The sequence below is a fragment of the Anser cygnoides genome, chromosome 23, assembly GCF_040182565.1.
Source record: "Anser cygnoides isolate HZ-2024a breed goose chromosome 23, Taihu_goose_T2T_genome, whole genome shotgun sequence".
NCBI classification, from domain to species: domain Eukaryota; kingdom Metazoa; phylum Chordata; class Aves; order Anseriformes; family Anatidae; genus Anser; species Anser cygnoides.
The window spans coordinates 331617-605564 of record NC_089895.1 but is presented as its reverse complement, the minus strand read 5'-3'; the positions used below and the strand labels follow the sequence as shown (position 1 = coordinate 605564).

At 57.6% G+C, this 273948-nt stretch overlaps 12 protein-coding genes and 1 long non-coding RNA gene across 68 annotated transcripts in view; 4 read left to right on the top strand and 9 right to left on the bottom strand.

Moving 5' to 3' along the window:
• Positions 1-93685, bottom strand: part of EIF4G3 (eukaryotic translation initiation factor 4 gamma 3) — a 154878-nt gene extending 61193 nt beyond the window's left edge. For 2 of the 19 annotated variants that reach the window (XM_066981960.1, XM_066981956.1), the window contains exons 1-11: positions 93350-93673; positions 48719-48794; positions 41534-41677; positions 21962-22057; positions 20502-20615; positions 16853-16885; positions 9277-9297; positions 8249-8428; positions 7673-7787; positions 3597-3697; positions 795-917 (exon numbers count right to left, since the gene is read on the bottom strand). In XM_066981960.1, coding sequence (XP_066838061.1) covers positions 795-917; positions 3597-3697; positions 7673-7787; positions 8249-8428; positions 9277-9297; positions 16853-16885; positions 20502-20615; positions 21962-22057; positions 41534-41677; positions 48719-48794; positions 93350-93552 — 1206 coding nt within the window. In that variant the 5' untranslated portion in view covers positions 93553-93673. Of the gene's footprint in view, positions 1-794; positions 918-3596; positions 3698-7672; positions 7788-8248; positions 8429-9276; positions 9298-16852; positions 16886-20501; positions 20616-21961; positions 22058-39688; positions 39708-41533; positions 41678-48718; positions 48795-93349 lie in introns of those variants that run through there. The other 17 variants (XM_066981958.1, XM_066981959.1, XR_010826314.1 and 14 more) reach the window with 16 other exon arrangements.
• A 6174-nt stretch (positions 93686-99859) lies between these two features.
• ECE1 (endothelin converting enzyme 1) lies at positions 99860-112962 on the bottom strand. 4 transcript variants are annotated; one of them, XM_066981981.1, is made up of 18 exons: positions 112826-112962; positions 109518-109604; positions 108282-108423; positions 107394-107606; positions 105992-106116; positions 105508-105720; positions 105246-105437; positions 104542-104684; positions 104346-104460; positions 104001-104111; positions 103622-103720; positions 103459-103536; positions 102950-103053; positions 102594-102704; positions 102398-102465; positions 102130-102320; positions 101942-102037; positions 99860-101627 (listed from the first exon to the last, which is right to left on the bottom strand). In XM_066981981.1, exons 1-18 carry the CDS (start codon positions 112826-112828, stop codon positions 101451-101453), a joined length of 2268 nt encoding a protein of 755 aa, XP_066838082.1. In that variant the 5' UTR covers positions 112829-112962; the 3' UTR covers positions 99860-101450. The 4 variants fall into 4 exon arrangements, with proteins under 4 accessions (XP_066838082.1, XP_066838083.1, XP_047904685.2 ...); XM_066981982.1 differs by lacking the exon at positions 112826-112962 and adding an exon at positions 111006-111787; XM_048048728.2 differs by lacking the exon at positions 112826-112962 and adding an exon at positions 110131-110939.
• Positions 112963-114722: 1760 nt separating this feature from the next.
• Positions 114723-121944, top strand: ALPL (alkaline phosphatase, biomineralization associated). 2 transcript variants are annotated; one of them, XM_066982249.1, is made up of 12 exons: positions 114723-114880; positions 115973-116087; positions 116174-116293; positions 116818-116933; positions 117510-117684; positions 117771-117946; positions 119256-119399; positions 119582-119651; positions 119988-120122; positions 120509-120700; positions 120788-120907; positions 121015-121944. In XM_066982249.1, exons 2-12 carry the CDS (start codon positions 116030-116032, stop codon positions 121278-121280), a joined length of 1572 nt encoding a protein of 523 aa, XP_066838350.1. In that variant the 5' UTR covers positions 114723-114880; positions 115973-116029; the 3' UTR covers positions 121281-121944. The 2 variants fall into 2 exon arrangements, with proteins under 2 accessions (XP_066838350.1, XP_066838351.1); XM_066982250.1 differs by having other exon boundaries at positions 114724-114880; positions 115988-116087.
• Positions 121945-123905: 1961 nt separating this feature from the next.
• Positions 123906-132229, bottom strand: RAP1GAP (RAP1 GTPase activating protein). Its single transcript, XM_066982251.1, has 21 exons — positions 132097-132229; positions 130786-130874; positions 130619-130666; positions 130498-130536; positions 130195-130380; positions 129365-129459; positions 129206-129284; positions 129060-129113; positions 128886-128969; positions 128676-128776; positions 128447-128576; positions 127599-127826; positions 127428-127514; positions 126647-126784; positions 126129-126197; positions 125937-126046; positions 125789-125863; positions 124474-124585; positions 124274-124361; positions 124104-124177; positions 123906-124020 (listed from the first exon to the last, which is right to left on the bottom strand). Exons 3-21 carry the CDS (start codon positions 130655-130657, stop codon positions 124012-124014), a joined length of 1797 nt encoding a protein of 598 aa, XP_066838352.1. The 5' UTR covers positions 130658-130666; positions 130786-130874; positions 132097-132229; the 3' UTR covers positions 123906-124011.
• A 1389-nt stretch (positions 132230-133618) lies between these two features.
• On the bottom strand, positions 133619-166168 carry USP48 (ubiquitin specific peptidase 48). Of its 4 annotated transcripts, none has more exons than XM_066982001.1 (27): positions 165982-166168; positions 165614-165734; positions 165274-165430; positions 164320-164447; positions 162699-162823; positions 162019-162127; positions 160567-160700; positions 160249-160331; positions 159761-159940; positions 157272-157397; positions 154954-155103; positions 151826-152026; positions 150157-150271; positions 149874-150004; positions 148012-148083; positions 144655-144779; positions 144384-144506; positions 142379-142440; positions 141706-141816; positions 140890-141020; positions 140526-140632; positions 137874-137978; positions 136900-137055; positions 136552-136677; positions 136069-136117; positions 135760-135786; positions 133619-135642 (listed from the first exon to the last, which is right to left on the bottom strand). In XM_066982001.1, exons 1-27 carry the CDS (start codon positions 166113-166115, stop codon positions 135620-135622), a joined length of 3111 nt encoding a protein of 1036 aa, XP_066838102.1. In that variant the 5' UTR covers positions 166116-166168; the 3' UTR covers positions 133619-135619. The 4 variants fall into 4 exon arrangements, 3 of the variants coding, with proteins under 3 accessions (XP_066838102.1, XP_066838103.1, XP_066838104.1); XM_066982002.1 differs by having other exon boundaries at positions 165274-165370; XM_066982003.1 differs by lacking the exon at positions 137874-137978.
• A 1058-nt stretch (positions 166169-167226) lies between these two features.
• On the bottom strand, positions 167227-204201 carry HSPG2 (heparan sulfate proteoglycan 2). 8 transcript variants are annotated; one of them, XM_066981947.1, is made up of 94 exons: positions 204047-204201; positions 199026-199167; positions 198845-198928; positions 198657-198716; positions 198377-198486; positions 198225-198283; positions 197626-197786; positions 197066-197422; positions 196875-196994; positions 196673-196804; positions 196029-196173; positions 194843-194994; positions 194613-194759; positions 194378-194541; positions 194131-194307; positions 193848-194044; positions 193577-193724; positions 193362-193489; positions 193199-193285; positions 193052-193110; positions 192915-192982; positions 192481-192621; positions 191711-191887; positions 191463-191642; positions 191268-191386; positions 191077-191188; positions 190893-191006; positions 190676-190803; positions 190512-190589; positions 190379-190428; positions 190200-190288; positions 189971-190111; positions 189707-189898; positions 188394-188486; positions 188234-188314; positions 187893-188123; positions 187681-187794; positions 187448-187575; positions 187286-187372; positions 186356-186582; positions 186169-186279; positions 185989-186089; positions 185392-185572; positions 185132-185191; positions 184835-184957; positions 184614-184754; positions 184401-184543; positions 184181-184316; positions 183930-184075; positions 183713-183851; positions 183465-183625; positions 182867-183005; positions 182582-182733; positions 182056-182194; positions 181544-181695; positions 181189-181327; positions 180950-181101; positions 180714-180852; positions 180485-180636; positions 180247-180385; positions 180015-180166; positions 179783-179921; positions 179544-179695; positions 179328-179466; positions 179095-179238; positions 178886-179020; positions 178151-178332; positions 177882-178074; positions 177616-177795; positions 176264-176524; positions 176002-176188; positions 175824-175921; positions 174801-175067; positions 174606-174718; positions 174376-174523; positions 174165-174281; positions 174026-174043; positions 173843-173927; positions 173610-173754; positions 173439-173538; positions 173248-173357; positions 173057-173165; positions 172857-172955; positions 172133-172354; positions 171232-171464; positions 170973-171150; positions 170008-170130; positions 169867-169920; positions 169683-169758; positions 168976-169054; positions 168827-168888; positions 168667-168750; positions 168495-168598; positions 167227-167706 (listed from the first exon to the last, which is right to left on the bottom strand). In XM_066981947.1, exons 1-94 carry the CDS (start codon positions 204101-204103, stop codon positions 167543-167545), a joined length of 12633 nt encoding a protein of 4210 aa, XP_066838048.1. In that variant the 5' UTR covers positions 204104-204201; the 3' UTR covers positions 167227-167542. The 8 variants fall into 8 exon arrangements, with proteins under 8 accessions (XP_066838048.1, XP_066838051.1, XP_066838047.1 ...); XM_066981950.1 differs by lacking the exon at positions 174026-174043; XM_066981946.1 differs by lacking the exon at positions 174026-174043 and having other exon boundaries at positions 176002-176524.
• A 1024-nt stretch (positions 204202-205225) lies between these two features.
• On the top strand, positions 205226-208887 carry CELA3B (chymotrypsin like elastase 3B). The gene is made up of 8 exons (XM_048048627.2): positions 205226-206273; positions 206354-206439; positions 206535-206632; positions 207142-207276; positions 207357-207493; positions 207946-208091; positions 208171-208323; positions 208745-208887. Exons 1-8 carry the CDS (start codon positions 206231-206233, stop codon positions 208760-208762), a joined length of 816 nt encoding a protein of 271 aa, XP_047904584.2. The 5' UTR covers positions 205226-206230; the 3' UTR covers positions 208763-208887.
• Positions 208888-211363: 2476 nt separating this feature from the next.
• Positions 211364-215191, top strand: TMEM269 (transmembrane protein 269). 9 transcript variants are annotated; one of them, XM_048048631.2, is made up of 8 exons: positions 211526-212254; positions 212777-212841; positions 213340-213487; positions 213573-213670; positions 213759-213902; positions 213990-214042; positions 214127-214190; positions 214316-215191. In XM_048048631.2, exons 2-8 carry the CDS (start codon positions 212784-212786, stop codon positions 214423-214425), a joined length of 675 nt encoding a protein of 224 aa, XP_047904588.1. In that variant the 5' UTR covers positions 211526-212254; positions 212777-212783; the 3' UTR covers positions 214426-215191. The 9 variants fall into 9 exon arrangements, with proteins under 9 accessions (XP_047904587.1, XP_047904590.1, XP_047904586.1 ...); XM_048048633.2 differs by lacking the exon at positions 211526-212254 and adding an exon at positions 211418-211507 and having other exon boundaries at positions 212777-212886; positions 213990-214190; XM_048048629.2 differs by lacking the exon at positions 211526-212254 and adding an exon at positions 211441-211507 and having other exon boundaries at positions 213990-214190.
• Positions 215192-215872: 681 nt separating this feature from the next.
• Positions 215873-216317, bottom strand: SVBP (small vasohibin binding protein). The gene is made up of 2 exons (XM_066982113.1): positions 216186-216317; positions 215873-216090 (listed from the first exon to the last, which is right to left on the bottom strand). The coding sequence occupies exons 1-2, from the start codon at positions 216300-216302 to the stop codon at positions 216004-216006; spliced, it is 204 nt and encodes a 67-aa protein (XP_066838214.1). The 5' UTR covers positions 216303-216317; the 3' UTR covers positions 215873-216003.
• Positions 216318-216372: 55 nt separating this feature from the next.
• Positions 216373-221759, bottom strand: LOC106048611 (E3 ubiquitin-protein ligase TRIM62). Of its 2 annotated transcripts, XM_013200650.3 has the most exons (5): positions 221250-221759; positions 220435-220530; positions 219509-219765; positions 219321-219436; positions 216375-219111 (listed from the first exon to the last, which is right to left on the bottom strand). In XM_013200650.3, the coding sequence occupies exons 1-5, from the start codon at positions 221655-221657 to the stop codon at positions 218561-218563; spliced, it is 1428 nt and encodes a 475-aa protein (XP_013056104.1). In that variant the 5' UTR covers positions 221658-221759; the 3' UTR covers positions 216375-218560. The 2 variants fall into 2 exon arrangements, with proteins under 2 accessions (XP_013056105.1, XP_013056104.1); XM_013200651.3 differs by lacking the exon at positions 220435-220530 and having other exon boundaries at positions 216373-219111; positions 221250-221751.
• Positions 221760-224450: 2691 nt separating this feature from the next.
• Positions 224451-233485, bottom strand: LOC125180145 (uncharacterized). Of its 2 annotated transcripts, none has more exons than XR_010826312.1 (3): positions 233396-233485; positions 225036-230896; positions 224451-224563 (listed from the first exon to the last, which is right to left on the bottom strand). It is a non-coding gene; the product is annotated as an uncharacterized lncRNA (long non-coding RNA). The 2 variants fall into 2 exon arrangements; XR_010826313.1 differs by lacking the exon at positions 224451-224563 and having other exon boundaries at positions 229573-229939; positions 230046-230896.
• ZNF362 (zinc finger protein 362) lies at positions 232384-247585 on the top strand. 12 transcript variants are annotated; one of them, XM_066981945.1, is made up of 10 exons: positions 232561-232607; positions 234497-234581; positions 237525-237739; positions 243565-243628; positions 243787-244033; positions 244215-244536; positions 244658-244882; positions 245352-245430; positions 245621-245779; positions 245869-247585. In XM_066981945.1, the coding sequence occupies exons 4-10, from the start codon at positions 243566-243568 to the stop codon at positions 245983-245985; spliced, it is 1212 nt and encodes a 403-aa protein (XP_066838046.1). In that variant the 5' UTR covers positions 232561-232607; positions 234497-234581; positions 237525-237739; position 243565; the 3' UTR covers positions 245986-247585. The 12 variants fall into 12 exon arrangements, with proteins under 12 accessions (XP_066838035.1, XP_066838039.1, XP_066838046.1 ...); XM_066981936.1 differs by lacking the exon at positions 237525-237739 and adding an exon at positions 234356-234382 and having other exon boundaries at positions 232583-232607; XM_066981934.1 differs by lacking the exon at positions 237525-237739 and having other exon boundaries at positions 232384-232612.
• Positions 247586-249159: 1574 nt separating this feature from the next.
• Positions 249160-259661, bottom strand: PHC2 (polyhomeotic homolog 2). 3 transcript variants are annotated; one of them, XM_066981933.1, is made up of 15 exons: positions 259556-259661; positions 256069-256262; positions 255658-255816; positions 255479-255556; positions 255209-255370; positions 254192-254296; positions 253887-254097; positions 252887-253215; positions 252239-252398; positions 251161-251363; positions 250892-251020; positions 250644-250780; positions 250427-250562; positions 250024-250273; positions 249160-249941 (listed from the first exon to the last, which is right to left on the bottom strand). In XM_066981933.1, the coding sequence occupies exons 2-15, from the start codon at positions 256216-256218 to the stop codon at positions 249787-249789; spliced, it is 2364 nt and encodes a 787-aa protein (XP_066838034.1). In that variant the 5' UTR covers positions 256219-256262; positions 259556-259661; the 3' UTR covers positions 249160-249786. The 3 variants fall into 3 exon arrangements, with proteins under 3 accessions (XP_066838034.1, XP_066838033.1, XP_066838032.1); XM_066981932.1 differs by having other exon boundaries at positions 250024-250330; positions 250644-250758; positions 250891-251020; positions 259556-259660; XM_066981931.1 differs by having other exon boundaries at positions 250024-250330; positions 259556-259660.
• Between the last annotated feature and the right edge of the window lie 14287 nt (positions 259662-273948).

Genomic DNA, 273948 nt, shown 5'->3' with positions numbered 1-273948 from the left:
TATGTTCATGTCAGGACTGCTTGCCCGCAAGTCTGAGAGTGCTCTTTTGGACCTGAGTCAAAAAGGACTAGAACAGACCTGGATTTCCACTCAGTTTAATTGTCAGACATCACATGTGGACTTCTCGGGTGAAGCAGGATACAGAGGCTTAGAAGAGGTCAGAAACTCAAAGGTGTGTGACAAGAATTTTTGAAGAGAGTTATGAACTATGGAAAATATCAGTTTGGGATATTTATGCTTTTTCTTAAGTCAGAAAAAATGCCTTTTATTTTCTCTTTATCTTTCCCTTTTTAAAGCTGAACACAGAGAGCCCAAATCTGGAAGTTCTCTGATAAATGTCCTGAGCTACAGTAATTCTGGTTACTCTAAAACAAGACTACTAAAGCAGAAAGACGGTAGTATGGACAGCAATGCCATTTAAAATATATAATCAATCACATGCATGATATGGATGCTCCTCTGGTGCACAAGACACTAATGGAAACACCACATTTCTCACAGACATACTGACTCCTCCAGAAAGCCTTCACCAGCTTTAAAAACTACTGCTGATACAAAAGCAGGGGAGGGGAACTCGTAGCAGCATCGCAGCTCTACATTTTACAAGCTACAGGCTGATACAAATGACCAAACTTAGAAAACAAAATCATTGAAGAACATGGACAACTAAAGAAAAGACCATCCAGGTGAGTGAGGCAGTTGGTGGTGTGGATGGAAGACTCAGGAATTGGCTCTAACAAACAGCAAAGCAAAGCAGACATCACTGGGAGAGGGCTACTTGGCCACTTTGTTACCTGAGGTGGAGTAGGTGTGGAAGTGGGTCTCATGATGGGGGGCGTTGGGTTCCTGCTGCCCCCTCCGGACATTATTTCTTCTGTTATATCTTTGCCCCCCTGGTTTGGATCCCGGATCCGGATCTATGGGATTGAATGTAGAAATATTTCAGACAAGTCCTCCCATTACACGTTGTCCTTGGGGCTTATGGAGGGGAAGCATGGACAGAACATATTTCCATTACACTCAGTATGAGATGCCCTGGACTGAGCTGATGCTCTGCAGGAACACTGCAATGTGGTTTGTTTCAGCAACTTGAAATGCATGGTATGTCATCCCTTAATCTTAAAACCTAATTTAATCAAAATGCTCATCAACTATACCAGTCAGTTCTAAATATGTGCACCTCTTCAAATTCTCTCAGATCTAAAGCAACTGTGGAACAATTTTAAATATGTGCCTTGCAGTACGTGACCCTTTCATTCAGAATGTGGTCTCCACTTTTGGAAAATAAGTCTAGTGAAACTTGTTAAATTTAGTGGACGGTTTAGCTATAGAAGTAAGCTTGCCAGTTAGTGGAAAGTGCAGGATAAAAACAAAAAGCAAAACAAAAACATACTGCCCTGATACGAAATTCAGTGACCTTGCCAACCCAGCTGCTGGTATACAGAGAAAGCAAATCAGTTCTTTGTTTTCACCTTCCACGCTGAGAAAAATCACGCCAGCCAAACAGAAAACAAACAAACAGAACTACAGAGCCAAAGAAAGGAAAGTGCAAGAACAAACGGAAGTCCTATGAAACGCATCAACGTTTAGGAAACAAGTTTATTATCGGAGCATCTTCATAGTCCCAAAAAGGGAAGGAAAAATATCATCCCGAATAAAACATTTGAGAACATGCTCATTCGAACCCTCAACAAACACTTGAACCACTATGTCCCCGAGCATGGGAACCAGTCAACCTGTGTGGGTTAATTTATTTGGAACAGAGTTTTAGTGGAAGTCATCTTCAATATAAAAACTGCGGATTTCCACAAACTTGAAGACAGCGCTATCATTCGCGTCTGTTAACCTCAGAACCTCTTGGTTGAGTGCTCTGTAAAACGCAGGCAGAAGTCCCTGTTGTACCAAGCAGCACACACTAACCACAAGTAAACCTGGAGGCATAATCCTTCTGAGAGCAGGAATGTCAGGAAACTGTGGTGGCTTTATTCCATTGGCAACTGACACAGTTGCTAGCTGCAGGAGGGCTTTGTGATTTATCAACTTCAGTATTGTGCGATGTATTCTCGACTCTTTGGGTTGGGAAGACAAATGAGTACACACACAGTACTTCGGGTGTTGACAAGATGTGGTCACCTCCTACTTTTGATAGAGTAAAAAGAGACTTGTGTTCTTCCACTAAAACATCTAGGTGATCACAGCAATGAGGACTTAAGAGCTGGCAGGAATTCCTACCCTCTTCTCCTCTTGTCAATGTCATTAAAACATGTTTTCCCTCCCTGAAAGTTTGTAGTACTCAGCTAACAGTGCATGCAGATGTGTGTACAGCTACATGCTTCATTTTTCTTTAATTTCTCTCTTATTTTTTCAGTTGTAACATATTAGCAAACTGAAAAAGTACATCCAGACAAAAGCATTTTTAAAGGCATTTTTAAAAGCCTTTGCTTTTCTGCTTCAAAGAACTTAGCTTTCTGGGCATTAAACTGTCTTAACCACAGCTGAGTGTTTCTGAACATCTCTGCACTTCAAATGGTATCAATGATCTGGCCATGTCATGTCTTGGATGCTGAAAAGAGACTCCTCAGGACTGAAGAGGACGGTGAAGAGGTAGCAAAAGAGTTGCATCACCCTTTGATGACAGCAGCTACAAGAAAGGCTTTTCTTGAAAGCCCAGCTAACACGTTGTTCAGCTTTTCCAGCTTTCCAGATCAAGCATCATCTCAGCTCATCTTCAAAAATCAAGATACAAGAGATACAAGTAATCTGTTTTTTGAAACATGTACAAATTCTCCCCACTTTTTTTTTTTTTTTTGGCCAGGAAACAGTTCTTTAGATGTTTTCAATCCACTGTAACACACACACTGACGTAAAATTAATAAATTATTTCCCTTTCACTCATTCAGAATCAACTATTCATTCGCAAGTTTAAGTCCTCCCCTATTTTTTTTTTCAGTTTAAACATTACATTTACCCACTATGTCTTTACTATTCCCTACCATCATCCACCTACAAAAAGGTTTACATTCCATCAGTCTGTCTCATGAATTCTGACCAGTGAACTAGGAAGAGAGGAAATGTGGTCTCCAAATCTCTGCCCACTTTCATAGCATCACACGTTCAGGTTCCTTCAAGCTCTGTAAATCCGTCCCCAGCTTGCTAGTGCTGCTTTTCTACATTTTCCAATGGCACAATATTGAACAGTTTCTTTTTTGTCAATTTGAACCAATTTCCAACAGTCTCGCAAACTGATCTGAGTTTGTTCTTTCCCACTTGGCTCTTTGGTAAAACAGCAGCACAAGCAGATGAGGACCCTCTGGCTTACGGAGATGCTGCTGCTTTCATTTGTGTTTGTTACAAAACCAGCAAAAGTATTTTCATTTCTGACTGGCTGAGACATTTCAAAACACAGAGCAGCAAGTTCCCATAGAAAACTGAAAGTAAGACATCATTGCAGCATTGTGCAATGTTTAATAAAACTTAGGAGTGAAAGGTAAGAGCCTCTCTGTGAAGATAAAGCCCACTTTTAAGCTAAAATTTTCATTAATTACAACTGGGACAATTCTCAAGAGAGGACTTATCATTCAATGAAGATCCCTTACCGTTTTTTTCTCTCTTTTAGCTGGTGGAGGCTGCTGCTGCTGTGTAGGCACTATGATGGGTGCTGACTGATAAACTGGCTGACTTGGGTAGAAAGGTGTTCCTGGGAAAGAACAACACAGAAACAAGAGAAATCCAGTTAGTCTGTTAATGAAAGAAAACCAAGCATGACAGTAAAACTGTCCACGAACTCCTCCCTCCCTTCTTCTGAAAAAACAGAACTTCTACCATCCAACTGGAACCCAGTCTGTCTTGCTCTTCCTCACTTCCACTTAAACAGAGCTGTTGCTCCAGCAAGACAAGTGATTAAGTTACTACTTCATTTTTTCCTCATCACGTGCATCAGTTTCTGAGAGTCTGTTGAAATCACAAAGACATGAAAAAAGAAGTTGTCCATCCTTGGACTCCTTGGACTGTAAAACAGGTAAGGTTTTTTTTTCCCCCCTTTGTAGAGAAATTCAGTCGAACCATTACAAAGAATTTGCAAGGTCAACGGTAACTTATTTTAAAGCATAGCGAGAAAATGTAATTACAAGCAATGTTCTTCTCATGCTGCAACACAAAAAAGCATGACCATGGTTATTATTGCAAAATTACACTGCATTGTTGATTACATTCATAATATCCAACAGTTTCATTTTCTTTTCTTTATGGAGAAAGACAGGCTCAAAATGACTGAGTTCTTTCAAGATGTGCCAGACATAAATAGAAGTGGCACAGCAGAGCTGTCTCTTGTCTACGTACTACTAGATATAGGCAAACTTGTAGTGCCTTTTTTTTTTCCTAAGCATGGATGCTAGATGGACTGCCTGCTTTCACTCACCTCTCAAGTAATCTGATTTATTCTTCAGCTGAACTAACCTTTAAATGGGAATGAAAATCTGTATTGTGCTGACATCTTTGGGAACATTATAACCAAAAGAGGTTACTACTATCTCAAGCAAATGGTGAAATCCAAGAAAGCAAACAAACCCAGCGCAGCACAATCTGACTTGCAACTTCAAAGGATGCACTCCTCAAGCTGTCAGCGAGAAAGCAAAAGCTCAGAGCAGGCTTCCTCCCTCCCTGCCCAGAACAAGAACTTTTCTCCCCTGAAATAGCAGGCACGTAGTTGAAAGCAGAAAGCATTGGAAGGCACTGACACTGCACTGCTAAAAGCTCAGCCCGCCGCATTACTTCACTCCCAGACACTGCAATCACGGTAGTCTAAATGACTCGATCATCTTTTCATTTTGAACTTCGTGGCAAGCAGCGTGACTTCAGATCTGCCTTGGCCTCAGGGTGCAAAACCTCCATCAGCATCCCTGTTCTCTCCTGAAGCTGCGCAGCCTCAAACTCTTCCGACTAATGCTTTGGCCAAGCTGGCCAGGTGTACAACACGAGTTTGGGTAACATGAGAGGACACGAGCAAGCCTGGGAGCCCTGCAGTATGTTAATTTTCCTCATTTCTAGTTTCCTAGAAACCAGATCTAATAAGACAGCTGTAACACGATCCATGTGAGAGAGAGACCAACAGTGTAACTCAAGGCAGAACTCTTCGTTTATGAAAAGTACTTTGAAAAAGCAAACCCCAAAAAGGAAGAGTAACTTCTGGGAAGAAACACAGCTTCTGTGGCAACAAGTCGAGCATTTTTCAGTGCAACATTCTTTGCTCTCTGCCCCACATATTGATCCTTTTCAGGTCGGTGTTCATTTCACACAATCATTTCATTCATCATTTCAAGGTCTTCCCAATGTATCAGAAGCTGACTGATACATGAGAGAACAATAAATTACAAAACTGAGATATAGTTTAGGAAAAATAAGTACTTTTCATCTTAGTATGTTTTGTCTTCTGCAGTATTTTTCCTTATCACTTCCTTTACAGCCTGTCACACTGCAGTGAGTTTGATGCCCAGCAGCCACGCTGTACCATGCTATACTACACACTTGCTGCAAAGTCCCGAGGTTTAAGGGAAAGGCCGCTGCCAGCAGCACCATCCACGCCAGTACTCTGCATTTAGTTATCTCCCAGTGCTGTGAGCAGCACCACGCTTAGACACCTGGTGAGAGACAGAATATTTTCAGCCCTATATAAATAGCAAGGGAGCAACAGGAGGAAAAGGTGGATGAGTGCAAGCAAACCTGCAATCACCCTCTCTTCCTTGGCTAAACCTTCCCTGCCTGGAAAACGCTCTGCGTGAGGCAGGGCTGCAATCCAGACATCAAACCCAGCCTCCAGCTTCGCCCACTGACGCTCTGCAGACACAGCAACCTGAAAGCAAGCTGGGGCTAAAAGATTACAAGCTGCTGTGCAAGAAACCAGGCAGTTCCAGGAGTGGAAAGGAACCAGAAGGGAACCTTTTCCAAATTACAGAAGTGAAGACAGACAAACTGCACTAAGTGAGCAGAAAGTAAGAAAGCAGACCTGGAACGGAAGAAGAACTTTAAATGATGAATATGTAGGCAATTTCCTCATTTAGTGGATCAGATTTAAGCAGCCATTGCAATATTTCTTCTCTTTATCTGTCTAGGTAAGCAAACAGGAACTAACTGCCTCATAATTGCTGTCTCTCCACTCGTTCAGAAACTGAAATCTTTGAAGACTTCATGAATATCTTTTGAAGTAGTCCCACTAGCTCTATATATTCCAAATTAAAAAAAAATAAATAAAAAGACTCATGACCTTTCAAAATGCTAAGTAGGGAGGCAACTGGAGCTCTTCTCCCCTTTAAAATAAATCTGAATTTGTGAAGAGCAAACATGCAATTCTGCCAAACTGTACACGGTCGTCATTGTTCAGCCGGCAATCATTCACTTCTAATGCTCAGAAATGCCAACAGCTAAAGCTGCAAGGAAAGTTGGTAACATGTCGACCCCAACAGGCTACAGAATTTGTGTGGGCAGCTAGCAATCAGACTGAACCAAATACCTCAAGTTTGATACTGAGAAGTGAAAACCCTTTAAAAAAAAGCACACGGGGGTGATTACTAGAATCATCCTGGGGATTTTTCAAATGTTCCCACACATAAGCAAGGCAAGACAAATTAAAAAAAAAAGTGATACACATTACTGCAAGATACCTGTTTCTGCAGCTCATTGAAACAGAGGTTACAGGAGCTGATTTATCTTAAACGACAACTGAAAGACAGATCCTACAGAAAACCTTACAGGGGACTGTGATGTAAGTATGATATGCATCGTACACGGCAGCACAAGGGAAGTAACTAAGGGCTTAATTACTTCTACATAAAAGACGTCTGCCAAGAGAAGAGGTGTCACAGGACACCTAAGGAGAGTCTCCCACTGACGCATGGGGTCTACTCAATGGAACCCAAATGAGAGGCAGTTGTGAGGTCCCGCAGGAGGCAAGGACCACCGGCAAGATGCAGATGGAAGGGATGCTCAACACTGGACAGATCACCCCTCAATTTTTAGGGGTGGCTTTGAACCTGATTACCTGAGGAAGGGAGTCAAATATATTGAATATAGCATAACGAACAACCACAGCACACAGCTACTGTGGGCAACCACTGTCAGTAGAGCTCTTTGCTTGAGAAGAGGTGAAACTAGGAACCGTGTCTTGAAAGGGCAAACATCAGCCTGCGTATGGGTTACAAAGTCTTTCACTGGACTAACTTGTTCTTTGCAGCATGAGACCAGTGAATTAAGCCAGATGGTTTGTTCTTTTCCCTTTCTAAATGCCAAACAGGGAACACAGGAACAAGAAATGTTAAATGCTCTGTTGCCGTGCACATATTGAGGGAAACCAGTGGTAACCAGGGCTGCCAGTTGTATTCACGATACCTTAATAAATAATAATGATTTATCAGGGAATAATAAATAGCCACTATTCTTATTCACATGTGATTATGGGTAGCTCTACAAGTTACAGCCTTTCCTTGAGCATTCATACAAACGAAACTCCGTTACTGTGAATTTTTCAGGATTGAATAATAAGGGCTGTGACACAACCAAATCAAGCAGCTATATGAAGTTCAAACAAATGCTAATCCAGTTTGGTATTATAAATCTTGAACTTGACAAGAGAAAACCATGCCCAGGAAATACTTACAGGAAATCTCCAACCAGAACTTACCGTAGGCATTGGGAAATTCTCCAGGACCTGGTCCTGGATAAAAGGGGCCTGGCCCTGGTGGCTGAACAGGATACTGCTGTGGGGGCCCAACATATGGAGGGCCACTGTGTCGATACTAGGAAGAAAAAAATAACCATCAGTTTTCAAAGAGTTGAGCAATGACATGCTGTTACATACAAAAACTGTAATTGAGCCCTCAAAAATCAATAAAGATCAGATTATCAAACTCCTTAACAATGACAAGTCATCCTCCTGCTTTCAGTAATATCATGTTTTTATAAGGTCCAAGGTTTTAGAGTAACTGTGGAGCTATTAAGTCAATTTAAATACATTCATAGCATTTTCCAGGAGCTTAGTTTCACACTGTTTCTGAGAAAATGCCAAGCCTAAAAAGAATTTATTCTTACTGCCTCCATGCTCAGACCAACAGATAATTCATAAAGAAGCACAGAATTGAAATATGCAACTACCAGTTTTATCTCCCCCTCTCCCAATGCTGCAGCAGGTCTTGAGAAAATCCAGATGAAGCACAGGTTGCTTTTCAGTTTCTTAAGCGCCTGGAGAATGTGTTTTTACCTGTGGTATACAGTACTGGGGGCCCTGAGGCATAGGATACGGCATTGGCAGATGATTAACCATCATGATGTGTTGGTTGGTTTGATACACTGCAGTCGGTGTTTGTGCACCAGGACGGATGGAAGGGCTGCTGTTCTGGATGGTAGCTCTCGGAGGCTGTATCTGAGGCCTCTGAAAAAACTAGGGCAGGAAAGGGACATAGGAAGGAGAGAGGAGAGAAAACAAAGAATCGGTCAAACTTCCTGGAGAAAAATTACAGTCTCATTACAAAGGCAGACAATATGTTGTAGTTACAGTACTACTTCCAAAGGGTTGCCACACATTCAGAAAACTGCAGGACAATTGCTGTCTATCTGTAAATACTAAATTCATGCTATAACCTTCAATTTTTTCCAGGTTGTAAAAGGTAAGAGCAAATGTGAAACTTTGAGGTCTATCTATTAGTTTGTATCTACTGAATTATACACCCCAACTTTCAGAGCAATCGTCAGAAAAATTATTTCTGTCAAATATGCTTTTATAAGGTGGGTTGCCTGCCAAAAAGCCACCTTTATTAATATGCCAGGGAAATAAAACATCAAGGCAACTGTTTCGGTGTAACTTCAGAACAGCTAAATCCAGGTTTTACGAAGAGATGCCTCATGCCCGCTCTTTGTACAAATGGAGACATGTGACTTCTCTTGTGCTCTGTTTCCAAAAGGGTGGCAACCTCTTCCAGGGTGGCACCAAAATCTTCTACCACGTTTGCATGAAGTGATGCCCCACGCAAGTGGACCAGCTCCAGGAAACCAAGCAACCCAGTGGTACGTGGTCAGGTCTCAGCTTGTAAGCGCTGGGAAAGGCATCAGCATCCACGGTATGGAGCGCTCGTGGCACTGGAGCCCTTGCTCTAGTTACCAGAGTCTTGGCAATAATCTTTAAACTCAGTTGGTAAGGTGTGCATCAGACATTAACGCATTCACTAACAGAATAATGATACAAGTGATAAAGAGACACTTATGCCATGCAGAACCAGGAGTTAAAATTACCTGTATAGGTCTGAATCCTCCCTTCAATAACGAAGCAAGAAAGCAGCAGGAAACAGAAAGAAAGCCAATGGAACAGCTTACAGATCAATAGGAAGGAATAGGATATAACATGCACCCTAACTGCACACAATTCCACTCATCTTTCTACCCTGCTTTGACTAATCTCTTACAGAACCAGCAAGACAGACACTGAACTGGTGCGAGGACTCTTCTACCAGAATCCCAGGTCAGGGGTCAGAAACTCTTCTAGAAAAGTCTGATATGGAAATATAAAAGTTTAAAAAAAAAATCTGTCATTAACTGTAGAAAACATGATACTACAGAAAGACTTTATGCTTACTCTGTTCCTAAATCATACACTTTTCCTTTCTGGTCTCTTTCAGTAACACAAAGATAGCAGATAAAGCAGTAACTCATGCTCAAATCATGGATTTGGTCTCCACTTCTGCACCCAGACTGGAAGGATAAGAAATGCCATGTATTTAATTGCTAAGCAAAAAATAAAAATAAAAAAATTAGGTCATCATACATCATACTGAAGACTGCTGAGTGATGAAGTGCATCAATGCAAGTAGTCTGTGAGTAACCACATCGTGAGCGGTGAGAGGAGAAAAGGAGGGCAATCACTGAACAATGAAGGAAGGAGCTGGGCTTATCTGTCTTGGCATTTGGAAAGAATGAGGTAGGGCAGAAGGAAGCTGTGATGCCTCTACACCTGATGTGACAATGAAATTAAAACGGTCATTCCGGTGTTCCTGAAGACCACGATACCTACGTTGTTCCCATACCAAACGATTTCTCCAGAAAAGCCAAGGATGACTCCCTGGCGCAGAAATCCAGACACAATTACAATGACCATAACGCTTTGACGTCCAACCCTGTTAATCCGGACGAAGAACTGTCACTGGCACACTGCACAATGTAACCTGAATTAGGAGAAGGCCACTGTTTTGGGGGGAAAAATCTGCAAGCGAGGATGCAGAAAGAAAACCAGAAGAGCAACATGCTGCCATATTCCTGCGCCTATAAAAAACGTGTGGCTGCCTAGATGCAGGGGAACTACATGAGTGTTACATGGAATAAGGATAGATGCTGAATTTATGGTGAGATTAACTACACCTTGCAATTCTTCAATACCCAGAGACACCAAAAAGAAATCTAAAATATTTTCTCTCCTTACTGCTTCTCTTCATTACTTCCAGAGTCACTTATAAAACTACAGAATCAGCAGCAAGTCTGCCATGAAAGGGACTGGACCCAAGGTTTGGGAGTGAATGAAATCAGGTCCTTCCTTCTTTCACCACTAACTGCTGAATAATGACCACTTCTGATCTGTTACTGGGTTACAGCAGCTCTGGGAGACCCAAAGTGCGATAGGGAAAGAAAAAGAAAACACTCAATAGCCACCACAGTTCTGTATCTGTCCGGAGCGAAGAGGGGCTGCAGACTGCCCCGAGAGCAGCCCCTACAGCGGCAGGAACTCCTTCGGCAGGGTGGCACAGAAGAGCCTTGGCCGCAGAGGATGGGAGTCCTCCAGCAGCGCGAGCCAGACGAGAAGCCTGCCCTCCTCCAGCCGAGCTGCACAGCTGCACCTAGGGAACCTGCTGAGTAACACGCCCCCGGAAACGACTGAGGAAAATCTTACAGCAATGGAAACTCCTGGTTTACAGACAGCCTTTTGCTTCTGTCACTGGGAACCGCTGCATAAAAGATCGTGAAACATGATGTGTGGGGGTGACATGCCGAAGAAACTCCATTTCATGAAGCGCGTGCCAGCTCTCCTTCCAGCTGCAGCAGAAGGAATGAAAGCGTGCTCTGTACACCAACACGGGTGGTGTTACACAGGCTGGTTCTTACATCAAGTAAGAAATAACACCGGGGTAGCGCTAAGCTGTTCTACAGCAGAAAGAGAACCTCCAACGAGGAAACTCGGGGTTAAAAAACAAACCAACAAACACACACAGCCCGCCACCTCTCCAAAACCACTCTGTACTGCCCAGGCCATTGCAGAGGCAGCTCAAATCCAGAGATGAAGACAAAAAAAAGAAAAAGAACAAAGACGATCTCATGGCTTCTAGGAAGGACACAGCAAGAAGAAAAGCAGATCCATCATTCCAAGTGACAAGACATCCAAAGCTTTTGGAAAGGCCAAGCAGAGGGGTCTCCAGCGAAGTTTGAATTACTTTTAGTTATTCCAGTTCCTGTAAGTAAAATTACAATTCTCAAGAAAATCAGGTATCAGAGCACTGTGCCTCTGATTTATATACGGGTTTTATGATTCAAAACAAACATCATCTAATTGTCAGACTTTTTTATGCTATATCCCTGATCCTGTCCCTCCAAAACTAAGCTAACAATGTTCAAAGTCATTCGTAGAAATGTTTCACTGCTCTGACTTGATTTGCTAAAAGATTCATCTTGCAAGGTCAAACGGATGCCTGCACAGCCAACATTTTCACGTAAAGCTAATGATGCCCACAGGAGAATACCAGGAGATTGAAAACAGATATTTTGCCTCTATTTCTTCCACAAAGTGCAGGATTCAGCATGGAGCATAGACAGTTCCCACGCAGGGCCATAGCAAGGCTTCTGATAGAAAACTGCAATACTTGACTACTTCCTTCAAAGATTAAGTCCTGCTATATAGCCAGGATGGTCAAATTAGTGCAAAATATGCTAAAAAGATTCCAAAAATCGTTTCGGAAAAATAACCATAAAAAAACAATTGCACACATGCTCCAGACAGGGTTTTGCCAGTAGCTGTTAACACAGCAGTAATAACTCCCCATCTCAGCTGGAAATAACTGTTCTTGTTCATCTAAAGATTGCATTGCACAGGTGGTCCCAGCTGATGATACCTGATTTAACAAAACCTTTTCCTTGGCACTGAAGTGTAAGGGCTTGTGCTCTGCACAGCTGAATTACGCCTTGCTTCCATCACGCTTGTCCTCCTTGTCCAGCTTCCTTTTGCTAACCCCATTTTCTAGCTTCCCACTCGTTAAGTGTGTTGCAGACACATACCTGCTATTTGTGCCAGGGTAATTAACAGAATTATTAAGGAAACACACTACTAACTTCCTGCCTACCCTCTCAGCACTGCCCTGCCACTTACTTTTTAATCAGTCCTTATACGCATCCCAATATCCTCTTATTAAGCATCTTCTCCCACTTAATTTTCTTCCCTTACAACCCTGTGTCAAAAGGCTGCTGAAGGCCGGCCACTAAGAGGCATCATGCTTGTCATCTAGAAAAATCAATGATCAAAGAGAGTGCCAACCTCCTGATAAACCTCCGCTGCATTTTAATTGATTTTCTATTTACTCTAGATTTTTAAGTCATCACTTCCAGGGAAATGCCTGTGAAGCACTCACTGTGCACTCTAAAGGCTGCACGGAGCAATGACGTTCTCTGCTAAGAGCACCGGAGACAGACCTACGCTTACCCTAGCCCCTCACCCAGAGCGTGCGCGGGGCGCTGGGCTCCTTATTTCTAGGCCAGATCAAGGCTGGCGACTGCGATGGGTCCACAAAGCCCTGCCAAAAGTTAGAAACAAGGACGGCAAACGGGAAGTTCAACCAGATGTCATCAGCGCGATCGAATCAAATGGCACAGCCAAGTGCTCTGCTTCGGGCCAGCCTGCGGCACCCCAAGACAGCTCTGCTGTTCACGTGCAGACGTGTCGGGCCCAAACCTGGCCTGGGAGAGGGAGGAGGAGGCGTTGGCACAGGCAGCGCAGCAGGAGTGACGTCTATTTGCAGACGGAAGGAGCAGTGCCCGGGTTAGTTTGAAGGATCGGATATACTTCCCTTTTCCCTGCGGCAGAGCTCGGCCAAGGAGCTGCAGCCCCAAGCCAGAAGCAGGTGCCAGGAGCAGGAGCCGCAGCAGGAAGCCCGCTGCGCATCTCGGCTTCCCGGCAGCTCAGCAGCAGCCCTTGGGGCACAAAGCAAGACTTGGTTCTTCCCCTACCTCAGGTTTTCCCAGTCTTCTTATTTACTGAACGATAAATAAAAAACGGGGGAAGAAAACACCTTTTTTGTGTCAACCATGGGATTTAAACTGGTAGTTCCTTTCCATATTTGCGGATGAAGACAGAGAAGTGATTACGGCAACCTTTTCCGACTGCTTTTTATGCGAGATATTTCAAGAAGCTACAAAATGGTTAGACTTGAGTAACCAAATGTACTCAGGGAGTAAATTTCTGACCTCTCCAAATCGTGAGGCTTTTTAACAACAGTGCATGGGCGAACCCAGCCTGCTGTTATATAAGCTACACTCAAAAGAACTCAAGTAACCCGAAGCTAAAACTGGAATAAACTGCAACTGCAACCTCAGACTAAATTAGTCTGCCATAGCTAGTAAACTAATCTCAAATACAATTATAAGTCAGAAAGAGAAAAACGACATTTGAGTTTCTATTTGTTCTTATTTCTGTTTTTAATTACACTGGCCTCTTCTGAGCATCCATTTTAAAATCTCTCTCATACTCCTGAAGTCGCTTCTTCAACTAAAGGTTATTCTACGCTTCGGACTTCAGCTTAAAAGAAAACTGCTATTTTCATTTGTGTTTCAGGAGGATCAGAAGCAACAAAGTGACTCAAGAACTTTGCTTAAAAAGAAATAAAGAAGAGACGGGGATGCTCCATGAACAAAATGGGAAATGGAACGCCAAACCCAGACAGGACGGTAGCTAAGTCTTGTAGCTAAACCCGTGGGTTGTGCATAAAGCCTGGCATTTAAAGAAAAACAGAAGCTGACAGTATATTTAAATATACTGCTGCAAACACTGTGACACCCATTTGCTTTCTCCTAGAAAGTGAGACTGCCCAGTGGTTTCTGCGATAGCTGCTTTACTGGAATCAAGGATTAGTTATGCACATTTAACTTTTAATCAGAACCACTACAGCTATTTTCATTAGACTTCAGCCACTATTTACTTAGCACAGCATCCTAAATCTCATCTTAATATTTTCTTAGCATCCTAAATCTCATTTTCATATTTTCTATCGCACAGACTTTGATTACGCCTTCTACAGCATCTACTGGCTTGAAACCGTCAGGGCAAGCATTTCCATCCAAAAATAAATTGCTTATGAAGTTGCCAGTCAACTTCAGGTGCTTAAATCATGCTAATCTGAGTACTTTAGAGATCTAATAATTACAGGAAATAACATTAAAGAATAATCCATTAGTTGACTGAGAAAGACACAGAATCAATAAGAAGCCTATGTTAATAGCATCACACAGAAATCGTTGCAAACCTCATCTTGCTGCTGCTTTCCTAGAAGAACTCGTTATGTCACTGTAACAAATACCAGTATCGCTACGGTCGATGTACTTACTTTGGATTTTTTAGGTTACAAAACCTCAGCCTGGAAGCCTGCTGCTTGCGTTACACAACCTTTTGCTATTCCAGCATGTTAAAGCTGCCCGGTTCATGTGAACAATCATTTACGTCAGACTCGCGAATTCTCCACGTGCTGGGTCTGCGATGAATTCGCTTCAACAGCCACGACCCTTCCGCAGGGGTGGGTGGCAAAAACCCCCTTCTCCATCCCCCGTCGGAACGACGGGCACAGACTGAGTTTCAGATGCAAAGAACCAAGGAGCTCATCCGAAGCCCAGGTTTTGCTGTGCCTGTCCCGTTCCGCTGCACGGCAGATATATCTCTGGGATAAAGCCTGAAGTGTTTTTCTAACAGTGACAGCTTCTCTCCGATAATTATAAGCAGACCTCAAACGTCACGGAGTCCAAATCTAACTGCAACGCAGTTAAATATGTGGTGTTACATTCAGGAAAACAAACTGGGAAATCACAAATTTTAACCTCCGGGAGGGCCATAACTGGGTCCAAAAGAAAGTGTTAAACCGAGCCGTGACAGATGGGTGGCAGAGCCCTACCAGTAAGGCCACCAGTCACTGAAATCATTTCTTACAAGGCTGAGCTGCCTCCAGATTCGAGCCTCTTGTTCCAAATTCTGCTTGCAGTGAATTTGGTAATTTTTATGAGACTATTAAACAGTTCACACTGAATACATACTTTGTCTTGGAAACAACCTATGAAAGAGCTAATGAGTTTCTGAACAGCAATGCATCTTCAGTATCACGTAATATAAACACAGACCTCAAGTTAAGGTCAAGAACAAAAGTATCTAAACAAGATACTAATTCTGTCACCCTGCACACTGCGCAGTAATCCTGCAAACATTCCTCCACCACCGCCTGTCAATGCAATCCCTTGCTGGGCACAAAAATCAGTTCTCTCTCTCTCACGTGATGTTTGCCTGCGAGCAAACAAGTGCAGCAAATGCCTTGTTCTACTTTTTTAAGACTTTTGTTGTTTTTTTCTGCCCTGCTCTGGAAGGATGCCTGCCTGCACGCTGCTCTCTGAGGCGGAAAGCTGGGGGGCGGCGGCAGCGTGTGCCCACCAACACACTTACCTGCTGTCCTAGGGCAGGACCTTCCCGAAGGCACACACCTCTACAGCATCGAACAGCTCAGACTAACAGGAACGATGTGAGAACAACGCGGTTCTCCTGGAACAAGCCTTCCAGGACTTAAGCCCCTGTCCCAACATCACTGGAGTTAAGGGGATTATTTTCCCTCCCATTAACTTGGTGAAAACAGACTCTCTCTTTCCAAGCGAAGAGAAAGAAGAACGACACGGAAACATACAAATCTGGAAGACCTTTCCTGCCCTTGCCATGCCTCTCGTCCGCTTTCCCGCATATCCACGCTCAGGCAACCTCTGCCCCCTCCAAAGCTACAAGAGGAAGCAAAACCAGTCCCCAGATGAACTCTGAAAAAGGGCCTTGGCAAAGATGAATGTCAGAGGTGATGGAAAGACAGCTTTGGGCACCATGAATAGGCCAGAACGGACCTGTGCATCCATCCTGCTGCACAGCAGATCCTTTTGGTATTTCAGCCTCCCTAATAACAAGCGCTGTCCCTGGGTTTCCCGAGCCAGAGCTATTCCTTATTTTTGTTCTTCTGAGTTATGTGATTCCTTACAATGTCCAAGTCGTGTGGCAGGAATACTATGAAGATTCCTAATGTCTGGCTTTCATACAGTGAGTAAAAGAAAACATTAAGCAATGTAATGACAACAGATAACCAGGCATATCACACAAGAAATGTACGAATTGGAAAATCATTTGCCTTGCTCTGCGTTTGAAAAGTAGGATTTTCTCAGGGACCTGAGCACCCAGTTCTTGTCAAAGTCTTCAGCTCAGGCAACATAATGTGCTGGCTGCTTTGGGAAATATTAGGCAAAGTTTCTTGCGACTTGAACAGACAAGCAAATCTCACACATACCTGGAAATAATTTCTACATGTTCTCCTTTCCTACAGAAATAGCGGAAGTGAGGTGGTTAATGAGTGCAGTGACACCGACCAGGAATTAAGTGTTACTCTGCGTTGCAGGCAGCTTGTTAGCAAGGTTACGCAGGTGCTAGTATCTACTAACGAGGCTGGTTTCCAAAGCGAGCCTTCGTTCTGAGTTAGTGGGTGAACAACCTCCGACCACCCGCCTCCCCCAGCAAATTAGTTTAGGATGGTAATGAAGGGGCAGGGTACTGTACCTGGTGATGGGCAGGTCGAGGCCCCGCTGCAAACTGAGGAAAGGCGGGAGAAACAAACACAAAAGGAAAGGCACAAAGAGTCAGAAACACCACAACGAAACCAAAATGTCACACTCTATGCAAAATAAACCCACAAGAAAAACCACAAACAGTCAAAGCTTTGCTGCAGGACAGTGACAGACAGGTACTGAGATATAACGAGTGAACACCGCTACGGGGAAGTGTGCTGCTCGAGAGCTGGCGGATAAACAGCCAAAGCTGCCGCTCATTTTAAAGGCACTCTAGGCATGAATGCGGGCATTCTTTACCCTGCCTGGGAAAAAAAATAAAACAAGCAGCGGTGAAGATTTTAAACTGTTTAAGGGGGAGGTAAATGGTTGAAGCAGCCGGACTCAGAGCCGTTCCAAAAATTTGGTGGGAGCAGAGAATGGAGGCTGGTGCCTGGCTGGCAGGTAAGAGCCAGGCGGGCGCTGCTAACAGCCTGCGGGCTGGGGGCTGCGGGCTCTCTGCAAGGCAAACCGGCAGTTCTTTCCATGTACACCGTGTGGTTTGTCTTTTTTTCTTTTTTTCTTTTTTTTTTTCCCACAAAGGATCACGATAGAATCCTCCAACCCCTCTCCTTAAGGAGTCGGATTTGTCACCCCCCTCTGAAACTGAAGGCAACAGGTTAACCCGCGATGCCCCTGGGAGCCCGATGCAGCAGGGCAGGGCTTGCCTGGAGAACAGGAGGTCCTGGTTCCCAGCCCTGAGCTCAGGCCACTAAATCACCTCCCACCCACCTGGGTTACATATGGAGGAAAGTATTCAGAATTTAACATGCTCGGTAAACATTAAAAGCATTTTCCAATAAGTAACTGATTGTTAAAATAGAAATAAAAATGAATGCAAGAAATGGAAAATAGAAATAAAGATGACAAGGTATCCTCGTTCAGAAGCCAAGTTAGGTATTTAAACTCTTAATTCTCAGTGTACTCAGCACAGCTCCAAGATGAGAGCAGATAAACCTATCGGTAACAGCTCCAATAATTAAACGGAGCAAGCAAAACTAGATCCCGCTGTGACTTCCCACACGCCGCAGCAGCACACGGCGTGCCTCTACCTGCCGCTGCTGGGGACTGCTCGGGACCGCAGGGCACGTGCCGCAGCACGCGATGCCAGCCCACCTCTGCTCATGCATATACGTGCTGGGACTCAGTACGCTGTACTTGCTGCCTGAGGGCTACCGTACATTCTAATGTAGGAAAGTACTAATGAGAAGGGTGATCAAAACTGCCTACTAATTATTGATTTTCTTAATAAGAGATCTTTTTTCAGGAAGAAAATGTGGAGTGGGGTTTACTCACAGCCCTACTTCCCAGCTATTTTAATCCCTTCAAATATGAGAAGCAACGTATAAATATTCACTGGTCCGGTTGATTTTCTCCCTTATAAACATTTTAATCACCTATATTCGACATTTCCAAGTAGTCTACTAACAGCAGTGGTGCTCATATATTCCCTCTACCTTCACCTCATTGTGACATTTGGACGAAAAGTCATAAAAACCTTCAGAAACAGGAAAATATGCGCACAGACTATTACTAACGTAGGAGTTTAGTCACCTGCACTGATTGAACAAGCAGTTTCCCCACCCCTAGCAAACACCCTTGAAAACTTTCCCTCAGCCTTCCATTTAAGAAAAAATGCAAAGGATTATCAACTCTTAAGACTAAAGACCTAAAATTTCCAATTTAGTAGCAACCACAGGACAGAAGCACTCAAAGACTCCTGGCCTTCTCCCAAACCTCCTGGTGAGAAGAGGACAGAGGCTCTGCTGATCAGTCTGCTGCGATGAGAAATGGTAACCTGGAGGAGGAGCCTAAGGAGGGGGATGCACTTCGAGTCCTTTTTTTCCTCAGGAAGAACTCCTCAAAAACACTTTCAGTGTCATGCGTTTGAGAAAAAGGAATAACGCTTACCCTGGAAGGGTTGGCAAAAGCCTTTCTGGTGGGGCCACACACCATGTTATACGCCGATGAAAAATAAAGCACTGAAAAGAATCATGGGGTGCAAAAACCTTGTCTTGCTTAATTTGAAGGCCAAGGAACCTCTCTTATCACTGTTCTGCACAGAAGATTAATTCTCCCTGTGTTTAAAACAAGAGCTGGAAGCTTACATCTTAAGAAGCTGAAGTATATTCCATTGTGGACAAAAAGTAATGTGTTAAAGAAAAAATAAAAACAAAACCTCAAAGTTAGTGAAAAATACCCTAATCTGTTTTGTACTGGTCACCATTGGCTATTGATTTTTTCTCTTTTAATTTTTCTTTTTTTTTTTTTTTTTAAATCAGGTTGACAGGATTTTTTCCTATTAGTAGCTGTAAGCAACAGAACAAACTGTAGTCACTGCTGGCTCGGATTAAAATAGACACTTTGTTCTTCTGTCAGATGAAGGTGGTAGATAAAAGGAAAACTTTATGAAGACTGGGTCCAACATTTCTGCCACCCACACTCCTTATGGTCCTGCTCACTGCTCCGTGCACAGCTGGAGACAGGGCACGGTCTCTACCTGCTGGTGTTGGTCTGGCACACGTATGCCTAGCAGAAAACCACCACTTCTAGGTCAACTCCCTTGCCAACCGTGGTTTTTGGTAGGCCTCCTAACAACTGGGGGGTTGGTGTTAAAATCACCTAGCGGGGAATTTGGAGTAGGGCTGAACAATTCTGTTTCCTCACCCACTGCTGGAGCTGCACTTCGACGTTCCTGGTATCGGAGCGGCACTAGGAAGCTAACAGGGACAACCCATGGAGCCAGCTGGATTGCAAAGGCAGCTGCCCAGGGAGGAACAGAAAAGCCCGAACCGTGCAATTGCCACTAGCCCTTTGGTGCAGACACTGCACGGAGCAAGCTCTGGCTGCTCTACAAGTGCCACAGCCCCTACACCCAGCTGCACCGGCGGCGTGACGGATGGGACCACGCTACGGAGCCTACGCATGGCAAAGGTCTCCTGCTGCCTTCCTCAGCCTCTCTTCACCCTCCCCTTGCCACCAAAAAAGAAGGGTAAAAATAAATTTAAAAAATTAAAAATAAAAGAGGTAAATCGAGCCCAGAACAAAATGCAAGAGTAGTTCAGGAGCAGCTCGTCTTGCATTTGTTTTGGGGTGGGGAGGTGGAATGAAATGTTATGTGTGCGCCTTTTAGTAATGGGGGTGGAAATGGTCACTAGCAGAGCAGATGGCAAAAACTGCACACAGGAGAGTTTAAAAAAAATAAAAAGTAGTTCATGACCACAGAAAAATGGCTGACAACTGCAGACAAATCCTTCCTCAATACCTCCTCAATAACAGGGCGAAATCCCTACAATTTGACACATTTTCAGCCAAATCTCCTGAAAACAATCTGTTGAGTGGAAAACCCAAAGTCATCCTGGTCTCTGTCCTACCAGGTCAGACCCTCCCGACTGCCAGTCAACTTCGGACGTTCTGTTGCCACTTAACCTGGCAGAAACTGCCATGGTAGCTCATGCTTTTAGCAAAGAAGCAAATCAGTGCATTTCTGTAGATCAGCCAACAAAAAGATGTGGTAAAAAAAAATAAAGAAATAAAGAAATAAAATAGTGCCATCGGCACAATTGCCTGCAAGAAGGAGTACAGTTTGTTATATTGCTTACAATGCAGTATTTTATCCAGCCTCTTCCAGCCAGGGACCTGTAAACCGGACTCTGTTCCAAAACCTTCCTCCTCTTCCAGTTGTCTGTGCAATGTATTGGCACTGTTCTGCTGGGCTGTCAAAAAAACTGGTTTAGAGATGCAGCTCTTCAGTCAGGTTTTGCTCCAGTTCTAACCATATAAATTTATTTTTGCTTTTCAACAATAAAAGATACAGAAGCTGAATATACTTACTGAGAAAAGATTTTTACCGTCAGTATCCCACATTACTGATTAGAACAGGGGACTAAAGAAGTGGTGGGATCCAGTTACAAATTCACAGCTGTCCACATCACAGAAACATCATCAAAACTGGCATTAATTGGCTTGCTCATCAGCGCTGAGGTCAACAGGCCTCAGAACTAACCCTCCTGCAAATCCCCTGGAGGTGAGATCTCCAGAAGCAGGGCAAGCACATCGGTGCAGCTGCCCGTAGGGGAAGCTTGCCCTGTACTATACCTGTTAAGTGGACAAACAGAAGACTTCTGTCTCGGAGGCTTTCAGTTGCCATGCTTCAGCAGCATTCATCTTACTCTAAAAAGAGAAGAGTGCTGGGAATGGTGCGGTGGTTTTATACGTAACCTGAAGCGTTACGACGCAGATGCGGATTCACAAGAGACGCAGGGACTGCTGCTCCCTTGGCTAACTGAGGCTTCAGACATCATGACGGCACGCTACCGTGCCTGCAGAAGCAGGGCTAAGCTCGCGATGCCATAGGAGCATCTCCTAGCACCATGTGGAACTGCGCTACGAGCAGAGATTTCCCAACAAGAGCCTGGTTTGGGGAACCAAAGGCCTACGGTAGCAGAGCAGTATTACAACACACACAAAAAGATCGTGGAGGACAACCAAACCTCAACTTGGATGAAAAAGGGCTTACCACAAAAAGATCTGGGTGCACAGAAGCTCTGCTTTAAATGTGTGAGCACCTACACAGTGCTAGACAGCAAGTGGTTAGAGCTGATCCAGTGGCACTGACTCAGAAGTGAAGCCCACAGGCCACTGGAGACTGAGTGCTGCTGCAGAGAGTCGCTTTCATTTACTGATCTTTGTTCTACCGCTTTACCAAATACTTCCTTTAAGAAAAAAAATGAAGCAAAGAGAAAGATTCTGGTAACGAATCTAAATTCTAACGTGAAGTGAACCTGAAAGCAACTATTCTAAAAATAAATCACGTTATTTGAACACAGATGAGAATCCCTCCGTTGCTTCTTTTCTGATAAGCCACTTTAAAATGAAAATTCTCCTACCATGATAACATTCAAAAATGCAACCAAGATTTGCCATTTGGAAGGTGCTTCCAGTTCAGTAAAACAGACTTTTCAGAGAATTGGCCAAGTGTTATAGACACACACATAAACACAGAGAAACAGGCAAACGAGGAGGAAAGAATGTAAGATGATGCAAACATGGGCTCCCTTACCGGCGAGCGGGTCTGAGTCTGGGTGTTCATTGTTTGAGGGGCTTGAGGGTACACCAACGTGGTTGGAGCTGCATTCTGTCCTGAGGGGTACGGAGCCTGCCAGGGAACAAAAAAAAGTGAATAAAAAATGAGTGTTTCAAATGATTCATCCCAAAAGATGGAAAGCGAACACATTATCAGACTGACTTTTGATTACCATTAAGATAAAGAACACACAAAGAGATCGGGCGATTACAAGGGAGAAAGCCTTCTCTGTTGGGGACCCAACCATTTATCAACACCACCCTAAACTCCAGAAGCACCACAGTGGAAAACATGAGAGCAAGCACACATCAACGCAGCTCTGCGTCACTGAAGCCCTGTTGCCTGACCCTGCTCTAAACATGTGCCCAAGGAGAGCTGGAACCATAGGTATTGGTGGCAGATCCTCTAAAATACGACAAATGACAAGCAATAAGCTTGAATGCATTTAATACAAGCTACTGCTGCTTTAAAGCATTTGCAACACAATGAAACTGCCTGAAATTGTTACAGATGGAAGACAGACCATTGGTTGTGTAAATGTTCATAGTTCCATTGATTTCAATGGGCTATAACAATTTATACTCCCAGATGCTCTCTCCCATGTTATTTGCCCAAAGTAACAATAAACTGGAGCTGTAGTTACGCCGATTACACATTTTAACAAGACATTCCTCCTTTCAGAGGACTTCCCCCCCCCCCTTTTTTTTTTATTTTTAACCATAAAAAGCTTACCTTTTCTTTAAATTTATTATTGTATTGGCCCAAAAACCAGCCTCTAGTCTGTGACAGCCTTCACTTCCAAGAAGAATTCCCCCAGGCTCTACGTGCTGCCCTGTGGCTCCTGCACGACTCCACAAACCACTTCTCCTGCTCCTCGGCTCCTGCCCCATCCGGCACGGCTGATGCCTCGCTGTGCCAGCTCTGGATGTCGGCGTTCCCAAGGGTAGCCGCAGTCGCTACTAACCCTCTGGCTGCGTATCATCAGATTTACCTTACGATTAAAGGAGCTCATCAGGTCTTGGGTCTCCTCTGGGGGAAGGTCTTTGGGCTCACTTTACAGATTATGGGAGAGGATATGCTTAAAAACATTGCCAAACCTCCCTGTACACAGAACTACTATATATTCCCACTGCAAGCCACAGCCTTGCTGAACCTTCTCATCTTCGAATTTTATGGCCCTTGCATTAAAATTCAAAAGCAAGTATAAGGAAAAAAGGAAACTTTTTCAATCCATAAAGTGGTATCGAGAGAATAGGTTTCACTGCACCAGCCCTCAGGCACATTTCAAGGTGTCTTTGATTTGAACTGTGCTGTGCTTGATGTGAATAATTAGATTTTAAACAATGAAGCTAAGCTATAGGTGGTAGGCCAAATCTGTTTGTATTCAAGAAAGAAGAAAGAAACTTAAGCAACTGTAGTTTCATAGCTATCAAGACAGGATTCACACGGTGTGGTGATCCAGCAGAAAGCCTGAGGCTCTGTTTCAAGCAAATAGCACAAGGAATGGTTTAGAAATGACACAAAGAACCAAAATTTGGTGCTGCAGCCTGTAAAACTTCTGAGTCTGAATTAGCAAACCACGCCAAGTACACGCAGGCCTATTCTGGCTTTCAAGGGTGTGCCAACCAGCTCCTACAAGGTGGAAGTAGCATCTGATGTCAGGTTCTAAGGAAAGCAAGCATCCCCACTAAGAGGAGTTACTGACGGCTGATCGTGGATGACTGCAGGAGGGGAAGAAGCCTCCCCGAGAGCAGGAACTCACTTCTCACCTCCCAGGCTCGATGTGCGTCACGTTCCCGGCCCCACGCCGCCTCCTGTCCCACTGGCTGTTCTGAGAGCAATGTCTGCATATCCCCTTTGTCTACTCTTTTCCTCCTCTCTTTCAGCTAAGCCTGCTCCGCTGTGCTGATGTTCATCAAGTCTCTCAGCCCTCAGAGAGAAATACTTTCCAGCTATCCCATGCATTAGGAAGGAAGGAATAAGTTAACCAAAGAAAAACATAGAAGAAGCGAAGCTCAGCTGAATCCGAGTCCTACAGCGAAGTCACAGACCCTACTACAGCTCAGACTCCTCAGCCCTTCCAAAATCAGCTTCTGTCAAAGGAAATATGGATGGGTTTTGGAGCAAGAGTATGCCTTGTATTGGAAGAGCATCTTGGCACATCTGACCACTGAAAGACGTTACCTCAGCATGTCCCAGCACACACCGTAACTGCCCTGTGCCACGCGGACAGCCTAACAGAGACCTCGGGGGTCTTGGCGTTACTCTTTTTCTGTTCTGATTCATTCCTGGACATAAAATCCCCAATTAATTTCCTGCTGATCAACACGTAATGCAAGGTAAACGTAAACACAGAGACAATCTGACCAAGGAATTTTCCAGTTTGGGATAAAGAACTGAAGCACGACGTGCAGAGGGTGAGGGGACTGAGCGTGCCCTGCCGTAGTGTCTCACCCCAAACACCAACCGCCGCAGCACCTCCTGACTGCTGCCTGGGGAGCCACGCCGATCACTGCAGAGCAAACCTCGAGCACCAACACAGCCACTTACGAGAGCGTTCCTACTACACAAGCTAACTCAAACGGATGTTCTGTTATTTCCTCCCTGATTTTCAACATTGCTTTTTGGGTCAAAGAGATGATAAAAATCTCTGTCTCCAAGTACATCATTAGATCTTTGCTGTGATTTAGGATACCAAAACACGTTTGGTAGAATATTTAGCTGAAGAGTGTTACTCCGCAGCAGTTTGTATCAACACAGCAGAAGAAGAGACTGGTTCAAGAGCAATTCAATGTTTTCATCAGCTACTGCTATGGAAGCAGCAACCTCTAGCAGGCGAGCAGGGCAGGTTTTCTGCTGCCCCTCCTCTTCAGGAGCTTCTGTGGTCCAATCCTCTTGTCTTACCGCTGGCAAAATCTCTAATTCATGTTAACAACTAATTTGCAAGAAGCCTTCTAGTTTTTGAGATGTCAGATGCAGCATCAAATATTTTCCCCTTTTATTTGACAAGTGTGATTCTGCTTGAGCTGTTCATGTCAATGCTGTATCATAAACAGTATGTACCACATCTCGCAGCGGCAACGGCACCACAGCAACGAGATCTCACCACGGCGTAGCATAATCAAGCACTAACGAGACGTGGGGAAACGCTGCTGTCTTTCTGTCCGTGAGGTTCTTCTGCTTTTCTGTTACCTTGCTCCTGACTTTCTGCCCAAGCTGACATTCGGGTGGCTTCTCCCCTCGGAGGATCGGTGGCTCGGGGTCAGTCCACGCGCTGCTGGAGCTCCCCTCCACGGAGGACAGAAGGCTCGCAGGGCAGGCGGTGCTGGGGGACACCGGCACACACACGGACTGGCTGACCGCAGCTCCTCGCGCCTCCTGCTCCGTACCTCGAGAGCAGAGACCTTACCCCAGACGGTTCGAGCTGCTCCTCCCCTCAACAAGAAGGGAGGAGGATATCAGCTATCCCTCCCCTTCTTCAGGCCCAGGATAAACAGGTTTTCTTGAGGCTTAACTTGCACGCAACAGGATAGAGCCCAAGTTAGATACAACTTCAATGCTACTACCGACATCCCTACCCACCTCCAAAACGCAGCTTTCTTTTCATCAACCAAGCAGAGAAATGCATAAGAAAGGAAGCGCGGCTGTCACTAAGCCATAAAAAAAATGAGCTTTATCAGAATGACTGTAAAGCAGGCATTTTTAAATACAGTGCCAAATTTAAGTACAGCCACCTCACTGATAACAGATGTCATTTCTGACACTTGCAGGGCTGAGAGGCAAATGCAAGATGACGCAGCAGAGTATTCAATTTGTTTAAGTATTTAAACCCCATCGGAGTCAGTATAGCACGGAGTCATACAAAAAAAAAACCACAACAACATCACATGATGGCTTAAATAGCAGGCACTGAAGGGTTTCTCCTGCTATTATTGTCATCAAAAAAAGGGAATGTTTTGGGCAGCCAGTGCTGTTCCTAGCCCAGACGACAGCTCTGAGTGCAAGGTTCGCAACTGCAGCCTTGAGAAGTGAGTGCAAGACAAATCTCGCTGAAGACAACAAACATCATCTAAATAAACATGTTTCACAATTCTTAAACAACAACAACAAATGCTTCTGCCTGGCACGCTTCAAACCAGCTGGAGGTGTGCCTTCCCTGGTATTTGTGTCAAACACCATAACAGGGAAAGAAAAAAAGTGCTTTGTAGATATCTGCAGTACCCGGTAGCCTACAAAAACCCCACCAAAACGACCAACAGAATAAATCACAGCAACCCACTGCTTTTCAGACAAGTAGGCTGCTTTAAAGTATCGCACGTATTTATCTGTCAAAAGGACTTTTTCTGTGCCAAGCACCTAAATAGGTACGCGAGGTGATTATAATCATGTTCAGTCATGCTGGAAATGCGCGGCTTTTATGCACCGTGGCTGAAACACTGAGGATGAGGATGAACAAATGAAGAGATCGGCAAGGAAACGCTCCCAAAATTCCCTAAATAAACTACCACAGAGGGGAATGCAGGGAAGCAAATATTGCTCAGTATACAAATTGTGGTCCAGAAGCATCTAAACACTGACACTGAAATCCCTCAAGTTCAATAATTGCAGCACCCTGAGCTGGAACAGAATGGACGGCTGCTGAGCTGCTCCACTTTTGAGGCAGAGCAATTTGCTTTCCTTAAGCTTTCATCTTAGTGATTTTATGTTTCAGACGTGGCTATCCACGGGGGGAAGGCAATAATGTTTGTGTTTATGGATTCCTGCAACTTGCTGGGGAAAACCCTTTCTATCTGTTTTCTGTGCAGAGCTCCCACCTTGGGCTGCTAGCTGCACTAAGCCAAAAAAAAAAAAAAAGAAAAAATCACTACCAACAAAACAAATGAAAAAAGTTATTCTTAGATCAGTTCCCGAGCTGGTTAATAAACACTGTGCCTGCTGCGTAACATGACTCCCTCAGTACTGACTGTACTGGGAATAAACAGGCAAAGTACACACACCAGGTTCAGAAAAAGCTGAGTCACGCAGCTCTCTGCCTCCCGCAGCCAGTGGAAATTTTTCCTGTTGGAACAAAACTCTTAAATCCCCAGGCAGAAAGGTGCTGCTCCTGAGCCTCCTGCCTTCAGCAGCCTGGCGAGATTTGGCACGGGCAGGGGTTAAGCCCCGTGGCTGCTTCTCGAGTCCTCCCTTGACTCACGGAAGAAGTTTGATGGGTCTATATTTACTGAAGTTACATAGCAGGAGGAGAAATGGTCTTGCGATTTCAACGCATGACCCTGACTCAGGAGCCTGCCGCTCTATCGCTGATCCCTGGTGTGACCTTGGGTGCGAAAGCCTTTGGACTTCCAGTTACTCACCAGTAACAAAGGCAGCAACCGCGCTCCTATCCACAGCGAGCTGAAACTCAGCTGAATGCCAGCAAAATGCTTTAATCTCTTTGGGAGGAACATGACAGCGTAAGCAAAACATTTTATAGCAATACGAAGCACGCTGGGCCAAAGGCAGCTATCCCAGAGCAACCCCAAAGGCCATTCTTCCTGCATGGACACAAGAGAGAGGAATGCGATTCTCTGCGCTGAGACAAACGATACCTGCTGTAGTGGTTTGTATCTCGGGTGAGATTCTGTCGCTGCGCCCACGGACGGAGGGCACCCAGCTAAAGGCGTACTGGAAGTGTCACCGCACGGACTTTCAAAACGATTTTGAATCGCTTTTTGCCAACATCAAGTATAGGAAGCACGCATCAGCTGGAAACTGAGGATAAAACTGTTGCAAGATCCATCCCTGGCCCCAGGAGACCCCCGAACAAAACCCCACGCACGCTTACACCTCTGATGTACCGGTGTCTCTGCAGGACAGCAGTCTCGTAACCAGGGTGCTCCCCGACCCAGCTACACACCAAACGTTGATTAAAGCCACTCCAGGTGGGCATGCAGAGTTACACTCCCTCGGGGTTCCTCACCCTGAGGGCTCCTGCCCCAAAATTACAAGTTCTTGTAATTTTGTAATACAGTTCTTTGTAATCTTGTAATACAGGCTACCTGACACAAAGCACAACTGCTCCTGGAGCTAGGCACAAGACAACACACTGCAACAGAGTCAACGGCAAGATCACTCACTGCATGGTTTTCCCTTTCTTGCCCTACTTTTAACAATCAGACTCGCTTCTCCCTCCAAATGCTGAACTATTTTCCTCGTGGAAAACCACAACAGGGAATGTGGGCCCGGCTGCGTTGATGCAGCAGCCCTTGAGGAGGTTTCTCAGCACAGAAAAGCCTCTTAGAAAGCTTTCCCCTGGGTCACTGGCCTGGACGGCAGCAGTTTGGCCGGGGATGCAGGTGAAGAAATCCCTGCAGCAGCATAAACCATTCCTTGGTTCGCAAGCGCAGAAGGAAAAGACGTGGCTTGTAATCCTGAACCACCATGTATTTGGTGAGTTGGTTTTACTCTGCCCACCTACAGCTCAAATCGTTTTTACCACCTGAAAGACTGCAAGCGAACAGCACCCAATAACCGGCAACTTCTCCGCATTTAGCTCTTAAAAATAAGAGGGTAATTTAAAACCCCTAGCTTCATTTCTGCCCAATAAATTCACCCACAGGCAGCCACATGCCAGAAGCATTCCTTCAGACCGCCCCTCCTACAGAGCCGGCATCTTCCTTTTTCCTCAAGCTTCACTCTCTGAGTGGCCTCAGTTCTGGGAGCGGTGTAAGTTGGTGTGACCTCAGTTACCAGAAGCCCCGTTCGGTCTTTCCCCAAACCCAAACCAGTTGCTCCTGTGGTCTTCCAGCATTGGTGCTGCCTTCAAGTGACTACAAAACTGTTTAAAACTTCTAAAGACTGAATGTTACAGCAGGATTATTTTTTTTAATCTGATGTTATTGCAAGGCAGAAATAACAGCTAGGGCCAGAGCATCCGAGTACAGCCCCAAATTACTACCACTACAACCCACAAGAGGCACACAACACGCACATTTTCCCATCCGGGGTGCTGACTTACGAACTCCAGCAGCTTCAAGCAAAGGGCTGAAGGGCTCCTGGTCCTGGCAGCGTCCCCGGCTGTTCTCCCAGGGACGGGGATGACCAAAGGAGAAATGAAGCAACTGTTGACCTAACTGGTGCATTGGCAACAGCCAAAGTAAAACCACTTCTTAACTCTGAGTTCCCGAGCTCCCAACCTACCCAGGGAATTAGCAACCTACAGGACAAGTTCAGGTAGCAAAGACTCAGACGTTCTAACCCACATGCACTCAGAAATCAACATCATAAGAAGCCACAACAGCCACATGAGACCATCTCAGTGTCCTTCTTCCCCTCTGGTTTCGGCACTGCTCTTGGCTATGTATCAACCACGTTAACGAGCTAGAAATGCCCCCTCGGTGACAAACACACAACAAAACCAAAGCACCTCAGTTCTTTCAGTAGCCCTCCCAATGAGCACGTGCAGGAATAAAGTCCTGTGAAGAAGGGAACCAAGTGCCCAAACAGCTGAGAGGCATCCCGCAGGAGCGAGCTGTGTTAGTGCTTGACACGTTCCCTCGGACGGGTACCAATGTCACTACAACACCTCGAAACCTGCGCTGCAGCCACGGCAAGTTAGGTCCTGTGCCTGAGCACAGACCATGTGGCTCCTGCCCAATGTTTCTTTTGAACATCACCCATTTTTATTACTATTTTGTAACTAGATAATCCCAATCCCATCGCTTTTTTCCTGGTGTGCCCTGCAGTCAGCCAAGCAGGATCACGACAAGCGAGTATGAAGCTGATGGCTGCAGTGACTTAGTTAGGAAAAGGTCTGCAGTGCCTGTTATGACCGTACGTAATATGCAGAACCAGCTCATCTGCAAACGTTGCAGTGATGGAGAAGCCTGAACTATTTAATTTAGTCATTTCCCAGGCTTTTCTACACGCTGCCCTCTCAAAGAATGCGTAAAAACATATTCTCACACTACTCCCGTAAACTATCTCAGCATTAAAAGGCAGCTGAACCATCCCAAATTTAAAAACAGCACAACGATTAAAGCAATAAACACGGGCAATTCCCCTCTAAATGCTAGTGGTTTGACTTTCGTTATTTCCAGCGATACTTCAACTGCAGGTAATCAGACACCTTCGGGTTATTCTGTTCAAATAGAACCCCCCTCACAGCTACGTGTTCAAATATGCAATTCTTTGGCATATATCACATCAAGACTTTCAATTTTTATTGAAATTTTAATCAGCTCATTTGCAAATTATCCAGCATCACTGAAATCAGCTTGTCCTCATCATAGCACCTCTGTAAAATAAAACTAATGCATGCAGTTCTACTCTGCCAACTCTCTACCAGGCAGTGCTCCTACCCTCTAGGATGCACCAGTAACTTGAAAACACTCTTTTTCTGCGTATGTTACACTCTGTCACTTGGAATATTCAAAGTCCCATTAAAACCAACGGGGCAAGTACGGCAGCTCTTCTGTGACACTGAACAGGTTATGCAGATTAGAGGTTTCCACTTTCAAACAGGATTTAACACTAGATCTACAGAACTGAGCTGGCAGCACAAATACCCTGCTTCTGATGAAGGGGCTGAGCTCGTTACATGGGTGCAAAGCCTTTGCAAATTTACTAGGGGAAGGTCACGGCTATGATTTGGAGGGAAGCAAAGAGTAAAAGGAACCGTGACTGTTTGGGGAGTTGAAGTATTTCGGCTTTTTCAAAAACTTTTCCTCAAAACACCAGGGACTCAGTTCCAGGTGTCTCTATAAAAGTGTTTTGGCCTCTAGGGGTGGATTTTAGGGATTCACCAAACTGCAGACCAGGAAGAGCCTGTGCTGCTTGCGGCAGTCCCTGTCCTCAGCTGTCCTCATGGCAAGCACACCGGTGTCCTCGCTGGCCACTCGCTCCCTCCTCCCTTTGTTCAGAGCCCAGCCTTCAGGAGAATTCCCCGCATTGGGAAATATAAAACTCAGCCTTTAGAAGGATGAGAATATCCTGACCCAGGAAGAATTACTTCTCTGACAAACGTGGCTCAACCTTTGTTATCTTTACTCCTCTGCAGCAGTTTATCTCAGGGTCTCTCATCTGTGTCATTACCACCCCTGCTAAATTTTTAACAACCTTTTTATGGCTTCACATGATTTAGCATCACACTTTCAAGCAGGCAAATGCAGCAAGCTGAGCAGGGAAACAGGGCCTTAAGTAGCAGCCACAGAACTACAGGCATTTTTCCTACTCTTACATCAAAAATCGCATTCCCACCGAGGGAAGAAGGCAAAGGAAATGTGGTTTCCTGTTCCCTGGACAAAGACGGTTTGTGCAGAGGGCACACAGACACAAGATACACACTCTTTTCCTTCCTGCTTAAGACACTGCGGTTACTATTCTTGTAGGGACGTTACAAAGGAGGAGGGTGAAAGGGAAAAGCAAGACAAAGTGTCCCTGTTTGACGCGCTGCCTCCCAGAAGTTCAGGCTCACCCCGTGTTTTTAACCCCGGTGCTGCACAATCCTCGGGGTTCTGTTAGCAGCAGCCGCACCGCTGGACGCAAGCATCCCTCGGCACAGTGCTTCGAGCTAAGGTAAGCACAACCCAGCTTTGGGAAGGAAAAACAATCACTGGGCTTTTTATTTATTTATTTATTTATTTTTAATAGCAGAAGGCCAAGACATTCAAGCTGATAACCAGAAAACTAATTTCAGACCCCAGTGCTGTGGACACCTGAAGATGCAGAGTGAAATATTTAAAGCAGGGTAATTTTGTGACATCGGGGTGGACAGACGTCCTGCAGGCGGCTGTCATCCTCCCAGGCAGCCATTTATTGTGGCCATCACAACCCATCACACAGAATATTACCTGCCTAAGTTCAAACTGTTGCTAACGAAGGCACGAGGGCAAGGATAAAGCCACAGCAGATTATCATTTCATAACATCTGCAAATACTAGTATGGATTTAGTTGGCGTCTTAGAGGGACTGAAATGCCAGTCCCCGCCTAGACTGCAGCACGTGGCTCGGAGCCCGGGGGTGGTCTGGTAACGACCATTGCATAATTAAGGGAACCGGTATTTTCCGTAACAAAGGTACTTAAAAATACTGCCTGCGTGTGCATGCGTGTTGGGGGCAGAAGTTCCAACACCTACCTCCACTGCTAGAAGCAGACCTCTGAATCTCAGCAGAAACCCCTGACTTACAAAGTGCTCTTCACTTGTCCTGTAAAATTTTGCCCTAGTTTAACTGGAACATGAACTTTGAGGATGAACGCTTCTGCTTGGGAAGACAACCTGCAGTCCACTGCGAGCCCTACTCCACACCTTTCCTCCTAGTTTTCTCCAAGACCCAACAAAAACCTAGAGCTGATCTTACGAGCGCTATGTGGCGTAGGGACGTCACCTGAGACTAGGACAGAAGGGACATGAGCCATAAATTCAGCATCAGTGCCTCTGGTTAACCAGTGCAACCAGTTCTGGAAGCCGCATCTGCACCTGTCTGTGCTGCAGCGTTACTGGTTCCTTGGGAAAAGCACTGCCAGCAGGTCGAGGGAAAGATCCTTTCTCTGCTCAGCGCTGGTGAGACCCCGCTGGAGCCAGGTCTGAGCTCCCCTGTACAAAAGAGACTTGGACATGAGAGCCCAGCGATGGGCCATGACCATCTTTAAGGTTGTGGAGCATCTGGCATACACGGAGAAGCTGGGACAGCCAGGACTAACTTCAAGATGAGAAGGCTCAGGGGACACCTGACGGGACAGTGCACAGAAGACAGTCAGACTCTCCCGAGTCATACCTAGTGAAACAACAAGAGGAGATGGCCACGAGTTGAACTACAAGAAATTCCGTTTACATATAACGAAACGAGGCTACTTGGGTTGTGGAGTCTCCATCCTTGGAGATACCCAGACTAGGTGGCCATGGCCCGGAGCGACCTGCTCTAGCTGACCCTGCTTTCGGCAGCCACTTGGACTGGATTTTATGAGTCTATGGAATAAATCAGACTAAACGTTCAAAATTTGCTGCCTTACACTGAAGCACGGAAATACCAGAATAAAATGTTGTGCACATTTGGCCAATTTAAAGCAACCAAACTGTCTAACGGCACTATACGGAGCAGTCTACGGAGAACATGGACGCAGCTCTTTCGAGCCACAAGGAGCTAAAAGTGGAATTCCTGCTCCATAATCATCGAATACTTTTGTGCTCCTTGCCACGGGGAGCAGCTCACCGAGAATCCTGCTCGCAGGAGAACCTGTTTATCGATCCCAAACCTTCACCCCGTGGGGCAATCCTCCTTACCCACGCTGCAAATGGCTCTAGAGGTTACAGCTCAGCACTTCCCTCGGCTGGCACCACGCTAACTGTGGACGCCAGTCATTCAAGGGCTCCGACTCTGAAAGGCTTTTTATGGAAGAGTGACAAAGTCACTTGCTGGGTTTTCATGAATTCCAAGAATACGGTTTTGTTAGAGAGTCTTTGTACTGTCTAACCACTTGAAAAGCTTCTCTAGCTAGCAAACAAACTTGTTTCTCCCCAGTTTTATCAATTCACAGGGATTTTTTTTTCCCTTTTTGTTTACAAATGCAAACTGCGTAAAGCTCTGACTTTTGTGCTGACTTCAGTGTTTATTAGGACATACTGCCTTCTGCAACACTGTGTTTGTTTATAACCATGTATTTTTCTGAAGGATGCAAGAAATTGCATGGAACAGAAGGTATTATTACAGAAGGAATATGAGAATAGAAATTACTAAATGTAAGGAAATTGGCAAGTTGCTTCACATTATTTTCTTGTTTTCTATTATGCATAAAAATGTGTTTCAACGAGTAGTAAAGTCTGAAAAGCATCAATACAAAACTCAATCCGCATGACTGTGATAACAGAAAACATGCACAGAAATCTCCTGAAGAAAGGGATCAGTGACGTTTTAAAATCACTACAGAAGAGTTTAATGTTCTTTTAAAAATGCTACTTACAACACCACCACCAAAAGCTAATGGTAACATTTAAACTGCTTTTGATTCACCATCACATCACAAGCCAATCATGCATCCTGGATGTATTGTGGGGCCAAGGCACCTACTGCAAGCTTTCTTATTCAAATAACTACATTTACACCAGGGTGGACGGGCCAGGGAAGACACAAAGCCGGGCCAGGTTACACCTGAAAGAAAGCAAGCTCAAGCAGGAGCAGAAAAACACAAATCTTCACCTGCTGGGCACACGAGACCACACAGAAAAGCATTAAATTCTGTTCTCACTGAACACCCTCAAAGCAGTAAAAAGCACTAGCAGCAGCAAGAGGTGGGTCCGGAAACAAGCGTAGTCCTAACCAGGCTCAGCTTTTGTGCTGTGCTCTTCGCTTTGCACATGTACGTGATAAAATCATAACAGATTTTCCTCCTTCCTTATTAAAAAAAGGAAAGGCTGTTTCCAGTTCTTCCCAAGTGCACAAATACTAAAGCCAATTCATCCCACCTACGTCGTGACTTTGAAATGTTAACTATTTCCAAGGTTAAATAATTATTGAAATTCATAGCATCAATTTGCACTTAAAGCTGTATTAGGCCTTTCCCACTATCCCAGATCACCCTTCCCCAAAAGCCTGCAGCTCTTCTTCCACACAGCTGCATTCCCCAAATTAGAAGACAGCTACAAAGTTGAGCTTTCATACCCAAAAGCATCCTGAAGCCCAAAAGATGCTGACGGCAGGTGCCGAGACACAGACATGCTTTAAGTTTCCAGCACAGGTTTAAACTAAGGAAGCAAAAGGCACAGCGATGAATCAAAAACACTGAAAGACGTTACATGAGCAAATTTTCCGAGCATTATTAACCCGATCAAAAAACTGCTAATCCTATTACAAAACACAGAGTTCAGCTGTACTTCCAGCAGGTCTTTAACAGAAGAAGATTACACTTCTCCTGGATTTATCAGCTATTAAATAACTCGTATTTTCAAATCTCCACCTGAAGTCATGTATTCCTCACAAGCTCCAAATTAGCGAGCTGCATTACTAATGTTCACCGTGAAGGAGCTCGAGCCAGATGTACAGAGGCATGCACAAGGAAAGAAGGGAGAAGTACGAGAGGTGGAATTACTGGCTGCTCAGGAAAATACATCACACTGCGTATGTGTGGAGGGCAGGTTTCTTGCACACAAAGCACCGCCCCAGGTCCTGCTGTTTACGCTTTCTGTACCCTATATCTGGTACAGACAGAAGACCCAAGACACTGAAATCTGCTGTTCAGAGGCAGAAGAGGGGCAGCACGCAGATGCAGGCTTCTCTCTTGACCAGGTCCAGCCTCGACTGCTTCTTTTACGCAAGGAGAGCTTGATCTCTCATTCTATGTCCACATCATTGTGGCTGCAAAGACAATTGCTAATTAGTATGTGGCAACCGTACCTGCTCCACAAGTTACGGGACCCTGTGCATTTTTAATTGGCATGAAATCTGCTACAACGCCACCTTACGCAAAACGAGGAGCTTCCTGTACAGAAAAGCTCTCTGGGGCAAAGAGTTCAGCGGTGAGCTTGGAGAACCAACTCTGACAAAGGTGTCCAGGAAGATGTTCTCCAAACAGAAAAATGAAGGACAGGGTGTTTGCACAAACGAGACGATAAAATTAGAGAGCCCCTTGTGCTTCAGGGACCGTGGAAGTTTATTATCTGACCTTACAGCAATTGCTTTTTCGTGGCAAAGTACACATGGACGCAGATAACAGGGAACGGTTGCGTTTGGGGGAAGAGGAGCGTCAGGCACGGGCTGCAGGCTACGAGATGCAGAGGGTCGCCGCCTCCAGCACGAGGAGCAAACAGCTCGTCCCAGGGCACCTGACTTAGCCCGGGGTGCAATGGGGTGGGATCGGGATTAAGTTACATTCCTTCTTCCATTCCAATTCATAAATAAATGTAACTTTATTAAAAGCACCTAAAATCTAAATTGGGCAATGAATGATGGGAGGGAATAGTGAATAAACATTATGGTTACGACAGAATTCCAGCTCCTGTAGAAAGGATCCAAGGTAATAAAAAAGGGGCTTGGGGATTGCCTATAAACATGCCACAGATGGCATACAGACATGCTTCCTGGCACAGATTCCCAGACCTTAAGGTACTAAGGAATGTCTCACTGCTATTACAAACGCTAATTTAGCTATGGTGACATTTTTGAGGACCAGAATGAGACCACAAAACTCTTTTCACTTAAGGCAAAGAACCAGATGGTAACAAGTTTCAGCTAGTACAATCTGTTTTGGATTTAAATCAGCCACCTAAAAGTCAAGGTCTCTGTATACCAGCATCCTGAGAATTCAGCTCTCTTGCACTTTCGTTTTCTATGGGTTATCTTGGCATTGTTAGAAACGGATAAGGGATTATTAAACACAGCTGTCAATAGCTACAACAGCTTCAGAGGAAGGTCTCATTAGATGCCACAGGGTCTTCTGCTACTGGTTGCTCCATCATTTCAGCCTAACAGGTAGCCGTGGGCACAAAGCACTGATCTGCTCAGCGCACAGCGTGATCACAACAAGACCTAGAGCTCTCACTGATTACAGAGGAAATTCCTGGTGATTTGTTCCAAGAGTTGCCGGTCAGTGCTTACAAACTGTAGTCCCAGACTAAAGGAATCAGTCAGCACACGCATCAAAGCCCACACTTTTTAAAGCTAAGGCAGAGAAAGCCAAGAGTCTTTTGGAACAGCATTTCTGAACCATTCTCCTCTTGTGTTACTTCATCTCACGTGCCAGAATCCACTACACTTGTTCCCCAGGATCCTTCAAAACACTCCCAGGTCTTGGGGAGGAAGACGAAATCGTCTTCTCCTGATGCCCTGAGCTTTGCACGCTGCCTCCTGCCCTCTCCTCCTGCTCACACTACGACTGGAAGAGCTCCTCTTCCTCTTTTGATCACTTGGTGGACAGAGGGAAGCATTTTTCTGTGGTCTCCTTCCAAGTCGCAGTCTGGTTGCGTTGGAAGAGCTCTACTTTATCGTTACTCCCTTCTTAAGGCACGACTACACAATAAATTACTGTAACGTAAAGCCGGAGCGGGCGCCGGATTTACAGCTTCCCAGCTGCTTTGTGTTAACTGCCCGTGTGAATGCTCTTTGCCTGCACTACTCGCACTGGACTACCTCACATCCAGCACAGGATGAGAGAGCTCGGGCAAGCAGCAACCCCGCAGTGCCCTGCGTTCTGCAACCCCACGATCTCCCCTACCTGATCTCATCATAACTCGCCCCGGTAGCCATGCCCAGGGAGAAACGTATCTGCTCCTTTGTACCGATTCCTCCTTTTCTCTGCATGCTGAGAAAGTGAATTGTCTCCAGTCCCTCCTGAAGTCTGCAGGCCCAGAGAGGAGGCAGAGGAGATGTGCCGCTCCTCTCCCAGTCTGCACGGGGGGCCCTCTGCGCAAAGAACAGAAATATGAAGTTCTGCGTACGTGGGGCCACATCTGGCCATAACATCACTGCGGCAACATGTGCTGTGCATTCCCAAACGCTAGCGGAGTTCAACACATTCCAGAGAGCAGCATGATTTCAAGGCCCTGGAATCTGGGAAGGCCGAGGGAAGCAGAAACGCTGCCTCTTGCTGCGGAGACAGGGGGTGTGGGACTGTGTCTCATCGCCGACAAGCTCGTCTAGTTTTGCTACAGAAACTAATTCTGAAGGGCAGCAAAGTGCCAGAGGCTGATCATTATGAGAGTCTTCAGAGGAAGCCTAACAGCAAGCCTCTCTCCTGCTTTGGGTATGTTAAATGGAAAAGGTAGAAGAATGAGTGAGAAAAACACCAAAGCACAAAGCACTGCGCAAGACATCTGTTTCTGTTTGTTTAAATAAAGTTAAAGGAAAGCCAGCTACAAAGGTACAACATACATTTGCACCTGACTTTTCTTCCCACAAGACACTAAATACCCCGTACATCCTCCTGACCTGTCTCATCCTAGCCGTGCTTCCCAAAGGCTCCCACAGAACGCCCAGTACCACGCTGGAACCTCGTCACAGCCCTGTGGAGCGGTCCCGCTGCCTCACCGCCTGGATCTTTTTGTACAGAACAGCAGCTCCTTGTATCACTCACCAGCATTTTAAGGCATTACCTATCTCCCACCACCCAGACTTACTGGAACAGCTTTACAGCCGTCAGAACAGCAAGGGGACCGCTCCTTACGCCTCACGTCTAGATGGCTGGAACAGAAGATACCCCCGCTCTGCTGCCTGTGGCCATCCCTCAATCCCAGTCACCTGCCTAGTATTTCAAGCCACAAAGCCGAAGGGAGGAAGGAGGTTCAGACGTATGCCACGGGTAGAAATTTGCGGAAATGCAGCATTTATTAACCTTCTGCTCCCCTCCACATTACTGCTTCTGGAAGATCCCCACTTGAAGAACGTAGCAGCAGCTCCAAGCCCCAAAGGAGGGATGCTGAGATACCAGACACGAGTGAGGGGCCGATCTCTTTGCAGAGCACTGCACTGACAGTCAGCAATCAGAGCGATTTGGGGCCACACAAGTAACACGTGTGCTATCACTCTGCCAAAAAGGTTTTTAGACCGTAGTAATGTCTGAAGCCCAAAACCATGTGTATATATTTTCATTCACTGCTGACTAAACACCAGTCCCTACCCTGAAAAGACTCGGTTTTAAGAATGTTCATTGAGTCATGGTTCTGGGGAGAATACAACGACCCCTTAATCGGATTCTAACTCAAATGGAGCGGTCTCTTCCTTATCTTTTTAGTTACTCTCTCAAATCAAGAACACGCACGTTAGGCACAACTGGACAAACGCAGACGACCTTTGCTCAGTGCTCCATCATGAACACAGCATGGGTTGTTACGATACGCAGTGCTTTGAAATGCCACATTGCTGTTACAGAAATCAGTAATAAACCATTCATCAGAGCACCACGTCAGCTCTGGTCCCTTTATATCAAAAGGGAAATAGCAGGATTCAAGGGGGCCAAACAGATGAAAAGAACAATTACGGCATGGAAAAAACTCACATGTGATGAGAAATTTAAAGGACTTTGTTTATCCAAATGAAAACAAATAAATGAAGTCATTGTAGAATTTCCCCCAAAAAGCGGTTTGGAAACAGGAGACTTCCACTCACCTCATTTCTTAATGCAAGCACAAGAGGGCATTCAATGAAACCCACAGGAGAAAAATGATAGATGCAATAAAAAGCTAACACTTGCATCTAACACCCTGCTAAACTGGAGAATTTGTTACCATAATATAATATTGATACTCAGCATTTGACAGGGGTCAAAGTGAGGTAAGGTATAGGTAAGAATATTCAGAATTCTAGGGTTAAAAGCAAAACAAAAAGAAACGAAGAGAACCCACCCAACAACAACAAAACTAACACCACAACCTTAAGTTAACCCAAACCTCTAAGAGTTCAAGGGTACAGAAAACTTTCTCTGGGAACAGGTTACACTTTAACTGCTTATTTCAAGAGACTCAAACCCCCTTTAAGCCTTACTGGTGGAACTGCCCCAGGTACAGGGCCTTCCATTTTCATTCTTTACCATCACTTCCAGTGCAAATGTGAGGGTTAACTGATGGGAACCCACAACAGTGAAAGCACCTGGTCAGAGGCAATCCCATTCTGCAAGCGAACAGAAACCACTATTTTTCCTATTTTGCTACCGAATCCCAGCTTTGTAGCTGTAGATAGTTTTCCCCTGTCACTTAGGGAAAAAAATTGTCCAGACCTCAGGCAACTGAATCAAAATACCTCGTTCCTCCGGAGTCCCTGCAGAACGCAATGACTGGTGCTTCACTCACAGCCAGGGCCTGGATTATAACTTTGATTTTGCTTTTGCTTCCTCTCACTCAGCACGCATGGGCCTGCCCCATACTGTCAGAGGACAAATAACCCCCTACAGCCCTCGAGGATCCTCAGCTGACACGGAGGACGTAAGGTCAAACTGCTCCTACCAGCAACACCGGAGTGACACAATCTGACGCTCATTTCCAAGACGATAAGAGCCAGCAGAACAGGAAACGAGCATTTTCCCGGCTGCCTGGACTGGTGATTTGGCACAGAGCCCGCTGTCTACGTACACACTGACTCAACAGGAAAATATTAAGGGAAGAAAAAAACCTTGATTAGAATTTTCTTTTTAAGAGGCTGCCTGGAACGTTCTCTTTCTTCCCCTCTTATCTACCACATGATTAGCTTCCCTTTGTTGACAAGGTCTACCAGGAATGAATTTCTTGATACATGACACAAGCCAGACAACAGATTAGGGTTTGCTCTGCAACGCTGCTGCATCCTCCCTCTTTGCTAGGTGAGCCTCAGTCCTCAAAACAGAAATTTTATTACCAACAGCCATGCAGCGAGAGCGCAAGGAACTGCTCAGAGACCACTGACTGGTGCCTGCAAGCTACTTGTGACCCGGAATAGATACTTCTATCTCTAATTTCTCACTTCATAAAGGATGAGCATTTGCACGTTTTCAAACACGACCACAGGTTTCCAGTTTTCCCACCGAGCGCCGTCAAACACGCATCGCCAAGCTTTATCTACAATGCGTGGCATTAAGGTGAAGTGCTCCTTACGTGACCTCATTTGTTTTCACACATCTCACGGCCAAAAAGGTCAGGTAGAGTTTAATATTTCATCCAAATTAAAGAGGCTGGCAGGAAGAACAGAAAGCTTGCTTTCTCCCAGTGCTGCAGGATGCCTGAAGCCGTTACCACCACCTTGCTGTGGCCCCTGCTGACACCTTGCTCCGAACACAGCTGCATTTCTGAGCAACCGACCTGCTCCCGTCTGCTGCCTTTGCTCCATTTACTCAAAGAGGTATAAATTAAATGAGCACAAGTGAAACATAGGGCTTTCCTCCACCTCAAACGTTAATACTTTTACACATCCCACTTTCCACAATCCCTTATCTTTCATCTCCCCTCTCTTTCCGTGTCCCCATTGCCTGTTTTACCCCTTCCTTTTAAAGTAAGCTTTTCCACTCTCGCGTCAACCCTATAGAATATTCATCTAATAAAGACTACAAAGAGACCAATTTATTTCACATATCTTACTAAACGCTATTTCTCCCTTTTTTATTGTAATTTCTATTTATCTCTTCCTCCGTGCATTTTGTAATCAGTCCTTTGTCTCATTTCTTTTATTAGCATTCATCTTTGCAATTCATTTTACTGTCCCACTTCCTAGAAGAATTACAAAATTGTGGCAACCTGTACAGAACGTTTGAAATGGAAACCCCTAACAGAGAAGGCATCTGGGACTGCTATGGAGTTCAAGATGTAAGTCAGGCCGTGCCTCAAAGCAGCCAAACCCTACAGTGATGCACATTCCTCATCAATGATTATTTCCTGTAATTTTTCAAGTCGCTTCTAGTTTCTGTTAAAGAATCAACAATGAACTGATGGCTAATAAACTGGAGTGCTACCTGAGTCACTGTGAGGTTTGAGCCACATAAAGATGTCGTTCATCAATTGAGTTTTATGTATTGGTTACAGACAGGACAGATTTGTCGAATTTGAGCAGCAAAGCTGAGAATCAGACAAGAGGAAAAGAGGGCGGCTGGGAACGTTCTGCTCCAATGCCAGCTCTTACCTGTGAAAGCCCTGGGGACGATGCATGTCCCGGTGGCGTTGCAGCAAGATTTGGGTGTCCCTTATTTATTTCATGTGCAGTGTAAGGGGATGGGGCAGGAGGACCCGGCTGTCTTGCTACTTGTGTTACCTGTGTGGAGATAAACTGTTAGTAAAAACATAACATTAGTAATCCAATCTTTGATACTGTAATCTTTTTAAGAAAGCAGCTAGCAGCATATTATTATTTTATTATTGTTATTAAGTGAAATTCTGTACAAGTTAGTTAACTCTATATGTGATTCAGGAAGGATCAAAAACCAAGAGCACCAGCTAGAGTCACTGGGGAAGATGCGTAGGAACTGCATGAGCTTCACTGCTGTGGCCTTGCTTTGCAACATCCCTTCGACTCCAGGCCTGCAATTTTCTGATCTTCCATTATCGCCATATCGAACAATACTGTGCTTTTGCAAAGGGATACACATTACCAGTGACCCAAAAGACAAAATAAGGGAAAAATCCACATGCTTCCCTCCAAAAGGTTCTGAAGGACTGCCCCCAGAGGCCTCGTCATCTGAAGGGTGTGCCGCCAGCAAAGAATGAAATACCAATGTAATTCTTGTATACACTTATCTGCTATCTCGATCAAAACTACTAACTGAAACACACTAAGCAAGATGTTGGAGAATACGTTCGTGGCACATGTACTTGCTCCACTGTGCTATCTCCCTGATGGAAATATTTAATACGTAGGTTATACAGTCACTACAGCAAGAAAGGGAGAATCAAAGCAAAAGAAAGAACCACATAGCCATTGGGCGTCATACTCGCAGCGGTTCAACGCAAGTTTCTGTGGATTTGGTTAATGTTCACGGTGTGGAAGTCCCTGACTCGCTCATCCACCGGCTTCTCACACCTGTGCTTTGCTTGTTGAAAAGCACTCGTTTAGTTCCAGGCACGTAAAAGCACGCCACAGGCAATGCTCAGGAGGGGACGTTGACGCTGCGTGGGTAATTGTGTGCGCACCTCTCACACGCATGCACGCTGCCCAGCCTCAGCTAGCAGCAGATGTACCAGGAAAGGCAGAAAAGTGCTGCCTCCATCTCTGCTGAGCGTTAGCACCAAGCTCCAAGACAGCACAGCACGAGAGCAGAAGTCACAGAGTTCAACCGAACGCTTTTCCAAGCCATGTTATTATATTCCAAATATCAATGCCTTTTTTTTTTTTTTAACAGTACCTAAAACACTAAAACAGCTGCACCATCAACAAGAATGATAATGTGCAATTTCTCGAGGCTTGGAAGCAGCCCAGAAGCATTCAGTGGGGGAGATTTACAGCAGCCCTGCGCCCATCAGAGAAAAGGGCGGGTCGAGGAAGAGCACCTCGTCCTCCGTCCCCAGCTGGATCCTTCCCTTCCCCGGAGAGGAATCATCTCAGTTTTGGCTGACACAGACAGGCAGGTGCATGAGCAACAGCCTCCGTCAGCTGAATCAAAACCAGCGCTACAGAGAGCATCACAAAACCATCCACGTTCTGTCCCCAGGAAAACCAAAATCCCTTACGTGACACCTAAGACAGCCTTGAAGGACTCGTCATGTCAACAGAGCACAAGTCAGTGCTTAAAAGTGACTACGTAACAAGACGGATATTGGAAAAATGCAGTTAAGGGTGGGATATGGAAGCAAAGGCAACACAGACCGTAAGGAAATCATTCACACAAGCAGCCCCACCGGCAGCTCGAGCCCATCCCCAAGATGTCTCCTTGAACGCCGCTGTGCACTTGTGAAGAAGCAGAGCTTACTTTGCGACAGCTGTGGTGCTTCAAACGCCGTCAGCTCTCATCTCCCTGCGCTTACAAGTGCTCACACTACTGCACCTAAGGCCAGAGCCACCCGAAATCCTCTGATCTCCAACAGCACGCGTACCTGGCCCTTCGTCACAAAGCAGCCAGTGCAAATCCTCACGGATGTCTGATGAGGGGGACGGGGGCACCGGTAAGTAAACATCCCGGGACAGCGTGAGCATTCAACAGCCCTCCTCGGATATTAAAGCAGCTGCATGCAAATAACCGAGGTTGGAGGTTAATTAAAGTCTGCAGGAATGCTCTTCTGAACTGAGCATGAGACTTGGAAGCCAAACCAAAAAGAAAGCTGTGCGGCTGCTTGAGCGATGGGCCGCGAAACACCCTCGTGGAATCAAACAGCAGACAAGTAGCAGATACGCTACAGGCACGGGTCTGGACCTATAAAGATCGCTTGAAAGCCTAATTACGGTAACAAAACGATCAAAAACCATGCCATTATGATACCTGGGCAGCAACACCCTGGGACAGTGTCTGATGGGAGGCTACCACTGACCTGCGAGCACTTCCTACCGCTAAGCTCACCGGGCCTGGCGTCGTGCACGCACAGAGGTGGTGGGCTGCGCTTCCAGCACGGGCAGGAGCAGCGTCCTCCCGGCCAGCTGCAGCAAGGGAGCTGTAGGAAACGCGAAATGTAGTAAAAAGATGAACTTGCTGAATTTCTGTGTTCATTCACTAACTAAAGGGGGGGCGAATGGAGAGTGTATGAGTGCATTCCTTCTGTTCTGGGGTGCCTGACACCACAGTGCCTGGGGTTTAGTTTTCTGTTTATCAAGTGGGATTCTGCAAAACAAACTCGGTCTGAGATTATTGCGGAAGCAAATATCCTTCTTAAATCCAGAGATGAAGTTATTTTCCTAAAGGTGGATACACAAAATTGCATATTCATTTGCTGGGGCATCACTTCCTGTTTTCCTTTACTGAGTAATATGAGGCTATCTATAACTTTAATTTTTCAGAAGCCTTAATCCTATGTTTTAAAAGAAATAAAAATGAAACGAAGTAAAGCTCAGGCTGGGACTCTCTCTTTTCCTTTTGGGTTTAAATCTTTTGTTTTCAGCACAAATTTTCACCAGTTTGGGATTATTCTTCTCTCTCTACGTACATAATTTCAGGTACATTGTCACATCCAGGAAACCCTCAGGTAAGACCAGAATGGATGGGGCACACTACAAACACCCCTAGATTACAGGGACTGCCTTGCCACGATACAACGATCGTTTATCATTAACTACCGCTCTTTTCCCCAAATTTAAAAAAAAAAAAAAGTTCAGACTCAGACAAACTCTTTGCTTCCAGCATCCAACCTATTTGCTTGAGCCGGTGCAACCAGCCCCCAAGAAGTGCTGTCGGCACCCAAGGAACTGAGCATCCCTCCTCCGCGGCCGGGCACGGAACGGGGCGGCCTCCTGGCCCAGGTCGGCACACGGAGGCTGGAGCAGTTAATCCTCTGTAATCTCTTTTCTATGGGATTCTCTCCTGCGCAGGAATATCCCTTTAAAGGACACGGGGCGAACCACAGCACCTCTGCGGGGTGTGAAATTAGCAGCGGGCTCCCGGGGCAGACAAGCAACCAAAGGAGCACCCAAGCGAGGGAGACAAGCCTTACCTAGCACCTGAATTCAGCCTCCTTCACAGTGCTGGATTTTTCTCCCTTCCTGAACAACTGCAGGTGTTCACATCAGCACCAGGCATGAATAACCCACCTGGAAACTCAGCCTGGGCTTCTCAAGGAAGCAGCACTCCCCTCGCAGCGTGCTCCCTGAGCACGGCAGCATTCAGGGCTTTTCTGTCTGCAGAGACAGGCTGCTGTACAGCTGGCTGCCACCGACAGAAGATGATACCATTCTCATACTGTAGTGGAAAGTTTGGGGCAAGTCGGTTCCTTGACACCTTGGGCAATGACACGATGCTGCTCCAAAGAGGCTGCAGTTAATACAGAAAACTTAAGCCAACGTTGGATCTAGCAACGCTGCAGAAGCTGCTCAAGCCTACAGCCAAGCAACGGACAGGCGCTCCTCTCCAAAGCCACAGGTACATCGAACTAACACTTCCAATCAGCTCACATCCAGGAGTCAGCTTACAGAAGTTTATCCCGAAGTACTTTTGGACCGAGCTTCAGCGTGTTACCGAGGCAGGGACCAACCTCCGCCGTCGTCTGCCCCAGCAGCTTGTTGGTGGGAGCGCTGGGTGCCCACTAACTCAGCTGTTTTCTCAGCTCATCCCCAGCTCGTGCCTCATGCTGAATTTGAAGAGCACGTCTGCTTCTAATCGTTAGTCCATATTCATTTCGTTTCCAACAGAAATCAGTCCCCAGGACCCCGGGTGCAGCCATGCAGGGTGGCCTATGACATTTAAGATCACCGTTGCTACAAGTTCCCTTTCTGTTATACAGCAATGTGTTTCCCCCCAAACTCCAAGCCAAAACAGCCAGATTTAGCCAGGGAAACGTTTTACGACAGAAAGAAAATTTCAGTCTTCTGCCATTCCGCTTTCTGGAGTCCACAGGTTTGGGACCTTAGAGCAGAGGTAGGAGTAAGTGCCATAACTCCCTGCAGCATACGGGGTTTGGAAGCACCAGGAAGGAAGCTGCTTAGAGGAAGAAACCCAAATCTTTAGGTTCAAAAGTAGCTCTTATGATGCAGCATTCTCCATTATTGATGAGGGGAACTTACTACTATGAGCTTAATTCACTGAGACAAGTATTTCTGAGGATGATCTGCTTTAAAACAATTCTACTGCTGGATTTCAAGAAAAAAAAAACAACACAAAAAACCCTGCCCAGTACCAGGATTTTCTACATTATACTATAAAAAATAAATGAAGATAACAGCTCGCAAGATAAGGTGTTTTTCTTTCTAGCATCAGTACAATTTCATTGGAAAAGAGGTGCTACCAACATTTTGTTGAGAGTTTTGAGCATCTCCGAGTTCTCCGACACTGCACCTGACAAACCTCGCCTGGCCTGCTCCTCCCCGCTGCCCTCTGCCCTCCAGGAAAACGTGCTCCTCTGGTAGTATTTCGGGGGATATTACTGGGGCATATAGTGAAAGCCTTGAGATCTTCCATTCCCATTTTTTGGCAAGCAGCACAGTTTTGGAAAAAAGAGCTCACGAACGGGAGTGAGGTCCTGGTACTACACGCGCGTGGAAGGGAAATCTACACAGGCACGGAAGGGATAGCTGAATTACTTCTCATTTTTATCTGCCTAAAAATAGCAGTTTCGTCTGTGGGCTGCCCTTATCTTCAATGACTCGTCCTCCCATCCCACGCACGATGCACAGAACGGGCCAGAAGAGCACCGGGTCAGCCCAGAGCCACCGCGTGGCATCAGGCACCAGACGGGCTCCGAAGGCAGCGGTGCGCCGCCAAATCCCCGCGCCGAGAACTGCGCAGAAACCACATACGGTGGCCGAGCCGCAAAACGTGGAAGTTAAAAAGCGTTTCTGGGTATAAAAGGTGCTGCCCGTGCATACCTCTGTGTTACAGGACTTTTGTAACATGCCATGTATATACATAAATTCAACTGAAAATAACCGATGTTGCAAACCCAGACCTGAAATTCATGACAGCGTTACTCATGAAATCAAGTGCAGAGAGCTGTGATGAATGAATTTCTTGAATACCTCTGACCATGTGCCTCCTCCAGCCTAATTCAGCTTTTCTAGGACTTACTTGAGATTTGCAACCTGCCAAGGGCTGCAAATAAAAGCTCAAACGGAACATAGCTGCGAAATTTCTCTCCTTTCCCTAAAACAGGGAATTTTCTTTCAAACTCGTGTTTTCTTGAAGCATAAACCAAGATATTCCCAGCCGTGGCTTCTATTCTTGTAACATATAAGGAGTGATATTTTTCCACGCCGAAAAGCTATTTTAGGTCATTCTTCACAGTTACTTTTATATTTTACATCAATTTAAATTTTTACAGTCATATTTTCCCACAGGCAACTGAATTATATCTTCACAGAGGAAAGAACTGAAAAAATAAATCTTTTTTCCCCAAAATGGGATTCAGATATTTTTAAAGTGGTTTTTAAGTGTTGTGCGGGGCATATAAAGGATAATACGGAGCGATTTATTACCGGCGTTTGCACGTTTATGGCCTGCGCTTTCGGCCGGTTCACACGCGTTACGCACACGCACAGGCACGCGGGTTTGGTTCCGGTATCGAGCACAGAGCGCCCGCGAGGCGCTAGCGAAGGCCAAAAAGCAGTCGGCAGCTCGAGCCTGCTGGAGAGGGCACGGGCCTCGGAGCCGGGAACCCTCCTCCGAGCCGCACCCGGCCTCTCCTGCTCACCTGCGGGGGTCTGTCCCCAGGCCCTGCGGGGCTCGGCCTGGCCCCGGGCAGACGGGTGGCAGAGGCCGGCACCGAGCTCGTCCCCGCAGCCCGAAGAGGACAGGGCCAAAGGTCCTCGCGGAGGACCCGGAGCCGAGAACCCCTCGCTGGTCACTGAGGAGAACGAGGGGAAGGAGAAAGCCTTGTGCGGCAGCTTCTGTTTTCCTGTAAGCAGCTTATGTTAACCGCACGAAACACAGTGAGTTTCTCGCATCTACAGCTTTTCTTCCTGTTTTCCAAATAATTAAAAGAGCAGCTTAAAAGTGGTTTTTGGCATTAAAAATATTTGCAGTATCCCACCAGAAAAGCAAAACACTGCTTTCCCATGGCTGTGCTGATTTAGCAAAGCTTATAAATAACACCGGGCTTCCAGATATTACCATTTGAAAAAAAAAGAAATGAATAAAAGGAAAATGGTATCATATGCTCACAAATAAACATCACTACATTTCTAAGCTAAATTTCCTCGATAATCAAGCTTTATAAACAAACACGTAGGACAGTGAGCCAAAAGCACCTATCCCAGATATTCAGTCTACTCTCAAAACATTCCTTTCTCTGTGTAACTTTAAATGGAACATTTAATGTGAAAAACAAATCTCTTCTTGATTGTTTTTCTGATAAGATACTCGTAGAAACGCGCAGCCGCTACCACACTCCAACAGGACAGTCTTCAAGAAGCAGAAGGCAGAGAAGATGGAGCCAACAGGCTGAAAACGCATCCAGTAACATTTTCATTCAAGTGCAACTCAGTTTAGGCAACCTCACCCTTACATCTGCTAAATACAACTAGACACTTAACAGAAGAGGAATGGACCCCAAAATCCTAAAGACATTTTGCCTTCCTACTGACATGCACGAAAAATGGTCCTTGTCCACCGTCATTTATTTTAGGAGGTGAAAAAACGTGGACTTTTTTTTTTTAAATACATATAATTCCCTTGCGTTCGGAAAGCACGCTGCCTACCAAAGCGACAGGAGGCGGACAGGGCCCCGCGCAGATACTCACAGTGCTGTACACAGCGGAGACGGTCGGAGTGAAGATCCGATCCTCGAGGGGCTGCTGAACAGGACCTCGGGGGATTCTGCAACACAGCAGGTTAAGGAAAGCAACAGCAATGGAGGGGGCATGTTTCGGGAGACACACACAGGGAACCCGCCGTTGGTCACGGCGGCCGGGCAGACACCCAAACCCCCCCGGCACTCACACGCAGCCAGGCAGCCACAAGCCCTCAGCCCTGCCCGGAGAGGACGGGCGTCCGCAGGACAGATGTCACCGACAACCAGAGCGAGAGCCGCCCGCAAGCAAACGAATCGTCGAACAATCTACAAAGCCTTGGTCCTGTCAAGAGAATCCCCCACCTCCAGTTGGTTGGGGTTTGTTTTTTTGGCTTGGTTTTTGTTGTGTGTTTTTTTTTTCTTTCTTTTTTGAAAGAGTAAGGGAAAAAAACCCAAACCCGCAAACCCTCCACATTCAGCGAGACAAACCCTGCTGACCAGCACGGCATTTTCTGACAAAGGCACAGCCTGTTTTGCTAACCGTGCTGGAATTGTGTTATAATTGTTTCCTTGTTTGCCTCTCTTCAACCAGCAACTCCTTTCCTCATCCACCCACCAAAACTGCTTCTAAAAGGGGTTTGCAAGTAGATTTTGAGTTTTGATGTTATGTAAAGGCAAATTGCCGTTGTTTTCTCAAATTGGAAAGGTATTGCGGGAATCCAGGAAGAAAATAAGGGAAAACAACTATTTAACCAACAAAAAAGCTAGAATCCACTTCAATTGTGGAATAAAGCAAATAAGGGGATGCAAGTATATAAAAAAAAGCCTCCTAACCTAGCTAACACCTTGATGCCTTAGGTCCAGCAGACGTCTACTCAATACCAGTCACTCACTGTCACAAGAAAGCCACGCTCAACTCTCCAACAAGTGTTCCAGTAAAAGCCATATCAGATTTCACTTTTTTTCCTGTTTACATTTTATACATCAAGCCTCCTGGAAAATGCCAACAGCCTGATTGAATAAACTTCTTGCACACAAGCCAGAAATCACATGTCAATATAACGGCGGATGCTCAAGCGTTACAGCCCTTAGGTTTCCCATTTCTTTCTTTCTCAAAGAGGGAAGAAAAAAAACAAAAACACCACCATTGTTGAGTTTAGATAAAATGAGAAAAAATGCAAATTAGTTAGATTTTCAAGCTAACCTTCCAGGTTGTCTTGCAAGAGTCCTCCCCGCGTGCTACAAGCTTGAGCTCCGCACAAACACTGCTGCCCAAACCTCTGCAGGGACCAACACCGCAGCAGCGACACCGCCAGTGCTGACGAGGCTCGATGGTGAGCGAGGCATCGAAATCCCACCTGCTTGCCTCCTTAAAACACACGAAATGTTAAGGCTGAAGGCTGGACCGTTCGGATGTGACCTGCTCTGCAGTTGTCGGCCATTTGCAGCACTCCCCAGCCAAGTCTCCTCCTCTTAGACCAGAGCTCAGGCAGCGCAGGAACAGCTACCACGACTCGCTATTTCTCTGCTGAACGCAGCTCGATAAAGGCCAGCCCTCACCAAGCAGGCTGAAAAGTTTTGTTTTAAAGACGTCCTAATTTTGTTACATGGCAGTTTAACGTTCCAGTGACAGGTGAGATGAAAAGCCTGCGTTATAGGATTACGCACAGAAAAGGCAGCCTTCTGACCTCCACAGCCCCTTCGCACGTTAGGTAATGTCCCCGTTAAAGCCTGGCAGATGTAAAACAGCACGCCCACGGCCAGCACCGGATTGAGAGAACAAGAGAGAAGAATCTGGCACCGCTGGTTCCCAAGGCAGTGCTCAGCCTACATCTCTTTTTTTTTTTAATGAGTGCAAGAATTTATTTGCAGTGTCTGAGGCTTCTCTTCAATTTGCAGACTTGCCAACTCACGCATAAATGGTATCATTTGATGAAATAAAGAGGTTTTATCAAGTATATTCAGCGTCTGTCTCCTGGCTTTACATCCCAGATGCTCTGACTTTGTGAAAACCATGAACCACAGCCATCCCGAGAGAAAACCGTAATTCTTCCTCCCTGCAGCTCCTGGACATTTGGGGTACGGGAGGGCAAGAGCAGCGAGGAGGCTGCTCACGTTTCTCCGCTGGCCTCTCCAGAAGGAAGGTTACCAACGCGGGAGTGAAACCTGCCCTTGAACGGGCAGGGCTTGGGGGCACTCACGTGGGCAACGCGTGCTGCTCCCTTCTGCCGAGATGCGACCGCTGGCCGCAGCTGGGGGAACGCGGCTTCGCGGCTGCCGTCACTGCAGAGCGCCACGGCTCTTCGCTGCCTCTGGGCCCGGACACGTCGGATCCGATTATCCGCCCCTGCAGACACAAACGGCTCCCACCGATTTCCGTGGGAGCTGCTCTCGCATCACAGGACCGAACGAGCAGGCGCTGCTTAGAATTTAAGCTTCTCGAGCGGAGGATGAATAATACTTTGAGTTACTATTTACACGGAGAACTACACAGTGCTTCATGAACATTAACAAAATTACATGCAAAAACCTGACTCTGGTGAAAAGACGGAAGGGTTTGTCGCAGGCTTAAATGGAGACGATGCGCCACTTCTAGCCTGCGCCCCAAAGACCTTACACTCATTGCTGATTCAAGGAAAACTTTGGGAGCGGAAGGCTAGAAACCCACCGCAAGACACGCCAAGCCGAAGCAACAAAGGAACATCTACAATCAGAGCCCCAGTCCGTGACCCAGGAACTTGCTGGCCCCTGCGTGAGCCTGAGCAGCCCCAGCCAGGCTCTCCCCAGGGCCGGGACGCCCAACGGGCGATGTGAAAGCACGAAGGGAGGGCACTGGGGACAACCATCGTTAGAAAAAGATACTAGCTTGCACCACGCTATGCCTAGGAAAAGCTATTAAAGTAGCAATTAAAAATACAAATACTGTTTGTTATCTATAGAAGTGTCCTGTCTGCCAGGCTGAGCTTCTTTCTACATTGACACTGGACAAGGAGGAAGAGCCACGGGGCTCGTGCTGAAAGGTCCACGTGTCCCACTGCGGGGTGCAGAACAAAAACCCACAACTTCTCCGCGCACCAGCTGTCGCCATACCCAGCGTAACTGCGAGCCACCTTCTGATAAAGGCAGAGGCACGGCCTTAAACCGCTGCCCTTTTGTCACAGCTGAGATTTCCCATCTGGAGGCAGTTCTGACAACTAACTGAGCAATGTCTACTTCAAAAGGGATCGTTCCCGAGTTTGGAAAACCTGTTTCATCCTCAAGAAGGCTGGGATTTATTTTCTTATTTTAGAACTTATATAAGCCAGGGGAAAATAATCTTCTTTGAGCAGAGTAACCTCGCTTTTTGCACCCAGGAAGAGAGCTGCCCTGTGGAGTGAGCAAGTTAGATGAATTTTCATAGTTTGGGGAGCCATTTAAGATCACTTCTGGAAGGTGCTGATTCCCAACAGACTGAAAAAAGACCTCTAAGTCCTGTTGGTAAAGAACTCGACCTGGACACAAGACCGACAGAGACAAAAATGCCTTAAGTTCCACTAAGCCTTAATGAGACACCACGGATGGAGAAAGCGATTATTTGCAGCACCTAACTTCTGGCACCTACAGACACACACTCTGCCAACAGCTGGGCCAGACCAAAAGGTTGCAGCTTCCCTCCAAGCCTCCAGAACCACGCTTCGGCCCCTGGGCAGCCGTGGTCACCTTCCCTCCCCTTACGGGGCTGCACCCTGGGGCACACACTAACAGTTACTGTCCTGGAGCCTTTTCAGGAGAAACGAGCCAGAGGAGCCAGAGGAGCTGCACCGATCATGAGCAGATTTGTGCTAATGAGGCTGGGTTTTGGTTGTGTTTTTTTTTTTTCCTTCCCAGAGAAGTGGGTGAAGAAGGACAGCATGGGAGCCTCCGCCACGGGATGTGAATGGGTCGCAGCAGGCAGGTGGGAAGTGAAGCCTCATCCAGCAGCAGTCACATCCATGCCTACGTGCAGCTTCGGAGGCAGGGAATCACGCTCTGGAGACACCCATCTTCTTTCACTACCTGGAGAACTCGGCCCCCTTCGCCACAGCTGAGAGCCCCCCAACCTGCTATGCAGCGTGACCCACGTGGACGCTGTCCCCCTGCTGCCCTCATCAACTGCGGTCAAGTCGAGGCGTTAAGGTATCATCCAGCCTGGCTGGCTACTGCAGAGCTTAAATAACCGCGGCACAAATAAAACAGGGATATGTTGAATAATTCAGGCAGCTCTTTCATGTTACTATTCTGGCACGGTCAGAACCAATTCAGGAGGATCCTGCGCGTTCCCTCCTCCTCTTCCCCCCCAGATCCTTGCCACCCACGTCACCCTCTTCAGCTGCTCCGATTCAACTATTTGTGCAGCCGTGCTCTACGCCGCATCTCCGAAACGATCTGCTTCACACCAGGAGGGTGGGACGGGGGTGGCGGAACAGCAAAGCTAAACCCAAACCTCACGCCGTCCTCACGGATCCTTCCGTTACTGCACGGAGCAAAGACGAGGCTGGCGACAAAGCAGGCGAGCAGGAGTGCTGAAAAGCAGGCGGATGAGCAGGGGGAACCTCTTCAGCCACATCTGCAACGGGCAGGTTAGTGCAGCAGAACTACAGCCTCTGCTTCTCGTGCTTTCGCTGGGATGAGCGACCCTCGACAGCTCTCCCTCCTCCGTCAGCATCGCGCCAGAAACCAGGGGAGTCAGAAGGGCGCCAGGCAGCAGTTAGCTCCGACTCTGCAACCTCTTCGTTGCTGGATAGGGCTCGCTACCTCATGAAATACATACATACATGAAAATCCACGCAAATCAGATACTTCTGGCAGATTAACGAAGGCAGGCGCAGATGCAGTGGGAGTTCCACCCAGTCCCCATCTGGCTGCAGCAGCGATTACAAGCTGGGGAATTTCAGGAGCTATTAAAGACCCAGTGGGAGAAGGCAGGCAAAAGATTGTAATGCCATTTGGAAACGAAGCGGAATTTTTCTCGAAACCAAAAGTCTCCGTAAAAGGAGGATGGTATCTTTTAATTAGGCAGCCAGAACCACACGCTGAGGACAGTGAGAACGTGCGGCTCCTCTGTAAGGCGATTAAAAACCCACAGCAGAAGCGCCTGTCAGCTGGAGCATTCAGAGACACCGACAAATGCACAGCACTTCAACAAGAGTCAGCAGGAATTTCTTGCAGAAATCTCCCCCTTGTATAACACTTGTCTTCTCGCTCTAATAACGCCACAAAACCGAAACACTGCAAGATCTTGTGCACTTCTACACTCAGGCAATGAACAGCCTGAAAACAGGTAACAAGGCACAGAACAGGCGTTCACGAGTTTCTCTGCTCCGCTGGTCTTCCCAAGACCAAAAAGGGGGGTGGGGGGGGGAACAACACCATTCTGTTTTTTCTCCAAAATAGATTCATTTTCCCTCAAACGGCGCTTCTCACCTAACCTCATTTTCAGCAGCTAAGAGCCATTTTATCCTTAGCATTCACTGACGGCCTCTTCCCTCGCTTCCAGCTTACTGTTAGAAGCACGCATCTTCTCACACGAATAAAAATATCTGCAAGGACCCAAGGGCACGTATGCAAACACGTACACAAAAACATTCCAGAACTAATGACTTTTATCCTCGCGTAGAAACGGGGCAAGTCTTCCACCCGCTACCCCCGGGGTTACACAACCCCGATGCGTGTTCCCGCCTGCACCAGAACCGTGCGTTAAGCGATTGAAAAAGCCAAGATAAAGCTTTCGAGCGAGATTACGGAAGGGCAAGAAACCACATCAAATTCAAGCCTTCAGCACTTCTTTCAGCATTTTGGTACAAGGAATTTGTAAAAAAAAAAAAAATCCTTCACCCAGGGAGATATTCGGACAGCACGGAGCTGGTAAAGGGGCGCAGCTCTCTCCCGTCGCCCCTTCTCTATTTAAGGTTCAGTTAAAAGGCTGGAGGGGAACGTGCCAGCGGCAGAGGCACCCAGTTCCGCGGGTTCAGAAACCGCGTGCCTAACTTAAAAGGTGAAAAGGGAAAGCAGCAGCTGGCTGGCACATCCTCGGCACCCCCTCCTTGGCTCCCTGCCTCCCCCCGGCACAGGGTGAGAGGCCTTTTGGGGGGCGCGCTCCCCCTTACCTGCTGCGAGCTGGGCTCGGGGCTGCCTCTGCCAGGCGCACTGCCTCCCGCCGGCACGGCCCCGCTGCAGGGGTCCCTCTGCTCCGGCACCGCACGCTCCGGAGACGAGCAGGAGCCAGCCTCACGCTCTGCTCAGCGAGCTCCCACAGCGCAAAATCAAAGCGGGCTGGCGTCCTGAGAAAGCGAGCGTAAGCTAAAGAGAGAAATTCACCTACCGCTCGCTGCGTACAGAAATCCCGCGGCCCTGCAATGTTCTGGGATTGCAGAGCTGGGAACCCTTCGATGCTCCCTGTCGGAAGGAGAATTAAAGCACAGCACAAGCTCCGCAGTTAAGAAATTCTGCAAATCATTTCTCTCCACTTTCTGCTCCAAAGTAACCGCTTGCTACACCCAAACGCAGCAACAGGCACCACCACAAACACGTTTGTTTCGCGTGTACTTCATGAATCAATTTTCCCTTCAAAATAAATTCCTCTCCTGACAGGCTGCCTTTCAGAAGCCAAGGAAAGGAAACCCAGTAAGAGCCACTACAGCCTTTGAAAACAACAAGCCCTACCAAGTGACGTGTCACATGTTAAGCACAGAGCAAAAAATGCTGATCAAAACAGTGCCACCCGCCCTCTCTGCGACGAAACACTTATTACAATCGAACAAACTTCATCCAAGGAAAAGTCAAGTTGCAACACAAATGATTCTAAACTTTGGAAAAGCCAGGATCACTGCTGCCCGTGCAACCACAACTCAATCCCCTGTGTATATGCAGGATCAAGCCCTTAAGTCCCCGAGCTCACGCTGGTTTTCCCCTGCTGTCCCTGCCTTCCTCACTCCTCCGACTGTCCTACAGAAATCTAGCACCTTATACACATCATAGCCACGCAGCCTTACCAATAAGAAACGTCAGACAATTAATATCACAAAAATCAAAGCCAGCCACGGTTCAGCTACCCTGGGAAATGTTTAAAGGCTTAGGAAGAACCCGATGAGTGCTCAGCCTCTCGTAACCCTTCCGCTGCTTGCATCCCGTGGCACTTCCAGCCCTGAGAAACGCACGCTGCCGGGCATGCAACAGCCCCTGCCTTGCACAGAATTTGTTCTGGGGTGGATGTGGGCTTTGTTCGTCTGGCTGGGAGTTTTTTGTTAGCACATTCCTGCTGGGGGGACCATGCTTATCAGTCAAACGCCAGAAGAACAGTCTTCGTGTTAAAGCAGTGGTTGTATTCTGGTTTTCTTAGATGGCTTCAGCTTGTCTCGCGCAATGAGATTAGATGTCAAAATAAAGTACAATGCAGAGCACTGAGTGTATCACAGGTCACAAAGGATCGCAGGGTCGCTGTTTCAGTATTTTGTGTTTACTGTTATTTTAGTGGGAAAAAACATAAATAACTTTTTTTCTGGCATGAGCACCCAGAAATATGGTCAGAAGTTAAGAGACGCAGGTGAAGAATTCCTTAAAAAGCCTTGTCATCTTTACACCAATCCTTAATTCCAACATTAAGAACATACTACTGACTAGTTAAATGCTTTAAAAAAATAAAAGAACACGTTAAAAGATATTTGTAAAATGGCAGCAGCAGGGTTTATGGTGAGGACACTGCCTAAAATTACTGAGCTCTGTAATGGAACATCATCACGGCCCTATTCTTGTAAATAGATGCAAACCATACTGCAGGATTCGCCGCCTTCTGTAATTACTTATAGCCAGAAGGATTTTAAGGCAAAAGCCATTATTAAGCTTGTTTCAACATTTTATGGCCTAATATAAAGATCCTTCCTGCAACATGTGGAGTCGATGTTCACAACTGAATTGCCATTTGTCAAACATATAAATTTTAAGTGGATCAATGAAGTGTTTGTGTAAACCACCTTTTTAATCCATCATGTTATTTTGTGTATTAAACAGTAATACCAACATCTCTTTAAGTTTTCATTTATGAACTATTTTATACTTGCAATAAATGCCTTAAATAAGCGTGTCTTTTGCTTTTGTATCAGAAACGTACTTACATAAATATTGTTTATGCTTCGCACAGTCTCACTGGTTCCTTTATGAGCTGCAATTGCCTCCTCTGAAATGACTGACTGCAGGACTCCCCTCGTTCCCCGGCCGCTCTATCTGACGATAATGGGAAGCGATAAGGCTCCTCCGTCCCTCTTCAAAGCATCATCTCCCCAGCTGTGTCCAGAACAAAGCTCTGCAAGCATCGAGGCCGTCGTTCCTTACCCCACATTACGCCATATGCTCAGCGAATACTCTCCCTTTTAGCAGAACTTTTCTTGAAATTCATCTTAAGCTATTTACTTAATTACATATCATTAATCTGGGTACTCGCTTTCAAATAATCCCAAACTCTTCCTCTCCCTTCTGCCTGCCACATGTCACCTGATCTGGGCTTACACCGAACTGAACAGAACAGGGCAGCAGCGAGGGGGTTCAAAAGGAAAGGGGCACGCGGATCCCCAGGAACCGCGCCGGCCGTCGGAAGACGAGCTTCCCGAGGCTCCTCGGAAAATTACAGCTTGAAAAGAAAACGCGACCTTCAAAGGCCTCCTGAGAGGCGCGACCTCCCTTTCCTTCTCCTGGCGTTGCCACTGCTCCTCAAGCTATTCGGATTCCTCCTCTGCTTCCTCGGCGGGTTAACGCCGAGCGCTGCCCCGACTGGCAGGTGCTGGCAGCCCCGGCCACGGAAGGACCGCACGCGAGGGTGGCACGCGATGCCCGGCTCCGGAGGCAGCGCTTCCTGCTGCCGACCCGTGCTGCAGCTGCACCGCAGCGGCCCCGTTAGAGCGCACGGTCTATTTATACCCGGGCACATCTCCGCGTCCTCCAATTTACGCACTCTTTTAAATACCCATTCCACAAAACCTCTCTTCCTGAATTCTTTCTTCCCACGCACACCCATGCCGCACCGTGCCTCTCACTCACCTCCCTACCACTTGCAGGCGATACGTCGCGCTGCGCTGCGTTTTTTTGCGCTAGCAATGCCTTTGCAACCCTTTCAATACCAAGGCAGGAATCTGAGATCCTACCTCCCATCTGGCTAATCATTAATGATGATGAATTACATCAAGCCTTTCGTCAATCTACGATGCAGCCCAGGCAACACCGCCCGTGTAACACAGCACTTGGCTGCTGAGCACCACCCTTCCTTTCAGCCTTCGGTCCACGCGGGATGCGTCTCACAGCCAAGCCCAACAGGAACGCCCGAGTGAGGCTGGGGGTGAGATAACAACAACAACAAAAAAAACCTTTGTTGCAAATTAACTGTGTTTCCAGGATCTCATTCACTCCACAATGCTTTCAAATAAAAATTGGCAATATTAAGAGCACCAGCTGTAGGCAGCTGCAATAGTTACACCTGCAGACAAGCACCTAATTATCCGGAGCTCATTACTTTCAGGCTCAGTTTTGCATCTCTAAATTAAAAAGAAATGGAGACAGCTCACCAGCACGTAAATCATCCGCAGACCTCACCTCACCCTGATGCATTTCATTCAGCCTGCAAGCCGTCAGGAGGGAGTTATCAGGGGAGCTGTCAGCCAATGTACCAGATCAGTGCAAACGCCACAAAAACCCCATCAATTACTTTGTCTAATACAAGTGCGTTTCTAAGGGCAACTTGATTTTGTTACTTAATCTCCGTCTTTTTCAACTGCAACCCAAGTGCTGAAGTAAATCGCTTATTTTTGACCTGGACAGCGTGTTTGGGGTGGAAAAAAACACCTCTAAGCCCTGTTAATCCTGCTGGGGCTTCCTTTAAGTGTGGTGTTTTTGGGGACGGGGCTGGAAGCGGTGGCTGACGCGAGCAGCGTGCCTGAGTGTTTGTGTAACCACGAACTTTGTCCTGTGCCCGTTCTCACTGAAGCATCTGCAAAATTTTTAAAGCACACCCCAAATAAGGCTGCATCCAGGTTTGGACCAAACCACAAAACACTGGTTTAAAAGCAGTGCCACAAAGCCACCCCGCATCACATCTGCGCCAGGTCAGGCGACACACGGTGAGCAGAGGGCCAGAAAGCAGCTCGTGCTCACGCGTGGAAACCTTCACTAGCTGACTTGCTCTAAAGCATTTGTGTAACGGTACACTTTCCTCCATAAAACAGCAGCCGCTGCCATTTTTTTCTTAATTCATATTTTATTCTTACAACATATGGACCCTTCTAAGAGATGGAAAAGTCAATAGATTTCATCAGCTCCTTTCAGCTGGAAAGTCATGGTATTGCCTCTCCAGGGAGGCAACGGCATCGTGGGGAATGTGCCGATGCAGCCTTAAAATTCCATTTCATTTTAGGAGTGTTATTTATGATTGTGCATGTCCACGTTAATTATAACTCTCATTATGCTGCAGAAAACAGGCTACGGTCAGGAACACGGCACAGCCCCATTAGTCTTAGCAGTCCTACCCCGCTTGGCCCGCGCCCCTGTGGCTCACAGCGACTGCTCCCGGTCCTCCAGCTGCAATCCAAGCCAAGTCTCACAGAGAAACCAAAATATTACGGCGGGAGAAATGCTCGACAGGGAGCTCGGTGACAAGCATGAAACTGGTTGAGCTCCGGAGGCTCTTCCGTACGGTACAGAGGACAACCAAGGGCCGCTATCCCAAGGAGAGAGGCCTGGTGGAGCCTGTACTCCAAAATACACCCACAGAAACCAGAAGCAGAGATGCATTACGCCCAGGCAGCTCTGAACAGCAGAGCATCAAAACCCAGGCCCAACCATCCCAATGCCAGGAAGCCCGCGCCTTGCAAACTGGGCGCTGCCACTTAATATTACATGAAATTGCTACAGAGCTTATTTGCCAAGCGTGCGGGGCTGTGCGACTCCACGCAATTATTATGAAGCTTTCTGGTGCTTCTTGCTCAGTTACGGACATGGCTCTTCACTTCTGCATACTGAAGGCAAACCTGGATTTTTGCTCGTCATCTAAAGAGGACGTACGCTAAGACATCACTTCCTTATTTCTTACACCGTTTACGAACCGATAGATCCACGCAGTCATAACAGCGGGTACATTTATGAGCATCCTACAGCGTGACTGTGCACCTTTACAGATGGTTCGTATGGATATGAAACTGGGAGGAGCACCCACATCTCCCCAGCGCGGGTTTGGCAGGAATGGCACACCACCAGCTACCAACCACGTGGCTGGTGGAAAATCACATCAAATCTGACGAGGATCACAGGACCCAGGGCAAACGTGCATCTCCCTACTACCAGAAATGGGGTGACATGCTCAGGGAACCCATTCCCAGCTGGCTGTGAGGCCAGCCAACTGCAAAAAGTCAGGTCGAGACACCAGAGAGAAAATGTTCAAAGAAAACCTCTGAGGTTAGCAGAAGACAACGAAGGTAAGGAAATCCCAGCTTTTAGTTGTCCTCTGCATGACACAGCAACTCCGTATCTGAACTCTCAATACTCACTTTCTAACACTCTCAGACTTTTTGTCTTTTGAAATCCAAATGCAGCCCTAGGTTCCTTTCAGGGAAGGAATTGATTCCGAAAAACAGCAACTCAGGTGGCTGGATGCAGTCAGAGCTATTTCAAGCAAGCTGCTAACCTGAAAGAGAGGACAGACAAGACTCTGCTCGAGGCTCCTTGGGGGAAAGGAAGTCGCAGATAGCATCTACCAGAAGTCAGGTGGCATCAAAGGAAACGAGCACGCAATCTAAATAGCAGGCGCCTGCAGGCAGAAGGACACCAGGCCAGAGAGGTAGCACTAAGCTGCCAGCCGGCAGCAGCGCTGCCCCAAGAGGTGCTCCTGGCCTCCGTCCTGGCCTCGCTGCCGCTTGCCCGGTGCCAGCGTGAGCACGTTCGCAATAAAGTGACCCTTTTCTTCCCAACCTCATGCACCGCCTGGCCACGCTGAGTGCCAGCATAAACGGATGAGCTACCAGATGGGACCAGGCAGGAAGACAGAGACAGGGAGGTTGCACCACAAAACGCTTCTGCTGCAGCTTCCCTCGGTGCATCCCTAGCATATGATGCAAGCCGCGGGGACGTGTCCGCTCCGGAGGTAGCTGCTGGAGCTAACTGAAACACACCACAGTGCCCCTAAATGTTATTACGACTCTAAGCCTCTGTATAAAACGTTTTCTCCAGATGCTTTTTTCCCCTTCACTCCCAAATGAGAATGCAAGCGGATCCCCTGAAAGAAATCATTTTCCTATAAAAATGGTAATAGTTTAAGCTTTCAGTAACCAAATTCACAGCACGACAGAGTTTTGCAAATCATAAAAGCCTTGGAAGATTTATTCAAACAATGGAGGTTCAGGGGGCTGGAAAAGAAAGAGAAACAAGGTGAAGTATTGCTGAGTTACACCACGTGTAACACTCTGACTTTAGGTCACGAGAGAGCTTCATTGAGACATCAGCCAGAGAAAATGAAGATGCTCCAGGCATTGCGAACGCAGCTCACGCCGCGCAGCTCGGGAGACGGGGCGCTGAGCTGGGAGGTGTTAGCTCTGGCTCCCGCTGAGCTGCGAGGTGACTGCAGGTAAGACAGCCAAGACAATCGTGTGGGTTGTCAAGTGGATGCTCAGGGCTGAAGCCGCTGTAGCGTCAGCTCACTCGGTTTGGAGCGCTAGGAGTGAAGAGATCGCAGTAACCTAACGGTAATAACGAAGAGCTTTATGATTTTCCTGCTCCACTACAGAAAAGCCATCTTTCATCTGCACTCATCACCTTAGGAGGCCGTCCGTGCTAACTGGCAGCACTGACCACATCAACTAACAACCTGGAAGCTATGAATAGAGATATAAAACAACAAAAAAATCACCAAAATTAGGTAAGTAATAGGCATTTTGTTGATCAGGGGCAGTCATCTTTCTCCCAAAATTCTTCTTTCAGTTTGGCAGCATCTACTACACCACCTCCTGTGCTCCAAGATGGTCCAAACATCTGCACATTCTCACGAAGACAGCCAGTTTCCTACCCCCACTGCTGCAGGGTCAGCAGTTTATGGATTAGCTACTCTGAATCTACTTCTCGGGACGTGTTAGTGTCCAAACAGGAGAAGCCTCAAAGATTTCTGATCAAGAGGCTCTTCCAGACGTCCTCACACTGAAGTAATTAGCATTTTAGTGGCAGTTCACAAGTCAAAATAACTCAGCTGCTTCTTCTAATGAGAAGATTTTATGCAGCTATTACACCCCTGCTATTCTCAGAAATGAGGCACAGCTCTGAGGTTTCTGTCACCCAAACACTCATTTCGGTGGCCCTGACACAAACAAAACTGCTGTTGGTGTCAGCCTGCAGGCTGCCTGCCACTCACCTCTGGAAACGCTCCAGAACAAGACCACTTAATGCAGCCCTTCTCGTTATTACAACAAAACAGAAAACAAAACAAAAACAAAGCCAAGCTCAAGTAAAACATCAGCTTCTGCTGACGGTAATGAAGCTCAGGGTAGCAAGAAGATTTACTGCACAAGCGACTGAAGTTCGTGGCTCTCGCTGTTCCACGTGGCTCTTGCAGCGCACATCCTGCACCTCCACCACGTCGCTGGGTGGGGACCTGCCGCCAGCCCGACACGAAGTCCTGGTCCTACAGCCAGCAGTTTCTCCACCAGCTCTTGTGGGGTGCACAGGCAGGGGAGAAAAGAAGAAAAAAAGACTTCAAAGAGCCTCGAGATTATAGTTTAAAAGGCGATTTACCCCTGCCTCTCCACCTCCACTGGAGCGTCACTTGGAAACCTTCTGGCAGCACTGTTAATTGGAGGGGCAAAAGGAAACAACTCCAGGTCACGAAGTACACGCAGTGTCCCTAGGAGAAACGAGGGCACCTGCCACCACGAGGACGGGGCCTTGTGCTGCAGGATCCCCTGCCCAGCCCAGCCGCACCTCTGCCACCTCCCTTCCACAAGGGCCAACGATCACGTCGCTGCCTGGTGACCCAGCTCTGCCCACTAGTTCTACAGAAAGCTTTTTTTTTTTTTTTGTCTGTCTGTCTGGAATAATTGGTCAATTTAAATTGTGAGCCGATTTAAACCGCCAGATATTCGCAGGCCCATTACACCCAGCCCGGGGCAGCAAGCGGGAAGGCAGCCCCGTGAAGGCAGAAAGCAGAGCCCCCCTCAGCCGCAGCTCACGGGCGCTTCTGCCTCATCCCACCGTGGAACTGCAGCCTCTGGACGAAGGGAGCAGAGCCGGGCAGCAAGGCACGGAGGCTGAATTCAGTGTTTGTAAGTTCCGCGTTTTCGTCTACAAAACGTGAAGCAAAGCGCGGCGTTAAGAATACCACAAAACCTCCCCAACAATTACTAAGAGATAAGAGAAACCACCACAGCCAACGAAGCACTTGCCTTCACCTACGACATCCAAAAATTGATGTTTTGAAAGAGACGCCTGCGCCTGCCTCAGCTGAAGCAGAACACTCTGCCTTGCCCAGTGGCTCTTCCTCTTCTGCGTTCGAGTAGAGGAACCAGGTACGGCACGAAGTTCGGCTGTGTACGTACCACCCTCCTCAATGCTTCCTCCTCTGTACCCGCACCTCTGCCAAACTGCTGCAGCCTGCGTCAGGTCCAGGCAAAATGGCCCTGAGGGGCCAAAATAAATTTTGCAAGCTGTGAGACAGAAAGAGAAAGGAAAGCAACGGGCATGTTCACACCAGCTGAAGTAACAAGAAGCTCTGTGACCCTCTAAGATTATTTTTGTCCGTTCACTCAAGCCAGCAGGGCGGTAAATCTCCAGAAGGAAGCGTAGTAGGACAACACGGCTTAGTCCTGAGAGGGACGGAGTCTGCTAGGTGACAGAAATTCCGCAGTCAACAAAACCCAGGCAAGTCAGAAGACAGGTTTATTGGGCCTGAAGGAGAAGAGGTCCTGCATAAACAATGATCAGGAGCCCTGGGAGATGCGAGTCTGTCGTGCCAACAAAGTGGACTACAAATTATTTCAGAGCGCTCATTTACGGACCAAACAGGCAAGAATGAATGGCAGAAGCCACGCAGACCGCGTGAGCTTCACAGCAATGTGAGCAAGCAAGCTCCAGGATGGACTTGCAAATTTTGTCATGTATTTGCCACAGAAAAACTAAAAGGAAACAGGTGGGAAGAGCGACATTTGACCTGAGAACAGGTCTCCCATGACTTCTCTTACCCACCACGAGAGTTGTTTCTTTGGTACTCTCTGATTCGACGCCTTACAGCTCCTTAGTTAGCGATTCATCTCGGTGCCACCAGCTCCACAACACAGCGAATCCCTCAGGAGATGTTTCACATACCAGCCCGAGCACGCCAGCTCTTGCCCACCTGCTGGAAACACGCTTTGGCGAGGGCGCCCCGCCGCCACCAGCAGCGCCCTTGGCTCACGGGATGCCCTGCGGCCGCGATCCCAACCCAAACCCCGTGAGTGCCTCCTGACGAAGGCTCCCCTTGCCTCTTCCCGAGCCTCGCCGCCCACAGGCGGGCCGAGCACCGATGCGTGCTCAGGGTCAGGCTGCTCCTCCCCAGCCCCCTGACCAAAGGTGTGTCTATCGACACCACGTGCACTAAAACCCAGGCGCTGGCGTGCAGCTGCTTCAACGCGGCCGCACAGGATGCGTTTGGAGGCCAGCTCGGGAGCTCCAACGTGAGCCAAGGTTACCCACGGGCAGGTTGCACTCACAGCTTATCTGCCGAGCTGCAGGCGGCCGTGCCTAGGAATGTGAAATTGTCCATTTTCTGGCGGGAGGATTAAGCGCGCCGGGAAAGGAGACCACAATCACCTGTATTAGCTTTGGGCAAGGGAGCAAAGACAGACCACAGACAAGGTTTAGCTTGGTGCTGATGAATTAACGTAGCTCTCCCCACTCTGTTTAGTGCAGTGGTGGGTAAAGCATTTATAGGAACGTGATACCGACGCAGCACTGAGCCCTGATTTATATACAGGGCACACTTCTAACGGACAGGACAACTAAACAGTCAAAGGAGAAAAAAAAAATAAAATCAAGGTATCTACTACTGAAATCTAGGGGACTGGTTTTCAAACAACACATCCGCCATTCCCAGCTGGCGCAAGGAGCCACGGGGCACAGGGCTCTACGTAGGCTGTTGCCTCCAGTCATCGGAGGACTTCAAAGCAGAAGGGAGGGGAGAGGAGGAGACGGCCACCTGCGCCCGGCTGAATCAAGTTCGGCAACAAAAATTCCCAGAGATTTTAACGTAGCGGACTTGGCGACAGAAGGCTGAAGTCCTCGCGCTCTCTCATCCCTGCAGAGGTAAAGCAGGAGGTAACTGTCAGTAAGCCATCCTCCACACGAGACTCCTGCCCAGCAGCTGCTGTGCACAGCACCCACGGCCCCTCGCCCGCTAACAACAAGCTCGTCTCCACCACAGCCACGGGGAACCCACACCATCACAAGGGGGGAGCACGGGACAGGACTTCCCAACACCACCCCTAATGCTGGCTGCTACCCAGCTGCCTCCCTCTCACCGTACAGGTGATTTCACACCGCGGTCCTCGCAGAAGGAAGCGGTGCTGGGACCGGAGGATGTCTCTGTAGGTCTCCACCAGCTATTCTAAAACTCCTTGCTCTGGAAGCTCCAGCGTGTGCTACTTCGGTGCGTGAAGTTATCTGGCACAGCTTGAGAAAGAATAATTTAGCAGCAGCTCGTGAAATTGGCTGCACTCTGTTCTAAATTTATGCAAGATACGGTGTATTATCTCGGATACCGGGCCCAAGTCTTCATTAGCTGAAAAGGTCCCTCGAGGCAGGAACCAGTTTTCGGGCCAGGAGCTGCGGCACCAGTGGGCAGCGCACCCGTGCCCAGCACCGCGCGGCCCCAGGGAGACCGTGCCAGGGGCGTCCCCGTCACACCGCAGGCAGCGGGGACAAGCAGCGCCGGCTTGGCGCGTGCCAGCAGGGGAAGTGTTTTCAGGCACATGTCGTCCTCGTAGCAAGGAACCTCAGCGGCTGCACACGTGGCTATTTGACACAGCGTTACGGCTCCAGTGTGTGGGTTCAATCTGATTTTTGGGGAAATATTGAAGCCTCTTTAATTCAGGAACAATTAAAGCATCCCTAAGTCGCAACGCAAAAATACAGAGAAACGTAGATTTTTAAGCAGATTTAACTTGAAACAATTTTCCATGGACGCCCAAAGCACTGTGTGAGGCTTTCAGTTCTCACATCCCTATCCGTATGAAGAGCTCTTATTCCATAATCTTCCATAATACTTTAAGATGAAAGGTATCCCACCCTTCCTGTTCCTCCCCGGTCATTTCACTCTCCGTCCTTCCCCACGCTTGAAGCAAATAGAGAGATTACAATGCACTAAGATTTTTCTCGGCAACTAATGTCATTCGATGGCACAAGAACTGAGAGCTGCAACAACCACTTATGTTCAAACCACTCCGTTGCATAAGCCAAGCATTTCCGAGGTCAGCCCGTACCTGCACGGACAAATAGAGCCCTTAGTTTTCAAGTGAGGAAAAGCTACGCTGAATCAGAAAGCAACATAAAGAAGATACATTTCAAGTGCATTTATGCTGCCTGCTACCAGCAAATTAACTTTTAATTTCCCCAGATACTTCTGAAATATATTCCTTAAATACCGTAACAGAAACAGCATTCGGGAGCGTCCATAAGTTTTGCACCCCTTTGAACCAAGTCCTTCCTAGACATATGCAACACCCAGAGTAAATGGATGAGTTTATGACTTCTCCAAAAATCATAATTTTTCTTCTAAAACACACACACACACAGAAATACCACCACCACCTGTGGCACTTTGGTACCAAATCTGCCAGCAGTTTTGCTAACCATACCCTTGGTTTAACATGCAATCCTGCCCCTGTTTAACATCAGCTGTGCTTCTCTGCAATGGCTGCAGAGGATGGGCAGAGCCACAACCACAGCCCCACACTTCCCAGTCCAAATTCATCGCCTCATCATTAGCAACACATGATCAGGGGGGGAAAAAAGCTGCCTTGAAGCTAGGTAAATCTTGCATTTAATCTAAAACACTCTGGTTAATCCCATGTTTCCAAAAATAACTTCTAAGGATCAGCAGACCAGAGTGTAGCAAATTTTAAGGTTTTGCAGAGAAAACTGAGTTTTCCCTATGAAAAAGAAAAAAAGAAGTATATTTTGTAGGATGGAAAAGCATCCAGGTACAGCATAACTAACAAACCTCTTCAGAGACCATTTCAGCTAATTAAAACTTACAGATGTCCAAGCTGAGCTAAGCTATTCACAACTTTTCACACACAGTCACTAAATGGATTAATTGAAAATACAGATACCCTAGAGTAGGAATAATTTGTAGGAAAAAAAAAAATACTATTTCAAGATTTATTTAATTATTTCTACCTCTGAATGCTTCTACAACGAGCCCGCTACCTGTTGATTTGGTACAAGGATCCGTAGGCACCCAGCATTGGGCCAGTTTGTTGGAGAGGCTGCTTCTCCAATTAAGTGAAATATTAAGTGTGATCTCTCTTCACATTTTAAATAGAATCAGAAGTGATTGTATATACATCCTGTGACGTTTTCCTCCACATTTTAAGAGCGTATCGCCAAGATAAAGTATTTAGCATGGTCAGCTATTTCATCAGTTACCTCTTCTTTTTTCTAACGTAGGCTTTCTTCCATTTCATACCACGTATTATTAATCTTTGCCCACATACCAATCACAGCCAACAGCTCTCTTTAAGGGGAAACCCGGCTGGAAATCCCCAACAGGATCTGCGGACCTTGAATTCTGATTCATTTAATCAAACTTGCTATAGCCTGAAGTACTTGGCCTTGTCTACATAAAAAGGCTTTTTGTTGTTGTTTAAATGGACACTTACATTTAGCTGCCTTATACCAAACGTGCTCAGAGATACTTCTTAATACATCCAGATGAACCGATAGGAGGCCTTTTAATCAACTGCAACAGAAAGCATCCAAAGAGAAGCCTGTACCACTAGAACTAAATCACATTTTAAAAACTATCAAGACAAAAAAAACAAAAACCTTTTGCGAGGACAAGTGAGGATCTGTGCAGAGACGAACAGAGAAGGCTGTTTTCCAAGAAAAGTGGTTACTCAACTGGGTGGGTATCATGCAATATTTATAGATTTGCTGGAGCAGCCTCCTCTAGCGAGCCAGTGGAGCTGCGTGTTATCTGGTGCTCGCAGAGCCCTGCGGTGGCAGGCGAAGGCTCCCCTCACCGCCTCCAGGACCGCCCGGGGCCACGGGCCGGGGCAGCTGCCGCACCTTAGGAAAGACAACAGGTATAACCACCGGCTGGCATCTACAAGCGCAAATCCTCGAGGCTGCCATTTCACACTGATCCGTGATGGGAGGCTGTTTCTTTCCCATTTCGCTAGCCAGTAAGTCCTAGTTATTGCACAGAAAGCAGCCCTGGGAAGAAAAATCCTTTAGGACTTCTCTTCTTTGTTGAAGAGAGCGGTGCAGTCAAGCTTTGTTTCTCCTTGGGAAGGGCAAACACAAACAACAACAGACAAGAAAGTCGCTCTGCACCTGAGGAAAGCCCCCTCCTGCTCAAACAGCCCGCGGGGCCCCCCTGCCTTACGCCTCCAGAACTGAAGAGCCCACGAGTGAAAGAAAGAAGTCAGCAAAGCTCTTCAGGCCATCCAGGGAGGCAGGCGCTCTTGAACGGAAAAATATGAGCACTCTTTAGGACCCTCCAAGCAGCGACGGGAATTTGAGATGTGCTGAGATATGGAAACATGCACAGCAAGGCCATTTACTTCACGACAGGCACAGAGCAGGGCCATCAGCCAAGAGGAAAAAGAAACATTAAGACCACAGAGCAGAGCTCAAGCAAAAGAAGTTAACGTTTCACCATACAGCCTCTATTAAAAATTACTGCAAGGCATTAGTTTTATTATGGATGCAGTCTGGTTCCCACTTAGACTGCTTTAATTTCACGTTATTTTGCCTTGCATTTACCTGATCTGCTACATTTTAAAAGTTACCAAAATACATACTGAATGACCAGCTTTGGCAAGTTTTTACCACTACCGGCTATATCATCATCTTCCTGCAGAAGGAGAGGCTTTTATATTCATTGAAGTTCAAAGTAATAATCACATTTTTTCCTTCTGTGGCATGAGTCCCCTCCGCTGTGGACAACATCGGAACAGCGCTTTATTCTAGAACAGCTTCTGTTTCATGACGCCTTAAGAACACAGAAACGGGTGCAGGTGCTCGGGGCAGCAGGCCCGGCACTCGGTTATCGTGTTTGCCTGCGCTGGCCCAGATGATTCACACGAGAGCTGAGGTCTCACCTGGGGCTTCAGCCGGAGGAAATCACCTTCTCTGCTTCCAGCCAGACCTGGAGCGTGGTGGCTGCCAGAATCCCCCAGCCTCGCTTTTTCAAGAGCAGCTGAGCTGTGGGCACATCTCCGTAACCTCCAGGAGATGAGGCGGGAGGAAGAAGGCGTTTCTCAACTTCCTAAAACCGTCACAGCAAGAGCCATGAGAGGAGGTTAGAGCGACGTGCTGAGCGAGCACTGAAGTTTGTTCCGTTTAGGTTTCAGCTTTCTCTCTCCTCCTTTGCCCTGCACCGAGCAGGGCACGTTTGATGGACTGCACTGGGCAAGTCGCCGCTTCGTTCAGCTTGCTCCGGTCCTCCCAATGGAAGAGAGCGTCCTCGGGCCAGTCCGCGCATCCCACCTGAAGAAATGCTGCCTGCTTTTGAAGCCCAGGGGCTTCTAACACCGCTCGCCTCTAAGGGCAAAGCACACACAAGGACCTGAGCGGAGCAGGAACGCAGAGCCTGGTGCTCGCGCACCTCCGGATTCACCGCAGCGAGCGGGGCGAACGATGTTGCCGCTCAACACGCTGAGCTTGCAGCCACACCAGCTGACGGGGACAGCTCAGAAAAGCTGTCTGCGCTCGGGCCTGCCTGCCCGAGTGTGTGGTGCCTCCCAAATCGCTGAATTAACCGGCTCACGACACAGCCCGTGACTGCTTCCAGGACTCACGCGCTTCAGTAACTCCTTTGAGCAGGAACAGCTGACTTGCTCTTTATTTTGAGAGATGTGGATGATGGTGGAGCATGAGAAATGGGCAGCTATGACATCTGTCAAGAGAAAGAGCAATTTGGGGTTCTGATCCTTGGAAAAACTTTTTAGATCCAATGGCTACTTAGCAAAGGGAATAACAGAGCCTCCGGAATCTGATCCGCGAAGCCTGAATTTTGGTGTGGGGCCATGCCAAGCTGGCCTACAACCCTACACAAAGCATCTATTTCCAAGAAGGTTCGCATTTTCAAAGGGGATTAAAAAAAACAATGTAAACAGACCTCAAGAAGACAGACATCTAAAACGGAAGAGTTTGCATGAAAAGCAGTACTATGCGAATTAGTAAGAGGATGTGAGAAAGCAAGTCCAGATTTACTTCTCAGCAGAAGAGCTGGAGCTGAAAACACAGAGATAGGAGGGGAAATTAAGGAAGAGGATGTGAGGACCTAAAAAAGGAGAGTCAATCAAATTATTTTGAATCTACGAAAACCCATGGGGCTACCCCAGCAGTGGTGTGCAAACCTGGCATCTCGCAGTACAAGACCCCTGATAAAACAAAAGGAGCGGTTCGTTTTGTCATGTTCTGACTCATCTCCTGCATTTTGTACTCGAGCCACGTCGGGAAACAGAAAAGCTTTCTCCGATATCAGCCCAAATAGGAAGACAACTATTGACCAAGCTTTAGCAGCTGCAGGCATTTTTTTTTTTTTTAATCACCGCATAAGTCGAATACACACATTTAATACACTGGATTCCTCTACTCAAGAGGCGCTCCACGGCTGCTTTTGCCAGTTGAGTGGAGCCAGCGTTAACATCCACGCGCTTGGATTTTGGTTGTCTGGAGTAGGGAAGGCTTAAAGGAACAAAACCACGGATTGTCCCCTTCCTTGTCTGAAGGAGCTGTCCCTGGTATAATTTAGAGGGTCAAGACACCGGGCGATTCCGGTGAAGCTCCTTCCCAACTTGTCTACACGACGAAAGCATCGATGCCCCTCGGTCCATCGAAGAGCTGCTCCCCACCTCCAGGCTCCTGGTAATTAATGGGCCCCTTCGACAGTCCCGGGCCGATGGCGATGCTTTAAAATCCTCCCTGGCCTCCAACTAATCAAAACCGAGTCCGAGCGCTGGCGTTTTAAGGCCGGAAGCGCAGTCGCGTCTGTCTGAACACAGCACATGCCTGTGGAAACCACCACAAATATGCAGCGCTCAGACATCAAAGACAGGAAAAAGGAGCAGTAAAAGGGGCACCCAAGGTCAAAACGTACGCGAGGGCTTCTAAGCCCAAGATTTTTATTACAACAGCCTTCCAGAAAGGCTCGCGGAGGAAGATGGCAGATTTTCCCCCCACAAACAAAAGAAAACCAAGCTAGCCGACTCAAACGGGGCTTTGTTTCCGCGGCTCGGACGAAGCGACCCGGTGGATTTTCACAGCGAGTGACTCTCAGCAACCGCCCCGGCACCCCAGGCACACTGCGGTTTCGATAGCTTTTGGGGCAGAGAGGCTCAGAACAACTTGCCTCACGTGGATTGGGGGCAAGTGGGCAAAAATCCACCCAACCGGGCCGATCCCAAGGTGCGAACCCTCTCCCACCAAGTTACACTCCGTGAAACTCATTTCTACTTCGTCGGGCAAGTTTGGGCATGAATTAAAAAAAAAAACAAAAACAAAAACAAGTAGAAAGGACAATTTTAGTGCTGTCTCACAATCACATTCCATACTTTTAAGTACAGCAAAGGTCTCTAGGCCTTCAAATTCATTTCCCCTTTGATCCGCAAGAGCCTAAATTTATTAGCCTCCTAGACACGCGGCAAGGCTCATCTCTTTGTACCGGAAATTGGAAGGAATTCAGACAAGGCTTTATTTAACGTTCAGACTCCCCCTATTGGGCTTCACTGCCACACAGTGATTTTACCCCAGGCATTTTCTTACAAAAGCTTAAAAAAAAAAAAAAAAAGAAACTAGAACCAGACCCTCTGACAAGAATAACAGAATTAAAGACAACATTTACCAGGGCACACAGAGCACTTGCATTGTGTGGCGGACCACTTGTGAAGCTTTCCCTGGCTAGAGGAACCCTTTTCGAGCAATTAATGAAATATTGGATTTATTCATTTTTTTTTTGGTCACATGGTTAAGGAAGCCTTCCAAATGAGAAACTAAATTTGAGATGACTGAGAACTTCCTCCCCACGAGCAATGACTTTAACCAGACCTACGTTTTACTGGATGGTCGCAGAGTATTTCAAAATCCATTTCTTCCCCATTTCATAGAGTGGTGTCGAGGTGTCCACATGCAGGGGTACACACTGATGTAGAAAACACTACTAAAATGTTGTAGCAGTGCACCACTGAAAAATAGGTGCTCTCAATGCTCAAACACACTGCGATGGGGCAGCGATGTGCCCCCCAAGATAGGTGGCAAAGAGATGCCGACCTAGGCACATTCTCATACCTTACATCCCTGTACCAGTGCATCTATCTGAAGTTGGTTTGATTAATGAAGAGACTATGGATTTTAAAGCCTTCGAAGCCTTAAATAAAGGAGTGCACACCCACGTGCACTTTCCCATAGGGCAGAGTTAGGCAGCTGCTCGTTCCCAACTAGGGAGGCTCGAGCTGGCTGCAGGGGTGATGAACGGCCGCGTCCAGGGCTCCCCTTCCCAGCCAGTTCGAAACTGTGTGCTCAGCATCCATCTATAAGAAGTTAGAGTCACCCTCCATTAGGAACAAAATAAGTCTTGCTCTCGTGACAAGTATTTCTTCTGCCACTTGCTCGAGCCCCTCCACAGCTCCGAAAGCCATTTTTCTTCCTGCCTGTCACACATTCACTACAGGGTGTTACATTACATTATCCTTTAAGAGGTGCAGAAATATAGTCTTGCTTATTTCTCTGAGCTCCAGAATTTATGCTCTAGTGGAGGAGATGCTAGCTGAAGACGATGCAGCTTGTCATGCCATTAAACACTGCTTTAGAGTACCAAAAACCCAACTATTTCTAGAAAAAGAGGTGCACTGAGATGCTCCAAAGCCTAAGTCAGCCTTTGTGGTCATCTCTTGATTGCGACAGTACTGCTGACAGCAGCTCATTTGCACAATCAAATCCATCACTGTCCCATTCTCCCAGTTAGTCTCATCCAACAAAACACTTGGTTTTGGGGCACACTCCCCCCAAACAATCATCTGTGCTTCACGATAACAACCCTCCTACCTTGATCCGTACTCTTGGCAGCATTTACATTTATTTTTGCGTGCCTCCTTTACATCAGCCCTTTCAATCAGCTGCTTCCTAACATTTTATTTCCAGGAATTAATTCCCCTGCTGATGTTTCGTAACGATTAGAGAGCACCTACCAGTAGCTTTCAGATTTATTAACACAGAAATGGAAAAGTAGCTTTCCTTTCGCTTGCCTCAACCTCTTGGTAGGAGGGAGCGCACCCCCTTCCACTGGGAAAATAAGCGGCACATGAAGTCAGTTTCGGATGATGCTGAATGAATTTACAACTGTTGAACAATACTCTCCAACTGCATAACTGCCACTTAGCAAAAACAGCTGTTTTAATAAGAGCTTGCATCTTTAGCTGGCTAACGCAAGAACAAAATTAAACAGGACAACATGGAGACGGATCCAGCCAGGGGGGAAAGCCATTTAGTATTGCCGAGCACTGAACAAGCCATTCAGTCTCTGCATGCACGCAGCCTGCACAGGCGTTAACGCTCTACAACCACGTCCTGCTCAGGCAAGGATTTGCCAGGATCTGTTTACACCATCCACTTTTCTTTGCGAAAGGCAGGGAAGAAAATGCTCCACGGAGAGCTACGAGATAGCGTATTCTCTCCCGGCTTTCTGCAACTTTTCCTGCAAACTGAGCAAACAAAACGAATGCAGAAATATCATTGCTGCTCCTGAAATGTATTAACAATGAGAGCGAGGGCTGCTGAAAGAGAAAGGGGGGACTGAAAGTATTAACAAAAGCCCACAGCACACTGGCTGTGGCTAAAGCTAGAGCCTGAAAGACTTCTTTGTCTTTCTGGTCAATGCAAGCCTATTCAACAGCCCAATATATAGCAGAAAGAAGTGAGGGTGGGAGGAAGAAGAGTACTGTCTCTTTAGGGGACGTCTCCTCAGCTGCCAAGCTGCAAGGGGGAGAGAGAGGACTCGCATGAACACAGCGAGCTTTCCAAGCAGCCCGTAACCCGGGCATTGTCTATTAACAAACGTGAACTGAAAGAACACGCTCTGCTCGCACCGAACCTTCCTCGACTAAGGGACTCACATTCCAGGAACTGGACATCTAGTTCCCGAAGAGCCTCGAAGCGCAATATAAATAGTAAGCTATAGAAAATAAACCCTGATTTCTACAAGTCTGCTTGCTTTTCTGCAATCCCTTCCTCCCAACAATGAGCTATTGTTCCACTCCTGGTACTGAGGAAATGTTTGCGTTCCTTCTCCGCGTCCTTTACATTTAGAGACCTGCTCCTCATTTCAAGATAATTACCCAACACGCTACAAAGCATGCAAGCCTTTCACAGTTAGAAAGAAACTAAATTTAATACTGATTTCACCAAACAAACCCAACAGCTTGCTCCTCGTTTTTTTTAGCGTGACATAAACGCTCTGCAGCTAGCCAAAATCCCTCGCAAACACCGAAGAAGGGTCCAAGCCAGTACCAGCACACCATTTAACACACGGCCACCAGTTGGGAGCACAGAGCGATGAAGGCGAGCGTTATCATGAGGGGACTGATGCTTGCTGGGGGGGGTTCTTCCCCCCAGTGTTGAGGCACAGGCACCCCCGGGCTCCTCGCCTTGGCTGCATGGCCACAGGAGCCAGGAGCCCGTTCCCATTTGACCACAAGGCTGGGCCCCTCCGCTTGGCTTACGATGTGGCCGCCACGTACCTTCGGTGCTGCTGGTGAACGGCGTGCCCCGAGGAGCAGGAATACTCTGCTGCAAAAACCACCAGCGGTGAACACACGCGTGTAGGCTCGCTCCTTTTCCCTCCCGCGCCGGGCGCTCGCCGCGTGCTGGTCCCGGCGGAGGAAAGAGTGCAGTCTGAACTCTCCCTGCTGCTAAAGCCCTGAACATTGCAAAGCCAAGATTTTGCTGCTGGCAGAACCGTGGCAAAGTTTCTTCCGTGGGCTTCATGCGTAACCATACAAAGGAAACAGGCAAGCAAACAACAAAGTTTGTGTTTCCACCCCTCCACCATTTCTGCACCTAGCCGCAGCAAGCAAGGGGACAGCAGGGCGGCCGCTGCACGAACCCGCTCCAGGAGGAGCTCCTGCAGCCCCGCGGGCCTCAAGCGTGAGCACAGGACGCAGAGGCTCAAAGGAAACCTGAGCACGGGCTCCATTTTCCTACAGCAGGCTGACGTGAGGGAACTACACGAAAGACAAAGTTGGCAGAATCCTGCCCTTCCGCAGCACGAAGCGCGCTGACCGATACTGCTGCTTCTAGGCGCGCACGCTTCGCTTCTGGGGACTCCACTGCTATTTCTGGAGTTGGCCAAGGGGCAAGAAATTTCTTTATAAAAAAAAGCAAACTAATTTCTTTGCCTTAAAGACAAGGGCTTAATTGCAATCACAGCACTAGCTTCTGCAAGAGCAGCTTGTAAAGATAAAACTTTTTTCCCCGTGTCGTAGCTGAACTAAAAGGGAGTAAAACTCTGCAGTTACCACAGTTTTAATTAAATTTGATTGATAGCCCATTACCTAAGTATGCACAAAGCCACAGTTCGCACAGGGTGCTATTTCCTTTCAGGGTTTTCAATACAGCAAGGACTCCCGTTTTTAACCGTTAAGATAAAGATCTTTTTGGAAGAGCTGATCTGCCGGTTCACTGGCAAATGCTGGAAGGTCTCAGCAGAAATAGCCCCCTGGGCAAGAAGTCACGGCCCTTCGGGCATCCCGCGTGCGAGCGGGGCGCGGATGCCTCCGGAGGGAGGGTCCACGGCATGAACCGGACCCACAGCTGAGATTTCTGCCTCCTTTCTTTCTTCACAGGTGGAGAAGAACAACATTGTGAAGCGGGGAAGAGGAACCTAAAAGCAAAACGCTGCAAGCTGGAGAGTACCTGTGGCTGCTACAGAAGTGGGATTTTATAGCATGTGCTTTTATCTTTTTTTTTCCCCCCTTCTTTTTTTAATGCCAGGGTGCTACAGGCTCTGAACTCCAGCTGTCCAATTACTGAACACCCACAAAGAAGGCAATGAGAACAGAAAAGCAGAAAAAGCAACAAAAGAAAGTCACCCAACCTAAATCCAGGTAATTCTGGGCTTGCTAGAAACTCTAGAAAAGGCAGTAACTGCTACAATATGCAAGCTTGAAACCAAAGTTTAAAGAAACACAGAAATTGAGAAGAAACAAAGAATCACAGTGCATTAAAACAAAACAACAGAAAAAACACCCTATTTCTGATTAGCAGTGACTTGGGTTTCAATTTGAACGTCTGGCACTATGGGCAGAGATGCCATATTGACGGGCCTTCTCTTCTACCACCCCAAGTGAAGGACTGCTGCACTGATGATTAAGAACAAAATGCAGCGGGGTACGTTTTATTTATTTATATTCCTAAACACAGCATGCATCAGGCAGCAACTTAAATAAAGCCTCTTTACTCCAAAGCTTTAACGTTACCACCATAGACACAAGAACATCAATAACGTCTGCATGAAAGTACACTCTGTCTTCAGGTAAATCAAGATGTAAATATTTGTTCCACTTAATTCAGCTTTGTACAGTCCAGAAGCCCTGATCAAAGATAACGTGCTTTTTGAGACGCAATAATGAAATGCCAGCATCTAGAAATCAAACAATCTATAAGAAAAGTTACTCAATAAAGCAACTAAGAAAAAAAGCAGAAGATGTACTCCATTACACAGCACAGAAGAGCTATGCGATGCCGTTTATACTTGAATATTTATGTGGAAAAAAAGATGAAGACCTAAGAAAAAGGAGACAAAGCCTCATTAAGTTTATTAAGGCCAGTAAAAGAGCTACAAGTGCGGCTGCCACAGACCAGGTAGGTTTGGGCCCCGATCTCGAGGCTCTTTGCTGCTTTCAGTAGGAGCGCTCCGGCTGCGAGACGGCGTGTTCTGCATACGGCCTAGCCAAACCCCACATAAACAGGCTTCAAGGGACAAACACCACGGCTGAAAGAGGTGTCAACCAAACGAGTCTCTTCAAAGCACTGTCGGTAGAGGTTTCCTGTTTTTACGTTCCTTGCTTTTACTGAGCCGTAAGCTGTAAGGGAGACAATGCACACTTCTGGTATAGAGATTTTAATCAGTTCATTCATTTAGATTCATTCGTCTTTTGCAGCTGCCCGGGTCTGCTCTGAGATTGGGATGTTCTTTTAGAATAACGCACTGTCCCCTGGCCCCACGCAGGAATACCCACCCAGAAACCTTGCAAACACTCCTCCCCACGGCGGGGAAAACAAGAGGCTGCCCTCGGCTCCAGGGGCTCGCGCCGCCTCAGCCTGCCGTGCCGGGGGCCCCGTGGGAGCTGCGTTCAGTGGGGTCACAGCCACCCGACAGCCCAGGAAACAAAAGCAAAGCCAACCAACCAGTGGACACGGCAAGGAGAAGCCCAGCCTGGGAAGGTGGTGAATAACGCACGGAAAGTCACAGTTCCAGGTTGGGGTTAAAAAGCTCTTGGCTTTAAAGCACCATGCTATGAACCCCATGCAAACTTCGCCCTTTTTCTGCCCACATCGGCACAAAAGGTTTCTAAGGGGAAGTTGTTATTACTACCAGACACCACCAGTGATGTTACCGCTGAGCACTTGCCAGGCACACGTGCTGCTGACTTTTATTTGTAGGGCAACCACTTTTGAGTCCGTGGAAAGACCATTTTGTTGTGGTTTCCCTGTTCTTACGGGGAATTTAGCGAATCAGGTGTCCTGGTTCTCTCTGCAGAATCCAAGCACGTCAATGAAGTAAGGAAGCTCCTTTAAGGCACTCCAGACTCATTCACCTCCCATGCAGACAACCCCATTCCCTCCACGTGATCCTCTGCAACCAGGTTTTTCGCGAGCCATGGTGAGCAGCAAACAGCCTCAGCAATTCCTCTGTACTGCTTCCCCAGGGCGACCTCGGAGCAAGCAGCGAGCTGGTGAAAGCCCTCAGGTCGCTGGTCCTGGAGCACCTCGGAACAGACTCCTCGGCAATTCACCGGAAGACTCCTTCAAAAGCTGCCTGGAACCTGGGCTCTCAAATTAAGCATTTCTTCTGCATCTTTAATTCCTCCATCGCTCCTGCTTCACAGCTATCACTTAGGCCTTAATGCAGATAAAACCTCCTGTTTTCCTAAGCTGGTAATGTAAAGCTACAGCAAATAGTTCTGTTCTCACGTTTCGGAAAGAGAAAACATACAGCTAAACCCCAGCTACAACACCCACCCCTTGCGAGATACCAAGGGATGGCTTTCCAGCAGGGAGAGCTGGGATCTCGTTTCACAAATGCCGCTCCCGAGGCACTCAGCTGGAGCCAGCGCATGTAACGAGCTCAGGATCCGGCGACTCACGCTGCAACAAACACTTGCCATCGCGTTTGGAGAGGAGGCAGGCCTGAGCAGCGTGCTGTCCGAGGGAGATCTTGGGAGAAGTTGTCCGCAGTTTCCTGTGCTTCAAGAGAGGTCTGACGGTATTTCAGACCTGCGCTTTTCTTCTTTGAAGATATCCAAGAGCTAAAATTGCACGTGTGGTGACTCACCGAGCTCCTCCCCAACATGACTCCAAATGTTTTTTGAACACAAAAAGACCTCAAGCCCCGCCATCGATACAGGCACGTTGTTTCGACTTACATATCTGAGCTGCATTGTGGGCAACAACCCTCAGTGCTCTGCTGTGAATTCCTTTGCTCCAGATCGCCACGTTTTGGCGCAATGCATTTAACGATGCATGTGGTAAGGGGATGAAGCTGCACGTACACAACCGGGGAAGCTCCACGCTGTCGCACGGCATTTTGATCAGTCCGCCTTCAGAGCAGTGCTACAGACAACTTGGGGAGTGGCACATACCGATCCCAATCTAAAAATAACTGGATTACAGGAGTGACAGTCAATTGTAACTCCATTATTCAAATCTTGATTTAATCTAACATTGAGTATATTTCTTAATCAACCTGCCTCAAGTGACTACTTGAAGGCTAATCTCTCAAAGCCTTTATTCAGGGTAGAGAAGATTCTTCTGTAGCTTTAACACACCAAGGAGCAGGTAGAACATGAAAACGATTATCCACAAAGCTTGTTCTTTCCGAAAATATTTGGCAAAGCACTGGATTTTTTTTTGTCTGTTTCATATAAACATGATGTGAAATGAACTTATAACAGAGTCTCAGAATGCCCTTCAGCATCTAAAAACGAACCAAGCTTGGGGGGAAGGAAGCATCACGAACAAGGCATTTCTCAGCATGGTGCAGCAAGAAAAAGTCTTTTGGATACTGTTAACTGCATTTATTTTTGCAATTAACTACAACAGAAGGAGAAAAAAAAAACATTACCTGAAAGAGAGAGATATCCTAACATTGCTTTTCCCAACAAGGCTCTTCTAGACCAGCCTCTGGCTACCAAGCATTTGGGAAGTGTTAAAAAACATATTTACATGAGAAACAGTTTAGCAGGGAAATGGTATGCTAGCTCCCAGGACCCCCAGGCATGCACAATAGAGGCGACTGCACACAGCAAACTCCCCTCCAGAGACGAGGGACGTGAAGAGGCTGCCAAAATAATGCTCCAGCTGCCGCTCGCTGAAGACGTTTCTGCCCCAGCTGCTAACAACCACCCCAGTCAGAGCTAACCGCACCCCCGTTTTGCCAGTTTAAAAACCATCAGATTCCTCCCTAAGCAGCTTCGGAGAAGCGACCCCTGTCTCAAACATTTAAAGATGGAAGCGAACGGAAGGGTTCAGTGGAGAAAATAAGGGCAGAGAAAGTTTCCTGGGTCGCTGCACCAAGCGGGGCCGCAGATCGCCCCGGCTGCAGCCATCCCCAGGAAGATCTCACCCCAGAGAAACCTCACGCCCAGCCAAGTCCTGAGCTGTGGCCGAGGCGGGGAGGCAGGGGGCGGTTTGACCCAAAGCAATGCTCTGGAGCCAGAGCATGTGACGAATGCCGTGTTTTCCTTCATCACGCGCCGATTTTGAGAGAGGAAAAGAAAATAATAGTAGCAGCCTTACGCCGAGAGGCAGCTATACAAGCGTTAGACTAAGTGAATGTCTTGGTAAATGCTGTAAAAACATACAAAGCAAGGCTGCGGCGAGCTGGCTCGGCTAAGATCACACAGGAGCAACTGCGAGGAGCCAGCCATGGAAGAAAAAGGTTTGGATCTCCTGTTTGGCCTTAGGACACGTACAGCCCTCTCCTTTCTAGAGTTACTTTAGCTTTTGGTGTATTCCCGAACTAACCGGTGCAGTTCTCCAGCTGTCCTCTAGACCTCTGGCTGCAGCAGAAGCCTGCATCCATCTAGTTCGGCAGGAAAACAAATGTATTTCACTGAAACGCCCCATGCATGGCAGCAGAGCTGAAGCCATACCCATCACCTACCTCTCACGTTCCGTACCACAACTGCTGATATAACGTTAGGGCTAGTTATTGTGAAGTACTTCTGTATTTCAATCTTAAATCATTGGGGTTAAAACAATTCACACCATATGCAAAACACACAGTATCTCATGCAAACCGAAGCACACTTCAAAAAAAAAAAAATCCCCAATTTAGCATACTTCTGTCCCCCGATCAGCAGCTGAAACAGCAGTTTCTGGCCCGATACCAGCTGCACACACGCTGGCAAAGAGGCTCTGACCTGCACAGACGCCGTTTGTGAGCTGCTGTGAGGTAGCTTCGTAAAAAGGCTCCGTGTGCTGGGCCGGGCAGCCTGGACCCGCTGGCGGCGCACTGGGGAGGACGGCTTCCACCGGGCTGGCAGAGCGGTGCCGCTGTTCCCAGCAGCCTCGCCAGCAAGAGAAGATTGGGATTGTTTGCTTTGTGTTGTGCTTTTTCTTTTTTTTTTTTTCCGCTCCTTCAGAACAGTTACTTAACACACAGTTATTTCTAAACTGAGTTTGTACTGCAAACACATACCTAGTTAAGAACGCCGGAGTCCAAACAGAGAAAGGGAAGAGGGCCAGGTGCCACGGCTGTACGACCGGCCGAGGAGGACAGACCAGGAGGCAACCTGCCTGGTCCCAACCGAAACGGAGCAGCGGTTCTGCTAGTAAGGGCAGTATCAAGCTGTAGAGAGAGATACCAAATTTTCCCTTTCCAAGGGGAGATTATTAGATACCCTTGGAGAAAGAAGAAAATTAAAACCAGTAATAACCGGAAAAACGCCTCTCTGGTTTTCTAGAGAGTCCAGAGAAAAGCCTTCCTCTGACCAAGCTGCTTCTCGGCCTTTATTCAGCTTGCAGCCTGCAACAAACTTCAGCATTGGTATTGCAGTCACTGAATTCATGATGTAAAACCTTATGTCTCCAGCTTCCCTTTAGCACAGCAATTATCTGCATCTGGGGGCATGTTGTTACAGGAGCAGAAGGGGGAAAAAAAGTTCCAGACACAAGAACCACAGCGCTCACTCATGGCAATTTTCACCTGAGAATCTAAATTTCAACCGAGTCTTTCAACACCGTTTTCTGTAATGTACTGAAACACCGCTTACTCAGTTGTATCCCCCTATGCACTGCATGAGCACAGAACTGCCCCCAGCCCACTCACCTCCAACCTCGTACCCTAAAAACACAAACAAGCCACTCCAGCTGACGAGGCTACCACCCATGCTCGTCCTTTTTCTCTACAGGGAAGGCCGCTGCTTGCACCCCTGGGGGCTCGGGGACACTCCAAGAGCCACCCTGCATCCCCAGCCCCGCGTTCCATCTGCGTGACGAGCAGGAATACCAAGCAGCCTCGTGGTGTAGTCTCATTCACTAGGCTGCGTTTCCTACCGTGCCTCTAATACTTCACGCTGTGACTTCATGGGAAAATTTAATGCTCTGCTGGTCAATCTGTCAGGAAGCATCGCGGTGACAGTGGTGTTGTCACCCAGACTGATTGTCCTTCCGTGATCTGAGCAACGGAGTCAAAAAGCGTGCTCCTTGAGAGCAGTAACGCTCATTTCAACTCCCAATTTTGTAACGCCTTGCGATTTCCCCCCCATAATCTTTATTTCAGCGGTTTATCAAAATGAAATGAAATCATAAGCGCCCTCTTGCCACATGCAGAGCTTATGACTTCTCCCGAGTTAAAATCCCATGTCACACAAAATGAAGTCCTGCAAACACAGGCATCTAGGGAAGACAGAGTGATGCATCTTACCCTGCTGCACAAAAGCCATAGTTCAAAGAGTGATACAGGGTGGGCAGGAGCTCTGTGTCTCTTTGGTCCAATGCTTCACTCGTTCAATTTTTCCACATAAGGACTCTCAGCTGCATACTTTACGCACACCTCGATAGGGTGCTTAACGAAAAAGAGCAATAGCAACAATATATTTATCCCAGCTGAATCTGAAGACGAGCAGTGAATTCGTTTCGGAGCATTTTTCATTTTAAAAGCTACTTTTACTGCCCGTAGCTCTGGCTGTTGACTTCGGGCCACAGATGCGGAGGGAAGGCTGCCTCCGCCACACGTGGCTACCAAGGAAGACTTCCAAGCACACACCTCTGCTGGTCGCGCCAAGCAGCCCCCGAAGTGTCGCTGTGAACCACGCACAGAAGGCAGCACAGACGTACGTCCCTGATGTGCTACCCCCTGGGCGTCAGGAAGGAAACGGCACTTTCAGGACCCGTCCCTGCCTTCTGGTCGCTCGGGACCCTTTGCACAGACCTCTCCGCTGGCAGGGTTGCTCCTTTTTTGACTGGTGTAAAAGTCCAGCTTTGCTGATTTCAGACCGCACAGGAACTACAGCACTGTATTTGCAGCGGGTCTCCAAAGGTAACAAACTTCTGAACAAGCACCTAGGAGCAGCCCCCAGCCACTTGGCTCTCCTTGTCACCGCGGCATCACCTGGCAGAACACCAACAGGGATGCACCCAGGACCACGCTGGTACTACTGCGACTTTAGCAGCCTTTTATCAGGTTAACCCTAATCAATTCAAACATCCAGGCACGGTGAGGGGAGGAAGAGAAGACTAAGAAAAGGACGTCCTCCTGTTTGATAGCACTGCGTTTGGTGTTAAACGTTGATGTTTCACTATGATCAGAACAAGAAGGGACCGAATCAAACGCTTCAAGTTGTCCCTAGTGCAGAGCATCTCTGATGTCCTGAGACGCAGGGGCTCGAGCAACACGGAGCGCCGCGAGTTAGAGACGTGCCCAGAGCAGCCGTGGATGCCCCCTGCCTGGAAGTGTTTGGCTGGATGGGGCCTCGGCCAACTTCATCTGGCGGGTGGCATCCCTGCCCACGGCAGGGGGGTGGAACTGGGTGAGCTTTGAGGTCCCCGCCAACCCAAGCCGTTCCGTGGTTCTATGATCAGATGAAGGAAAAGCATCAGCCGAACAGAACAAGGAACTGCCCACACCAGCCACACGCCTGTGACAACCGCAAGAAAGCACAAAGAGCTGCGGCACAGCGCCCCTCCGTCCCAGCAGTGATCCCCAAAGGCTCTGCAGCACCTACTGCCCAGGCTCCGCCGCACGCACAAAGTACACGCAAGCAAAGGATGGACAGAGAAACACGGAAATAACTCGTAGGTCCAACAGAGAACTATCAAAATACATACTGTATGCGTGTGTATAGCCAGACACGCTGGTAAAAGGGATCCAACTCAGGCACACAAGCAGCTCCGTGAGCAGTTTCCTACAGGCAAACACTGCCGTTAGTCTTCAGAATCGCCCCTCAAATTTGTGTTAAACTCGTCGTAATGTGAGGCTCGCCAGCCCAGCAAGAATTGAAGCTTGTAACATTCCTCCTGCTACAGCAAAAGGACACGCTAAGAGCCACGAGCAGCCCTGCCGTCTCAGAGCCCACGGGGAGCACCGCTCAGAGCACCGCATGTCATCGGCCGCGGCTCCCACGGGGCCACCAGGACCAAGCCTTTTGTCCAGGCGAAGCCACTCAGCTGCGGTGAGCAGCCACCCCTGCTCCCGGAGGCATCTCACGCAGCACCCCACGCTGTTCTGGCCCGCCAGCTGTGGATTTTAGGAGATCCCGAACCCAGAAGACACTTTGGGACTGCAGTACCAGCAGGATGCAGATACGTTCAGCCCACCCCACTTGCACTTCTTCCTGTGCAATCCAGGGACATTTTTGACCTACCTGCAACAGGCAGGGAAGTTACAGGTCTTTTATGTCCCCTACTCCTAAGCAAAAACACTGTCTTAAGTCCAAAATCATGAAACCAGGGATGGAGCTAGACCATAAAGAACAACCCAAGCCTGGCATGCGAGCTCTTCTCCCCTAAGGAAGTATTTTCAGCTTTCTCCTCCTGCAGGGGGAAGCTCAGCAGCCTGCTCGGAGACCTTCAGATCCTGAGCAACCTTTGAGCGCTTCAGTGAGACCAGAGAGCCCTCCAGCTCCCCGGAGGCTGGCAGTTACCTCTGCTTCCACCGCTTCTCCCTAACAAATCGGAGACAGATCCGCACCGCCTGCAGAGAAACAGCTCCCTGCCCGCCTCGGTTCTCCTGCGCTCGCTTGTTTTACTGCGGTGCTCCGGTTTCTTTTTACACGCACTTCACAGGCTGATTAATACTCGTCTTGGATGATCAGATGTCTAGTAAATTCAGGCTTTTACACCACTCACCACCATAATTCTCATTACGGCATACCCATTTTACTAGAAAGCACTTGCTGACTATTCCCACTACTGACATCCAGGCCATTCAATAAGACATTCTGGACAGAGGTCCGGGCTATAAAATTCACATGTTCTTAGTCTGCCAGGATCGGAATTTGGTGACAGCACAATTCATTCATTTATTTAATGATCTTAACGTCAGCCTGAGTGGATAAAGTGTGCTTTGGCTTCAGCAAGAAGAGATGGGGACCGTGCCAAGCACCAGCAACAATTGTTCCGGTGAACGCCTGCAATGCCAGGTACAGCACAACCAAAAGTTCCATTTTGGGGGGCTGAATGGGAATCACCTCAAGCTAAACTTGGTACGCAAGCCCAGAACCAAATATTTAAACGTTAAGGAGTTTATTTGTGCAGACAGACTTTTTAATTAAGAAAAGGTTTATGGAAATGTAATCAATACAATTAAGCTGAGCAGCTTAAGCTCACAGAACACCCCAAAAATTTAGTTTGCAATATTTGCATCTCAACAACAATTACATCTTTTTCTTTTGAAGAGCCAGACATAAAAGCACTTTGAAATTGACTTTAAAACACCTTTACTGGAGGAAAACATAAAGGCTAAGTTACAAACAGGTTGACAGCTGAATTATTTGCGTTTTACAGATCCAGAACAAAAAATGCAGAGCCCAGCAGAGCAGAGTATTTGAAGAAAGACCATCCAGTAACTAGTATCTATATTTGCATAAGCACTGGGAAGACAGGATGCCACAAACTGAAGCTAACCATATATTCTAGAGCAAGCTGAACTCCTAAGATGTCTCAGCAGCTCACAAAATAGTACGTCCAAAAGAACCTTCTACATGAGCCTCACCATGCTAAAATTGGGCATGAATCACCAGCTCCTGAAATCGCTGTCCCCGCACACTCCAGAGCTTACGAAGCACCATGAATTTCACATTAAAAGTCACAACAAACATGCTTTAAGTGCTTTTTGATTTTGGTCCTTGACTTCCGCCCAGATAAATTGTATAGATTATCCACCCTCAGCTACAGTACCCTGCCAAGTTCCCTTTCAAATATAACATACGTATCGGGCTTGCCCAATTTACCAGCTGAACGCTGCAAGACAAGGTGCCCAGTGTCAAGCCTGGAGCACGATGTGCATCACAAACAAGAATAAAGACTCTCAGAAAGTTTTCAGATGAGATTTCAACCTGAATTTCAGTTCAGGCTTGACAATTCTGTAGAAGAGCTTACCATAGTCCAAGGTCAGAAGGGCGCGGTCTCACTGCCTAGGTGGAATACACATTTTTAGACATTTCCTTTCCCAAGGAAGTTAGGAGCCTTTCAAAACCAGTGACTGACTAAGAAAACAAAGCTGTAAGTAGTATCACTAAAAAAAAAAAAAAAACCCTCTCTCATTCTTATAGGCAGTCTCCCCTGCTTAGTCTGAACAGACTGAAGACTTCTGTCATGTTTGCTTTTCAGTGAAAGAACAAAATAAGCTCAGAAAAACACCAGTTTCAAGACGCAGCAACTTCTACGACTCCTTAATAACGCATAGGAGAGGGAAATCTCTTTTTCAGACCACCACTGGTGCAGCCATAGCATTAGTTCAAATGGATTTTTCAAAAGCCACTAGCAACACGGGCATTTAAACCTTAGGAATTCAGTAACTCGCACAGAGTCACTCTCACGTGTAAATCAAACCGAAACACAAACAAATGCACAATCATTATTTGGCAACCTGACAGAGAGCCGGTGCAATGTTTATTAGTTTCCAACTGGCAAAGGCTTCCCAAACTCAGGAAAACCTGCATTATTGAATTAAGATCTTTAACTGCATTAACTCTTTCTTTCTTCAGTGCTTTCACAGCATCAGGGACACCCAAGGAGCAGCAGCAAGGCGCCTTTTCCTACCCCACGGCCCGGAGCGGGTACCACGTGAAGCCCACTCACCCGCTGAGCGCGGCGGCGGTCCCCATGGTGGCTCTCGCCCAGCTCTTCCCACGAGGACGCTCCTTCTCCAGAGCAAGTCTCATTCCTGCCGTGTCCAACTGCTGGGAGAGGAGCAGCTGCACCTAGGCAAGTCCTAACCCATTTCAACACATCCCTCACAGTTTTGGAGAACGCTACTGGTATCGGTCGAGGATCAAACACGTGGCTTTCTTTCAAGACGTGCAGTTCATAAGCCACTCTTCCTTTTGTCAGGCATGCTCTAAACTCTAGAAATATTTCAGATCTCATCCAGGTAAAGGATACTCAAAGGCGTTACAACCGACAGCAGAAAGGTGTTATTTTTGGTAGCAGAGTTGATTTAAACACGATACAGTCCAGGGAAGCCTTAGAGCTTTCCTCTGTGTAGGAAACTAGCCTGCTTCTGCCCGTCTCGGGTGACTACACAGCAAACAGGCAAAAACAATTCTTAAGGTACCGTAAGAATAGAGAACGTGTAATTTTCCTTTCAGGAAAAGGAAAAAATACTGTCCCATTAACCTAGTTATGTGCCCAGCAGCAATTTGACTCAAGTCCCATCAGCAACAACATGCCATCACCTTCTGTGAAGAGAGAGCATGCTCTGGGACATCTTCCAAATGTATATAATAAAACATAAGAATACCACGTACTAGAAAATTTTGCTAGCCTAAAAGCTTATTCTGCTCTCCTCCCTTTGATCCTTTTCTTTTTTAAGAATCCATTCTATTTTCTTCTTCCAGCTGTTCCACATCACCCTTCCCTATTTGGGAGGCAAAACAAAGTCCGCAGCCTGGAAAGGAAAGCCGTGTGTGCGAGAAGTTCCTGGAACTACCGCAAAGTGCACAACACAGAACTACGGAAACTCACACCAACTGCGCTCCCCTAAAAACAGAAACACCGGCCCCTCCAGAGCGGGGGCCGCACCACTCCTCCACCTGCGCCTCGTGCCCCAGAACAAACACCCGTTTTTCTCCTCCCCGTTCATTCCAGGAAAGCCTTTGCAATTGCAAACAGACGTGAAGTCACGGATGAAGGTTCCCACTGAAGAAATGCCTGTAAAACAATGGTAGGACCCATCTCTAATTCCCCGGAGTGAAAATTCCAGCAACTTTAGTCATATTAGACGATTCACACACAGCTGAACTTGACAGTTGACTAGCCCTGAAATTGCTGCATTAGGGAGAAAAAGAAAATACAGGTTACCCACAACTTCCAAAGGGAGACCTTCACTGCTAACTCTTCCTGTGACACACCAGTGGAGCAAACGCACTAGCTCGGCACAGCCCACGTTAGCTAGCGACGTGAAAGAGCCTTTCAGCCCTAACACGGTGACGGACAAAACCCATGCACACAGATGAGAATCCTTCTACTTCCCGACACCGAAAAGGGAGGTTAGTTGTTCTAAGGCTCCTAGTACTTACTCAACTTCATCAAGTTACTACCACGGATAAAAATACAAACGGTGTTCCAAGATCAGTACTGCACCTTAAAATATAGATCTGTAAATGACTAAAGTAACCTCCTGCAGACTTCTGCCAGAGAACATATACAATCATGGCTCCAAACGTGAGAGGAAAAGAAGTTGTTTCAAATCACGCTGTTGGAAGAATGGTTTTCTCCAAGACATTTCACCGTAAAATCTTACAAAGCCAGTAAAGTGACATATCTGCACTATAACATGATTAGCTTTTGTCATTAAATAAATTAAAGCTATTTCTGCTCAAAAGAATGCTAAGACGTGCCAAGGCTGGGGATCATCAGCAAGGGAGATGGCAGAGAAGTCTAAAAGCACTTACTTTTTGGCAATACGCTCACAACCTCGTGCCCGTTCCTCCTCTGCAGGACAGCCACTATCACGGCAGGGAAAGAAGCGCTTCTGAAGCTTCTCTCCTGCTGCATCCCCTCCCGAGATACAAGGTCTCCACGGAGTCGCACATTTTTAAAACAGCAACATTTCTCAGGCAACAGGAATCCCTTGTGTCCCTTCACCCAGCTGAGATTTCAGAAAGCTCGCCCCTGAACTCAGGGCTTGTACCTGAAGCAGAAAGCAGGGAACATCTCTGATCCCAGCCTGGTTCCTTCAGCCTCTCACCACTCCTTCCTTTTCAGGACTGCAGTGCTCCCAACACCGTTCTTCAAAACCATCTGTGACTGGCATTTGGAAGGGCACTTCTGATCCTGCTCTCATTTCAGCTCCAGTTCAGCACAGAAGCAGCGCAGGAGCCGGAGCTGATCCGCCGGAGGCGCGGGGAGGCACGGCGCTTCGCACACAGTCACGACCTTCATCAACAACCGGTGTGCCCAAGCAGCTCCCACCGCCTGCCTAATCCCCGCGCCTTGATCTTCGAAGTCCTCAACAGATAAACCCCAGAGAGCGCCCGAAGACATTGCATCACACACCTGGAAAAAAGCCACTCGGGACAGAAGCACGCGGCGAGCGAAGGCGGCGCCGAGCTCCCAGGGGCAGCCAGCGCCCAGCGCCCGCTCTCTCGCAGGGCACGCCGACGATGCTCTCCCCGGGGAAGTTCCCAGGCCGCTTCTCCTCCCACCCTACGGCACCTCCTCAACTCCCTGCTCACTAAGCTACGAGCACGGAAGAGAGAAAAGCCAACGCAGCCAAGCCCTCGTTAGCAGCCTTAATTTAACTAGAAGATTACCAGCGCAGGCCTACTGCAACGGCACAACCTGGCACGCGTCCGAACACCAGGTAAGCGTTGCCAGAACCTCACCCCGACTTCACACAGATCTCTGACGTTCCTGAAAGCGATCCTGTATTTCTTGCTGTTCTCCCAGGCTTTTGGGAAGCCGCCGCAATCCTCCGCTCCCATGCAGAGCGATGCCACGTACTGCCTGCGTGCCGCTTTCCGCGAGGGACTACAGCACAGTCAGCTAAAGCACCTTGCAAAACCAAAAGCAGACGTTCGAACACCGAGGAAACATCAGCAAAACCCAAGTGTCCGTGCACGGCAACGTTGAACTTCACACACATACACAAAAATGCTGACCCTTCCTCTCCACTTCTCAGAAACAGAAGCAAAGGGAAGGGACGGAGGGCTGTAAGGGAAGAGAAAGAAATTTTTAAACAACTGTTGCTTAAAAACCCACCCCGAAGCTGCCGCGACGCCCTGCTGCAATAACGTGAAAAATACCTGGGCTGAGAGAGAGCCAGTCCCACACCCCACCAGCTACAGCGCTATATTAAGGTCAAGCTTACAGGTGCCTGCATGGAGAGCATCAAAAACCAGGCAGCTGAACTCCCTCCGAATGCAAGGAAGTTTGGGAAAGAAAACCAAAACCTACAGATACCAGCACGGAGGCCAAGATGGCTCTAATTTGGCTCCAAGGTACGCTGCTAAATTAACCCTGAAGGGCCAGCAGGCACGCAACGCTACCCGAGTTCAGCCTAAATCAATCTGTTTGTCCTTTAGAGCGCAGTGTTTGCTGATGTCTAGGCTAGGAAGACACCGGTGACCTAATTATATTGATCCACAAAAATTTATTCACAGCATGGGGACTTTTTAAAGAACAGCTTATTATAACACGCACAAAAAATACCTCGGGACACTTGGAAGTGGGAGCAGGAAGGAGAGCAGGGAAGCACCGCGTGACTTAACGCGCAGAAGTAGCATCAAGTTAAAACCACCAAGGCCCACAGAAAGCCAGCGGCCTGCAGCGCACCTTCAGCATTCTCCGTTTTGATGGGAGAAGCCCTGCTACACAACAATCGCCTGCGTACGGAACTCACTGCTCGGAGGCAGCCTGGAAGGGGGCAGGCCTGGCTTCAGCCTCCATCACAGCCCGGGCACGGCACCGCGCCGTGGCACGCGGACACCCTCGCTGTCCCCCCCCGTAGGCAGGGTCAGAACGGAGCTGGGAGTTCTGCTCACACCAACAACGTTGAGCACAACTTCTGCCCGAAATCAGGTTTGACTGCCTACTCACCACCGCCGAAGCCACAAAGGTATCCCAACTCACTTTTACATAGAAAGTTTAATTTCTCGAAGCCGCTGCGATACGGAAATTATTCCAAGCTCTCTTGTCCTACAGCAGCTCCAGTAACTTCCCAGTCAGCACGTAACAGAATGAAACTCCCGTCAAAACATTCCTGTTACTCATGTCCATCACCCTCCAGCTTTGCTTTCCTTCAGAAAATTGATTTTAAGTCTCTTCCCCTGAATTTTTCTTTTCCCTCATTAATCCCTTTCTACAAACGCACTTCACGTAAGCAGTCCTCGTTCCTGCCCAGTTCTCTCTTACCCAATTCTTCTTTTTCAATCGTACATTTAATTTCGTGATGTACCACATCCTGGAACCCCGTGTGTCTCCACAGACACAGAGTTCACCATGTGGAAGCAGCTGTAGTTTAAAAAGCCCAAGTCCGAGCCCCAGTCTACCCACTAACATGCGACGATCATTTGGACAGACATTACTTGCACTGCTGCGAGGAGGAGACCCGGGGACCTTGCCGTGCACTCCCAGTTGCCAGGAGAAACCTGCAGCTACAGTTTAGCTGCTGTAGGGTAACGCTGTCTCAACAGTCCTACCAAAACAGAAAAAAAAACAAACAGAGCTAAAAATAAGGCTGAACTCAGATGACCCTCTGCACTTCAGTAAAGCGCAGATGAACTACGCTCCCGAGGCCTCACTTCTGCAGCACTGCTGACAAAAGGTAACAGCTTTTGTTTGCTACCTGGAAGCACGCACAGCTTTCGGCGGAGGAAAAACCAGCCAGGACACCTGAACACAGCTCACCAAAAAGGCACCAAGAACACAGCACTTGTATACACTGCACGGACGGATTATTTAAAAGTTCAGGAGCGGTATCAGTCAAACACAGCCAAACACGCCTTCCGAAACAGGCACGGCTACAAGGAAAAACAGCCCCACCACGCTGACCTGCCCGCATCCCTACCTCTGACTTGTCCTCGCTACCCAGCGCTTGGTTCCTCTCCCCCTCCTGCTCTGGGCGCCCAGGTGGCTCCAGGCGAGGCGACACGCTGCCACGCCGCCACCGCTCCTTTAGGGAACGCACGTTCCCCCCACGCCTCTTCCTTCAGGGCTGCTCTCAGAGGTCAGCCAAGGCTTCTTCCCTCGTGCGCACGAGGCGCGTAGTGACAAGACTCACCAAAAGCAACAGCTCTCCTGCCTTAGCTGTGACCGTGCTGCCCCTCCGGCAAACCACCACCAAGCTCGCCCTCGGTGATGTCGGAGAAGTATTCCGATCCCTCCATGGTTCTTTTAACGATGACTTGAAAATGAAGTGCTGCACAAAGCCTAGCGCGCTCCCGGTCCCAGACCCAGGCAAAGTTCGGCCATTTAACTGTCAAGGCAACCAGCGTTGCGTCCCGCACGGACGAGGCTCTTCCCAGACAAACCAGCACCTTGCTGGAAGGACTGGCTGAGCACCGACTCCCCGTGTGCACGCTGGCCAGCGCTCCCCCTGTAACTCTTGGCACAACGCTTCGAAGTGAGCAAATTCCCCCTGAGCAACAGTTTTACTCACCACCACCCTGCTGACTCGGTAATGACAGCACCTTCGTGCTGTTTTCCTAAATAAAGCACATGCTGGAATTACAGAGTATCACAAGCTAGCCAGAAACACCCAGCGGAGGGTATGTCCCTCCGCAGCACTCTTCATTCTTCAGAGGTTTCACTTGACCCAAACAAATCTGTAACGTCAACAGTCCCATGATTTAAGCAATATTATTTGCGGTCAGGGAAAGAATGATTCTTGCCGGAAGCTCAAGAAAACAATGGACCTAAACTGATCATAAAAGGGCTCGGTTTTCCCACCTCAAAACTGAAAGCGAGAGCAGCAAAACGCTTATACACAGGGAACGCGTTTCTTAAAGAACACACACATCACACAGCTGAAACTGCTCTTAACCAATAAATAAATAAATAAATAAACCCTACGCTTCCATGTTAAAATATAAGTCGTTACCACCAACACACAGCGACGCGCACTCCTGACCGTCCCCTGCACAGCAGGCGACACCATTCCAGGACAGCCCCGTATTTCGCCAAGCATGTCTTTTCGCTCCACACCCCCCCCACACCCCCCCAAAAAAAAAACTTCAGGGGGAGGAAAGCCAATTCGCCGGGGGATGCTGTCCAACGCTGGAAACAAAACCCAGGCAGGCACGCACGCTCGCCACCCCACTTTCCTGCTGATCCCTGCAGTATTTACCTCCTGACTCGGGGCCTAGTCGCAGAGAACCGGAGACCTTTAGAAACATTCCCCGAGCGCCGGCCTCTCTTTGTAGCGGGGCCGTTCTGGCGGGGGGGTTTCGAGCGGAAAGCTTCTCGTGCCCGTCACACACGGCCTCGCGGGGCAAGCTGCTCAGCGCCACATCCCACCTCCGCTTGATTTCCACGAGCAAAGCGAAACCCCAGGAAAATCGGCCCCGGCTGCCGAGCCGGGCTTTAAACTCGCCTTCAAAACAACAAAAACCCGGCACTTACCTGGGCAGGACCGGAGGCGAAAGTGCCAAAGTGACAAGCGATTTCACATTAAAAGTTCACCCGCGGGGGGGGGGAGGGGGGGGTTGGGGCTGAAGCCCCCACGCAGGAAGCACCCCACGGGGGGCGACAGGGACAGGGGGGGGGAAAACGGGGGGGAACGGGGGGGGACGGGGGCCCCTTCCCCGCGCTGCCCCAGCAGGTGCAGCCCCCTCCGCACGGGGGGGGGGCCGCGGGCCCGCCCCCTCCCCACACACACACACACACACAAAAGGGGGCCCCAAAGGGCTGCGCCCCAACCGCCTCCCCCTCCCCCCCTCCCTCCCCGCCCCCCCCCCCCCCGGGGTGCCCCCTCCCGTCCCCCCACCGGCCGGGGGGGCCCGAGCCCCCGGGGAAAGGATACTGCTGGGGCGGCTGGGGCGGCAAGGCCCTGATGGTGGGGTGAGGCGCGGGCGCCGCCGCCGCCGGGTGAGGGGGAGCCGGGGGGGGAGGCGGCCCCGCCGCCGCCGCCGCCGCCGCCCCGCTGCCGGGGCCGGTCCCCGCCGCCGCCGCCGCCGCCGCCGCCGCCGCGCCGGGTTTCAAAGCCGCCTTCTGCGGTAAACTCATCGCCAAGCGGAGCCACCACCCCCCGGCGGGGAGCGGGGCCGGGAGCCGGGCCGCGGGCGCGGGGGGGAGCGGGCCGGGGGCCGGGGCGGCGGCCGGGGCAGCGCGGCGGGCCGGCACCGGCGCCGGTCTCCGTGACAACGCGCCTCCCGGAGGGCTCGCGGCGGGGAGGGCACGGCGGAGCGGGGGGGGGGCGGCTCAGGCCGCGCTGCTCATGAGCCGCCGGCGGCGGGGGGTCTCGGCGCCCCTCCCCGGGGGCAGCGGCGCCCTTCGCGGCGGCGGCTCTCGGGCGATGCCGGCGGATTTTCCTCACTGGAGCAGCGGAGCATCAAACATGGCGCCGCGGCCGCCTCCAGCAGTCCGGCAGGACGGACGCTCGGGCGCCTTCGGGCCGCTCCGGAGCCGCTCGGCCCGGCGGCGCTCGGCAAGCTTCGGCTCTTTCCGGAGGCGCCCGCTGGCGAGGCGCGCTCGGGAAACCTCGGCTCCTTCCGGAGGCCTTCGCGGGGCGCACGCGTCCTCCGGCCCGGCCCGCCCCCCGCCCCGCCCCGCTCGGCCCGGCGCCTCCCGTGACCCCCGCGCTCGGGAAACTTCGGCTCGCTCCGGAGGCCGAGGACGTGCGGGAGTTCGGGAAGCTTCGGGCGGGCTCGGAGGAGGGATCCCCGCCCAGGAGGGAGGCGCTCGGAGCTCTTCGGAGCCTCTCGGGGCGGGCCGAGGCGGCAGCTTCGGGCGCTTTCGGCTCGGCGGCCGAGCGGCTCCGGAGGGCTTCGGCAGCGCCCGGCTGCGGGGCCGCGGCTGTGAGGGGCCGCGGGGCTGCCCCGAGCCGCAGAGCCGCCGCCCGGCCCCGCTGCCGTCGCCACGCGGGCCCCTGGGGGCAGGGGGGCAGCCGCGGGGCCCTCACCGAGGGGCGTCAGGGTGAAGGTGGCACCTGTGGGGGCGGACACAGCGGCCTGCGAGGGCAGCCCACCCGCGGCCGTGGGGTCCAGTGCAGTCCCGGTATATTTAATTAAAAGCCCTGTTTGTGGTTTCCGACTCCGTGTGCTTGTTGGCGGGGCACGCGCCGGGCACCAGCCCACAGACGACACCAGCACGGGGACGGAGAGGTGGGCGGCAGGCCTCCTTGCGCCGCCGCCTTCGCGCCCCGCCATGGGTTGCCTTCACCGCTTCACGGCCCTGTGGCCGCCGCCGGGCTGAGCGCTTCCCCGGCCTGGAAGCTAAAAAGGACCTCCGAGCAGCTCCCGGCAGCCGCAGGATTGTCCTGACTTGTCCTCCCCCGGCCGCCGCCTCCCCAGGGCTCATTCCTGCGCGTTGGCACCCGTCGATGTTCCTGCCGCGCCGCACGCCCCGGGGAAACGCTCCCGAAGGCACCCACCGCTGCCTTTCGTGGCTGGTTGCTGCTTTCTGCCAGCGGAGCTCCCCCGATGCCCCGCTTCGCTGAACCCGCACAGGCACCCGGGCTTAGGAGAGGGGCTTCTCGCTCCTCGGGGTATCTGCCATGGCCAACCTTTTAGGCCAGGTTAAAAATCTAATCACGAAAGATCTTCAGGAAAAGTTTTCCGTGGTTTATTTGCATCCCGTCTGCTGGGTCTTTGGTGTAGCTGTGAGTTTAGGAGGAAGATAATACTTAAAAGCAATCACAAATAAACTCTTAGAAGTGAAAAGCTTCTTTTATTAAAGTAAACAGCTCTCTTGGTGGTATATTCAGGCTCTTAGCAAGTAACTGGTGCTGCAGCTGAAAGCCAGCTGTGCAACAAGAAAGGTCAGGGGGGTCCTGGTCACTGCAGAAAAGCTACCCAGTAAGTCACACACATCTATCCACTTGTCTGCAACTGCCCAATATGTAAGCAGAATAAGCAGAAATGTCTTTGTATTGTTATTTATTAATCTGAATCTTAAGGGAGAGAGGCTGGACTCTGTTACTCGCACAAGCACCAGCATCATGTTGACCCATGGCCTGTAAGGGTTAAAACCCTGCCTAGCACCCAAGGGGCTTGCCTACGTGGTTTTTTTTTGGGGGGGGTCAGATCCCACCCAGACTCTGAATTATAAAACGCTGTGGTTTGTGCATGTCAACTGTGGGACGTGAAACCCATCTGTGCCCCCGCGAGAGGACTGCAGCGTACCGCGAGGCTCCACCGGGGCCAGTGCTCCAAGGTGGGGTCAGAAGAAAAGCCCCTGCTAGCTGCCGCGCTGCTGGAGCTGCCGCGCAGGCCTCCAGGAGGAGTAGCTCTGCGATCGGAATAGTTTCTTACTTACTAAGGTGCTATCTACGGAGCACAGCCACGCCAAACAAGCGTGCTGCGTGGCACCAGAAGTTATTACTGGAGCTGGTGGCAGGGGGAGGATGACGAGCACGCTATTTATTTTCCCTCCCCAGCCCAGTGCTTTCCATTGCACCAGATACCTCTGCACAGGGGTAAAAGGGCCGGTGAGAGAAAAATGCCCGCGATGAGCTGAGCTCACATCTACCTCAAACTGCTTTGCAGGGAATGGGATGAAATGGAGACTGATCAAATTTTTTTAAGCAAAAAACACAAACCAAAACAGCTTGTAAAGAAGTCCTGAACAGGGAAACTTGCAGTCCTGTCTGTTTCCATATGCAGCAAGGAACAAATATTTATTTACAAGAGGGGGCTCTGGGTATTTTTATCAGACCAAGCTTGCCTCTGCAGCTTACTGCCTGCTGGAATGGCTGCTGATCACAGCCCAGGTCCCAAACCCAAATCTCACACAGAGCTAAAGGTTCTGTCACTTCACCATTTCCGTGGTTAACGTGTTTTTTTGTTTGTTTGTTTATTTGTTTTGTTTTTTGAATCCACACACAGATTTTTATCATGGTTGCCCAAGAACTGATAGATCTCCAGACATCTTGGGGAGCTGTCCCCCTCACAGCACTTCCCTCCTGTCTGCAGGGAGCTGGAAAGACAGATCCCCCTCTGCACCTTTTCGAAGGTTCGCAAAGAGTTTGCTGTGATAATTTTCAGGGTGTAAGCAAAGCCATGTGGTCCGTGGGGGTTGGTGCCCAGCACTGCTCCATCGACCGCCTCCCAGCATGGCCCAGCTCCTGGTACAGCCCTTCATGCGGAAGGAAATTCACACCAGGAGCAAATTGACATCTATGGCTCCCTCTGTTCTACAGAAATAGCTGCCTGTAAACACAGCTGTGAACGAGCCTTCTAGCTCAAGTATCTTGAGATATATCACTCCTTTTTGCCCGTTTAGAATGAAAAAAAAAACAACAACAAAAAACCATAATTTTCACCATATTGTCTTCCAAAGTGTGCTAGCCATGCAAAGGAGCCAGGTTCCTGGCTCTGCCTTAGAGCTCCTACAGAACTGATGCCTCCCCAGGACATCTCTTTGCCACTTCCATTTGTTTGTTTGTTTGTCTGTTGTTTTGCTTTGTTTTGTTTTCCTAACAGCAAAAAGCGGACACTTTGTCTCTCTTTCATACTACCCCGCACAGGACAATTTGGCCAACTAAACCTGCAGTTTTGGCGAGCCTGAGCAAGTGCTGGCTGCATCCATGCCCTTCCTCCTGCCTCTAGTTCCTCTCCACTGAATTTTTCCTCCTATTTTTCGTGCTGCTTTATTAGCGCCTGGGAGCTGATGTAGCATCACGGGCAGCTTGAATTTACAGCGCTCAGCACTAGCCCCAGAGCATCACCGACACTTTTTTCAGTCCCACCAATCTTTTACATACCTCTTTGCTGAAATCAATAAGCCAGAGGCAGATGTGCTCACACCCATGTGGCAAAGTGTGTAAGAGCTGCAGCGTGAGCTTGGGAAAAGAGAGTGTAGGGCTTGGGGTATCACTGGAAAAAAGGGCTGGTTTTCTGCAGAGGTCCTGCTGGAGGGAAGAGCATAATGAACAAAGCGATGGCCCCCGGGGCAAGCAAAGTTAAGCAGCTTCTTTATTGCTTGGCTCTGAGTAAGAACCACCACCATGGTGACCTGCGTGATCAGGTCCCAGGTCTGCTCCAAGCTGCGTGGTAGGACTTAGAAACCTGCTCTGGAAACCTGCTCACCACCTCCCGCTTGCTCTCCTCCTTCCTTCAGCAGCGCAGGGAGGAGAAGCTCCCGGCCCATTCGCTGCCCCAAAACCTGATGGTCCCAGCAGGTGACCCCAGCACTGTCACGATGTGCTGGGGTTTGGATCCTGCTTGGAGAGGGCAGGCAGGGAAGGAGACGAGCAGTTCAGGCAGCCGGGTTCAGCATCTTGGGCCTTGGCCGTGCCGAAGCCGGCACTTGCCCTGCTGCAGGCCGCCCTTCCCAGCTTGCTCCGGAGGCTCCCGCACGCCCTGGGCACCCGCTCTCACCCGGCGTGGCACAACAGCGCCTCTCCTTCCGGGCTTCTCCTGCTTTCCCCGCAATGATCCCTTTCCAACATCCTCCAGGTTAAAAAAAAATAAATAAAAAATGTGCAAAAACACTTGGAGCCTCCCCTCCTTCCTCGGGAATGGCCAGGCCCACGTGCCAGTTCCTTCTCCTGCCTGGGCTCAGCCCTCGGCCAACGTCTCAGCCCTCCAGGGTACGGCTGAGCGTGAAATAAGGCAAATACCACCCAGGATCGGGCAAGCCCACGCCGGGCACCGGCACGTGAGCGGGATGAGTCACCTCCTGCCGGCTGCGCCTACCCCGGCGGCCTCCCAGATGGGCAGGCCTCTGCCGCCGGGCCCAGGAGCCCTGACCGCAGCATCCCCCCAGCCAGGCCCTCACCCTGCGAGGGTGCAAGCTGATGCTCGCCCTTCAAATCCTTCCGGCGCTGGGGCTGTCCCCTCTGCAGAGGCCAAGACAGCAGATATAACCAGGCTGGGGACTGGGAAATAATTTCCTGCGATGAGTTTAGGGGCGCACAAGGGAGATTGCGCACCCGCGAGCTGCTGTGCCCAGCGCCGGGCTGGCAGGGACCAACTAGCTGCTACAACTCCTGGATAAATGGGAAGAGCCCCAGAGAGCACGGACATTCCTCGGAGGCCAATTATTTCCCTTTCAGACGGCTAAACCGCCTCTGACAGCATCCTCCCTGCGACATGCTGGGTGGGAAAGGCAGCGGTGCGCGGCTGGGCTCTCCTCTGTGCTTCTTGCAGCTGGACAATGGCCCCTTCGCCCAGCCCTGCTCTCCCCGCTTAAACCCTCTTTGCCTTACACCCACGCCGCTCCCGCTCCTCTCTTTTCCGACATTTCACCGCATTTTAAAACACACAGCAGCTGGGGCCAGAGCCAGGCCAAAAATTTTCATCCGCACCCCGGTGTCGCTCCTGGCCTCGCTGACTCCTTGCAGCCCGGCCGCAGCGCGCAGGCAGCGATTTTCTCGGCTCCACCGCCCTCTGCGGGTTTGTGCCACCATTTCCAGCGAGGTCTCAGCTGGTCTCGCAGCTCTGCAGGAAATCAAGGGCCTCGCACCAAGTCCCGCGAGCTGAAAGCAAGCTCGCTTATTACGTTCTTATTTAATCCGGGACAGGCAACACAGTAAAAACAGCAAAAGCAAACTTTCACTGCCTTACCACAGGGGTGACGATTGCAAGGACGCGCAGTGAGCAGTGCCAGGAGCCAGAGCAGCACCCATGTCCCCCACCGGGCTGTCCTGCCCATCCTGCCTCCACACCTGCCTGCAGCAAAAACACCCTGCGAGCATTTCCACGAGCTCTTGGCTTCCGCTACGTCCCGATGGGGCACAACCAGGTGGCCACAGCCCGAGTCCAGCCCCAGATAACAAGCCAGGGCTAAATGGCAAACAAGTGCTCAGCCAGTTGCTTGCTTTATGGCTCCGCTGGCCCCTCTCCATGGCCAGGGTCTTTATTTTCATTTTTGGGAGAGCCCGGTGAAGCCACCGAGCACGCGCTCAAGCTGCCTGGGAGCTAGTGCTGGCCTGCACTATGGAGCTGGCAGCATCCAGCTGGCATCGCGGAGCTATAAATAAGGCTGCTTGGAGAGCAACCTGTGCAGGGCAGCTCTGCTGGATCCCAGCACAGCTCGGCTGGCCAGAATCTCACCCAGGAGGAAGGAAAAGCATCCGGGAAAGGCTTCCCTGCTGGGGAGATGTGTGGGGCTGTGCCATTGAGGTAGAACGCACATAGCCACCCACAGCGAGAGTGAGTTTTTTGGGCACAAAACCCTGGCTTTAGCCTCCGAGAGAGGTGGAAGACACAAGCAGAGGCTGGGAAAAGTCTGCTCAGCTTGGTCTTTTGTCAGCACGGGGGGGGCCCATCTGTGCAGATCCCACAGCAGGGATGGAAAGAAAAAGGCACAGTGGGGACACAAGACATTCCCTGCTATAAGAAAAAAAAAAAAAGTCATGAGCAACTCCAGACCCAGTAAAAAGTATTTATTTCAATTATGATAAGCTCCACATGTAGGGTGAAAAAATAGTTACAAAAAAAATCCCCGCATATCCCTCCTTTTACATATAAATATTAAAAATCCCTCTACATCTTTGCTTTCTGTCTAGAGCAAGAAGGTGCCCCATGAGACAACACGCAGCACCTGAGCTACTGTCAGTGGTTTCTTTTCTAAACCGCAAAGAAGAATATTAAAAGCCCCCGAGGAGGTCCCTCGCCCCCATCCCCACCAGCTTCTGCACTGGCACCAAACCAGCGCTGCAGGAATGGAGGTTTGGGGCCCCGCGGTGATTTCGGGGCTTGCAGTTCCTGGGCGTAGGGGCTGGGCACAGCAGTGAGCAAAGCAGCAGCAAGAACTGCCTGTGCTTGGCTGGAGAAGCTTCTGGGCCAGGAGGCTGGGGCCAACCTCCCTTTACGAGGATGGGAGGGATGCAGGGACTTTCCTGCTGCTGCTCTTGCCACGCTCCTGCTTTCTGGGCTCCCCTTTCCTTCCCCTCTGGCCGAGATGCAGCCACAGCCCTTGGGAAAGGCGCTGGCAGGACGCAGGATCAGTGCAGTCCTTGTGTGCTGCCGCGCACCCAGCCTTGGGCTCTGTGAACCTGGGGATGGCCAGAACCAGTCCATGCCCATGGCCAGAGGCCGTCATCCCTGCCATCACCACCTCAGTTACATCTTTGGCACGTCAACTTTTCCCTTTGCACTCAGAAATTAAAGCTAATCCCAGGAGCTGCAGCATCCCAGCAGAGCCCTTCTGCGACCTGACAGGAGTCCCTAAGGGGGCTCCACCAATCCTGTCCCCAGACCCTGTCCCCCCTTTCCCCATCAGCATCCTCTGGGGACGGTCCCTCCCGGAGGAACCCGGGCTCCAGGGCCGGCCGGTTCCATCCACAGCCTGGGCAGCCACATCTGGCTCCCCCGGCTGAGGAACCATCCCCACAGGGTGCTGTGCCCTGCAGCTGCATTAAGTAAAAAAGATCATTAATAAATATTCTAATCCTTTGCTAAAAACAAAAGAAAAAAAAAGCTTTTAAATGCATTTTCCCTGAAATTTTCCAGTGTATTCCAAAATGCATGAAAAATATATATATATTTCCCCCCAAAATATATCTTAAACTACTTTCCATCCTTGTGTGCGCATCTTTGGAGAGAGGAAGGTATGCCAGGTGTATTATGCCAGGTGTATTTAGACACACAGCCAAACCTGCTGGCACCGTGGCGTTCCCTTTATCGCCTCGGAAGAGGGATTTCCTGGGGCAGCAGATCAGGATTGAGCACTGCGTGTGTAAATACAGGCAGTGCCCGCGGACACGTGCCTCGGCACACGGCCTGGTCACGGTGGGAAAGAAAAACCCTCAAATCGAAGTCATTTCACCAACGAGCGAGGGGAAGAGAAGTTTTCACAGTGGATCGAACCTCGGACAACACCGGGGACGCGGGGCGCCGCTCCAGCGGGGAGCTGGGCAGTTCGCTGCACAGAGAAGTGGTTTCAGCCTCTTGAAAGGACCAGGGAAATTCAGCCGCCGGCAGAGGACGAAGCAGCTGGTTCCCTCGGGCATTCGCCCATCACCACACTTCGCACTTCTTGGGGGGGTTCATGGGGGAGCCCAGGGGGCAGCCGAAATGCTCCGCGAACTCCCGGGAGTTGGAGACGGTGCCAATGACACGGAAGCGCGAGGGGCTGTGAGGGTCGGTGATGAGCCCTTCGTGCGAGCTCTCCGGCGTGCGAACTGAGCACCACACCTGCAGATGGGGGGCGAGAGGCACAGGCGCTGATGTCTGCAACTGCAGGACCCCGCTCGGTGCCAAAGCAGACCTCCCCACTGGCAGGACAGGGGCCAACACAGCTCCAGCTCCAGCTTTGTCTTGCTTTTTAACCAGCACCACCCTGACTTGGTTCTCCACCCACCACACAGCATCTCCGGAGACCTCAGCTTTGCTGTCGTGCTCTCCCAACAGCGTCTGGAAGCACGCTTCCACAGATGGAAGGAACCCCTAAGATGGAAGGAACCTGAAAAACCTGCATCATCCTCACTGCCTGTGGCTGAGAGACCTACCTGCGCGAAGCCAACGAAGAAGAGCTGGTGGTTGGTGAGGCCGAGGGTCGGGAGGGTTTCCTCATCCCCATTCTTTTTCAGCCAGTTCTGATACGCCTGGAAGGCGAGGAGCACAGTGGGTTCAGGGGACGGCACAGCCCCAGCCACCCCATGCCCCCCGCCACCTGGCCCTGGCCCCCCAGCCCTACCCGGTAGGCAGCTTTGAGGCCCCCGTTGTCGGCAATATTCTCCCCGAGGGTGTGCTTGCCGTTGACAGCCTCGCCGTTGATGGTGTAGTTGCTGTACTGCTCCACCATGCACGCTGTCTGCCGCTTGAAGGCCTCCACCGAGGAGTTCTTCCACCAGGGACGCAGGTTGCCGTCCTTGTCGTACTCCCGGCCTGCCAAAAACACGTCGTGTCCTTTGCCTTTCCAACAGTCCCCCTGCCACCAGCTCGCCCACCCGGCCTGCCCATACCTTGGTCATCGAAGGCATGTGTCAGCTCGTGGCCCACCACCACACCAATACCACCGAAATTCAGCGACCTGTGGGAGGGCGATGCTGAGATTCAGAGAGCGGCCGCTGCTCCCCTCAGCTGTGAAATTCAGCATCAAGTTTGGGGACAGGAGGAAATTTGGGAATCCTGCCCTCCTTGTTTTCCCTAGGCTCTCACTTGGGAGATGCGCGGGTGTAAAAAGGGGCCTGGAGGATCCCAGCGGGGAAGACGATCTCGTTCTTGGTGGGAGAGTAGTACGCGTTGACCGTCGGAGGCGTCATGCTCCACCTGTGGGGACAAGGACATCGCCAACACAAACCCAGCGCTGAGGTTTGCTCCAGCTCCATCCATTTACAACAGCGCAAAGCTGTCAGCCCAAATTAATTCCCCACAGCCAGCATGGTCTAACGGGCACGTTTCCAGCAAAACCGAACCCCAGCGCTCCACACAGTGGACAGGGGATGTCACGATATTCCCGCTGAGCGCAACAGAGCAGCGGGGTCTGGCTGTGCCAAGTGGGGAAGAGGACTTACTGGTCCCGGTTTGGTGGTTTCCGGAGCTGGTCAGCGGTGACCCTGGCCGAGAAGTTGTAAAACTGCATGACGTTCTCGAAGTAGAGGTCGGACACAGCCTCATACTGTGGAAGAGCAAGGTGTGAGTGGCACACGGTGGTTGCCCGGCCCCGCTCCTCCCGGCACGTTCGCGTCTGAGCCTCCAGAGCCAGCAGTAGGCCGAGTTATGGCTGCTCTCATTTCTCCTCCTCTCCGACATCTGCGGAGCCTCAGGAGGACAATGAATCACTGTTACGGAACTCCATGTCCGGGCAGGGATCCCAAGGGCCCTGGCCACCCCATGACTGGCTGCAGCTCTCTGGGAAGTCCCCAGAGAGGGGCCAAGGACAGTAGCGAGACCCTTCCGGAGGAGACGAGGGGCTCAAGGCCGCCCTGGGGCCATGGTCATAGGCACGCACGTCCCGCACATCCTGGTGGAGGTGGGGGAAAGAGAAAAAGGAGACCCAGGGGACATCATCCGCCCGACTCACGTCATTAAAGACTTTATCCAGCTCCTTGGGGTCCATGATGAACTTTGGGTAGCCGATCATGTTGTAGATGGCATCCGCCTGGGGGTGACAAGGACTGAGGTGCTTTTGGTGCCAGGGGTGGGAGGACAGGCTCGCCTCCCCGCTGCTGCTCCCAGCGCCTCACCTTCTCCTTGGCAGATTTCCTCGTCTCTTCGTCCATCCACTGCAGGGTCTCCAGGCTTTCCTCGAAGGCTGTTTTAATCTCTGCGATCATTTCCTCCGCCTAGGGGAAACAAGGCGGTGCCTTTTGGCCTGGAGAGCCGGCTTCCCACCCGAGCGAGTTCAAGGACCGACGCAAAACCCTTCGCACCAGAGGGGAGGAAGAGGCTGGGATGCCAAGACGGCACAGGGCAGGGACCGGTGAAAAACCCGGCAAACAGCAGCACACAGCAAACACAGTAATGTGGACACAGAAACATCGGCTTGCCCCGACAGGTCCACCGCCGCAGCAGCTTTCCCGGCACCAGGGCTCGCGTGCTGCTGGTGGGGCAGTGGGGACGTACCACCTGCTTGCTGTCCTCGGCGAAGGTGGCCTTGACGAACATGGCCCCCAGGGCAAAGCCCAGGTTGTTGTCTGTGTCGCTGATGCAGAACTTCCAGCGGGGGAGGCAGGTCTGCACAGGGCGAGAGGTGGCTGTCAGCGGTGGCACGGCACAGCCAGCATCCTCCCTGCTTCCCACCGCATCACCCTGCCTCGGGATCGGGCTTGCACAGTGCTCTGCACCAGAGATGCAAGCCCCAAACCTGCCCTACATCTGGTTTTGGATGCAAGGTGATTGCTAAAAACTGCCAATGCTGCACTGATGTAGGAGTCTGGGTATTTGGAAGCATCGGGGCTCCCCCCTCACCTTCTTCGTCCCATACATCACTTCCATGAATTTCTCCTCAGCATCCTGGAAGCGCTGGTCGAGGAAGGGGCTGGTTTTCCGCACCAGGTTCCAGATCATGTAGTTGTTGAGGAGGCTGCGGCGAGAGGCAGTGAGCGGGCAGTGAGGCGCATCGGCCCCCCCCCGGGCACCCTCCAGGTGGGCTGGGGGCTCTCACCATTTATCCGTGGCCAGGATGAGGTCGGAGACCTGCTCCAGGTACTCCTTGGCATAGACCACGATGGGCTCCGACTCGTTTAGCTCCACGGGGTGGAAGACCATGGAGAGGAAGGGCATCCAGTCCACAGCCGGTGCTAGCTCCTGCAAAAGCCATGCCACGGTTACAAGCTCAAAAAGGGACCCAAGAGCCATTGGGGGTGGCAGCCGCCTCCCAAGCCGGTGGCTGTCACATCGGCCCCGGTTTGATGGATTTGGCTGATTTTGAAGAGGCCACTTCCCATAGCAGCAACATCCTCCAAAGGTCGGAGGGGACTAAACAATTTCCTCCCACAAAGGAAAAGAAAGCCGGGCGGGTGTCAAAACGCTGACAACGGGGCGGGGGGGAGGCACATTATGGCCCCTTTGGGGACACGGGGAGGTGGCCAGGCTGACGTCTGCAGCTGGACAGAGGGCAGCAGAGCCAGGAGGGCGTCAGCGCCTCGGTAGGATGGCTGCCAGCCCCGGTCTGGAGGCTGGGAGGAGCAGGTCGGGGTGGGATGTCCCCGCCGGGGACCCGGCTGCTGAGAACAGGCCAAGCTATTGCACAAGCACTTCCCAGATGGTTTCGGCCAGCGTTAGGACTTCCCTGGAGGAGCTGCATCACCCCCTCCACTAGCCCTGCTTCCCAACCCCAGGTGCCCGGCAGTCCCGTCCCGCTCCTACCTTCAGGTCTCCAGCCGTCATTTTGTGGTAGATGACCTCCTCGTCCCGGTGCTTCTCCTGCGGGATGGTGATGTTGGCCAGCGCGGTCTCAAAATCCAAGATCTGCTGCATCTGCTGCCGCGTCGACTCCTCGTCGGTGCCGCCCAGGAACATGCCCAGCTGCACCATGTAGTTCAGGTACCCGGCGAGCACCTACAGGGGGACGGGAGCGTCACCCACCCACGGCAGCTCTCCGACAACCCCAACCCTCCGCCACCCTTACCTTCTCGTTCTCCGTCTTGTTCAGGTAGTAATCCCGCGACGGCAGGCCTAGCCCCGACTGATCCACCTGGATGACGTTGCTGTTGGAGTTTTTGGAGTCGGCACTGACATAGACGGAGAAGAAGGGCGAGGTGCGGTAGTGCGCCGTCACCTTCTGCAGTGTCGCGTTGAAGTTGTCCCCGGCCCAGGGGCCCGTGATGTTCCAGCCACCCAGCTGGGGAAGAGAGGGCTCGTGTAAGGAATGACTGCGTGCCCTTGTTCAAATATCCCCCCGCTGCCCATCCAGGCAGGAAAAATCTTGCGATGAGGCTAAAAAGCCCAGGAGAGGCAAGACCTGCCCATCAATCTGATAAATCACTGCCTCCCTTGGGAGAGCCAGCCCTGGGGGACGCTCTGCCCCGGAAAGAACAGAGGCTGGAACTGCCCATAAATGAGCTTTTCCCCCCATTTTGCAGAGGACTCAACTGACCGGGGAAGGGCCGAACCTTTTGGATGAGCTCCATGAGGGGGGCAGCTCGCAGCTCCTCGATCTTGCTCTCGTTCATGCAGGCCTGGTAGTAGCGCTGCGCTTTGCGCTCCGCCTCGCTCGACACGTTGGCCGTGGTGTTTTCTGCGGGAGGCGCACAGGGTGGCTCGCGGGGGGCTCACGGAAACCGTAGGGGATGCCAGAGTCCCCAGCCTTCCACCAGAGAAACACTCAGCCCCGTTTTGGGTAACAGCTCCAAAGAGGCACCGAAGGATCACCCCGCCGGTCCCCCTGGCCCCGTCTGGCCTCCTGCCCCCATCTCCCCTCCCTCCAGCAGCAGCTGCTCCAGCTCTTTGGAGGAGAGAGATGAAGAAAGAAAAACAAAAAGCACTTTTCCAGCAGCTCTGCCATTCCCAGCATCACCCAGCCCCCTGTGCTGCCCTTGCCCCTGTGCTGGCACTCCCGGCTCACTCCCCAGGCCTGTATTATTTATTTCTACAAGAAAGAACAATAAACCCATTTTTCTCCTCCGCCTCCAAAACCATCCTTTCTTCCCACCCCCCCCCCCAGCCCTGCTTCCCTGGAGTTTTTTTTTCTTTCCTCATGACACAGCTTGCACCTTTGGCTTCCCAGCTGCATGGTTTTATTAACCGGGTCCCTCGGCTACGAGGAATTCAAGGAAATGCCGAGTGCGACCGCCTGGCTGGAGGCCCGGTCCCTTCTCCCGGCGCAGCGAGCGCCAGATTTCTGCGGGAAGAGCTGGGGACGAAGCCGTTCCTGCGCCGCCCCCCTCCCGAAAGACAACGCTCTTCCCAAGCCTTCTCTTTCAGATAATCAGCCCCAGTGCCCAGCACAGTGGAAAGTGCTGATAAGGAGCCAGTTGTTTGCTCAGAGCTTGAACAAACCGTTCCTGCCGGCTGCTCGGATAAGCTGCCCCACTTTGGTGTTTGCGTGCGGAGGCTGAGCCCGGGGGTCCCTCCCTCTGCTGGGGGGCTTCAGCCCCCAAAATGGCCAGACCGAGAGCCAGCTCCACCCAAAAAAAGCTCCACCAGCAGGGAAAGCTCCTCCGCTTGGGGTGATATCAGGGTGCTATGGCCTCCGTGTGCAGTCTGAGCTGCAAACCCTGCATTTCAACGCTCCCAAGGGCACCAGCACAGGTTCTGCAGAGCCAACACCCTTCCCCTGCTTGGCTCCCTGCACCAAAGAGCTGCAACACCACGTTCAAAAATCCCAAGGGCATCCAGGAGAGCAAACATCACCGGGACCTGCTTTCCAACGTCCTTGCAGTGCGTGCCTCACAGACTGGTTTGATGCTGGCCTTTAAATCCAACCTTACATCCCTGCAGGCGTATTTTTGGCACCCCCAGACCTAGCGGGGCTCCTCGGCACCTGCGCTGCTGCTGCTGCTGCTGCGTGCTCACCCAGCAGATGCTTCATGATGGCCTGGTTGTGCTCCCAGAGGTTGTTGAAGGTGCCCCAGCGCGAGTGGCCGTCGGGGAGAGGGTTGGCCTTGATCCAGCCTCCGCAGGCGTAGCCGAAAAAGTCCTCGCAGGGGTTCACCGCCCGGTCCAGCGAGCTGAGGATGGAGCTGGTGACGGAGATGCAGGCCTCCGACAGGCACACGGCGGGCGGCCCTGGGGGTGGGCACGACGGGCTCAGCTCCGCCGCTGCAGCACGACAAGGGAGCATCCTGCCCCTCGCCCGAGCATCCCACGCCATGGCGAGGGGTGTGGGCACACATCCTGCCCTGGAGCAAGGGGCATGGGCAAGGATCCCAGCCTGTGCCCAAGCATCCCACCCCAGCGTGATGGATGTGGGAGAGCATCCTGTCCCACCAGCGTCCTGCCCGGTACCCAGTCATCCTCCCCCAGAGCAAAGGATGGGGCCAAGAATCTCCCCCTATGCCCCCGCATCCTGCCCTGTGCCCAGACATCCCACCCCGGTGAGAGGGATGCAGACGAGCATCCTACCCAGCGCTCAAGCACCTCACCCTGGGGGAAGGGAGCCAGGCGAGCGCTGTCTCGTGCCCGAGCATCCCACGTGGTGCTCGAGCATCACGCCCTGGGCTGAGGGCTGCAGGCGAGCGTCCCCTCCCATGCCCCAGAACCCTGCCCGGGGGCAAGAGATGCAGGTAAGCATCCTGTCCCATGCCCGAGCATCCCATCCCATGTCTGGGCATCCCATAGGCTCCCCGCCCGGTACCCAAGCCTCCCACCTTAGGGCGAGGGATGCAGGCGAGTGTCCCGACCCCCACCTGAGCACCCTGCCCTGTCCAAGGGGCTTGGTCCCTGCGCGGCGCGGGGACTTACGGGCTCTGTACTGGAAGATGAGGCCCAGCAGGCACGCCGCCAGCACAGCCGCCAGCACGGCCACCAGGACCATGAGCTGTTTCTCGGGCCGCGTGCGCTGAGCCCAGCACCCCAGGCTGCTCCTCGGGCCGCAGAAATTCACCTGCGGGAAAAGCAGCGCCGTTTCCCCATCGACGGCACGTGGGGAAAAACCCACCGGCACACCCCCCGTCCTCCCCCTTAACAAATCCATTTGCTTCCTACAGCCCGTGGCATGGATCGGGCCCGCTGAAACGCGCCGTTTTCGGCTGGGAAAAGCCGCAGCTGCCTTCCAGAAACCCGCCAGGAAGGGCGGCACAATGGCAGGAAAGGGAGCGGGGCGAGCGCTTCGGCCGGCCAGCGGGATCACCTGCTAGCCCGTGCCACCCAAATCCCCAGCCCCCCGCCACCTCGGGTGGTCCCCGTCCCTGTCCCCCCCCTGAGCTGGGACAGGGTGGGGGACAAGACGTCGGGAAGTGCCGTAACAGGATACTCCTGCTCGGCTGAAAAACATCCCCAGGAAGCACGAGCCGACGCGATGGCAAGCGGAGCTCCCTGCGGTGGCACGGCCGTGCTGGGGACAGCAAAACAGCAGCAGAGCCCTGATTCTGGGGTGGAAAACCCTGTTCTGGGCAAAGATTATGGGGCTGCCAGCAGGGTGAGCACCAAGAGCATCGCTCCAGCCCCAAATCTTTCCCCGCGAGGGCGGTTTAACCAGCGAGGCCGGACGCTGGCGGCCACGGGCTCTTTTCCTGCCACCCGCGGCCCTTTTTAAGCCGCTTTCCCGCTGCTCGGTGAGGAATTAGCCTAATCCCCTTTGTGCGGGGACAAAGCTCCCGTCCTGTGCTAATTGCTCAGCCCAGCCCGAGTCGAGTCGAGCCAGGACAGGGTTCGGCCAGCAGAAAAGCTGAGCGCCCCAGCGCTGAACAGCAGAGGGGTCTGGCCCCGCGGGATCCCCCGCAATCACCGCCGCTCGCTCTGGGTTGCGGGGACAGCCCCGGTGCCCCAAGGCACAGCCCCGATGGGTGCCAGGGGCGAGAGGAGCAAAGGGCAGCGGCCGGCAGCCAGCACAGCTCTGCCCACGCCGGACTTTGCCCCAAGGGAAGGCGCCCAGCCCGGTGAAAACAACCCATCCCAGGCAACCCTCTGCTGCTTGCCAGGACCTACATTCTCCCCTTCCCCCTCCCCCCCCCCCCCGTACACACACACAGCCCCTACCTGGAAGCCGTTGGGGTACCCATCGCCTTCACCGATGGAGTCCAGGGGGTCTTCGTCATCCAGCGTTGCCCGCTTGTAGGTCGACATCTGCGAGGGCGGTGAGGAAATGGAGGGGCTGAGCGGCAGGGGGCCGGCACCCCGGCCGCGCCGAGGAGGAGGAAGGACGGCGGCAGGGGAACACGCACCCTAAGAGCCTCCTCCTTCTCCTCCGGGGAGCTGGAGCCTGAATGGCTCCGGGCTAGCAAAGCGCCGAACAGCAGCCGCCGGAGGAACGTTATGGAAAGCAGCGCGGCCGGAGCCAAAAGCTGAGCGAACCCGAACCCGCCTCGCTTCCCCCGGGGACGGGTTGTGCAACCTCCCCTTCGCCAGGAATAACGCTGGTTCCTCCTCCATCAGCTCCCGGCCCCGGGACTGGGAGAGGGTCCCCGTGCCGGGTTCACCAGGGACTCGGGCAGTGCTGGCAGCGGGGAACCAGCCTGTCACCCCGAGACTACCAGCTCACTCGCACCCTCCTGCCTGCACCGCAAACCACATGCCCCCTGCCCCACGGCATCCCCCAAAACACCCCGTGGGGTCCCTCTGAGCACCCAAAGCTGTGCAGAGGTGACGGCACCTTGGGTTTGGGCTGCGCACAGGCTTGGCAGACGGGCAAAGCACCGCTTCCCTCTCGGCTCAGCGTCCCCCGGGCGTTACCTCGTGCCGAGGCAGGGGGGGGCCCAGCTCTTATCTCAGCCCCCGGCAGAAAAACAAGGGGAAACCTCACAGGCTGGCAGACAGCCCTTATCGCGCCGCCGCCGCTTCCTTCCCCCCTGGCACGGCCCTGCCACCAAGCACTGAGCCGCATTGTCCCCACGGGGACAACAGCAGGCGCCCCGAAACCTTCCCTGGCCCCCGCGGCGCCGCTCGCGTCCCATCACTCCCCGACATCAAACCCTGTGTGGTGGGGGGGGGGTGGGAGCAGGGGTCTGCACCCGTTTGGGGGGAGGTAGGCACATTGCCATCCCGTTGCCACCGCGTCCAAAGGGACACGGAGTCGGTTTGAATCTGGCAGCACCCAAGCGCACTGCCATGCCTCAGTTTCCCCGTTGCTCAGAGAGCGGCGAAAGCAGCCAGAACTGGGGAGAGCCAAGGTGCTAAGGCCACTCTGGACAGGAATGGTACAAAACCACCCAAAAATCAGCATTTTGGGGGTTGCCCAGACGGGGAGCGTGCTTTGCGGCAAGGCGAGTGCAACGAAAGCGTCAGTCCTCAGCCATCCAGGGGGCCGAACAGCCCCGGGGGTGGAAACGTGCCCCGGCCCCAATAACGCCCGATGACGACAACGTCGCCGTGAGGCTTCCCAGCCCACCCGTTGCACAACCAGTAATTGAGCCCAGGGCTCTGCCCGGATCCCAAATCGCAGCCTGGGTTTGATTAGCCGCAGGCACGAGGGTGAGCGCGTGCACCGGGGCGGCCGACAGCAGCACCCCGCCACCCTGCAGCACCCACCTGGGGATGGGAAAGGGCTGAAGGGAAAAGGCCCTTTCCCCTCCTGGCTTGTGCAAAAAGCTCCGTTTCCAGACCCAAAATCTCCTCTGAGCGCTTGCCTCGAGCCCGCGCTTCTGCCTGAGAACCGTGCAGGGAGGAAAAGCTTCAACTGCAGGATTTTATCGCTGGCAAAATCTGTTTTCTTTCTCTCTTTCTTTTTTTTTTTTTTAATTCCTCCCCTCTCCCTTTCCCTCCTTGTTTTTGCACTTTGCACATGGCTGGAATTCACAGCTCCGGGCTTGAGTCCCTGCTCATGCAGGGGGGGTCCGGTCACAGGGGTCTGCAAATCCCCTGTGGGGCTCCAAAGCACCGGCGCGGGCCAATTCCTGGAGTCCGAGCCTTCAGCCAATGCTTTCACTCCGTTTCCTGAGGAAATGAGGCTTTTCGGAGATCCCCCATCCCGCCTGCCTGCCCCTGCGGCCCCCTGAGCAGCTCCAGCCCAGCCCGGTCTGAAAACAGCAGGAAAAAGGGCAAAATGCATCCGCCCCCCCCTGCATCGCTCCCCGTGCCGTGCTGCCTCAGCCCCGTATCAGCCATCAGAGAATCCACGCCGAGCTTCAGCCCCCCAGAGCCCCCCCGGGGCTGCCACAGCGCATCCTCAGGGGGTGGCCAGAACCCCCCCGCCTCAATTTGGGGAGAATCGGGTTTGTAGGTATTTACCGCACCCATGTTACCCGCCCCAGTGTCAAGCAGCACCCACAGGCGCTCCCACCCCTTGCTTGCAGAGAGGGGGGAACGCCCTTTTTTTTTGGTCAAAAAGGGGTGTTTTTGGTTTTTTGTCTGTTTTTTTTTTTTTTTTTGGGGGGGGGGGGGGGGGGCGGGTGTCCCAGCTCTAAAGTTTGCTAAAATCGCATTACAAACCCACATGGGCTGGGGGGGGGGGGGGGGGGGGGGGGGGGGTGGCACCCAAGGGTGCGTGCAGGGGGACGGGGCGGGGGGGGGGGGAACCAAGCTTTAACCCCACGCCCTCAAAACTCCCCGCAAGGCCTCAAAAAAGCCTCAACCCCCCCCCCCCCCCAGAATTCGCTTTTACAACCCCCGCCCCCCCCCCAAAAAAAAAAAAACCCGTGCTCGGGGCCGGGGGGCCCCTCACCGCGGCCTCGGGGCGCCGCCGCCGCCTCCCGGGCGCCATTTCGGAGCGAGCGCTGCCCCCGCCGGCCCCGGCGCCTCCGCTCCGCGCCGCCCCCGCCCCGCTCCCGGCCCCGCTCCCCGCTCCCCGGCCCGGGCCCGGTCCCCCCCGGCCCCCCCCAGGCTCCCTCCGCCGCCCCCCCCCCCCCCCCCGCGGGCGGCCCCGCCCCCGCCCCGCACCCCGGGGTGCCCCCGGCGCCGCCGCGGCCTGCGGCCGGCCCGGCCCCGTTACCGGGGATGCCCGAAGGGGATGGGAGGGGAGGGGGGGGGGATAATTAGCAGCTGCTTGCGTTAATGAGGGGGGGGCGCGGGGGAGTCGGGGAGGGGGGGGGGGGGCAGCCGGGTTTGGCTGGGGCCGGGGGGTGCAGGGCAGAAAATGTTGAAAAGCTTTCAAAAGGAGCAAAAAGGGGCTTAAAGCGGGAAAATATCACTACCATCATCATCGTCGCCGCGGGGGGGGCGCCCCCACCCGCCCCGATTCACGCTGTGCCCCCCCCCCCCAGCTGCTGGAGGGGGGGGGGGGGGGCACCTCCCTGCGCCCCCTCCCTCAGAGCCAAGGCTTGGGGGGGCACCCACAGAGCCCAAGGGCGAAGCGGGGGGGGTCTGGGGGGGGGTGGGGGAGGCTTTGGGGCGGGGGGGGGGCCCGCACTCACCATGGCTCCGAGCCCCGGCGCTGCGCGCTGCGGCCCCGGGGCGGCGCGGGGCGAGGATGCACCTGGGCCGGCAGCGCCAATGGGGCGGCGGGGCCGCGCCTCCGCGCCGCCGTTAACTCCTTCGGGGGCCGGGGGGGCGCCGGGGGGGCGCCGGGCGAGGAGCACCCGGCGAGGAGCACCCTCCCGGGCGAACGCGGTCCCCGCTGCGCAGTGGGTGCTCTCAGCTCGGGGATGGGGAGAGGGGGGAACTGGGGGCTGGGGGAGGAACTGGGAACTTGGGAGGGGGGAACTGGGAACTGGGAACTGGGGGGGGGGGCTCGAAATTGAGGGGGGAACTCGAAATTGGGGGGGGAACTGGGAATTAAAATAAACGAGTGTGCAAGCGCGCAAAGCTGCGAGTGCGTGGGCATGCAGCTGTTCGAGCAGCCGCGTGTGCAAGCAGCCGTTGCACAAGGGTGCAAGGATGCAGTCGTGCAAGGAAGGCTGCGGGCATGCGTCTGTGCAAAGCGGTTTTTGCAAACAGCCAAGCGTTGCTTGCGGTTGTGCAAGGTGGTGAGCGTGCAATTGGTCAGGCATGTGCACACACGACTGTGCAAGCACACGAGCACACGATCGTATGCAAGCTGGCAGTTGTGCAAGCATCCAAGCGCATGATGGTGCAAGGATGCGAGCCTGCAATTTTGTGTGCATGCAAGCGTGCAGCCTTACAGGCGTGCAAGCGTTCGATTTTGCACACACGCGAGCACGGTCCCCCAGGCACTCCCGCAGCCCCTGGCTGCAGCCTGGTCCTCCCATGGGTTTAGCAGCCCCTCAAAGGGTTTGGGTTTTTTTTCCCACCCACGCTCTGAGCCTGGTTTTGTGCTCGCCGCAAGGAGTTCCCCATCGCGCGGCTTTCTGTGCGCAGGGCTAACGAGCTCTCCACCGTGCTGCCCTCATTAGCTGTCCCACACGGCTTCCCACGGGACGGCGGGGACGGGGCCACGCTGCCGCCCCCAGCCCCTGCCCCAGCCGGGGGGCTGAGCACCCACACGCTCAGCGCACGCATGGGGCCCGGCCCGGCGGCACCCCGAAGCCTTCAGGGAGCGGATTTTTGGGCTGAGGCCGCCACCTTCTGGGAAACCACCGAGAGCTCCACGGCCACCCACGGGTCCCCCCAAGACGTGGCCGCCTCCGTCCCCACCAGAGGGAAACTGAGGCCGGGGAGGCCGGCAGCCTCCCGAGGCCGAAAGCAGGGCCCCGGGCCTCGACCCTGAGCCGTGTCCCGGCACGCCGGGGCGCGTGGCCAGGCCTTGGCACGCCGTCCTCGTGCGCCGTTTGCACGAGGAGCCACGAGCCGGGACGTGTCGGGCTGCAAACAGCCTCCTGTTTATTGTAGGACCTACCGCAAAACCCCGCGGGGGTGCAGGCGGCCGGTGGGGGCACGGAGGTGAGAGCGGGCCCCGAGTCCCTCACCCCGACCCCAAAACGGGAGAGGGTCTGCATGGGTGAGCGGGGACAGAGCGGGGCAGCTGGGGGGGGGCTGCTCAAAAGGGGAGGGGGGCGAGGGGAGGGGGAGCCGAGCACAACCCCAAAGCAGACACCAGAGACTCCACAGCTGGGGGGGGGGGGGGCACCCCAAACTGTTGCAACACGTCCGCCCTCGCTGGCTGGTTTTTGGGGGGGGGGGGAAATTAGGCACCCCCCAGGACACATCTGCCCCCCCCCGCACCCCTGTATCCCCCAACGCCCCCCCGCGCACAAGGGGCTCAGCACCCCCAGCGGCGCTTGTCCCCCCCGAGTCCCCCCAGTCCTCCCAGTCCTCCCAGTAAAACCCGGCAGAGGGCACCAGTAAGCCCAGTTTGCTGCCTCCCCCCCCCCTCCACGCGTCTCCCCCCCCCCCTTTCCCCGTGCTGGCAGCGGGTGGAGGGTGGAGGAAGGGGAGGAGGAGGAGGAGGCGAAGGCCGGGGCCGGGGGGGATTTAAGGGCTCGCTGTCCCCCGCCCGCCTCCGCTCCGCCGGCCGGGAGGGACACGGGCGACAGCGCCCAAGTTTGTGCGGGGCCGTCCCCGGGCTGGCGGTAAGGGACCCCCGCGGCCACCGGGAGAGACCCCGGGCAGGGCCGGGGGGCCGGGGGCGTGTGGCGGGGACACGGGGGCGCGGTGGGGACACGGGGGCGCAACAGGGACGCGGATACGGGCTGGGGACACGGGCGTGCGGAGGGGGCGCGGGGGCACCGGGGGGGGACGCAGGGATACGGTGGGGACGCGGGCATGTGGTGGGGACAGACTTGCAATGGGGACATGGGCGTGCAATGGGGACATGGGCGTGCAATGGGGACACGGGTGTGCAATGGGGACACAGGCGTGCAATGGGGACACGGGTGTGCAATGGGGATGTGGAGGGGCAGTGGGGACACGGGTGTGCAATGGGGACACGGGTGTGCAATGGGGACGTGGAGGGGCAGCGGGGACACGGGTACGCGGTTGGGATGCGGATGTGCAGTGGGGACACGCAATGGGGAAAAAGATGTGCCCTGGGATGCAGGCATGCAAGGGGACACGGGCACGTGCTGGGGACATGAGGTGGGGACATGGCATGCAGCGGGGGACGTGGGCGTGCGGTGGGGACACACATGCAAAGGGGGACACAGACACGGTGGGGACAGGGACATACGGTGGGGTCCCAATGTGCAGTAGGAACGGACACATGTAATGGGACAGGGAGGTGTGATGGGGACAGGGACATGCCATGGGGACACAGACTCAAGACGGGGACCCCGGTGTGCAATGGGAACACAGATGTGATGGGGGACGCAGCCACGCAACGGGGACAGGGACACGCGATGGGGACACAGCCGTGTGGAGGGGACCACGGCATGCCTCGAGCACACCACGTGCAGTGGGGCTGGGGACGTGGACATGCAGCAATGGGGCACCGGTGGTGGGAGCGAGGGGGGGGGGGCGTGCCACCGTCCCCCAACCCGGTTGGTGCCAGCGAGGTGACGTCCTGCAGGAGGGGGCTGACACGTCCCGGTGGGGGCACAGCCGTGACCGTGCAGGGAGGGGACAGTCCCCTCCGTCCTCGCTTGGCTGAGCCCGGGGGCGAAGGTCTGCGTGGGCAGAGCAGGGAAACTGAGGCACGGGGAGGGGAGGGTGCTGAGCCCCCGCAGCTTTCTCCCACCCAGCCCCTGCTGCTGGTGCAAGGAAGACAAGCGTCGAAGGGCACGATGAAGGCTTTCCTCCTCACCCTCCTGGCCCAGCTCTGCTCGGCATCGCTGGTCCCCGGTAGGTGGGGTTTGGGGGGGCTGTGCCCCGGCAGTGGGTGCGTTAGGGTGCCGCTGAGCCCCGTTGGTCTCCCTGCCCCCTGGCAGAGAAGGAGAAGGACCCCGAGTACTGGCGGCAGCAGGCACAGGAGACGCTGCGCGACGCCCTGCGGCTCCAGCGCCTCAACCAGAACGTGGCCAAAAACCTCATCCTCTTCCTGGGCGATGGTGAGAGGGGGACCCCCCAGTGGGGGGCTACGGGGTGCGGCGGGGGGCAACGGGGGGCTGCAAGGATGGGGCAGTGCAACAAAGGGGGCGCAACAAAGGGGGTGGTGCAACAAGCAGGGCATTGCGATGTGTTGGGTGCTGTGATGCGTTGGGTGCCATGGTAAACTGGGTGCCACAATGCATTGGGTGCTGCAGTGCACTGGGTGCTGCAATAAGTTGTGTGCTGCAATGATTTGGGTGCTGCGATGAACTGGGTGTTGTGATAGGTTGGGTGCTGCAATAAACTGGGTGCTGCAGTGAACTGGGTGCCGTGACAAATTGGGTCCCTCGATGAACTGGGTGCTGTGATGAACCGGGTGCCTCAACGAACCGGCTGCTGTGATGCGTCGGGCGCTGCAATAATTTGGGCACTGCACTACACCGGGTGCTGCAATACAGCGGGCGCTGCGGGGCACTGGGCGCACGCCGCCATTTGGCGCCTGGCCCGTGGTTGGCGGGGCGGTGACGGGGCGCCCACCCCGCAGGCATGGGCGTCTCCACCGTCACGGCCGCCCGCATCCTCAAGGGGCAGCTGCAGAACCGCAAGGGCGAGGAGAGCCTGCTGGAGATGGACAAGTTCCCCTACGTTGCCTTGGCCAAGGTGAGCCCCCGGGGCCGGGCCCTGGCTCCCGCGGGATGGGGGCCGCACGCCGCAAGGTCGCGGGCAGGCGGCCGTCATCGACCGGAGCCGAAATTAGGTCACGGGCGGGCGAGCGGAGCTGGCTCACGCCCCACGCCCGGCCGCCGTGCCAGGGCTCGGCCCCGTGGGAACGGGGGGGCAGGACGAGGCTGCCCGGCCGTGGGAAGCCGGGACCCCCCCCTCCCTTCTCCTGGGGCTATTTTGCTGAAGAAAAGGCTTTTTTTATTAAATTGCAAGTCCCGGTTGCCTCCTTTCACCCCATCTCTGCAGGGGATGCTTGTGAGGGTGCAAAAGTTGCTGGCTTTTCTCTCCCTGCCTAAAAATGGGCTGAAAAAGGGCTGAAACCATCAAAACACAGCGAGGGGATGGCACACACACATCAAGGGCTGGGAGGGGCAAAGGAGGGGGCGCTCGGGCAGGACGCGGCCAAGCAATGCAGGAGGGAAGCCCCAGGATGGGGCAGTGGTGAGGATGATGATGGTGAGGATGATGATAACGACAAAGGGTCACTTTATTCCCTGCCCCCCCCCCCCCCAGACCTACAACACCAACGCTCAGGTGCCCGACAGCGCGGGCACGGCCACCGCCTACCTCTGCGGCGTCAAAGCCAACGAGGGGACAGTGGGCGTCAGCGCCGGCGTCACCCGCGACCGCTGCAACACCACCAAGGGCCAGGAGGTGACCTCCATCCTCCGCTGGGCCAAGGATGAAGGTGAGCGGCCGGTGGGCAGGGGGATGGGGCAGGAACGCTGGGTTTTGGGGCCGTTCCCACCATCGCCCCGTGAACTCGTGGCGCAGGCAAGGCGGTGGGCATCGTCACCACCACGCGGGTCACCCACGCGACGCCCAGCGCCGCTTATGCCCACTCTGCCAACCGTGACTGGTACTCGGACGGAGAGATGCCCCCGGACGCGCTGGAGGGCGGCTGCAAGGACATCGCGCGGCAGCTGGTGGAGAACATCCCCGACATCGAGGTGGGCACGGGGCTGGGGCCACCCCGAGCGAAGAGGTGTGGGCCCAGCACCACCGCTGGGCGCAGGGCTGGGACCCTCGGGAGGTGGGCGAGGAGCCAGGATCCCCAGTAGACGCCGGGCTGGGACCACCGATGGGCACAGGGCTGGGGCTCCAGGGGATGAGCGGCTGGGGCCACCCATGGGTGGTGGGCTGGGAGCTGGCAGGTGCTGGGCTGGGACCACCAAAAGGTCCAGGGCCAGGACTGCGGGTGGATACGGGGCCAGGACCACCAATGGGTGCAGAGTCAGGACCCCCAGGAAGATACGGGGCCAGCATCCCCAGTAGCTGTTGGGTTGGGACCACTGAGGAGCACAAAGGCAGGACCCCCAGCAGATGTGGGGCTGGGCCCCAGCGTCCGACCCCAGCTTCCCCCAGCCCGCAGAACCCAGCTGCACCCATGGGCGCAGGGTGCCAGCACCGCAGCAGACATCCCGATCTCACGCTGAGACACAAACCCCTTTCTCATGCTTCCCGTGCCCAAAAAGCTGCATTTTCCCCTCAGTTCTGCCCCTCATTGTGGATTTGCACAGAAATTCAGCCCTGTAAATAAATACGCTTCTGTACTTCAAAATAGCCCCAAAGCAAAACATCTAAGCCTGTTATTTAGCTGTTTAATAGCCTCTTCTTCTGTTTTTTTTCCCTTTAATATAATTTTAACTCTGTCCCAGGCTGGAAATAATTATATAGTGGGGAAGAGATTTTTTTTTTTCCCTTTCTCCCTCTTCTTCCCTTAATAATTTTGGTGTTGTTGTTTTGCTGCTTTATAATTCACCTTCTGCGGGGCGGGGGGTGGGGGGGGAGAATAAAAAAAAAAAAAATCTCTGCCTAGTTATAAATAACGGAAGCCAAATAACTCGGGCTCCAAAGCAAACAGCTGGAGCCGCGGGATGGGGCTCCGTCCCGGCGGGTTCACGCGGGGACCCCGGCAGGGAGCATCCCTGCCCGCCGCCCCCGGCGCGGAGGGAAAAAAAAAAAGCCAAAGCTGCTGCTGGAAATGGTTATTTCTGTCCTCAGTGTAATTAATAGTAAGAGATTCGGAGTTATTTCTAGCGAGGTGAAATTCCTCGGGTGTTTTCTCCTGGCTTTGCGCACCGCCAGGGTTTTCCTGGACATCATGCTCCAGCAGCCTCCCGCCAGCCCAGCTCCATCTCCTCGGGGTTTGCCTCCCTTCCCTTTTTTTTTTTTTTTTATTTTGTAGGGGAAAAAAATAATTTAAAAAAAGAGACTGTAGTTGCGTTTCTAAGCCCGGCAGCGGGTTTTTCCCCGCAGGTGATCCTGGGCGGCGGGCGGAAATACATGTTCCCCAAAAACGCCAGCGACGTGGAGTACCCGCAGGAGGAGAAGCACCGGGGCACCCGCCTGGACCACCGGGACCTGGTGCAGGCGTGGCACGACACCAAGCCCCCGGGGAAGGTGACGGGGACGTGGGGGCCGCGCTGGGGTTTCCCTCCCCCCCCAAACCCGCAGAGCCGCTGCTGCTGCTCCTCAACGGGAAATATTTTGGGGAGGGGGTGAAAGGCGGCTGCGGGGCTGGGGACGGAGGCTGGTCCCCCCTGGGAGGTGACGAGCCGCGGGGCCCTGTCCCCCCCCCACAGGTCGCCAAGTACGTGTGGCACCGGCGGGACCTGCTGGCGCTCAACCTCAGCCGCGTCGACTTCCTCCTGGGTGAGTCCCGGGGTGCCCCCAGGCCCCCAGCACCCCAAGGATGTGGTGGGACCCCCAGGGATGCAGTGGGGACCCCTCAGGGATGGGATTTCCGCCCCCCCCCGGGCATGCATTTTTTGTCCCCCCTTCCTCCATGCAATTTTCCAGCCCCTTGGGGATGCAGGATTCGGCCGGGTGGGAGGAAGGAAGGGCCGGGAGCATCCCTCAGCTCCTATCTAATCGCCAGCCCGGGGAAGGGGATCCGGCGCTGGGCAAAACGCCTGAGCCAGCACAAAAAGCGCCCGGCCCGGGGTTGGGAAAGGGCGTCCCTCCCCCCCCCAGCATCGCTGTCCACAGGTCTCTTCGAGCCCGGCGACATGATGTACGAGCTGGACAGGAACAACGAGACGGACCCGTCCCTCACCGAGATGGTGGCCGTGGCCATCAGGATGCTCCAGAAAAACCCCCGGGGCTTTTTCCTGCTGGTTGAAGGTGGGGGGTAAAGGGGGGGGGGGGGGGGCAAAGCAGGGGTCCAAAGGGGAATGAGGAGGGTGAGGAGGATGCAAAGCAGGGAATAAAGAAATAAGGAGGGCAATGGGGGTGCAAGGGGCGAAAGGGAGAGCAATGGGGGTGCAAAAAGGGGGGTGAGGGAGCACAAGGGGGAGGTGCAGAAATGGGGAAAGGAAGGCGGTGGGGGATGCAAAGTGGGGGTGTAAAGGGAGAAAGGAGGCTGGGGGGGGCTGCAAAAGGGAGGCAAAGGGGGGAAGAGATGGGATGGGGGATGTGAAAAAGAATAAAGAGGAAGCTGGGGGTGCAAGGGGGGACCAAGGAGGGCAGTGGGTGCACAGGGGTGCTGAGCGGGGCCGGGCCGGGCGCAGGCGGCCGCATCGACCACGGGCACCACGAGGGCAAGGCGAAGCAGGCGCTGCACGAGGCGGTGGAGCTGGACCGCGCCATCGGGCTGGCCGTCCGCCTCACCTCGCCCCAGGACACGCTCAGCGTCGTCACCGCCGACCACTCGCACGTCTTCACCTTTGGCGGCTACACCCCCCGCGGGAACCCCATTTTTGGTGAGACACCTCCCCCCCCGCCCCCAGCCCCGGCATGGGGACACCCCGGGGACGTCCCCGCGGTGCTGACGGTGCCGCCGCTGCCAGGTCTGGCGCCGATGCAGAGCGACGTGGACCGCAAGCCCTTCACCTCCATCCTCTATGGCAACGGCCCCGGCTACAAAATCGTGGGGGGCGAGCGCGAAAACGTCTCGGCCGTGGATTTCGGTACGGGCACCGGGGGCAAAACAACCAGAAACGGCGGCGGCGGTTCAAACTGTTGCTGCTTTTTAACTTGTTGTTATTATTTTGTTTATTTATTTACCCCTGCCCAGCGCACGCCAACTACCAGGCACAGTCGGCCGTGCCGCTGCGCCAGGAGACCCACGGCGGCGAGGACGTGGCCGTCTTCGCCCACGGCCCCATGGCCCACCTCCTGCACGGGGTGCACGAGCAGAACTACATCCCCCACGCCATGGCGTACGCCGCCTGCATCGGCCCCAACCGAGCCCACTGCAACGCCGCCGGGTGCGCCGCCGCCGCCAGCCCCCTCCTCCTGCCCTTCCTCACCCTCCTCCTCCTCCTCCTCCTCCTCTGCTAGAGCATCTCTTGCAAAACATCGATGGGGGGGATTTTTTTTTTTTTAATCCTCCCTCCTCTCCCCCCCCCCCCCCCCTTTTTTTTTCTGGGGTAGCGGCGCCCGGGAAAAGGCAAAAAAGAAAGACTCAGCGGAGCAAAAGCAGCCGCCCGCGGTTTCGGCGGCCACCGCGTGCTGGGCTCTGCCCCTGTAAATACACCGTTCCTCCCTGTCATTAGCGCTGCTGCGCGCCCGGCCCTGAGCCCGCCGTGGGATTCGGGCTCGGCGCTGCGGCCGGAGCCCTCCTGAAGCAGGAGGGGGGAGAGGCAGCGGGGTCGGCCCCGAAACGCGCGGTGCCAGCACGGCTGAGACCGACCCCGGCACCCAACTCATCGCACGACTGAGTGGGCAACTGGAAAGCACTCGCGAGTGGGGAAGCGGCAACTCACTGGGCGCTCCCTGCCTCGTTTTGCCTCTTTTGTGGCTTTTTTTTTTTTTTTCCCTCTCTTTTTGGCCTGAAAAATCCTTTGATTTAAGGCCATTTGCTGCCCGGGGGCTTCTCAGCAGTTTGGGGGCTCAGCACTGCACGGAGAGCGGAGCCGACGTGGATTTAGGGGGCAGCACCCGGTGCTGCTCGTCCCTCGATAGCCTCTGGTAACTGGGGAGGGGGCCGCGTGGGGAGGGGGCGGCAAGGGGGGGGGGCTCAGGGTGCACTTTGGGGGGCGGCTGTTGAGAAGTCGGGGGGGTTGAGAAGTAGGGGGAGACCCCAGAGAGCGGCTCCGGGCATGCAAATAGTGTCCTGCGTGTGCAAGGGGGGGCTCTGAGTGTGCACATCTGACCGGTGCAGCTGCTGCCCTGGGTGAGCAAAGGGGGCCGTGCACGTGCAAGTGGAGCCTTGCATGTGCAAATGCAGCCTTGCACGTGCAAATGCCACCCTACATGTGCAAATGGAGCCTTGTATGCGCAAATGCAGCCTTGTGCATGCAAATTCCGCCCTAGGCGTGCAAACGGTGTCCGCGCGCAGATGGCACCGTGCACATGCAGGTGGTGCCCTGGCTGCACGAGCAGCACCGTGCCCGTGCAGCTGCTCGCTCAGATGTGCAACCGTGCACGTGCAAACCGCGCGCGTGGCCCTTGCACGCCCGAGCGGGGCTTTGCAGCAAGCGGCGCCGTGCAGATGCAGCCCCCGAGTGGGTTGTGGAGCTGAACCCCCCCCCCCCCCCGAGCACCCCAGGATGGGCACCCCCAGCCCCCCAAAACCACGGCGGGCGCCACGAGCCTCTTGCCAGCCTCTTTATTTATTTACCAGCCCCCCCCCCCCCCCCCCCCGACCTTTTAAATAAACCTCCGCTTCGTTTTCCTATTAACCCGGCAGCAAACTTTGGAGCGGGCAAAGGCGGTGACCCGAGCAGCATCGGCTGGGGGGGGGGACAAAGGGGGACACCCCAACTTGGCAAGGGGTTGGCGTCGCTTCGGCACGAGGTTTGGCCGAGGTTCCCCCCCCCCACCCCCCAAGCCGTGGCCACCCCTGGCGCTGGGGTTTCCCAGCAGCGGGCGGGCGCCGCGCTATGTTTAACCGGCCCTGGGGTCCGCGCGGTTTTGGGGGTTCGAGGGCCCCGGCCAAGAACCGCCGGCACCGGGGCCAGGGCCAAAGCTCTGCCTCTGCCAAGGCCCCGCCGCAGGGGCTGGAGGTGGAAAAAAAACACACAAAAAAGAAAAAACAGCAAAAAAAAATGGAAAAAAAAAAAAAAAGATTTGGGGTTTGGGGGGGCAGCAGCGAGGCGAAGGTGGGGTTTGTAGGCGCAAAAGCGCGATGGGGAGGGGAGTGGGAGGCAGGCAGTGGGCGTGGGGAAAAAAATCCCCAAATTTTGGGGGGAGTTTTTGGAAAACAATCCCCCAATTTTTTGTGCGGCTGGCCCAAAAAAAAAAAATCTCAGCTGGGCCCTGGCTGCCCCCACCCGACCCCTGGCCCCGCTCCTGCAGGAGGAGGGCTGCGGTGGGGACCCAAAAATGGGAGCATTTGGGGTTTTTTGGGTGTTTGTTGCTTTCTTTTTTGAACCTTGGGATGGCGCCGCCATGCGGAGCATCAGCCCCCGAGCCCCCCCCCCCCGGAGCATCGGCCGTAGCGATAAATAGACCTTTATTTTATACATTGATCACAGGAAACACAAACACATGGGTTTTGAAAAAAAAAAAAAGGCCCCCCCCCCCCCCCCCACTCCCCCCCCCCCCCAGTGTCCGTCCCGTTCTGGAGCTTTTTTCCTTAAATAAAATGGGGGGGGGGCGAGGTGGAGGTGGGGGGCTCGCAGCGACACGGAGCCGTGCGGCCCCAGCTCGGTTTTGCCCCAGATTTGAGCCCCCACTTTTTTTTTTTGGGGGGGGGGGGGGGGACACGGGGGGGGCGATGCTGTGTCTGACCCCACTCTGCATTTTGGGGGGGGGGGGGGGTCCCACGTTGCTTTGTGCGTTCACACCAGGTGGTGGGGGGGGGGGGGCCTTGGTGGCCCATCCCAGCGCTCATCACCCCCAAAAGAGGCATTTGGGGTGACAGAGATTGTCTGGAAGTGGGGGGGGGGCACCCAACGGGGGGGGGGGGCCCCGATCCCGCACCGGGGACGATGGCTTCGGCTCCTGGCACACGAGCGACGGGGGCGGGGGGGGGGGGGGCGAAGCGGCGGGCGGCACGGCAGGGGGGGGCACGGCGGGGACCCTCCTCCGGCGGTGGCCCCCCAGGATTTGGGGGGGGTGGGCACGGCTACGAGCCCTGCGCGAGGAACATCAGGGGGGGCGCCCGCATCGGGGTGCGCCGGGGGGGGGTAAAAAGGGGGGGGGGGGGCACAGCCTCACCGGGGTCGGGGGGGGCCGCTCCAGCTGGATTTTGATCTCGGGGCAGGGGGGCTCGGCGGGGCGGCGGGTGCTGCCTGCGGGGAACCGGGGTGGGGTGGGGGGGGGCTGTGAGCACCCATGGGTGCCCCCTCTCCCCCCCCCCCCCCCCCAACGCCCCGGGGCTGGGCTACCTGGGGGGGTGCTGAGGGGCTCCTCCGGCCAGGGGGGGTCGGTGAAGGCGTCGCGCTGGCGGGGGGTCCCCGAGGGCGAGCGGCTGTCCTGCGGGCGCAGGGTGGGTGACGGGGGTGCTGCCCCCCCCCCCCCCCCCCCCCCCCAAGCACCCAGCACCCACCAACCCCCCCCCTTCCGGCTCCCCCCGGCCCCCCCGTACCCTGCCCGGCTCGGCCTCGGGGTGCTCGTCCGGCTCCTCGGCCACGCTGCCGAAGCTGCTGGCGCTGGAGGACGAGCGGGAGAAGTCCCGCGGAGGCTCCGGCCTCTCCGCCCTGCCAAGGGACACACCTGGCCCCCTGTCACCCCGTCCCCGGGCCACCCCGTCCCCGGGCCACCCTGCCCCTGTGCCACCCCATCCCTGTGCCACCCCATCCCTGTGCCACCCCATCCCTCTGTCGCCCCGTCCCCGAGCTGCCCCATCCCCTTGCCACCCCGTCCCCACATTGTCACCGCACCGCCCTGTCCCCATGCCACCCAGCCCTGTCCTGCCCCATCCCCAGGCCACCCAAGCGCCACGCTGTCCCCACCCCACCGCATCCCCGACCTTGTCCCCGTGCCACCCTGTCCCCGTGACATCCAGTCCCTGTGCCACCAGCTGCCAGAGGGGCCCCGTCCCAGTGCCACCCCGTCCCAGTGCCACCCCGTCCCCGTGCCATCTTGTCCCCGTGCTGCCTCACCCCTGTGCCACCGGCTGCTGGTGTGACCCTGTGTTCCCATGTCCCCATAACCCCGTGTCTCCATGTTCCCACGTCGCCGTGTCCCCATGTCTCCGTGTCCCTCTGTCTCCACGTCCCCATGTCCCTACATCCCCGTGTCCTTCTGTCCCCATGTCCCAACATCTCCATGGCACTGTGTTCCCGTGTCCCCGTGTCCCCGTGTCCCCCCATCTCCCTATCCCACATCCCCATGTCCCCGTGTCCCCATGTCCACACATCCCCATGTCTGTAGGTCCCCATATCCCCATGTCCCACGTCCCTGTGTCCCCATGTCCCCGTGTCCCCATGACCCCACGTCCCCGTGTCCCCGTGTCCCCATGTTCTTGTGTTGCCATGTCCCTGTATCCCCGTGTCCCCATGTCCCCACATCCCCATGTCCCAACGTCTCCATGCACCTGTGTCCCCATGTCCCAGTATCCCCACATCCCCGTGTCCCCACATCCCCATGTCCCTGTGTCCCAATGTCCCCACATCCCCGTGTCCCAACATCCCTGTGTCCCCATCTCCTGTGCCCCAGTGTCCCCATATCCCCGTGCCCCCATGTCCCCATATTTCCATGTCCCCATGTCCCTGTGTCCCCACATCCACATGTCCGTATGTCCCCACATCCCTGTCCCCACATCCCCGTGCCCCCGTGTCCCCATGTCCCGTGTCCCCACATCCCCGTGTCCCCATATTTCCATGTCCCCGTGTCCCCGTGTCCCCACGTCCCGTGCCCCCGTGTCCCCGTGTCCCCTCTCCCGGCGCCCCGCACGGGACCTGTCCGGGTGCCGGCGGCTCTCGGGGGAGCTGTGCGCGGAGCCGGCGCCGTCGGTGCTGGCGGCGGGGCCGTCCCTGCGGGACAGCGGCGGGCGGTGAGGGGGGCACCGGGGCCGGGGGCAGCCCCGCGCCCGCTCCCGGCGCGCACCTGCCGGGCGGCGCCTCCTGGATGCTCTCGATGCCGATGGCGCTGGAGCGGCGGGAGCCGAGCGGGCCGGGCCGCCGCCGGGACGGGCTCTTCCCGGGCACCAGCAGCGCCTGCGGGAGCGCGGTCAGCGGCGGGGGCGGGTCCCGGGGCGGGGGGGGGGGGGTCCCGGTGGTCCCGGTGCCGGGCACCCACCTCTTCCACCGAGCCCAGCCCGATGGCGCTGCCGCGGCGTCCCCGGCGGCTCCCGGGCACCAGCAGCGACTGCGGGCGGCACCGCGTCACGGGGCGCCGGGAGGGGCGGGGCTACCGGGAGGGGCGGGGCTACCGGGAGGGGCGGGGCTACCGGGAGGGGCGGGGCTACCTGGGGGGCGTGGCCAGGCGGGCGGCGGGCAGGGGGCGGGGCTTACGCTGCAGCACCGGGCGTGGGCGTGGCCTGATTGGGGGCGGGGCTTGGGGAAAAGGGGGCGGGGCCACGCGCGTGGAGCGAGGGCGGCTGCCGCTGTGGGGGCGGGGCCAGCGGGAGGGGGCGGGGCCATCGCGCAGCCGGACCCCGGGGCGCCGTCGGGGGGGCGGGGGCGGCCGGGGGGGGGGGGGGGGGGGGGCAGCGGGGGGGGGGGGGGCCGTGGCGGGCCGAGACCCGCAGTGCCCGCTGCCCCCCCCCCCCCCGGTGCTCCCCCCCCCCCCCCCCCCCCCGGTGCTGCCGCCCCCACCTTGAAGGACTCGAAGAAGCCGGGGGCGGCGGAGCCGTTGTCGGGGCGCTCGTCGTCGGGGCCCAGCCCCAGCATGGCCTGGCTGCGGCCCTGCAGCTCCTCGTGCAGCGTCTCCAGCAGCGCCGCCCGCGTCCGCTCCTGCGCACCCACCCGCAGGCTTCCTTGGGTGCCCCCCCCCCCCCCCCCCCCCGCACCCACGGGTGCCCCACGCGCGGCACCCGGATGCGGTGGGCTCACCAGCATCCGCCGGCCCCCCCCCCCCCCCCCCCCCCATGTGAAACAACCCCATGCACGGCACCCACACGCACAGCACTGCTGCAGCCCCATGCGCAGCCCCCGGTGCATGCAGCACCCCCATGCTCAGCACCCCATGCACAGCACCCCATGCAGGCAGCACCCCCCACACTCAGCACCCCCACCCCATAACCCCATGCGCAGCCCCCGGTGCATGCAGCACCCCCATGCTCAGCACCCCATGCACAGCACCCCATCCATGCAGCACCCCCACGCTCAGCACCCCCACCCCAATAACCCCATGCACAGCCCCCGGTGCATGCAGCACCCCATGCGCAGCACCCCATGCACAGCACCCCATGCATGCAGCACCCCCACGCTCAGCACCCCCACCCCATAACCCCATGCGCAGCCCCCGGTGCATGCAGCACCCCATGCACAGCACCCCCATGCGCAGCATCCACAGGCATGGTCCTGCTGCTGGGCCAGCACCCCCGGCACCCATGCACACAGCACCCCCATTTAGCCCCCCCCCCCCAGCGCCCACCTCCAGCTTGGCGAACTTCTCCGCCTTGTAGCAGGCGTACTCGGCGTTGATCAGCTTGGTGAGCAGGAACTCCTGGAACTCGGGGCCCTGCCGGGGCGGGGGGCGGCCCTGCGTGGGTGCCGGCCGTGGGATCCCCCCACCCACCCCGGAGCAGCACCCGTGGGTGCTCACCTTCCTGAAGATGGCGGGGTCGGGCAGCGGCGGGCCGAAGAAGGGCACGTCGTCGCGGGCGGTGACCGAGACCTTGTAGAGGGTGCCCTGGGGGCCGCCCTGCTCCAGCTGCACCACCACGAAGGCGTGCAGGAAGTTGGAGGCGATCATGTCGGGCACGAAGGGGGTGTTCTCGTCCTGGAAGACGATGGCCACGATGTCGTTGCCAATGTGGCGCTTCCGCTGCAGCTGTGGGGACACGGGGACACGGCGGGGGTGTGGGCAGAGGTTGGGCGCTGCCACCCCCTGCGCCCCCAGGGACACCCCAAAAGACCACAGGGGTGCCCCGCCGGCCCCTGTGCCCCCTGGATGCTTCCCCAGTGCTTAGGGATGCCCCAGAAACCCTCGCACCCAATGAACACCCCCAAAACACCTACGGGTGCCCTGGCAGCTCCTGCACCCCAAAGATGACTTCCCAGCATCCGAAGGTCCCCTTGGAGTGGATGCACCCCACAGATGCCTCACAAGCACCCAGGGGTGCTCCAGGAGCCCCTGCACCCCATAGAAACCCCACAAGCACCCAGGGGTGCACCACCAGCTCTTGTGCCTCCCAGATGCTCCCCAGTACTCAGGGGTGCCCTAGGAGCCTGTGCACCCCACAGACACCCCCAAACACCCAGAGTCAGCCTGCACCCCAGAAACATCCCCCCAGCACCCACAGGTGCCCCGCCAGCCCTTGCCCATCCCCACAGGCACCTGCATCACTCGCAAACATCCCAGGAGCCCCTGCACCCTGCATTCCCCTCCAGCACCCATGGGTGCCCCCTGAGATATCACCACTGCCCCCCCAGCACCCACGGGTGCCCCACCTGCTGGGTATCACCCTCGGTGTAGGGCAGCTTGGTGGAGACGTGGAACATGATCTCCTTGTCGCGGAAGTGGCAGTACACCGACTCGCTGCCCGTCTGCCCGTGTGTCACGTCCAGCCCGCCCCGAAACCTGCACGGGGCGGGGGGGGAGATGCTGAGGGCTGGGGGGACGAAGGGCAACAGGGACGGGGACACGGGGGTGCCCGCCCCCAGCACCCCCATCACGCACCCCTTGAAGTCGCGCAGCTGCACCCGCTGGCCCAGGACGTCAAGGAACTCGGCGAAGGCCGGGCTCTCCTCCGTGGTGCCGAAGAGCTCCTCCTCGGACGTCTGCGGTGGGGCAGCCGTGGGTGCCCCCCCCCCCCCCCCGGCACTCCCCCTCCCACCCACCCCCCAGGCTCCCCTGGTCCCCCCTTCCCCCCCCCCCCCAACCCCCTACCTGCCCCAGCTTTTGGTAGATGACGCCGAATTTGAAGTGGTTGCTGAGCACGTGCTCGTCGAAGGCAAGGATGAGGCGGGACGCCTGCGGGGCCAGGAGGTGCTGGTTGGGTGCGGGGCACCCCGAGGTGCCCCCACCCATGGGTGCTCCCCCCCACCCATGCACCCCGCTCACCTTGGGGTAGAGCACGGGGTAGAAGCGATCCACGTTGACGTCCTCGCACACCAGCTGTGGGAGGGAGGGGCGGTGCGGCGGGTGCCCCTGGCTGGGGGGGGCACCCATGGGTGCTGCTGGAGGATTGGGGGGGGAGGTGCACCCACCTTGGCCATCTGCACCACGTTGGGGAACTCGGCCAGGCAGGAGATGGGCACCACATCGTGCAGGGTGCGGGTGCGGGTGCTGCGGGGTGAGGTGGGGGGGGTCAGGGTGGTGGCCCACCCCCCAGCCAGCACCCATGGGCCCCCCAGCACCCAGCTCACCGCAGCAGCAGGTGGAGGTGCTCCTGCTCGTCATACTTGAGGGAGAAGACGAGGTGGCCCAGCGCCGGGTCCAGGGAGTAGTAGTTGAAGTGCTCCTGCGAGGAGGGGCCGAGCACCCATGAAGGCACCAAGGGGCGCTCGCGTCCCACACCGTGGGGCACCCGTGTCCGGCGGTACCCAGGGGGCACCCACACATCCAAGCGTCCATGCCCATGGGTCGCCCGTACCCATGGGTACCTCTGCCTGGAGACACCCGTTCCTACAGGGCACCCAAGGAGCACCCATGCCCGCCGGGCACCCATCCTCATGAACACCCACACCTATGGGGCACCCCCACCCATGGGACACTCATACCCATGGGCACACACACAACGGGACACCCATCTCCAGCCGTCCCCGTGCCCATGAGCACCCGTGCCCATGGGGCACCCATGCCTGAAGCACCCATGCTCAGGGCCCCCCATCCCACAGACCCTCGTAGGCTCCCCATGCCCGTGGGCACCCCTCCTTCCAGGGCCCCCAAGCCCACAGACACCCCCGCCCATGAGCACCCATGCCATGGGGCACCCACACCTCAGAACACCCAACGCACGGGGCACCCACGTTCCTCAGCACCCCTACACACGGGCACTCATCCTTACGGGCTCCCCATCCCCGTGCACACCCATACCCACGGAGAACCCCGTCCGTGAGCACCACGGACACCCATGTCCATGGGCATCTCTACCCACACGCACCCATGGTTATGAGGCCTCCGTGCCCATGCACACCCATGGGGGACCCCACACACACCCCCAGCACCCTTCCCACCAGCACCCTTGGGTGCTCACCTTGCCCAGGAAGTGCTTGCGGTAGATCTTGGCCGTGTGGTTGCCCTCCAGCCTGGCCCGGGTGCCGGGTGCTGGGGTCGGGGGGGGCTCGGGTGCCCCGCTCAGCTGGTGGTTGGTGCCCTCGATCCAGTAGCCCCCGAATTGCGGCAGCAGGATGAGGGGGAACGGCCCCTCCCGGCCCAGCACCTGCACCCACAGCTGAGGTGGCTGCCCCAGCCCCCCCCACCCCCCATGTCCCCCCCCCCAGGCAGCTCACCCACCCCTGGCACCCTCCCTGGGGTGGGGTGGGGACAGCCACGCTACCTCGTGCACGCTGGGGTAGGGGATGTAATCCTCTTCTGTCTGCAAGACAAGGGGGAGGGGGGGTGAGGGGCATGCTGGCACCCATGGGTGCTGCTTGGGCACCCACCCCAGCGATGCCTACCTTGAGCGGGGGGGGCGCGGCGTGGCGCTGCTGGGCCATCCTGCTGCCCTGCGGGAGGCAGGGGCCGTGGGTGCCCCACACCCCTTCCCGGGGGTGGGGATGGGCACCCTTGGGTGCCCCCCCCGTGTCTCCCCCGTCACAGCAGGGGAGCACCTGCGGGGCCTTACCTCGGGGTGGGGTGGCCGAGGGGGTGGCGGCGCCCACTGGGGACACGTCTAGGTGGCCCGGGGGGGTCCGGGGGGGCCCATGGCGCTTCCTGGGGGAGAGGAGCCGGGGGGTGGGAGGCCGGGAGCTGCCTCCACCGCGGGGACCCAGGGGGAGGGTGGGCGAGGGAGGGGTGCTGCAGCGGGGAGGGCTGGCCAGGAGCCCGGGGGGGCACCGCCTCGCCCCCCCCAGAGCCCCCCGCCGCAGCCCCTGCCCGCTCGGCTGGCGGCGTTACCCCTGAAGCCTACTGACGGCAGCAAGCCAAGCGCTGGCTGCGGGGAGCCGGAGGGACGGGAGCGGCCGGTGCCGGCTGGGGACATGGGGGGGTGCCCGGCCGCTGGGACCCCCCCCCCCCGAACCGTAACCCCCCCCCCCCCCCCCCCAGTGCCCCCCTCCCCTAAGGGCGCCCTCTGCGGGCGGGCGGCGGCGCGGCGCGGGGCAGCACCACGGACAGCGCCGGGCGCCGCGGGGACGGCGACAGCGCGACACGGGCGGCGTGCAGGAGCGGCCCGGGGCAGAACGGGGCCCGGGGCAGAACGCCACCGGGGCAGAAGGCCACCGGGCCCCGTAGGAACGGCCCCGCGTGCAGACGCCACCCCGGTGCAGACGCGACCCCGGTGCAGACGCAGCAATGTGACCCGTCCCCGTGCAACCACGGCCCGCGTGCCAGCACCACCTTGGTGCAAACGGCCCCCTCGTGCACACCCGCCTTGTCCCCGTGCAAGCGCGCCCCCCACCCCCCGCGCCGTCCTCGTGTCCCCCCCCCCGCCGGTACCCGAGGGGGGGCAGCCCCGCGGTGGGGGGCAAGGCGGGGGGCAGATTGCAGGGACACGGATGGGGGGGGCGCAGCTTGCGGGGCCGGAATGGGCCCGGAAAGGTTGGGGGGGGGGGGGGGCAGATGCCCGGGGTGCGGGGGGGGCAGATCTGGGGAGGGGGCAGGTTGTGGGGTGGACGTGGGGGGCAGGGCGGGGAGGGGGCAATTCGGGGGGTACATTATGGGGGGGGGTGGGGGGCACACGGGGACTGATGCCACCCCCCGGCCCCCCTCCGGGCCTGCCCGCCCGCCGGGGTCCCTCCGCCCAGGCCCGGAGCATCCCCCCCCGCTGCCGGTACCGGCTGAAGGTCACGGGCGCACGGGCCCGCCCCGGCTCCCCCCCCCCAGCCTCCCCCCGGTGTCCCCGAGGCCGGCGCAGCACCGGGGGGGAGACCCCGGCATGGCGGGGGGGGGGACCCGGAGGGACCCCGGCGGCGGGGCCCCGCGGCGCGGCACTTACCGGGGGGGCGGCGGGGCCGGTACCGGAGCGGAGCCGGGGCCGGGGTCGGTACCGGAGCGGAGCGGAGCCGGTACCGGAGCGGAGCGGAGCGGGGCCCCGCTGCTCGCTGCCGCCGCGCCGCGTCACGTGCGGCGGGGCGGGGCGGGCCCGCACCGGGGGCGGCCGGCACCGGGAACCGGCACCGGAACCGGCACCGGGACCGGCACCGCCACCGGGACCCGACCCCGGCACCGGGAACCGAGATAACGGCACCGGAGCCGGCGGCAGCTCCAGGAACCGGCGCTGCGAACTGGGATCTGGCACCGGCAACCGGGATCTGGCACCGGCAACCGGCACCGGGAACCGGGCAGGGCAGCACCCCCAGGCCGGGGATCCTCCATCCCCCCCCGACCCCCCTCCATTACCACTGCCAGCACCGGCCCACCCCCCCCTCCTGCATCCCTGGCACCCGGGTCCCCCCCAGCTTCCCCCTGCACCCATCACCGGTGCCCTCGCTCCACCCTGCGGACCGGGGAAGCTCCTAAAGCTTCCCCCCCCCCGGTCCCCGGGGAGCCCTCTCCTTCCTGCTGCCCCTCACCGGTACCCAGGTGCCCCCCATCCATCACCAGCATCCCCCCATCCTCCCCAGCGACGTACCGGTGGGGCCCCCTGCATCCATCCCTGGTACCCAGCGTACCGCCACAAACCCAGCCCTGAGCACCCCGCGTACCCTCATCCGTCCGTCTGCCCGTCCATCTGTCCATCCGCCTGTCCATCCCTGGCACCCAGAGCTCTCCCCCCTCATCCACCCTCCCACCCATCCCCGGTACCCAGAGAAGCTCCATCCATCCATCCGTCCACCCATCCATCCGTCCATCCATCCATCCGTCCGTCCGTCCATCCATCCATCCATCCATCCCCCACCCACACGCCCCAGACCTTCCCCACCAGCCCCCAGCTGAGCCCCCCAGGACCCCTCCAGGGCCAGGGCTGCCCCCCCCCCCCCCCAGCACCCACCTCCCCATCGGGGCCGTGGGACGTGCACGGTGACTCGGGATGCTCGAGGAATGGCTGGCACGGGCTCCCCGCCGCCGGGTGCCAGGAGCCACAGGCTGGCACCGAGCCGCGGCCCCGGGGAGCGCTCCTGGGGCCCTGTGCCAGCGTGGGGACGAGGCGGACGTGACCCGCCGGCACGGGGATGGGGACACCGAAGCGCTCGGCCCCACAGCTGCACGGGTGCTGGCTCCCCGACAGAAACACCTCTGTGCTGCAGCACGAGGCAGCGCCAGCCGTCGCCGCTTCCGCCGAGGGACCGCTGCCAAGCGCCACAGGGCACGGCCAAGGCGCTGGGAGCCATCGAGGCTTCGCTCGGGGAAAAGGCGCCCCTTTGCCAACGCTTGCACCATTCCCACGCCAGCGCAGTCCTGCTCGTGCTTCTTCGTGCGTATCTCGAGCTCAGAGCATCTGCACCCCTGTCTGGGGGGTGCAGGGCCAGGAGACAGCCCCCAGCCCTGGCTGCGGCATTAAAACATGAACGGAGAGACACGTGTATGCGCTTTAATAAGGCTTCCACAGCTCAAATGACAACTTTAGTCCAATATGTTTGCAAATACAGACAAAACAGTAAATGCGCCTTCGATCACATCTTGTACCTGCGTCCCCCCCCACCTGGCCCTAAGAAACCGCGATGCTGAGGTACGGCTGTACATCGCCACTGGGAGCACCGCTACCGCCCAGCTCGCTGCTTCCAGTCGAGTTTAGAGACTTAATTTTGCAACATTATAAGCTCAAGGAAGAGACTCTCATAACATAAAAAAAAAAAAAAAAATTAACAGCAGGTTGAAAAAAATATGGAATTTCCAAGGAGTATGTACACAAGCGAGTGCTTCAGTCTGGGAAGAATTAAAACCTCCTGCCCGTTTCCAGAGTGGAGCCGTTTTGGGCATTGACAAGCGTGACTGAGGGCGCGCTGAATTCTTGCTGACGTCTTTACCTTGGGAAAGATCACACCGCTTCGCTGCGCCGCAATCCCATGCGGGTCCAGCCCCAACTTACACCAAAAAAATCACTCCGGGGCAGCTCTGCAGTCCCAGAGCCAGCTGCTTTGCCAACTCACCGTCCAGCCCCTCTGCTGCTGGGGACGAAGGGACAGGGAGGAGGATGCAGCATGGAGACCTAGCGCTTGGCACAGGGCAGCTGTTAATTCTTCAGATAAAAGGTACATTTATAAAAGAACGGGCTACCACGGTTGCTGGGAAGGGACACACTCTCGCACCGCTCCCCAAAGCCCAAACCCCGCCATCCGCCTGCAAAGCTCCTCCAGTCCTTTAAAAACTAAAGCTGCCACCGCCGCAACCCGGCCCTCTGCATCCCTCTGCATAAAGCGCCAGTGCACGACCTGGGGTTGCGGAAACAAGTTAAAACTCTGAGAACAGGAAATGTCTAACTTTATTATGGAGATACCTTGACAGTGCCCTTTTTTTTTTTTTTTTTTTTTTTTTTTTTTAAGTCTGGAAGTGGTACACTATTTCCTGCTATGAATACGCAATCAGGAGAGGGAGAGATCCTTTCTGGGAGCTACAGGAGATGTAAAAAAAAAAAAAATCATTAGTGCATTCCTGAAAACGAGGAGAACAGAGGGAAAACCTCTCCACATGGGAAACACACCACCCACGCGCAGCCCCTTCGCCAGCTCCGGCTCAGGTGCTCTAGATTCGAAGCTCCCCCAGTGATCGGCAGAGCGCTCTTGGCAGTAACGTACTGGAGAAAGATGTTATCAAAAGTCGTTAAAATATCCCACGTTTCTAAAAACACAGTTCACAGAGAAAGACCATGTGATTATTAAAGACCATCATGTTTGGAAGTGAAACTGCAGAAGGCGAGTGGCTGAGCAAGGGAAGCCCCGCGGGGACAGCGGGGGGGCAGCTCCCCGTCCCCTCTGCACCCCCAGGCTCCGAGTCGCTGATGGAAGGCTTTCGTAGGCAGACCACAGCTTACACTTTGGGTAAATATATGAAGTTTTGAAAGAGCTAGACATTCCTCACAATTAACAATTTCTTTACTTCCATGCTGTACTGAAAGAGTAATAGTGGATCAAAGACAGGATTATCTGTAAGCAGGTTATGCCTAAAGAGTTACTGGAGAACAGATCGAGATGTTTTTGATCTACTGAATTACAACTCCTTTTTGGACAGACGAGGGTGGTATGGGATCTGCATCAGGGAACATACGAGAATGCCACCGTCTCCCTTGCTAGAAACGTCTGCCTGTAAACATGATAACGCTGTTACTGCTGCTAATCTTTCCAACCTTACTGTTGCTTTATTAAATATAAAATTGGGAACGTTCTTTTGAAGTCGGGATGTCCTTCAGTGCAATCTGCTTTGACATAAGGCATTTTGGGGGCAGTCATTTCAGAATGTGTTTCTGCCTTCTGGAAGAGTCAAGAGTTCTGTCCTGTATCCACCTTGTCTTTTAATGCCCTACCATGTCAAAATCCTCTTCCCTTCTGGTCGCTCCTTTGCTGCCAGCGCTTATAAAACCATCAGTGTCCAAGTAAACCAGTCCCTGAGGAGCAAGAAGACAACCACCGAAAGATTACGAAGCTTGCGAGGTGGAGCTGAACTTTGCGTGGGCTTAAAATGAAAAGGGGGAGAAAAAAAAAGGAAAAAAAAAGACTCTCACCTTTAAATCCTTCTTCAGGCATACAAACTGGGGATGGAAAGAAAGAGGCATCACGTTAGAAGTCTCCTGACAGTCATTTCTAAAAGGATCTTTTGTCTGATCAGCAGCATACTGCAGCGCTCAGCTGTACCTTCAGTTGACAGTTACAGGAAAGCTTCAACATCTCTATTTTCCTCTCACGTTTCTACTGTTTCAACCCAAAGCCGACACAGCCCTACGTGGCCACCACCATTCCTGCCAGAAGCGCAGCAGCGTTCAGCTTCCCCAAATCCCTCGCCTTCCCCAGCAGCGCCCGGGGGTCCCCCTCACCTTGCATAACGTCGTCCATCGCTGCGTAATCTGCAATTGGTTCATCAGCCTGGAAAACAGAAGAGACGGGGGGTTAACGAGCACCTCGCTGGACGTTAGCAGTGTTATCAGCCGTACAGGTCAGTCCTGCTCTGGAGAGGAACGGGGAACTGTTGCCAGAACACCTTCTGGCATGGGCTGGGAATAAGAGGGGAGAACTCGTGCTGTAATTTCGCTGTCCTTTGGGCTGGTGCGCACGGTTTTGCGGCACAGGCCAGCTAAGAAATGTTCTTTAAAGAAAAAGAGACTTTTCCTTCCACAAGAAGGGCAGGAGCTCCAGGAAGAGCTCGTTAAATTAAGCTGATGGCCAGCCACAGGTGGGCACGTCCAGGGCATGGCAGTTTTCATGCGCACCATAATGTGTTTCTCTTTGACTGTACAACATTTTGTTCAATTCTCTGCTTTACTTGACTTCCTTTAGCAGCCACCTCACTCTCACATTACCTTTAATAAAATGACAGACTCGGGGATGACTCCCAGGCTGCCAAGCGTTGCGGTGTCATCACTTAGTATCTTCCCGTCGATCGACAAATTCTGGTCGAAGGGAGCAACTGAAAATGCATGCATGATCTGTGCCAACACAATGAGACATGCTGATTTTGTGCAGAGGAAAAACATCCCGCTGAACTACGCAAAAATACCGCGTTTAGAAGACAAACACATGCCTTTTGATGCCACTTGGGATTTTATCCTCTTTTCCCTCTCCATCTCCTCCCAGCTGTACTCTCTTGACTATTCATTTCATGTTTTCTTATTCATGAACAAACACTCCTTGGACCAAAACCGCCTTACCTGTATTTTCAGCTCTTTCAGCGTCTGATTAGCAGAAACAAGCAGTGCTTTTTCCCCTCGGACTTTTCGGTGTCGGGTGCTCCGCCTGATGCCTTGCTTTTGGTAAGTGATGTAGTTCTGGTGCGAGATCTTCTGGCGCTTCGCACCACCATTGGTCTGGAAACAAGTCAGAGATCAGCAGCCCGGCTCTGGCCTTTGTAGAAAATACAACCTCCCCTTCCCCCAGACTGCATTTCAGGCAGGTCAGTCATGCGAGGGAAAGCATGAAGCACTGGAACGCCCCTTGGAAAGTGAATGACGCATGCAAGTGTCACCAAGAGGTCGAGAAGACCGAAGGACTTGCCTTGAAACTTCGTCCCTGCTCCTAACACCAGCACAGTGCTTACTGTCAGCCAAGCGCACGAGTCACCGTCAGTACTTGACGCAGCAGTGACCCCTCCTCTCCAAAAAGAGAGCAAGGAAGAACTTGACGTGTCAGGAAGACGTACACTAGTGCATTGACATCAGGGGAAGGCGAGTGCTCCCAGGAGACACAGCTTCCCAGTGCCAGCCCTTGTTAGGGATTTGGTATTAGGAGTAAGAGTATTTAAGGTAGCCTGAACACCAAGTGACCGACATTCGGGAGCAGGCAGATCTCTAACACAGGTATCTAACTTACAAAGCACTGATTGGGAATGAGCGCTGGAGAATGCTTTCATGCTGCGACCGTGAAGCACACTGGCAAGGAAGCTAGAGAAAAGCCAGCACTGCTCCTACAGCTAGGTTTAAAACCAAAGAGCATGGGCGCAAAACTGGCCTTGGTAACGTAAAGTGAGACAAAACGTGGGGTATGACCATGACAGTAACACAATTTAAGACACAGTTGCTTTCTCTTTCGCCTGCTAGATGTAAACAGAGGAAAAGAACTGTTCCATCACGCTGACTCAAGAGGTTGGTGCAAAACTGAGGAACCTTGTAGTATTTTTGATCTCTACCTGGTTAAAATCTGGGTCTTGCTCCCCCTCTGGCTTGTTTTCCTCCCTTTCCTCTTCAGCTTCTGAGCTGCTCACGTTCAGCTCTGGAGCAGCGTCCTTCATTACCTGAAGTCATAAAAATCATTCTGCGTAACTAACCCAGACTGTCACATCATGGCAAACAGCTTTCGGAGACTTCTAGGATGCCACCTTGATCAAATGAGCCAAGGCAGAGCAGGAAAAACCCAGGGATCTGCTCCACATGCTCTGCAGACTTTCCCCCCACCCCGAGCTGCATCAAACCATGGGGGACTCAGCTCAGCAGAACACACGCAGCTTGTCAAGCTTCTCTGCTGAATTGCAGGTGCTGGCTAAAAATCAAAACCCCACTGCGGGGACATCCTGCTTCCTGCGGCTCAAGACCTACCCTCCTCTCCAGGCAAAGGGAAAGTCTCCAGGGGCCTGGACTGATTTCTTTCCCATTAGCTGGCTGCTTCTCTGTTCGACTAAGTGTATTACGAAAGTCCTAACACAGAGAAAGGAATATTATCTGTAAATTATATACTTATCCATCCCTGCAGCAGACCGACAAGAGGCACTCACCGCCGTTATTTATGGGTCTGGAGTTCGTAAGTAAATGAAACCTAAATAATTTACACAAACATATACAGAACTGAACATCCTTTTTATTTATAAGTCACTCCACAGGAAGCGTGGATCCGCTGGGCATGTACACACGTCTACACTTTGGCTGGGGCTGGGGTTTGCAAGGGAGCCCAGGAGGCTGGCGCACTCTCCATCCCGGATGCCTAAGAGCTCACTTCTCCATCAATGTATTTGCAATTAAAGATGCAATCACAGCTCCCAAGCATCCAGCGCCAACCACAGCGTCCCCAGAGCCCTCCGGATTCCAGCAGTGCCGCCCTTCGGAGAAGGCGCCGTCCGCAACCTCCCTGCACCGATTTTATAGGGCCGTGACTTCCCTCCTGCAGCGTCAGCCCAAGGAGGAACCCAGGGGCTGCAGAGGAGGGACGAGCAGCGGCGAGGGGGTGGAAAAACACTCCCTGACTTTGTGAGGCGAAGCTGGCAGGAAGGAAGCAGCGGCTCTGAGCGCCGCCATTCGCAGTACTTGCTGGTGAGAGCCCGGTGCCCGCGCAGCTGACGCGCTGCTTGCGGACACCGTCACCGCTTCGCCTCTCGCTGGGGCTGCCCCGCTAATGAGGGATCTCGTGTGCCAGCTCTCGCCCCCTCTCACCGTCTCCAGCTGCTCGGCAAAGAATAGCTGCCTGTTTTCAGCAGCCCTACGTGTGAGCGTGGTCCTGTCCAGCACCAAGAGGAAAACTCCTCCTCTGCGCTAGTGCCAAGATACAGCCTTGGGATTCGGCCTCCAGGCAGGCTGCAAACCTGCAGCAGGGGCTCAGCACCATGCTCTGTGCTCTGCATCTTACAGCTGAGGCAGAAACCTCCAGCACCCTGCAGTTCTCTAGGCTCCATCTCTTCCATTTAGAATAAGGCTGGGGGTGGAAAAAAAAAATCTCACTGATCTCACACTGCAAATGTGGAGGGAAGATTTTTGCCTCCCTCCAGCTTTGATTCTACAAGGAAGGCCAGGAAGCCTTTGCCTTGATGCTCCTGAATTAAGTTGATCCGACCATGCTGAGCTTTGCAGACCTGTTGTGTGCCTGAGTGCAATCACTAGAGGATGGAGGAGTTGAAGGCACGTCGGGAAGCTGCTGGCAACCAGCTACTCATGCATCTAAGTGCTCTGAAACCCTTTAAGCACCAGTTCAGATTGGAACTACTGTGACATAGCTGCGTTGCGCTTCGCCCCATCCTGGAAGCTGTCAGGGGATGTTTTTATCAGATCTACGCTGCTGTGACTGTCTTGGGTTCAGCCGCCTCCTGTCATCAGCTGGATCTTAGCATCTTTACCTGAGCATGCCCACAAGCTTTGATTTCCCTCTCAAAGCATAAAGCAAGCCCTAAGAAGGGGAACTTACTGTAACCAGCTTTCAGATACCTGTACAGCCACTTCCAGTCCAGTTCTGGACCTCACACTGATCCCATTAAGACAGCAGCAAAGCAGACACAATTCACAACTTTGTAAGGGATCTTTAAAACCACATCTGTGTTCACTGCTATTTTATCAGCTTGCAGACTGAAGAGCTTATTTCTATCTAGGAACAAACGTCACTTTAGCAACCAAGAAAGGAAATGACAAATACTGGAGGGGGAGGAGAACAGGTAGAGCCTGATAGCACGATTATGAGGACAGAGGTGGTTACAACATTGCCTAAAATAATCAGACCTGGCATACATAGAAATACCTGACAACACAAAGACCACCAAAAGGATTTGGACTGGCAAAATGAAGCCTTGAGGAAACCAAGTGTTCAGAGCAATTACATCCAGTGTTCCCATTTGCCATTTTTGCCAAAGCAATAGCTCCCACGAACCAGAGCCAGCTGCTTTCTGCCCACTGAAAGTGGCCCTGCACTGCACCGCCATTCCCACCAGCAGGCCCCACCTTGTAGGGATGCAGCAGGCTGCGATAGCTGCCTCGCCACTGTGTTCAGATGGCTGTTTATTTAGCTGTTTGGGTTCTCAGTTGGTGCAGTTTCTGTTAAATGAAATGGTGCCAGGAGGAGTGAGGACCAAGGGAGAGATCCGTACCTTTTTATTATCCACCACTTTATGGATGTAGATAGTTGCTTGGGTGTACTCACGCAAGTCCCGCTGCTGTTGGCATAACAGCCCTTCTCTGCATTCTGGACAGAGTTCTGGGGAGGCACAAAGGAAAACGCATTTAATTGCTTCAGCTCCTTGGAGACACTGAGTATACGCACCTGCCCAACGCCTCTCACCGCTAACCCAGAGCAGCTCACATAACGAGGGGCATCTGCCAAGCTCAGTGTTTACTGCGGCTGCTGCGGATCCCCTTAGATCTGACCCTTTATCCAAAAAGAGCCTTTTCCCAGGAAGTCAGCACCAATTAGCAACACAACAGAGCACAGACAGCAGTAAAAGATTCACTCACTGGGCTCAGAGGTGTAAAGTGCGCTCTCGGGGTCTGCCCCAGCAGCTTGTGTTCGGGTGATTTTGATGACATGATCCACGACAAACAGTTTTTGAATCCTCTCCCACTCGCTGGGCCATATTAGAGCTATACTGTGCAAAGAAACAAGAACGTGCTTTATGACATGGAAAAGCCAAGCCCCGAGCACGCAGTGAAAACAGTGCTGAGCTTCTGAACAGCCTCCCCTTTTCATTTTAGTCTGCGGGTGAAAGAAGGGCAGCAAAACCAATCCATAACCCCAGCTACATGAGAGGGCCTGTATGCCCAAGATAACAGGGAAGAGGAGTGTGTTATTAGTGACACTGTTATGCTCCAGTCATGCCCAGCACGCACAGCCGGAGGGAGGAAGGAGGAGGAGAGAAGTGGAAGATCTGCTACATTTTTAGTTCTGCATCACTGCAGAAGCAAGGCTATGGAGCATAAACTCCAGCCCAGCGTCCAGTGCTCCAGGGGTAAGTCTCACGGAAAGCAAATCTTAAAGGAAGCTACATGTTTCTAATGCCCCAGTCAGATTCAGGGTAGTTTATTGTTAGGAACTAGCCAAGCTTAAGTAAGCTCTTTTTTCCTGAGACAGCATCCTGTGACAATTTGGGTCTTGACCTATATGAAGATTTATACTAAGGTAGGCCTGAGAAAGCATCTGTGTTAATTTTGTTCAAGGGACGGCATTTGCTCCTCATGTTGCTGCAGCTCAGCAAGCCTCTGGGAATGCTCCCTGAGGCCCGTGAGAGACAACAGCACCCGGCAAAGGCAGATGAGTGAGCAGAAGAAACTCACAGTTTAGAGTCTTCTTTGGTCATGGAAGCATAGGTGAACATGAGGCCCCCATGGGGGCAGAGAAGAGCGCTGTTTCCTACCGAGGACACAGGGCTGCATCGCGTCGGCCTCCTGCTCAGGCAAAGAAAAGGAACAGTAAGTGGTTTGTAAGCGTGGTCAGGTTATTTCATGTGGAAGAAAAAAAATCACAAGTCTGCAGGCAGCTGAGAAGAGGAAATCACAGGTGAGTATTTACAGAAGGCATTCCAGTGGGGAATATTAAACTACCACCATCAAGGAAATCAGATCTGCGTTCCTGTGCGCTGCAAAATTACTCTCATACCTAGCGGAGATTTCCATCTCATACCACCAGCAGCCCATGGAAACGGGATTGAGTGGTGACCTTTGCCTAGGATACAGCTTCAGACAGATGAAAAAACTAATCAGGTTACTATCTAATCTGACCATCTGGTTAAGACACGGTAAACAAGGAAATTCAGTTTCTTACAATGTATTACAACTGCTATGAACACAGGGTCCAAGTCCTGCAAAATCAGCTTCCTTGTTTCCGCAAAGGCAAAACACAGGTAACTACACACACCAGGCAAACACTGATTCAAAAGGGAAATTGCTATCTGCAGCACACCCCCAAAAAAGCAGAAATTAAAAGCACCAAAAACCTCAAGCTGGTTACCTGACAAATTTCCTCCATTCTTCTACAAAGAACTGTGAAACAATATACAGCTCATCTGTCTCCTGGAAGACAAGAGAAAAAAAATAATAAAACAAATCTTCTGTTAATTAATCCAACAATAGAGAGGCAATGACTGTTCAGCTTTTTCTGCAGTGCTCATTCTTTTCGAGATCTCAGCGTTTTTACCATGACAACTCCATCCGAGCGCACTGGGAAAACCAAGTAAAATAATTTGAGATCAAGCACTAAGTACTTACATTACTAATCTCGTGTTTATTACAAAGTTAGTTTAGCTTTAGATCCAATTACCTTTAATTCATAGCAGGAAGCGGTCATTTTCCCTAGAGCAGCTAAAGCTCTCTGGCAGTGTTTCTGTCGCCGGGTACTCCTTCGTGTACTCAGCGTCTAGAGCAGACACATCTACGTACCCCCGTGGGGACGGGGTGAGAGACCATCCCATCCTGCCCTCCCTCTCCTCACCGAGCAAAATCCACGAGTGGTTGCTTTCAGCAATAGCACGCGCAGATTCAGAATCAGGGATGTGCACCCTCACAATGCAGCATTTTTGGGACAAACCATTTTTTTTTTTCCTGCCCCTAGTGATTTGCAATTATATAGTCTGCTGCTGGCAGCTCCCAGACAAGAAACCAAGGAGATCCTAAGAGCTGGGTGACAAAATGATTTCTGTGCTCACCTGTCTGCCTTCCCTAATGCAGATTTAAGGGCTCGCTCCATCTTTTCGCAGGAAAACTCCTGAGGTGCGCATGTGTAGATATAATTTTAATGTCCCTTCATATTTCCTAGATTAAACTGCTCCGATTTGGCTCTATTTTTTCTTTTTTTTTTCCTGGACCTCAACTGCTATGGGTCAGGAAACCTCACAAAGATTGTGAGCCCTGAATACTGCTGGTAGGACCTGACAGCTCTCCTTCGGAGGCTCAGCAGAGCATTGCCCATTTAGTCCCTCCTGGGTTCGGGAGCACAGATCCATGCTAATCTCAGTATTTATTCCTGGCCAGAGCTGCTGGTGGCCCCGAGAAGGGACCGGGAGCAGCAGGCTGCCCTCACACGTTGGAGCAACCGAGGCGGACACCTGCCAAAGCAGCTTGGCAGGATCTAAGAGTCAATCATTAATCAGCACTGCGAGACACCCAGGAGCCAAGGCGTGGAGCCCGGCCAGCAGCTTGTGCCATTTCTCTCAAACTGCCTCAAAGCCCCGACGGCTCTTAAGAAGGTCCTGGAGAGCCGCACGCCCGAACCAGAGAGAGGCCGGTACAACAGGTCCTGTGTGACTGCCGCTCCTATTTGCATGGCTTCAGCATTTAGGGCAGCCCCCCACACCCTCTGCCAGGCTCGAGACAGAAACGGGCAGTGGAGGAGCTGGGGCACACGTGAATTTTGTCCTACCATCAGCAAAAGCCCAGCGGGAAGGCAGACTAAGGGCGGTGGATAGCCCTCTCTCTCCACTGGCACGGCTGCACCACGTAGGTACTTCTAGGCACGGATATAACCACTGCAGAAATATTGTCCCTGCTTATCTAGCTGACTCCAGGCCAGCGACAGCTATATTGGCACACGAGCAATTCTCATGTATCTACAGCAGGGCTGTGTGCCAGCGCAGCTAATCGGGGGAAATCACACCTCGGCGCAGCGTACTTGCGAGCTCCACTGGCACAGGCAACCCCGGCACAAGCACGGTCTCACTCAGACCGAGAGAACGATCATCAGCCAGTGTCTCTCACAGTCAAAATTTCATAGGAGAGGGATAAAAACTTACAGAGTTGCTACCCATCTGCCACCACTCGTCTACAAAGAGATGGCACAGGATGCACAGGGCATGCCCAGCCTGCGCGCTCCCAGGCAGGCAGACAGGATGGCTCAGCTGGGGATGCTGCGCCCAGGGATACTGCTCCCAAAAAGCAAATTTTGGGCAAAGCAGCAGGGAATGCCAGCTTCCACCTGACAGCCTTCCCCCCAGGCCCCACTATCATTCCCCTTCCCCTACCTGAGGCCAGCTGCCCAGGCAAGGCCTGCATTTATCGTGAAACAGGTTCTGGAGGGAGGTCTTCTGCTCACTGGCCATCATCTTATGCAGAGCTTCATTTTCTTCTCCTTCACGCTCCAAAATCTGCATGAAACAGTTAGTTTGTGCTTCAGTTCCTCGCGGCTATTAAAAGGCGACATTGCTTTTCTCCGCTGCATTAGGTAGTGAAAACCAGAAACACGACCACGTATTTACAGTCAGCAAAAGGGTAACATTATTTGGGGTCAAATACCTTGCACTGGGAACAGCACTCTTTGTTATTTGGGAATTCAGGGGCCTTTGGAAAATATTGCTTGAGTTTCTTCCAGGCTTCCTTCGAAACCACCCTCCTTTCGTTTTCAGATATGCACAGGTCACCTGCACAGAGAGAGCCAAGAGAAGGGCTTTGCTCTTGACGTGCTCAGCAATGTTTTGCAGCCCTAACTAGATTTAAGAGATTACAGGGTATAAATGTGGGGGAAGATATTCATGCACTTATCAGGCAACACCATGTCAGCAGAAAGACCACAACTAATACACAAAGTCACCTTCAACTTCTTTATCGTTTCCTTGTTCAGGCAGGCAAAAATATAATATGACTTTAATTCACATAAATGTCCTTTAGGTCTCAGAGCCTGTGAACCAAGCAGCCAATCAAACACAAAGCAGGCTGAGGCAGTGACAGATGCCTGGAGAAGCAAGGACAAGCCAGAGAGGGCACCAGGCTAATGTTTTCTGATCTTGGCTATCTGGAGCTATGATTTCACAGTGACTCCACTTTTCAAACTGCAGACCAACCCTGTGTCCCACGAAACAGGAGCCAAGTGCTTTCTGTGTCCATGAAAAACAAAATTACCGCTGTATATAACCTCGGACTGCCTCACATGCTCTATTCAAGCACCTCGGAATCCTAAAAGGACGTGTTCCCCCTGCACCTGAGCGCCGCCCTTCCCAAAGCGTGGTTGCACTCGAACACCTCATTTCAGCTACACCTGTTAAGTGTGAGGAGCTCCCCAGGATGTTCAAACAGCCCAGGTTCGCAATCAGCTGCAGAGACGCCTTGCAGTAACACCCCCCACAAGAGAAACAGGCAAACAGCTGAAGGGCACCCGCAGAGCTGGGAAGAACTTCGCTGCCCGCAGCTTGGGGGGGAGTAACTGGGGTGTGAGGACAGCAAGCAAGATTCACCAGCCAGCACCCAGACTCCTCGCCTTATTTATCCAGGCGACTGATGCTCAAGGAACAAGAAAGGATGGTTTAGGGCAAGGGATCTGTGCTTGTCGTTTTAGCGACAGCAGTACCGGAGAGGTTACACTAACGCGCCTGAGCACCGCATGTACGCGTGACCAGGCGTGCTCCAGCGGCCGAGCCAGGCTTGGGAAAACCCGAGAGCACAACGGCTCGGGGATCCGACGGCCGGCCACCCGCTCGGCAGATGCCTGCCAAGGGGAAAACACAGCCGCATCTCCTCCGTGACAGCTGCTGGGAAGTCAAGGCTCGGCTACGCCGCACGCACGAGAAATGAGAGCAAACCAGGCTCGGATGCAGTACGGGAATATTCGTGCCTCAACGGGGATCTTACCAGCAAGGGGGAGGCAAAACAGCAACCGCAAAGTTGTGGTGCCGGTGCCAAGAAGGGTCCAACAAAGGAGGGGATGTCCTACTATCTGCTCTGCATGTCTATAGCCTGAGAGCTCAGCAGGCAGAAGACACGGATAAAAGGCTCCTTCCTCCCCGCCCTCTGGCAGCTCTTTAACATTACAGCAGCTCCTCAGCCCCACGGACAGGCAGCTTTCCTCCTTCTAGCTAAGCCTGGACCTCTGCCAGTCCCCGAAGGAAAAAATAGCAACGCTCCCCTCCTGCCTTTCCTCTAATAAACAAAGGTCAGGCTGGACTTCTTCGAAGCGGCGCTTGGCCCCTTGTTCTTCATCAAACACGACCAAGTGGCCCAGCTTTACCATATGAGGAGGCAGGACCAGGCTGCCTTCCAGAGCCAGCAAGGACGGGAAAATGAGCCTGTACAAATAAGGGCCCTGACACCGTGTGATTAATGAAAACAGACTAATATGCTGCGGGGTGAAAGAGGTGGAAAAATCAGATCTGAATGCGTGGGGAAGAAGTGCTTTGCCATCTGGAAGATGACCACCCTAACCGCTGATGACCCTGCTTCCCCCTCCCACAGTCTCTCTCCAGGGACACGTTTTGGGCGCAGACATTAATGAAGTCTTAACTTCTGTAAAAAAAAAAAAATTCTTTGCCAGGGTTGGGAAACTACCAGAGAGCGAAAAATCACGGCAAAGACGTAAAGGGACTTCTTAAGGGAACACCCGGATGGTATGTCTGGAGGCGAGCCAGACCTCACAGATAAAGTGCTGCCTTTTCCAGAGAGTACCAACAAGGCAGTGCCTTCCTCCACAGCAAAATTAAGGCTGAATTACTGAAACTACAGATTTGCTGATACACTCCAGAGGAAAATTGTAAGTGTGTAGAGGTGGAAAGGTTGCTTTCAATGAGTAATCGAAGGTTAGCTCAAGCTGATGAGAAGTGACCTGCCAGTTGCCCCCATACTTAATATTTATTCCAGTACGGCCCGAAGTAACAGATAAACTAGCAATTTACCAGCGTAATGTTTTTATGATGTCTGGCTGCATTAAATGTTTCACCACCGCATCGTGTTTTTATTTAAAAGCAGCAGCCTCGCGGCACTGGGAAATATGGTGCAAAGGCTCTGTGAAAAACAGGTAACACCATGACAAAGTGCTTAAACACTGCTTTACAATGAGGCTTTATCAAGCCATTACTCTACATCTTTGATTAGCCTTAATGACAGGAGATGTGTTGCTAATTTATGGCATGTTTTTCTCTTAGTAGGAACGAGACCAAGTGTCCCAGGCAGAGCTGGCAGGGAAATCAATGCTTCCAAACAGGAGCCTACAGTAGAACACAATTATGTTTGAGAGTGACGTACAAGCTAAAAAGTGAGATTCAAACAACAGCGTAGCCAAGGATGTAGCTAACCAACCATCACTTAGCAAAACAACCAACATCAGGTCAAAACCTTATGTAAACAGACACCAAAGCACAGCAGGTGGGTAAATCAATACGCTCAGGAGTCTCAGCCACTCACAGATCCGCCCGAGTTTCTCCAGTTGTTAGGTCAGTAATTCTGTACTCTGAGAGTTTAACATAAACTGAGAGAACAAACTGACGCTCTCAGCTCCAACCTTGACTGATTTACACCATCTATTTTTTCTAGAATATCCTAAGACTTTCAGAGCTTTAACGTGGCTGCAAACCTTTGGTGCCACCCCCACTCCATCACGTCACTTCGTTAGCGAGAGGAAGAGATGCCACCCTTCTGCAGCCTGGCTGTGTTTATTTACACCCTTTTCACTACTTACACGATTTGGTGGACTGCACCACAGTAGTGCCATTACATATAAAAGCTCAAAGTTTTTAAGTGTCAAGAAAGACCAGGCAAATGAGAATAAAGTACACTTCTTCAGTAACTACTTATGCTGGTCTTAGCTGCAGCGAAGGCTGCAAGGTTAATGTCTTGAGCAGTGGGCAACAACAGACATATTCAGCTCCATCCCCCGCAGAGACTTACCATGTGGGCAAACAATGTCTTCATTAAAATTTAACTCTTCTTCCTCCTCTCTCTTCTCTTCATTCGATTCATCTAATCAAAAAAAAAAAAAAAAAGATTGCACAGAGTTCCTCTCTGAAGGAAAAGCAAAATCTTTGGGGGACTGAAGCCCGGTTTCCCTTCAAATCACAGCAAAACTCTTAACCCAAGGGAGGCATGTTATTCTCAATGCATGGCCTGCTTGCCCAGAGGCCAGGCTGGATTACACGTAGGAGTGCTTTGAAGTGTGTGGAGCACAAGACCATCCTTTGTGAGATTACAAAGGATGCATTTGTTCCGGCTAAAGCACCACAGGGGTTCGCTGCTCCCAAAGATCTCAGATCAGAGCTAACCAAAACCTCTAGGTGAGAGGAGAGCGAGCAGAAACCTTCCTGGCAAAATATTAGTCAGCTCATTGCCTTGAGGATACTAATCTAAATCAGATGCTCCCTTTGTAGCTTTGGGAGGGAATCACATGAATGAGCCCAGACCTGTGTGGCTTGGAAAAGCTGGTGGGAAAACCTGGGAGCGAGCCCGAGCTTCTCCCTCACTGCACAGCGCCTGGGACCAAGCGATGCCAGCCACGAGCCGGAGCTGCACGTGCTTGATGAGACAAGGGAGAGCCAGTGCTGAGCCCCTCCATTAGCTATTCAGCAGAGAATTAAACAACCTGCACATCATTAGCTATAATTAACGATGATCCAGCTAGCAGAGCTGATTTCTACGTTTCCAACGGGGGCACTTCCAGCAGCGGGTGTGAGAGCAGAGCTCACTCCCCTGGTGTGAGCAGCGAAGGGCAGGCTGCGCCACCGAGAGCACGCTGCTGCTCCGGCACGTGAGCCGGCAACTGCAGCCAGGCTCTCAGCGATCTGCCCTGCGCTTGTGCTCCCACAGCCAGGATAAACATTTACAAATTATAGTTCAGAACTGTAGCTCCATAGGCAGAGGCACTACCCATCGAACGGGAGCGTTATCAACACAATAATGTTAGTAACAGTTTGCAACAAGCCAGCTAATGAGCAAGCTGCCTTGTGAGCAGTTCAAATGTACTTCTGCGAGGTGCGACCTGCTTTGAAACCAAGGTGACCCCCGAGGAATCACATGTGGGACAGTAACTCAGCTGCTGATGCAGAGAAGTGCCCTTTTCTCAATGGATGCCACCAGCTCCACCAGCAGCGCCGGCCTACAGATATCACGAGGGCTGTGGTATCTGGTGTTCCGAGCCTTCAAACCCAGGATCAATGCAATTAGCTGATCATCTCCACTTTCATTCAAATAAGCTTCTTGATCCCAGTTAAGAAACAAAAAGCTCAATAAAATCCATTTTCCAAAGGTTTAGAGAACAGAAGGCAAATAAAAAGCCCCATACATTCTCACAAACATACGATACAGGCATAGAAGAAAATCCAATTCATGATTTTTTTTCCTAAGCTGTGTTTTGCCAGCGCTGCTTTACCAGCTGTGCTGTTTCATCTGTAGGCCCTTGCAATAAACATCTTCATTCCTTCCCCAAGATAATTTTCCTGTTTCTTCCTTCCCTGTGTGCTCTCATTCAGATAAAAGTAGATGAAAAGATCATGTGTCTGGGGCGGTAATTTTACACAGCTCTGTAAAACTACTTATTACCTCATCTTCTTCTCTCTGTATGAAGATCACCCAGCAGTTTTGAAGCTTATCAAATAAAAAGCTCCTTAAATTAAGACTGCGTTGTATCAAAGCACCTGAAGTGCCTTCCCTCCCTATTCATACAAGGGAAGCAAAACAGCACACGCCAGAACACCTGACGTGTCTTTTGTTAGGAGGTATCAGTCAGAGCTGGTGGAGCTCTACAGCAGCAGAACTACCTTTGTTTTGTGCATTTCCATTCATTTTTCCGTTACTGTGTTCTGCGTCTTCGTCTTGCTCATTTAATTGCTCCAGAGCCAACTGACGCCAGCTCCGCAAGGATGCCTTTCCAACCCAAAACCCGTCATTCCTGCAGAGAGAGAACAGCATTGGCAACACAAATCACAACTCTGTTCTCCTTCAGAGACCAAACGGTAAAATCTTTGGGAAAAAGCTATTTAAACGTTGTTAGCACTGCTAAGAGATCTCTGACAATGTTTGAAAGCACCAGGACTTACGTACCCCTTTACTGTTATCTTCAGCAGGTTCGTAACGGTTTTGTAGTCTTCGTTTAATTGGTTCTTCAGTCGCAGGATTCGGCACCTTTCTACCACGCAGTCCTTGCAAAGTGCTTTGACTGGGGAGGGGGAAAAAAGAAATGTAATTACTCCAGCACACGCAGCTGGGCTGAGCATCTCACTGGTTCGAGCACCGCTGTTCAGAAGTGCTTAGACAGGTGTAAGGTACACACCAACTATCCTGTCTCACGACCTCAGATTTCACATGCAAATGAGGTCCCTGGGGTAACTGCCAGCTCAGGCCCCGCTGGAAGTTTAATAAGCGTAAAACGCTTCAGATGAGGTGTGATCTGTTCCACTACCTTCACAGCTCTGCAAAGCCGCTATCAACAGCTTGCAGCCACAGCTGCGAGCGAGCTCACACCAACACAGACCCAGGAGTCAAAAGACAGGACAGTTTAGGCATGTGCCAAAACCGCCGTATTGCTGCTCTTCTGTGGCAGGAAGATGCTGTACAGACATCTTCACAATGCCACTTGTGGCCATCCCGGCTTCCTGTACACTGGGATGAGAGGGGAACCCTGTCACTCAGCTTGGGGAGCTCCTGCATGTGGCCGCATGGCACTTAGCCAACTAAACCCAAAAAAAAACCTCCTGCAAAGCTACGCTGGACTAACAGGAGTGCAAGCCCTGTGGCTGGGCTTACATTTCCACGCGGGAGCAAGAGGAGCCTGAGGGATCATCCAGCGCACGATCCTTCCCTCTCAGTCGTACCCAACGAAGAAACCTGCAGGAGATCTTCCAGTTGACTGATAAAGGTTGCCCTGCTTTTACAAAGGCTGCCCGCATCGCAGTAGTTTCTGCTGGTTGCCTTTCTTCCCTATAAGGGCCTAGCAGGAGCTGAGCTAATTTGGTCTCAGTGGGAGTTATTGAGCTCCTTTATAAAAGAAAGTAAGCCTGAGGCTTGATTAAGGGATGCCCAGAGACTGCAGAGGTCAAGGGCTTACCCCAAAAATCACACGCACTGCAGATGCGTGCAACACAAACATGTTCAGTAACAGGTGTGTGCTTCTGTCAGATGAGGCAGCTTGGGACAGACAGGCTAGAGGGGAAAGAGGGTAAATGATTTCCTTGGCCTGCCCACATCCACGCTGCTCCAGAGTGCAGGCTGCTGGGAAGAGGCAGCACAGATCCGCACACTACACAAAACACTGCCCACGCAGGATCTGCAGGTGCTGCAGGCATGGAAAATTGTTTTGAGAAGTCTGGGGGGTTGCATGTGCAAGTTGTGCTATTTCATACAGCCAACTTCATAAAACCCTCCAAACACTAAGGTGGTGGTAGGTTTTGTTGTTTTTTTTTTTTGAACCTAGGTGCACCATTGCTTTCTTAGAATTACTCCATGCACAGCTCTTTCTAGACAGAGCAGAATTCAGGTCTGAAACAGAACCTGCAATCAGACTAACTGTATTTGTTTGAATGCTAATGTAATTAAGTGATTTAAATGAAACAAAGCACCCAGAGATAGCAGCGCAGCACAAAAGCTACGTGCAGAAATAAAGTTATGTTAATAAAGGATGACCCAGCAAGGGGCTGGGATCAGAACAAGGCTCTAACGTGTTCAGCACACAAGAATGTGACTCGGAGAGGCAGTTTTCTGTCTGCCACCTTACCATTCAGCCGGGGTCCTCCTCCATATCTCCTGTAGAAGAAGTCAGCCACGTACTCTGATATCCTCTTCATAATACAGATTTTGTCAGGATGGAGTTTCCCATGCGAGCACAGGCAGGCTGTGTTATCTATAGGTTTCGGAGGAGTAGACTCATCCAGCCATTTCTGCAGCCATTCAAGAGAGATGAAGTCGTATGGGGAACCTGGGAGGGAAAAACACGAAGAGAAACAAGCCCATACGCGTCAGAGAGTTTGTGATATGGCAGATGGTATTTTATAATTACTCTGATTTCAATGGTACTTTTAAAAATTAACAGGCTATCGCCGTTGATTAAATCCCCGCAATACAAGTTTTCAAACATCTGATACAGCCCCCCTGTCCAATTCTCATCCTGGCACCTCAGATTTATAGCTGGGCATCTTGTGGCAGAAGCTATGTGAAACTGGATACGTGAGAACAACCGGTCATTGGGAATTCAAACAATCAATAGCAAACAGCAGAGCACTCAGAGCAGCAAAGGGAGCATTTTCCGACTGCGAAGCCTTTAGGGGCTCGTTGCAGAGCAGTCAAGGAAAAGGCAAGGTCTTCCTATCATCCATTGAGGGGCAAGTGTAATATTTAAATTGCGATCACACATTAAAGGCTCTTTCCACAACAGAGTGAGCTCATTGGGGTAGATTTAAAAATAAAAGACAACCACAGCAAAGAGATGAGGTCAGCGTTCATCTCTTCCCCACAGTGCTCAAAATTTCAGTGTTATTCTGGGATACACTTACAACTCTGGGTGAGAGAGACTGAAGCACTGTGAAATTTACAGTGCAAATACTAACTCGCTCAAATGTTTTACTGCAAGTGTGATTTTTTTTTTTTTAATTTTTTGAAACAGAGCAGCAGGCTCGCCCTTGTTTGTTGAAGGTGAAGCACATCACACAAAGCCTGGGTTCAGAAGCAGGTCAGATCAGTACGAGCAGTGAAATGGCTTTGTATGAAATCCCCACATCCTCATACCAAGGCCCTGAAACGATGCACACATCCGAACAACAAGCACGACTACGTTTAAAGAGAGCTGTGCATTTTGAAGCTGCTTGCCGGGGATTAAATGGAAATGCAACCATGGCAAAGCGGCTCATCTCAGTGCTTTTGCCCATTTCCATTAATGGCAATCTGAGTTCCTAGATAGGTTCATAATGACACACTGAGCAACAAACAAGGGTGTGAGAACAAAGCAGCTTTCTTTTTGCACATCAAGCCCAGCCAACGCCAGCAAAACAAATGCTGCAGCTTCTGGGAGATGACTGGGAAATTAGCAGGATAGGCAGGAAATTAAACACATACTGCTGACGTGAGGAGGACAGTTCTGAAACCGAGGGGAAGAGTAATGTTAGTTACATTTATCAAATGAGCACAAAAACATGTTTCATACAAAGGAGCAACAGAGAAGCTACAGCAAAATACTTTGTCCTAAAACTTGCACTGGATCTTCACAAGGCCTGGTGTCAAACCCTCTCCTCTGCAGGATAAATCAGCAGTATTTTCATCTTACGCAACACCATCAAGAGTTCCACAGCCGTGACCTCCAGAGAATTGCAAGGCTGTCAGAAATGGTTTGCTAGTTTGGGACGAAAGCTGCCTTCCCCGGAAAGTACGCTTTTTTTTTCTGGGGCAGGCTCTACAAAGCTGGCAGAAAATGTGTCTGCACAGCTGTAGAGAGTCCCATGCTCCTGAGGGACTAGAAGTGCAGCAGCTCTGGGATAACGCTGCTTCCAAGCTGTGCTAGCAAGCTGCTATGCCCAGGACGTGCCCAGCAGCAAGAGCCCCCAGGGCAGTGCTTCAGGCCCTGCCACCTACAAACGGGGGCAGAGGAGCTAGGGTCTGTCTGCACCTGCACTTGTAAAAACATCTTTTTGAGATTTATTCCTTTATCGTGTTAGGAATGTCAAAAGCAAACTACTATGTTTCTGCTAAAGGGGATAAAAATGCACCAGGATTGTGCTCGCTGCTCCTTTTTAATGGTGACTCACGGCAGATTCATATCTCCACCACAACCATTCACCGCAGCTTTGATTTAACGGTGACATTTTAACACCCCTCAGACTTGCAGGGACTCAGCAAGCCGAGCTGTGACACCCTCCTATTCGTGAGTTAAGCGCCCGTGTTCTCAAAGCTGGGTTCATAAATTGAAGAGGCAGACATTTACGGGAGCCGAGCTCTCACGGCTCGGGAAGGCTCGTGAGATGTTTATGTTCTCAGCAATAGTCTGCTGTTCAACCACTTAAATCTTGCTGCTGGTTCTGAGCTCTGGACCCTCATTTCTGAGAAGCGAGTAAAAGATATTAAAAGCTAAATATCAAATTGTCAAACAGGCCACACAAACGTTTTAAATTCTTTACAGTTTTGGGGAGTTTTTAGGAGATGCGCAGAGTGGAGGGAGATTCCCCATGTTGGACAGACAGAGCAAGCTCCTGTATGCTTGCTCTGAGAAAGACAGGAGAGAGAGGCAGCAGGGGGATAAAAATCCTAGTGCTCAGACATGTTAAAGCAACAAGACGCAAGGAGCAGTAGGAAAGGATTAACCTCAGTCATTCATCACATGGACTGCGAAGCTTAGACATGGGGCTTCGAAGCTTCAGCAAGGATGAATCAAATCATTTTCTGCTGGAGGCCAAGCGTTCTTGTACCCTGTTACCTGCTGATTAATTTAGACCAACAGCACTGAAACTTGATGTGAGCTAGCAATTTGAGACAGGGCGGTTATTCTGCCTCGATGCTACTAAGCTCTAACGAGATGAGCTGCTCACCGGGCAGAAGAAAACAGTCACAATGCATGGAAGCACACAGGAGACTGACTGATGGGGAAGGAGCAAGAGGGAATTAGTGATGCCAGAGGCCATTAAAATGAGCAAAAAAGGAGAAAAATAGGTTAAGGCAGATAAACAAGAGAGGGAAAGCAAATCCTAAGCATGCATACAGCAACAACTGGCAGCGATTGCTTTCTTCCTCAGAGAGGGCTACAGCTAATGCCTTCCAGTGAAGTGTTCTGGCCACAGAACCACGTTGTGGGTTAGTTACAAAACATTACTAATCTTAACAATGGTCTACTACAAAATACTACCACAATATCTTACAGACCAGCTTCAGCAGGTAACCTTTGGTAGAGCTCCTTCACCTCTTCATGCTTGATTTTGCCTCTGGCCACACTTTGTTTGCGCATCTCGGCCATTTCGTTGCACCACTCCTCAAACTTGCAGTTATCGCGCTCCACCAGCTCCTGCAGGAAAGCTGTTGGGAAGGGAAAAAAGCAAAACCCACCAGTCACTTCAAGGAAAAATGCCAATTATGGTAATCATCCCTGTGATCGGTTATCTGGGGATAACAAGCAAACCTAAAAATTCCCCCCCACAGCTACCAACACGAGATCTTTCTGAAAGCCAAACGCACGGATATCGCTCTCCCCAATGTTTATGGCAGTAGATGATTAAACGCAACTGTCCCGCGGGATACAATGGCACCCAAGAAAATAATTTACTTGGGGCCGTGGGGGGGAAGCGATGCTTGCTGCATTAGAGAAATCCCCTGCTTGCTAATAAGCCTACGCCGAGTGCTGGCAGTCGTGTGAAGTGCAACGGGGCTTGGCAAGAGGCTGCAGAGCTGGAGCGCAGCAGGACGCTTTGCTGCCTGCCTCAGTCCCTCCCTGCTATTCCTCTCGCTCCAGCCACTTTTCCGCCTCCCACCGAGAGCAGCTCCTTGGGCTGCCAAGGAGCTCCGGTTCTCAGGGCAGAAACGAGAGCCTCGCACACCACGGGTACACCTGAGGCCGCCGCGCGGGTCCCAGCGCGCAGTCCCACGGCTACGCACGATCTCGACGAGAAGGACCAAGTGCGTTTTGAGCACAAGGGCACAAAGCCCTCATGAACGTCGAAATAAGCTGGGGCAGATCCTCCTGTTGACAGGAAGGTGAGGGCAATAGGAATTTTTGCTGTCACCGTCGGAAAAAAACTTAGCATGAAAAAAGATAAAACACTTCCCTTGCAGTGCTGGTGTGACAGAGGGGTATAACACTGCTGCTTATCTGAAGCCTTTTCCTATTTAACAATATTTTGAAGAGCTAAAATATTTCAGAAAGGTTAACGCCTGTGCAGCCAGAGAGCCCAGTATCCACCTTGGGAGAACATACAGTATTAAGAAAAAAACAGCCTGACCCATTCACCCTCCTGGTCATGGGCTAGGGAGCCAAGTTACATTTCTCCACCGACCTGGAAAGCTGTTTTTTAACAGCATCAAAGCAAAATGCCACAAATTTGCAGTTGCATGAAGCCTCCCCAAAACCGCTGGCTTGACTGCTGCCCTTTGCTCTGTGTACCTGGCACGCTTCCATGTGAAACAAAGGCAACCGCAGGGCTGCTCAGGAATTTGAAGCTGGGTGGAGAAGCTTTGCCGAGTATTGTTTTGGGCAGAGGGGTAGGAGGGAAGGGAGCGTAAAAGAGCTCAGCAAAGAGACTGAAAAGACAGATTCGAGGCATGAATTAGCACCATTTCCCAGAGCTGCATGGCTCAGAGGGTGGGCTTTTGAGGTGGGGGGCTGGAAAAGGTTTGATGCTGTGTTTAGGGGGTCCTTGCGCGTTGGAGAAAGCTGTACAATTCACCCCTGCCACCACCTTTTGCATCCAGATAACCTGAACGACACCCATCGCTGACAAACAGCTCAGGTCCAAAGGGTAACCAACACCTCTCGCCCCTGTTTGACAGAAAAGGGAAGAAGGTGGAAACCACCTCCGTCCCCGTCAGCACCAGAGCCCTAATTAATATTTCGAATCAAGTAGCATGCAAATGCTGAGCATCATTAGATCCACAGGCCAAACCTACAGGGATTTCTGCCACCCCCAGCAATTCTAAAGCAAGACACGAACATGCTAGTACAAAACTCTTGTTAAGGGCTTGCATCCTCTTATTTTTATGCCGTTTATTCTCGATACGGCAGAGATTAAGCACTTGTAGAAGAAACCTGACATGTGTCAGGATTATTCACCTGCAGCACAGTACGTGCACTGCCGATGACATTTAACCACGCTGTTCTCCTTCGCCCTTGGGAACCCGAGTGGCTCCGGTGGGATCCAGCAAACGCTAACATTCCCGCCCCAGCAGCGGGACATGCTGCCGATGTTAGTTCCCAGTGGGATTATCTCTTCCTATCCTACTTCCCTTCTGATCTCGCTGATCAGGTGCCCTGAAGAGGCACAGAGTCGATGTTATCAGGTTAATATTATTTCAAGTGCTGGGAAGTCCAAGGGTTTTGCTGCGCGTGACCCAGGTCGTGACACCAAGTTGCTGTACGGCACCTTTGGACCTGCCAGGCGGCACAAGGAGCTTTGAGCAGAGCCCCGATTCCTGGCCGGCTCGGAGCATCATGAGAAGAGACGGAGAGGCCAGGAGAGTCAAAGCTCCCTTACCTGGTACTTCGACTGTCAGGGACTTCTCCCGGGTCTGCAGCCTGTACACCAGCATGTAGGCGTTGCGTGAGCAGTGAGTCCCTTTCCCACACTTAGGTTTGCGAGTCTGAGATTTAGAAGGCTCCGCTGCAGTAAACGAGGGAAAACACAATAAGCACACGAGCTCCCTTACTGACTCTCCTTCAACGGGACGAGTTTGCCACCTAGCCGGCTTCCCACTCCCCACGTGCTGCGCCCTGCCAGGCCTCTCTGCAGGCGCTGGCTTGGCATCAGCCAAACTTTTATCCCACAGCCAGACCCAAATCCTTCCAGCGTTTCTGGAGGCGGGACGATTCAGAGGGACTAAATTAGGACCCTGCTGTAAACCACTCTCCATAAGAGAGCCTTTCTTCTCTCCCTAGCTTCGCCTTGCCAAGCCAAAAGTAGCTTTTGCAAAAACATCCTTTCTTCCCTCTGCCTCTTGTTAGCGTTGGTATCCTGACACCAAAGAACAAAGTCAGATCCTCAGTGAAGAGGAATCTATTTACATGTGACCATGGATGCAAAAAACATGGACCAGTTGGGCAGCTTTTAGGAAGCAAACAGCCGTGGAAATGATTTCAGAGCAGCTGGCTGTATGATGCAAACTCATGTTGCAAGAGTGACTGCCTCCAGACTGCCAGGCAAGGAAAGCACACTTAGATACAGCTGCAGTTTAATTTTTAAAAAAGGAACAATCCTCTCTAGGTCAAACTACAAACGGAATATCGTTTTTCTTTTTTAGTGTGTTTTTTTCCAGTTCTGGGAAAAAAATACGCGCATCTTCCACCACACCATCCAAGGGACTTCCTAGCCGGTCTTTATTTGCAGTTTCTCCAAATATTTTACAAATTGTTCCCATCTGCACGGCCCGGCCTCAGGACTCTCCCCACAACAGACCTCTGCTTTACATTACCAACCTTCTCCTGCTGTTGCATGTGTTTGTAACGAAGAGGACGACTCTCAAACTCCAGTTTCGCTTGGAGTAGGCAAATAACATCAGCACTTCAGAACTTTGCTTAGCATATTAAGGCTTCCAGCCTGCAGAGGCTTCTAAACATGCTTTACTTACATTCTTCGGGCAGCCTTGTGTTTCAGCAAGAATACTTTCTTGCAGTTAAGCATAAACCTTTACAGGATCGAGGCCACAGCGGTTTATTTGCATCTTATTTTTGATACTCTAGGTAACTCATGAGGTTAGAAAGAAAAAGCTGAGAACCTTTTATTTCTTCTCAGGGCTTATTTTCCTACCTCACACCACTAGATGTCTAGCCAGCTTCACAATTTGGTTGAAAGCTAGCGGTAGTCAAACATTAACAGGATGACAAAGCTGCTCCGGTGGCAGCCTGCATTTATGCATGTCGTGATGAAATGCAAGAAGGTGTTTACTAGCAAGAGAGCTGAAAATAAAGTGGCATCGTGCAGATGCGTGCATGGGAGGAAACAGGAAAGGCAGACTAACACCCCATGTCTGCTCAAGGGTGTGCTCAGGCTGACGTGGCTTTAAAACACGCTAAGGGAGCAAATAAATTTGAGGGTGTCTTTTTCATTAAGCTGTTATTTAAAGATGCTTTAAAGAAAGGCAACATGTCATAAAGTCCAATTATTGGTGCTGGAGACACAGCAAAGAACGAGTGGCGTGGTGGGTCAGTGTTTCTGGGAATGGGTTAGTTGCATTTTAAGTGAAATTTCTGGCATTAACTTCCCCATTTCCCGACACCACAAAGTGTTCTGCACTGACATGCGCTGAGGAACACTAAGCAACTGCAAAACCGAGCACTTAAGCTGTCAATTTAAAACTGATCCACTCCTATGTACTGCAGGCTGAGAAACCCACAGTCCTAGGCTCAGCTTAAGCTCTCCAGCCAGCGCAGGGACATCAAGACCCTGTACTGCCCAGGTTATCTAAACCAGAACATCAGCATGAGACAAGCTGGCAACTGTAGAACAGAAGACTGCAAAGGAAAAGTAAAAAGAGCTAACTAAAAAGGCAGTTTTGGCTTTCAAGAGATTATTTGGATCAAGATTTCTATGAAGACTCTTTACTGCCTCCTAAAGTAAAACACCTCATTGGAAATGAAAACATAACATGTTAGGGAAACTGAAAGCAACCTCGTTATCTGCTCCTAAGCCTCCTCCTGCACACTGGCCAAGGAAGCGGCAGCTCGCCTGTTTCATCCTGATAGGCATCCTGGGTTATCCGCGTGTTATCTGCCATGCGGCAGGCAAGAGAAATACTAGAGTAGAGGAAACGATCACGAGGTGTGCGTAAACACTCACACAGGGCTGAAATGAAGAAAATCTGGCTGCAATTAACAGAACTGCTGTTTCACACATTACTCCTAAGACGTGACAGCATGCGTAGGAGTGCTTTTGTTTTTTAAGAGTATCAGGGCCTCCACATATTCAGCCTCTGTGGTTTTGGTGAAAAGAGTTATTTTAAAAGGGCACTCACAACTTAAAGGTTTTACCTAGATCTTCCTCAATCCCCAACTGCAGTTTCTTCCCCTCCATCTTTTCTATGTCTTCGTCATTAAACTTGTACCACTCGCCCGTCTGCGGATCCTTCACGTGGGCGATGTAGTGCCCAGAGTACGCGCTCACACCTCTGTGTATGAGGACAGCACTGAGTTCATATACATAGACACCACCTGGAAGGGAAATTGAAGTTATTTAGCTCTCTGGATGAAACAGACACATTTTCTTTCCTAGTACTTATGTTTTTTGCATTTTTTTAGCATACGAAGACTGCACCTGAACTCCCATCTCTCCAAGACCCCTACACGGCTTTAGGTAGCTTCTACAACCTGCTCAGCTAGGTGGATACAGCTGTTACTTGAAACAAGGGCTTCATACAAGTCTTAATGTAACTATCCAGCAAAAAGTGGATTCAGACAAGACCTCCTCTTGTCTGACAAGAGGCGGTGGATACCATTAATAAACACAGCGTGCAACTCACTCTTTTGCTCCATAAAAGGTTCCATGTCAAGCAGCTCAGAGAAGCCGATGTAGGTGTTCAGCTTTTTCTTATGGCCGGTTTGCCTGCGCGAAGGCAAATGGCCAAGCTTCAGTTCAGGGGACAACAATAATAGTTCACATCTCACAGCAACTTCCCTCGAAACCCACCGAGCATCCCAAGAGAAGCTCATGCATGCACTCAATCCTCAATATCTCAAATCAATGCAGAAAGAGCAGAGCAGATGGCTTTCCAAAGAGCTTCCAGGCAACCCAAAAGCAGAAGTTGCTTTTACAGCACGCGCTCCAGTGAGAGGCTTACCTGTCAAACACGAAACGCATCAGCTGCAGGTTGAGCGTGCACGGAAGACTTAGCAGCCTGATCTTCCTTGTGGCATTCTGCTTACTCTGACAAGTTTCACAAAAATAACGATTGTCCCCTTCTAATTTTTCTTCCTGACCAGGGAGCAGAAAGAAAGATCTTGAGAACAGGTTACCTCTGAAAAGTCTACCACTCCAACCGAGCTGCCCACTGGACTGAAAAGCGTAGAAGTTATTTTAACCATTTCACTCTCTACCCAGCTGCTTTTCAAAATAATCTCCAGGTTAAAAATCCACAGTTCTCTGGGCTAACAGGAGTGCTTTACAGCACAGCCTGGCAGGCTGCTGTCACTTTAAGAAACATTTCAGCCTGCGCTAAGCCCTGCTCCCAGTTCTCAGGCTGCTTACAAGACTGTCAAGTTTGCTCTCCACTTGACTGAAGTGCCTGGAGTTGGTTTCTACCATAAGGGCTAAGGAAAAAGAAAACAAATCGCCCTTTTACGAGATCACGCGGACCGAGTTAATGTACAGCCACATTTTAACCTGGGAACTACAATCCTCTTGTGCTCGGCAAAACAAACATCACCAGGGAAAAAGAAGAGTCTACGCAGATCCAGTGGCAGGATCAGGCCAGAGAACTCCAACTGTGCTCAACAAGGTCACCCGCTGTTTCACTTGAAGGAGGACCAGACAAAGTTCACTGTGTCGGGGCAGAAGCAATGCAGCCCGTTAATGGGCATACGCAAACCTGTCTTTTTTCAGAGCAGACCTTCCAGGAGCAGAGCAACCGGTTTGCTGAGCACATCACTGAAGGCACTGCGCAGCAGCCAGATGGCACCCCAGGTACGGTCACGTTTCAGGTCAGTTCTGCCCTCAATGTTTTTAGTTGAATCCCCACCTTGAGCCTTTAACATGCCGGCAACTATAGATCTAGGCAAATTTTCAAGTCGAATTAAGAGCACTCGCAGCTGTTCCTGCAGCTATTCCGGGTCCTTGCTAGTATTTTTGAGAGCACATTTTAGAGCAGGGAATGTCTCCTGTTGCTATGCAGATGAGCACCAATATAGGAAACACAAAAAGCAGCCATTCTCCCGGTGCTATCCATGACAAAGCATGCCGGGACTTCTTGTCAGGCTTTGGGCACTTTTTCTCAACTTTCCCAGGAAAGCATTTTGACTAAATATGCGACTTCCAAGTGCTTTTTAAAGCCGTTCATGCGCATGTGCAACACTCCTGCTCAGAGCCACTCCTTGCTCCCTGACTTCTGAGTGCGTGACTCAGTCCTTATTTTCTGGGTCCACAGAAAAGCATTTCCTTTTGCATTCATCCCATTGAGAGAACTGTTTGAGCTGCCCACTTCGGTCCAATACCAACCTCAGAAGCTGTTAATTGAAGAAAGGAATTGAAACACCTTGCTAAGAATAGCAGGACTCAAAAACCAACAAGTTCATACCTTGAGAAACTCTGTTATACAGTCTGTCAGCTGCTTGTGCCCTTGGATGTTTAACTCCAGCTCATAAAATTTAGACACAAGCTTGGACTCCCTGCCACACTGGTTGCAGCTAGGATGGAAAAGAAAAAGAAAAAAGACAAAAATGCATGAGACAAGTTCACTGATTCATTAACTCCCCAACCACTAACTACTCCATGAGCTATGTAACCAGGAGAAAAACATAAGTCAGAGCTACTGTGGTACAGACATCTACAGCACGCTGTGCAAGATGGTGTGCACAGGATAACATCTACCTGGAAAAGAAGGAGCACCTGCTTACAACTCTTATATACCATTCTCCATCAGGTGATTTTTGAGGTGAAATCCGCAGCCCTGACAACTCAGGAATGAATCGGGTACAACGACACCCAAGCACTCCATTTTCTGGCTCGAGGACTTAACGTTCCATTAGCTCACTCGTGCATTTAATTAGTAAATTTTCATTAAAGGATTGAAAACATCTGGTAAACTGCAACAACACCAGGCACACAGAATCGGGAAACCTAAAAGCTGAAAAGCCCTTGCACAGCATTTCAGGAGATTACCTGCCTGCTCCAGCTGTTAGAGATCTCGTCCCCTCAAATTCTTCTAAAACGTTTAAATATTTACAGAAAAGTTCTTCCCAAAGACCACGTACTTACACTGTGACATACGCGTACTCTCCACAGAACTGCTTTTGTACGATGTTTCGAACATCTGGATTTTTTTGTTTGGATAAAGTATCTTCCAGCAGTGACATGAACAGCTTTGAAAATTCCTGGGCATCCTAGAACAGAAAGCCGAGCCGGTTAACAATACGCCACAGCACAAAGCGCAATCACGGCCTCGCTGCTAATTTACTGCAAATTACACACAGCCCTACACACAGGCTGCACGGAGACTTTGGCGTGCACTGAATAGAAAAAGACCAGTCAGGAGAACTAAAGAAAAGAGGAATTTGCCTAAAAGGAGCACAAGGCCCCCAGCGTGAGACCACAGCGTGAACGAAGCTGGCTCCCGGCCAGCAGCTCAGGGTGGTTTTGACTTCTGCCCCGCTGCTCGCAGGGTTCTGGATGGGAAACAGCGGCTTGTTAACCGCGTAAATCCCTTCACGACTCCACCTGGTGCATCGACATCGGCTTCTGCTGCCCAGACGTGACGACACGAACCATTCCTCTGCCCCATTTGATCACAGCTGTGGTCAACAGGTCTACACCACCTCAAAGAGCATGCAGAAGTAGCTTGCAGAGCATTAATCATCCTCTGCCACAGCACAGCCTGGCGGGAGAGTCAATCTCTCCAGCCTACCACTCCTGCACAGTTTTGTCCCATTAACACTCATTTTTCAAAACCTCAGCATGTCCCTGCTTGCACCACATGCGAGAAGGAAAAAATTAGACTAAAAAAAAAAAAAAAAAGAGGAGCCGCTCTGTGGCTTTGCCCCCTTCCTCCTGCAAGGCCCAGGATCTTCTCCGCACATTTCGGGGCCTCCCTCTCCTCTGAGCACCCTGTTTTCCTTGCTCCTTCTCCCGTCCGGCCTTGGCACCAAACCCCAACCTGTTCCCCTCTCACTGCCATGTCTGCCGTTGCCCTGCAGCTCCTCTCTCCAGTTCCTACCATTGTCACAGCCTGGCAGGGCACGCCGCTGTCCTGCAACGTCACCAGTCGCTAATGACCGCTTCCTTCCTAAGGAACAAGAAGCGACTTTCCCCTCGCTTATCATCCTGAGGAAGCGCGGCCAGCACTCCCGCGCTTCCTCCAGCTGCCCCCCCTTACTTCCCAAAGTGTATTTTCAAACAGCGCCCTTCTCCTGAGCCCTCTTCAGCTTCTGCGACAGCCCCACAGGAGCTGCCAGTGTCGCTCACCCTTCCCAAAACGTGCTTTCTCTGCCCCGCAGACTGCCAACAGCTTCTCCTCCTGCAGGGGCCCTCCAGGCCTCAGCCCCCACCAAAGTGCGCAGCACACAGCCCTTCCCGGCACCCCCCAGCCCTGGGAGGAGCAGCCCGTAAAGGACCTGTCGAGAGCCTTGTGGCAGCCCCAGCTCCCAGCCCGCAGCCTGATCCACGGTGCTGGAGCTGATCGGGCGCTAAGGGCGCTCATCCCCTTGCTGCCGGGCTCCTCCCGACCTCCCACCCGGGCAGGAAGGGCCCGGAGCACTGCTCCTCCCTTTGTGCTTGTACAAAGGGGCCGGGCACCAGGTCCCAGCTCAGAGGTGCTAAAACAACTAACGGGCAGTTTCACGCTTCTTTAGAGAAGGGAACTACAGGCCCAACTCAAGCCTACCTGCTGCTGGCCTGTATCCAAACCCAGCGCTTTGACGAACCCAGAGGGATCGATGTATCGCCTTTTGCTGTTCTGCAGCAAGGCGAACAAGTACTGGAGATGTTCACAAATGGTTTGAGGCTCATAGTCTATAAAAAAAAAACAAACAAAAAAAGTTGTTCAAGTTACAGCCGATTCTCGAGAGAAGAGATACCTGTTCAAAGTAATTTGCTTGTTCTTTGTACAGATAAATTTAATGTCTAGAAATTACACTTTTTTCCCGTTTTAAGTTATAATGAGATTTGAAGTGGTTAATGTCAGCGATGACAGCTAAGTCCCAGCACAGGCCAAATATCCCACAGTGCCGAACATGAGCTGCTAGTCAACAGCTTCAGCAACACGCGCCAGTTACCGCAGAGTAGCAGCTTCTTATTTTAAGCCAAACAGCAAGACATCGTTTCCGAAGTACCATAAAACAGGACCAAAAGAAATCGGGCAGCTCGGAGCACACCTCCAGCGCTGCACCACACAGAAGGTGTGGCACCAGAGCCCCTCGGGTACGCTGTGCAGGTGCCAGAAGTCTCAGTTGTACCCAGCACCTAAACCCTCGCCCTCCTGTGGGACGGAGCACGGCTCAGCCAGCCCCAGCCCGTGCGTTCCCATCCCAACACCATCACTAAGCTGGGAACCAGTCCAGCAAAGAACGAAACCAAAACAAGTTTTCAGCCAGATCAGATCACTTCGGTTTGCGAAGTAACTCAGGCAGAGGGTGGCTTAGGTTGACTTGTTCCTAAAAGCTGGGTGAAGGGCTCAAAAAGAGCAGCGCAGAGGTCGCACAGGCAGCGGTAGCACCAGCCATCGATCCGCACGGTAGCACTCTTCCAAAGCCAACACCTCCACGCAAGGTTTCAGGAGGAAAGGAGCAAATCCTCCGTTCACGGCAGGGGGAGGCCACCGCGACGAGCTCCCACTGACCTTTGTCTTTTGGGATGCCCTCTCCGGCCGTGCGCTCGCTGCAGGTGCTGGGACACAAGTAGAGGGCTTGCCGGAGCTCCAAGTTGAGAAACCACATCTGCAAGAAAGTGTTCACGTAGCACGTGGCGCCGAGGTTCGTTAAGCCCACGAACGCGTTCTAGCGTAAGAGAGAAAGCAACACTTGTCACTCGCCGCGGCTGAGGCGCGAGCGGGGGACCCGGCAGCCGCCGTACCGGGGAGACGCCGCACCCCGAGCTGCCGGGCCCCGGGGGGGTGGCGGGGGGGGACACGGGGCGTCGCCTCCCCCTCGCCCCCAGCTCGGCGCGGGGCCGCCCGTTACCTTCTTGCGGCGCTCGCAGTTGGGGTCGTCGATGTTGTGGAAGCTGTTCTCGTCGATCTCGCCCAGCCAGACGTGCTCGCCGATGCCCACCAGGCAGTTGGGGTTCCCCCGGCAGTTCCTCCTGCGGGACCGGCACCGGGACCAACCGTCAGCGGGGGGAACGGGGGACACGGGGAGCGACAACCGGGACCCCCCCCCCCCCGGCGCCACGGGGGGAGCCCCAGGGCAGGGGGCCGCTGCCACGAACCGGCGGGACGGGGCCGGGGGGGGGCTGGGGGAGGCTCGGGGCCGCGCACCGGGGGGCACCGGGACGGGGAGGGGGAGGGGGAGGGGTGCCGCCCGCCCACCCCGGGGCCCCGCGGCGGTACCGGCAGGCGCCGCGCTGGCAGGGCTCCAGCCCGACGCGGTAGGCCGCCTCGATGTGCTCCTGCGCCACCGCCTCGGGCGGCACCGTCTCCGTCCAGCGCCAGGCCGCCTTCTCCAGCTGCAGCCGCGGCGCCATCGCCGCCCCCGGCCCCGGCCCCGGCCCCGGCCCCGGCCCCGGCCCCGGCCCCGGCCCCTCCCTCCCGCCGCCGCCGCCGCCGCCGCCGTCACGGCCGGTGACGTCACGCGCGCGCCGCGCTGACGGCCGCGGGGCGCGAGGCGCTGACGCCGGCCGCGCGCCACGTGACGGGGGGCAGCGGGCGGGGCCGGCGCGGGGTCCTGCCGCGCGGCCGCCATTACGCGGCGGGGGGCGGCGGCATCCCCCGGGAACCCCCCATGTCCGTGCCCACACCGCAGCCGCCCCCGCGCACCCACCGCCCCCTGCACCCAACCCCCCCCCCAGCCCCCGTGTCCGCACCCACGCGCCCCCGCAGCCCTGTATGCAGCCCCCCGGCGCCCCCAGCCGTGCCCCACGAACCCCTCCACGCACCCCACGGCCCCCCCCGCGCCCCCACAGCACCCGGGTCCTCCCCGGACCCCCCCCCAGACCCCTGCGGCACCCCGCAGCACCTGGGTGCCCCCCCAAACGCCCACAGCCACCCGCAAAGCACCTGCCCCCGGCCCCTCTCAGAGCCTTACACGACCCCCAAAGCACCTGCCCCCCCCCCGACCCCATCACCACTCCCCGTGCACCTGCCCCCCCCATATCCGCTCCCAAAACACCTGCCCCCCCCTTCAGGCCCTCCCCAGTTCCCTACACCACCCCCAAATCACCTGGGTGTCCCCCCCCCCCACTCCCACACCCAAAGAACCTGCCCACCCCCCCCCCAAACCCCCACCCCCCCAAAGCACCCGTGCGTCCCCCCCAGACCCGCACACCATCCCCAAGGAACCTGCCCTCCCCAGACCCCGCAGATCCCCACACCAGCCCCAAAGCACATGGCCCCCACCACATCCACCCCCAAAGAACCTGCCCCCCAGACCCCTACCCCCCCCAAGCACCTGTGTGCCCCCCCAGACCCCCACACCACCCCAAAGCACCTACCCCACCCCCCAGACCCCCCAGACCCCCACACCACCCCTAAAGCACCTTCCCCCCCCCCCCCAGACCCTTACCCACCCCAAACCCCGTGCCCACCCCTCCATGCCCCCCCGTCCCCAGGCGCGGCCCCCCCAGACACACTCCGGCACTCGTTCTCTCTCCTTTAATGGGTGTCCCAGCGCGGGGGGGCCGGGGGGGACCCGGTGCCCCCTCCAGCGCCCAGGATTGTCCCTTGCGCCCCCCACCCCGGTGCCACCCCAGGAGGCACCCGGGCGGCCCGGCCGCCCCAGCACGGCTTGGGGCGAGGGGGGGGTGTAAACATTTTTGTGGGGTCCCGGCCCCCCCCGGAGCCATCCCGGGGCAGCGAAGCACCGTTTCCTCTTGGCTTTTTGGAAAATAATAATAATAATAATAATAAATCCGACAAAACTCGCTCTCCCCGAGCCTCTTGGGGGGCGGGGAGGCTATGAGGGGCAGGGGGGGGCGGCGGAGCCCCCCACCGCGCCGTGCCGCAGGTCGATGGGGTGCGGGGGGATCCCTGCGGACGCCAGCAGCAGCCCCCGCACGCACCCCGTCACTCCGGTGAGGAACTTGCCGGCCGTGAGGCTGCGGGGGTCCGGGGCGCCGCCTGCGGGACGGGGCCACGGGGGCACACGTGGGTGGGGGGACGCGAGGCGCAGCGCTGCGCTCGCACGGTGCCACATCCCCCGTTCCCTTCCCGGGCCCCATCCTGTGCCCCACGCCATGTCCCCTTCCTGCCCCGTGTCTCATCTCGTGCCACGCCGCGTGTCCTGTCCTGTATCCAGTCCGCGTCCCGTCCCGTGTCCCATCCCATGCCCCCGTTGTCCCAACAGGTGTCCCATCCTGTCCTGGGTCCCAGTGCCATGTCCCATCCCATGTCCTGTCCCACGTCCCACCGTGTGTCCCATTCCTTGTCCCACCCCGTGTCTGCCACCCACCCCATCCTGTACCCACCCCATGTCCCATTATGTCCCATCCCAAATCCTGTCCTGTGTCCTGTGCTGCCTCCCACCCCATGTCCCGTCCTATGTCTGCCCCGTGCCCTGCCCCGTGTCCTGTGTCCCACTCCATGCCCTGTCCCATCCCGTGTCCCACCCCATGCCCCATCCTGTGCCACATCATGTGCCCCAACCTGCATCCAATCTGTTCCATCTTGTGCCCCATCCCATGTCCTACTGTGTCCCATCTCGTGCTGTCCCATGTCCTGTCCCACCCTGCGTTCCACCCCATCTCCCATCCCATGCTCTGTCCCAGCTCCCACCCCATGTCCCGTCCCACGTCCCACCCCGTGCCCTGTTCCACATCCCACCCTCTGTCCTGTCCCATCTCCCGCCCCATGCCCCATCCTATGTCCCACTCCCCGTCCCCGTGTCCCCCCGTCCCGTGTCCCCGTACCGATGTAGATGCTGCCCTGGGTGTTGGCCATGACGTTGGCTCCCGGCGACTCCCCGTGCACCGGCTCCTCGCCGTCCACCTGCAGCCACCCGCGCCGGCCCTGCCTGCGGGGCGCCGTCAGCACCTGCACCCCCCCCGACCCCCCCCGCCCCCCCGAGCCCCCGGCCCCCACCTCGTTGCCGTCACCCGGTGCCACTCGCCGTCGTTGACGGGGTCCTCGGAGACGATGACGGCCTCGCCGCTGCCCAGCTGGTAGCTGCGGGGGACAGGGGCTGAGCAGGGGGACGCGCGGTGGCGCGGGGTCCCCGGGGGACGCGCGGGTCCCCGCTCACCTGAACACCAGGTGCCCGTCCTTCAAGCCGAGCCCCACGAAGTCTTTGGCTTTGCCGTTCTCCTGCGGGTACGAGGGGGCGGTGAGCGCGGTGGGGACGTCCCGGTCCCCTCCCCGGGGGGGGCGTCCCGGCCGTGTCCCCCCGCTCACCGCCCCGTGCCACAGCAGCAGCCCCTCGGCGCTGTCCGTCCGCAGCTCCAGCTCGATCGCCTCCTGCGCGTCGGGCGCGCTGCAACGAGACGGGGCCGGCCGTGGGTGCAGCGCCCGGGGAGGGCATAACGCCACGGGTGCAAGAGTGCAACAGGTGCCACGATGCAACGGGTGCGACGGTGCAATGGTTGCAACAATGCAGAGGGTACAGGAGTGCAGTGGGTGCAACGATGCAACGAGTTCAAGAGTGCAATGGGTGCGACAATGCAATGGATTCAAGAGTGCAATGGGTGCAAGAATGCAGTGGGTGCAGTGACAATGGGTACAACAATGCAACGGGTGCAACAATGCAACGGGTGCAATGATGCAATGGGTTTAAGAGTGCAATGGGTGCAACAAAGCAATAGGTAAAACAATGCGATGGGTACAATGATGTGATGGGTGCAACAATGCAATGACTGCAAGCATGCAATGATTGCAAAAGAGTACAATGGGTGAGATGATGCAATGGGTGCAATGATGCAATGGCTGCAACAATTCAATGGGTGCAACACAGCAGGAAGAGTGCTAAGTCCTGCTGGGTGCAGTGCTGCAGGAAAGCGTGCAATGCTGCAGCAGGTGCAAAATTGTGGTGGGCACAACATTGCATGGGTGCAATGCTGCGGGCAGGGTGCAGCACCCCAGGCCTTGTCCCCAGCGCCACTCACCCGCGGGGGAAGAGGTGGCCGGGCAGGGCCAGGTAGGAGCCGTCACGGAAAGCGGCGCTGAACTGCCCAGGGGCATCTGCGGGGAGATGGGGGTGAGAGGGCACCATTGAGCACCCCTGTACCAGCATCGGTTTTGGGTGCAAAAAGGGGGAAAGTGGGTGCATGGCACCCCAGGGGACCGTACCACCGCCCCCGCTGCCCTCCTGCCAGTCCCGGTCCAGCTCTGACAGCGCCGTGCCTGCGGGCGAGAGGGTGATGGGGACAGGTGGCGTGTCCCCACGTGTCCCCACGTGTCCGCCGTACCTCCCCACGTCCCCACACTCACTGTGCTGGCAGTAGGGGCCGGTGTAGCCCTCAGGGCAGATGCAGGCATTGCCCTTGCAGGTGCCGCCGTGCAGGCAGGGGTTGTGCTGCAGGCACCGGTCCTCCGCCCGCTCACAGCGTGGCCCTGGGGACACAGCAGGTGGCACAGGGTGACACAGGCACATGGGGGTGGCTGAGCGCCTCCTGCACTCGCTCACCCTCCTCTGTTCAATACCCTGGGGTGATCCCTTGCACACACAGTGCACACACACACATGTAGCAAACAAGCACATGCAGAGTGCATGTGTGCACGCATACACACAGTACACACTCATGCACACAACGCACGTAACTGCACACACACTCAGTGCAGTGCATGCATGCACAGCAGATGCACACACATGCAGTGCACCCTCATGCAAACACATGCACAGCACACGTCCATGCATATCAAATGCACATCCACACATCACATCGCACATGCAAAGAGCACACACACAGACTCAGCACATGCAGATGCTCACAGCACACACTGCACAAACATGCGTACAGATGCACACACTTGCAAACTGCACGCACAAGCACACAGTGCATACGTGCACATTACGTGCAGAGCAGATGCCCAGTGCACATGCTTGCAAAGCACACTCACAGCACACGTATGCAGCGTACACATGCATAGCACTTACAGTGCACTCATACGCAGTGCACACATGCACACAGTGCATATGCAGACACGGCACATGCCTACACAGCTCACAAACATGCACAGTGCACAAGCGCAGCACACGCAGCTTGCATGCACACGCTCCAGATGCACACAGCACACACATGCAAACTGCACACACACAAACGCAGCAGATGCATGCAGCACACACTTGCTCAGTGCACACACATGCACAGCATGGCACACACACGCATGCACTGTGCACACAGCACGCACCCCTTGAGCACCCCCAGACCTCCCAAACTCCTCCCCACGCTCACCGCTGAAGCCGGGGGGACAGAGGCAGCGGAAGGGGGGGCTGCCGTCGGGCAGGGGCAGGCAGCGGCCCCCGTGCAGGCAGGGCGCGTGCAGGCAGGGCGAGCTCTGCCCGCACTGCCCCACGCCCCGGCTCCGCAGGAAGCTGTAGGACAAATCCACCTTCTTCCCATTGATGGAGACCTGCACCGGACGGGGGGAAGGGGGGGTTAACCTGCGTTCCCCCCCCATGTCCAGGGTGTGCGGAGGGGGGCCGGGACTCACCTCGCCGATGCAGCCCTGGAAGGAGGCGTTGGTGGGGGGCTGCAGGGGGGGCTCCGTGCCGCCCAGGTAGAGCGGGGAACGCAGGTTGAGCCCCTGGCTCTTGCCGGGCGAGGAGCGCTGCACCGGGGCACCGCCGTCCACCACCAGCGTCCCGTCCTTGTGCACCCGCTCGGCCATCACCCGGTGCCAGCGTCCCAGCACCACCGGCTCGGCGCTCCGCAGCACCGCCGGGCCTGTGACACCGCACGCTGGCACCGTGGCTTGGCCCCACTGCCACCCGCTCGGGGAAGAGGGGATGGGGATGGGGACGGCAGGGGGCTCTGGGGGTGCCTGGGGACCCTGGCAGTGCTTGGGGACCCGGAGCGATGCCCTGGCTGATGCCAGGGGACCGCAGGCATGTTTGGGGACCCCAGGGGTGCTTGGGGACCCAACGGATATGCTGGGTGGTGCCAAAGGACCCTGGGTGATGCTTGGGGATCCCAGTGGTGCCAGGACACCCCGGTGACACCAGGGGACCCCACCGATGCCCAGGGATGCTGGCAGCACCTGGGGACCAAAGCGATGCCAGGGGACCCCAGCAGTGCCAGGGGCTTGCTTGGGGACACTTGCAGTGCCCGGGGACCCAGAAGATGGCAGGGAACCCTGGTGATACGATGCTAGGGGACCCCAGTGACACCAAGGGACCCCCGTGATGCTAGGGCTCCCTGGTGACATTTGGGGACCTTGGTGATGCCCCAGGGACCCTGGCAGCGCCTAGGGACCCCAGTGACACCAGGGGAACCCCAGCGATGTCCAAGGGACCGTGGCAGCACCTGGGGACCAAAGTGATGTCTGGCGACCCCAATAATGCCCAGGACCCCCCCTGGTGACACCAGGGCCCCATCGGGCCGTGCCAGCCTACCTGAGCCCAGCTCATAGCGGAACTCGAGGTGGCCGCCGACCATGGCGAGGGCGACGAAGTCCTCGACGGGGGCGGCTTTGCCGGCGCTGAAGAGCAGCAGCCCGTCGGGCGCCCGCGGCAGGAACTCGGCCTCCACCCGCAGCTCGTGGTGCACGTTGGTGAGGGGCGGGTAGGACACGAAGGCGCCCGCCCCGCCGAAGGACGGCACGCTCACCGCCTCGCCTGCGGCACCGCACCTCAGCACCCGGCCGGTGGGGCCCGAGCCCCCGGCCCCATCGTCCCCATCTCCCTTTGGTGGTCCCCAAATGCCCCATCCCCGTCACTCCCATCTCCTCAGGGCAGTCCCCAGCCCCAAGCCTGTGTCCCTGGGGTGGTCCCCAATGCTCCATCCCCATCACATCCACGATGCCCACCTCCCCAGGTGGTTCCTAGTCCCCTGTCCCCACCCTGCCTGTGTCCCCTTGTGCCCATCTCCCCATTGTGGTACCCAGCCCTGCGCCCATGTCCCCAGGGTGACCCCCATCCCCATACTTGTGGCCCCAGGGTAATCCCCACCCCGACGCCCATGTCCCCATGCCCACGTCCCCACTGTCACCCCATCCCCACGCTTGTGTCCCCAGGGTGGTCCCAACCCCGTGTCCACGTCCCTGGGGTTGTCCCCACCCCTGTGCCCCTGTCCCCGGAGGGCTCCCAGCCCCGTGCCCCCGTCCCCAGCCGTGCTCACCTTCGGTGCACCTCTCCCCAGACTTGCCCAGGTGGCAGCGGCAGCTGTAGCCCTGCCCGTCCGGCCGGTTGACGCAGGTGGCATCAGGCCCGCACGCCTCTGCCCGGGGAGGGGACAGAGATGGGCGGTGAGCGCCGGGGGGGGGCCGGCATCCAGCCAGGGAGGGCAGCGGGTGACGTCCCCGCGGGGTGGGCACCCACCTGGGTGGCAGTGCAGTGCCTGCGAGTACTCGCAATTGCTGCCGGTGAAGCCGTGGGGACAGCGGCAGACGTAGGTGCTGCTCTCGGCGTCCTCGCAGATGCCGCCGTTCTGGGGAGGGGGGGCAGGGATGAGCAGCGGGGACGGGGTGGCAGGGGGGGGGACGGTGCACATGTGCCCCCCCCAGCCTCACCTGGCAGGGCCGGTCCTGGCACGTGGGGCAGTTGGCGACGCCGTGCGCCTGCAGGTCCAGCTCCCCGAACGCCACCTCCTCGTTCTGGATGCGGAGCTGCCGCACGCAGCCTGCAGGACGTGGCGGTGTTGGGGGGGGTGGGAAACACGCTCAGGCCCCCCCAACCCCGTGCCCCCCAGCCCGCCGCTCACCCACGAAGCCTTGGCTGAGCCCCGTCTTGGCCACAGCAGCGTAATCGGGGTACCCGCCGAGGTACAGCTCCTCGTTCAGGTCCAGCCCCTGGAACTTGCCCTGCGGGCACAGGTTGGTGGGCACGGCTGCCCCCAGGCCACCCCCCCCCGGCCCCCCTGTCCCCCCCTTACCTGCGAGGTCCCGTTGACCGGGGGGAGCCCGTCCACCACCAGCGAGCCCCGGGTGAGGTTGCGGAAGAGGCGCACGGTGTGGTACTCGCCCAGGCGCAGCGGCGTCGGGTGCCGGATGGTGGCCATGCCCGAGCCGGCGTCAAAACTGTGTTTGTGGGATGACGTGGGGATGCACGGGGTGAGGATGGGGGTGCTGCCCCCCCCCCCCCACGGGTGCCCACCCGTGCACTCACCGGAACTCGGGGCGCCCGCCCACCAGCCCGAAGGAGATGAAGTCGGCGCCGCTGCTCCTGCGCTGCCCGTTGTAGAGGAGCATCCCTGTGGGGAGGCAGCGGGTCAGCCCGGCCGCAGTGCGCGGGGACCCCAAAACACCCCGGGGAGGGGGGAACGCAGAGGTCCCCGGGGTGGGTGCTCACCTGAGTACAGAATGAGAGCTAAAGGAGGGAGAGAGATGGAAGGGCGGACGGACAGACGGAGGAGGAGAGAGAAGGGGTGAGAGAAGGCCGGCGCGGCGCAGCGGGGCTGGGAGGGCCGGGGGGCCCCCGCAGCGCTCACCATCGGCGGCGTCGGGCCGGAAGGTGATCTGGATCTCGAACGTCTTGTAGGCGTCCTTGATGGTGGGCAGCGGCAGGAAGGAGCGGGGCGTCTGCGTGAAGTAGGGCACCAGGTGCTCTGCGGGGACACCGGGGGTCAGCCAGGCTGGGGACACGGCCACCCCCCTACCCTCCCCACCAGCCTGTCTGTCCGTCCGTCTGTCCACGCTCACCTCGGACCTTCAGCACGTAGAAAGCCGTCTCCTGGCCGCGGCGGTTGGTGGCGGCACAGGAGTAGACACCGGCGTCCTCGGGGCGCACGGCTGGCAGCGTGAGCGCCGTGCCCTCCACCCGCGCGCCCGCTGGCAGCTCCCCCTCCAGCTGCAGGGACACCGGGGGGGTCAGCACCCGTGGGGGTCAGCACCGACGGAGGTCGCCGCCCTGTCCCCACGTCCCCGCTCACCTTGCTCCAGCTGATCTCCGGCACGGGGAAGCCGGACGCCAAGCAGGGCAGAACGGCCACCGAGCCCGCCGAGACCTCCTTCACCTCTGGCTGCCCGGCGATGTGGGGGGCAGCTGGGGACAGGCGCAGCTGTCACCCCCCCCTGCACCAGGGTGGGGGACACCCTCCCCGCTCCGCGTCCCCGTCTGCACTCACCCTGCACGTGGAGGATGACGTGGGACTGGACGGTGCCCACGGCGTTGGTGGCGGTGCAGCGGTACTGCCCCGCGTCCGCCCGCTCCACCCGCTCGATGGTCAGGGTGCCGGCATGAGACAGCACCCCCGGCCGGATGCGGCCCCCCACTTTGCTCCAGGTGACGTGGGGCTGGGGGTCGCCCAGCCCCAGGCACTCCAGCTCCACTGCCGTGCCCGCCAGCACCGTCTGCACCGCTGTCCGGATGTTGATCAGGGCCCTGGGCAAAGCTAGGGGAGGGGCAGGGGGGTTTTGGGGTGCCCCTGGGCACAGGGAGGTACCGCGGGTGGAGAGAGAGATGGGGGGAAGCAGGGACCCCATGGATCGGGGAGATGGGGGGGTTTGGGGTGCCCATGGATATGGGGAGATGGGGAGGTAGCAGTGTGCCTGTGGGCATAGGGAGAAATGGGGGGCATCGGGGTGCCCATGGGTATGGGGAACAAGGAGAGGTCCCAAGGTGCCCATGGGTGTGGGGGGGTGTGGGGGGATGTGGGGGACTCTGGGGTGCCTGAGGGCACGGGGAGAGATTGGCGGTACTGGGGTGCTAAGGGGAATGGGAAGAAGTATGTGGGCATCAGGGTGACTGTGGGTGTGGGAAGAAATGGGGGGTACTGGGGTGCCTGTGGGCATGCAGAGATGGGGGAGCCAGGTGCTGAGGTGCACGGGGGGAGGGTGGGGGGTACCAGGGTGGCCAGGCGTACGGGTGTGACTGGGGTAGGGGGGGTGCCTGCGGGGAGAAATCAAGGGGGTACCAAGGGGCATGGGGAGAGACGGGGGGTACGGGGAGCCTGTGAGCATGGGGGGACGGGGTCAGCAGGTGCCTGTGGGTTTGGGGAGATGGGGGGGCACTGGGGTACGTGAAGGTGGGGTCAGCAGATGCCTGCAGGCAGAGCAGGCGGCTTGAGGGGAGCAGGGTGCCGGTGCTCACGGGGACAGGTCGGTGGGTGCCTGTGCAGACAGCCCTGGTGCACGGGTGCTGCTCTTACCCTGGACGGTGAGGGTGGCCCTGTCCTCCGCCTGCCCGCCTGGCGCGCTGGCCCGGCACACATACACCCCCTGCGCCCCCCGCGCCAGCTCCGGGATCCTGCAGGGACACCGGGGGGCACAGGTGTGGGACCCGCGGGGCGCAGGCAAGCGGCTGGCGCCGCCCCGTGCCCCTCTTACCGCAGCACCCCGTCCCGCACGCTGTGGCTGGGGGGCAGCTCCCCACCGTCCTTCAGCCACTCCAGGCGCGCCCGCGGGTCCCCCGAGACGGTGCAGGCGAACTCGGCCGTGCCGCCCACCCCCTTCACCAGGCTCCCTGGCGTCACCTGCACGGCCAGGGGACCGCCGCCATCAGCGCCACCGTCACCTGCGTGGGACATAGAAGTGTCACTGTGTGGCGCGGGCATCCCCGGCACGGCACGGGGCACCCCGGGGTGCTCACCGTGGACGACGACGCGGGCGAAGGTCTCGGCGGTGCCCACGCGGTTGGTGACGAGGCAGCGGTAGGTGCCGGCATCAGCGGGCAGCACGGGGATAATGCGCAGGAGGCCGGCGCGGGGCACGGCGCGGGGTGACAGGCTGCCGTTGAGCTTGTCCCAGGTGTAGAGCAGCGGCGGGGTGCCGTGGGCCAGGCACTGCAGCTGCACCGCGTCGCCGGCGTGCACCGCGCTCTCCTCCGGCAGGCTCGTGGCGTACGGCGGCGCTGCGGGGATGGACGGAGATGTCAGTGCCTGGCAGCACGCGGCGAGGCAGCGATGGGGCAAGGAGGGCGACAGCGGGGCAAGGAGGGCAGCGATGGGGCGAGGAGGGTGGCGATGGGAGGGCTTGGATGGAGGTGTGCTGGGGTGGGTGAGAGGTGGACCAGACCACGAGGAAGGGCTGGATGGAAGCGTGTGAGCAGAGACGGACGTGCGCAGGGAGGAGCGCTGGGATATAACCAAGGAGAGGGGATGGATGGAGGAACGTGAGCAGAAATAGCGATAGACGTGCACAGGAATGGGTGGATTGGCGAGGAAGGGATGGAAGGAGGGGTGTGGGTGAAGATGGACACGCACAAGGATGAGTGCTGGGACGGACGCGTGATGGACGCACCCACAGGGAAGGGATGGATGGAGTGGGAGCTGAGATGGAGAGCTGGGGTTGTGCACAAGGACGGACAGCAGACAGGGTGAAGAAAGCTGGAGAATGGATGGATGGAGGAGTGAGAGCAGCAACAGAGAGAGGGGTGTGCAGGGATGAGAGCTGGGATGGATGAGCAAGAACCAGATCCACAGACGGACGAATCGAGAAGTCTGTGAGGAGATGGAGGGAGGGATGTGAGCCAGGATGGATGAGCGGTGGATAGATGCACCAGGAAGGGATGAACGGAGTGTGAGCCGAGATGTCTGTGTGCAGGGATGAGCAACAGATGGATCCGTGAACAGGGGACGGATGGGGAGGGGAGCGAGCAGAGGTGGAGAGGTCGATGTGCAGAGAGATGAACAAGTGAATGGGCACATCTGGGAAGGACTGGATGAAGGAGTCCGCGAGGAGATGGAGAGGAGGATGAGCGCTGGGATGGATGAAGGAGGACAGATCCACGAGGGAGGGATGGGTGGGAGAGCGTGAGCAGCGATGGAGCTGGACTTGGGCAGAGGCGGGACAGAGGAGCACAAGTGATGAACAGAGCCGGAGGAAGGGACAGAGGGACGGAGAGAGGGCAGTGAGGGGGGACGGGGACCAGCAAGAGCAGGAGGCATCTGGATGGGGGACAGGGGGTGGGTTGAGGCAGAGGGAGACCCGCAGCCCCCTTACTCTCCACGTCAAGGGTGACGAAGACCTCGGCGGAGCCGGCGGGGCTGCTGGCGTTGCAGATGTACTGGCCCGAGTCCTGCTGCGCGGCGCGGGGGATGACCAGGCTGCCGTTCACCACCCGGTGCTGCCAGGGCAGCGGCGCCCGCAGCTTCGACCACTCGATCCGGGGCGCCGGCTCGCCTGCGGGTATGTCACCGTCCGTCACCCGGGGCAGGGGGGGTCCGGGCAGGTGTCCCCTTACCCCGGCCACCGTCCCCACCCCGTACCTGTGGCTGAGCAGTGCAGCGTGGCGGTCTCCCCAGCCACCACGGTGACAGCAGGTGGTGCGGTGACCTCGGGGGCCCCGGGGTGCCTCTGTGCAGTCTCCACACTGACGTCCACACGGGCTTGCGCCGAGCCCAGGGCGCTGTGTGCCGTGCAGATGTAGGTCCCGGCATGCTCCGGCTTGGCCGGCGAGAGCTGGAGAGGGGACACGATGGGTGGTGAGCACCCGGCACGTCTCAGTGCCCGCAGCACCCTGGGGTGCCCCATTCACCTGCAGCACAGCCTGGCTGTCCATGTGCAGCAGCATCTGGTGTTCCACCTTCTGCCGTGAGCCCAGACGGCTCCAGCGCACCAGCGGCCGTGGCTCGCCCCGGCCCAGGCACTCCAGGCTGAGGGATTTGCCCTCCTTCACCGTAACGGGGCCTGGGGGCATCACTGACACGGTGGGGGCACCTGGAGAACAGGGAGGGCATCAGCGCGGGGATGGGCATGGGGACACCACCACGCTGGGGGCACCTGGAGGACATCAACATGGCCATGGGGACACTGCTACTCCAGGGGCACCTGGAGGACACGGAGGGCATCAGCATGGGGATGGCGGTGGGGATACAGCCACCCCAGAGGCACCTGGAGGATATTTACACTGGGACATGGACATCACCACCCCAGGAGCACCTGAAGCTTGATGAGGACGTCAGGGACACCACCACCCCAGGAGCATCTGGAGAACATTGGCAAGGGATAGGGATGGGATCACCACCACCCTGCGGGACCTGGCCCACAGAGGGGATATGGGGATGGGGACACCACCACCCCAGGGACACCTGCAGCAAACAGAGAACATCAGCATGGAGACAGGGACATCAGCATGGGGGTGGGGACACCACAACCACCCCGGGGACAACAGAATGGAGATAAGGATAAGGACACCACCAGCACCCTAGGAGCACCTGGAGCATGGGGAGGACACAGGGACAGGGACGGGGACACCCCGGCCACCTCGCACCTTGCACCAGGAGGTTGACAACGCTGCTGGCGACGCCAAAGCGGTTGGAGGCCACGCAGTGGTAGGCGCCCTGGTTGCCTGCGTGGGCGCCGGTGATGGAGATGACGGAGCCGTTGGTGCTGATCTTCACGTTGTCTGGGCAAGGAGGAGGTGTCAGCACCGGAGCCACCGTGGGGACCACGCTGGGGCCACCCCAGGGACCACCGTACCTTGGAGATGTTGGCCGGGCCCCATCCGCCAGGTGACATTGATGGGCCGGGCACCGTCATGGATGCGGCACTTGAAGGTGGCATCCTCACCCGGGGCTACAGCCATGCTGTGCGGATCGATGGAGATGATGGGGCTCTGCAGGCCTGTGGGGTCAAGGGGACAGGGGAGCCACCGAGGTCACCCATGTCCCTCACCGCCCCGGCACCCTCCCTCACCCCGCGGCCACACTCACGGTAGCTGGAGCTGTCGTGGGAGGTGACGGTGACAGTGATGGTGGCCTCGCGGGAGGTGCTGCCCATGTCTGCCCGGCACACGTACTCGCCTGAATCGGCCACGGAGAGCTGCGACAGCCGCAGGCGGGACCCTGACATCTGGGGGGAGTGGCAGCGGGTGGCATCAGCTGGGCACGCAGGGCCACCGGCCCCTGTCCCACCACATCCACCCCTACCTGGTGCTTGGCGGGCAGGGACCCCCCGCGCTTGTACCAGGTGATGGTGGCCTGGCCCTGGCCGGCCACGATGCAGTCGAGGTCCAGGGTCTGTCCCTCGGTGACGGAGGACGCCGAGGACTCGATGCGGATGGGCGGCATGACGCCGGCGGCTGCACGGGCAAAGTTAAGGGTGAGGCGCCCCCCAGCACCAGGAACCAGCACGGTCCCCGTGTCCCCGGCCACGGCGTGGCACTCACGGTGGGAGGGGTTGGCGCCGTCATCGATGGTGACGACGAGGGACGTCTCCTGCGTGACGCCACCCGTGGTCACCCGGCACACGTACTCGCCCGAGTCCGCCGCGGACACCTGGGGGATGCGCAGGCGTGTGCCCGACACCTGTTGGGGACATGGGGGGGGACATGTTGGTACTGGAGGTCGGGGGGACAGGGCAGGATTTGGGGTGACCCCCCCCTGCTGCCTGCACTCTACCTGGTGGCCGGCGGGCAGGGAGCCACCGCGCTTGTACCAGGTGACGGTGGTGGGGCCGGATCCTGCCACCACGCAGTTGAGGTCCAGGGTCTGTCCCTCGGCGATGGCGGAGGACGAGGACTCGATGCGGACAGGCTGGGAGGCACCAGGGGCTGGGGACAGGGAACGGGGACATTTGGCACCGTGGTGGCACATGCCTGTCCCCAAGCACTGCCCTCTCACTCGCACTCACAGTAGTAGGTGCCAGCGCTGCTGGGAACGGTGACGATGACAGATGCCTCCTGCGTGGTGCTCCCCAGGGTGACCCGGCACACGTACTCGCCCGAATCAGCCACTGACACCTGGACGAGGCGCAGGTGGGTGCCCGACACCTGCAACGGGACACATGGGGACACATCAGCACCGAGAGCGGGGACTGGACAGGGTCCGGGGCTGAGCCCTGCACGGTGACACCAGCTCCTTGCACCTACCTGGCTGTTGGGGGGCAGAGCCCCCCCCCGCCGGTACCAGGTGACATGGGGGTGGCCCTGCCCGGCCACCATGCAGTTGAGGTCCAGGGTCTGTCCTTCGGTCACAGCAGCGGACGAGGTCTCGATCCTCACGGGTGGTGTGACACCCACAGCTGTGGGGTGGCAGGGTCAGCGTGCAGCCGCCCCCCATCGTGTCCCGGTGTCCCCCCGCTGTCCCCGTCCCCGGTACCGTAAGAGGAGCCAGCGCCGGTCTGGATGGTGACAATGAGGGACGTCTCGTGCGTGATGCCACCCGTGGTCACTCGGCACACGTACTCGCCCGAGTCGGCTGCGGACACCTGGGGGATGCGCAGGCGGGTGCCCGACACCTGTGGGGGACACACGTGGGATGGGGAACACACACCCTCTGGCACCCCAAAAACCCTTCTTTCTGTCCCCAAATGCTCCTTCCGTGTCCCCACCTACCTGGTGCCTGGCGGGCAGGGACCCCTCGCGCTTGTACCAGGTGATGGTGGCCTGGCCCTGGCCGGCCACGATGCAGTCGAGGTCCAGGGTCTGTCCCTCGGCCACAGAGGAGGAGGAGGACTCGATGCGCACCGGGGGGGTGACACCAGAGGCTGGGGACCAGGACGGCAGGGTCACCCCATGGGGACGTGGAGTGACATGGTCCCGTGGGGCCCTGTCCCTGCCCGGTCCCCACTCACGGTAGGAGCCGGCCCCGCTGGGCTGGATCGTCACCACAACGGTGGCTTCCTTGGTGGTGGCCCCGCTGCTCACCCGGCACACGTACTCGCCCGAGTCGGCCGCCGTCACCTGCAGCAGCCGCAGCCGGGAGCCGGACACCTGTGGGAGGGGACACGGGGATGTTAAAGCCTGCGTGGGGCTGATGGGGCTTGCACGGGGCCACTTGGGCTTGCTCAGGGGCACTTGGCTTGCATGGGGACATCTGGGCATGCATGGAGCCACATCAGCTTGCACGTAGCCATGTGGCCTTGCACGGGGCCATGGGTCAACCCCAACCGTCCGCACCCTGGGCACAGAGCCCCCTGTGTCCCCTACCTGGTGCCTGGCCGGCAGGGACCCTCCGCGCTTGTACCAGGTGACGGTGGCCTGCGCGGGGCTGGCGATGACACAGTTGAGGTCCAGGGTCTGTCCCTCGGCCACGGTGGAGGACGAGGACTCGATGCGCAGGGGCGTTGTTCCGCCCAGGGCTGGGGATGGAGATGGCACGGTCAGAGACCAGATCCGCCACCACCACGTGTCCCACCGTGGGACACCAGGAGCCTGGCAAGCCACCAGGAGCGGGACTTGGGCTGCGCCTTGCTCCCAGCTGCTGGGGACACTTTGGGGGTCCATCCCCTTCCCTCCCCACCGGGAGCCTGCTGCATCGCCGGATGGCAGCTCCGCACCCCTGCGGATGTGCACACAGGGCTGTCCCCAAACACAGCGCTGGGCCTGGGCACGGACCCTGGTGACAGCGGGACCAGGATGGGCACACCCATGGGTGGCTGCTCCAGGGAGCGTCACCTGCCCCTGGAGAATGTCCCCATTCCTGCCCGGTCCCCACTCACGGTAGGAGCCGGCCGCGCTGGGCTGGATCTTCACCACGATGGTGGCTTCCTTGGTGGTGGCCCCGCTGCTCACCCGGCACACGTACTCGCCCGAGTCGGCCGCCGTCACCTGCAGCAGCCTCAGCCGGGAGCCGGACACCTGCAGGAGGGGACACAGGGACGTTGAAGCCTGCATGGGGCTGATGGGGCTTGCACAGGGCCACCTGGGCTTGCATAGTGCTGCTTCGGCTTGCATGGGCTTGCACAGGACCACTCAAGCTTGCATGTGTCCACTTGAGCTTGCCTGGTTGCCATTTGGGCTTGCATGGGGCCCTGTGGCATTGCATGGGGCCACCAGAGCTTGCATGGGGCCATCAGAGGTTGCGTGGGAACACACGGGCTTGCACAGGGCTGCTTGGCATTGCACAGGGGGCACTGGGCTTGCATGGGGCCACCTCAGCTTGCATGGGACATAGGGGCACACACGGGGCCATGGGTCATTCCCAACTGTCTGCACCCTGGGCACAGAGCCCCCTGTGTCCCCTACCTGGTGCCTGGCCGGCAGGGACCCTCCGCGCTTGTACCAGGTGACGGTGGCCTGTGCAGGGCTGGCGATGACACAGTTGAGGTCCAGGGTCTGTCCCTCAGTCACGGTGGAGGACGAGGACTCGATGTGCAGTGGCATTGTGCCACCTGGGGCTGGGGACCAAGACAGGAAAGTGACACTGTGACAACAGCTGGGCCCCGCTGGCAAGAGCACGTTAGAGCCATCTCGGTGCCGCGGCACATGGGGACAGCCCACGGGTAGTGCCACCCCCCAGTCCCCACTCACGGTAGGAGCCAGCCCCGCTGGGCTGGATCGTCACCACGACGGTGGCTTCCTTGGTGGTGGCCCCGCTGCTCACCCGGCACACGTACTCGCCCGAGTCGGCCGCCGTCACCTGCAGCAGCCGCAGCCGGGAGCCGGACACCTGTGGGAGGGGACACGGGGATGTTAAAGCCTGCGTGGGGCTGATGGGGCTTGCACGGGGCCACCGGGGCTTGCACGGGGCCACTCTGGCTTGCCCAGGGGCACTTGGCTTGCATGGGGACATCTGGGCTTGCATGGAGCCACGTTAGCTTGCATGGGGACATCTGGGTTTGCACAAGCACTGTTTGGGCTTGCCCAGGACAACTCGAATTTGCACGTGGCTACTCAAGCTTGCCTGGACGCCATCTGGCCTTGCACAGGGACACTTGAGCTTGCATGGGACCATTTTGGCTTGCCCAAATGCCATCTGTGCTTGTCCAGGACCACTCAAACTTGCACAGGGCTGTTTGGATTTGCACGGGGCCATCTGGGCTTGCACGGAGCCACGTGGCCTTGCACGGGGCCATGGGTCAACCCCAACCGTCCGCACGCTGGACACAGAGCCCCCTGCGTCCCCTACCTGGTGCCTGGCCGGCAGGGACCCGCCGCGCTTGTACCAGGTGACGGTGGCCTGCGCAGGGCTGGCGATGACACAGTTGAGGTCCAGGGTCTGTCCCTCGGCCACGGTGGAGGAGGATGCCTCGATCCTGACGGGGGCTGTGCCACCCGAGCCTGGTGGCCCTGGGAAGGAGGATGGAGCGATGGCAGGGAGATGGCACGCCACCCAGGGCCACCCGCGGCAACCCGCAGCACTGAGCCCGGCCTCACCATAGGACAGCCCGGAGCCAGACACAACGGTGACGATGACAGACGCCTCCCGGACGGTGGCTCCCGAGTTCACCCGGCACACGTACTCGCCCGAATCAGCCGCCGTGATGTGGGGGACGCGAAGACGGGACCCCGACACCTGGCGGCGACACGTCAGTGTCAGAGAGAGGGGGACAGGGCAGGATTTGGGGTGACCCCCCCGCTGCCTGTGCCCTACCTGGTGGCCGGCGGGCAGGGAGCCGCCGCGCTTGTACCAGGTGACGGTGACGTGGCCTGATCCTGCCACCACGCAGTCGAGGTCCAGGGTCTGTCCCTCAGTGACAGAGGGGGACGAGGACTCGATGCGGACGGGCGGCGCGGCCCCTGTGGGGAGTAGGGCAGGCTGCAGCTCTGGCAGGCACCCAGGGTGCCCCAAAAACCATCCCCAAACCCCAGTGGTGTCCCCAGAGCGGCGTCCCTAACCCTCACCTGGCACCACCACCACCTCGATGCTGGCACGGGCTGTGCCGGCGGCGCTGGTGCCCACGCAGAGGTAGATGCCACCATCGGCCACCGTGATGGAGGGGATGAGCAGCGTGGCGATGTCGGTGCGCTCAGAGCGGGACTGCAGCATGAGGATGGGGTGAGCGGCACCCAAGACATACCACCACCCCAGGGGAGCACCCATGGGTGCTCACGCCCAGCTCACCTGTGGTGGCAGGGAGCCCCCCTGCTTCTCCCAGGAGATGGTGGCAGTGGGTGACCCTGACACCCGGCAGTACAGCCGCACTGTGGAGCCCTCCTGCACCTCCGTCCGCTCTGGGCTCACCTGCACCTGGGGCTCACCGGCGCCTGCAGGCAGCACGGGGTCAGTGCCAGCACCGGGATGGGGACAGCGGGGACGTCGGGGGACAACGCTCACCTTGCACATGGAGGAAACCCCGCGCCGTGTGCTGGCCGGCGCTGCTGCGCGCGCGGCACATGTAGTGCCCCTGGTCGGACGGCTCGACAGCGCTGAACCGCAGCATCCCGCCGTGGGTGACTGCCCGTGGTGGCAGCGCGCCTGCGGGGACAGGGCGCCACGTCACCCCTGCCACGTCCCCCATCCTGGTCCCCGGGTCCCCGCGTGCGGCGAGCACCTACCGAGCCACTCGAGGGTGGGCGCAGGGCTGCCAGTGGCCACGCAGCGGAACTCGGCCGGCTGCCCCGGTGCCACGCTCAGCTGCGCCGGCTCCACGGTGGCGGTGGGGGCGGTGGCGGTGGCGGCTGCGGTGACACGTGGCGGGGTTCAGAGTGTGCCGGCACCACCCCCGGCGCTGTCCCCAAGGGGTGGCACGAAGCAGGGGGGTGGTGTGGCACGGGGTGCGCGGTGGAGCCCCGGCATGCAGCGGGCAGGGGTTGTGTGTGGCCCCCCCACAAGATGTCCCCCTGGTGACTTACCGGGTCTGTGCCCCTCCATAAACTCAACAGGTCCATAAAACATTTGGGTCTTCGAAGGGGCTGCAAAAGGGCGGGTCAAGTTTAAAGTTGGGGCATGCGAGCCCATCACCCCGGCGTCTGGGCTCCTCAATGGAGCCGGGTTTTCCAGAAGAAGCTTTCACCCGCGCCAACACCGAAAGAACGCTCGGGGTCCCCACGGCTCAACCCCTGCCAGTTTGGGGGTGCAGAGCACCCGGTGCCCCCCGGGCTTGGGAACGCACCCTGGACGTAGAGTGTGGCCGTGCCCTCGTCCATGTCCAGCATGTTGGAGCCAGTGCAGACGTAGACGCCGGCGTCCTCAGGCTGCACGTTGCGGATGGTCAGGATGCCGTTGAAGTCCATGGCGCGCGACGGCAGCGTCCCGTGGTTCTGGCGTGTCCACACCAGGGTGTAGGCGGGTGACTGGGGGGCGAGGGGGAAGAGGGGGGTGAGGAAGGGCCTGATGGGCACCCAGGGGTGTCCGTGGGTCCTGTGGGTCTGGGTGGGCGCCCGCATGGAGATGGGTGGGCACCTAAAGGTGTCCCAATGCCCAGGTCGGCACCCAGGGGTGTCTGGGTGCCATGCACTGCTGCATGGGCACCCAGGGGCTTCTGCATGACCTTCGTGGCCTGGTGGGCACCCAGGGGTGACCCTGCACCCTGCAGGCCCAGGTAGGCACCCAGGGGTGTCTGTGTGTCCCACGTGGGTGGCTATGGGGCCTGTGTGGTAATGTGGGCACCCAAGAGTACCCATGTGCCCTGCACGACCCAGAGAGCACCCAGGGGTGCCCAAGCGATGTAGTGAGCACCCAAGGGTGCCCGCAGGCGCCCCTGGCTCACCTTGCTCTTGGCTGTGCAGATGAAGGTGACATCGGCCCCAGGCTTCACCCGCTGCACTCTCTTCTCCTCCACGGTGACGGTGATGGGCTTGGTGGGTGTCTCTGCACCGAGACGAGAGGGCTGAGCCCCGTGCCCTGCTCTGTCCCCTGCCATCCCCCCACCGCCACCACCGTGCCCTACCGGTGACGATGACCTCGGCCCGGCTGGCGTTGCTGTGCTGCAGGTTGCGGCAGGAGCACACATAGACGCCGGCCTCGGCGGGCTGGATGCTGGCGAAGTGCAGCTCCTCGCCTGGCAGTGTGGGGTGGGTGAGACCCCGGTGTCCCAGTCCCCATCCCCATCCACGTCCCCGTCCCCAGCCCCCTACCTTGCTGCCGGCTCTGGGCGCTGCTGGGCAGGGGCCGCCCGTCCTCCCGCGACCAGTGGTAGTAGAAGGGGGGGTCCCCGCTGGCCTGGCAGCGCAGCGTCACCGGGCTGCCCTGCGGCACCGCTGTGCGCGGCGGGTGCACGCGGACCACGAGGGGGGGTGGCGAGCCCTGCGGCACGCACGTCTGGCCCCGCACGCTGGGGTCCCCCACGTAGCCGGGAGCACACCTGCAGGGGGAGCACGGGGTGAGGATGTGGGGGGGTGTTGGGGTGAGATATGGGGGTGGGAATATCGGGGTGCGGAAGTTGGAGTGGAGATAACAGGATGGAGAAGTTGGAGTGGAGATACGGAGGTGGAGATATCTGGATGGGGATATGGGGGTGATGACATTGGGGTGGGGATATAGGGGTGGAGATATCGAGATGGGGATGTTGGGGTAAGGATATCGGGGTGGAGACATCGTGGGGAGGATATGGGTAGGATATTGGGAAGGGGATGTTGAGGTGATGACACTGGAGGGGCGATATGGGGAAGACATCAAGATGGGGGTATCAGGGTGAGGATGTTGGGATGGCGATATGGGGGTGATGACATCAGAGTGAGTATATAGGGGTAGAGATATCGAGATGGGCATGTTGGGATGAGGATATTGGGGTGATGATATTGGAGTGGGAATATGGGGATGGGGATATCAGTTGAAGATACTGGGGGTGTTGTAGGGGGGAGGTCGGGGTGAGGATGTTGTGGTGGGGATATCAGGGTGGGAACGTTGGGGTGAGGATGTTGGGATGGGGACGTAAGAGTGAGGATATGGGGGTGACGATATTGCAGTGGGGATGTTGGGGCAGGGATATGGGGACGACAATGAGATGGGGATGTCAGGGCGAGGGTACTGGGGTGACAACATCAGGGTGCCCCCGCGCCACTCACCGCTCGCAGTACTGCCCGGCATAGCCCGGCGCGCAGGCGGTGCAGCGGTACCCGCCGCCTCCCAAACTCTCACAGGTCCGCGAGAACCTGGGGGGACAGGGAAGCATCGGGGACCGTCCCCTCCCTGCGCCTCCCCCCCTCTAAGCCCCTACAAACACTCACTGGTTTTCAGGGTGCACGAGGGGGCAGGCGCAGGGCTGGCAGTCCTCAGGGGTGCCGGCGGTGGCGTCCCCGTAGAAGCCGGGCGCGCACTGGTCACAGAAGTCCCCCGCCGTGTTGTGCAAGCAGCCCTGGAAGGGGGGGGGGGCAGTAGAATGGGGGTGCATGGCGCTGGGAGGTGGCCCCAGCACCCCAAAAAGCCGCAGGGCGCCATGACCCCCCCCAGGGAGACTTACGGAGCAGAGGCCGCTCTCAGGGTGGCAGGTCTCCGAGTGGCCGTTGCACTCGCAGAGCTCGCAGTGCCCCAGGTACAGCCCCCCGCCGGTGCGCGTGTAGCCGGGGGCACAGTCCTGCAAGAAGGGGCATGGATGGGGGGGCTCAGCACCATGACCCCCCCACACCTCCCCACAGACCCGGAGCACGCCGGGTGCCCCGGGGGCCGGCTCACCTGGCAGGAGAGGCCGCGGTAACCGGGGGGGCAGCGGCACTCCTCCACCTCCAGCGCCGGGGGGAGGCCGGGCCGGGGGGGCACGGCCACATCCATGCTGACGCCGGCGATGCTGGACGCGGCCATGCTGGTTGAGTAGGTGGCGCGGATCAGGATCTCGTCCAGGTCAGCCAGCGCCATCAGGAGATGCTCCCGCGTGGCCGGCTGCCCGTCCGGCCGCTGCCAGTATTGCTGCGAGCAGGGAGGTGCTGTTGGGGCAGGGGGGGCACCACCTCGGCGCCCACCCCCCAGGTGCCAGGGGTGCCAGGTGCCGGGGCCCAAAGGCAGGTGCCTGCTCCTACCTCCCGAAAAACGATCTCAAAGGCATGCGGTGTGCCGGGGGGCAGGTCGGGCTGGTATGCCACCAGCGTGATGTCGTTGCCCTGCGGATACAGGGGGGGTCAGGGGGGGCCCGCTGCTGTATCCCGTCCACAACCCCCCCCCAAACTGTCACCCCCCTACCGTGATCTGGATGTCGGCGTCGGGCAGGGGGGCCCCCCGGCCCCCTGGGGTGTAGGTGAGGGTGTAGCGGAGCCGCCCGCCGTAGGAGCCCACCTGCGGGTGGGAAAAGGGGAGGTGGGAATGGGGGGGGCCCAGTGCATGTGTGGGGACCCCCCCGGGTGCTGCCATGCAGGGACCTGAGGGTTGGCCCTGGGGAAAGGCCTCTGGGGAGCTGGGGGTCTGGGGAGGTTGGGGGGGAAGGCAGGAAGGGGATGGAAAGGAGGGAACGGGCAGGGGAAGGGAAAGGGGAAGGGGGAAGGGAAAGGAAGGAAAAAAGAAAAAAGGGAAAAAAGGGAAAAAGGGAAAAAGGGAAAAAGGGAAAAAGGGAAAAAGGGAAAAGGAAACAAGAAAAGGGAAAAGGAAAAAGGGAAAAGGAAACAGAAGAAAAGGGAAAAGGAAAAAGGGAAAAGGAAACAGAAGAAAAGGGAAAAGGAAAAAGGGAAAAAAGAAAAGGGAAAGGGAAAGGGAAATGAAAGGGAAAGGGAAAGGGAAAGGGAAAGGGAAAGGGAAAGGGAAAGGGAAAGGGAAAGGGAAAGGGAAAGGGAAAGGGAAAGAGAAAGGGAAAGGGAAAGGGAAAGGGAAAGGGAAGGGGAAGGGGAAAGGGAAAGGGAAGGGGAAAGGGAAAGGGAAAGGGAAAGGGAAAGGGAAAGGGAAAGGGAAAGGGAAAGGGAAAGGGAAAGGGAAAGGGAAAGGGAAGGGGAAAGGGAAAGGGAAGGGGAAGGGGAAGGGGAAAGGGAAAGGGAAAGGGAAAGGGAAAGGGAAAGGGAAAGGGAAAGGGAAAGGGAAAGGGAAAGGGAAAGGGAAAGGGAAAGGGAGAGGGAAAGGGAAAGGGAAAGGGAAAGGGAAAGGGAAAGGGAAAGGGAAAAGGGAAGAAGAGAGGAAATGGAAAAGAAAAAAAGAAAAGGGAAAAGAAAGGGGAAGGGGAAAGACAAAAGGGGAAGGGAAAAGGCAAGGAAAAGGAGGAAAGGAAAAGGGAAGAGGAAAAGAAAAAGGTAGAAGAGGAAGGGAAAATTTAAGAAGAAGGAAAACTAAAAGGGAAGAGAAAGGACAAGAAGAAGAAGGAGAAAAAATGAAAATAAAAGGAAAAGTGAAAAGGAAAAGGGAAGAGAGAAAGGGAGAAGAAAAAAGGAAGGCGGGAGGAAGCAGGAGGCACTGGGAGCCTGCGTCCACCTCCCCCTGCTAACCGTGCCGGGGCGAGCACCCGGGGTGCCCATGGAGCTGGGGGTCCCAAGGGGCACCCCGAGGAGGGGGCACCCCTGGGTGCCGGCCGTTACCTTGTCCCCCTGGTAGGGCTGGGGCAGCTGCCAGTAGTAGGACTCAGGGGACAGCTCCCCGAAGCGCCCGTAGGTGAGCTGGGGCCCCGCGGCGCCCATCTCCACGCTGAAGCCGGTGGCCACGCGGGTGCTGCGCTGCCGGTTCACCAGCGCGAAGCCCTGCCAGCTCCCGGGGCCAAAGGGCGTCCGGACCTGCGGGGCAAGGCAGGTGAGTGGCCTGGGGACACCGGGGGACCGCGGGAACCCATGGGGACCGGGACTCACCGTGTCGCGGGAGTAGGAGGTGCTGGCGCAGTGCTGGACGATGCCCATGCAGAAGCAGGGCAGGCAGCCCGCCGGGTTTACGGCGCTCAGGTGGAAGTGGTGGGGGCGGCAGGTGGCACAGCGGGGACCCTCCACGTTGGCCTGCAGGGGACGGGGAGGGTGACGCTGTGGTGTTGTCCCCCCCCCTCACCGATGTGGGGACACGGCACGGCACGGGGACAGGGCTCACCTTGCACTGGCACAGCCCGCTGGCGTCGCACCGCTCGCCGATGCTGCCCTGCAGGTCGCACTGGCACTGGTCACCGGTGGCACCTGGCTCTGGGGGTGTCACACGGGGGAGGCAGCAATTAGGTGGGGACCCCAACCCCAACAGAGAACACCGCGTTGTCCCCTCCCCAGGACACTCACCTCGGCACGGCTCTCCCCGCAGCGGGTCCCCCACGTAGCCAGGCGAGCACCTTTGAGGGGGCATGAAACAAGCTGATGAGGGGGGGTCCCCAAACCCCCTGCCACCCCCCCGCCACCCCAGCATCCCCAGCACCTCTCGCAGAGGCGCCCGCTGTGTCCTGGGGCGCAGGCGCTGCACGTGGGCTGCCCGTCCGTGTCCTCGAAGCAGCTCCTGGATGGGAGAGGGGAGCGCAGGGCGATGGGTGAGCCCCAGCTGGTGGCCCCTGGGGGCACGGGGAGGAGGTGGGGGGCACCTACTGGGTGTCAGTGTGGGGCCCGTGGCAGGGGCAGGGCTGGCAGTCGCCCGGGGTGCCGCGGGTGGCATCGCCGTAGTAGCCAGGCTGGCACTTGTCACACTGTGTGCCCTCCGTGTGGTCCCGGCAGCCCTGGTGTTGCGGGGAGAGGGAGATGCTGGCACGGCGAGGGGGTCCCCACCATGCTCCCCACTCTGTCCCCATGCCAGCACCGGGCTCACCTGGCACTCGCCCGTCTCAGGATGGCACTCGTCGGCGTGCCCATGGCACTGGCAGCGCTCGCAGGTGCCCAGGTAGAGCCCGCTGGTGCTGCGGGCGTAGCCCACGTCGCAGTCCTGTGGGGACAGGGACAGGTGTTGGCCACCGGCCACATCCCCAGAGCCATGGGGACAGGGGGGGGCTCACCTGGCAGGAGGGGCCGCGGTAGCCGGGGGGGCACGCACAGTCCTCCACCTCCAGCGCCGGTGGCCGGCCGGTGGCGTGGGGCACGGCCACGTCCAGGCGGACATCAGCGAGCCTGCAGGGCGAGACAGGATATCCCCACCGCCCTGCCCGCGTGTCCCCTGTCCCCAGCCAGTGTCACGCCGCCCCGGTACCTGCTCTCCATCGGTCGGTCCGTGTAGGATGCGCGGATCATGAGGACGTCGATGTCGGCCAGGGCCATCAGGAGGTGCTCCCGGGTGGCATCGCGCCCGTCCGCCCGGTGCCAAGCGTGCTGCGGGCACAGCCCCAGGGTGACCGATGTGTCCCCAGAGCCCCAGCACCCACCTCAGGGGGACGCCAGCTCTCACCTCACGGAAGGGCACAGTGACGGTGGTGGGGACACCGGGCGCAGGGGTGGCATCAGAGAAGTGCTCCAGGAAGATGCCGTTGCCTTGCAGCAGGACGTCAGGCTGGCGCTGCAGCGGCTGGGCGTCTGCTGGTGCGTGGTGCGTCACCGTGTACTGCAGCTCGCCCCCGTACGATGTCACCTGCACGGGGACAGGGCTCAGCCGGGCTCGTGGACACCCTGCTGTCCCCCCCGTCCCCACCACGGCACCTTGTCTCCGGTGAAGGACGTGGGCAGAACCCAGAAGTAGACGTCACGGGGCAGTGTGTAGAAGTCGGAGAAGACGAGCTCCCGTGGGGCAGCGAAGCGTGAGCCCTTGATCATCGTCCCCGTGCCTGCCAGGTTGGTCAGGTGCAGTGGCGACACCTCCTCAGCAGTGACACGGACCTGCAGAGGTGGGGGACAGGGGCATGGGACACGGTACGGTGCTGCTTGGCAGTGCACAACATGGCACAGCACAACATGGCAGAGCATGGTGCACCACGGCACAGCACAGCATGGCACGGCACAGCACAGCATGGCATGGCACAGCATGGCATGGTGCACCATCACACCGCATGACACAGCAAGGCACAAATGGCATGGCGTGGTGCAACACGGTGTAACACAATGTGGCAAGACACGGTGCAACATGGCATGCCATAACACAGCACAGCTTGGTATGGCACGGTGAAACATGGCACAGCACAGCATGGCACGGCACAATGCAACATTATGTGGCACAACAGGGCACAGCACAACTTGCCATGGCACGGTGAAGCATGGCACAGCACAACACAGCACGGCACAGTACAACACTGCACGGCACAGCACAGCATGGCACGGCACGGTGCAACTTTACACGGCACGGTACAGCATTACACGGCACAACATGGCACGGCACAACATGGCACGCCATGACATGGCACGGCACAGCTCAATGTGGCAAGGCACGGCACGGCACAACATGGCACAGCACAACACAGCGCGGCGCAGGGTACCTGGTCGCGGCTCCAGGAGGAGCTGGCGCACTGCCGCGAGACGCCCATGCAGAAGCACTTGAGGCAGCCGTCGGGGTTGGCGTCGCTCAGGTGGAAGGTCCCGGCCGCGCACTCATCACACTGCCGCCCCGTCACGTTGGGCTGCAAGAGGGGACAGGGACTGGGAAAACGGGTGCTGTGGGGATGGGGAAACTGGGTGCTGTGGGGATGGGGAAACTGGGTGCTGCGGGGGACTGGAAGCCCAGGTGCCAGGAGGATTGACAAACTGGGTGCGATAGGAGGACTGGAAAACCCTGGGGAATTGGACTGGGTGCCACAGGGATGCCATGGGGAACTGGGTGCTGGGGAAAACGAACTGGGTGCCACAGGGGACAGGGCTGGGTGCTGCAGGGACCAGCCCGAGTGCTGCGGGTTCGGGGCAGGCAGACACCCACCTTGCAGCGGCATGTGCCGCCCACCGCGTCCTTGCCCCCGCGTGCATCGCACTTGACGAGCTCCTGGCCTGCGGGGAGAGAGGGTGAGAAATGGGCAGAGCCCGGGGGGGCGCGGGGGGACACGGGGCAGCACTCACCGATGCGGGTGCACTTGCCACCTGGCTGGATGGGGTCTCCCTCATAGCCTGGGGCGCACCTGGGGGAGGATGGGGACAGGGGCCCGTGGGAGGGGGCCGAGGGGCCCACGCTCCCAGCCCGCGTTTCACCACCCCCTGCCCACCCACCTCTCGCAGCGGCGGCCAGCATAGCCAGGGGCGCAGGCATCGCAGGTGGCCTGGCCATCCGTGTCCAGGAAGCACGACTCAGAGAACCTGCGGGCAAGGGGACAGTGACGTGGGGCCATGACGTGCCACCAGTCCCCCGCAAGCCCCCCAGGGCAGCACCCACCTGCGGGCTGGCTCGGTGTAGGGGCAGGGGCAGGGGCGGCAGGCGGTGGCCGTGCCCTGCGTGGCGTCGCCAAAGAAGCCAGGTTTGCACTTCTCACACTGGGGACCCTCCGTGTTGTGCTGGCAGTTCTGCGGGGACAGCACAGGGATTGGTGGCACTGCCTTGTGGCTGAGCCCCTGGCCCCATGTCCCTTGTCCCCATGTCCCCGTCCTTACCAGGCAGTGCCCAAAGACCTGGTCGCAGGTGCTGGAGTGGCCGTGGCAGCTGCAGCCCGAGCAGGTCCCCAGGTAGGGTCCCTGCGGCACCCGCTCGAAATTGGCGGCGCACCGCTGGCACGACAGCCCCGTGTAGCCCACGGGGCACCTGGGGACACAGCGGTGTGACGGTGGCACCCCCACAGTGGCACCACGAAGGAGGCACCGCGCTGGTGACACCACACTGGTGGATGCGTTGCTTTGCCAGGGCCCGCAAGCCACAGCCGGTCACCTGCACTCCTCGACGTCCCCGGCAGGTGCCAAGCTGGTGTCCCCAGGACTGGTGATATCCATGGCCACGTCGCTGAGCCCCACGCTGGCCATGCGCCCGTCATACACCGCCCGCACCAAGATGCCCTCCAGCTCCTGCAGCACCATCAGCAGCAGCTCCCGGCTCACCGGGGCGCCCGTCTCGTCCTCCCAGTTGTCCTGTGGGGACGGTGAGCGCCGGCGTCACCCCAGGGTGCCACCAGCATCTGTCAGCGCCCTTCAGCGCCCGTCCCCAGCGCACCCACCTCGGTGAAGGGGATGCGGCGGCGGTTGAGGACGTCGGGCTGGGTGTCCCCAGCGCGCGCCTGGAGCTGGCGGCCCCGGCCCCGCAGCAGCACGTCAGGGCGGGGGGCTGGCTCGGGGGGCCCCCGGCCCAGCCGGTAGCGCACGCCATAGCTCAGCGCCCCACCATAAGCGTCCACCTGGCAAGGGCAGCGCGGTGTCAGCAGCTGTGCCGGGGTGTCCCCAGCCCTGCCGCTGCCCCACGGTCACCTTGTCACCCAGGAAGGGGGCCGGCAGTGCCCAGAAAGCGTCGAGAGCCAGGAAGCGCCGGGACAGGTCCAGGAGCTGGAACTCCTCTGTGGCCACGTCCACGTGCAGCTGGGTGGCCGCGAGCGCCGGCAGGGATGGAGTTGATGGCACCGTCACGTTGACACCTGTGGGGAGAGGCTCAGCCCTGTGTGTCGCCCCCCTCCCTGCGCTCTGTCCCCCTGTCCCCACGACTTACCCTTGAAGTCATCGGGGCGGTCGAAGCGCAGATGCAGGCGGTGGCGGTGGCGGGCGGTGGCACGGCAGGCGGTGGTGACGCCGAAGCAGAAGCAGGGCAGGCAGCGGGATGTGCCCGTCACCTGGAAGTGGCCCTCGGGGCAGGGACCTGCGGGGACGGGGAGGGGATCAGGTGAGGGCGCAGGGACAGGGGCACAGGATGGGGAGGTGGCGGCAGCTGGGGACGCTCACCGGGGCGGGGGGTGACGGTGAGGACGCTGTCGGGGATGCCGAAGACCATGCCGCGGGTGTTGATGGCCTCGCAGGTGTAGGCGCCCTGGTCAGCCTCCTTCACGTCCCGGATGGTCAGCGTGCCCTGCCCGCCCTCGCTCACGATGGACACCCTGCACGGCACGCTCACTGCACCGCACGCTCACGGCACCGCGCGCTCAGTGCACGGCGTGCTTGGCACATGGCGTGCTTGGCACGTGGCGTGCTCGGTGCACAGCACGCTCACTGCACTGCACGCTCGGTGCACAGCGTGCTCGGTGCACAGCATCCTTGGTGCACGGCGTGCTTGGTGCCTGGCACGCTCGGTGCCTGGCGTGCGTGGTGCATGACGCACCTGGTGCACAACACACCTGGTGCATGACACGCTCAGTGCATGACACACCTGGTGCATGACACACCTGGTGCACAACACACCTGGTGCATGACACACCTGGTGCATGACACACCTGGTGCACGACACACCTGGTGCATGACACACCTGGTGCATGACACGCTCAGTGCATGACACACCTGGTGCAGGACACACCTGGTGCATGACACACTCGGTGCACAACACACCTGGTGCACAACACACCTGGTGCATGACACGCTCGGTGCATGACACGCTCGGTGCCCGGCACGCTCAGTGCACGCCTGGCACACCACGCTGCCCAGCGCGAGGACCAGCCTTGGGCACAGCCCTGCTGCCTGCTGCAAGCCCCGCCCCCAGCAGAAGCCCCGCCCCCGGCAGAAGCCCCGCCCCCAGCATAAGCCCCGCCCCCAGCATAAGCCCCGCCCCCGGCAGAAGCCCCGCCCCCAGCATAAGCCCCGCCCCCGGCAGAAGCCCCGCCCCCGGCAGAAGCCCCGCCCCCGGCAGAAGCCCCGCCCCCGGCAGAAGCCCCGCCCCCCAGAAGCCCCGCCCCCAGAAGCCCCGCCCCCAGAAGCCCCGCCCTCACCGCTCACCTTTGCAAAGCCCCCGTCTGCGGCAGGCCCCACCCCTCGCCAAGCCCCGCCCCCACAAGCCCCTCCCACCCCACAGCCCCGCCCCTTGCGCGAGCCCCGCCCTCGCAGGCCCCGCCCCTAACCGCAAGCCCCGCCCACCATCGGCCCCGCCCCTCCCTCGGCCCCGCCCACCCGGTGGCCCCGCCCCTCCCGCGGCCCCGCCCACCTGCGGCTGGGGGGGATGTTCCCCCAGTTGAGGCGCCAGGTGATGATGGGGGTGGGCACGCCGGTGGCGGCGCAGGTGAAGCTCACCGTCTGCCCCGGCACCGCCTGCACCGACTCCCGCGGCGGCGTCACCACCTGCGGCGGCACTGCGGGGCGCGCGTCACCCCCTGCGCCCGGCACCCCCCCGGCCCCCGGCTGCGGGGACCCCGGCGTCCCGGCACGGTGCCGCGCCGCAGGGTCCCCCGCCCAGCGCAGGGGACGCGGCGTTCCATGGCACCACGCTGGGTGGCACGGCACAGGGACCGCAGCATGGCACGGCTTGGGCACGGGGTCCCCAGCCCAGGGACCCCCCGCCCCACTTGGGTGGCAGTGTCCCCAGCCCGGCACAGCTTGGGCACGGGGTCCCCAGCCCCACCTGAGGGACGCAGCGTCCCAGCACGGCACCCAGCACGGTGCCACATCAGCGTCCCCAGCCGTGCCACAGCTTGGGCGCAGCGTCCCCAGCACCGGCTCCCAGCCGTGCCCAGCAGCGCAGCGTCCCCATCACCGCGCCCCCCAGCTTGGGCGCAGCGTCCCCAACACGGTGCCACGGCACGGTGCCCCAAGCCCCTCCCCGGTGTCCCCGTGTCCCCGGGTGCCACTTACTGCAGCCAACCTCGTCGGAGCGGTCGGGGCAGTCGGGCTCCTCGTCGCAGTGGTAGCTGGCGGGGATGCAGGTCCCGCTGGCCACGCAGCTGAACTGGTCCGGCCCGCACGCCGCGCCGGGCGCCTTGGTGGCTGCAACGGACCGCAGCCATCAGCCGGAGCCATGTCACCACACGTCCCCACCGCTCCCAGCCACACTCACGGCAGTCGGTCTCATCCGAGCCGTCCCCACAGTCGTTGTCCCCATCGCAGCGCCACAGCTTCAGGGCGCAGTGCCCGTTGCGGCACTTGAACTCGTTGGGCTCGCAGGGCGACGGGGTGCCTGGGGGGGGGGGGGCAGGATGTCAGCACCCACCCCGGGGTGCCACCGCCGCCGCCCCCCCGGTAACTCACCGCAGTCCTCCTCGTCGCTGCCGTCGGCGCAGTCGCGCTCGCCGTCGCAGAGGTAGTCGCGGGGCACGCAGCGCCCGTCCGCGCAGGTGGCCTCGGCCGGCCGGCACCCGGCTTTGGGTGGCGGGGGGCGGCGGGTGGTGGCGGGGACGGTGACCAGCGGGCGGGTGGTGGCGGGCCGGGCGGTGCTGGGGGGCGCGGGGCGCGCCGAGGAGGTGACCGGGGGGGGCTCGCCGCAGCCCTGCTCGTCCGAGGCGTCGTGGCAGTCGGGGCGGCGGTCGCAGCGGTACTCGTGGGCGATGCACTCACCGCTGCCGCAGGAGAACTCCAGGGCGGTGCAGGGGCGCAGGTGAGGGGTCACTGCACGGGGGGGGGGTCACCATCAGGGGGGGGTGTCCTGCGTCCTGTCCCCCCCCGTCACCCGCCCTCAGATGTCACAACGCGAACGGCAAAAAATGGGGGGCTCAAGGCGTGCTGGCACGCAGGACCCCGTGCAGTCCCCAGTGGCCCCACAGTTGGGGTATGGGGGGGGGGGGGGGTGTTCTGTGCCCCCCGGTGCTCACCGGCCCCCAGGCGCCGGAACTGGAAGCCGACGGGCGAGGTGACGAAGGAGGCGATGGAGCCGGCAGCGACCACGTCCCGCAGCACGGCCCCGATCTGCGCCTCGTCCCCGTTGCCCTCCGAGCCCACGTCCAGCTCCACGAAGACGCTGCCCTCCAGCTCCCTGAGGGCAGGGGGTCAGCGCCCCAAAGCCCCCCACCCCAACTCCCTGCACCCCCAAAACTTCCTGCTCCCCCAAAACCTCCCCTGCACCCTGTACCTCCCTTGCACCCCAGAACTTCTCCTGCCCCCAAACCTCCTCTGCACTCCCCAAAGCATCTCATCCACAGACCTCCCTGTGACCCCAAACTTTCCTGCACCCCAAAACCTCTCCACCCACCCAAACCTCCCCTGCACCCCAAATATCCCCATGTCCCCCAACCTCCCCATATCCCACCAAACTTCCCCTGCACCTCAAACCTTCCCATCCCTCCTGAGCCTCCCCTGCATCCTGAGCCTCCCCTGCACCCCAAGCCTCCCCACCACCCCCAAATCTTCTCGTCCTCCCCAAACCTCCCCTGCACCCCCAAACCTCCCTGCTGCCCCCCGTGCCCCCACTCACTTGATGAACACCACGTTGACCATTTGGTCCCCGGGGATCTTGTAATACTCTGACTCCAGCTGATGGAGGGGAAGCACTGGGGTGAGGGCGCACCCTTGGGTGCCCCCCACCAAAACCCGGGCTGGGGGTGCCCCCTGGTGCCCCCCACTCACAGTATCCACCACGGCCTCCGAGACCTCCCGAAACTCCTCCGAGTTGGCATCCTCCAGCCGGGGACTGTAGTCAATGCTGTGGGTGAAGTTCACCAGCGCCCGAAAATAAACTGCGGGGGAGGAAGAGGGTGTTGGCGCCCCTGAAAATACCCCCCAGGTACCCCCGTCCCCAGCAGCACCCCCCCGCACCAGCCAGCCCCCCGCCACTGAAGGAAACCAGCCCACAGCACTGGGAAAGAGTCGGAAGGCGCCGGGGGGGGTCACGAGAAGTGGCACTTACTCAGTGGGGGGTCATCCTCGGGCTCGGCCACCACCATGCCCGCCGGCGGGGGCACGGGCGCTGCCCGCCGAGGAGGAGGAGGAGGAGGAAGGAGAGCAGAGAGGATGGAGAAGAGACAGAGCTTGAGCGCAGCGCGGAGGAGCGCGGTGTCCCGCGGGCGCCGGTGCCACCCAGCGGCGTCCCCTTACCGGTGGGTGCCAGCCCGACGCCGGGCGCCGGGGGGCCCCTGGCCACCAGCTGGATGTCACCGCTGCCGTACTCCCCGCTGCCATCTGCGAGAGCAACACCGTGAGCCCTCGGGGGCACGCAGGGACCACGCGGCCCCGCGTGTGTGTGTGCGTCCCCCGGTGCCACCCCGTGCCACGTTACCCCCGGACGCCTCGTCTGCCAGCAGGTCCTCGTCATCGGAGAGCTGGGCGTAGTACCGCCGCCCCCGCGCGCCCCCGACGCGGTCGGCCACCGTGTCCTCGGGGAACGTGGTCTCGGCCAGGCCCCTGGCACCGTGGGTCACCTGGAGGGGGGGGGGGGGGGGGGGGGACACGGCCGTCACCGCCGGGCCACGTCACCGGGGCTCCCCCGCCCCGGGGCTGCTGGGAGGGCCGGGGCTGCATAGCTGGGCGGTGGAGTCACGGCCGACGCGGCTGGGGGGGGCGGGGGGGGGAATGAGCTCATCTCGCCCCCCCCCCCCGCCGCCCACCCACCGCATTCCTGCGCCCAGCGTGGCCCCAGCGTGGGGACACACGCGTGTGCAGCTGCACCCGGGTGGTGCGCGGCGGGGGGACGCGTGTGCACCGCGGCGGGGGGCCGTGCACAGGCGCTTTCACCGCCGTGCGTGCGCTGACACGGGGGTGAGTGCTCCGTGCACGGCGGCGTGTGGCCGGGAACATGCATCCTCACCACTGCGTGCGCGTGCCGGCTCGTGCATGTGTGTGCACGGCAGCGTGGTGCCACGCGAGTGCATCTGCGCTGCTGCACGTGCACACTGACACAAGGACACGTGTGCATGGCGACACGGGGATGTCTGCGTGTGCATTTGCACCACCACAAGTGCAGCGACATGGGGCACGCACATGCACTTGCACTGCCACGCGTGTGCCGACACCGGGATGTGTGTGCACAGCAACACAGGGGTGTCTGCGTGTGCATTTGCGCTGACACGGGGACACGCGTGCGCAGCGACATGGTGCTATGTGCATGCCCTCACACTGCTACACGAGTGCAGGGACACAAGGACACGTGTGCACGGACACAGGGACATGTGCGCAGTGACACAGGGACACATGAGCACACCAACACAAGGACATGTGTGCGCACCGACATGGGGACACGTGTGTGCACTGCCACAGGGCTGCTTGCATGTGCATTTGCACAACCTCGTGCACGCACCGACATGGGGACACGCGTGCACAGCGACACAGCACCATGCACCCACACCCTGCAACTGCAACGCCCCTGTGTGCACACGCGCATGGGCACCAGCACCCTGCCGGCTGCCCCCTTGGGTGCCCCCAGCACCCAGCGCGGTGCCCACGGTGCCGGGGGGGGGGATGAGGGCCGCCCTCCCCCCCCCCCCACTGGCGCCCATGCAGGCTGGCGAGGAGGAATCCGTCGGGGCAGCACTTTGCTGTGCAAACAAGCGCGGGCGGATTAAGCAGGCGCTGGGGGCCGGCGCGGAGCCCAGGGGGATTTACCCACTCGCCCGCACAACGGGTGGGAATCGGAATTGTGGCGTCCCCCCCCCACCGCGCAGACAGCGGGCACCCCAAAATAACCCAGCTGCGGGAGGGGATGCCCCGCAGGTGCCACTGCTGGCCTTGGCTGCTATGGCATAGGGGGTGCAATGGGGGAAACTGAGGCACAAGGGGAGGTCCCCCAGGCATGCACTGAGCTGGTGAGCGCTCTGCTGCTGCTCCCCACCCCCCATGCACGCATGGAGTTTGGGGGTGCTCTGCTGGTGCCCCCCCTCCCCCCCCCCATGGATGCATGGAGTTTGGGGGTGCTCTCCTGGTGCCCCCCCCATGCATGCACGGTGCTTGTGGGTGCTTTGCTGGAGCCTCCATTGCATGCACTGAGTGCGGGGGTGCTCTGCTGGTGCCCCCCACGCATGCACCAAGCCTGCGGGTGCTCTGCTGCTGCTCCTCACACACGCACTGAGGGGGGGGTACACTGCTGGTGCCCCCATGCATGCACTGAGCTTGTGGGTGCTCTGCTGGTGCCCCCATTGCATGCACTGAGTGTGTGGGGGTGCTCTGCTGGTGCCCCCATGCACGCACCGAGCTTGGGGGTGCTCCACTGCCACACATGCACCGAGGGGGCGGGTGCTCTGCCATCACCCCCCCCGCACCCCCAAACACGCTGCAGGTGTCAGGGTGCTCTGCCGCTGCTCCCCACGCATGCACTGAGCTTGCGGGTGCTCTGCCACCACCGCCCCCACGCAGCGGGGCCTGGCGGGCACGGAGCCCCCCCCGGCCGCCCCAGCCCAGCTGTCCGGTGGCGGGGCCGGGCGCCAGCGGGGCGCGGGGGGTGCGGGGGGGGCCCGGGCCCATCTCGGGTTACCGGAAGCGGCCCCGGCCGCGGCACCCGGGCGCCCGGCTCACCCGGCGGGGCAGAGCGCCTGGCCGGACACCGCCGCTCACATTTTCCACTCGCTGGCCCAAATCCTGCCCCAGGCTCCGTTGGGACAGGGGAAATGGGGCGCGGGGGCCCCTGGCTCCGCAGCACCGGCTGGAGGAGGAGGAGGAGGAGGAGGAGGAGGAAGAGGAGGAAGCACCACCCCGCTGTCACGTCCGCCGGCGCCACGTGCGGCTTCGCTCGACGCCCCGAACCGCAGAGGGCCCCCCCTATAAATCCACCCCCCCACCCTATGGATGTGCCCCCCCCCTTTGCACCGCGGCGTCCGGGCGAGGAAGAGGAGGAAGCGCGGGGTGACGCACCGCCCCGGCGCGCAGGAAGCCCCGGCTGTGGAGGGGCCAGGAATAATAACCGGGGGGGTTATTAATAGCCACCCCCCCCAGCCCCATTGTTTCCCCAAGGCCAGAGCTCTCCAAGCCAAAAGGTGTTCCCCCCCCAGCTTCCTCCGCCCGCCGGCCTCCCCGGCCAAGGGCACCCGGCTGCGGTGCTGAGTGCCTGTGGGCTGGGGGGGGGGGGGGGTGGAGGGGGTGCACCCCCCCGTGCCGCCGCAGCTGGCGGGGACGCCCCCGGGGACGCCAGCAGCTGCCTGACCCCCCCTGACCCCCCCCCCCCCCCCCCCAGTGATTTGGGGGCAAAAACAGCTGCAGGGTGGGAGTGTTGGCTGGGGGGGGCCCGAACCCCGCTGGAGGAGAGGGGGAGCTAGGCGGGGGGGGGGGGGGGAAGCAGGGTGCCCCCCCCCGGGCACATTCCTCCCCGCTCCGCATTGCCTAATTTATCCCGAATGGCCGCGTTTCGGGGCAGAGGGAATGCGAGGGGACCGGGCGCGCTGGCACGCCGGGCTGGCGGCCGACCCAGGCAGGCGGGCGGCCTCCTCCTCCTCCTCCTCCTCCTCCTCCTCCCCGGCCTCCTCCTGGCCAGGCCATCTTTGGCGATGGGAGAGTTCGGCCGCGGCAGGAGCCGGTGACGGGGCAGGGGCGAAGCGCGCCCGGAGTGCGCGGGGCCACGTGCGGCGGCGGCGGCGCCTGGGGGGGTCCCCGGGGGTCCCCAGCAGGGTGGCGCGAGGCTGAAGGCCCCACACGTGCAGAGCCGTCCCTCAAAGCACGCTCAGGCTCACACTCACGCACGGGCGTGCAAGCGCACGCAGATTCCTGTGCGAGCCCAAGTGTGCGAGCGTGGCACGGCACGGGGGTGCGCGCAAGCCATGTGGGTGGGTGCCAGCCTCCCCCCCCCCCCCCCCGCCCCGTGGCACGGCGTGCACGCAGCCGGGGGGCACACGCGTGTGTCTGTGCGTGCACACGCGTGTGCGTGCCCCACCGCACCCCCCCCCGCCCGCCCCTGCCCCCAGGCCCGATGCTATCGCACATTCCTGCCCTGACCTCTCCCCGCGCCCGCCTTAACCCTTCCCGGCGCGGGACACTTTGGGGGGGGGCACCCCCAAGCCCCCAAACCCCCCCCTAACGGGGTGGGGGGGGCTGGCCCTGACGCCGTGGTGCCATAGGGCTGGTGCCCCCCCACACACCCCCACCCTGGCACATTCCTGGGTGTCCCAGGCATGCTTGGTGCCCCCCCAGTCAGGGTGCCACCGCTGTCCCCAGACCCCCCTCGCCCGCACAGTGGCAGCGGGGCTCAGGGGGTGCAAAGCCGGAATCCCCCCCCCCCCCCCCAGCCTTGTCACCCCTCTGCCCTGTGGAGGCGGGGGGGGGGGGGGCACGGCCCTGCCAGCATGGCCCAGAGCAGAAAGGCCCCTCTGTTCTCCGCCACGGGCAGCGTCCCAGCCCCAAACCACCCGGCTGCCCCCCCCCGGCACGGGTGGGGGCCCCACAGCACCCGGTGGAACCCCCCCAGCTCCACGCTTTGGGACCCCCCCCAGATTTGGGGACCAGGCCCAGCCCTATCACAGCAGCCCCAGCCTGCACCCTGAACCCCCTGGGGGTACCCAAGGGACCCCCCCCAGGTAACCCCCCCATGGCTGGTGGCCCCCCCAGCCCCCGGGGGTATTTCGGGAGCGCTATTTTTACAGGCTGCCCGGTGCTGCCTGTCACCCTTTAAATTTAGCCAGGGCGGGAGAGGGGGATGGGGGGGGCCTGGGGGGGCGCAGCACCCCAAAAGCAGGATGCGCCCCCACACGTGTCCTCCATGGGACCTACGGGGTCCCACGGGGTCATGGCCTGACCCCCTGTTTGCTTTGGGGGATGGTGGGGACCCCAAAGGCCGGGGGACCCCAATTCCCAGACGGGACGGGGCAGGGCGGTGGGGGCCCCTGTCTCCAATCCCCCCCCGTCCACGGGAGACCCCAGTTCCCTCGGGGACAAGGCACGGGGACCCCACGCGCTCCCACTCCGTGGGTGACCCCGGCTCCCTGACGGGGCCAGGGATGGGGCAGGGGGACCCCACAGCCCCCGGGGGGACCCCAACTCCCCCTGGTCCACGGGGAACCCCGGTGCCGCAGGGGTCAGGGCAGGCTGCCCCCCCCCCCCCAGCGCTGCAGCGTCTCCCCCACGTCCCCGGTTGCGCGTGGGGTGCGGGGGCGGGGGGGGCGTCCCCCAACTCCTCCGCGGGACGGGGCGGTGAGGACGGCGGCCCCAGCCGAGGGGGGCACGGCGCACGGCGGGGGGAGACGGGGGGGGAAACCGGAATTCCTCCACGGGACAGGGCACGGGGGGGACCCCCACCCCCGGACCCGGTACACGGTGTGGGGGGGGGGATCCCCACCCCCCCCGCTCCCACCCGGCCCCGCTCCCCGCCGCCCCCAGACTCACTCCGAGGGCACCGAGCAGCAGCAGGGCGCCCAGCGCGGCGGGCACCGGCGGCCCCATCGCCCCGCTCCGCTCCGTCCCGCTCCGTCCCGCTCCGTCCCGCTCCGCGCCGCCGCCCCGGTCCCGGCCCCGGCCCCGGGCCCGCCCCGCTTGCTGGGCGGGGCCGCCGGGGCACGCGCCCACGGAGGGGACCGGGGCACGCGCCCACGGGGCTCGTTGGAGGGGGGGGGGGGAACCGGGGCAGCGCCGCGCGCGCACGCGGGGGCGCGTGGGGACGTGGGGGGCACGGGGACAGCTGGGGACACCCGGGGGGCAGCACGGGGACACCGGGGGAGGGGGGGGGGAGTGGCGTGGGGCGCCTCTGTGCCTGGCCACGGGGACGTGGGGACGCGCGGGGACAGCGCGGGGACGCGGGGAGCAGGTCCCGTGCGGGCGCGTGGCAACACCTGGGGACACCCCGGGAGCACTTCGGTGCGCGGAGACACGGGGGGGGTGCGGGGACAGCGTGGGGGCACCTCCATGCATGCCCACGGGGGGGCGTGGGGACGGCGTGGGGACGGCGTGGGGACGTGGGGAGCACCTCCCGTGCAGGCGTGACAACACCTGGGGACACCTTTGGTGCACAGAGACATGGGGTGTGCGGGGACAGCTCGGGGGCACCTCCGTGCGTTGGCACAGGGACACGGGGACACGTAGGGACACCGTGGGGATACGTAGGGACACCGTGGGGACATGTGGAGCACCTCCTGTGCAGCCACACGCAGCCACACGGCAGCACCTCTGTGCGCACCCACGGGGACACGGGGGTGCGTGGGGACCGCGGGGGCACCTCTGTGCACGCCCGTGGGGACGTGTGGGGACGCTGTGAGGACGTGGGGCGCACACAGGGACACGGGGGGGCTGTGGGGACACCCAGGCACACGCTCGGGGACACACGTGCGCACGGGGCTGCTGCTGTGTGACGTGCCCACAGCGACACCCAGGTGACACAGGCAGGCCCATGGGGACACCCAGCGCCACCAGGGGACCCCACAGCCCCCAGCACAGGGTGGTGTCGCTGGGTCAGCCCCAGGCTGGGACAGGGGCACGGGCGTCTATGGGGGTTATGGGGGTGATGGGGGCCATGTGCAGGAGCAGGGGCGTTGGGCAGTATGGAGCATATTGGGGCGGGGGGGGGCTTGGGGAGCAGGGGGGCTTTGGGGCTCTAGGGGGACCAGGACATGAGGGTATGGGGGGCACAGGGGCTATGGGAGTACAGGGCATATAGAAGCTATGGGGTGCCAGGTGCATAAAGGATATGGGGACTGTAGGGGACACAGGGACTCTGGGGGACACAGTTGTTCACAGGAGCTATGGGGGGGCACCAGGTATGTGGGGGTATGGGGTTTATGATGGCATATAGGGACTATAAGGAGCACAGGGATATAGGGTGTCTGGGGGCACTAATGGTGTTGGGGATGTATGGGAGCTATGGGGGAACACCAGGGCTATGGGGAGCACAGGGGGTAACTGGGGGGCTGGGGGCACCAGGGGCACGGGGGCTATGGGGGCAGAGGAGCCCTGGGGAGCACAGGGGCTGTAGGGTCCATGGTGGATACCTGGCGGTATGGGGACATTGGAGGGGACAAGGGACCTGGGGGAGTATAGGGGTTATAAGGGGGCTGGGGGCACCAGGAGCACGAGGGGTATGGGGCTACAGGAGGCAGAGCTGCTATGGGAGGGGGGCTGTGGGGCCGGGGGGGTGTATGTGATATATATGGCACTGAGTCCATGGGGGGGCCATATGGGGACTCACAGCCCCCAGCCGCACCCACGCAGGCCTGGCTGGACAGGTGCTGGTGGCCATGTGCCCCCCCCCCCCCAGCCCCCACAGCCAAGGCCAGGCGTTAATGGTTAACCCCCGGCCCCCACACCTGCGTGGCTCCCAGGGGGGCTGGCACCCCAGGGTGCCCCACGCAGGGCGCCGGGACCCCCTCAGCCATGCCCGTGGGGTGCCCCCCACAGTGTGACCACAGGGAGGGGTCCCGGCACCCCCCCACCCCGCAGGGGAACCCCGCACCCCCTGGCAGCACCCAGCTGGGTGCCGGCTGCCCCTTCCCAGGGGTGTCCTTGGGGCGGGGGGTGCCCCGATAAGGGGGGAGATTTAAGGCTGGCGACCGCCCCGTGGGCCCTTGCCGAGCCGTGATCATGATGCTGACGCTCCTCATCCCCCTGCTGCTGGTGGCTGGCGGTAAGCTGTCCTCAAACCCCTCCGGCATCCCCAATTTGGGGGTCCCGGCACCCCGGGGTGACCGGCACCCTGCCTCTCAGGCTGCCAGGCCGCGGTGCTGCTGAAAGAGCCGCAGTCGCGGGTGGTGAACGGGGAGGACGCGGTTCCCTACAGCTGGCCCTGGCAGGTGAGCGGCACGGGGACGGGGACGGGGACGTGGCGGGGACACTCAGTGGGTGACACGGCGCCCTCCCACCCCGTGTGCCCGCGTCCCCGCCGCAGATCTCGCTGCAGTATGAGCGCGACGGCACCTTCCGCCACACCTGCGGGGGCACCCTCATCGCGCCCAACTGGGTGATGACGGCCGCGCACTGCATCTCGTGAGCGGGGCGCAGGATGGGTGCAGGGGGGGCGGGGTGGGTGCACGGAAGGGGTACGGGGTGCAGGATGGGTGCAGGGGGGCTGCATGGTGCAGGGTGGGCGCATGGAATGGGTGCAGGGTGCAGGAGGGGTGCTGGGTGGGGTAAGGATGATGCTGGATGCAGGGATAGGTGCATGGAGGGGATGTGGGGTGCAGGGTGGGAGGACGGGTGCACGGAAGAGGTGCAGGGAGCAGGATGGGTGCAGGGGGTGCGAGGTGCAGGATGGGTGCACGGAAGGGGTGCAGGAGGGGTGCAGGGTGGGTGCACACAGGAGGTCCAGGACACACGGAGGACAGGCATGGGGGTGATGGGCTATGCAGGATGGGTGCAAGGAGGGTGCCATGTGGGCGCACAGAAGGAGTGCAGGCTGCAGGGATGGGTGCAGGAGGGCTGCAGCCCCCGTCCCCTGGGGCGCCCCCGGTGCCACCCAGCGTGGCGTCCCCTGAGGGCCGTGTCCCCACGGGCAGCTCCACGCTCACCTACGAGGTGGTGCTGGGTGAGTACGACATGAGCTCCGCCGAGGGCCCCGAGCAGCGCATCCCCGTCGCCACCTCCGACATCTTCGTGCACCCTAAGTGGAGAAGCTCATGTGTGGCCTGCGGGTGAGCCGGGGCCCGGCGGCGCGGGGGGATGCTGTCCCCACGCAGAGCCCCCATGACACGTGTGTGTCCCCACGTGGCAGCAACGACATCGCCCTGATGAAGCTGCGGCACAACGCGGTGCTCAACAACCAAGTGCAGACGGGGCAGCTGCCGCCCGCGGGCACCATCCTGCCCGACGGCTACCCCTGCTACCTGAGCGGCTGGGGACGTCTGTCCAGTGCGTCCCCGCGGCGTGGGGACAGCGCCCGGCTGCTCCCCGGGGAGGGAGAGGGAGGGACGGGGGGGAGGATGCGGGATGGAGAGATGGAGGAAAGGAGGGATGGGTGGCGGAAGGAAGGGAGGCGTGGAGAGACAGGGATGGGGGAACGGAAGGAGGGATGGGGGGATGGAAGGGGGGAAGGATGGGATGGAGGGAAGGACGTGGGAGGGAGGGATGGGGGCTCGTTGGAAGGATTGATGGGTGATGGACAGATGTTTGGATGGATGGATGGATGGATGGATGGATGGATGTGGGATGGATGGAAGAATGGATAGATGGATGATGGATAGACGGATGATGGACGGGTGGTGTGTGGATGCTGGATGGACGTGGGATGGATGGGGCTGGCGGGCAGGATGCCAGGCACAGGGCTGTCCGTCTGGGTCCCTAAGCCCCCACCCCATTGGCAGCTGGGGGCCCGCTGCCAGACCGGCTGCAGGAGGCGCTGATGCCCGTGGTGGACCACGAGCACTGCACGCAGCCCGACTGGTGGGGCAGCCTGGCCATCCGCACCACCATGATCTGCGCCGGCGGAGCCGAGAAGGCCGGCTGCAACGTGAGTGCCGATCCGGGCTGCGCCGTGCTGGGGGAGCCGGGGCACCCCAACCCCAGCCTGACCCCGACCCCATCCCCAGGGCGACTCGGGCGGCCCCCTGAACTGCCAGGCTGCCGATGGGCACTGGGAGGTGCACGGCATCGCCAGCTTCGTCTCGGGACTGGGCTGCGACACCCCCAAGAAGCCCACTGTCTTCACCCGCGTCTCCGCCTTCGAGGACTGGATCGCCGAGGTGGGTGCCAGGGTGCTGGGACAATGGGGTGCTGGGGTAATGGGGTGCCAGGGTGCTGGCATGCCAGAGTGCCAGGATGCTGGGATGCTGTGGTGTTGGGGTACCAGGTTGCTGGGGTGCCATAATGCTGGGTGTTGGGGTGCCGGGGTGTTGGGGTGCCAGGGTGTTGGGGTGCCAGCGTACCATGGGGCTGGGATGTCGAGGTGCTGGGGTACCGTAGTGTTGGGGTGCTGGGGTGTCAGAATATTCAGATGTCAGGGTGCCAGGGCACCGGGGTGCTGGGACGTTGCAGTGCCAGGGTGCTGGGCTGTCGGGGTGCCCAGGTACCAGGGTGCTGGGACATTGGGGTGCGGGGATGCCGGGGTGCTGGGGTATCAGGGCACCAGGGTGTCGCACCCCCTCAGCCACTTCTCTCTTCCAGATCATGAACAACAACTGAGCAGGGCAGCAGCAACCTCCCGGCATCGCAGAGGGCAAATAAACCCGCAGAGCTGGCACCTCGCGTGTCCCGTGTGCTGAGGGGGAGCGGGTGTGCACACACGGGTGTGCAGCCGGGCACGCGCGGGCGCCTGGCAAAAGCGGCCGCCTTTGCCAGCAGATGGCACTGGCAGAGCGGGCGCGGGGAGCGCGGCTGCACCCATGGCTGTGCCCGGGTGCCGCGGGGATGGGCACCCAGAGACACGCCAGTGCCATGGGGATGGGCACCCAGAGAGATGGGCACGGGGATGGGCCCAGAGGGAGCCCGGAGACACCCAGGCACTATGGGGACAAGCACCCCGGGGTGCCCTGAAGCTATGCTGATGGGTTCCCTGAGATGCAGTGACACCCACAGGGCAAGGACCCCCTGTCCCATGGCACCCTGATGCCATGAGCACCATGAGGTGTCCCGGTGCCACGAGGATGGGCTCCATCCTCCTCCCCAAGGCACCCTGAGGCCATGGGGATGGGCCCCCCTGAGGCCTCCCTTGTGCCATGGGGAAGCTGTCCCCGTACTCCTCAAGGTGCCCTGACAGCACGATGATGGGCCCCCAAGGTGCCCTGATGCCGTGGCGATGGGCACCCAGCGACACCCTGATGCCACGGGGATGGGTGCACAGCAGGACCCTGATGTCCCAGGGACAGCCCCCCCTAAGGGGCCCTGATGCCATGTGTCATCCCCGGGCCCCCCAGGTGCCCTGGTGGGCACCCAGAGACACCCGGGTGGTACGGGGATGAGCACCCCGAGGTGCCCTGACACCACGAGAATCGGCTCCTCCCTGATGGCACCCTGAGGCCACGGTGATGGGACCCCATGGGTGCCCTGATGCCACAGTGATGGGCACCCCGAAACACCCTGAAGCTGGGGGGGAACGGACAGGCTCTCAAAGACAGCCAGGCACTATGGGCACGAGCACCCCGAGATGCCCCAGCGCCACGGGGATGGGCCCCTCTGGGTGCCCCGTCCCGGGCGTGCGGCCATGACGGAGGCCCTGGACCCGGCTCTCGCTCGCCGCCTCCTGCCCTCCCGGCCCAGCCGTCGCCTCGCAACGGCCGGCCGCGGCGCGTGACCGGGAACAAAGGGCCCTTTGACGGCGGCCCCGCCACGGCCGGCACACATGGGCCCCCCGCTTCCCCCGGCGGGGACCCCCGTGTCCCCACGGGGATGGGGCCACCCCGAGCCGGGTGGAAAATCCCCGTCCCTGTCCCGCCGCGGGGCTGTATGGTTTTATTGGCCCTTGTCGCTGTGCCTGGGGGACCTTTGGTCCCCGCGCGGGCCCTTTGCTCCGGCTGCTGAGGCCGCCCCGGCTCGTGACATCCTTGCACAACCGGTGACGCCCTCAGGAGGCCAGGGACGGTGGGGACAGGATGGGTGCTGGCTGCAGGCTGAGCCGGTGGTTCCTTACCAGAAGGGCGGGCACCATGGTGCCCCGATCCCCCCGAGGCAGGGGGACACTGCGCGGGGCAACGCGCCAGGCCCAGGTGGCAGAGGGGACACGGGGCAGGGGCTGCACCACAGTGCCAGTGCGGTGGGGCTGGTGGGGCTTGAGCCCGGAGCGGGTGCTGCGAGCCTGGCATGGGTGCTGTGAGCCTGACTTGGGTGCTGTGAGCCTGACATGGGTGCTGTAAGCCTGACATGGGTGCTGCGAGCCTGGTGTGGGTGCTGTGAGCCTGGCATGGGTGCTGTAAGCCTGGAGCGGGTGCTGTGAGCCTGGAGCGGGTGCTGCGAGCCTGGCGTGGGTGCTGCGAGCCTGGCATGGGTGCTGTGAGCCTGGTGTGGGTGCTGTGAGCCTGGCATGGGTGCTCTTAGCCTGGTGTGGGTGCTGTGAGCCTGGCATGGGTGCTCTTAGCCTGGCATGGGTGCTGTGAGCCTGGAGCGGGTGCTGCGAGCCTGGCATGGGTGCTGTGAGCCTGGCATGGGTGCTGTGAGCCTGGAGCGGGTGCTGCGAGTCTGGAATGGGTGCTGCGAGCCTGGAATGGGTGCTCTGAGCCTGGCGTGGGTGCTGCGAGCCTGGCATGGGTGCTGTGAGCCTGGTGTGGGTGGTGCGAGCCTGGCATGGGTGCTTGGAGCCTGGCATGGGTGCTGCAAGCTTGGAACAGGAGCTCTGAGCCTGGCATGGGTGCTTCAAGGCAGGTGTGAGTGCTTCAAGGCTGGCATGGGTGCTTCAAGGCCAACAAGGCTGCTTCAAGGCTGGCATGGGTGCTGCAAGGCCAACAAGGGTGCTTCAAGGCTGGCATGGGTGCTTCAAGGCCAACGAGGGTGCTTCAAGGCTGGCATGGGTGCTGCAAGGCCAACGAGGGTGCTTCAAGGCTGGCATGGGTGCTGCAAGCCTGGCAGGGGTGGTGCAAGGCTGGCACGCGCGCTGCGAGCCTCTCTTGGGAACTTTGGTCCTGGCACAGGCGCTGCGAGCCTGGCACGGCTCCTTTGAGGCTGGCGTGGACACTTTGAGCCTGGCACTGGCACGCAGCCAGCTCGGCCCCTGGGCAGCTCCTCCCTCGCCGGCGGTGCCAGCCGCCTCCGAAAACCCCCGTGTCCTCTGGCCGGACCCACCCCCCCGGTGACTCAGCCGGTTCCCGGCGAAGCCGATCCCTATATAACGCGGTGCTGCCACACGGGGCCAGCGCCGGCCCCGCCGCCCCTGCCTCAGTTTCCCTCGCTGGGGTGCCCCCGGTGCTGCGGCCATGTGGATGGTGTCACCGCCGGTCGGTAAGTCCCGCCTCGACGCCCCGACACCGCTTGCCCCCGGCACAAGGCTTCCCCCTGAAGAAGCACTGGTTTTGGTGGTTTAACACGAAACGGGGATTCGTGGTGGTCGTCGGCCGAGTGAGGCTGCTCAGGGGTCGCCGGCACTGGGTGGTTTGGGGGGGAAAAGGGGATAAGAGCAGGTTTTAAGGTGCTGGCACGGAGCTGCTCCACGCTCGCCTGCGGGGCTGGTGTCACGCTCGGCTGGGCGGGCAGCGGCGAACCGGGCCGGCAGCCAGCGGCACCGCTCGCTCGGCCCTTCAAATCGGGGCAGAAAATCGCAGAAAGAGGCAGCTTGAATAAAACAAGAAGGCGAGCCTGCACCCCCTTTGGAAAACCCTCCTTCTCGTCGCTGAGAACTCCCCGTCTGGAGCAGGCCCCCGTAACGCCGCATGGAAAGAGCCAAATCCGCCCTTTTTCCCACAGAAATCGCTGTGCAGAGCACTGCCTGCAGCACGGGGCTGGGCGGGATGTGGGGCAGATCCCCGGCCCCGCCGTCCCTCTCACCCATCCCTTTGCTTTTGGGGCCGGGAACGCCAAGAACGGGCAAGTTTGGGTGCCGTGGTGACGCCTGGGCATTGTGATGCTGGCAGAGCGCGGCGGTGCCACTAACCCTGCCCGGGGCCTGATCCTGCCCGGTGCGGGGACGGGACGGGGTTTGCACAGGAATTCACCACCTGAGGGCTTTGCTTCAGACAAGCTGTCACCTCGGTCAGAACCAAAACCGCCGCTTTTTGCCCGTTTTTGCCGCCATGAAGGGTGCTCCCCTCCCCAGGGCACGGAGACACCCCACACCCACCGGCTCAGCCCCAGCACGGGGGGACGGCACGATGCACAACCGCAGGCCCCCCGAAAACACCGTTTCTTGTGGGGAAAAAACGGGGCGGGAGGGGCGGCGAAATTTACCCCTGCAGGGCACCGTCCGATGGCTTTTTTGGGGGTGTTTTTCCATCCCCGCCCGCTCGGCTCAGCCCGAAACCCTGGTGGCGCGGCCCAGGGTGGGGTGGCCAAAGGTCGGCGGTGCGGCACCCCCGCCCCGCTCGCAGCCCAGCTCGGAGAATGGGAAATTTCCTTCCTTTCTGCAGGCAGCAGCGCCCGGTGGCCGGGGGGCTCGTCGTGCCCGGCCGCCACGAGCCGGCCTGCTCTCAGCCCCGCGGGACGGCGGGGGCTGCGGCGGCGGGGGGGCGAGCGGTTGTGGCTCTTGTTGTGCTCTGACATGCTGTTTTCTTTCAGATGAAGGATGTCACCAGCTTGCCTGGCTTTGGGACCACGGCAAAGGCAGGGTGCAAAACACACTAGTAGGACATGACCCTTAACACTTTCTCTAAAGCGTAGCCCTATAGGTATATAAGATCAATAGAGCTTAACACTGGGGTTGGCTTTTATTCTAAGCTTGGGTTTGGTCGTGGTTTTGGTTTTGTTTTGTTTTGTTGTTTTGTTATTTTGTTATCGTTTCACTTTTTTCTTTCGCCTCCTGCGGGCAGACGGAGGCAGGGGCTTCCCCCTGCGGCGCTTGCAAAAAAAAACCTGAGCTGTGCAAAAACGGTTTGGGGAGCGGTGCTTCGGTTGTGACCCGCGCCGAGCCGGGAGGAGGAGGAGGGGGAAGGCGCTCCGCGAAGGCTCCTGCCGGGGGGGAGCGCCCCAAAACCTCCGCCGGCCCCTTCCCAACGCTGGAAGGGGGCTGAGGGGCTTCAGCCCCGAGCACCGACCTGCTACCTCGGGTGCTTAAATAAGTCCCAGCCAGAAAGCTGCCACCGAGGGGCTCAGCCCTTGACCGGCGCCTCGGTGGCTTGCAGGTATCTTCCAGTACACCAAGAAGCTGTTCCTGAGCAAGCAGGTGGGACGGGTGCAGGCACTGGAGTCTGTCCGGAAAAATGCCGCCAACGCGCTCTCCATGGCGAACCTGATCATGGGGCTCTCCTCCATCCTCTGCAGCCTGAACAGGTGGGGAGCAGCCAAAAAAAAAAAGGGTAAATCCGGTTAAATCGGCACCTCCACGGGGCTCACCGCCTCCCCCCTACCTCCCCAGGCAGTACCACCACTCCTGCTGGCTGCTCCTCGGGGGCTTTCTGCTCGATTTGGCCGACGGAGCCGTCGCCCGCCAGCTCAACGCCTGCTCGGCGCTGGGTGAGTGACCGCCCCGGGGCCGGGGCTGTGCAAACGGGGGGTGCCAGGAGCTGTCTCCCCCCGGCAGCCGCCCGCTCGCTGCCTGCAGGTGCCAAGATGGATGATTTCGCCGACTTCACCTCCTTTGGGCTGGCCACGGCGCTGCTGCTGCAGACGCAGGGTGTGCTGGACGGGCTGCTGGCCATCGCCTACGTGCTGGCCGTCTTCACTCGCCTCTGCTTCTTCTCCAGCGGTGAGACGGGGGTTTTGGGGAGCGGCGGCGCTCCACGGGGCGGCTGCCCCCCGTTTGGCACCCGGCTGAGCGTGTCGCACCCCGCAGAGATCCCCTTCACCTACCGGGGGTTGCCCTGCCCCTACGCCTCCTCGCTGCTGGTGAGCATCTTCCTGCTGACGGGCGGCAACGTCACGCTGCTGCGCGTCACTGCCATCGTCATGATCCTCTTCATGGTCGACCAGGGCTTCTACCCCCACGACAAGGTGCTGGAGTCCCAGCTCTGGAAGAAGGTGATCTACGCTGGAGGTAAGGACAGGGAAGCCCGGCACCGATCCGGGCAATAAGGCCGGTTGAGGTCTGCCACCCAGCGCCGCCGCAGGAAGGCACAAACGTGCTGCTCTGCTCTGGGTGCTGATGGTTCCCCTTCACAGGCATTGTGGCTGTGCTGCTCTTGCCCACGACGGTCGCTTCCATGTACTACCTCGCCTGGTCGGCGTCCTACATCTTCTCCCCCTTTGCCATCTGGAGCTGCAAAGCCTAAGGGCGAAGCGGCGGCCGCCCTGGCGAGGACTGCTCCGGCCTTACACTCCACCGAACGCGCAGTAAAGCTCTCCTCTCCCTCCCTCTCGGGTGCCAGCACCAGGGTGTCTCGTCTCCCCACCTTCCTTAGCTCTTCCTGGGGAAAGCGGCAGCAGCGGAAGCCGAACCCAGCCCGGCAGGCGCGACGCTGCAGCCCCTGGAGAGAGAAACGCCACCACTCATCCCCTTCAAGTGTTTTCCCAGCTGCGGCAGAGCCTGTTTAGAAAAGAAAATAGCTGAGCTCCCGCAGAGGGAAGCTCTCAGCTTCAGGAGAGCCCAGGCTGGGCTCCAAGCTGCCCTGCCCGTGCCCTGCCCGCGCCCTGGTCCCTGCGGCGCTGGGCGAATCCCCGGCCACAGCCAGAACAACAACTCCACTCCAGAGGCTGCCTTCCCCCTTTCCTGGGAGATTCGACCCAAAAACCCTCCCCAGACGGCTCCCGGGCTGCCCCCAGTGCATAGCCCCGGGGCGGCAGCTGGGACGTGAATCAGGGTGATGCTCACGCAGCCGACACGTTCCCACTGTACACAGTGATTTATTGCCAGGGTGTAATTGTGGCACGTTTACGCCCCTGAGATCCCAACCATGATGAGGAAACAACCCTGGAGAGGGCAGCGGGGCCGGGCCGTCCCCTCGGGCCAGGCTGGGAGGAAGCCACCGATCAAATCTCCAGAGAGCGCAACAAAGCTGGGCCCGGTTCTCCCCAAAACCCAGCCCTGAGACACAGGGAGTGTTCTGGTATTTATTTTTTACTCATCACCACGGGGAAACAATATCTCAGCCGTGTTCTTTTTTCCTTTCTGCGCTCGCTTGATGAGGTGTGGGAGGGAGGGAGGAATGTAGAAGGGAAAAATGGAACTTGAAACCTGCCGGCCGAACTCTCTGGAAATAAAAGCTGGAGAACAACTGCCGCGTGCGAGCCTGCCCGCGGCTGGAAAGCGGAGGGCGTGTGGGTGGAGGAAGGAAGCGAAGGTCAAACCTTGCGCCGAGCAGCAGAGGAAACCAGAGCAAATCTGCGGCTCGGCTCCCTGGGGAGGCTCCTGCGGCGCGAGCAGCTGCGAGCCGGACCCGGACAGAAACGACCCCGTCCCAGTCACGACGAGCGCCTGGGGGACCCCGGCGGCTCCCCGCCGCTGTAAACAGCCGCTGCTCCCCTTGGCAGGGAGACGGCGGGTGCGGGGCCCGCGGGCCGAGGTCCCGCTCGGCGCAAGGCCGGCCGGAGCTGGCGGCTGCTGGCTGCAGCTGCTCTGGCGCGGGGCCGCTGCGCCCGTCCCCGCCGCCAGCCCCGGCCCGGCCCCGTGCTCCCGGCGGGGTTCGGCCGTGGCTGCCCCCGCGCCGTTCCCACCGCGCCTGCCAGCAGCGGGGGCAGCGCCGGCACCGCGCCGCCCAGCAGGACCAGGAGCCAGACAAGTGCGGAACGACCACTGCTTTTATTAAGAAAAAAAGGAAGAGAAAGTTGTTCTTCAAGGCGAAGTAATAAATAACGCGGCGACGCGGGGCAGGCGCCGGCAGCGGGCACCGGCGGGCCGGGGGCGCCGCCCCTCACTCGCTGGGGGCCTGCATCTGCTTGCAGAAGGAGTCGAACTGCTGCTGCTCCAGCTCCGTCATCACCCGGTTCAGGGCGTAGATCTGCGGGGACAGAGGCGGGCGGGCGGTGAGGCGCGGCCGTGCCACACGGAGGCACCGGGAGCAGCCCCCCGGCCCCACCGCCGCCCCCCGCCCACCTCCGCCCGCTGCCGCTGCTTCAGCTCCTGCTGCGCCGACTTCTGCTTCGCCTTCTCCAGGCGGGCCGCCGGCTCCCGGGGCTTCGGCCTCTCCTTCCGCCCGCCGCTCGGCTCCATGGCTGGGGCAGGGCCTCGGGGGGCGGCCCGGCCCCCCCCGGCCCCCCCGGCCCGCACCGACCCCCGCCGCCCCGCTCCCGGCAGGGCCCTGCCCGCGGCAAGATGGCGGCCGCGCCCCGCCCCGCCCCGCCCGGCCTGCGCGGGCCGCGCCCCCTCCCCCAGCGCGCATGCGCCCTCGCGGGCGGGGCCCGACAGCGCCGCCTGGCGGGCGGGCGGGGAGCGGCGGGGGCGGGTCCCGCGGCCCGGCCGGTACCGGCACCGGCACCAGTAACGGCACCAGTAACGGCACCGGCACCAGTAATGGCACCAGTAACGGCACCGGCACCAGTAACGGCACCGGTAACGGCACCGGCACCAGTAATGGCACCAGTATCGGCACCGGCACCAGTAACGGCACCGGCACCAGTAACGGCACCAGTAACGGCACCAGTAACGGCACCGGCACCAGTAATGGCACCAGTAATGGCACCGGCACCAGTAACGGCACCGGCACCAGTAATGGCACCAGTAACGGCACCGGCACCAGTAACGGCACCAGTAACGGCACCGGTACCAGTAATGGCACCGGTACCAGTAATGGCACCGGTAACGGCACCGGCACCAGTAATGGCACCAGTAACGGCACCGGCACCAGTAACGGCACCGGTATCAGTAATGGCACCAGTAACGGCACCGGCACCAGTAACAGCACCAGTACCGGCACCGGTACCGGCACCGGCACCAGTAACGGCACCGGCAGGCCTGCCCCCAGCGCCCCAGCCGCTCCCGGCCCCGTGTATTGCACCCCCCTACATCGCACCCCCATATATCACACCCTGTAAACATCATGTCCCTATACGTCATGCCCCCATATATCACACCCCCATATATCACGCCTCTATGCGTTATGTCCCCATATATCACACCCCCTATACCTCACACTCCCATATATCACACCCCCTGTACATCACACCCCTTATATATCACACCCCTTATATCACACCCCCGATACACAACGTCCCTGTACATCACATCCCCTACACCTCACGGACCCCTATACCATACCCCCATACATCACGCCCCCCGCTGTACCACGTCCCCCCATATATCACGCCCCCTCCACACCTCCCCCATACAGATATCAAGCAGCCCTATAGCACACCCGCTGTACAGCGCACCCTCTGCCCAGCACAGCCCCCCCACAGCCCCGCTGTACACCTCACGTCCCCTAACGCAGTGTGTGCCCCCCTAGCCCCCCAACCTGGTCCCCCCCAACTGGCAGCCGCCAGCTGGGGGAGGCTGGGCACAGCCTGGCCTGGCACACGGCACCGTGCGGCACGGCGCGGCACGGCGCAGCACGGCTCTGCACACCATGGCACAGCACAGTACGGTTCAGCACACCGTGGCACGGCACAGCATGGCACGGCACGGCTCAGCAACACCACTGCACAGCACAGCACGGCTCAGCACACCGTGGCGTGGCACAGCACACACCGCAGAGCCATGGCACGGTGCACAACACATGGCATGGCAGGGCACGGTGCAGCACAACGTGGCACGGCTGAGCATGGCATGGCACAGCACAGCTCAGCACACCATGGCGTGGCACAGCACAGTTCAGCTACCATGGCATGGCACAGCACAGCTCAGCACACCGTGGCACGGCACAGCACACTCCGCAGAGCCATGGCACGGTGCAGCACAGCGCGGTGCAGTACATACAGCACGGCACAGCCCGGCACAGCACCGCCTGGCACAGCGCACGTGATGCAGCAGCAGCACAGGGTGCAACATGGCACGGCACAACACGGCACAGCACAGCCCGGGATGTCACAGTGCACACCACGGCACACCGCGGTGCAGGAGGACATGACGCATTACGGACGGCGCGGGGCACTACGCACGGCGCAGCAGCACCCAACCCCGCGCCACGGGGGTGCCCCCATCCCGCACAGGGGCTGCACCACCCGGCCCCTTTGCTCCAAATCCACCTTTTATTGCAGCGGCCGGGGCAGGGACGGACCTGCAGGGCCACGTGTGGAAGCACAGGACGGGGGGGCACCGGCTGCATCCTGCCCGGTGCCCGGAGTCAGCTCGGGGTTGAGGGTGGGTGATGCCGGGCAGGATCCGGCCCCGGCGGGGCAGTGCGAGCCCTCTCCTGCCCAGGCAGCCTGGGTGAGCGCTGCTGCACCCTGCGGGCAGGGCAGCGTCCCCCGTCCTGCGGCCACCGCCCCAGGCTCGTGCCCGTCCTCAGGGGTCCTGGCAGGGCGCAGACCCTGCTAGATGCGGACGGTGTTGATGCGCAGGGGCTGGACGTTCTTGCCGTTGGCGTGGCTCTGCCCAGGGCTGAAGTAGGAGCAGAGCTTGCCAGGGAACTTCTCCCGGAAGGTGTAGAGCCAGGACATGTCATCGGCGTTGTAGAAGATGAGCAGCCCCTTGTCATAGTCCAGGAAGACTCCCACCTTCTCCAGCTTGCTCTTGACGTTGAGCCGGGTCCAGGGCTCGGTGCAGGCGCTGTACTGGTTCCCATCGTGCATGACGATGCAGTAAAAGCCCCGGCTGGGCTGGATCTGGATGCTGCCCTTGCGGGTGACGGCCTCGTGCGCCAGCCCGATCATCCACTGCGTCTTCTCGGACACCACCACCTCCCAGTAGTGCACGCCGCCGCCGAAAGCCTCCGTGCCCAGCACCGACACCTCCACGTCGAAGCGCCGAGGCGAGTCCTGCAGCGGCTGCGGGTGCAGGTTGCCGTAAGCCACGATGGTGCAGTCGTCGGAGAGGATGAGGCGCTGGTGCGCTGTGCCGGGGTCCAGCGTCAGCGCCGCCGGCACTGCAGGGAGGGGCGGCCGTCAGCACCCCTGGGACCCCCACCCAGCTGTGCACCCACCTTGGGGGCACGCAGGTGGCTTTCGGCAGCCGAAGCAGCTCTGCAGAAGCCGCTCGTCCTCCCCCACACCCCCCCACCAGCTCCCCCTGGGGACAGGAAGGTCCCCGTGGGCTCACCCTCACCCTCGCTGGGTCCCCCAACTCCATCCTCACCCGGGTGGATGTCCTGGAAGAGAGACTTCCAGATGGTGTACTGCAGCGGGCCCATGTACTTGGAGGTAGGAAAGTCCTCGTAGGTGAGGTTGGTCTCGTGGATCTTCCCCTTGAGCCTGCAGGAGAGGCGCTGGTTGGCGAGGTCCCACGCGGGGCACCCCGGCCCCCCCGGCCACCCACGCACCCACCTCTCGGACAAGGAGGCGACGCCGGCCAGGAAGGCGTGCTTGTCGGCCTCGGCCAGGCGCTCCTGCAGGATCTGGCTGCCCTCCTGCACCTTGCGCAGCTGCTGGCTGTAGCGCTGGATCTTCTGCTCGATGTCGGTCAGCGTCCGCGCCGTGTCCGCCTCCAGCTCCTCCAGCATCGCCTTCTGCCGCTCCCGCAGCAGCCGGTGCAGCCGCTCAAAGGCCTCCCCGATGGTGGCCCGCAGGCTCTTGGCTGACGACTGGGGGGCGCGGGTGTGCGTCAGCCCCACGGAAAGCCCCAGCGTGGTGGGGTCTGTAGCCCCCTGCCCGCCCAGACCAACACTGACCCACTGCAAACGCTGCCGGGGATGCCCCGCGTGTGGTTTTGAGCACCTGAGCGGGTACCCGGTGGAGGATAGAAAACCCACCCTCTGCCCCACAGCTGGTAACGGGGAGGGGACATGAAGCTGAGGGAGAAGGGAGCCCAGTGTGAAGAGCAGTCCCCTCCCCAAACAATGCCCAAGCAAGCAGAAAGAGGAAGGTGCTAAATGAAACGGGGAAATAAGCGACAGGGCACAGGGGCCAGCCTGCCACAGGGCTACGCATGGCCAGGGAAGGGAAATGGGGCACAGTCAGCAAGATTTGGGTCTTGGTGTGTCTGTAGGGAGGCTGGAGGTCCCAGAACTGGGCTGGCGAGGCTCGCTCCTGCACCCACCCAGCAAGGGAATCAAGGAGCAGGGGAACAGCACTGAGACACGGGGCTGTGCCGGGGGGTACGACCACCCCAGCAGCTACAAAGCACCCGGTGTGCAGCAGGGACAGGGCAGGGCAACGGATTTGGAGCGATTCTGTCAACAATAAAGGGCTGGAGGGGTAACGGGGTCCTGCCTCGGGACCCCTGGGGACACCGAGTGCGTCCCCGCTCCTACCTTGGTCTCTGCCAGCTGCCGCTTGAGGAGGTGCAGGGCCTCGGTGTGGCCTCGCTCGCTCTCCTGCAGGCCCTGGAGCTGCTCCTTCAGCTCCCGCTGCAACGCAGGCAGGCGCTCAGACCCAGCTCGCAGCCCAGTCTGACCAGTCTGCCCAGTTCCCCACTCCCCGTGGGGCCGCGAGCTGGGGGACCCGGCAGCATTAAGAAAAGAAAAAGACAACCCACGGGATTTGGGGGGAAAAGCAAAGCTTCTCGCAGGTCCCAGGCTCCTGCAGCCCCAGGCTGAGCTTCACCAGCACTGCCAGCAGCACGAAGCCGAGGTGCTGGGAACCCCTGGCCCCTGGGGACCACAGGGTGGCCCCACAAATGTTTACCGGGGCATCACTGGGCACTGACAGCGGTGAGGGGATGAGTCGGTGCCCGTGAAGGTCAGCGCCCGGCTGCCTCCCCGCAGGCACGGGCACAAAGCTCCCCTGAAACGGCAGCCCTGGGGGTTTGGGGACGGACGAAGGACCGTGCCCATCGGGTGCCAGTGCCTGCACAGCAGCACCGGGGTAGAGACACACTGAATGCATGGACACAAGGGGGAATTTTATGGGGAGCACCTCCTCAGACCCACGTGCGAACAGAGGGAGCTCCAGCTAAGGTGCACGTGGGCAGGCAGACAGGGCATCCCACGGACACACTGCCCTGGGGAACAGGGACAGACAGACGGACAGACGTCGGCAGAGCAGCTCAGCGCAGCCGGGCAGGGGGGACAAGAGGGACAGCGCCCGGACCCCCAAGCCAGGCAGGGCCGGACGCCCACCCACCCACCTGCAGCTCCTCGAAGGCATCGTCCACGTTGGTGACCTGGTGCTGCTCGTGCACGGCGGGCTCGTCGCAGAAGAAGCAGACAACGGCACGGTCGGTGAGGCAGAAGAGCTTGACCTTCTCGTGGTCCTTGCAGGGGAAGGGGCTGCGCTGGGCCCCCAGGATGGCGTCCAGGGGGAAGGCGCTGTAGCGCTCCACGATGTTGGCCAGCTTGAGGCTGGGCGCCAGGGTGGGCTCGGCGAAGGTGCGCCGGCACTCGGGGCAGTCGCGGGCGCCCTGGGGCTCCTGGCGCACCCAGTGCTCGGTGATGCAGCGCCGGCAGAAGTAGTGCTCGCAGCCGAAGCTCACCGGGTCCTGGTAGATGCTCAGGCAGATGGAGCACAGCAGCTCGTCCTTCAGGCTGCAAGCCATGGCCGCCCGGGGGAGGCGAGGCCGCCCGGGGGACCCGGGGCTCAGAGCGCCCGTGGGGGCTGCAATGGGGGGGAACTGGGGGGGGCGGGGGGGGGGGAGGGCTGCAGATGGGGCTGCAATGGGGGAAATTGGGGGGGGGGCTGCGAGGGGTGGGCTTGGGGGGCGGGCTGCGAGTGGGGCTGCAGTGGGGGGAACTGGGGGCTGGCTGCGAAAGGGAGAACCGGGGAGGGGCTCTGGGGGTGCAGCGGGCACGGGGGGGCCGGGCTGACTGGGGGCGCGGGGGCTGCCCGCGGGGCCGCAGCGGGGGAGCCCCGGGCTGAGGCCGCCCCGGCGGGACGCGGGTTCGAATCCCGGCCCCGGCTCCGCGCCCCACCCGCAGCTCCCGGGTTCGAGGCCGCCCCCCGCCTACTCCGAGCCGGCGGCGCCCGCTGCCCTCACCCAGCCGCAGGCGGTGCCGGTGCCCGGTGCCCCCGGTGCGAGCGAGCCCTCGGCCACCTCGCAGCGCGCCCCGCCGCGACGGGCGGGGGGTGGGCGAGGAGGAGGAGGAGGAGGAGGAGGAGGAGGAGGAGGAGGAGGAGGAGGAGGAGCAGGCGGGGCCGCGCGGCACTTCCTGCCTCCCCCCCCCGCAGCCACAGTGGTGCCGCCCCCGCCCCATTGTCCCCCGCCCAGCGGCCCGCACCACCTCCCGCCCGCGGGGGGGGCCTGGGGAGGAGGCGCTTAAAGGGGCCGCGGTGCTGAGGCGGCTCCGCTGCGGGCTCGGAGCCGTGCCCGGGCCCCTCCCGGTGCCCCCCCCCCTCCCCCGGGGTCGGAGCCGTTCCGGTGCCCGGGGCTGCGGCCTGGCCATCGGGGAGAGCAGCCCCCAGCCGCCCCCCTCCCGCGGGCACCTCCGCCCCCTCCCGGGCAGCCCCCTCCGTCTGTCCGTCCGTCTGTCCGCCCAGCCTTCAGTTGGCCCGTCCGCCCATCCGCCCCTCTGTCTGTTCTGTCCTTCCGTCCCTCAACCCCGTTGTCCAGTCATTTGTCCATCCTCCCCTCTGCTCCTCCCTCCATCTGTCTGTCCATCCGTCCCTCTCTCCATCCCTCCATCCATCCCCCCATCCCTCCATCCCCCCATCCGTCCATCCATCCCTCTCTCCATCCCTCCATCCCTCCATCCATCCCCCCATCCCTCCATCCTCCCCTCTCTCCATCCCTCCATCCCTCCATCCATCCCCCCATCCCTCCATCCCCCCATCCCTCCATCCTCCCCTCTCTCCATCCCTCCATCCCTCCATCCATCCCCCCATCCCTCCATCCCCCCATCCCTCCATCCTCCCCTCTCTCCATCCCTCCATCCCTCCATCCATCCCCCCATCCCTCCATCCCCCCATCCCTCCATCCTCCCCTCTCTCCATCCCTCCATCCGTCCGTCCGTCCCTCCCTCCCTCCACCCACCTCCCCACCTTCCCGTGCCCAACAGCAGCTCCCCCCTTCCCGCCCCTCCGTTTTGTCCCCAGTCCCCGGGGACGAGGGTTGAGGGCACACCGGGGGTGACACTGGCACGGGGCAGGACCCCGCGGGACGCTCAGCCCCGGCCGTGGGGTGCAGGAGGGAGGCCGGGCCCCCCTGCGCCCCCCGGGCTGCTCCCTGCAGCACCAGGGCAGCTGCGAAGCCACTGGAAGGCGAGGAAGGGTTTATGTCCCCAAAAATGTATTGCTGGCAAAATGCCGCCTTTTTCCCCCAGATCTTATCGATTTGACCAAAAAATGACGGAGCTGCGCTGGTGACAGGCTTCTCTTGTCCCTTCCCGTGCCAGGGAGCCCTCCTGCCTTGGGGCTGTCCCCAGCCCTTGTCCCCAAGCAAGGTGATGGCCAAGCCTGGAGGAGCACAGCCACCGTTTGCCCGGCCGCTTGAACCATTGTCCCCAAATCCCGCAGCATCGTCCCCAAATCCATCCCCAAATCCCCAAATCCATCCCCAAATCTGCTGCCATTCCCTCCGGGCACCGCCTGGGGCACCGGCCAGGAAACCAGCGCGGGGAGACCCCAGAAGCCACGCGGACACAGGGATAATCGGGAACGGATGGCGGAAAGCCCCGTCCGCGCTCTGGGGACGCACCCGGGGGTCCCTCTCCCGAACCCCCGCCGCAGAGGGGCTCTCAGCGGGGGCTCGGGGAGGAAGGAAGGAGCCGGATAAGAGGGGGGTAGCGATGCCCTGGGGGTCGAGCTGCACATTTCAGAGGCAGCACAAAAGTCAGGCCCGCCGCTGGCCGGCAGCCAAAGCGAACAAGGCTTTGCTTTGGCTGCCGAGCCCCCTGCGTCCCCCCGAGCCCCCCAGCACAGCCCCTCCTGCCCCTCGTCCCCCCCCCCCCCCCCACCGGCAGGGGGAATAACCGCCCGCTTTGTTCCTCGCCCGTGCAGGAGGAAGGCCCGAAAGGCTGGAAAAAAAAAAAAAAAGAAAAAAAAAAAAGCCAACCACAGGGGTTTGTTTTTTCTGCTTGTTTTTCTGCATTAGGAATTCAGGTCTTGTCTCCCCTCCAGGACCCGCTGGGGACTGAAGAAATGCTGAAATTAAATCATCAAAGCGCCGTCGGAGCGGGGAAGGGGCGGCTCGGCCGGCAGCGCGCCCGGCTCGCGCGCCCGCTTCGCCCCAGCCTGCGGCACGTGGCGGGGAAGAAGCACCCGGGCTACCCGGGCACGCAGCCCTGCCTTTGTGCCAGGGGGGTGGGAACGTCCCTTCGCATCCCCAAGTCCCCCTAGGAACCAATATCTGTTTTTTTCCATGGTTTAAGTAAACCCTGCTCAGCTGAGGTCAAAATACCCTCATTTTTTAAATTTTTTTATTTTTTTGTGGGAAATGCAGATGGAGGCCAGTCCCTGGAACTCTTCCCTTTCCGGAGCAGGTTCCTCCCTCAGGTACTGATGGGGAAACTGAGTCAGGGGGAGATGGAGGACGGGGTGAGCACGGCAGTCCCACGGTGGAGCCACTTGGACGCGTGGCTCCCAGCCCACCTCGTTTAATTTGTGTCCCCAGCAAGTGGCCGGAGCACCCGGGGTCGGACTGGGAAATCTGGGCGATGCGGAGCCGCAGCCCGTGGGGCACGTGGGGTGGCCAAGGGGTGCCCAAGCTCTGAGCGGAGCTGCTAAGTGTTGGGTTGCTCGTTGGAGTTGGAGAGGAACCCGGGGTCCCCCCAGTGCATCCCTGCAGCTCGTTAGCGCGCCTTCGTTAGCGCTGCAGGAAGGGAAGCGCACCCTGCCCGGAGCCCTGTTGTGGGCGAGAGCGGGGCGTGAGCTGTACCTGCAGCAGCCGGCGTGGATGAAGGGAAACCGCACGGCGGGGTGTGTGTGTGTTTGGGCAAACAGGGAAATTAATCCCGGTTAATTTTTAAATTGGCTTCGTTACCTCCTGTTAACCCTTGTGCGAGTGCCCGGCGGGCTCTGCCGCTGCAGCCGGAGGGTCAGGGAGCCCACATCGCCGCCGTGCCTCTCTTCCTTGATTTTTCGGGTCACGCAGATGCTGCCGGGAGCTGGGGAGGATGAGGCGGGGGACCGGGCACGCGTGTGCCCTGCGGCCACGGGCTGGAAGGTGCCAGGAGCTGGTGGGAGCTACCGCAGGGGACACCGGGGACCGAATCACCTCCGAGGAGGGAGAGGGAGCAGGGTGAGCTGGAAAACCCCATCGGGGGGTGCGTGGGCATTCGGTTCCTTCTGCTGCCCCGTGCTGCACGCCGTGCCCGGAGGACGCTGGCAGGAAGGGAGGCCCCCGAGCCGCTGGAATTTTCCCCGCCGGTTCAAAGGGTGCTGCCGGGGGGCGAAGGCGGGGAGGGCAGGCCGGGACAGGCAGCTCCCAGCACACACGCCTGCTTCCCAGCATCGCGCCAGGGCAGGTTTTGGCCTCAGCAGGGCGGACGCGCAGGGCTGGGAGCGTCCCCCTGCGTGCTCAGGGCTGTCCTTGTCCTTGCTGCAGCCCCCAGCCGTGTCCGCACCCATCCTGCTGGATCCGTCCTTCCCAGGTGGGGTGGCTCTGGCACCTTTAGCTCCGTCAGCGTTAACCGGGTGCCAGAGCACAGAGAGCAGCTGTTAGCGCCTGCCTCTTTTCCTTCCCCGCTCCCGCAAACGCTCTCCAGCTCTCCCAGGGCCCCAGCGCTACAAAGCCAAGACGTCCCCAGGATGCAGTCCTGGCCCAGCTAAGCTCGGCGGAGGCCTCTCCTCTTCATGGGGTGGGATTTCATCCCAGTACCCAAAGCCCCAGGCACCAAGGGTTAATGGGAGCATGCCCCCACGCAGAGCAGCGTCCTGCAGCCCTCCAGAAGAGCAGGAGGATGCACAAAGCCGCACTACACTGGTCCTTTTCATCTCCTAAGTGCTTTGCAAACATTAACTAATTAATCCTAATTAACTCATTACCTAATTATAACCAAATGGCCCTCCCATTTGCAGGGGGGAGAAGGGAAATAAATGCACTGCCACTTTTCTTTTTTTTTTTTTTTTTTTTTTTAGTAAACACTCCCAATACCCCAAAACCTCTGCAGGACTCAAACCAGCATCTGTGGGGCCCCCGTGCACAAAGGACTGTTGGCATGTTTTGGGGTCGAGAAACCTTCCCAATCCCTGCTGTTCTGGGGTGAAAAAAAACCCTCTGCAGGTTTGCTAACCCCATGCAGCATCCCAATAAGCCGGGAGCGAGCATTTCCATGCGCCCACCTCTGGGGGCCCTGCGCCCCAGCGTCACCAAGGCGCAGCGTGCCCACCCTCGCGGCTCACGCGGCTGCCGTGAGTCATCGCCTGCTGGCTCGTGTGCTGTCCCGCTGGTTGGGAAACACCTTGTAAAACGCTGCACCGACTTGTTCCAGGTCTCCCAACTGCCTGCCGTAATTATTTGCCTCTTGCAGGGCCAGTGAACGTTTGCGGGGTGTTGCAGGCAACGTCCTTTGGGGCAGGCATCGCCTGCGCCCGCCCTGCTCCTGCTGATTAATGGCCTCTGCTCCTGGGCTCTGACCAGCGCTTCCACTCCAGCCCTGCTTTATCGAAAGAGAGAGATTTCTTGCAAAGAAAAGGAAACAAATATGCGGTTAGGATGGAGAGAGACATTTCCCGAAGGATTTCCTGCTGCTGCTGCTGCAGACAAGGACAAAGACCAAGCGGCTTTGGGACGCGGGGCCACCCAGCACCCAAAGGGCTCAGCGTGGTCCCTGCGGCCAAACCAGCGCAACCCCTCGGGGACACCGTGGGGACCGAGTTCCCCGGCCAGGCTTTCCCAGGCTGTGCTCCATCCTGTTTTTGATGAAATCTCTTTTTCACCACCAGTTCAATGGGAGGGATTTCAATAAAGCCGCAGCTTGGTGCCGCACAGATGCGAACCGTGCCCTGGGGACAGGGACTGGGATCTCTCCAGCATCTCTGCCCCTCCTGTGCTTTCTCCCCCGAGCTTCTTCCTGCAGGAGACAAGGAGCGCATCCCTGACCCGATCTCCTGCCTTTTGGCGGGGACGTGGGGAAGCAGGAAGGGAGCTGCCGTTCCCAGCGCCGGCGGGCGCAGCTCTGTGGGCGCGGGGAGAGCAGGTGTAGCAGGGATGCCGCCTGCCCAACCGCCCGCAGAGGTGATTTATGGCAAAGGAGGCATCTCCATGCCACGCCGAGCACTCCCCTGCCTTCCTTCCCTTTTAATTGCGGTTGGATTTGCCCCGGGGGCAGAAGAGCCTTTGAACGTCTGGTTTTGAACACGAGCTTTGCAGCCAGCTTCGTTTCCTCTCTGCAATGCCATTTTGCAGCTCAGGATGGGGACGGCAGCGTGGGAGATGGGCATGGGTTCCCTGCCATCGGCTCCTGGTGCCGCCAGAGGCCGGGTGGTGTCGCGCCAGCCCCAGGACCGGAGCTCTGCTGCCAAGGAAAGGGGCCCCTGCCCACACCCAGCGAGGGGGGAACGACTGAACCCACACCGTGCACAGCTGGAAGAGCCCCAGTGCGCTCGATATCACAGCGTCTGCACCAGGGACATGCCAGCTGGCCTGCCTCGATGGCTGGGGATCCCCCGTGCCCCGTCCTGCTGTGTCCCCTGCCTGCAGGTCTGGGGCTGGCCTCCAACAGCTGGGATTCTCCTTGGGCGATGCAGAGGTTCGAAAACACCAGTTTCACAATGACGGCAAAATACTTCCAGCAGCCAAAACCCCCCAGCCTTGAGGACAGAAGTGAAAGAAGTGTTGACAATGTACCTAGCAAGGAGCCAGAGGAGAACTTGGCAGCATGGGGCTGGCAGGGGACGAGGGGATGCCATCGGCCTCGGGGGCGGCAGGGAGAGTCCAAAATGTGCCCAGGTGTGAATGAACCTTCCACCCTGACACCGCCGCGGGAGGATGTTAAATAGCAACTGCTAGGTATAAACAGCTGAGCATCAGATAAAGGGGGAGTTTTCAAGGAGCTGGCTCAGGATCTCTGTTGAGTCACCAGGAGCTGGTAATTAACAGATCTGGGGATGTTCCAAACGGGAAAACGTTGGGTGAGCACTTAACGGGGGACACACGGAGCGATCGCAGGTCAGCGAGCCAGAAACAGTGGTGGGGATGTGGGTGCAGGACACGCGTGAGAGCAGAGGAGGAAGGCACAGCGGGGTGACAGCGTGCCTTGCCGCGTGCCGTCACCTTGCCAGGATGAGTGTGGGCACCCACCGGCTTCGGGAGCAGTGCCCACCCTCGGTGGGACCTCACCCCTGGCGGTCCCAAGTCCTGCCCCGCTCGCCCCGGGCCCGTCCGGTCCCTGAGGGAGCCCTCGCAGGACCACTCCGAACGGGAGGGGCGTGAAGCCCGATCGCGTTCGCCTCCTACTCCAGCTGCTCTGGCGGAGCTGTGGGAACAGCGGGAGCAGGGGGAAGAAGATGAAAGGCAGCGTGGGAACTCGCTGCTTTGCTTTCTTCTGCAATAAAACACAGGCCCTCCAACTCCTCCAGCCCAGCTTGAGATACAAAGGGGGAGAAGGACTCGTCTGTGCCTACTGGGAGAGAGCCGTGCTTCAGGGCTGCGGCAGCCAGGTGAAGGACATGCTGAGGACTGAGCCCCAGATGTGCAAAAATGGGTTGGGAATGCTGCGGGATGAAATCAGGGGGGTGGTGCAGCCTACACCTTCCTGGCGTGGTGTTGTCGCTCAGGAACTGTCCCAGGCGATGCTGGACGCTGCGGGAGGCTTTGCCCATGGGAGATGCCCAGTCTGGAAACCAAGGGATGCAGCAAAGCAGTGCTGTGGCATGGCACGTGCTCTCCCTCTCCCTTGGGGGGCTGGGGAAAGGGCAGCCCCGCTGGCCCTTTCCCTGCTCCCCAGCCCTAAATCTGAGCCGTGTATAGGGGAAGCCATGTGGTTTGCCCATTACAGGTCCTCCTGGCAGCTGCCAGCCACGCTCTCTGCCTGCTCCTGCCCCCCTTTCCTACTCCCCACAGCCCCCCAGCACCAACAGCCTCCGGTGCCAGGGGATGTGACACCCGGCTGGCACCTGCGGGGCTGCCTTTCCCACCTCCTGAAGCCAAGCAAGCAGAGCAATGTGGTGCTCGCCTCCCACTTTATCTGTCTGGGTTTTCTTTTCCACCCGCTCTGCTCATGAGGGACCCCGGAGCCCTGCGAGTGCGACCCACTGGAGAGAGGCCGGGGGAAGGCAGCGATTGCAACCAGGAGCTGAGAAAACTTGGCCTGTGCGGAAGGGCTGAAGGACTGGATTTGTTTAGTCTAGAGAAGAGCAGGCTGAGGGGAGACATAATAACAGCCTTCAAATATGTGAGAGCTTGCTGCAAAGAGGAAGGGAGCAAAGCACTCCCGGGCGCGCTGGAAGACACTGCCGGCTTCACGGGGGGGATTTCATCTGCTCGTGGCATCTCTTACCTCTCCATCTGGGCTTTTTTCATTCTCTGCGAGGGATCCTTTTAGGAAACTTTGGAAAGCATGAAAAAAGCCCAGGGCTGGGCTTTTGTTTTTTATTTTTTTAATTGCACTATCACTGGAAACTTATGGGAAACCCGGACTGCCCCCAGTTGTTCTTGGTTTGCTGGAACCGAGCTCTGTGCGCTGCTGCATGACAGAGAACTGGGTCCTGTGCAATTCAGTGAGCGCATGGGGACAGGCAGCTGGGGCTGCAAATCACAGAATCACAGAACTGTAGGGGTTGGAAGGGACCTTGAGAGATCATTGAGTCCAACCCCCAAACGATGAAGGGCTCCTGAATGCGTGTGGTCAGGAGCTGCCTCCCCAGCTCCTGGTGATGCTTTGTGCCCATCAACGTCTCTCTAAAATGGGACGAGATGTTTTCATCGCAGTTATTTCTCTAAAACTGAAGGAAAACATTATTATTAAGAAGCAGAAAGGTGCTCGATACCTGCCTTGAAAACTGAGGTTAAGGAGCTGGTAGAATGATGCTGACGTAGAAAGCAGCTCACATTTTTGGGACGTCAGCTTGGAGGCAGATGGGATGAGTTGGGTTCACCTCCGCTCCCAATGGGGCTGGTGGGCTGGTAGCCGCCTGCCTGGGACCGAACCAGCCCAGCCTCTGTTACATGGATTTACGAGGTTGTTAGCATGCAGAATTAAGGACTCCCAGCGCCACCGGTTTCCCAACGTGAGCTGGAGAGGGCTTGGTAAATGGAGCCCCACGGGGAGGGGTTTGGTGCGTGGGACCCCACCACACGGCCACCACCGGTGAGCGAAGTGTCAGGCACCCACCAGCAGTGTGCCCGCGCCCAGCGGGTGCCACATCCAGCAGCAGCGTGGAGCCAACGCAGCACGGCCCCCAGAGCCCCCAGGAACATCCCGCTCACTTTCGAAAGGCGAGGACTTCATCCCTTCCGCACCAGGGCCGGAGTCTTTAGGCGTCTTTCTGGAAAGCAGAAAAACGGGCAGTAAGGCCCGAGAAGTGACAGAGAGTGAATGAAGAGGTTACTTCTGCACATCAGCAAAAAGGGTCAGCCGAACAGACTTCTTGAGGGAAGGCCAGCAGCACCTTGCAGCCTGACAGTACCTTCACACGCGCACCCACCCACGGATTGAAACCACCACTGCTACCCGGGCACGGTGCTGCCTGCAGACGTAGGGGATTCAGACGTCTTCTGCACCAAAACAGAGGGGGAAATTCCGCGTCCTCTGTTCCCAAAGCACCTTCGGCTCCACGCGGACGTGCTGCAGGATGTTTGTCCGCCTGCCCTGGGTACCCCCTTCCTGCTGCATGCACCCCAAAGTTCACCGACACAGGGCTGCCTGGGGCCCACCGCCCTCACGCACGGTCCCCAGGCCTCTGGACACGAGGGGAAAAAAAGCAAAGCAAAACCTGAGCTCAAGTTGGGAGGTAGATTTGGGGGGGGAACCTCGGGAGGGACAAAGACAGGGCCACAGTCTTGCTCTCTGTGCATCCCCCTCCTCCTGTTTTCTCCCCAGAGCTTCCCCAAGGAGAAATAAATGTAAAAAAAAAAAAAAAAAAAAGGAAAAGGAGTGTACCTAGAAGAGACCCTGGGCTGAAGGAGCAAAAGGGGAAATGGCTCAGGAGACACAGGGCTGGGGGACCAGAGAGGGGCCGGGGGATGCCAGGAGGGGCTGGGGTGGATAGAGGCACTTGTGGGGTGCAGACGTCCAGTGAAGGGCTGGGGGGGGGGGCAATGGGGGTAGCGAGACTCTGAGAAGGGCTGGGGGCCTCTGCAGGACTGGGGAGACACAAGGAGGACCGGGGTGTCAAACCTGGGGGCAGAGACCCTGAGGGGACCCACAAAGGGGGCTGTGGGGGGGAGATCCAGTGCTGGGTTGGGGGGCTGAGGAGGGGGGAACCCCAAAAGGGGGCCATGGGGCTGCAGAGACAGAGGGCGACTGAAGAGACTGGGGGCTGAGGAGAACCAAGGTGATGAGACCTGGGGGGCACGCGGGGGCTGAGGAGAGCTGGGGAGGGGAGCCCTGAGAGAACCGGGGCAGCTGCAGAGAACTGGGGGTGCTGGGGAGACCTGGGTGGGCTGAGGAGAACAGGGGGCCATGAGGGGGCTGAGGAGACCTGGGGGGCTGCAAGCCGGGGGCACTGAGGACAACTGGGAGGGCTGAGGGCAACTGGGGGGGCGATGAAGGGAACTGGGGGAGGAGGAGAACTGGGGAGTGCTGAGGAGATGTGGGGGCTGTGAAGCAGGGGTGCTGAGGGGAGTGGGAGGCACTGGGGGGAATTGGGGGGCACTGAAGAAAACCGGGAGCTGAAGAGAGGTGGGGGGCAATGAGGGGGAGTGGGGGCTGAGAACAGGGGGCTGAAGAGGGGAACCAGGGTCTGAGGAGATTTGGGGGTGCTGAAGGGAACTGGGGGTGCTGTTTGGAAAGAATGGGGGCTGCAAACCAGGGGTGCTGAGGGGAATCGGGGGGCACTGAAGAGAACCGGGGGCTGACTGGGGACGACTGGGGGTGCTGAGGGGTCTGAGGAGGCCTGGGGGCTGCGAACCAGGGGTGCTGAGGGGAGTGGGGGACACTGAGAACTGGGGGGGATGACGGGAGCTGGGGGCTGAGAATTGGGGGTGCTGAGGGGAACTGGGGCTGCTGAGGGGTCTGAGGAACCTGGGGGCTGCAAACCAGGGGTGCTGAGGGGAATCGGGGGGCACTGAGGGGAATCGGGGGGCACTGAAGAGAACCGGGGGCCGAGGAGAACCGGGGGGCGAGGAAGGGACCGGGGGCCGACGAAAGCCGTGCAGCCCACGGCCTCCCCGAGCCGCTCCGCCGCCGGCGAGGCCCCGCCGCCCGCCGGGCCCATCCCGCGCCTCCCCCTGCGGGTCCGCCATGGCGCCGGGGCCGGGGCCGGGGCCGGAGCCGGGGCCGCGGCGGGGGGGCGGTCCCGGCCGGGCAGGGGGGCCCGGTGCCGGCCCCGCGGCCCGGAGCCTGGGCGGGCGGAGGAGGACGCGGGGGCGGGCGGACGGCGCGGGGGCGCCCATTTTCCTCCGTGCGGCGGAGCGCCGGCGGGACCGCGGCTGGCGGGAGCATGGCTGTTGGTATAGGAAGTGTCTTTTTTTTTTTTTTTTTTCCCTCTTTCCCCCCTCCTCCTTCTCCTCTCCCGCATTCAACCCGGGTGCTTCGAAAAAAAAAAAAAAAAAGCCAAAAAAAAAAAACCACCCCAGCCCGCCCCCCGGGTGCGAGCCTCCGGTAAACACCGGCCGGGGGGGGGGCCGGGGGGGGGGCACCGCGGTGTGGGGCCGCGCCGCCGCTTTTCCTCCTTTTATCATTTTTTTTTTTGAATTTTTTTTTTTTTTTTTTCGCAGATCTGCAGAATATGGCGTCCCCGTCCTGTGTTAAAAATAAGCCGGGGCTGCCATTTTTGTTTTTCTTTTGTCTGCGAATTTTAATAAAACTGTCTGAGAATGTGGGAGAGGCGGCGGGGCGGCGGAGGGGGCACCGAGCGGGGCCGCTCCCCTCCCTCCGCCCGGCCTTTTTGTCTGCGCCGGGGCCGGGGCTCGCCCGCAGCCCGCCCCGCCGCGGCCCCCCGCCCGCCGCCGCCGCTCCGGCTCCGCCAGGGCAGGTCGAGGATTTCAACTTCACTTAACGCCAAACTTCGCCTTTTTCGACGCTTTTTCTCGCCTTTTTTTTTTTTTTTTTTTTTTTTTTTTTTTTCCGAGGGGGGCGCCCCCCTGCGTGCCCCCCCCCCCCCCCCCCGGGCGGCGGGGGAGGAGGAGGAGGAGGAGGAGGAAGGGGGGGGCAGCCAGGAAAATGCCCGCTTTGCTGGATTTTCTCTTTTTCTCCCTCTGGATGGTCTAATGGAAAAGTTAATTGCAGCCGAACGTACCTATTTTTGTGCCGGTGGTGGTCGGAGAGGAGCTGTGGATGTTGCATGGGGGCTCGGCTTATTTTTTTTTTCTGGTTGCCTTTTTTTTTTTTTTTTTGCCTTTTTTTTTTTTCTGCACGGGGTGGCGGAAGAAGGGGGGGGGGGAGGCTGCTCATTTATTTATTTATTTATTTCCCCCCCCTCTCTTTCCTCCCTTTCCCCTTCTTTCCCTGTTAACCGGTTTTTGTCTCGAAAGTGGTCTGGCTGGCTGGAAGGTTTTAATGGGGGAATATTTTGCATCGCGCTTTGGCAGGAATGTGGAAGCTGCAGCCTTAGAAAGGGACCCAAATTTGCGTGGTGGTGCCTAGAGAGGTCTGTGTGTCTGTCTGGACATATATATTTAGCCTTGTGTTAGCGTGTGGATGCATATACTATTTATACATCCGTAATCTCCCGGCCACGCTGGGCCGGAGCTGGGAGCCGGAGTGGCCGCGGCTAAGCTGGGAGCAGGAGGATGCGTTTTCGCCCAGGAATGATTAATCCGCCTTTTTCTTTCTCCGAGCCGGCGGCGAGGACGCTGCCGTGGGGCAGCTCGGAGGATGCTCCTTTCTCGGCCCCGCATCGCGATTATTCGGACAACAAGCGTGCTTTTCGATCCGGCACGCGTGGGGAGGGCGAGCGGGGCTTTCGCCCGCTCCTTCCAGCCGCCGGTGGCCGAGCCAGCCCCGAGGCCTTTGAAATTAAAGCGATATTTTAGAGGAGAGGTAAAAGTTTTCAGCCCCTCCCGGCGTGCAGTTTGCAGAGAGGCGGAGGGTCCGGGGCGAGGGGATGGATTTAGGCCCCGCGCTTCCAGCCAGCTCCCCGTGCCTCAGATTCGCAGGCAGCTTCGGGGTGAAACGTGGTGACGCCGGGGCAGGACAACTCCCCCTGCCCCGTGCTCCCCGGGATAAAAACGTTGCTTTTCTTTTTGTCTACTTTCAGGAAAAACCCCACGTTCCCACGGGTTGGGTAGGTGGGAGCCGCTTCGCTTTTGTTCCTCCGCTCTGCCTCTCCCGGAGCTCGCGTGTCGGGGGCTGTCTGTGTTTTTGGGGTGTGTGAAGTTGTCCTCCTTGTCCCCCGTAGAAAAACGCCCCGCGTGCAGCACCAGTTCCCAGCTAGATCTGGAGATGGACGCGGATAAGGGGAAGCAACGCCAGTACTCTCAGAGGTGGGCATGCCAGCTTTCTCGAGGGGAACTGGAAAACGGTCTGTTCGTGCGGGTCTGGGAGCGGGGGCACGTCCTGGCCCTCCCCGAGGAGCCCGGGGAGCGGCGCCCCGCGGGGTGAGCCCGGGGCTGCCTGCCCGCGGGGAGGGCGCAGGGAGGGGACGGCCGCTCGCTGGACCCAGCCACCACGACGGGGACCCCGCTCACGGCGTAAGTCCGAACGCTTTGAATTTCCATTCCCAGGGCGCAAGCTGGATTTGAAATATCTGTACTTAATATGCGCAAAATGATCTTTTCTCCCTTAAAAATCCTCTTTTTTTCTACCCCCTCCCCCTTGAAAAAATGTGGATCCTCGGCTGGTGGTGGAGGTGTTATGACAAGTGCATGTGTACGCAGGGGTTGTGTTGTGGGGCGGGGAGGAGGGAAACGCTTTGCTGCCTCCTCGCCTGGCCTTGGGGCAAGCCTCTGCTCGGCCGCCCGTGCCTCAGTGTCCCCAGCTGTCACAGCAGCCCTGCACACGTGCCGGGTGTCACCTGGCTGCTCGCGGGGCTCTCGGCACCCCCAAACCCCCTTACTGCAGTGCGGGGTCCGGCTGGTCGGGCCCTGTTGGAGCATGGTGGGCTGCGGGTGCCTGTTCTGGCTCGCGGGGTGCTGGGATGGCACGCGGTCCCTTTTGGGGGCGGCCGTATCTGTGGGAACAGGGGCTGGTGGAGCAGGCAGCCCCCGCCAGCTCCAGGGGCTGTTCGAGGACGCGGGTTCGGTGGTGGCACCGGCTGTGGGACTGGCTCCGCTTGGCACCGTGGCGTGAGCATCGCCCCATGGGCACCGGAGTCCCGCACAGGCCACCCCTGCCCGCCGTCCCCATTGCCCCCTCGCAGCCCCACGTCCCCTTCGGTGGCTTCCAGCGGTGTGGCTTGGCCCCGTGGAACGCTGCCTCGCTGGGCTGAGCGGGTCCTGCTCGTCCTCGTGTCCCCTCTGCCCCCGGAGGTGAACGCTGCTGGTGCTGGGGTTTTAACCCCAGGCTTTGGGGTCTTCTCTGCTGGCTTCCTTGGCTTGTCCTTGGGCTGGCAGCTCTCCCCTCGCCTTCTGGGAGCGCTGCCCTGTGCCCTCTTGCTGCCCGGCTGGTTCGATGGGCTGAGACCTGGCCGTCCGATCCCGCCGGTTCCCCACGGTGGTCTCCAACGACGCGGCTTTCAAAGAGAAGCGGGTCGCCTTGGCGGCTCTCCCCATCTGCTTCGCATCGATTCCTTCTTCCCTCTGGACACGGGGGGCTGCGGGAGCCCCCCACGCTGGGGAAGTCGCCCCGGGCGGCAGAGCGGCCCTCGGGCCCCCAGTGACTCCTTTTGGCCTTCGGGCGGCCGCTCTCTCCTTGCTGGGCGCGGGCTCCTCTGGGATTTGGGGCTCCCCGCTTGGCCCTGGGTGCGGCGGGCAGAAAGCGGGGCTCAGACCCCGCTCCGAGGGCCGGCCCGTGGTGCCGGGGCGCTCTCCCTGCTGCACACCCGACTCCCCCGCGGAAGCGACGGCGCGCGCTCGGCTCCTCTCACCCACCCTTGCGTCCGCGCACCCCTTCCCGCGGGGCCCCTTCCCGACGCCCCCGGCCCCGCCGGGCCGGCGTGGGGTTTTCTGCTCAGCCGCTCTTGGGCTTTTGTTGGTTTTGCTCGGGGAAGGAAATCTGAATGAGAAACACCAGTTACAGCCCTTCGGGGGGCGGAAACGTGGGGTTTAATTGGTTCCATCTTGGGTGAATTCTTCTGGCACACGATCCCCTGAGCCGCTCCTCTCCGAGCGAGCGCTGGATGGGGATTTCAGAGCCGCCTGCCCCAGGTTTCTTGTGTTGTTCCTGCTTCCCCGGCTCGCGTTCCTTCTGCTGCCTCCGCCTTGGGGAAAATTCTTCCCGCTGAGGAAAATCCGGGCTGGGGGCTGTGGGTGCAGGGCCCACGCGGGACGGTCCCCCCAGGCTGGAAGTGGAACGGAGCGTTCCCCGGCACGGGGAGCCCGCCCAGGCACGGCGCGCTGGCACGGCGCGGCGGCCCCTGCGGCAGGCGGGCGGCTTTGATGCTGCTTCCCGCCCGGCGGCTCTGGGCTGGGGTTTTTGCAGAGGGGCCCTTGGTTTCTCTCGAAAAACTCCTGCTCCGGGCGAATGCTGCTTGCACGCATCCTGTGGAAACGCGGGCCGGCTTCTGCCCGTTGCCAGCTGCATGGGCGGAAGGACGGGGAGCCCGCGCTGCCCCTTGCCGGCCCCTTACCCTGGCAGAGATGGGCTTACAAGGGGAGAAAGGCAGCGGCCTCGTGCTTTTGGGGGAAAATGAGGCAGAACGTGGGGCAGAGCTGGGTTCTGCTCCCGCCCAGACACTGGCGCAGAACGCTGTTGGGGGGTGGGATGGCACGAGGCTGGACAGAGAGCCAGCAAAGGGATCGAGAGGAGAGGCCAAGGCCGCAGGTCCCACGTCCCCCGCCACGTCCCCGCGTCCCCTCCCAACGGTGTGATCGCGCCTGGCGCCTCGGAGCCCTTCTCTCTTGCCTGCCGTGCCACCTCGGGCTGCGGGGGCTCGTGCCGCCCTGCGCCGGGCACCTAGCTGCCCGTAGCCGCCCTGTGCTCGCTGCTGCGCTCCCGGCTTGCTGCCCGAACCGACGCTCGCTGCCCCGGGGACCCTGCTTGGGAGAGCGAGGCTGCGCTGGTGGAGGGACTGGCTTTTGGCTTGGTCGATGGCACCCCGCAATACTCAGGCATGCCGGCTGCCGCTCGGGTCACCCCCGATCCCTCCCCTGCCTCCCCTCGCCCCGTTTGCCGCCCGTACCTGGTGCCGGGTCGGTTCGTGGCCGCTCGCTGGCCGTCCCGCAGCTGGCCGCAGGGGTGAAGCGGCGCCGGTACCCGGGAGCTAACCCTTCTTGCGGCGGTGCCGTGCCGCGTCCGTGAAAAGAATCTCTTGTTTCTTTTTATTTCAGCGAAGGCGAGACAGAGAGGGCTGCCAAAGTAGAGGCGTTCCCTAGAGAACTGTAGCTTGACTTAGCGGCAGTTTGGTAGGAAGTTGGAAGGCTATAGTGAGCTCCGGGGCCTGGCGCTCGTACCCACCCGTGCCATCATCTACCTCCATCAATCTGGAGCCTCATCGACACGTCTCCCCAGGCAGCTGCGGCCATCTGGCTTCTGAGGCCAGCCTGTGAGTACCAAACACGGCGTGCACCATGTCTTGTCTCTGCCGGGTCACCGCCGGCCCCTCGCTGCAGCCGCCTGCGCACCCCTTCCCCTCCACGTGGCCCCGGGCCTCGCTCTGCCACGGCGCCTCTCCCTTCCCCTCGTCCCCTTCCACCCGGGCCTCTTCCCCGGCTTGCCGACTTTTCGGGCTCTCTTCCTTCCCGGTGGGTGCAGAGGTGATTTTAGGGCAGCCCGAGCCGTGCTGGCTTCATCCGGGCGGCAGCAGGTCTGTAGCGGCGATGCTCCGGGTCCTGCGCTCCCCTCGGGTACCAGGCTCACGGCTCCGGGCCCACAAGGGCGGGTTGGGGCTCAGCCTGCGGCCCCAGGCGTCCCCGGCCCCTTTCGCCGGGCCTTGCTGCTCCGCGCATCTGCTGCTTGCTCTTTCTACTCCCTTCTCCCCGGCGTCCCCCCGCCGTCCTTCCCCATGCGAGGGCTCCGGCCGTGCCGCCGGCCAGCGCCGCTCTCGTGCCTGGGCCAGGACTGGCGCCGGTGGAGCCCCCTCGGGCGGCCACGATGCCTTCTTCGCCTTCGCAGCACCTCTTTCCGTGGCACGCCGTCCTGTCCGCCCGCCTCGCGCCCAGCCCTGCCCTTAGGGACGCTGGGGACAACCCCCTGTGTCACGAGGGCCACGTCGGTGCCTGGGGATGGGGCGCCGGTGCCCAAGGGAGGGCGCGTGGCCCCGCTCTCCTCCCTGCGTGGCACCGTGTGGCACGGCGCTTGGGCTGCGCAGACCCTCTCCGTGATGTAGGGGAGCTGTGGCCCAGGGTTTTTCCTCCTGCCTGGCCAAAAAAAACCCCCGAGGGGGCAAGAGAGCCCTAACGCGACCCTGGGGCTGCCAACATCCCCCTGGGCGGCCCGGTGTGTCCTGCAGAGCCAGGGGGAGACGTGCTGCAGTATTCCCCACCCTTCATAATTTCCATTTTAATGGATTTTTTTTTTTTCTGCTGTGTGTCAGCTTCCATTTTTCATAGTTAGCTGAGAATATAGAAAAAGGGAGTTTATGTATTTTTTCCATCTGCTTTATATCCCCTCCAGCCCCCTCCCCCAGCTATCTGAGCGCAGCCTGTGCCACTCCAGCCCTGGGAGAGGGGGAGCGGTCCCTCTACTCCTGATGAAATGCTGCACAATTTATAAAATTAAGTTGGGACAGGAATAGGGATTTTTTTTGGCACGACAACTGTTTCTTTCCTCTTTATTCTGCTCAGGTTTGTAGAGCTGCAAACATGGTTTTGACTATTACAGCAGCCTCATTATTTAATAAGCCCTTCTCAGGTGGAGAGGGAGGGAGGGGCACGGGGAATATTCGTGCTTTTTTCCGCCCCGTGGCTGTTTTAGGTTGCGCTGGGGTCTTTCATTTTTTGAGCAAATGCAAGTTTGACTTGCAAAACAAAGGGAGAAGCTCGCTGTTCGTAAGCAACCCTACAACGAGAGCGTGAAGAGCACAGGGCGCTCAGCGGAGAGGCTGGTTCCTGGCAGATTCCCCGCCAGATTTACAGCTCGGCGATGGGACGAGGAACCAGGGACGAGGAACCAGGGACAAGGAACCAGGGACAGAGCCTGGCTCCTCTCGAGGCTTTTGGGTGGGTTTCCACAGCCCCCTCTGAGCTCCTCATGCGTACGGCTTCCTGCGGGTCGGACAGCACGACCCCGCTACCGGCAGGGAGGTGGTGACCTGGGGTGACCGACAGGACCGCGTGCCGCGTCTGTGCTTGAAGCAGAGGTGCCCAGAGCCACGGGAGCCCCTTCTCCCCGGGGAGGCCGGATGCGTCCGACCGAAGCGTTCGGCTGAGCGCCCGCGCCAGGCTGGGAACCGCGTCGGGTCCCTGCAGCAGGATGAGGCCTGTCTGCAGCACTTCGTGCAGCTCCCGGCTTGGCCAGAGCCACACGGGGCTGTGCAGGGACCGGCCGGGGCCACGCGGGCGCTCTGAGGGCTCGCGGTGCGGCCGTGGCTTCGCGTGGTCTGTGCGGAGAGCCTCCGGCTCCGGTGGAGCCCGCTCTGAGCACGCCGTCAGGATGGGCGAGGGGCGGGCGGGAAGGACGGAGGCCACAGGGCACCTGCTGCGAGGACAGAGGAGCAGCTCCCTGGGGCGGCTCCAAAAAAACCTTTTCTAATCATAGCTCCGGCTTCCTGTTTTCCCGCTCCAGCCCGGCGAGGATCGAAGGGGCATTTCAGCTTCCCACGCCGCGGCGTGGCCGCCGGCCGAGCCGTGATGGTGCGGTTTGAGCCGGGGGAGCTGGCCCGTGGCTGTGCCGGGGTGCTCGGCCGCGGCGGGGGAACACGGGGCCTCCCTGCCCGCCCGCTGCCCTCTTTCATTCCTGCCTTCATCACGAGGGTTTTTCCCTGCCACAACGTCCTCTTTTGGCCCGGTCTCTCCTCGCGCTGGCTGCTCTCCTCCCGCGCGGCGGTGCTGCCGGGGCTGCCAGCGTCCCCCCGTCCTGGGAACACCAGAGTCCCCGGCGTGTCCCGAGCAGCGACGTGTGGAACCCGCGGGTTACCTTCCTGAACAGCCGCAGCGCTTCGCCGTCGTGTTTCTGCAGACGTGGCACGGGGCAGGGCTCCCGGTCCCTCTGCATGCCCTGTGCACGGCTCTGCCTGCGCAGACGAGAGGGGTAAACCTGGCAAACGGGCAGAACATGCAAAAATCACGTTTAGGGATATTGCGAGCATCCGGTCGGCTTTGGTCCGGGGTGCCCTGACCTGCCGGAGCGCTGAGCGAGCTGGGACGTCCTGTTCAGGGCTCTCCACGAGCAGCTCCCATCCCGGCTCCCGGCTCCAGGTCCCTGGGGACGCCCTGACTGGGAGGGAAGTGGGGCTGGGGAGCAGGAGCCGGGGCGGGGGCACCTCAATAAAAGCGCGATGGGGTGAGTGGCGTGGGGAGTGGGCTCGTGGCGATGTCAGCGCGGGGTGCCCTGGGGATGCTGCGGGCATCCCTGTGAAAGCAGACGAGGGATGTGGGAGGGAGGCACGTGCCGATGTTTCCGAGGCAGGTTTCGGAGGTGCGGCGTGTCGGTTCCCGATGCAGGTCCACCTTCACTTGAAACGTTTGCCTTAAAAAGCCAAAATCTGGCGTGTGGGCAGCTGGAAGAAAGGCAGAACACAGCGGTTTGAGGCAGGGAAGGAAATTTCCACGCGAACCCAGCCGGGATGCTGTGGTGCCCAGGCAGTTGCCGAGCCCGGTCCGTGGCGTTACGGCCCCGCAGGGTCTGTGGGCCTGGACCCGTCTGCGGCTCCCAGCCCCTTGTGCTCGCTGGCAGGCGGTTTCTGCCCGCCTGGAGCTTTTCGTCACATCCCCGCCAGCCAGTTCCTCTCCCCGTTCCCGCTGCCGCACTTCCTTTGCTACGGGCAGACGCATTTCCCCAGCCCTGCGGCCTGCGGGGACGTGGCTGTGCCCTGGGCTGACCCGTGACCGATGCACCTCGCGCCTCGGCCCCGTGCCGGCACCTCTCCGGGGCAGGATGCGCCGGCGAGGCGGGCGGGTGGGAGCGGCTGGGCGCTCGCTGGCTTCGGCACGGGGCTTCGCCGGGAGGCTGGAGGTCGTGGAGGAGCAGCCCTCGGTGCTGCCAGGCTAAAGCTGCCGCTGCAGGGTAGGCCTGCGCTCCCGCGAGGTGCGGCACGGGACCCGGGCGCTGCGGCTCCGCATCGAGAGGGATGTTGGGTCCCCATCTGTGCCTCAGTGTCCCCAGGCGGTCCTGCCCTCCTTCCCAGCGGTGCTCTGGGGGGGGAGCCTGCGTCCATCTCGCGCCCGCTGACTGCCACCTGTAGACACTTTGGGGACACGCTTTGCCCTGGGACAGGGGCTGCGGTGCCACCACGGCCCTGGCTGTAGATTTTGAGGTGCTTTAATGCGACAGACGGGCGGCGGGCGAGCGAGGCCGGGTCACGGCCACATGCCACCGTCCCAGCGGGGACCTTGCCTCTCGTGCCCTGCGCAGGCATCGTTTCGGTGCGCTCACAGCTCCTGGCCCTCCCCTGGGGGCTCGCAGCCCCTCGCGAAGCACTCGGAGGCTGCTGCTGGCCCCGGGGATGCTTGCGGGGCTGGGGTCTGTGTCGGTCTGGTTTCTCCCTGCCGCAGGATCCCGGCCGTGGCCTGGTTTATATTCCAAATGGAGGTCACCTCCCGGCAGCTTCCTCACCTGGCGAGCTGGGGAAGGCGCTGAGGAGGCTCCGATCGCGCGCGGTAATGTCTCTGTTCCTGTGCAGCCGATCAGTCCGGGCTCCCCTGACCGTTGTGCACAGACAGGAGGGTTTTTTTGGTTGCTCCAAGCTTGAGGTGCAAACAAAATACCCGTACATGGTGTGTTGGACAACAGCATGGGCTTCGTTTATCAACGTTTGATATCTGGGAGAGAGGAGTCAGCGTGCTCGGATCCTGCGAGAGGCTGCGCGTCCCCTCGGCTGCCCCCGAGGAGCCCTCCTTTACGTTTCACCGGGGCCTCTTAAACGCTTACCCCTAAACATGCCCCTGCCGAGGTCTGCTGGGCTGCTTTCATGCCTGTTTATGTCAGGCTGTTACGTTGTTGTCATTTTCTTGCCGTCCCCATTCAGATGTTTTCTATTAACCAAAGATGGATTTAGAATTAATTTTTCCGAAGTGTTTAGCGTCTCTATAAATTTCCCGGCCCCACTGCAGCGGGGCTTTCCAGGAGCAAGCACTGAGCTGCTTATGGCTGTTGTAGGTCATTTCGCTTGGGCTTGGGTTTGTTTTTTTTTTTTCAGCCTGGGCTGGGCTTTGGGTCTGATGCCACCACTGTCGTGCGTGCGCCTTGCTCCGTGTCCCGTGCCCGCACCAGAGCTGCATCCCATCCACCTCCGGCACTTGCGGCCCCTCCTTGAGGTACCAGGGGAGCAGCCCTAATACCTCCGGGGCTTGAGGGATCTGGGGCCTCGCCAGGAGGCATTACAAGCCTGTAATGCGCTCAACCCTTTTATTCCCTCTTCTCTGCCAAACTGCGCCCTGCATCCCCCTGCGCCCGCGTGCTTGCCGCTGTTGTGGGGGTCTCGGAGGCAGACAGATGCCCAGGGCTGCCCTGACCCTGCAGGAATTTGCAGCTGGGAGGACGCCGCTGAGGTCCCAGCCGCGCAAACAGGCCCTGCCTGTTCCCTGCCCTCTTTTACAGCCGGGGCGTTGCCACCCGCAGTGCTTCACAGCTCCCCCGGCCCTCGCCAAGCTTCGCCCCAAGGCAAGCTGTGTCCCTGCTGCCCCGGCCCTGCGTGGGCACCAGGGGTTTGTGGGCAGCGCTGCGGGAGCCCCAGCAGGTGCCCGGTGGCCACCAACGCGGCCAGATTTTGCCTGGGAGCGTTCTGGTGCGGCCGCTCATCCCCTGGCGATGTGCTCTGCGTGGCAAACGAGCTGCCCCGGAGCTGGTGGCCCGGGGTTCCCGCTCCACTCCCTTCTCCCTGCTTCATCTCCTCCTTGAAGGCTTTTCTAGGAAACCGTCGCCTGGAAATCACGTTGTTATCAGACGTGCTCCTAAAAGAGCCTCTCGCAGCGCGGTGGCGTGGCTCAGCGCTCGCGGAGCGCGCGTGCACGCAGAGATGCTTCTCCGGGGGTTTGGGGGTTCGTCGGCCTCGTGCCACCGTTGCGGCTTGAGTCCCGTGGCAAATTGCAACGCTGGGGAGAGGTGCAGAGCCTGGGGGCTCCTTCACCCTGGGGAGGCCGGCGGGTGAATGCTGTTGGGTCAGGAAGGGCCAGACCCAGACCCGTCCCCTGCCCGCACATCCCCGCGGGGAGGTGGGAAGGAGCCGCGCTGGCTGCTGCCGCCCCGTAACGCGCCCGTCTCTCCCCGCAGGATGGCGGAGCCTCGCTTCAACAACCCCTACTTCTGGCCGCCTCCTCCCGCCATGCCCAGCCAGGTAAGACCCCCCACAGCGCCGTGCCTCGGGATGGGTTTTTGGGGAGGAGGGAGGGCAGATGGACGTGGGGACGTGGGAGGGGGTGGGCGGGTTGGGGTACACCTGGGGGCCCTGGCTCCTTCACCCTTCACCTTCTCTCTGCCTTGTTCCCCTGGCAGCTGGACAACCTCGTCCTGATCAACAAAATCAAGGAGCAGCTGATGGCAGAAAAGATCCGGCCCCCACACCTGCCCCCCACCTCCGTGGCCTCCCAGCAGCCCCTCCTGGTGCCCCCCTCGCCCGCCGAAAGCAGCCAGTCCATCATGTCCCTCCCCAAGCTGCAGCAGGTCCCGGGCCTGCACCCGCAAGCTGTCCCCCAGCCCGACGTGGCCCTGCACGCTCGGCCGGCCACCAGCACCGTCACAGGTACCCACACGGGCCTCGGTGGCCCCCAGCAGCACAGGAGGGGCTCGAGGAATTGGGGGGTCCCCGTTTTGGGACCCCGCTGTCTGTAGGGATGCTCGGGGACACGGCAGCGGGTCGTGAGAGAAGGGAGCGGGGTGGGCAGGGCGCACGCCATTAACGCCTGCCTTTCTTTGCCTGCCAGGGTTGGGGCTGGCCTCCCGCGCGCCCGCGGTCAGCACCTCCGAGTCCAGCACAGGCACGGGCACCACCACCCCTTCCACCCCCACCTCCACCAGCCAGAGCCGCCTCATCGCCTCCTCGCCCACCCTTATCTCAGGAATCACCAGCCCGCCCCTCCTCGACTCCATAAAGACAATCCAGGGCCACAGCTTGCTGGGGGCACCCAAGACGGAGCGGGGCCGCAAGAAGATCAAAGCGGAAAACCCTTCGGGGCCGCCCGTCCTCGTGGTTCCCTACCCCATCCTGGCCTCGGGGGAGACCGCCAAAGAGGGGAAGACGTACAGGTAGGCACCACCCGCTGGGAGCTGGGGCACCCGGCCGTGCCGCAGACGGGGGGGGTGCAGCAGAGGGGCCCGGCACGGCGTGCCGCCCCAGCTCGGCCCCTGCGGTGCTCTCCCCCTCCAGGTGTAAGGTCTGCCCCTTGACGTTCTTCACCAAGTCGGAGATGCAGATCCACTCCAAGTCGCACACAGAGGCCAAGCCCCACAAGTGCCCCCACTGCTCCAAATCTTTCGCCAATGCCTCTTACCTGGCCCAGCACCTGCGCATCCACCTGGGCGTGAAGCCCTACCACTGCTCGTACTGCGAGAAGTCCTTCCGCCAGCTGTCCCACCTCCAGCAGCACACCAGGTGACGGCACGGCGTCCCTGAGGGGCTGGGGAGGTCCGCATGGGGTTTGGGGGGTCCCTTCGGCCCATTTTTCCCTGGTGGGGTTGGGTGTGCACTCGGCACGTGCCACCTTCCTCATCTCCACCTCCCTGATCGCCACCCCACCTTCCTCATCCCTACCTGCAGCCTCCAACCCCCCTGCCCGTCCCTCAGGTCTTTGGGTCCCAGCCCTGGGGTCTCCCCTTTCACCTGTGCCCCCTTGGGCCCCCTGTCACCTGGCGAGGCACCACCCTTGCAGTTCCTTTGAAGCAGAGGCATGTGGCCGTCGCTGTCCCCAGCTGTGGTTCTCCCACCTAGCGTGGGAGCAGCGTCTGCCCCCGGTGGGTGCCGGGGGCTTTGCAGGGGGTGAGGGTGGTGGGAGCTTCCCCCAGCCTTGCTGGGGGCGGCAGCCTGACTTGTCCCCCTCCTATTTCACCTGTCTCCGGCGCAGAATTCACACCGGTGACAGACCCTACAAGTGCCCGCACCCCGGCTGCGAAAAGGCGTTCACACAACTCTCCAACCTCCAGGTCAGCACCCTGGGGACATCGCGGGAGGGGGGACAGAGCCCTGAACAGCCTCCCCCCCCCGGGGACTGAACCGTGGGGAGGGCTCAGAACAGGGAGCACTGTTGTGGGGCTGGGACCCGATGCTTGTGGCTGCTGGGGCTCTCCTGGCCCCCTGGCCCCGTAACCCTTCCTCGTGCCCGCTGTTTTGCAGTCTCACCAGCGACAGCACAACAAGGACAAGCCCTACAAGTGCCCGAACTGCTACCGGGCATACACGGACTCGGCCTCCCTGCAGATCCACCTCTCGGCGCACGCCATCAAGCACGCCAAGGCTTACTGCTGCAGCATGTGCGGTCGCGCCTATACCTCGGTGAGCGGGGCCGTGGGGAGCACCGGGCGCGGAGGGGGGGGGGCACGGACCCCCGACTTTGCCGCTCACCCTCTCCCTCTGCCCTGCAGGAGACCTATTTGATGAAGCACATGTCCAAACATACCGTGGTGGAGCACCTCGTGAGCCAGCACTCGCCTCAAAGGACGGAGTCCCCCGGCATCCCCGTGCGAATCTCGCTCATCTAAGGAGGCTCTGCCTGCTGGCCGCCCTCCCTCCCGGCTCCGCTGCCGTCGGGGGGCCCCGCGGAGGCCATGGCGCCACATCCGGACCCCCCCGCTCCGCACCCCCCTGCCCGCCGAGCGGTCCTGGCAGCTTGGCGGGGAGCCGGCGGATGCGGCCACGCTTTGGAAACGTGCCCGGGCCCCCACGCCCCCGGTCCGGCCCCCGGGACTGCAGGTTTGGTGACATCCAAAGACGGTTTCAGAGCACTTTGAATCTCTGCGTTTTTTTTTGGGGGGGGGGGCGGGGGGGTCTTCTCCTTCGGTTAGTCCCTGCCCCGTCTCCTCTCATTTTGGATACAAATATATATATATATTTATTGGCCAAGAAGTTGGTGCTGCTAAAACAGAAAAGGAAATAAGACACAAAACGAACCGCGGACCAAGATGAGCGCCGGATGGCGAACAGGGGCTCGGGCCCCCTGCCGCGGCCTCTTCCTCCCCTGGACTCTGCGTCGGAGCCATGGCCGGAGAGGGGAGCCGGCAGGACGTGGCCGAGCAGGCACGGCAGCAGGACGGGCACCGCGGCGGCCGCTGCCTCCTTGGGACGCTTCGGTTGGTTTTGGTTTTATTTTTAACAATGTTCTCCCCTCGGGGCTCTCTCCTCCCACGCTGGACTCCGTCGCCGGGAGCAGCAGAGGGACGTGCCGGCCGCCGGCGGACACTGGGCGCGGGGCTGCGCGGCTTTGGGGCGAAGCCGGCGGGGGGAGCCCCGCGCCTCCGCCGCCCCCGGGGGGGGGGCTGGATGTGGCCCCCACTCCGCAGGGCGCCGAAGGCGGCGGGAGGGCATCGCTTTGCCTTGTGCTGGCCCCGGGCGCGTGTACATAGACCCTTGTATAGAGCCGGGGGGGCCCTGCTCCCTGCGGAGAGACTCGACAGAAACTCATCTATATTATGTACTCTTTGGTTCCGTTTTGGATATTAACTGTGTTATTTTTTTATACACTTTTTAAGCCTTAACTCATTGTTTTGCCAGGGTGTTTATTACCTTCTGTTTATTAATTTGAGTTCCCGCAGCCTTTTTCCCCCACCCTGTGTCCATCCTGCCTCTGGTTCCTCGTTTCCGACTCGATGTTGTACGATACTCAATATTGTAATCTTTTTTGTCAGCATGTTAATACTGTGTAAATATGCCTCTTATACACACTGTTAACACCCCCCCCTCCCTCCCCCTGCCCTGTTTTGGGGCTTTTTTTATTTTCCTCGATGGAAATCCAGGCCACACGTCCCTAGAGCTAGTTATTACCTTATTAAAAAAGGAAAAAAAAAAAAAGTGGGAAAAAAAAAGAAAAGAAGAGAAAATTAAAAAAAAAAAAACACCTCCCCCCTCCCCCCCGTCTTGCATTGTGGTTCACGGAGAAGCCAGGGGGAGGCCGTGGCCTCGCCGGGAGCGTTTGCGGTCTGTTGAAAAAATGAGTGAAACCCCCCAAACTGGCGCCTGTTTCGAAAAAAAAAAAAAAAAAGAAGAATAAAACAAAACAAAACAACAATCTGCTCTTTGTATCGCTCTGTTGTGAAAGACAGAAAAAAAAAATTACTACTAATAAATCTGTACGTGCAAACTTTGGCCAGGCTGTGGGTGTGTGACGGGTGCCTGGCCCCCCCCCCCCCCCCAACCCCCCCACCTTGGGGTCCCGGGGTCCCTTTGCCACCCCAGCTGGTGACACCTGGGGACAGCGCCTGCTCCCTGCCCGGACAGGCCTGCAGGGCCCGGGAGGCAGCGCAGTGCCAGGGGGGTTAACAAAGCAGCGGTGGGGGCTGCCGTGGAGCACCCCAATAGGCACCCTCGGGGCCGTGTCCCCAAGGCCACCAGCTCATTGCTAAGGGGACACCCCAGGGGACCGGGGGGTGGCCGGAGCACCGCGGGCTGGCGGGCGGCTGCCCAGAGGGCAGGGGGAGGCGGCAGCTCTGGCCCCCGGCCCCCACAGGTGTTGGGGCTGGGGTGGGGACACGCGACGAGCCCAGCACCGCTGGGGCGCCACGCAGGTACCAGCTCCAGGACACGTGGCCACCATGGCCACCAGCACCTGGGTGGCGTCGCCACCATGGGCACCACCCCCAGGAACACCTCACCGGGGACACCAGCGCTGGGGATGCCATCTCTGTGGCCACCAGCTCCGGGGAGTCCTCACCATGACCACGGGCTCCGAGGACACCAGCTCCAGGCCCCCCCCGTCCAGGGCTCACATATTTTGGGGCCGGTGCTGGGATTTTGGGGCCTGCCGGCACCACAGAAGGCACGCAGGCAGCCGCCTCCCTGGTGGCTCCCCTAGGGTCCCAACTCCATTTTGGGCTCCAGCAGGGATATGAGGGCCAGAGAGGAGCTCCTGAGCTCCCTCGGGGGTATCAGGGTCACCTCCAGGCTGCCACCCAGCAGCACACCTGGGGCTGGTCCCCTGCCTCATGTGGGCCTCCTGTCATAGAATCATCGAAGTTGGAAGAGCCCTCCAAGACCATCTGGTCCAACCATCCCCTACTACCACTGTCACCCGCTAACCGTGTCCCCAGGCACCACGTCCAGCCTTTCCTTGAACACCCCCAGGGACGGTGACTCCACCACCTCCCTGGGCAACCCATCCCAATGCCTGACCGCTCTTTCTGAGAAGAAATGTCTCCTCATTTCCAACCTGAACCCCCCCCGGCACAACCTGAAGCCATTCCCTCCGGTCCTACCACTGGTTACCTGCGAGAAGAGGCCAACCCCCAGCTCCCCTGAGGCAGATGCAGAGAGCAATGAGGCCTGCCCTGAGCCGCCTCTTCTCCAGCCAAGCACAACAGGGATGTCCCAGCCCAGTCCCCAGGGGTTAGAACAGGAACAGACGATGGAGGTGCCACCAGGCCCTCCCGTGCCACCAGTGAGCCCCATCCCCATCACTGATGGAGCGACAGGGGGGACGACTCCCAGCCCAGGCAGCCCTGGGTCCCTTTCCTGCCCCCCCAGCCCCTGCTGGCCTCGGGCTGGTTTTGGCTGCACCCTGCAGCCAGGGAAGGACATCCCCAGCCGGTGGCACCTGTCCCAGCCCCGGGGGCCGCAGAGCCAGAGGCAGCACCAGGCCCTGGGGGGTACCGCGTGCCTGCTTACGCACCCACAAGGTGGGTGGGTGGGTGCGAGGAGGACATAAAGCATGCAGGGAGCAGGGGTTTATTATTTTTTTTCAGTGTTTATTAAAAACAAAAACAGGAAAAAAGGGTTGTGGTTTCTGTGTTTTTCCTTTTTTTTTTTTTCCTCTTTTCTTAGAAAGACTGGTGGCCAGCAGCAGCGGCGGCGAGGGCTGGGGGGTCCTTACCTGCCTCGGGGGCTGAACCCCCACCGCCGCCGTCCTCTACTAAGGTGCCCCCAAAACAGCCCAGGGTAGGGGCGACGCCTTCTCCACGAGGCACCCCAAAACGCCCCTCGGGGGGCTACAGCCCCCCTGCCAGGTCCTGGCAGGGCCACACGTTAAGGCAATCGTCCTGCTTCGCCCTGCCGTTCCGGGGGGGGCGGGGGCCCTCCCTGCCGGAGAAGGGGCCACCCCACGGGGCACACCCAAGGGGAAGCTATCGCTACGGGCTATGTACACACCCCTGCAGCAGAGCTGCGCCCCGGCCTGGCTGCGGGGCGCAGGGGGGGCTGCCCCGAGGCTGTTTGTGCTCAGCAAGTGGATCCCCCCCTGCCCTCCCTCCCCATCCCGCCCTGCAGCCCCCCAAGCTGGGCAGGGATGAGGGGGGGGCACGGGTCCCCCCTCCCCACCCCGCCAGGAGCGTTCGTGTGGGCCGGCGGCCCCGGCTCTAGGAGTCCTTGAGCATGCTGATGCGGGCGTAGATCTTGAGGGCCGGGCCCAGTTTGATGTTCATGGTGCTCATGAGGTGGTCCTCCTTCAGCAGCAGCAGCGCCTGCCCGTCGATCTCCTGCGCCCTGAACTCCTCCGCGATCTCCTGGCAGCCTGTGGGGACGCGGCCACGTTCAGTACCACCCCGAAAACCGTCTGCGTCCCCCCCAACCCCCTGGCACCCCGCGCTCCTCACCCGGCAGCGAGCGGATGAACTCATAGACGTCCTCCACATTCCACTTGCTGGGCTCGCTGGGCAGGAAGCGGTGCCCGATGCCCGCCAGGTCCCGCATGTGCATGTCAGGCAGCTCCATGTCGCGCAGCTCGAGGTCGCGGTCGCCCTGGCGCCGGCGCGAGGTGGACGAGCTGGCCGAGATGGGGGACAGCGGCTCCTCGTAGCTCGAGTTGTCCGAGCAGCGGCTCGAGTCCTCCTGGCTGTGGTTGAGCTGCAGTGACGCCGTCACAGAGAGAGGCACCGAGCCCGTCGGGAGAGAAACCGGCGTCTGCGGGACGGAGCGACCGGGCAGCACCGGCCTCGGAGCTCACCCGCCTGTGCTCCCCCAGCTTTGGGGACGAGTCGTGCCCACCCCCATCCTCACCTGCTTCTTGGTGTCTTTGCTCAGGGTGGGCACCTTGCAGGTGCGGCGGCGCCCGTGTGGGGGGCCACCAGGTTTCTGCAGCTTGCTGCGGTCGGGGTGGAACAAGCCCACGCGCTTCGTGCACCCCACATTGTACCTGCGGAGTAGAGAGGGTGAGAGAGTGGGGCTGGGGGGGCCTCCAAGAGGTGCACGGGGAGGGGGCTGGCCCCCGAGTTACCTCTTGGCACAGGCCATGGAGCAGAAGCGCTTGGAGCGCTTGAACTTGTAGGCGAAGTCGACGCGGCCGCAGAGCTCGCACTTCAGCTTCGGGGGGTTCCCCTCCTCTTTGGACTCTGGGGGGCGCGGAGGGACACCCAGAGAGAGAAACGCAGCCAGCTCAGCCGCGGGCGGGGAACGGGGGAGAGAGGGAGGGAGAAGCCAGGGCCCCCTCCCCGTCGCGCTCGGCTCGGGGGGCCGGGCGCTACCTTGCATGTAGGGCTCCTCCATTTCCGAGTCGGTGGTGGTGGTGTTGTCCTGCTGCGGGAGTTTCTCGGCCAGCAGCTCCTGCGCATACTTCTTCTTCAGGTTCCCCACCAGCAGCGAGGACCGCCCCACCTGCGGGAGGGGCGTCAGCGGGGACCCCGGCCCCGCCGCGGGGGCGCACCGAGAGCCCCGGCGGGGAAGGAGGAGGAGGAGGAGGAGGAGGAGGAGGAGGAGGAGGAGGAGGAGGCGGCCGCGGGCGGCCCCACGCGTACCGGGAACGGCTCTGCCCCCTCCTGGATGACGAACCCCTCGATAACGTGCGTCAGGATCTGGGGCTTCACTATGGCCTGGGGCGGTTTGTTCTCACCATTGTGCGGGGCGGCGCCGGCGACGGTGGAGGCAGAGCTCCCGTTCCCCGAGGTCATGCCGGGAGCGCTGGCGTCGGGCTGCGCATGAACGCGGTCGGCGCCCGGCTCTGCGGGGGCGAGGGCGCCCGTCAGCCCCGGGGGGGGGCCGCGCTGACGCCGCGCTGACGCCGGGCCCCGCGCAACCGGGCCGCGGCCGCCCCCCCCGGGCCCTCGCCCGGCCCCGGCCCCGGCCCCGCCGCCCCCCCCCGGGAGCCGCCACCAGGACCCCGCGGCCAGGCCCGGCCCGGCCCGGCGGTGGCGGCGGGCCCCGGCGGGCCCTGCCGAGGCCGCGCTCCCCCCCCCCCGCCCTACCTGCGCCCGGGCCGCGGCGGCGGGCGGCTCCGGTCCGGGGGCGGATGCGGAAGTGAGGTCAGCGCCCGCCGGGCCGGGCCGGGCCGGGCCGGGCCGAGCCGGGGCGGCGGCGGCGGGGCGGGGCGGGGCCGGGCGCGCACTCACCGGCGGCGCTCAGCGGCGCGGCGGCCCCGGCGGCGCCATGGCGGGGACAAAGGCGGCGCGGGCGGCGCTCGGCGGCGGCGCGGGGACAAAGGCGGCGGCGGGGCCGGGCCGGGCCGGGGCGGCGGCGGCGGCTGCGCGGGGCGGGGCGGGGCCGGGCCGGAGGCCACGCCCCCGAGCCCCCATTGGCCGGCGCGGCCGCCTCGCGCGCGCCTGCGCGCGGCGCCGCCGGGGAGGGGGGGGAGGGACGGAGCCCTCCGTGAGAGGGGGCGGGGACACAGAAAGAGGCGGGGCTTGACGGGGGCGTGGCCAAGTGGGTGGTGGGCGTGGCCATGTAAATGAGGGGGCGGGGCTGCGGGAGGGGCGGGGCATCCCAGCCCTGCGCCCTCGGGTCTCGCCTCGCAGCCCCCGGGGAGCCCCCGCGGCCCCCCCGCGGCCCCGGTGCCGGCCCCGCCCCCCCGTGCCTCAGTTTCCCCCCCCCGGCGCTTACCGTGAGCGGGGGGCCGCTCGCCCGGGGGGGCCTCGGGGCCCGGGGGGGCGGCGGGCGGCGAGAGGGCGGGGGGCTGCGGCGGGGCGGCGGGCGGGCTCTCGGCGCTCCTCTCGGCGGGCAGCGGGTCCCGGCGGGTGCCCTCGGGGACGCTGAGCGGGGGCTGCGGCGGGGACAGCGTCAGGGCCCCCCCGGCACAGGGGCACCGCGGGGCCCGGCCCGTGCACGCGCCGGGGCTGGGGCCTGGTGAGCGGGCACGGGCACGGCCCGACGATGCCCGCAGGCCGACGGGGCGCCCGGGCGCGGGTCGTGCCCGCATGCGGTGCGCGGGGCTGGGGTGCACGGGCACCCCCCCCCCCCGTGCCCCTGCACACGGGGACCGGGGCTGTGCACGCACGGGCGGCGACCGGCCCCACGCGTGTGCGCTGGCCTGGCGCGAAGGCGGCCGCATGCCTGTGTGCGTGTCAGGCACACGCGTGCACGGGGCAGACGCGTGTCTGTGCCCGGAGACGCATGCACACCCACGTGCACCTGCCCACGTCAAGCGCGCCTCCCCATGCACCCCCCGCACAGACCAGGACCCCCCCCCCCGTGCCCCCCAGCTCTCGCCAGCCGGGCAGGGGGGCACCGGGAGGCCGGGGGGGCCCTCACCGTGGCACCGGCGGGCTGCAGCTGCAGGATGACGGCGGAGGCGTGCTGGAACTTGCGGGGGGCCCCGTGGCAGCCGGGGTGCCCGTTGGGGGCGGCGCCATCGGTCCCCGCCCCGTGGGGGACCCCCGGGCCGGCCCCTGCTTTGGGCGGGGGGACCGGGCCGGGGCTGGCGGGGGGCAGCGGCTGGAGCTGGGGGGCGGCTGGCCCCGGGGGGGGCTGCCCGCGGGGCGCCAGCTGCTGCTGCTGCTGCTGCTGCTGGATGACGAACTGCTGCTGCATCGGCTTCGGCGGCTGCTGCAGGAACTGGGGCGGCTGCAGCGGGGCGTAGGCTGCGGGGACAGGGCCCGCGGCATCGTCACCGGCGCCTCGCCCCCGGCACGTCTCCCCCAGCTCGGCCCGGGGCCCCCTCCCCGGGAGGCTGCGCCCGGCCTGGCACCCGTTCACCCTGGGGCCTAGTGACAACGGTGCCGGCTGCTGCACCGCCTTGGTGGCCGGGGTGAGGCTGTCCCGGTGGGGTCCCCGTTTTGGGAAGCACATCGGCACAGCACCCCGAGGCTGGGTCACCCCAGCAGGGTGCTGGGTGCCCAGGGAGCGAAGGGCCTTCGCCCCAGTAGGCGAGCTGTGGGGAGGAACCCCCTCGCCCCTCTGGCCCGCAGCCTCACTGCCCCGCCAGCCCTGGCCCCGGGGTTTCTAGCGGCCCGCGGGTCCCAAAGGCAGGCAGGGGTGCTGCCGCACAGCAAACGCCAGCGAGGGCCGTCATTAGGCTTCAGAGCGAACAACCCCGCAGGCCGTTCGGCTCAGAGCCGGCCCCGTTCGGCTCACCCAGCCCTGACTTCCAGAAGGGCTGCAGGTCCCGCGCAGGCCCTACAGGGCCCACCATCAGTCTCTAGGGTGAACGCCCCGCAGCCTCCCTTCCTGCGCCTCTCACTGGGTGCCCCCCACCCCCAGCACCCAACGGGTGCCCCACGCCCCCGCCACCCCCCACGGCGCAGCACCTTACCTGGGGCGACGAGCGGGTGGGCGGCTGCGGGGGCGGCGGCGCGGGCCAGGGGGTGGGTGCGGGCCTCGGGGCCCTCGGCCTTTTTGAGGTGGTCGCCGGGGGTCTCGGGTAGGGGGACCCGGGGGGGGCCGGCCCGGGGGGGGCCGCCGGGGGGCTTCATGGCGAGGGCGGGGAGGTGGGGGCCGGCGGGGCGCAGCGCCAGGCTGTGCACCTGCAATGGCAGCGGGTCAGCGGAGGGGAGCTGGCAAAGGGGTGGGGGACAAAGGGGTGCCGGGGGGGCCTTACCCCCTCACCGGGGGGCTCACCTGGGGGGCGGCGGGTTGCGGGGCGGGCGGCGGGGCCGGTGGCGGGGCGGGCGCGGGGCTCTCGGGCCGGACGGCGCTCACAGGGCCCGTGGGCGTGAAGATGAGCTGGGGGGGAGAGAAGAGTGGGTGCACGTCCCCAGCGCGTGGGGGTGGCACCCTACATGTGTGTGTCCCCCCAAAACATCCTCGTGGGGTGGCAGAAGCGTGGCGTATGGCCGTGGGTGCCCGTGGGGTCTGGGCACCCTGTATCAGAGGCACCCTGTGGGCTCTGGGCATCCCCAGTGCTGTGGGGAACACCCTATAGGGTGCAGGCATCCCATGGGGTCTGACACCCCTTGCCCAGGGCAAAGGGCACCCTCTGGGGGCCAGGCACCCTACAACAGGCCTATGGGTACCCCCTGGAGTCTGGGCACCCCGTGGTGAGGGCGAAGGGCACCCCATGGGGTCTGGGTGTCTATCAGGGTCTGGGCACCCCCGGCAGGGTGAAAGCACCCCATGAAGCCTAACGCTCCCTAACCCCATAGGATGGACGCCCTACACAGCCTGGGCACCCCCCAGCAGCGTGGGGCACACTCTATAGGGCCTAGGTGCCCAGTGGGGCCTGGACACGCCAGGGTGGGGCAACGGGCACCCTATGGGGTCTGAGGACCCCAGAGGAGGGTGTGGGTACCCGGTGGGGTTTGGGCACCCCCAGCAGTGTCACGGGCACCCGATGGGCTCAGGTGCTCCCTACGGGCGCACCCCACAGCAGTGTGACAGGCACCCTATGGAGCCTGGACACCCCACAGCAGGGTAAAGGGCTCTCTATAGGGTCTGGTTACCGCGATGGCCACCCCGCTATGTCCAGGCCACCCCACAGCACGGTGAAGGGCACCCTAGGGCCCCTCAAGGTTCCTCCACGGCGGGTGCCCAGCACCTGCGGGTACCCTACGGGTCCCGGCGGCCTCGCGGCACGCTGCCGGCCACGCCGTGGGTCCTGGCCACCCCCCCAGCGCCGTGGGGCAGGGCGCCTCTTACCATCTGCGCCCGCAGGTACATCTGGGCCTGGCTGGCGGTGAGGGCGGGCGAGGCGGCGTTGCCCAGCAGCACGGCCTGCTGCGCGATGCCCGACGCGCCGGGGGCGACGCTCTGCGCCCGGTTCAGGAGCTGGGCGGCCGCCGGCGACGTCGCCAGGTTGATCTGCAAACGGGGAGGGGGCGGGGGGGCGGCGGTGGGAGAAGGCTGGGCTGCCGGGCCGGCGGGGGGGCCGTGCCGCGGCGGCGGGGGGTTACGGGGCCGGGGACTCACCGTGGGCTGCTGCGCCGGTGCCGCCTGGGTGCCGTTGGCGCCCGAGGAGCCGCTCTGCCTGTTGGCCGCCAGGCTGGCCTGCGGGGCAAGAAGCGGAGCGTCACTGAAACCGCAGCGCCCACCCATGGGTGCTCCCCGCGGCACGCTGGGCGGGGGCGAGAGCCGGGGGGGGTCCGTACCTGCTGCACGGCGGCCAGGCTCTGGAGCTGGGCGCTGGTGAGGTGCTGCTGCTGCAGGGCGGCCGTCTGCAGCATCAGGTGCTGCTGCTGCGCGGCGTACATCTGCTGCAGGTACTGCGCCGCCGTGTTGGGCTGCCGGTGCAGCGCCTGCTGGATCACCTGCGGGGCGGCGGCAGCGTCCCCAAAACGCCCGCCCCGACCCCGGCACCCCGTAACGCCGGTAAGCGTCGCCCTTGAACCGGGACCTCGCAGCGCCCGGGGGTTTTCTCTGTTCCGAACCCGGCGTCGGATCTGACCCGCTCCAAGCCCAACCCGGCCCCGTTTTTGGGTTAGTTTCCCATGTTCTGATTCCGGACCGCGTGCCCGGCATCCCAAATGTTCCGGGCACCTTCCTGCCGGGCGTCGCCCTACCTGGACGGTCTGGCGGTCGGGGATGCCGCTGTAGACGGAGATCTGGGGGGCGGGCGGGCGGCCGGTGCCGGTGCTGCTGGGCGTCGTGCCAGTGCCGCCGGCGCTGCTGGAGGGCGGCTGCGGGGGCGCCGGGAGCTGCTCGTTCTCCATGGCGGCCGGCCGGGGCCGCGCGAGGCGGCGGGGTCACGCTAGAGCTGGGGGGAGACGGAGCTGGGTGAGGGGGGCACCTCCCAGCGGGGATCCCCGGGCTGGGGGGGCCCAAGGGTGCCAACCGGGGTCCCCCAGCCTCGCGCCTCCGCCCTGCTGCCGGCGCCTTCCTGCGGCGAGGCGGCGCCTCAAAGGCGGCGGCGGGGGGCCCGGCCCCCTCCCCGCTGCTTCCTGCCCCCAGCCCCGGCTGCGGGCTGGGGGGCACTCGCAGCCCCCCGGCCCCCCAGGGCTGTGTCGGGGGATGCACGTGCCCAGCGGCTCCCGGTTCACGGGGCTGGGGGAGAGGTGCTGGGGTGCTGCGGGGAGCCCCGGGGTAGGTGGGACGGAGGGCGGGCGGCGGGACAGAGGGACAGAGGGACAGAGGGCTGGGTGGTGAGACAGAGGGACGGACGGAGCCAAGCGCCGAGGCCCCCACTGCTCCTCTTCCCCCCAGCCACCCGCAGACCTGGGTGGGAGCCTCCAAGGCTCTGGAGGCCCCCCCGGTGTCTGGGTGCCCCCATCCCGGGGGTGCCACCGGGGCGCCCCGGCTGCAGCCTGCCTGGCCCTGGGTGCTGAGCGAGCGGCGGGGTGGGACGGGAGGGGAATGGGACGGGGACGGGACGGGGACGGGATGGGGACGGGATGAGGATGGGAAGGGACAAGGACGGGATGGGGACGGGATGGGCCTCCAGGCACTGGGGGACAGGGGAAAGTGGTGAGGGGACGGAGGGAAGGACGGGCAGAAGGAAGGATGGCCAGAAGGATGGACAGGAGTGGGAACGGTGAGGGGAAGGAAGGAGGGATGGACGGACGGACAGCGGGACGGAGGGAAGGGATGCAGGGAGGATGTAAAGGACAGAAGGAAGGGAAGGGGGAGGACGGACAGAGTGACGGACGGGAAGCACGGACAGGAAGGGAAGGGACGAGGAGAGGGAGAGGAGGGAAGAAGGAAGCAGGAAGGGGACAAAGGACAGGAGGGCCGGGGACAGACGTCGGAAGGGATGGAGGGACGGGTGGGAGAGGGGACGGAAGGATGGATGGGAGGGACGGACAGATGGAAGTGGGGAAGGGAGGAAGGAGGGAAGATGGAAGGAGATGAAGGGAGGAAGAACAGCCAGAAGGAACGGAGGGACAGACGGAAAGGACAAAGGGACAGGGACAGAAGGAAGCAGGGAAGGGACGGGAGGAAGCAAAGAGAGGAAGGGAGGGCGAGACGGATGGATGCAGGAAAGGGCTGACGGGGGAGGACGGACAGAAGGACAGCCAGGAGGAAATGGGAAGGGGCGAAGGGAAGGACACGGAAAGACGGAATGACAGACGGAGGGGAGGAACAAACGGACAGACGGACGGATGGGAGGGAAGGGACAAAGGGAGGGAAGGAGAGAAGGAAGGACGGACGGACGGATGAGAGAGGAAGGGGACAAAAGGAGGGAGGGAAGGGTGGGGAGAGGAGGTAGGGACGGGATGAAGGGAGCGAGGGAAGAGGGACGGACGGACAAAAAAGGCAGGGATGGACAGAAGTACGGAGGGAGGGACAGAAAGAGGACAGAGGACGGAAGTACGGAAGGGATGGAGGAAGGGGAACAGGGGCGGAAGGAAGGAGGAAAAGCAGAGAAGGAAGGACGGACAAAGACGAAGGGAGGGAGGGAAGGACTGACAGACGGAGGTAGGAAATGTACGAATGGGGGGAAGGACGGACAGACGGACGGCAGGACAGGAGTGGCACGGGGCACAGGGCGGGAAGGGCGGCAGGGAGCAGGGAAGGAAAGGGCCGAAGGGCGGGAGGGGAGGCCGGGGGGCGGAAGGGGTGGAAGGAGAGGAACCGAAGGAAGAAAGGACGGACGGAGGGGACAAAGGGAAGGACAGGAGGAAGTGGGCAAGGGACGGACGGGAGGGATGGACGGGCGGGAGGGGGAGGCCAGGGACGGAGAGCGCTGGGTGCTGTCGAGGCCGCAGGGAGGTCCCAGGGCAGCAGCAGGACGGAGCAGGAGCAGGAGCACCTCCAGCACCTCCAGCACCACCTCCAGCACCACCGTGACCCCGGCCAACGCCAGCACCATGCCCACGCCACCGGGCCGTGGCCACCAGGACCCGGTGGCTCCGCTGCCACCACCCGCGGCCACCGCGGCCTGGCACTCCCAGAGGTGCCGATAGGCCTCCGGCCACCTGCCCAGCGGTGGCCCCGCCACACGGCCCGGCCGAGCCCCCGTGGGTGCCACCACGGCGGGCGCCACCACGGCGGGTGCCATGGCCAGCACCAGGGACAGCGGCGCCGGGTGCTCCACCATGGACAGCGGCCACGGTGGCCACGGCGGGTGGCCTTGGTGGCCACGACAGGTGACCCCGTTGGCCACGCCACGGCATGGCACGGACCCAACCCGGCGCCGCACCCGGGTGGCAGGCCCAGAGGACGTGGCGGCAGCGACGTCCCCCGGCCTTGGCGGCGCGTGGCTGCCCGTGGCGCCGCGTCCCCGGAGGGCGCCGCTGCCCCGACACGCGTGGGGACGCCGGCAGCGCGTGGCTCCGGTGCCACGGTGCCCGGGCACGGCTCCCGAGGCCCATCCCTGCTCCACGGCCGGTGTCGCTGTCCCTGGCGCCGCTTCGTCCCGGTGTCCCCGCCGCAGGGCCGCGGCGCCTCGCGTCGTGCCCCGGCTCTGACCGCCGCCACGTGTCCGCCATGTACCGGCCTCGACGCCGCCCGGGCAGGAACCGCGCTCCGTGCCCCGCGCCCAGCGGCCGCGCTCCCTCGGCCGGGTGCAGCGCTGCGGGTGCCGGTCCTGGCGGCACCGCGGCCCCGGGGACACCGCCACCGGCACCGGGCGGGGGGCGAGGGGCTGGGGGCGGCCACGCCGGGCCCTGCCGGAGCCGGAACCCCACCGAGGGGCACCCCCGGCTCCCCCCGCTCGGCCCCGGGCCCCCGCCGGTGGGTGCCGGAGCCCCCCCGGGGGGAGGCAAAACCGGGGTGCGGGGGAGACCGAGGGGGGGGGGGGGGGGGATCCGGGGGGGCGGCGGGCGGTGGGGGGGGACCCGAGGCTGGGGGGGGGAGGCGGGGCGGCGCTGCCGGTACCCGCGGGGCGCTGCCGGTGCCCGGGGCCGCGCCGGGGCGGCGGGGGGGGGGGGGGAAACTGAGGCACGGCGGCGGCGCGGCCCCGCGGCCACACGGCCACACGGACGCGTGCGCGGCGCGGCCCGGCCCCGCCCCCCCCGGCCCCGTTCTCCCCCCCCTCCCCTTCCCCCTCCCCCTCCCCCCGCCCAGACAAAGCCGCCGGGGCCCCGAGGCGCGGCGCGGCGCTCCCGGTACCTGCGGCCCCGCGGCCCGGGCCGAGCGGCTCCCGCCGGCCATGACGGAGGCGCCTCCGGGGGCTGCGGCCGCGCGGGCCGGCGGGGCGGGGCGGGGCCGGCGGGAGGGGCGGGGCCGGCGGGAGGGGGCGGGGCCTGCGGGGCGGGGGCGGGGCCGGGCGGGGCGGGGCGGGGCCGGGCGGCTCGGCGCTCCCTCAGGCGGCGGCGCGGCGGCGGGCGGCCGGGGCTCATTTGCATGCCGCCGCGCGTCACGTGCGCCGCGCGCCCAATCAGCGCCTCGCCGGCCCGCCGGACACGCCCCCCGCGCCTCGCGCCCGCGGCTCGGCCTGCCGCGGCTCGCGCTCGCCATGGCAACGGGGGGGGGGGGGGGGCCCGGCCGGGTCGTCATGGCAACGGGGGCGGGGCTGCCCGCGCGCTGCCCCGGGAGCGGGGGGGGGGGGGGGGGGGGGGGGGGCGGGAGGCTGGGAGCGGGGGGCGGAACCGGGGGGCAAGCGTGCAAAACCGGGGGGCATGGGGCGAGTGTGCAAAAGTGGGGTGCAAACGGCAAGTGTGCAAAAACGGGGGGCAGCCCTGCGAAACCGGGGTGCGAGCGGCAAGCGTGCAAAAGCGGGGAGCGAGCAGCAAGTGTGCAAAAGCGGGGAGCAGGCAGGAAGCGTGCAGAAACGGGCTGCAAGCGGCAAACCTGCAGAAACGGGGAGCAAGTGGCAAGCGTGCAAAACTGGGATGCAATCGTCGAGTGGGCAAAACCGGGCTGCAAACAGCAAGAGCGCAAAACCGGGGTGCCATGAGCAAGCGGGCAAAACCGGGGTGCAAGCTTGCAAAAACGGGGGGCAAGCAGCAAGCGTGCAAAACTGGGATGCGATCGCCAAGCGTGCAAAACCGGGGTGCGCGCAGCAGTCCCGCAGAACCGGGGCGCACACGGCGAGCCCGGGACACGCCAGGTCCGAAGGGATCCCCCACGCCCCCCCCCCCCCCCCCCACGCGCCCTTGGTCGCTGCAGGGGCTCGCTCGAGCAGCAGCCTAGCGGCTAATTGCGGCTAATCGCCGCGGGCTAATTACAGCGGCACATCCGGGGGCTCCTGGCTGTGCAACGGGGCGCGAGGCTCCGTGCACGGCGCTCCCGGGTCTGCAACGGCGTGCACGGGGGGGGGGGGGGCGAGGTTTGCAGAGGGGACACACGGATTTGCGGGGGGGGGGGCTCTGTTCTGCACCTGGGGCTCGAGCGTTTGCACGAGGGGCCCCAGGCTTTGCAGCGGGGACTTGCGGCTTTGGGGCTCTCGGGGGGCCGCACGGGGCGCGGGGGCTCCCACCCGGCACGGAGCAGCCGCCGGGTGCCGGGACCCCCCCAGCCGGGCTTCGGTGCAGCCGCCACGAGGGGGCGATGCCCGCCCTGCGATGCGGTGCCTGCGGGCCCTGCACAAGGAGCCTTTCTCCCTTTTTCTCCATTTCCCCCCCCCCTTTTTTTTTTTTTTTGCCCCCTTCCCCGCGCAGGCAGCGCCCAGCAGCGGGGAGCACCCATGGGCGCAGCCCCCCGCCGGCCCTCCGGGACCCACGAGCACCCGCACGGCAAACAGCTCCGTAGCAGCCGGTGGCCCAAACCGGGCGCTTTTCGACCCAAAAAGGGCGACGGCTTCACCTCCGCGTTTTGGGGTCACGGCGATGGGCCCCGTGCAAGGCCGGCATCCCTCGGGCCCCGGGGTGCAGGAGCCAGCCGGGACCGGGCTGGGCCCCGCGTGCCGACGTCGCACCCGCGGCACGGCCACCGGCACCGCGCTCCCGCCACGCTCTTCCCGTGCTCGCACCGGGGAGCCGGGCAGGAAAAGCTTTTAAGCAGAAATCCTCATTGTTTCCACCCAGCGGGGTGGCCATTCAGCCTCCAAACACACGGAGGGCTGGGTTTCCAGGAGGAAATTTCCCTCCAGCCGCAAGGGGATGTTAAAAAAAAATATATATATATTTAAAAAAATAATAATAAAAAAAAATGCTGCGTTTGGCCCCAAATCTCGGGGGGGGGGGGGGGGGGGGGGGCGCTCGGCGAGGTGTGGCCCGGCCGCCCCGCGCGTGGGCCCGGCGGGCACAAATATTTGTGCGGATAACGAGGAGCGGGTGGGCGCCGGGGAACAAAGCGCGGACGCAGCGCATCCCCGCGAACAATGGGGCCGGATATTTCCTGGTGGGAGCGAGGCCCGGGGACGGAGCTGGCTCACATCCGCCTACCTGCGGGCCCCGCGCTGCCCGGGTGGGCTCACGGTGCCACCGGGACCCCGATTCACGTCCCCGGGGGGTGTAAGGGGGCTCTGCCCCTGCCCTCTGGTGCCACGGAGGTCCCAAAGCCCCTTGGGTTGACTCGCGCCCGCCCGTCGCGTCCTCCTGGGACGTGGCACAGGGGTGACCGCCCTTCCCAGGGCTTGCATTTTGCCTGACCCCTTTTTCGGAGCAAATTGCTCCCGAATCCTTCCTCCCCGAGGGTCGCAGCAGTTGCCAGCAGCATCCCCAGAGCACCATCACCCCCAAAGCATCGCCCCCCTGCAAAGCCCTTGGCCGCGCACGGCACCCGCTGGAAGGGCTCCAGGGCAGGGCAGGAACGCAAGGAAAGGGGCCGGGCGGGTTATGCAAGCTGCCGAGTTGCCTCTGGGGGGTTGTTTTATTTTTTTATTTTTTGCCGTGAATTCAGGTATTTTTCCAAAGGAAATCACCCGGTGACGCAGCTCGCCTCGTGCCTACGCCTCTGTCCCCGGCTTGTTCTGGATGCCAGCGGGGGGGCTGGAAGAGGCGGAAACCCCCCTGGCTTCTGGAGCCCTTGGGGAGTTTGGCACTGAAGGGGCTCAGCGGGGCCGGGCGGCGATAAAATCCCCCCCGGCTCCTTTTTTGGGGTGCTCCAGCTCAACACGTGGATGAAACATCTGCAAGGACAGGCTGCAGGAGAGGAGAGCTCGTCTTCAGGGCTCTGCGCGGCCAAAACTTGCATTTTTTTCCTTTTTTTTTCTTTTTTTATAAAACTTAAGTGGGTCATGAGCGCTGTTGCCAGCGGGGGAGGTTTTCTTGCAGTCCCCCTGTTTTTACCTCGAGCCTCCTGTTTCCTCTCACCGAGCAGAAATTTCAGCTTCCATCCGCTTGGTGTCAGCTCCAGCCCCTCTCCAGCCACCGGTCCATCCGTCCGTCCGTCTGTCTGTCCCAAACCACGCCATGTCTGGCCGTGCCGGCCTGTCTCAGAGGGGCTCGTTAATCTCCCTGCCATTACACCCTTAATTTACCAGCCTTAAGAACTGCCCCGTCTCCTCCTTGCATACCCACCAGCCCAAATCGGAGCGAGCGGCTCGGATTTGTGCCCTGCCTTTCGGCTGGGGATCCCAGCGCCAGGAACCCCCCCACATCGCCTCCCTCGATCCCACCGGCTCTTATTTAAATCGTGCCAGTTCGTTTGGAAGCTCCCTTTGTTCAGGAGGATTAGGGGTGGCAGAGGACGGCGGTGGGACTTTGCAGTGGAGGGGGGACGGGGGTCCTGACCCCGGAAGGGAGCCGGTGCTCTCGGTTTGGCCGATGTGCCCTGACCCCATGAGCTGCCCGGCTGTGCAGCGAGGTGGCAGAAATCACATTGCACCGGGCTGGTGCAATGGGAGTTTCCTCCAGCACGTCAAGGCAGGGCGAGCCCGGTGCTCCTGGGGACGTTTCTGTGCCCTTGTGCACGCCGGGGCATTCAGCATCAGTGGGGCATTTAGCGCCGGTGCATTTAGCATCGATACATTTAGCATTGCTCCCAGGGCGCTGCATCGTACGACACGCCCCAGCGAGGGCCCCAGCAGCAGCACAAGCACCGATGAGTTTACAGGAGTGAGGGGTTTTCATTTCTGGGACCTGAACACCCTGAGAAAACTGTCCTAGCACGGATTTTCTAACTCTGTGAAACCAGTGACCCCGTTCTCCCTGATTCTTCCAGCACCGTCTGGACAAAATACACCGGAGAAGAGATTTCAGTATGGTCAGATTTTTTTTTTTTTTCCTAAAAAATAATAAGCCTTCCCCGACAGAGTTTGAGCCTGTACTTAAGCAGGATGTTTTGTCACTATCCTGAAAGCACTTGAACAAGGATTCCCCAAATTGCAGCACTGGGGACAGGGTTGCAGTGGTGGGGAGAAAGGAGAGGGTGGAGGGGCCGGCAGAGGGGCTGCAGCGAAGGTTTCACAGGCAGAATCCACACTGGTAATAGCAAAGAGAAAAAAAGGTAATAGAAAAAAAAAAAAACTTGTGAAAAAGCCGGGTAAGCCTCTCTATTAAATTATTCTGCCCGGCTGGAGCCGGACACCCGTTGCCTTTGATCCTCCCAGCCCCGTCCCGTTCCCAGCCCACGGGACCCGGCTCCTGATGGGCACTGACAGCTCGGGACAGCAGCCCCCGTGTCCGCAGGGAGACTGACGCTTTGCTAATGAGCCCTAATGAGGCCGAGAGGCCCAGCGAGGCTGTCGGTGGGCTCTGCTGAGCCGGCGGGGTTGGGAGTGATGGGATAAGGCCCTGGCCAGCCCAGGGGCTCTGCAGGCGGGAAGGGGAAAGAAGAGATTTTATTTTCTCTTTTGGCTTTTGGGCATCCATCGTTTTTCCAGCATCTGGCAGTGGGAGCACAGCTGGGCTGTGAAAAGGCAACTTAATTCCTCTGCTCTGCCCTCTTCTTATCACCACCCCCCTCCTTTTTTTTTTTTTAATTACTTTGGATTTAACAAATTCCTGGCAAGGCCCTGGGCTGGTCCGTGCCCCTTGGGCAGGCTCAATCCCCTGGGTGAGGCTCGAGGGGAGAAAGGCTGGGTCTCGTGCCTCGGGGCACCAATCCCCCACAACATCAGCCTGGCTGTCAAAAAAAATAAAAGGTTTAACTAAAGTTAATTCAACAGATGATGGAGACGAGCTGGGGGCTTGGGTGCAACAGGATGGGATATAGGGAACTGATAGCAACCCACCCTTGCAATGGGTTTGCAACAGGCTTGCAATGGGTTTGCAATGGATTTGCAATGGATTTGCAATGGGCCTTCAATGAGCTTGCAATAGCCTGTATCAGTAAGTGCTAAGTGTCTCCTCGATGTTTTGGGCCTCTATCAATAAGTGTTAAGTGTCTCGATGTTTTGACTGCAGGCAAAACAATTTAGCAAGTCTCAGGAAGCCAGATCCCTGGTCCTGATTTTTGAACATCCACCTGGAAAGCAGGGTGGGCATTGAGGGTGCTCTGGCACTGCAAACCCATCAGAGCTCGAATCCTCATCGGCCACCAGGTGTTTCTGAACATCCCTGTGATGCTCCCAGCTCTCTGGGCTGGGACGATCGCCCGTGTTTTGCGGCTGGAGCCTGCTCACCTGGGGAAAGAGCACCCAGCCTCGCTGCAGATCGATCCAAATTGCATCTCTGCAAGCATCTGCGGCTGTGTGCGAGCCAGGCTTTTAATAAAGCTCTTCCCAAGAGCAATGAGGCTTTGGCTGTCCAATACAGCTGATGTCTGGAGGCTCCAGAAAGGTATGCCTTCCTCCCGTTGCCTCCAGCTGGTGACGTCTCCCAGGGATGTCTCTCGTTTCGGGCCATCCAGGGAGAGGTTTTGCTTCAAGTCACCCTGGGAAGAGCTCTGCGTCAGCCGCCGCTGCCTCTCACCCCTGTGCCCTTAGCTTTGCTTTCAGTGGTTTAAGGAAAACCAGCTGCAAAAGCGGTGGATTAAAGGGCTGGCTGAAGGCAGGGGGTGGGAAGCCCCCGCAGCGCGGGGCCCTGAAGGTGCGATGTCTGCATGGGGCTGCGCCGAGGAGGCCTGGCGGCGAGGCTCCTTCCTGGGATCAACGAGGCCCCACAGCCTCCAAGTAACTTGAACCAGAAGGGAGGGGAGCCCAGGCTGGGAAATTCGGTCCGGGGACGCCTGAGCCTCTCCCTGCGCACGTCGTGGTTTCTTTGATCCTGGCTCCGAGCCTCGCTTCCCAGCCTCCCCCCTTGCCTCTGTGCTGAGGGTGCGATGGGCTAGCAAGGGGCTTGCAGTGCACCTGAAAGGGGCTAGCAAGGGGCTTCTAATAGGCTGATGATAAGCTTGCAACAGGCTTGCAATGAGCGTGTAACAGGTGTGCAATGGGCTCCTGATGAACTTGCAAGGGGCTTGCAATGGGCTTGCAACCAGCTTGCAATGGGCTCACGTACTGGTCCTGCCCAGGACGGAGTTTACTCTCTTCCTGGCAGATCGTGCGGTGCTGTGCTCGTGGCGTGTGACCATGCTGCACCGAGAACAGAGCCGTGGCCTGGGTGGTGCCGAGCTCTCTACCAGGGCTGACCCCCAAGTGTCTCTTTTGTTGCCCAATGTGGGGCTCGAAGGGTGTGCGATCACAGTGGGTTTGTTCGGAGCGTGTCAGATCGCGCTTGGGGCTGTTGTACCTGGCTGGGGACGTTGTTCCCGGATTGGCTCCTGTGCGTCGTGGTGCTGGTGTGTATTTACTTTGGGTGCTGACGTATGCGTTTCCTCCTCTGTTCCGGTGCTGGATCCCTTTCTTGCCATACAAGGGCAAGGAGGGCTCGGTTTTAGGGCCAGTTCCCTCTGATGTTTTAGCAAATTAGCTGGAGGTAGGACTCAAATGCATGCTACGTAAGCTTGCAGATGATACTAAACTGGGAGAAGCTGTTGATTCCCTTGAGGCTAGAGAGGCCTTACCGAGAGATCTCGATAAATTAGAGGGCTGGGCAATCACCATCCACATGAAGTTTAGCAAGAGCAAGCGCTGGATTCTGCACCTGGAAAGGGGCAGCCCTGGCTACACGTACAGGTGGGGAACGAGAGGCTGGAGATCAGCCCTGCAGAAAGGGTGGTTCTGGTCAAATCTGTTCAGATGGTTCTGGTCAAAGGCAAGTTGAACCTGAGCAAGCAGCGTGCCCTGGCAGCCAGGAGGGCCGGCTATATCCTGGGGTGCTTTAGGCATGGCATTGCTGGCTGGTGAGGGAAGGGATCGTCCTGCTGTGCTGATCTCTTCTCTCTGGTGACAGTGACAGGACCCGAGGGAACAGCATGGAGCTGGGACAGGAGAGGGTCAGGCTGGATATCAGGAAAAGGTTCTTCACCAAGAGGTGGTCGGACACAGGGACAGGCTCCCCAGGGACATGGTCACGGCACCGAGCCTGCCAGAGTTCAACAATCGTTTGGACAATGCCATCAGACACAGGGTCTGATTTTTGGGTGGTCCTGTGTGGAGGAGCCAGGAGCTGGATTTGGTGTTCCTTGTGGGTCCCTTCCAAGTTGGGATATTCTGTGATTCTATGCAACAACCCCCCAGAATTGTTAATGGCTGTTTTCCACGTTTGTCATTTGCTGTGTTGTTTATCACATTGTGTTGCTTTGGGAGAGCTATGATGAAAGCGTTGGCCTTGAGCCCTATGTGGTATTTGGATCCTACGTGTCTGCTGCTTCAGTCCTCTGAGAACCATCTCGTGGAGAAAATCAGCAATTACACCTTTCCGCTTTTCTCTGAGGAACATTTTGTGGAGGGAGGAAAGGATGGCACCTACCCACAGAAGCACAGAGGGGCTGGGGGCGCCCCGGCTCCATCTCGTCCTGGCCCCAGCAGGGCCACCTGCCGCGGGGTGCCCAGGCCCGTGCCCAGGTGGCTGCAGAAGCTCTCCAAGGAGAAGGCTCCACGGCCCCTCTGGGCAGCCTGTGCCAGGGCTGCGACACCCGCGCAGCACGGGAGGGCTCCCCGGTGCTCGGCTGGGACTGCCCGGGCTCCGGTTTGTCCCGTCGCCCCTTGTCCTGGCACCGGGCACTGCTGAACAGGGCCCGGCTCCGTCCTCCGTGCACCCTTCAGGCCCTCCAGGTCCTTCCCTGCCAGGCTGCCGTCCACTGGGACACACTGGGATGCGTCCACTGGGATGCGTCCCAGCATGTCCCGGTGCTGGGGTTGTTCCCAGATGCAGGTCCTCGAGCTTCTTCTCCTGGTTGAACTTCAGGAGGTTCCTGCGGCCCATTTCCCCAGCCTGCCCAGGTCCCTCTGGATGGCAGCACCACCTCCTGGTGTATCCGCTGCTCCCCCCGGTTCTGTGTCATCTGCAAACTCTGCCCCACCGTCCAGATCGTTAATGAAGACATTAAACAGGATGGGACACAGTATTGGTCCCTGGGGTACACCACTCGTTACCGTCCTCCAGCCAGCCTTGGCGCTGCCGGCTGCCTCCCTCGGGGCTTATGCGCTGGGCCTGTCACCAGCCTACCCCGCTGCCCACCCAGCCCTGCCTCTCCTCCGGGAGGGGGCTTTGCAGCCTTTAACAGCCTCTCAGTGCCTCAGATGCCTTCAGACTGTTTGTACTGGTGTGCGTTGTGAGTCTGATTTGGGTAATTGTTCATAAGGCTAAACAACGGCCGAGCTGCTGGACAGGCAGGAAGATTTCGCCTGCCCCGGGCGGAAGATTTCTGGTTTGCAGTTAGAAGAGTTATAAGGGTAAAGGATGCTCTGATCAGGAGGAGGGGGCCCTGCCTCCAGCCAGGTGGAGGCAGAGGACAATCAAGATGGGAGTTGTCACATCCCAACAGATGTGATTAATAAAATAACAGCCGTGTCCCCGCCAGTGAACAAAAAGGAAACCCAAACCTTCCTAGGCATTGTGGGGTTCTGGAGGATGCTGTTTCCAGGTCACAGTCAACTTGTAAGTCCTCCCTATCAGGTCACCTGAAAGAAGAACTGTTTAAGTGGTGCCCTGAGCAGCAGCAAGTCTTTGGAGAGACCAAAGGGAACATTGTTTGTGTGGCAGCCCTCCGGGCACTCTGGGCAGGACAAGATGTAAAAAACATTCTTTACACCACAGCTGGGGAGCGTGGCCCCACCTGGAGCCTCCGGCAGAAAGAAACAGAGACCCGAGGTCGACCTCAAGGGTTTGGAGCTGGGGGTACTGAGGAGCTACACCCCAGCTAAAAGGAGGTGCCGGTGGTGTCTGGGGGGGGTGAGCAGCTGCAGAAGGGGCTGGTACAGAAGCAGAGCTCTGTGATTGCCTGTGCAGGGCTGGTTGTTCAAAGAGAGGATCCCCTCTACTAATCGTGACGTGTGGTGTAAGGGGGGAGCACTGATTGCACCACGGCCCCAAATGGGGAGCCCCAGCCACCCTGTGATCCTGGAAGTGTTTGTGGAAGGCAGAGACCTCAGAGCAATGCCAAAGAGGCCCCACTATCTACTAAATTGCCAGAAAACAAGAAGCAATATGCCCTGTTACTGCTGGGTCCCGTCAGATTGGGGGAAAACACTGGAAAGCTGCTGTGTAGAGTCACATGAGTTGCGGAAACTGCCGAAGGAGAAGGTGAATAGAGTCAATTTGCAGCGGTGAAAGCCATCCAACTGGCCCTAGAAGCTGTGGAACGAGAAAAGTGACCAGCACTTTATCTCTGTACTGGCTCCTGGATGGCGGCAAATGCCCTGCAGGGGTGGCTGCAGCAATGCAAGCGATCCAGCTGGCAGCGCAGAGCCAAACCCATCGGGGCTGCTGCATTACTCGGCCTCTTTTCTCAGGTGACAAGTGACAGGACGCGCGTCATGCCAGGGGCGATTTAGATTGGATATCAGGAAGAATTTCTTCATGGAAAGCGTGGTTAGGCATTGAAATGGGCTGCCCAGGCAGGTGGCGGGGTCGCTATCCCTGGAGGTATTTAAGAGTTGTGCTTAGGGATGTCATTTAATGCTGGTCTCGCAGTATTAGGTGGATGGTTGGATGATCTCAAAGGTCTTTTCCAACCTAAGTGATTCTGTGATTCTGGCAGGACATTGCTGTCTGCATGGAGAACCTCACTAAAAATCCGCTATGTAGATGCTGATGTGCCTAAGATCTGTGCCACCAAAGAGCACCAAGATAATGAGCAAATAGATGAGGCTGGAAAAACTGAAGTGGTTCAGATAGAGCTGGTCTGGGAACATAAGATCGAGCTGGTCATTGCTTGTTGGGCCCATGTAATATTGGGACGTCTGGGGAGAGAGGAGATGTACTGATGGGCTTGAGATCGAGGGTTGGAGCTGACCACGGAACCCATTGCAAAGGTTACGCATGAGTGTGAAACGTGTTGTAATCAAGGGCGTAGAGCCTCTCTGGTAGAAAGGATGGTGACTGCGATATCCACATGAGAGGCCTGGCAGATTCATTATATTACCTGCCAAGTGAACCTGCCAAGTGCTTACCATGGTGGAAGTAACAACTGGGTAGTTGGAAACACGGTCTGTAACCCATAGCACCACCCGAAACACCATCCTGTGCCTCGAAAAGCACGTTTGGGGGGCAACACAGCACCCCAAGAAAGAACTGAACCAGACAACAGGACTCATTTCTGAAACAACCTCGTAAGCACCTGGAGCCCAGCACTGATGGGGTGCACCGTGTTCCCTATCACGCACTAGCCTCCGGAAAGACCGAATGATACCATCGGCTGTTAAAAACTATCCTGAAGGTGATGGGTGTTGGGTCGTATAAGCAGTGAGATGCAAATATGCCGAAGCCACTTGGCTGGCTAATGGCAGAAGATCAGATAACCAACCTGGCCCTGCCCAAACAAAACCCGTGTGTATTGTCGGAGATAAAGTTCCTGCAGTGCACCTAGGGAATGGGTTTGGGACAGCAAGGGTTGTTCCTCCCTCAGGAAGAGGGAAACCTGTTTGTGGGATGCTTTTGCTCAAGGACTGGGGGGTAATGCAGGAAGATGGGGAAATGCAATATGTACCTCAAGGAGAGTAAACCCTGGGGGAAAATAGCCCATGATTTTTGTTGTATATTGGAGGAAGTAGTATGGCAGGAATCACCCAAACCCCAGTAAAATGATCCTCTCAGAAAGCCAGGCAGGTGCAGCAGTGACCCGACAGGGGCTGGTTTTGACATCCAGTAACTCATCACAACACAAAACACTGCTTCTGTCCTGAGCAGCCACCAGCACAGACAGAACCCAAGCCAGGGACTGGCTGAACTCCGTGGACGTTTTATGGGCGTCATACAGGAGTGACCCTCAGACTAAAGGAATATATCTGTGTTTTTATCAAAGGGCACCAAGAGGGGTGGTGGTTAGTGAGGGTGTATTGGACAGTGTAGGATGTAGACATGATGTAAATGGTATGGAATAAGGGAAGCAGATTGTACTGGGCCTGCCCAGGATGGAGTTGGCTGTTTTCCTAGCAGCCTGCGTGGTGCTGTGCTTGAGGTGTGTGACCAAACCATTCGGGGAACAGAGCGAAAAAAAGGGAGAAAAAGAGCGTTTTTGGGGATGTCAGCCATCTTTTACTTGGGAACTTGCTGGGCATCGGTCTACCTGTGAGAGGTGATGAGTGCTTGCCTTTGCATCCTTTTTTCTTTTTCCTCTCCTCTCCTCTCCTCTCCTCTCCTCTCCTCTCCTCTCCTCTCCTCTCCTCTCCTCTCCTCTCCTCTCCTCTCCTCTCCTCTCCTCTCCTCTCCTCTCCTCTCCTCTCCTCTCCTCTCCTCTCCTCTCCTCTCCTCTCCTCTCCTCTCCTCTCCTCTCCTCTCCTCTCCTCTCCTCTCCTCTCCTCTCCTCTCCTCTCCTCTCCTCTCCTCTCCCCTTCACTTCTGACACGTTTGTCCCAAGCCACAGTTTTCTTGCTGTTTCCCTTCCTTTCCTCTTGCTTGGGGCCAGGAGCGAGCAGCTGGGTGGTGCTGAGCTCTCTACCAGGGCTGACCCACAGCAGTGTGCAGTGGGCTTGCCATGGATTGCTCCTCTCACCCTGGACCGGTCTCACTTCTCCAGGTGTTCCCCCACCCTTGCCACATCCCAGCTCTCATTTAAGCCCAATATTGGGCGGCTTAATATCTGTCCATCCGTCTTCTCTGCTTGCCAGGCTGTGAGCCGAGGCACCTTCCTGCATGCTGGGCATTGGAGCAGGGCAGAGACTACCCCATGCCAATTTCTACCCCCAGGGAAAACCGTGACCCTCCAAATCCAGATTACGTTGGAAAGCACTTGCATTTCTGCTGGGAAACCTAAACATGCCAGTGAGGGTAAATCCGCTATAAATCGAGGAAAGCATTCACTCTTTTACTATTTTGGAAGGGATTTGATGCTACTTTCAACTGCTTTTGTGTGTGTGCATTACAGCTAGAGGAAGCCGGTCCCTGCTGATTGAAAAAAAAAATTGCTTCATGCCAGGCCTTTAGTCCAGTGCAAAACTCAGGGAGATCCCGCCGTGGCCCTTGCTTGATGAGGAATGAGCACACAAATGGGCTCTCCGTTAGCCTGGCTGGCTGCCAGATTTGGGTCAGAGCGCTCTGAAACAGCTGTAATTCGGCACTGAGACTAAAGCTCTGCTTCTCCACGTTTCAAGAGGGTTAATACACGGTCAGTTTATTTACTAACGACTGATTGACTGATTGCTGCATGCACCAGCTGGGCCATAAACTAACTGCAGCTCGTGCTGACAGTGATGGCTTTCCCCAGATTTATGGGATAAAGACAAAATAGCAAAACTTCCTAGGCTAGCAAACACCCCAACCCCTGGATCATTTATTATACTGATTTTCTGGGGCCTCTGGAACTGGCGAGGTGGCTCCCAGCTTCTATAGCATCTCCTCCCCCAGGTCAGTGCAGGAGATGCGCTGGGGCCGGGGCAGTCGTTCACCATTGATCCAGCCCAACTTCAGGTACTTTGCAAGCATTTCCTACAGATTTTCTCCCTCTTTTTTTTTTTTTTTTTGCCTCTTTTATTCCCTGAACCTATATTTTATTGGAAAATTAACCACCAGCTCCATTTTTCTCCCAGCCACCCCTAGAAGGATGCTGCTGCAACCATCTGTAATGTAGTTATGCAACAACCTTGGTCCTGCTCTAAAATGTACTCACCCTTCACAACCCCACAAAAATCAAGGGTACCAACAAATCTGCGTGCACAGGGCAGGGGGTGCTTCATCCCAACATTGCATTTGGCTCCCACCATCTTGCTCCTGGGAGGGGTTTTCCTGCTTATCCACAAACGCTGTGTAAACGTGGCTTAGCAAAGGTTACAAACGTCCAGGATGGAGTTCGATGAGCAATGAGTCACTGGCAAACCCGAGTGAGTGTGTTGGCAGGGATTTGCCCAGACGGGCACCGTGGGCTTTGCTCTTTCCCCATCTTGGGGCAAAACTACAGCCGTGGTGATACCAGGAAGAAAATGTACCTGTAGTTAATGCCATGCATGCTCGCTGTCCCCTTGCTTTTTCACTTTGCCCTGGGGCTTTCCTGAACTTACTGGCTTATCTCTGGCCCTGATTTCCAGTTTTTCCACCCCTTTCATTACCGTATCCCATTGGCCACCACCAGCACAGCCTGGTCTCGGTGCTACATCTCCGTTTCCCATTGTTTTGCTCAGATTGAGGACAAAGTAAAGCAAACAACATAAAATAAATCCTTTATCTATCTGCATTATATAGTTCTGGCTCTTCTCTTTTGATGAGGCTGCTCTACCACTGGGGTTTCACATGGGTTTCAAGCTTTTCCCTGTTTCCAGTAGGACCCAATGATGTTTTTGGCTATGAGAGTCCCTGATTTGCCTTTGCAGAGTGGGAGAGGACCATCCTCTGAAAGAATTATATATCTATATCTATATATAGAGAGATATATATCTCCATATATATATATCCAGCCCCGCAGCTGCTCACACTGGTACAGTCATCCGGGGGCAGGCGCCTGGGAGCCTCTCGCATGGACTCTAAGCCTCCTGGGGAGCCCGCCCCTCGAGAAAAGTGTTTTTTTTTCTTTCTTTATTTTTTTTCCCTAACACTCAAAAAGCAGAGATGTTATCACCAGTAGAGACCGGTGCAGCCATCCAGGTTTGCTACCCCAGCCAGAAACACCGGCCAAATCAAGCAAAGGAGTAGGAGGCAACGCAGGAAAAATAGACCCCCTGCAGCAAGATAGCCCTCGATTTATTTACACTGCAGGGACAAGCGTGCTTCAGCACTCGGCCGCTTGCTTCCCGCAGCGCCTGCACACGGTGAGCCACACAGGTAGCCAGGAGGGTGACGCGTGCCTGGCAGTGCCCGTGGGATTTTGGCCCCAAACGCCCCTATTTTGGGCTGGGAAATGCCCGAAGATGAACCCCAGGCATGGGAGGTGCTGGGGTTTTTGTCCACTGCAAGCCAAGGGGGAAAAGGTAAGGCTGGAAATACTAAGCTAGACTGAAAGCTAAGAACACCTAGTGCCAGCTGGAGCAAATGCAGCTGTGGCTTTTCCTGCAGATAGGTGGCCACTGTCCCCAAAAAGCCTCTGTGCATGCAGAAAGTAGCAAATTGATGCTCCCTGAGCCCCCTGTCCCGCATAACACACTGCATACCCCAATCCCAGCAAACCCAGAGCAGCAGAGCTGAGCTCCTGGGTCGCTGCTCCTCCACCCCACCTCTCCTGGGGCTGCAGGAACCAGGTTTGCCACCAAATCTACATTTTGGTCA

Bases quoted from the DNA above. Each gene is read 5' to 3' on its own strand.
- ECE1 (XM_048048728.2), bottom strand. From the start codon at position 110,361: ATGCGGCTCAGTGCTTGGTGGCAGGGCCGTGCCAGGGGGGAAGGAAGC. The intron at 103,721-104,000 runs GTACGTCCCCAC...TGTTTCCCCTAG, and splicing joins CCGAGGACAGCAAGCAGGTG to GCGGAGGAAATGATCGCAGA. The intron at 102,705-102,949 runs GTAAGTCCTCTT...TTGTCCCCACAG, and splicing joins AAACCACCAAACCGGGACCA to GTGGAGCATGACGCCTCCGA.
- ALPL (XM_066982249.1), top strand. From the start codon at position 116,030: ATGAAGGCTTTCCTCCTCACCCTCCTGGCCCAGCTCTGCTCGGCATCG. The intron at 116,088-116,173 runs GTAGGTGGGGTT...GCCCCCTGGCAG, and splicing joins CTCGGCATCGCTGGTCCCCG to AGAAGGAGAAGGACCCCGAG. The intron at 120,908-121,014 runs GTACGGGCACCG...ACCCCTGCCCAG, and splicing joins CGTCTCGGCCGTGGATTTCG to CGCACGCCAACTACCAGGCA.
- RAP1GAP (XM_066982251.1), bottom strand. From the start codon at position 130,657: ATGGCCCAGCAGCGCCACGCCGCGCCCCCCCCGCTCAAG. The intron at 128,970-129,059 runs GTGAGCGGGGTG...CTGGCCCCGCAG, and splicing joins ACCCCGTGCTCTACCCCAAG to GCGTCCCGCCTCATCCTTGC. The intron at 126,047-126,128 runs GTGGGTGCCCGG...GCGCTCCCGCAG, and splicing joins GGCTGGGCTCGGTGGAAGAG to GCGCTGCTGGTGCCCGGGAA.
- USP48 (XM_066982001.1), bottom strand. From the start codon at position 166,115: ATGGCGCCGCGGCTGCAGCTGGAGAAGGCGGCCTGGCGCTGGACGGAG. The intron at 157,398-159,760 runs GTAAAACCTTTA...CGTTTACTGCAG, and splicing joins GGGGATTGAGGAAGATCTAG to CGGAGCCTTCTAAATCTCAG. The intron at 135,787-136,068 runs GTGAGGGGGACC...TTCCATCCCCAG, and splicing joins GATGGACGACGTTATGCAAG to TTTGTATGCCTGAAGAAGGA.
- HSPG2 (XM_066981946.1), bottom strand. From the start codon at position 204,103: ATGGGGCCGCCGGTGCCCGCCGCGCTGGGCGCCCTGCTGCTGCTCGGT. The intron at 198,284-198,376 runs GTGAGTGGGGGG...CCCCTCCATCAG, and splicing joins CGGAGGCCGTGGTGGATACT to CTGGAGTCAGAGTATTACAA. The intron at 171,465-172,132 runs GTAGGCTGGCAC...GCGGTGTCACAG, and splicing joins CCGCTATGAGCTGGGCTCAG to GCCCGGCGGTGCTGCGGAGC.
- CELA3B (XM_048048627.2), top strand. From the start codon at position 206,231: ATGATGCTGACGCTCCTCATCCCCCTGCTGCTGGTGGCTGGCG. The intron at 206,440-206,534 runs GTGAGCGGCACG...TCCCCGCCGCAG, and splicing joins CCTACAGCTGGCCCTGGCAG to ATCTCGCTGCAGTATGAGCG. The intron at 207,277-207,356 runs GTGAGCCGGGGC...CCCACGTGGCAG, and splicing joins AGCTCATGTGTGGCCTGCGG to CAACGACATCGCCCTGATGA.
- TMEM269 (XM_048048635.2), top strand. From the start codon at position 211,483: ATGTGGATGGTGTCACCGCCGGTCG. The intron at 213,488-213,572 runs GTGGGGAGCAGC...CTACCTCCCCAG, and splicing joins ATCCTCTGCAGCCTGAACAG to GCAGTACCACCACTCCTGCT. The intron at 214,191-214,315 runs GTAAGGACAGGG...TCCCCTTCACAG, and splicing joins GAAGGTGATCTACGCTGGAG to GCATTGTGGCTGTGCTGCTC.
- SVBP (XM_066982113.1), bottom strand. From the start codon at position 216,302: ATGGAGCCGAGCGGCGGGCGGAAGGAGAGGCCGAAGCCCCGGGAGCCG. The intron at 216,091-216,185 runs GTGGGCGGGGGG...CTGTCCCCGCAG, and splicing joins AGCAGCGGCAGCGGGCGGAG to ATCTACGCCCTGAACCGGGT.
- LOC106048611 (XM_013200650.3), bottom strand. From the start codon at position 221,657: ATGGCTTGCAGCCTGAAGGACGAGCTGCTGTGCTCCATCTGCCTGAGC. The intron at 219,437-219,508 runs GTGGGTGCGTGG...CCTCTCCTGCAG, and splicing joins GTCGCCTCCTTGTCCGAGAG to GCTCAAGGGGAAGATCCACG. The intron at 219,112-219,320 runs GTGAGGATGGAG...CCCTCCCTGCAG, and splicing joins CTTCCAGGACATCCACCCGG to TGCCGGCGGCGCTGACGCTG.
- ZNF362 (XM_066981934.1), top strand. From the start codon at position 232,399: ATGGCGCCGGGGCCGGGGCCGGGGCCGGAGCCGGGGCCGCGGCGGGGG. The intron at 234,582-243,564 runs GTGGGCATGCCA...CTCTCCCCGCAG, and splicing joins CAACGCCAGTACTCTCAGAG to GATGGCGGAGCCTCGCTTCA. The intron at 244,537-244,657 runs GTAGGCACCACC...CTCCCCCTCCAG, and splicing joins AAAGAGGGGAAGACGTACAG to GTGTAAGGTCTGCCCCTTGA.
- PHC2 (XM_066981931.1), bottom strand. From the start codon at position 256,218: ATGGAGAACGAGCAGCTCCCGGCGCCCCCGCAGCCGCCCTCCAGCAGC. The intron at 254,297-255,208 runs GTAAGAGGCGCC...TCTCCCCCCCAG, and splicing joins TGTACCTGCGGGCGCAGATG to CTCATCTTCACGCCCACGGG. The intron at 251,021-251,160 runs GTACGCGTGGGG...CCCCTCCCGCAG, and splicing joins AGGGGGCAGAGCCGTTCCCG to GTGGGGCGGTCCTCGCTGCT.